Source organism: Gopherus evgoodei, chromosome 3 (genome assembly GCF_007399415.2).
Source record: "Gopherus evgoodei ecotype Sinaloan lineage chromosome 3, rGopEvg1_v1.p, whole genome shotgun sequence".
In the NCBI taxonomy this organism is placed as follows: Eukaryota; Metazoa; Chordata; order Testudines; family Testudinidae; genus Gopherus; species Gopherus evgoodei.
In genome coordinates this window covers 6,949,416-7,223,214 of record NC_044324.1, presented here as the reverse complement: position 1 = coordinate 7,223,214, position 273,799 = coordinate 6,949,416, and the positions used below count along the sequence as shown (strand labels likewise).

The following is a 273,799-nucleotide window of genomic DNA, read 5'->3' as shown; positions in this document are numbered from 1 at the left end:
GCTCCCAGAGCTGCTGCTCTGTTGCCATTGGTAGGAAGCCAAGCCCGGCGGGCTGGCGACGCTCTCAAGGCAAAAAGAACAGGAGGACTTGTGGCACCTTAGAGACTAACAAATTTATTTCAGCATGAGCTTTCGTGGGCTACAGTCCACTTCTTCGGATGCACAGAATGGAACACGCAGACAGGAGATATTTATCCATACAGAGAACATGACAAGGTGGAAGTACCCATCCCAACTGTAAGAGGCCAATCAATTGAGATGAGCTATCGTCAGCAGGAGAAAAAAAACTTTTGAAGTGATAATTGAGATGACCCATAGAAGGTGTGAGGAGAACTTAACATAGGGAAATAGATTCAATTAGTGTAATGACCCAGCCATTCCCAGTCTCTGTTAAGGCCTGAGTTAATTGTGTCTAATTTGCATATTAATTCAAGTTCAGCAGTCTCTCTTTGGAGTCTGTTTTTGAAGTTTTTTTGTTGCAAAATTGCCACCTTCAGATCTGTCACTGAGTGGTTAGAGAGTTTGAAGTGTTCTCCCACTGCTTTTTGAATCCCAGGATCTGTGAGAGTGAGGGATCATCTTTAAGGATAGGTTGTAGATCTTTGATGATGCGCTGGAGAGGTTTTAGTTGGGGGCTGTAGGTGATGGCTAGTGATGTTCTGTTATTTTCTTTGCTGGGCCTGTCCTGTAGTAGGTGGCTTCTGGGTGCTCTTCTGGCTCTGTCAATCTGTTTTTTCACTTCAGCAGGTGGGTATTGTAGTTTTAAGAATGCTTGATAGAGATCTTGTAGGTGTTTATCTGTCTGAGGGATTGGAGCAAATACGGTTGAATCTTAGAGCTTGGCTGTAGACAATGGATCGTGTGGTGTGTCCTGGATGGAAGCTGGAGGCATGTAGGTAAGTATAGAGGTCAGTGGGTTTCCGGTATAGGGTGGTGTTTATGAGACCATCGCTTATTAGCACAGTAGTGTCTAGGAAATGGACCGCTTGTGTGGATGGGTCTAGGCTGAGGTTGATGGTGGGATGGAAATTGTCAAAATCACAGTGGAATTCCTCAAGGGCTTCTTTTCCATGAGTCTAGATGATGACGATGTCATCAGTGTAGCGCGAGTAGGGGCGTTAGGGAACGAGAGCTAAGGAAGCGTTGTTTTAAGTCAGCCATTAAGATGTTGGCATACTGTGGGGCCATGCGGGTACCCATAGCAGTGCCGCTGACTTGAAGGTATATATTGTCCCCAAATGTGAAATAGTTGTGGGTGAGGACAAAGTCACAAAGTTCAGCCACCAGGTTAGCCGTGATTTTATCAAGGATACTATTCCTGATGGCTTGTATTCCATCTTTGTGTGGAATGTTGGTGTAGAGGGCTTCCACATCCCTAGTGGCCAGGATGGTGTTTTCTGGAAGATCTCCGATGGATTGTAGTTTCCTCAGGAAGTCAGTGGTGTCTCGAAGATAGCTGAGAGTGCTGGTAGCATAGGGCCTGAGGAGAGAGTCCACATAGCCAGACAATCCTACTGTTAAGGTGCCAATGCTTGAGATGATGGGGCGTCCAGGATTTCCAGGTTTATGGATCTTGGGTAGCAATTAGAATACACCTGGTCAGGGTTCTAGGCAAGTGTCTGTACAGATCTGTTCCTGTGCTTTCTCAGGGAGTTTTCTGAGCAGATGGTGTAGTTTCTTTTGGTAACCCTCAGTGGGATCAGAGGGTAAAGGCCTGTAGAATGTAGAGTTAGAGAGCTGCCTAGCAGCCTCTCGTTCATATTCTGACCTATTCATGATGATGACAGCACCTCCTGTGTCACCTTTTTTGATTATGATGTCAGAGTTGTTCTTGAGGCTGTTGATGGCATCGTGTTCAGCATGGCTTAGGTTATGGGGCAAGTGATGCTGCTTTTCCACAATTTCAGCCCGTGCACATTGGCGGAAGCAATCTATGTAGAAGTCCAGTCTGTTGTTTCGACCCTCAGGAGCAGTCCATGCAGAATTTTTATTATAGCATCAGTAGGAAGGATTCTGTGGGTTAGTATGTGGTTCAGAGGTGCGTTGGAAGTATTCTTTGAGTCGGAGACGGTGAAAGTAGGATTCTAGGTCACCACAGAACTGTATCATGTTCGTGAGTCTGAAAGGACAAAAGGAGAGGCCCTGAGATAGGACAGATTCTTCTGCTGGGCTAAGAGAATAGCTGGAAAGATTAACAATATTGTTGGGTGGGTTAAGGGAGCTACTGTTGTGGCTCCTTGTGCCATGTAGCAGTTTAGACAGTTTAGTGTCCTTTTTCCTTTGTAGAGAAGCAAAGTTTGTGTTGTAAATGGCTTGTCTAGTTTTTGTAAAATCCAGCCATGAGGAAGTTTGTGTAGGAGGACATGGACATTCTGCCTGCCCCAGGTACCAGCAGCTCGTGTTCCCGGGCCCTGCGTGCTTAGCCTTGAGCCCTTCTCAACACGCAAGCCTGGCTGGGGCATGACCAGAACGTGCCACTTCTTGGGCTATGACAGGGCAGGAGATTCTCCGTTCTTCCCTTTCCGAGAGCCGTGGGAAGCCTCCTGCCAGATAGCCGCTGTCCCCAATGGAGACGTCTCTAGGGCATTTCATCAGGGGATCTCAAAGAAGTTCACAAGCACTATAAGTAACCGTGTGTGTGTGTGTGTGTAAAACCCTTTCCTACCGAGAGAGGAGGTGAGGCACAGAAGTGAGGGGCCTGCGCACGGCTGCCAACTGTGGCAGGAACCCAGGTGTCCTGATTAGGTAACTAAATAAATTCGTATTTCACACACGCTCCTTTCTATGGTGCAGCGGCCCCGTGCAGTCCACTGCCATCCACTGACGAGGGCTTTGCCTTGTGCAGGAAGGTTAAAGGCCCCACTCTGGATCGCCAGGGATGCTGTTTCCTCAGGGTCCTTCACCCGGCACCCAACTCCCAGGGGCTCCCTGGTAACTAACAATTGCTTCCTCCCTAGGGGTATGTGTGGAGCTAAATCCACTGGCACTAAATCCCGTCCCAGCCTCCCTACATCACAAGGTCTGCAACAGCTGCAGGGCTCAGATTTCTGCAGCCATCTTGAAATGCTCTGAGCTGCACAGCCCTGACTCTTCCAACCTCGTTTGCACTTGCTCACTTTCCTTGGTGAGTTGCTTGTCACTCACTAATTAGGGCTGCCTGAGGATCGCTGGGAGCGGCTCTGCCATGGCCCTGCACCTTGTGCAGCCACTCACACCGGGGCAAAGGGTGTGACATGCTGCCAAAGCCGGAGAGGAGCGCTCCAGGTACGGGGCTGTGAGCTGTGCGAGGGACAGCCGGGCGGTGACGCAAGGTGCTCTGCCCACCAGGGCTGGCACTTCCATTTAGGCAACCGCGCCAGGATTTGGGGGGGCGGCATTTTGTCATCCTCGGCAGCAATTCGGCGGTGGGGGGTCCTTCTGCGCTCCGGGTCTTCAGCGGCAATTCTGCGGCGGGTCCTTCACTCGCTCCAGGACCCGCCGCTGAAGTGCCCCGAAGACCGGGAGCGCGGAAGGACCCCCCTGCCGCAGAATTGCCGCCAACGACCAGGGGCGCAGAAGGACCCCGCCTAGGGCGCCAAAAACCCAGGCGCCGCTCCTGCTGCCCACAGGGGGCACAAGCAGCCAAAGGCCTGGGGTGTGGTTGGGGGGGTGCTGGTGCAGGAGACCCGGGTTCTGTTCCTGATGCTGCGCTGCTGGCTGGCCTCAGATAGGTCACGTAGGGTCAAACTTTTAAAGGTATTTAGGCACCGGCCCCGCTGAAATCAGTGTTTCCATCCCCCCTTTAAACTAGGGATTTCAGCCCTTCCTGCCTTGCGAGCCTGGCAGCGCCGTGGAGCCAGGAGTGGCTGCATTCTGGATCTGTTCAGCACCTCGGGCCCCGGGCTCCCCCCCACTAGGCCCTACAATAATTCATGGGGCCAGTGAGCCCCTGCTCCTGGTGGAGGCTCTCGCTGTGGCTGTGATACTGTCTATCAGGCAGTGGGCCCTCTCTGGAGTCCCGCAGCTGGCTGGGGTGTGCTGGGCAGACGCGTGTCTCACGCCCCGAGACAGGACAGCAGCTAAGGGGATGCCAGAGCCACCAGTGAACCGTAGGGTGCGCTCAGGAGAAAGCACGTGGGAAGCGGTGACGTTCCAGCGAGCTCACGCCTGGCCTCCTTTGCCTGCTCCAGGGACAAGCGCTAAATAGCCACAGGCCAGATCACTGTTAATTCAATTACCCTCCAACAGCCATGCACCAGGCCAGGCCTGGCACTGCCCCTGAGCCAGCACGTTCCATACAGGGCTACTCAGCAATGCCATGATTGCTTCTGACGATATATTTAGCCTTGACCTGGCTATAAATTAATTTGTAAACTGCGACTTTAATGAATAAAGCAGCTGCAGGGCAGAGCGAGGGAGAGGAGTCAGGGAGCCCGCTTCTCCTGGGCATAAGAGGCAGACAATCCTTTTTCCGTACATGCTGTTCTGGAAAAAAGACCTGCTCCCGCCCTGAGCCAGAAAGGCTGGCATTACAGGGCTATGCATGGAGATTTCCTCAATCTCACATAAATCAGGAGCTGCTTGGATCCTCTTGCACCAAAAATGCAGAGGCCTCAAGCTGAAGGAGAATCCCTATGTGCTGGTAGCAGTATAGGCCTTATGACACACATCAGAGTAGCCTGACTCCATCCAGACAGCGGTTGCCAGTTCATTGCACTGTTACCTCTGAAGTGGGCTTTACATGTGGAACTGACACTTTCTGCCTGTGACCCAATCAACCCCACCTCCCTTCACCTTTCTGTAGGTCCTACAGCCGTGAATTGCTCACTTGCCTAGAAGCCATGAGCAGCCCTTGCAGGGACCTAGGGCAGGGAGACAGGCCGCCTTATCCAGGGTTCGATTTGTACTGAAAGGGGTTCTGGGGCTCAGCCCTGACCTTGCTATGCTGCTCGGGCCGCTGAGGGGTACCTGGGCAGCCCTGCGGGAACTTGCTGGGGCTGGGTCTCAGGTGGCCCCTGGGGAATAACCTGAATCTTGCTGCCCTCACCCTGCAGTAAAAATAGCCCCATCCTGGTGGGACGCTGCAGAGCCCTGGCCCGGCTGGGCCATGCTCCAGGAGAGCCAGGTCCAGGTTTGAAATAGAACCAACCGGCCTATTGTGAAGGGCGGCTGCAGGGTCATGCGGGCCAAAACCTGCTTTCTTAGGCGCATACAAGATAGGAAGTGCAGAGGAATGTTTTCTGCATTGAACTAAAATCATGTCTGTCCCCACACAGACCCTGTGTCTGTCTGTCTGTCCCCGGCTCCCCACACAGACCCTGTGTCTGTCTGTCTGTCCCCAACTCCCCACACAGACCCTGTGTCTGTCTGTCTGTCTCTGTCCCCAGCTCCCCACACATACCCTATGTCTGTCTGTCTTTCCCCGACTCCCCACACAGACCCTGTGTCTGTCTGTCTGTCTGTTCCAGTGTCTGTCTAGCCCATGTGTGCCTCTGTGTCTGTCTGTCGGTCCCCACACATACCCTGTGTTTGTCCCCACACGTGCCCCGTGTCCGTCTGTCTCTCTTTCCCCATGAGCACCTCGCTAGCTAAGCACATACACTGGGCTTGTTGCCCTTGCCCGAGCACCAAAGCGCAGCCCTTCTGTTTGGACTTGCAGGTTCCCACCCGGGGCTAGGGGTGGCCAGGCAGCAGGGCTCTCCTCCACCCAGCCTGAGGAGAGTCTCTCGTTGTTCCAGGGCAGCGAAAAGCCCCAAAGCAAGTGACCGACGGGCGGGTGGGGGGAGGGAAGCAGACTCGGGCCTTGGCTGCACTGGCACTTTACAGCGCTGCCACTTTCTCACTCAGGGGTGTGAAAAAACACCCCCCTGAGCGCTGCAAAGCGCCAGCGTAAACAGTGCCGCAGCGCTGGGAGCCGCTGCAAGCTACACCCCATGAAGATGTGGAGTACGTGCAGCGCTGGGAGAGCTCTGGCGCTGCGACCACACTCACTTCAAAGCCCTGCCGTGTTTCGAGTGTAGCCAGACCCTTGGTTTGAAATCGTTTGTTTGGGTTTAATGAGCTCCGGTGGCCACAGCCAAGTGCTGGGGACCTGGGATTTGTAGAAATAGCCGGGACTGAGTCTGTCCTGCCCTGGGCCTTGTGTCGTCACTTCCACCCATGCCAAGGGAGCGTGGCGTGCGTGCCAACGGCTGCGTCAGGCGGGGGTGAATCGGGTGTCACTGTGCTTTGACTTGGGGAGTCTCCCTGTGCCCGCTGGGGAGGAGGCAGCAAATGGAGCCCTTGGGCCCCATGCAGGGCAAAGCCTGTCTGCATGGCCTGCACCCAGGGGTGCTCTCTTGCCCGGGGAGGCTGTGCTGTGCTGTGCTCTCACCCATTTGTGGGTGGGACCCAGGAGCAGAGGCAATCCCCGCCTGGCCTATTGTAACCAGCTCTGCCCCTGGAAGGCGCCGGCATGCCAGAACCAGCAGGGGCAGCTAAGTCACTAGTGTGAAAAGAGAGGAACTCCTAATTGCTGGGCTGAATCCAGAGTCACCCCCTGATCACGCCAGGGTCAGGGCCAGATTCTGATCTCAGCTAGACCCAGTGCAATCCTGAATAACTGCCTTGAATCCAGTGCAGCTGGGAGCAGGCTGTCGCCTGCAGCCCATCCTCCTATGCCCACCCCACTCTGGCAAAACCCATTGCTCAGTCACCCCTGTCATGGGCCCCGCACGGGCAGCTGCTGTTTACCCTCAGCTCTGCTGTTTGCCTCTGGGGCTGGGTTCATGACCCGTCTCTCCCTCACCACCCAGCTCAGGCCTTGGCATGCTCTGCCCAGTACACCTGAATCCGAGCACCACTTTTCCCCGGACAGGCTGGGGGAGCAGAATGCTGCTGTGGCTCCCCTGAAATCAGCGAGGTTTGTGTGCCGGATCAGCCCTTGCTGGCGTTTCACCTGCACCGGCTTGCTGCCCGCCTCTGGCTGGGCCCTTTAGTATCAGTGACTGGGACCTGCCTCCAGCAGGAGCTGGGCAGGCCCCGGGGCTGCTAGCTGCAAGGTGCAGGGTGGGCAGGGCAGTATCTATCACCATGCAGGGTTTGCAAGGCTTCACGTCCAAGCCCTGCAGCATCTGGCCAGTGGCTGAGCAGCCCCCGCTCACTGGCCCCAAGGCAGCAAAGAGATTCGGCCCCCACTGATGTCCAGATGTTTAAGCACCAATTGGGCGGGGGGGACTGAGTGGATCACAGCACTGGGGCCCCAGTACAGGCTGTGGGGTGGGGGCTCAGCACTCCCTCTCCAGGATTCGATTTGTAGGGGAGGGAGTCTGGGAAATTGGCCCTTGTTCCCCCCACGTGATCTGCCTGCGGTGTGAAATATCAGCTCTCCGTGTGTGTGTCTGCACTCCTGCGCTCACTAGCATAGTTCTTTCTCCTTCCGCTCTCTGTGTTGCAACAGGCTATTCACCACGGGCTGTCCCCAGTCAGTCATGGCTTGTGACTCATCCTGTGCCCCTGAGGGCCTGAGCCTGCACCTACAGCTCATGGCCACCGAGGCAGGGCTGGGGCCTTGGCTTGCAGCCCAGGGTCAGTGGTAGCCAGGGTAGCTGCATTTCAAGTGTCCTAACAGAGACAGGTCATGTTAAAATGATGCAATCAGCAGTTTGGTATTTTGGTCAGTGTTCCTGACATTCTAATCAATCACCGTGCTGCTTCCCCGGGCACCAGGGCTCCAGGCTGTGGCAGGCATGCGTGAGGCCAGGACAACTGTAGCCGGGGTTGGTACCTTTGGAAAATACTTTCAGAAGCAAATATGAGCAGCTCTTATCCAGCCCAGCTGCAACCTGCCAAACGTCTCAATACAGCATGAGAGAGACGGTTTCCTTCTGCCTCCTTAAAGCCCCGAGAGTTGGGAAACGACGCCAGCGCCTGTGCTCTGCTGTTTGGTATCTGCAGTGTGTCTCCTGGGAGCAGGGCTGCACCTTGCACAGGGTAACAATGTTCCCGGACAGAGCCCTGCTGCACAAGGTGCTGCCCAGACCATGCTGAGAGCCGGTAGGCCCCGCAGAGCTCGCGCCCCAAAGGGCTGGAGAAAAGGACTTAGACTCATTTTACAAACCCACGCCCACAGGGAGTCTGTGGTAGAGATGGGAAGTGAATTGAGACCCTCACCTCCAGGGCTTTTGCCCACAAGGGAAAAAGCTGCCAGACCTTCTCCAGCGTGTGTGACTGTCGCCCCCCAGTGGCGGCTGCCCAGGGAGGGTGGGAACTCTAACACTGGATGGTGCTAGACAAGGATCAGGGCGCATTGTGCCAACCAGTAACACAAGCAGGACGCTTGGGATGTAGGTGGTGGGTTGTGCCCGGGGAGCTGGTGTCAGGGGATCTGCGTTCTCGGGCCAGCGCTGACAACTTCTCTCATTCTGTGACCTTAGCTGACTCTTTTAAAGTCGCCACATGCCTTGGTATCCCCATCTCTAAAATGGGGCTAATGCTGATCCACTTCACAGGGAGTAATCAGCTACCCACTTGTGACGGGGGCGTGCGAGGTGGGGCTGTAAAACCGCTCACTAGTTTTATCGTGACAAGGAGGGTCGTGCAACAATGGCAAATAGGGCAGGCTGGAAAATTGCCCAAGGAAGACCGGTGGGTAAATGCCCTAACACTGCTGTGGTGGTGATGGGGGCGACCGAGTCCAGATCTCTGCTGTCAGTGAGCCACCACCAAAGCACCTTGGACCCCTTGCTGGCAGCTCTGCGCTGGGGGGCCTGTCCCAGACTCTCCAGCCCAGCACAGGGCAGGGCCTGTCCCCTTCCCAGCCAGGGCAGTGCGCCCTGCAGTGACGGCCCCCGAATTCCTTTGGCCTTGGCAGCACCCCAGTGAAATCCATCCGCTGGCACTTGTCAAACCTGGGCTCTCCTCACCCCAGGGCTATTTATACAGCCCAGCATTCTTCCAGGGGCGCGCAGCAGCCTGTCAGCTTCCAACCCCCAGCCCTGCCTCTGCGCCACCCCAGGCCTGGGCAGCCCCCTCTGAATGCCTGTCAATGGCTGGCTGGGGTGCAGGGGGAACCAGACTATAAGGCTGCATGGTCGTCCCAGCTCTGAGAGGAGTGCCCACCCGGCCTCCCCATTGGACCCCCGCCAGCATCTAGCCGCCGGGTGCTGATCTCATTGGCTTTGAGCTCTTGCGCCTGCCAGGGGCTGGTGGAGCAGGACACCTGGCCATTGTCAGCATCCCTGCTCCAAGCGCAGCCGTAGTGAACGGAAAGAGGGTCCTGTGCTGAGGTTGCTGCTGGCCACAGCCAGACCCTGGGGCTTTCTCTAGGTCCCCAGCTCACTGAGGCCCCCTTTGCCATTGCTCTGCACCTTGTGCCGTTCGCTGGGCCTGTGCAAAGTGCCAGCGACTCACACTCACTCAGCACTAGTGTAAATAATCCAAGGGGCGCAGCAGGACAACAGAGAATCAGACTCAGGGTCTCCTAATGCCTGGCGTGGACTGCGCCGCATTGGGAAGGACAGCTGGCCACACTGCCCTGCAGGGGCCCCATCTCCGATCCTACAGGCGCCCCAGGCTGCTCTCTGACCCCTAGGGAGCTGTGTCCAAAGCTCGCTCATATATACTCCAGCCAAGTTCTTCCTCCCTGCAACTATAAGAACTGAACCCTGCAAGCAGCCGCCCTTTAAAACTGGCTCCTTCCACTGAATGATCTTAACGCGCTTGAGAAATACCACCCAGTTATTCCCTGCCCTGTGGGGAAACTGAGGCACACAGAGCAGCGAAACAATTTGCCATACAAGTCCCTGGTCAAGGCAGAAAGAGAATGCGGGTCTCCTGGCTCCAGTTCTCCCTGTGCTAACCAGTGGACCCCACTCCCAGAACTGGGGCTAGAACCCAGGAGTCTTGACTCCCGAGCGGTGCTTTATTCACAGAATCAACCTTCCTCCTCAGTGTAAAAAATAAAAATAAGTAACTCTGATGTAATGACGCAGCAGCAGGGGAGGAAGGGCGAGTCTGGGGCTCTCACCCGTCCCCGACGTCCCTTCCCTGGATCACACCCTAAGACAAAGCTTCCCAGCGGGATAGGAGGGTTCCCAGCGGAATGACCTCACCGACGGGCAGCCCAGAGCTCAGCGCTAGGAATAGCCCATTCAGGCACCATGTATAAATAGCCTGGCAGGACAGTGACGGCATAAGCCCTTGCCGGTGCTATCTGCCCCGCGGAGCCAGTGAGAGATGACACCCAGTTTGAGGAGGACCAGGGAGAATATTTGACACGCTACCAGGGCTGTCCCGGCTCAGACACACAGCACCTCTGGACCTGCACTGTGCTAGGGGGAGAGAGAATGGACTCAGCAAAGGTCACGCCGCAGGCAAAGCTCCTGCTGGCTTCAGTAGGATTCTTGCTTGAGTGAGGCCCCAGGTCAAATGAAATTTGGGTCCCTCCTCCTCCTCAGGGCAGCTTCGTAACAGCCTGGTTTGGATGCAAATGGAGGAGTCTGCCCTGCACACTCCTGTAGTGTTTAGGAACAGGCTAGGGCCCCGTTCAGTGATCTGTGAGCCTGTTAGTGGTGCTCTCTGGTTTGCTGAAGCCCCAGAATAGCAGAGTGTGTGGGGCTGGGTGTGACAGGTTTGGGGAGCCTGGTTGCTTGGGATGGACTGTGGTAGTGGGGTTTCTTCACGGCGTTGTTTAAAGAGCAAAAGACAGAACAATCTCCCTCTAAACATTAAGCTGCTCTGTATTTTTCAAACAGTTGGCGCTTTATTCCCTTGGAGCAGGTGCGGAGTCATCTGAGGCCCTGTATAAATAATGTTCAGGGTTGCTAATGCTGGCAATATTTGGTGTATTTCCTATAGCCCCAACTCCTGGATTCATGTGACTCTCAGCTAGGGTTGCCAACTTTCTAATCACACCAAACTGAACACCCTAGCACTGCCTCTTCCCTGAGGCCCTGCCTCCCACTCTTCCCCAGCCTCACTCACTTCACTGGTCTGGGGCAGGGGGTTGGGGTGTGGGAGGGGGTGAGGGCTCTAAATGGCGGTGCGAGCTCTGGGATGGGAACAGAAATGAGGGGTTCAGGGTGCAGGAGGGGGCTCCAGCTGGAGCAGAGAGTTGGGGTGCAGGAGAGGATGAGCCCTCTGGCTAGGGGCTGGGGATGAGGGGTTTGGGGTGTGTGAGAGGGCTCCAGGCTGAGGGGTGGGGCCGAGGAATTTGGAATGTGGGAGGGGGCTGTGCGTTGAGGCAGGAGGGGATGAGGGCTCTGGGCTTGGGCCAGGGATGAGGGGTTCAGGGTGTGGGAGGGGGCTCTGGGCTGGGGATTGGAGTGTGGGGGGCATGAGGGCTCTGGCGTGAAGGAGGGGACTCCAGGCTTGGGAGGCTGTGGGGTGGAGGATGCTCTGGGTTTGGGGGGGGCTCTGAGCTCAGGCTCTGGGGTGCAGGAGGAGGCTCTGGGCTTGGGGGGGCTCTGGGATCAGGGTGCAGGCTCTGGGGTGCAGGAGGGGACTCCAGGCTTGGGGGGCACTGGGCTTGGGGTGTGGGCTCTGGGGTGCAGGAGGGGCTCTGGGGTTGGGGGGGCTCTGGGTTCCCGGCCAATGGAAGTGTGGAGCCAGCACTTGGGCAATGCACAAAGGCCTGTGGCCCCCCCACCTAGGAGCCAGACCTGCTGGCCACTTCCGGGGGGCAGCGCGGTCCCCCAGAACAGGCAGGGACCAGCCCACCTTAGCCCTGCAGCCCCGCCGACCGGACCTTTAATGGCCCAGTCGGCGGTGCAGACCAGAGCCGCCAGGGTCCCTTTTCGAGCGGGTGTTCCCGGCGCTCAGCTTGCTTTCAAAGGAAGTGGTTGCAGAGAAAAGGCAGGAACTGTGACCCAGGTAGGGCTGCCATTGCCAACCCTCCAGGGCTGTCCTGGAGTCCCCAGGAATTAAAGATTCGGTGGTGTGAGGAACCCTCCGGGAATCCACAGCCGGGGCCAAGGCAAAGAAACCCAGCGGCGTCATCACAACCTCCTGCTCGCCTGCCAAACTCGGGGATTTCTGAGTCTGAGCCAGGACTTTCAGGGGCTGCAGCGCCAGCCCGGTGCAAACCAAGGTTACCCCCAGTTCACCAAGGGGGAGAAACCCACGTGGAGGGGCCTGGGCTCCTGCAGTATCACCGCCCAGCGAGTCCGCCAAGCCAGGGGGCAGCCGAGAGCCAACGCTGCCGCCCGCCCTGCGAAGTGGGGCGCTCTTTGGCGCCCTCAGGGCCAGCTCTGTGGTTGTTCTTTTTCGGAACAAACCAAGTCAGAGCTGGAGAGGGGGGATTCGTTAACAAGTTTGTTTTGTTTGGGGGGTTCCAAAATAAATAAAAAGAAACAAAAGTAAATGCTGTTTCCCCCACTCCTTGAAGGGAAAAGGGGGGCCTGGGGGAGTCAGAGGAAGATGATGGTTTGCCCGGCGCAGATGGTCTATTCCACGCTCCCCATTCCCTGGGATGGGACGTTCCAAGGTCTCACTCCCCCTGTGCCGGGCGGGGGTGGTTCAGTCCAGGCGGAGGGGGGACCACGGCCGGCGGCGGAGGACGGTGAGTCGGGGGGAGGCAGGTGGTTCGTCCCGGCTTGGCCCCGCTCCCCGGGAGACTCCCGGCCGGGACCTCCCATAACGCCCCCGGGCCGGGACCCCTCCCGGGAGACTCCCGGCCGGGACCTCCCATGACCCCCGGGCCGGGACCCCTCCCGGGAGACTCCCGGCCGGGGCCCACACTCCCCCAACTTCCCACCCCGCTCTCGCCGGGCCCCCCCATGTCCCCATTCCCCTTCCCCCCCATTCAGGCCGGGCCCCCCCGCCCCCCCATTTCCCCATTCCGCCCCCCCGCCCCAGCCGGGCCCCCCCATCTCCCCATTCCCCAGCGATCTCTCCCCGCTCCGGCCAGGCCCCCCCATCTCCCCATTCCGCCCCCCCGCCCCAGCCGGACCCCCCATCTCCCCATTCCGTCCCCCCCCGCTCCGGCCAGGCCCCCCCATTTCCCCATTCCGCCCCCCCGTCCCAGCCGGACCCCCCCCATCTCCCCATTCCCCTTCCTCCCCATTCAGGCCGGGCCCCCCCCGCCCCAGCCGGACCCCCCCATGTCCCCATTCCCCTTCCCCCCCCCATTCAGGCCGGGGCCCCCCCCGCCCCAGCCAGGCCCCCCCCATCTCCCCATTCCCCGGCGATCTCCCCCTGCTCCGGACGGGCCCCCCCATCTCCCCATTCCGCCCCCCCCCTCCGGCCGGACCCCCCCATGTCCCCATTCCCCAGCGATCTCCCCCTGCTCCGGACGGGCCCTGTGAGCGGGATCCTGTGCCACAGGAACTTGCCTCCCCAGTTCCCAGGAATCGCCTCCTGCAGGCAGCCAGGGCCCTGACGCCTGGGGTCGCGGGGATCCCCCTTCTGAGCGGGAGTCAGGTCGCTGAGCTGCTCTTGCTGGTCTGCAGCGGGTGTGAGGATCCCGTGGTGACACCAGAGGAGATGGGGGGCGGGGTTCCCACCGTGACTTGGGAGCACCCCGAAGTGGTGATCACACTGCCCGTCTCGGGCCCTTCCGTCCAAGGAGCTGCCAGCGCTGGATAGACACCACTGGACTCATCCACCCTTCTCCTCCGAGAGGCGGGTCTGTACAAGCCTGTCAAGTGGTGGGGAAACTGAGGCACACAAGGGCGAAGGGACGTCTCCCTGGTGTCAGAAGCCAGGGAGCAAACCGGACAAAATTCCAGTGTTGATCACTTACCTGTAGCAGAGAAGAGAGCCCCAGGGGCTGGAGGAGGGGCTTTTCCTGGCCTTCTCACGGCCCAGTTCTCTCTCCTCCTTCACGGGTCAATACACGGGACCTGCTGTGCATTACAAATGTACCAGAGAAACCACCTCACCCAGACAGGGCCCAACTTGCGACTCCTGTCTACACCCATCACAGCAGCGTCTCCTGGACACCCACGACCACAGTGTCTGTCTAGGGCACCTTGCTAGGGTGGGTGCTAAGCTTTCTTACCTCTCTTCAGACTAGAGGATCATTCATCAGCCATCACCGCTGCTTAAGAGGAGATGCAGTTTCCTATAACCCTGATCTAAAGAATCGGTCTCCTCTTGCTAATGCAGACACGGGGTGTTTTTTGAAACGGCTTCAGTCTGGCTCTGCATGTCGTGGCCAGTCTGTGGACAACTCACAAGCTGGTTGTAAAAACCGACTTTCCAGGTGCTAGCTGAGCCAGGTTACGAAATCGTCTTTCTGGGAGGGGCGGAAGCATGAAATGTTGTTTGGTCTGGAGTACCCCGGGCCTATCGGATCTCCTCCCCCATTTTTTAAATAAGAGAAGGGTGTTTGTGTCACCTTAAATAGGAATCACTAGGGGGCAGTCTCTGCTATCATTACAGACAGACTTCTTTTACAGATGTGGTTAGGAGGCTGATTGCTTTGGCTTTCCACAGCAGAAATAGCCTCCCACCCCAATCCCCAGTTCCCCTGCAGGTTTAACATCAAGCTGACACATCTCTGGAGATCTCCGCCTTGTTTTGCAAGACTTGGAAGATCCCGAGGTTGTTTCGGGTCACACCCTGGACATGTGAGACAAAAGGACGGGAACGGTTATTCTTTATCATGGTCCGTTGCCATTCAGTTAGTCCCCGACATGCGGGGTTATAATGCTTTCTACAAAAGGAAAAAAAAATGTATTTTCCTACAGTAAAAATATTCTTTATCGAGAATAACTGCAAAAATATATGTTCAAGCAGGCATCTCGAGGCAGTGTGCTGTAGTGGTTAGAGCAAGGGAGTGAGAGCGAGGGCTCCATTTATTCAGCGCTTTTTTCCTTTCTTGCTGTGTGAGCCTGAGAATGTCATGTCTCTGTGCCTCATCCCTGTTTCACATCTGGGGAAGATGCCTAGCGCACAGTGGGGCTGGGCGGCTTAGTTCATGGTTGCAGAGCCTGCCGAGATCCTCTGATGAAAGGTGCTGTAGCAGTGCAAGGCTTTATTAATAAGTTCCAACGAAAGGTGACAATGTAGTGTTGCCTCTGTCAAGTGTCAGCATGTGCCGTGTGGCTGAGGGCGAGGAAGGCTGACGGTTACCCTCCTGTTGCAGAGCAGTGAGCTGAGGAACAGGGAGGCCAGGCCTTGCTCGTGGCCACCAAGCAAGTCTGTGGCAGAGTCCGGAATGGAACTCAGATCACGTGATTCCTGGGGCCCTGCTCGCACCAACAATTGACACACCCTGCTTGTGAGCAAACGACTGACCCTGGCTGTTCTGCTATGGTGACAATCAGTGGCACGGCCGTGCCTGGACATCCAGACAGAGCCCTGCCATGTTGAGAACTGTTCCTGCCCACAAGAGTTCACTCTCTCTGTACGGTCAGGAGGACAGGAGGGTGGTTCTCTCCATTGTACAGCTGGGGAAGTGGGGCCTGGGGACGCGAAGAGACATGGCCAAGGTCCCACAGTCAGTGGCAGAGCTGAGAACTTGTGCCCAGATTTCCCAGGCCGATGCCATTACCCCAGTCCCACCCTCCTCTCTGCTGCCACAGTCTGTCCTGCAGTCACAGTGTGCTGACGTGTTGCTTGGTTACAGGGCGAGGACCACTCTGCCGCCCCAGCTGGAAACATCGGCCTCGCAGGCGCAGACTGCCATGAACTGCCGTGCTGAGGTGCTGGAGGTCTCGGTGGAGGGCCGGCAGATCGAGGAGGCCATGCTTGCCGTGCTCCACACCATCCTTCTCCACCGCAGCACCGGCAAGTTCCACTACAAGAAGGAGGGGACCTACTCCATCGGGACAGTGGGGACGCAGGACGTCGATTGCGACTTCATTGACTTCACCTATGCCAGGGTCTCCTCCGAGGAGCTGGACCGGGCGCTGAGAAAGGCCGTCGGGGAATTCAAGGTAAAGAGCTTGGGGCCAGTCACCCTGGCTGACTTCTCGGAGGATGTGCAGACCAGAAATCCCAACAGGGGTTGGTGGAGCTGCAGGCCCGTAGCGCTGCTGTGAATCGGGCCCAAAGTGTTGAAAGGCAGGTACTCCGCATGAGAGGTTTTGGCCTTAACCTCCCAGGATGCGTCCTCGTTCCACGGTTAACCTAGGCTCCCCCCCCAGGGTTTAACCCAGCCATCTGCCATCCACCCAGAAGAGCCTCTGCCCCAAGTCTGGACATGTTTTAAGCCTGGGCAAGCTGACCCAGCTGGGAGGGTGGGTTAGAGCCCTGGCTGGGACCTGATCATTCTGCAGTAAGGATGCAGGCTGAATAGTTCGAGTGCTGATAGTCCTCCAGCGCCCTTCCAACAATTCCACCCCAAAGGACAGACAAGGTCTCCCTCACTTGGACTGGGAAGGAATCTTAGAGTCTCAGCACAGGGAACCCTGGGATACGTCCCCAGGCCCCCAGGGTGAGCGCAGAACCAGTGAGGACACAGAAACACAAAAAGAGATTGCAGGGGGGGACGGCTGAGCTAACCAGGTGCCGATCACGGAGGTTAACTCTGTAATGAAGACACGTCCTCAGTGCATTGCATTCTTCCTCTGTAAACCAGCTAACCCCAGCGATGGGTGTGGTGAGGCGAAGTGCTTGAAAATTCTCTGGGGAAAAGACACTAAGTGAAAAGTCATCTGAGGTAGGAAAATACTCCATTGCAAAGGGCTGGGAATGAACCCAGCATCCTGCACTTTGGGGCTACACAGCCTTCTTCACAGAGAGCATCATCGGAGTCCTCACAGAGCGGAAAGGAGAATTTTGTAGTTCTAGGTAGAGAGAGGCAGTGGCTCTGTGGATGGATGAGGTCTGGATACATTGACTCCCCCAGGCCATAGAGAGTTAATGGCAGGAGACATGAAGCCCTGGCAATTCAGCATCCTGTGGTCCTAGTACCATTTGGAGAGACACATCTCTGCCTGCTGCTTCGGCTCTCTCTCTCTGATGCCTTGCCTGACACCCTCTGCCTATTGCTCAAAGCTCGCAGTGTGTAATGCAGAGGGGCCTAGATACTGTCCATCTCACAATGCCTATTCGATGCAATTTGTGCCCCAGCTAATTTAGAGGCTATATTGGGGATGGTCAGATTGTGACAGAGTTTCTGTGGAATTAAATCCAAGACACATGTTGCTGTGAATTTTAACTAGGGAGATTTAGGGAACAAATCATCCCTTGAGTTTTCTGCATTATGAACCACGGTGTCCTAAATCCTGCTGAAAAAGTCATGGGAAGCAGTAGTGTCTGGGTTGTGGAGAGATTGGATGTCATCACTGTTCAAATACTTTTATCATCTGTACAGTGTCCAGTTTGGCAGCCCCATCCTGGATTTCCAGCCCTAGGAACTTACAATCCTCCTTAATAATCAAGGAAAGCGATGAAGGTTGCAAAGCACAACATTTAAATGCCCCTTTACGCTTTTTGGGATTCTGGGTTCTCCAGAGCAAATGCACACCTGGCAGAATTGAGTTACGTGGCGCTGCAGCTTTGGGTCTGAACTTCCTCTTCTCTGATGACAGGAGGAATGGCCTAGTGGTCAGGAGCTGGCCTGCAACTTGGGAGACCTGGGCTCATGTCCCTGCTCTGCCACAGTCAATGTGTGACCATGGGCAAGTCACTTAGCCTCACTGTGCCTCAGTTTCCCACCCAGACTGTTCTGCTGTAGAGGGCTGTTGGGGGGCGGGAGGTACATGAGCTGTTCAGACACTGGTGGCAGGGCCAGCTGAGTATCAGAGATTGCTAGAGCTGATACTTGCATATCACTAGTGTTTGCCAGGGGCTCCATCAATGCTAAGTGGGGTCTGTCACAGCTCAGGGAAACTGCAGCTGTAGTTCCTCCTCCATGGCCCAGCAAAGGCACCTGCTCTCAGGTGTCCAGCCCCTGGCCATCGCCTGTCTTGGATGGGGTACTTCCAGCCAGCCTTCACGGTTTTATTCCCAGCAGAGAAGCTGCCCACACCTGCTGGCTTTCTCTGCAGAGATGGTTAATGGTGGGACGGCACCACCCAGCACTTCCTGTGCAAACCTACTTTAGTCAAGAGGCACTACAAAGAAAGCACATTCTACACACATGCTAACACGTCGCCCATCTCTCACGTGGCTCTGGCAGGGGCAGTCCTTCCACACCCCACCAAGGCGTTTCCTTTGTAGTCACAAGTTCATCACAGCTTCTGTTCAGAACAGGCCCCCTCTGCCCTTTATACAGTTCAGGGGTCTTTGATCCAGACAATTGGCTTCTCTCCCCAGGGCGCAGCTTCAAAAGGGTGGACTCGGAGTGGGCCATTTGCATCCTTCTCACTCCTCAGGTTTGTCCTAGGAAATTCACTTTACACGCATTGTCTCAAAGTCCTTAGCAGTTCCCAACATCTCCATTTACTAAGCCCCTAGGAAAGTTACACTCAACCCTACAACAACACACAAAGCACTGCATTTTAAATACAGCGGGCCCCAGTGGATTAAATCTAATTCTGTAAGATTTAACTTAAACTGTATTGAATTATCTTAATTCCATAGGGGTTGTCCAGGACAGAGCTGGGGACTGTCTGTCATGGTTTGGCCAAATGGCCCTTGCTCCAGTGTCCCTAAGCACCTTGACCTTGACTGTGCCTGGTGCTCTCTCCACAGGACGCCCTCCGATACTCGGGCAGCGACGGCATCGGGCAGATCTCCCTGGAGTTCTACCAGAAGAAGAAGTCGCGCTGGCCCTTCTCGGATGAGTGCATCCCCTGGGAGGTGTGGACCATCAAGGTCAACGTGGTGAACCTGGCCAATGAGCAGGAGCGGCAGATCTGCCGGGAGAAGGTGGGAGAGAAACTGTGCGAGAAGATTATCAACATCGTGGAGGTGATGAACAGGCACGAGTACCTGCCCAAAATGCCCACCCAGTCAGAGGTGGACAACGTCTTCGACACAGGCCTGAAGGACGTGCAGCCCTACCTCTACAAGATCTCCTACCAGATCACCGACTCCCTCGGCTCCTCTGTCACCACCACCATGCGACGGCTCATCAAAGACACGCTGGCTCTGTAGGGCCAGGCCCCTGGGGACAGGGGGCGTCACTTTTCTGCTCCCCATCACACAGGATGACCCAGGGTGTCCCGGCAAGTAGAATCGTCTCAAGAGCACAGTCCCAGCTGGTGTTTGCCCGGGCAGGCCTCTCTGCTTAGACCTTCCCTTTCATCTGTACATTTCAGATGGAAGCGTTCTGCAGGCTGGACTTGGGCCGGCCCTTAATTGTGACTCTCCCTACGTGGGAGTCACCTGGGGCTGCGATCTGAAATGTCAGCAAACTGCTCCTAGTGCCACTGGCCTATATTGCATCTGGCCTGTCGTCTCCCTTCCCCTGGTCTCCCTTTCCTCCCTCAGATCCCTCCTGAAGCCCCCGTTCCCTTGCAGAACCTCATCCCTGCACTGCTTGGCACTGGGGCTGCTGCTGCCTTGTTTCATCGGAGTGGGATTGTGAATTCCTGGACAGGGCCCCTCCTCTTTCTCCCCTTGACTGTTTGGGGAGGGGCTTTGCACAGGCTCTAACAATACCGTGGTAACCTCTGGCTGGCGGTCGAGTCAGGGATTGTATTTCTCTGCCTTTAACACTATTTTGTTGTAACAGTGGGGAAAGAATTGTCCGCAACAGACAGCTGTGACACCCCCCACCTCACCCCACCCCCGAGCCGCGGTTAGAACAGCAGTCGGGAGTCTCTGTGGGTGCCCATGAGGCAAGGCCCTTCTCTGCCTTTCTCTCTATCTGGGAAAGGGGTAGAATGCTGCGAGTGGTCGAAGAGCACACCAGAGTAAGCAGAGAGTCTTTGCTAAGCTTTATAAAGCCCCTTCCTGGAAATACTGGAACGCAGCCGGGCACTTGCACAGCCACTAAAACCCGTATTCCCTAGTCTGTCATCTTAAACCAAGTCCACGTCTGACGTGCAGCAAATGTGGTGAGAGTGGCCGTTGTAAGCGGAGCGGGCTGGGGTGGCTGGAGACGTGAGTGCCGCGAAAGAGCGGCGGTTGCTTACGGTTCCTGCAAGCTCCGTCTCCACACAATGTGCCATCCGAGGGGCCAGTAACTACGTGTAGCTGGGCACATAGGAGCTATTGCTTGTGTGTGTCGTCCAGTGACCTCACTGCGCTGCCATCACCATCAAAAAGACTCCCTTCGTTCTTCCTGTCTGCTAAAAGAACACTAAGCAGCCAGGAGCTCTGTTTAAAGCTGGGGTGAGATCTCCAGACCCTGTCTCATCAACACTTACACCCCCGTCCCCACTTCCTCCCTAATGGAGACTGATGCCCAAGTGTTTGTTACAGACACGATGTTTAGAAACTGACCTGTCTGTAATCTGTAGATCTCATGCTCTGGGTGTAATGAAACTGGCCTGGGCCTTCCCTTTACTCGGGGTCTCGGATTGTCGAGAGTGTCTCCCCCCTGCTCAGATAGCGCCACCTCCATCAGATTCAGGCTTTGCCTCTTGCCCAGCCGTCATCCCAGCAGTAAAGCCCAGTCCTTGGTGCACGAGCACTTCTGCTCCAGAGGTGGAAATGAGCGTGTAGGTTTCTCTGAGTCTGCTAATAAACTGTTTTCACATCAGAGCTCTGTGTGCTCACGTGTTCTTACCAAGGGGCTGGGAGAGTCGAATGGGGGCCAGTGAAGTGAGAACAGTTGCTGGGTGAAGGGCAGAGCAATGGGGAAGCTGACGGAGCTGAATTTCAGGAGGGCTCAGGGCCAACCTATTCTGTGCTCTGCATCCACAGTCCCCTCCTGAACGCTCAGGTCCCATGGGGACATCTACAGCCAGATTCTCCAAAGAGCCCTGGGCCCAATCCTTGAGAAGTCTGGCACCTTCCCTGAGCCTGCACTTCCATCCCTTCCCTGGGCCAGATCATTCCTGACGGCGAAACAGATTTCCCAAGTTCCTCTGCTTGGCTGGCCGCAGTTAACAGGGTACGGTGCCTCTTGTGTCCACACCGCAGGTTCGGCTCCAGCCTGGACTGGTCGTCCCCAGGTGGTAACCAGCCATGATGGCTCGTCAGCCTGCTGTCAAATCCTGGGCAGCTCCTGGAGGATGTTTAAATCCAACTCCCACAGCCCTAGCAATGCATCTCAAAGGACAAAGAGCCTGGCAGTGGCTCTGCCTTAGAAGCCCCCCTGGAGCCTGTTTTCAGGCTTGCTGAGCACCCGTCAGGGAGGTCAGTGGGAGCTGCAGGAGCTCAGCACCCGTGGGAGACGCTGAAGGAAAAAGTGAAGCCTTCCTTATCAGTGGCTGCTGCTGAGAATTTTGGCTTAAAATTCTTCTCTGCTGCCCCAGCAGGGATGCAGGAGGGTTCTGGGCCAGTTCTGTGCCCAGCAGCTCTGGTCTCCAGCGGGGCCAGTGGGACACCTTTCCCCAGCACGAACTTTCAGTCGGAATGAATAGAAAGCCCCTAGAAAGGACAAGAACATAGACTCTAGGACTGGAAGGGACCTCGAGAGGTCGAGTCCAGTCCCCTGCCCTCATGGCAGGACCAAATACTGTCTAGACCATCCCTGATAGACATTTATCTAACCTACTCTTAAATATCTCCAGCGATGGAGATTCCACAACCTCCCTAGGCAATTTATTCCAGTGTTTAACTACCCTGACAGTTAGGAACTTTTTCCTAATGTCCAACTTAAATCTCCCTTGCTGCAGTTTAAGCCCCTTGCTTCTTGTTCTATCATTGGAGGCTAAGGTGAACAAGTTTTCTCCCTCCTCCTGATGACACCCTTTTAGATACCTGAAAACTGCTATCATGTCCCCTCTCAGTCTTCTCTTTTCCAAACTAAACAAACCCAATTCCTTCAGCCTTCCTTCATAGGTCATGTTCTCAAGACCTTTAATCATTCTTGTTGCTCTTCTCTGGACCCTCTCCAATTTCTCCACGTCTTTCTTGAAATGCGGTGCCCAGAACTGGACACAATACTCCAGCTGAGGCCTGACCAGCGCAGAGTAAAGCGGAAGAATGACTTCTCGTGTCTTGTTTACAACACACCTGTTAATGCATCCCAGAATCACTTTTGTTCCAGCTAAATAGCACAAGTCTAGAAGACCCATGGAAGACAATAGCTTCCAAGTAAGGTCCTAGCACTCGTTCAGAGGAGCAACTCTGCCCTGTAACCCTAGAGCCTGGCGGTAGTAGGAATGCAGTGTGTGACCTGTGGAGACGTGCTGGTTCACTGCCCAGGGGAAAGGGAGACCAAGGCAAGGAAGTGAAGATGGCAGTAATAGTGGATTATTCAGCGAGCCAGCAGTGGGCGAGTCAAACACCATGTGGCATTGAGCAGCGATTTCTTAGCCCAGGAAACAATTGCTTCTTGGAAAGCGCCCGGTGCGGCTCTTGGTGAGGGTTCGAAGTGGCATGCAGGTGGGTCATGTAGTGATGGTGTCTGAGCCATGGAGCAGCAGTGGAAGCAAGATCCAGGAGTTCAGTGATGCTGGGGAAGGAAGTGGGCTGAGTCCAGGCACTTGGGAATTTCAGCTGAGGATTTGCCCTTTAGAATCAACATGGAGGCTACTTCGGCCAGCGGCAGCAGTGCAGACAGAACAATGCAGCCACCCTGGGCCTGGCCACAGCAGCGGTTGGAAGAGCCCAGCCCTGCTAGCTAATACGCAGGGTAGGAAGTGAAAGGGACTCGGTCCAGCTGATGTTGCGGCAGGGCGAGGGGCTTGACTCCGCTGGGATTGGGGCAGGGTAGGAGGATTAACAAACTGACTGATGACAAACGCTCTGGCTCTTTAATGACCGGTGGGGAGTTGTTCTGCGGGTGCAGGGGTTGAGTCCAAGCTACACAAGGGTGTCTGCTGACAGCTGCACCGCAATCGCACCAAAGCCAAACTTAAATCATTGCTGAAACGGTCTCTCTTAAAACACTTCTGCTTGAAGCTCAGTGGTTGGCCAAGGTCCACTCACTCCAGTTCGGCCACATTTCAGCTACCTGTCTGCAAAAAGAAACAGCCCTAATCACTTCCTCGCTCCCCTGGCTCCACTCAAAGGAGCGAAACTTCCCAGCTAGGGTCTGGGGGGACGTATGGAGCGGAACAGCACAACGGTCGGCGTGAAGGTGGCAAGAGGGGGTTGGGGGTTGGACCCGAGCAGTATTTACCTGGGTTGTTACCGCAGTGCCTGGCTGAACAGGAGCCGGGTGGAGTAGGGGTGGTATAAACAGACTAGGAGCCAGGGGCTTGATCTTTACCAGCAGTAGCTGCTGAGGGTGAAATCTGGGCCTCTCTGAAGTCAGGGAGCTTTGCAATTGACTCATTGGAGCCAGGATTTCAACCTCCGCTCTGGACATCACCAAAGGCCCAGCTTTAGTGCCGAGAGGAGCCAGCCCAGATTCCCAGGGGTGTGTAGGGGGGGTGCACTGTCCCCTGGGGTGCAAGGTGTCTGGTTCCATGGAGGAGAATTGGGGGGTCAGTTTCCCAGGGGGGAGGGGTTCCCCTGGGATATGGGGGTGCAAGGTGTCTGGTTCCTTGGAGGAGCGGGGGGGGGGGCTGTTTCCCCAGTGGGGAAGGGTTTCCCCGGGGATATGGAGGTGCAGGGAGTCTCGTTCCCTGGAGGAGCATGGGGGGCTGTTCCCCCGGGATATGGAGGTGCAGGGAGTCTCGTTCCCTGGAGGAGCATAGGGGGCTGTTCCCCCAGGATATGGGGGTGCAGGGTGTCTGGTTCCCTGGAGGAGCATAGGGGGCTGTTCCCCCAGGATATGGGGGTGCAGGGTGTCTGGTTCCCTGGAGGAGCGGGGGGGGGGTCTGTTTCCCCGGTGGGGAGGGGTTTCCCGGGGGTATGGGGGTGCAGAGAGTTTCCTTCCCTGGAGGAGCATGGGGGCCTGTTCCCCGGGGATATAGAGGTGCAGGGAGTCTCGTTCCCTGGAGGAGCATAGGGGGCTGTTCCCCCAGGATATGGGGGTGCAGGGTGTCTGGTTCCCTGGAGGAGCATAGGGGGCTGTTCCCCCAGGATATGGGGGTGCAGGGTGTCTGGTTCCCTGGAGGAGCGGGGGGGGCTGTTTCCCCGGTGGGGAGGGGTTTCCCGGGGGATATGGGGGTGCAGGGAGTCTCCTTCCCTGGAGGAGCATGGGGGCCTGTTCCCCCGGGATATAGAGGTGAGGGAGTCTCGTTCCCTGGAGGAGCATTGGGGGCTGTTCCCCCAGGATATGGGGGTGCAGGGTGTCTGGTTCCCTGGAAGAGCATAGGGGGCTGTTCCCCCAGGATATGGGGGTGCAGGGTGTCTGGTTCCCTGGAGGAGCGGGGGGGTCTGTTTCCCCGGTGGGGAGGGGTTTCCCGGGGGATATGGGAGTGCAGGGAGTCTCCTTCCCTGGAGGAGCATGGGGGCCTGTTCCCCCGGGGATATGGGGGTGCAGGGAGATCAGCTGCTCCGCGCCATGGGGATGGAGGAAGACTCTTTTCTGACATCACTTAAGCCCTCCCCGCCCGTCACTGCTCCGCGGGCAGGTCTGCGGCAGGCAGCGCCGCGAGCTCCCGGGGGATTTGCACCGGGCCCGGGGCCGCGGGGACTGGCTGAGCCCAGTCCGGGAGCCCCCCGCCGCCGAGCAATGACCAGCAGCGCCCCGAGCCCCAGCCGCCCCCCGCGGGCCGCCGCCCCGACGCTGGACGCGATCCTGGGCGCCTGCTGCGCCCTGGGGAGCGGGGGCGCGGCGGGGGGCGCGGAGAGGAGCCGCTACCTGGCGCAGCTGGTGCAGATCGCGGTGCTCTGCGTCCTCTGCCTCACCGTCCTCTTCGGCCTCTTCTTCCTGGGCTGCTACCTGCTGCTCAAGGCGGGGAGCCTGGGCGGCCAGGCGGGGCCGGAGCGGAGCGGGGCCAAGGAGCTGGAAGTGGGGATGGGCACCTAGGGGCCCCGCGCCGGCCCCTTCCCCCCGGAGCTGGAGCCTGGCTGGAGGGTAACGGGACACCCCGCTGCTCCTCTCCCTGCTCGGCCGGACCCGAGAGCCCTTCCTCGCCTCTGCGAAGCTCGCTGGGCGCTTTCCGAGCCGCACCCGGGCCGGGCCGGGCCGGGCCGAGCGGGCCCCCTCGCTGGGTGACAGTTCACACGGGCTGGAGCCTGAACCAGGGCCTGGGGCCGCCCCTGCGCCGGGCAGAGCTGGGACCCCGCCGCGGCTTGCTCCTTCCTCGCCTAACCTGGGCAGAGCGGGGGCTGCAGACCCGGGACCGCTGGTAACTACGTGTGAACGGTGCTGCTGGAGCCCCGAGATCGTTTTCCTCCCGCCGCTGCTCCCTTCCGAATCCGTATTAAACTCCATGGAAACTAACTTCGGCTCCGAGTTCATTTTCAGGGGGAAATCACCCGGGGCCGGGGGTCGTGCCGCGGGAGAGCCGGCGGGACAGGCAGGCTCAGGAGCGCTCCGGGGCTGGGTCAGAGGGGACTCGAAGGCAGCTATATTCCACTACATGCATCCCACCAAGCGGGTATTCACCCAGGAAAGCTCGTGCTCCAATACCTCTGTTAGTCCATCAGGTGCCACAGGATTCTTTGCTGCGTTTACAGATCCAGACTAACGGGGCTCCCCCTCTGATACTCTGTATACACTGTGCAGATATAACATCAGATGGAAGGAAGGGGAACCTGACAGCAATGATTCAAAATCACAAGTTAGGAATTGTAGAAAATTGATAAGCCAAAGGACAGAAGGGGAACTCTACAGCCAGCAGAGTTAAGGACAATAAGGAGTTTTTCTTTTCTTTTCTTTTTAAAAATAAATTAGGAACAAAAAGAATCCTGACAGTGGGGTTGGTTCATTACTAGATGTAAATGGTAACATTCTGTGTCTGGGAGCAAAGGAAGCAGGCCAGCCTTGCTGGATGGGGGGCCATCCAGGGAAGCAGACTCTGAAAAAGATGTGGAGGCTGTGGTGGATAATCCACTGAACAGGAGCTTTCAGTCCAACGCTGTGGCCAAAAGAGTGAATGCGACCCTGGGGTGCACAAACAGGGGACTCTAAAGTAGGAGCAGAGAGGTTATTTTACTTGCTGCTGGAGTCCTGTGTCCAGTCCTGGAGCTCACAGTTCAAGAAGGAAGTTGATAAAGTACCCAGGGTTCAGCGAAGAGTCACAAGGTTGATTAAAGGATTTGAAAAAGTGATGGACTCAAATAGCTGCATCTGTTTAGCTTAACAAAGAGGTCGGGGTGACTTGATCACAGTCTGTAAGTATTTGCCTGGGGAGCAAATCTTTAACCAGGGGCTCTTCAGTCTTGCAGAGGAAGGTCCAACCTGACCCAGTGGCTGGAAGCAGAAGCAAGACACATTCGGACTGGACAGACCGTGGACATTTTCCACACTGAGAGTAAGTAACCATTGATGTCATTTCCCAGGGCCAGTGGCAGATTCTCCGTCACTGACCATTTTAAAATCCGGCTGGGATGTTTTTCGACAAGCTCGGCTCCAGAGATTATTGTGGGGCAGGTCTCTGGCTGTGCTATGCAGGAGGTCAGCCTGGTGGATGATCACAATGGTCCCATCTGGCATGGAATCTGTGAATTAGCAGCTGGAAATTAAAGGATTCAGGATCCATTTTCACCTGCCCCTGCCCTCCAAGATGTTTGGGGATCGCAAGGTGCTGCATAGATGTGGGGCAGCTCAGTGTCCATAGCCTTGTGCTCCAGGAGGGGAATGGCTCCCTGGGGCCATTTCACAGCTTGGCCTAAAACTCTGAGCTAGTGTGACAGCCAGGAGCCCTGACTCCCAGCCCTGTGCTCTGACCGCTACCCTACATTTTCATAGGTGGTTATGATTTATCTGCAACTGTGCTCTTAAGAGGGATGGTCCCTGCGCCACAGGCCTGGTGCTGTAAGGACAGATGAGTGGCCGAGGTCAGGAGAATAACAGGCAATGAAATCACCTCCCTGATTCCTCCAGAACGCAGTGGATGCTTCAGGCAGGAGCTGGGAGCTAATCCCAGTACTTCTGACTTCAACTGGTGCTTCCCCTGTCATTTCAAGGGATTAGTTTGGGGAAAATGGGTCCTGAGTGAAAAGTGACCCAGTTCTGATTGGCTTCTGCTGGGAGCCGTAATGAAGCATCATCCATGGGGAAGCCTGGGTCGCCTGGTGCACAAAGCACAGAGTCATGAGTCTATTTCTGGGCTGCCCATGGTCATGTCACTTAATCCTCCTGTGCCTCTGTTTCATCCCTGTCTACAGAACAGAGCTAACCGCCCTGACCTGCCTGCCAGGGTGACTGGGAGGGTTGGGTTAGTCAAGGCACCAGTGTGAAGGCTGGGCTGGGCTTGCCAGGACACTTGTGGAAATATCCAGTGTATTAGTGTGTTACTTTCTACTTATCTGCCCTGCCGGAGGTAGGATTTCTGCTAACTCTCCTCAATACATCTCTCGGCTACAGCTAGTACCAGGGCTGGAGTCTGTCATCAGGTTTATAATACACGTGGTCCCGGGTATTGCAAAGATGCTGGACAGGGCTTAACTTTTATTGCGTATATAAGAAGCAGAGATAAAGAGGCCCCCGCCCTGTCAATCCCTGAGGATATTTCTGGCTGTTAGCTTCTGGGTGTAGCAGATGCTTAAATATCTGCCTGCGAACCATGGGGAACTCAGCTGTGCCTGCCACACAAATCCTGTCCCTTTCAAAGGCCTGATTCTGGCAGGGCAGGAGCTGGGCCCCAAAGGCAGAGGCACTGTCCTGTTAGGGAAGATATGTGTCTAGTCGTTAAAGCAGCAAACTGGGGCCAGGACTCCTGGGTTCTATCCCCAACTCTAAGAGGGGACTGGGGTGGACTGGTGAGAGCAGAGGGCTGGGAGCCAGGACTCCAGGTGATGCTCTGGAACTGCGTCCTACAAAGTCAGTGAGGACTCTGGTGAAGTCTCCTCTCTGTGAGCAGACTGTTTTCAGGACAAGAAGCTCACACGGCTTCCACCTTCCTGGGTCTAACCTCAAAGCAAGCAGCATCCTCTGCCCCTCCGTGTGCTTCCCACAGCGAGTCTGCATGGGGGCTCCTGGGGGAGCCAGAGGGTCCTCCCCCACAACTCCACAGTCAGACATGACTCTCAGCCAACCAGTAAAACAGGTTTATGAGATGACAGGAACATGGTCTAAAACAGAACTTGTAGGTACAGAGAACAGGACCCCACAGCTGGGTCCATTTTGGGGGGCAATGAGCCAGACCTCCATGTCTGCACTTCACTCCTCGTCCCCAGCCAGCTCCAAACTGAACCCCCCCAGCCCCTTCTCCTCTGGGCTTTGTCCCTTTCCTGGGCCAGAAGGTCACCTGATTCCTTTGTTCTCCAACACCTTTAGCTATCACCTGGCAGGGGGGAAGGGCCCAGGCTATCAGTTGCCAGGACACAGTGTGTTGGCCATGTATGTGCACTGGCCCTTTGCTCTGCAACAATTACATCCCCTTATCCCACCACCTAGAGACTTAAGGAATGCATAGGGGAAACTGAGGCACCCCTGGAGTATTCAGAGGAAACATTAAGAACAATCCCACTTCATCACACCCTGACTCTAGGGCCACGTCCAGACTAGGAATTAAAATCGATTTTAGATACGCAACTTCAGCTACGAGAATAACGTAGCTGAAGTCGAATTTCTAAAATCGAGGTACTCACCAGTCTGGACGGGGCTCCATCGATGTCCGCGGCTCTCCGTGTCGATTCCGGAACTCCGTTCGGATTGATGGAGTTCCGGAATCGATGTAAGCGCGCTCGGGGATCGATACACCGCGTCCAGACTAGACGCGATATATCGATCCCCGAGCAATCGATTTTAACCCGCCGATGCCGCGGGTTAGTCTGGACGAGGGCTAGGAGGGGACTGGGGTGGACTGGTGAGAGCAGGGGGGCTGGGAGCCAGGACTCCTGGGTTCTATTTCTGGATCTGTGTGACCTTGGTAAGTGGCTTCTCCTCTGTCTCTCTGTGAAATGGGGGTAATACTGGTGCTCCCAGAGGTGCTGCAGGGGCTGACCCCCAGCTGTTTGCCATGTGCTTTGAGATCCTTGCAGGGGCAGCACTGTGGGAGCGCAGGGTGTCATCAAGCAGAGCCCTAGCTGCAGCTCATGGCTCCAGAACAACCTGCTCTTTCCCTCCGCACTGGGACTGGGCTCTGCAGAGAAGGTACATTCTGTGCTGGGCAATCAGTGGCCCCAGCTGTTCGCAGGTGACTTCACTCAGAAACCCTTGCCCACGGCCTGCTGTGCTTTCCCTTGCAGGGCATCAGACAGGGCCCAGCCCACCACTCAGAGCCCCACACATCCCTGGCAGAGCAGGGGTGGGACGGTTCTTTGGCCAGCGCAGACCAGTGGATTGTTCCAGCCAGCAGAGGGGAGGGCTGGGCGCCACCAAAACAGCGGGGCTGAGCCGGAGGCCTTGCAGGGCCTCAATGGAGCCACATCCGTTTGCACCAGCAGGGATCTAGCCCATAGGTTTTCTCAGCTCCTGCATCCAGCCCTCGCTTCTAAGCTGCCCACTCAGCCAAGCCAGCCTGGGTTGTGCCCCAGAGGGAGACAGAAGAGCAGAGAGACTCATGTCCATCTCCAGGCCATCCCCAGCTGTATCTAGGCTGCACCGTCCCTGCTAACCTGCCCTGTCCCATGACTCTGAGAGCGACCTGGGCTCAGCACCCCCTGGTGCTGCCTCTGTTCTGGCTATGCTCCCCCAGTGCAGGGAGGGATCCTGGCTCCCCCAGCTCTGCACGCCAGCTCCCCTGGAGCTGCGGCCAGCAGCAACGTGGAAGGGCCCCGGGAGCTGAGCTCTGCCCATGCGGGAAGGGGGTGCAGCCTGGCTGTGCTGGTCGCCCTCTGGGGAGCACCGCTGAGAAGGAATTAGAGGGACCTGACTGTGGGGGCCCTTGGGTAGCCCAGGGCAATACTGCTCCCCTTCTCCCCCATGTGCCCCTCAGCTGCGGCTCCCCCTCAGGGCCGGTGGAGTGAGTTTGCTGACAGTGGTGGAGCCAATCCGAGGAGGAACGGGCCATGTGTGAAGTGAGTTTGCTGGGTCTCAGCCCAGTTCTCACACTATGTTGCCCTCACACCTTGCCGCAGTCAGGCCAAGATTCTCAGGCTCCCCTCTCCCAGCGTGGGGCGAGGGGAAAGGCTTCTGCTGCATTTGAGGGGACCAGGCTCGGGCCCCCTAGTGATTGCTCAGCGTAGGAGGCCGCATGGCCAGCAGCCCTCGAGGTTGGGGAGATTCCTCCCGCCATGCACAGCCAGCCAGGGAGCAGGCACCCACTTGTCAGCCTGTTTTATCTGCTCCTTGTGTTAAATCCTGCGATGGAGGGAACGAACCCAGGCTGTAGCTGTGCCCTGATGGCACAAGGAGAGTGAAGGGCCCTCCCCGGATGTGGGCTGGGGCCTAGGTGCAGCCTTCACCTGTTCCTGGGCACCGGGGTTCTGCTGCTGACCCCCCGTTCTCTGGTAGGTGCGCAAGTGGGGGGGCCAGACCCCCATCAGGGGTCAATCGGCCATAGCTCCACTGGAGTCAATGGGGCCAGACCCCCAGCAGGGGTCAATCGCCATAGCTCCATTGGCGTCAGTGGGCAGATTCCAGCCAGTGTCAGTCGGCCGTAGCTCCATTGGAGTCAATGGGCAGACCCAGGTGGCGTCAGTCGGCCGTAGCCCCACTGGAGTCAATGGGCAGACCCAGGTGGTGTCGGTCGGCTGTAGCCCCATTGGCGTAAATGGGCAGACCCAGGTGGTGTCGGTCGGCTGTAGTCCCACTGGAGTCAATGGGCAGACCCAGGTGGTGTCAGACGGCCGTATCTCCATTGGAGTCAATGGGCAGACCCAGGTGGTGTCAGACCGCCGTATCTCCATTGGAGTCAATGGGCAGACCCAGGTGATGTCAGACCGCCGTATCTCCATTGGAGTCAATGGGCAGACCCAGATGGTGTTGGTCGGCCGTAGCCCCACTGGTATCAATGGGCAGACCCAGATGGTGTCGGCCGTAGCCCCACAGGAGTCAATGGGCAGGCCCGGGTGGTGTCAGTCGGCCGTAGCCCCACTGGAGTCAATGGGCAGACCCAGGTGGTGTCAGTCGGCCGGCCGTAGCCCCATTGGCGTCAATGGGCAGACCCAGGTGGTGTCGGTCGGCCGTAGCCCCATTGGCGTCAACGGGCAGACCCAGGTGGTGTCGGTCGGCTGTCGCCCCATGAACACCAACAGCACTGCACTGATTTACAGCAGCTGAGGATCTGAGCCTGGGCTATTGGTTCTTCCTCCCCCCACCCTGCACGGTTCCAGTCTAGCTGTGCCCAGGTGGGGCTGCCTCGAGTGCAGAGGTGTAATCAGACTCAAAGCCAGGTGGTCGTGGGCATCTTGGCCTGGCTGGAGCCAGTTACAGCCTGTCCCAGAGGCGCCGTCTGCTTCCTGTCTCAAACTGTGGCAGGTTGTTGCTCCGCGGGTGTTCACCAGCCGCCACACCTCCCCCAGAACCACCGACAGGTCCGGACTGGCGGAGCAATCCGGGTGCAGCGCAGCGGACAGTGTCACGTCCTGCCTAAGCCATGGTTCCGTTTCCGTGCTGGACTGACACCGATGAAAGGCAAGTCAGGATCGGGCCCAATAGGTCTGATTTGGAAGGGTAGTGTGAAAGCAGAACGAATTATATTGTGAAAATAGAAAGGATTAAAGAAATGCTGTCTGTACCTTTAAGTAAAACTGTTGGAATGCTGCAGTCCAGGTGTCAGGAATACAGACATTCACATAGAACAATTGCACCTTTTAAGGGCAATTGGTGAAGTATTAGCCTTAGATCGATAAGAGTTAGTAAGGAAATAGGATATGCATGCTATGCCCCTGGTGAATTTTACTGTTTTGCTTTCTTTGTCCCTTTGTCTAATTCCTGCTCTTTTATCTGTATAAATAAGACTCTTTGGGTCTTGCATGGCCACTCACATTATCTGGGTGTTATTGCCAGAGCACTGCGCTAATAAAACAGAGTGATCTGACACATTGTGAGTCCTGATTCTAACTTTGACAGTATCCTCCTGCACTGTACAGTCACAGCCCGGCTAAATGGTCCCCTCCCTGGGCTGAAAAGCAGCGACAGGAGGCCATCACCGCAGGGGGAACCAAGATCACAATCTGGCCTCAGTCCCATTCCTAAGTGCCTGATGGCAAAGTCTTAAAGCAGAGGCTGAGAGAGGCTTTAAACGTGATCACATGGAAAGGCAAGTGGTCCTGCTGGAAAATAATCCTCTGCCGTTGTAATGCCTTCCTGCCAAAGGGGCTGTGACCCACAAAGCCAGTGCCAGGAAGAGGGCTGCGGAGAAGCTGGATTCTGATGCATGTCAGGGCTCCTGGGTGCTGCTCCTGGCTCTGAAACCCACCAGACACCGAATGCAGGACGGCCAGCCAGGCTGTGCATCTGCATTGTCTGGATCCAGCCCAGGTGAAGAGAGAAACGAATTCTGATCTCAGCTCCCCGGGAGGAAATCCAGAGTCACCCCACTGCAGTGAGGTCAGGATCGGATTGTCTCAAGTTATGCCCTTGTAATAGTGGAGTGACCCCACTGATTCCAAAGGACAGGGTGGATTGATGCCCTCGCTGCAGAGACAGACTGTGACCCCGGGTGAGCCGCAGGGTTAGGTCTTTCCCTGAGGAGAAGGTGTTTGTGTGGGGGGCTGGTCACGGGAGCGGGAGCAGGAGCAGGAGCAGGCCTGATGTATTTCTTCACACACTGCGATGTGTCGATATTGGCTGCTCCTCCAGCCCCTCTTGGCCTCAGTGCCACTAAATCACTGGGCCATGGGGCAGCGCCCAGGGTTAGAACTTGGTGAGTGGTGGGTTGTGTGGGGATGCTCCAGCTCGGAGCCCTGAGGGAGCCGGCCAGCCCTGCTGGGTCAGTGCGCTGGGGAGCAGGCCTTTCATTTCTGCACATGCCGCAGGCCGTAATCCCCCCACAACCCGCTCCTGGTAGCCACACGTACCACAGGGACTAAGCCACCATCACCCTGGCAGGCAGGCAGGCATGATCTCTGGGCCAGTTCCTGAGCTGGGGTACCATCAGCGTAGCTCTGTGATGCTAGCCCCTGTCTGCTGTGGGGAGGTCACAGTGTGTCTCTTTCCCCCCCAAGCTGGGAGTGGCCGTAAAGGGAGGCGTGGGACTGGGAGGAGGGCGAGCCACGGTGCTCAGCTGGGGTGGCCAGGGCTGGCGCCTGCCCCCCACAGAAGTGGGGAGGCTCAGTGGCCAGTCTGGGTGCAGGCATGGCGCACAAGGCCTCAGACCATGTAACGGTGGGGAAGTTCTGCTAGCCCCATCATGGAGTGTGGGGGAGACAGCGCCCTGCACCCCCGGCTTCCTGCGATTCACCGGGACTCTCAGCCAGCCAGTGACAGGTGGTTTATTTAGACGACAGGAACACAGTCCAAGACAGGCCTTGCTGGTGCAGACCACAGGACTCCCTCAGTCAGGTCCATCTTGGGGGGCCAGGAGGTCTGTCTGGCCTCCTCTCCGTTTTCCCAGCCCACTGAAAACTGAAACTCTCCACCTCCTTCTCTCCCTTTGTCTCTTTCCTGGGTCAGGAGGTCACCTGATCTCCTTGTTCTCCAACACCTTCAGTTGGCACCTTTGCAGGGGAGGGGCCCAGGCCATCAGTTGCTAGGAGCCAGGGTGTCGGCCATTCTCTGTGCAGACCCTTGCAAACCCCTGCCCGCTAGGGCTCTGCAACAATCGCCCACCCTTATTCTACCACCTAGATACTTAAGAAATACATAGGGGAAACTGAGGCACCCACACAGTATTTAGAGAAAACATTAAGAACATTCCCACTTCGTCACACCCCATTTCCCAGATGGGGGAGTGGAGGTGCAGACTCCTGCCTATGGTCAGGCAGCCATTTAGTAGCAGAAAAAGGAAGAAAACCCAGGAGTCCTGACTTCTGGACCTCTGTTCCAGCACGACCAGTGCTATGAAGGCTTTTATGACAGTGAACTGGCTGCCCCCTAATTTACACACCCACAGAGTTGGGAGAATCTGTCCATCCTCATATACCCCCGGCTCTCTCTCCTACACCCCAGTGTCCTCTCTTTCATACACATCTATCGATCTGTCTCCATACACCCCAATCTATCTATCTCCATACACCCTCAATCTATCTATCTATCCTCATACACCATCTTATCTATCTATCCATCCATCCATCCCCACACACCCCCTGTATCTACCAAATCTATCTATCCCCATACACTTCATCTATCTATCCATCCCCAACCACCCTCTATCTATCTATCTATCCCCACCTCCCCTCTATCTAATCTATCTATCCCCATATACCCCCATCTATCTATCCATCCATCTCCACACCCCCTCTCTATCTACCTAATCTATCTATCCCCATACACCCCATCTATCTCCATACACCCCCCCATCTATCTATCACCCCCCACTCTATCTATCTTCACACCAGGACTATTCTGAATAGTTGCATTAAATCAGTGGCAGTGGCTGCAGGATCGGGTCCTGAGCTGGCTATCTGGGGCTTTCTCTGTTTTAGGGATTTGGGGCTGAGGAGGGTGGGTTTAGGACTAGTCTCCTAAACACGGTGGGAAGTACTCAGCCACTTTGGTCTTGCTGAATCCAGTGGCTCAGTGGGAGTCAGTGGAGGCTGAGTGGTAGGAATGGGAGGAGAATCGGATGCTGAGTGTCTATTTTAGCACCTCAGATTGGACCAGAGGAAGCTCTGAGGGGAGTTTTGGCTGCGGTGCCACCCTAAGCTTTATAGTCCGGGGTGGGGGGCCGATTAGTTCCCTTTTCTGTGACTTTCACAAGTGTGGTCAGTGCTGTGCCCGCTGCAGGCCTGGGAGCTGAGTCTGTGCTTTATCAAGGGGTCCCTCGTCATGTGTCTTTGGTGCTCAACAGAAGTGGGGGTGTCAGGTTGCATCAGATGAACAGAGCTCCGGGAGGAGAGGGGCTGGGGCAGGGCCGCTGGCTGTGCCAAGCAGGCAGAGTCAAGGGGCGTCGGATGCATAGGGGGAAGCTCATGGGGCCTGCAGGGGCGGATGAGAGCACTGGGGAAGGAGCTGAAGGGCAGGGGGAGGTCCAGGGGCTTTCGTCTGCAAGAGGTGACCCCTCTCGCCTGTCTGCTGCTCTGCCCTGGCTGGGATGCCAGGCCCAGCCTGCCTGGTCCCTGGCCCGCTCCGAAGGACATTCGGGTGCCACCTGCTGGCCATTTAGGGCCTTAAATGAGCTAGATTTCTGGGGTGCCCACCAGGGAGGTGGCGGGAAGGGTTCTGCAGCTCGGGGGGCTCTGCAAAGCCCTTGTGGCCCCAGGGTGGTGGAGGGGCCCGTGGAATCCCAGCGCTGCGGGGCCAAGAGCCTGTGGGATCCACCTGACACAGGTCGGGGGGAAGAGGGGGGCACTGGAGACATGCAGCAGGGAAGGATGGGAAACTGCCCAAGGACATGCTCTGGGTCAGGGGCACAACAGGGAACAGAACGCAGGAACCCGGGCTCCTAGCTCCCTCCAACCCCTAGCCCCTCCTGCCCCGCCAGAGCTGGGAACAGAACCCAGGAGTCCGGGCCCCTGCTGCCCCCACCCTAGAGCTGGAAAAAACCCAGGAGTCCGGGCTCCTACCCCCCCCCGCTCTAACCCCTAGATCCCACTGCCCCCCTGAGCCGGGAACAGAACCCAGGAGTCCGGGCTCCTACCCCCCCCGCTCTAACCCCTAGACCCCACTGCCCCCCTGAGCTGGGAACAGAACCCAGGAGTCCGGGCTCCTAGCCCCCCCCCACTCTAACCCCTAGACCCCACTGCCCCCCTGAGCTGGGAACAGAACCCAGGAGTCCGGGCTCCTACCCCCCCCGCTCTAACCCCTAGACCCCACTGCCCCCCTGAGCCGGGAACAGAACCCAGGAGTCCGGGCTCCCAGCCCCCTCCTGCTCTAATCCCTAGACCCCACTGCCCCCTCCGAGCCAGGAACAGAACCCAGGAGTCCGGGCTCCCAGCCCCCCCCGCTCTAACCCCTAGACCCCACTGCCCCCTCCGAGCCAGGAACAGAACCCAGGAGTCCGGGCTCCCAGCCCCCCCCGCTCTAACCCCTAGACCCCACTGCCCCCCTGAGCTGGGACCAGAACCCAGGAGTCCGGGCTCCCAGCCCCCTCCTGCTCTAACCCCTAGACCCCACTGCCACCCTGAGCTGGGAACAGAACCCAGGAGTCCGGGCTCCCAGCCCCCCCCGCTCTAACCCCTAGACCCCACTGCCCCCCTGAGCCGGGAACAGAACCCAGGAGACCGGGCTCCTAGCCCCCCCCGCTCTAACCCCTAGACCCCACTGCCCCCCTGAGCCGGGAACAGAACCCAGGAGACCGGGCTCCTAGCCCCCCGCCGCTCTAACCCCTAGACCCCACTGTCCCCCTGAGCCGGGAACAGAACCCAGGAGACCGGGCTCCTAGCCCCCCCCCCGCTCTAACCCCTAGACACCACTGCCCCCCTGAGCCGGGAACAGAACCCAGGAGACCGGGCTCCTAGCCCCCCCCCCGCTCTAACCCCTAGACCCCACTGCCCCCCTGAGCCGGGAACAGAACCCAGGAGACCGGGCTCCTAGCCCCCCCCCGCTCTAACCCCTAGACCCCACTGCCCCCCTGAGCCGGGAACAGAACCCAGGAGACCGGGCTCCTAGTCCCCCCCCGCTCTAACCCCTAGACCCCACTGCCCCCCTGAGCCGGGAACAGAATCCAGGAGACCGGGCTCCTAGCCCCCCCCCGCTCTAACCCCTAGACCCCACTGCCCCCCTGAGCCGGGAACAGAACCCAGGAGTCCGGGCTCCTAGCCCCCCCCCGCTCTAACCCCTAGACCCCACTGCCCCCCTGAGCCGGAACAGAACCCAGGAGTCCGGGCTCCTAGCCCCCCCCCACTCTAACCCCTAGACCCCACTGCCCCCCTGAGCTGGGAACAGAACCCAGGAGTCCGGGCTCCTACCCCCCCGCTCTAACCCCTAGACCCCACTGCCCCCCTGAGCCGGGAACAGAACCCAGGAGTCCGGGCTCCCAGCCCCCCCTGCTCTAATCCCTAGACCCCACTGCCCCCTCCGAGCCAGGAACAGAACCCAGGAGTCCGGGCTCCCAGCCCCCCCCGCTCTAACCCCTAGACCCCACTGCCCCCTCCGAGCCAGGAACAGAACCCAGGAGTCCGGGCTCCCAGCCCCCCCCGCTCTAACCCCTAGACCCCACTGCCCCCCTGAGCTGGGACCAGAACCCAGGAGTCCGGGCTCCCAGCCCCCTCCTGCTCTAACCCCTAGACCCCACTGCCACCCTGAGCTGGGAACAGAACCCAGGAGTCCGGGCTCCCAGCCCCCCCCTGCTCTAACCCCTAGACCCCACTGCCCCCCTGAGCCGGGAACAGAACCCAGGAGACCGGGCTCCTAGCCCCCCCCGCTCTAACCCCTAGACCCCACTGCCCCCCTGAGCCGGGAACAGAACCAGGAGACCGGGCTCCTAGCCCCCCGCCGCTCTAACCCCTAGACCCCACTGTCCCCCTGAGCCGGGAACAGAACCCAGGAGACCGGGCTCCTAGCCCCCCCCCGCTCTAACCCCTAGACCCCACTGCCCCCCTGAGCCGGGAACAGAACCCAGGAGACCGGGCTCCTAGCCCCCCCCCCCGCTCTAACCCCTAGACCCCACTGTCCCCCTGAGCCGGGAACAGAACCCAGGAGACCGGGCTCCTAGCCCCCCCCCGCTCTAACCCCTAGACACCACTGCCCCCCTGAGCCGGGAACAGAACCCAGGAGACCGGGCTCCTAGCCCCCCCCCCGCTCTAACCCCTAGACCCCACTGCCCCCCTGAGCCGGGAACAGAACCCAGGAGACCGGGCTCCTAGCCCCCCCCCCCGCTCTAACCCCTAGACCCCACTGCCCCCCTGAGCCGGGAACAGAACCCAGGAGACCGGGCTCCTAGTCCCCCCCCCGCTCTAACCCCTAGACCCCACTGCCCCCCTGAGCCGGGAACAGAATCCAGGAGACCGGGCTCCTAGCCCCCCCCCGCTCTAACCCCTAGACCCCACTGCCCCCCTGAGCCGGGAACAGAACCCAGGAGACCGGGCTCCTAGCCCCCCCCCCGCTCTAACCCCTAGACCCCCACTGCCCCCCTGAGCCGGGAACAGAACCCAGGAGACCGGGCTCCTAGCCCCCCCCCGCTCTAACCCCTAGACCCCACTGCCCCCCTGAGCCGGGAACAGAACCCAGGAGTCCGGACGGGGGGCGGGGCTCGCACCCCCGCCCGGCAGCGAAGTGGTACCGCCCTCGCCCCGCCCCCCGCCCGGCCGGCCAATGGCAGCGCCGCTTACTGCCGGGTGGGCGCGCGGGCCCAGCTGACAGCGGCTCCGGCATGGTAACGTCCCGCTTTGTGTCCGCGCGCCGCGCGGGCTGAGCCCCCCCCGCCACTGCCCCCCCCGCGCGGGCTGAGCCCCCCGGCACTGCCCCCCCGCGCGGGCTGAGCCCCCCCCGGCACTGCCCCCCCCGGGAACCCCCCCCCGGCACTGCCCCCCCCCGCGAGGGCTGAGCCCCCCCCGGCACTGCCCCCCCTCCGGGAAACCCCCCCGGCACTGCCCCCCCCGCGCGGGCTGAGCCCCCCCCGGCACTGCCCCCCCCCGCGAGGGCTGAGCCCCCCCCGGCACTGCCCCCTCTCCGGGAAACCCCCCCGGCACTTCCCCCCCCCGCGCGGGCTGAGCCCCCCCCCCGCCACTGCCCCCCCGCGCGGGCTGAGCCCCCCCCGGCACTGCCCCCCTCCGGGAACTCCCCCGCCACTGCTCCCCCGCGCGGGCTGAGGCCCCCCCGCCACTGCCCCCCCGCGCGGGCTGAGCCCCCCCCCCGCCACTGCCCCCCTCCCGGGAAACCCCCCCGCCACTGCCCCCCGCGCGGGCTGAGCCCCCCCCCGGCACTACCCCCCCTCCGGGAACCCCCCCCGGCACTGCCCCCCCCGCGCGGGCTGAGCCCCCCCGGCACTGCCCCCCCCGCGCGGGCTGAGCCCCCCCCGGCACTCCCCCCCCGGCACTCCCCCCCCGGGAAACCCCCCCGGCACTGCCCCCCCGCACGGGCTGAGCCCCCCCGGCACTGCCCCCCCTCCGGGAAACCCCCCCGGCACTGCCCCCCCCGCGCGGGCTGAGCCCCCCCGGCGCTGCCCCCCCCGCGCGGGCTGAGCCCCCCGGCACTGCCCCCCCCGGGAAACCCCCCCGCCACTGCCCTCCCCGCGCGGGCTGAGCCCCCCCCGCCACTGCCCTCCCCGCGCTGGCTGAGCCCCCCCCGCCACTGCCTCCCCGCGCGGGCTGAGCCCCCCCCGGCACTGCCCCCCTCCGGGAACTCCCCCGGCACTGCCCCCCTGTGCGGGCTGAGCCCCCTCCCGGCACTGCCCCCCCGTGCGGGCTGAGCCCCCCCCCCCCGGCACTGCCCCCCTCCGGGTAATCCCCCCCGGCACTGCCCCCCCGCGCGGGCTGAGCCCCCCCGGCACTGCCCCCCCTCCGGGAAACCCCCCCCAGCACTGCCCCCCCCGCGCGGGCTGAGCCCCCCCCCCGGCCACTGCCCCCCTCCCGGGAAACCCCCCGGCCACTGCCCCCCCGCGCGGGCTGAGCCCCCCCCCGGCCACTGTCCCCCCTCCCGGGAAACCCCCCTGCCACTGCCCCCCCCCGCGCAGGCTGAGCCCCCCCAGCACTGCCCCCCTCCCGGGAAACCCCCCTGGCACTGCCCCCCCGCGCGGGCTGAGTCCCCCCTCCTGGGAACCCCCCCCGGCATTGCCCCCCCACGTGGGCTGAGCCCCCCCCAGCACTGCCCCCCTCCTGGGAACCCCCCCCGGCCACTGCCCCCCCGTGCGGGCTGAGCCCCCCCCGGTACTGCCCCCCCCGGGAAATCCCCTCGCCACTGCCCCCCCGCGTGGGCTGAGCCCCCCCCGGCACTGCCCCCCTCCCGGGAAATCCGCCCCGCCACTGCCCCCCCTACATGGGCTGAGCCCCCCCGGAGCCCGCTCCTCCCGGGAACTCCCCCCCCCCGGCACTGCCCTCTCCGCGTGGGCTGAGCCCCCCCGGGAAACCTCCCCTGTGGCACTGCCCCCCTGCATGGGCCGAGCCCCCCCCAGAGTCTCCCCCCGGGAAACCTCTACCTGCATGGGCTGAGCCCCCCCCCCGGAGCCACCACCTGGGAAACCCTCCCTCTGGCACTGCCCCCCTGGAGCTCCCCCTCCTGGGACCCCCCCTGTCATTGCCCCCCCGTGTGGGCTGAGCCCCATCGGGAAACCTCCCCTCCGGCGCTGCCCCCACCCCCGCACGGGCCGAGCCCCCTGGGAAACCTCCCCTGCGGCACTGCCCCCCTACATGGGCCGAGCCCCCCCGGGAAACCCCCTCTCTGGCACTGCCCCCCGCATGGGCTTAGCCCCCCCGTTGAACCCCCTCTCCAGCACTGTCCCCCCCCCCCCCGCACAGGCCAAGCTCTCCCTCCCCCTTCAGAACCCCACCCTCCTGGCACTGCCCCGCCCGGACTGAACTCCCCCCAGTGTGGGCTCAGCCCCACCCCCTGGAACCTCCTGTGTACACGGGCTGAGCCACCCCTGCGACTGCCCCCCCCTTGGCACTTCTCCCCTCTGGTGTAGGCTGAGCCCCGCCCCCCTGGCACAGCTCCCTCTTGCAGGGGCTGAGCCCCCCCCCGTGCACAGCCCCACCCAGCACAGTGCCCTCCCCCCCGTGCATGGGCAGAGCACGCCCCCAGGCTGGGGCTCCCCTGCACAGGAGCAGTGGGCATCACACGCTGCCCCAGGGTCTGCACCTGCCAGGCTAGGGGCGGGGGGGATATCTCCCTGCCTTGATACAGACCCCCCCACGCCAACATGGCTCCTCCACACTCGCCTCCAGACCCCCTCCCCAACCCAGAGCCAGCCAGTGACCCCTGTGTGTGTGTCTAGGGGGGTGCACTGCTGCAGGCACTGGCACCGTGAGGCTGTGCCCGGCCCTGGGCAAAGGGCAGTGAATGGCATTGCAATTTATCATCCCTGTCCTTCAGATGAATCATGGACAGCCAGCCCCACCCACCAGACTGCCCCGCTGGACCCCGCCCCACGGGCCTCAGCCTGCCCTGGGGTCCCCGGCTGGGCCCTACCCCAGGGGCTTCAGCCTGCCCTGGGGTCCCCCGCTGGACCATGCCCCATGGGCCTCAACCTGCCCTGGGGTCCACTGCCCCACGAGCCTCAGCCTGCCCTGGGGTCCCCCGCTGGGCCCCGCCCCACAGGCCTCAGCCTGCCCTGGGGTCCCCTGCTGGACCATGCCCCACAAGCCTCAGCCTGCCCTGGGGTCCCCCCCTTGGCCCCGCCCCACGAGCCTCAGCCTGCCCTGGGGTCCCCCGCTGGGCCCCGCCCCACAGGCCTCAGCCTGCCCTGGGGTTCCCTGCTGGGCCCCGCCCCATGGGCCTCAGCCTGCCCTGGGGTCCCCCGCTGGGCCCTACCCCAGGGGCTTCAGCCTGCCCTGGGGTCCCCCGCTGGACCATGCCCCACAGGCCTCAACCTGCCCTGGGGTCCACTGCCCCACGAGCCTCAGCCTGTCCTGGGGTCCCCCACTGGACCCTGCCCCACAGGCTTCAGCCTGTCCTGGGGAGCTCCACCGGGCCCCGCCCCACGCGCCTCAACTTGCCCTGGGGTCCCCCACCCATGCCCAGAAGGAGCAGCCCATGAGGCAGCCCACAGCAGGTGGGTGAGCAGCTGTTTGTGGCCAAAGGGAGAGGGGTCACGTGACACCTGCCCAGTGAGAGCGGAGACGCCCAACTCATTACACACAGGGTCCGTCAGCAGTTACGCACCTGGATCCTCCTCAGCCCAGGGAGCCACGGACCGGGCTCTGCGTTCTACCGGGGAGTGTGGTGCTCTGAAAATAAAGATAGAGCCATCCCCATATGCACCCTCTATCCATCCGTCCCCATACGCACCCTCCATCCATTCATCCATCCGTCCGTCTGTCCCCATACGCACCCTCTAGCCATCCATCCATCCCCGTACACACCCACTTTCCATCCATCCATCCCCGTACACACCCACGATCCATCCATCTATCCCCATATGCACCCTCTATCTATCCGTCCCCATACGCACCCTCTCTCCATCCATCCATCCCCATATGCACCCTCTATCCATCCGTCCCCATACACACCCTCTCTCCATCCATCCATCCCCATACGCACCCTCCATCCATTCATCCATCCGTCCGTCCCCATACGCACCCTCTAGCCATCCATCCATCCATCCTCATATGCACCCTCTCTCCATCCATCCATCCCCGTACACACCCACGATCCATCCATCTATCCATCCCCATACGCACCCTCCATCCATTCATCCATCCGTCTGTCCGTCCCCTTACGCACCCTCTCTCCATCCATCCATCCCCGTACACACCCACTATCCATCCATCTATCCATCCCCATATGCACCCTGTATCCATCCGTCCCCATATGCACCCTCTATCCATTCATCCGTCCGTCCCCATACGCACCCTCTCTCCATCCATCCATCCCCGTACACACCCACTATCCATCCATCTATCCATCCCCATATGCACCCTGTATCCATCCGTCCCCATACGCACCCTCCATCCATTCATCCGTTTGTCCGTCCCCATACGCACCCTCTATCCATCCATCCATCCCCATACACACCCATTATCCATCCATCTATCCATCCCCATATGCACCCTGTATCCATACGCACCCTCCATCCATTCATCCGTCCGTCCGTCCCCTTACGCACCCTCTATCCATCCATCCATCCTCATATGCACCCTCTCTCCATCCATCCGTCCCCGTACACACCCACTATCCATCCATCTATCCATCCCTATATGCACCCTCTATCCATCCGTCCCCAAACGCACCCTCCCTCCATTCATCCATCCGTCTATCCATCCATCCCCATATGCACCCTCTATCCATCCATCCCCATACACACCCTCCATCCATTCATTCATCCGTCTATCCATCCATCCCTCCGTCCCCATACGCACCCTCTATCCATCCATCTGTCCATACAAATACGCACCCTCTCTCCATCCATCCGTCCCCTTACACACCCACTATCCATCTATCCATCCCCATATTCACCCTCTATCCATCCGTCCCCATGCACACTCTCCATCCATCCCCATACGCACCCTCTATCCATCCGTCCCCTTATGCACCCTCCATCCATTCATCCATCCGTCTATACATCCATCCGTCCATCCCCATACGCACCCTCTATCCATCCGTCCCCTTATGCACTCTCCATCCATTCCTCCATCCGTCTATACATCCATCCGTCCATCCCCATACGCACCCTCTATCCATCCATCCCCATATGCACCCTCTATCCATCTGTCCCCATACGCACCCATTATCCATTCATCCGTCCGTCCGTCCCCATACGCACCATCTATCTATCCATCCATCCCCATACACACCCTCCATCCATTCATCCATCCGTCTATCCATCCGTCCGTCCGTCCCCATACGCACCCTCCATCCATCCATCCATCTGTCTATCCGTCCCCATACGCACCATCTATCCATCCATCCGTCCCCATACACACCCTCCATCTATTCATCCATCCGTCTATCCATCCGTCCGTCCCCACATGCACCATCTATCCATCCATCTGTCCCCATACGCACCCTCTATCCATCCTCATATGCACCCTCTCTCCATCCATCCGTCCCCGTACACGCCCAGTATCCATCCATCTATCCGTCCCCATATGCACCCTGTATCCATCCGTCCCCATATGCACCATCTATCCATCCGTCCATCCCCATACGCACCCTCCATCCATCTATCCATCCATCCGTCTGTCCGTCCCCATACGCACCACCTATCCATCCATCCGTCCCCATACGCACCCTCCATCCATTCATCCATCCGTCTATCCGTCCGTCCGTCCCCATACGCACCATCTATCCATCCGTCCGTCCCCATACGCACCCTCTCTCCATCCATCTGTCCCCATACACATCCACTATCCATCCATTTATTCATCCCCATGTGCACCCTCCATCCATCCATCGATCCATCCATCTGTCCCCATACACACCCTCTATCCATCCGTCCCTATATGCACCCTCCATCCATCCATCCATCCATCTGTCCCCATACACACCCTCTATCCATCCATCCCCATACGCACCCTCTATCCATCCATCCGTCCTCATACGCACCCACCATCCATCCATCCTCATACGCACCCTCTATCCATCCATCCATCCTCATATGCACCCTTTCTCCATCCATCTGTCCCCGTACACACCCACTATCCATCTATCTATCCATCCCCATGTGCACCCTCTATCCATCCGTCCCCATGCGCACCCTCCATCCATCCATCCCCATACACACCCTCTATCCATCCGTCCCCATACGCACCCACCATCCATCCATCCGTCCTCATACGCACCCACCATCCATCCATCCATCCTCATACGCACCCTCTCTCCATCCATCCATCCTCATACGCACCATCTATCTATCCATCTATTCCCATATGCACCTTCTATCCATCCATCCCTATATGCACCCACTATCCATCCATCTGTCCCATACGCACCCTCTATCCATCCCCATATGCACCCACTATCCATCCTTCCCCATACGCATCATCCATCCATCCCCATACACACCCTCTATCAAACCATCCATCTATCCATCCATCCCCATACGCACCCGCTATCCATCCATTGCTCTATGCATCCGTCCCCATAATCACCCGCTGTCCATCCATCTGTCCCCATACGCACCCGCTATCCATCCGTCTGTCCGCATGCGCACCCACTGTCCATCCATCCATCCATCCATCCTCATACGCACCCTCTCTCCATCCATCTGTCCCCGTACACACCCATCCATCCATCCATCCATCCCCATATGCACCCTCTACCCATCTGTCCCCATACGCACTCTCCATCCATCCATCCCCATACGCACCATCTATCCATCCATCCGTCCCCATATGCACCCGCTATCCATCCATTGCTCTATCTTTCTATCCCCACATGCACCGACTATCAATCCATCCGTCCCCATACTCACCCGCTGTCCATCCGTCCGTCCCCATAGGCACCTTCTATCCATCCGTCCGTCCCCATACGCACCTTCTATCCATCCGTCCGTCCCCATACGCACCCTCTATCCATCCGTCCGTCCCCATACGCACCCTCTATCCATCCATCCGTCCCCATACGCACCTTCTATCCATCCATCCGTGCCCATACTCACCCTCTATCCATCCGTCCGTCCCCCTACACACCCTTTCTCCATCCATCCATCTATCCTTCCGTCCCCATAGGTACTTTCTATCCATCCGTCCCCATAAGCACCCGCTATCCATCCATTGCTCCATCTGTCCGTCCCCATATACACCCAGTATCCATCCATCCGTCCCCATACTCACCTGCTATCCATCCATCCGTCCTCATACGCACCCACTATCCATCCATCCCCATATGCACCCACCATCCATCCGTCCCCATCCATCTCGGGGAAGATGCGGCTTCTCTTTAGTCTGTGCTTTGCTGTCCTTTGCTTCACTTCTTTTCCGGTGTCTCTTTTAATTAAAATAAGATAGGATTTAGTGTCTGCAGGAGGAGCCCCTATGTAAGATACTGCACAGCACTCCAGTGAGGGCTGGGCATGGAACCCAGGAGTCCTGACTGCCCGCCCCTTCTGCTCTCACCACCAGACCATCCTTGCTTACCAGCTGTTTCCTGCCTTTCTTTTCTTGCTGTTGACAGTCGGCTCCGGACTCCAGCAGTGGCCCCGCAGGGCAGCCGGCCCCATTTCCCACCGCCCCCCCGATGATGCCTCCACCCTTCGTAAGTTACCTGTACCCAGCACCGCTTACTAACCAAGCCAGCATGACCCAGCCGTCCCAGAGCGCGGCACAAAACGGGAGTTGTTGGCCTGGCTGTGTGGGATGACTGTGCAAAGTTCAGTACACTGGCTGTGTGTGTGCATATGTGTGCGTGCGTGTGCGTGTGTATGCTTGTCTATGTGCGTGCGTGCGTGTGTGTGCTTGTCTGTGTGCGTGCACGCGCACCCTCATTGCTCTCCGTTAGCTCAGACGGGCAGTTTGTCCTGCATTTGCAGGCGAGGGGAGCTGCTGTGGTGCGAAGCCCCCGTGTAGACGTGCTGCGGTGGTGACAAGGAGACATCCTGAGCGAGCTGCACCAGTGGCTGGCGCCAGGCGTCTGCCCGAGTAGCTGCAGTGGTGGGGGAGTCCCTGGTTGGCCAGGGCCAGTCCCTTCAGTAGGGGGCTGCCCTGGGGCCAGGCTGAGCAGCAACATGCACCCTGTGTCTCTTCTTGCTCCTAGATGCCTCCTCCTGGAATCCCCCCTCCCTTCCCCCCCATGGGACTCCCTCCTATCAGGCAGAGACCGCCAGCGATGCCCCCCATGCCCCCTGGCATGATGCCGCCTCTGCTCCCACCCATGGCAGGGCCTCCACCCATAGGACAGGTAAAGCCACTCCCTTTGTCTCTCTCTGTCTGAGTCCAGGCCTCCCATCGAGCCTCCTCTCAGGGTGGAATGTCAATGCAGGGCCATGGATCGCACGTCTGGGATCCATCGTCTGGGAAGCAGGATCTGGGTGGTTGCGGTGCAGGGTGGATTGGGACCCGGGACTCCTGGGTTTTCTCTCCCAGCTCTGGGAGCAGAGTGGGGGCGGGTGGGTAGAGCCGGGGAGGCTGGGAACCAGAACTCCTGGCTTCTATTCCCAGCTCTGGGAGGGGAGTGGGGTCTGGTGGGGTAGAGCCGGGGAGGCTAGGAACCAGAACTCCTGGGTTCTATCCCAGCTCTGGGAGGGGAGTGGGGTCTGGTGGGGTAGAGCTGGGGAGGCTGGGAGCCAGGACTCCTGGGTTCTATCCCAGCTTTGGGAGGGTAGTGAGGTCTGGTGGGGTAGAGCCGGGGAGGCTGGGTGCCAGGACTCCTGGGTTCTATCCCAGCACTGGTCTCATGGGCCTGCGGCTGCAGGTCAGTCCCTTTCCCAGGCTGAAAGAAGTGGAGGAAGTGGCTGAGTAGCATAACTTGGGGGCGGGGGCTGGGCTCTGGCAAGGGCTGGCTGGGCCACGGCTCTCTGCAGCCAAAAGTTTTCTGTTAAACCTCAATGACAAAGATGTTGGGAAAAGCCCCACGTGGACGTAGGTTCAGTGGCCTCATCCCCCGTGACCCTCTGGCCCCGATCCTGTGATTGGAGCCACGCTGCCAGTGTTCCATGGACGCGGGTGGGGATCACAGCGGGGTTCTGAGCTGGAGGCTCCGGCTGTTTCCCCGGCTCCATTGGCCCTGTGCCTGCTGGCTGACGTGCCAGGCTGCCATGCCACCTTTCTGTCCCCTAGATGCCACCCATGGTGCCTCCTATGATGCCAGGGATGCTGATGCCGGGGGTGCCAGCTGGTCCTGTTCCTGGTGTGGTGAGCATCCCTGTAACCTTCCCTTTGTCCAGCCAACCATGCCTAGGCTCTCCACACAGGCCTGGTGGCAGGGGCTGCCCGGGCTGACTTGGGGGTGGAACGTAGAGGCATCTCCATGCCCTTGTCCTGCCCCTCTCCACAGGGACCCCACTGCTCAATCCCTGTTTCCAAAGCAGAGCTCAGCATTAAAATGAGGTGCCACCCTGGGGTGAGGGCGGGGTGCCAGGACTCCTGGGTTCTTTTTCCAGTTCTGCTCCTGATTTGCTCGCTGCAGCATTGGAACAGTTGGGCTGGCCTTGTGCCTCAGTTTCCCCCTTGCAGATGGCTCTGGCTCTGAGCTCCCATGGGTGTTTGTAGAGGGATTCAGGGGGCCCTGGGCGGGGGAGTCTGGTGATGGGTCGGGTCCGAGCCGCAGTCCCCGCGGCTCACGGCCCCGTTTCTCTTTTGGCAGGCGGCTCCTGGGACAGACCCAATTGGCGGTGAGTCCCAGGGTCCATCGCAGCGGGGTGGTCCATAGGGGAGCTGACGAGAGGGGGGCTGGTCCATCCTAGCAGGGGAGGAGGGAGCTGTCTGGAGTTTCTGCAGCCCCTGACGGCTCAGGGAGGAGGGTGAGACATTGCTGCATCCCAGGGGAGCATCTGGGAGTCATGCCCAATCCTGAGGGGAGACCCAGTCCTGTGCTTGATGCTGGGTGCTTAGCCCTGCCAGTCTCTCTTGGGGATCTGTAACCCCCACCTAACAGCCCTCAACCATCCCAGTAACATAGGGCTCTTGTTTTCCAGCTGCTCCGGCTCAGCCAGCACCCACGGTGAGTAGCTCCTCCAAATCAATGCTCAGCAACGCTGCCGCACAGGCTCCCCCCATCTCTAAGGAGCATTCATCCCAGCCTCTTAACCGCTGTGAATAGCAGGGGCTGCGGGTCAGGATTGAGGGGCACCGGCAGAGCTGGTGGGGCAGGGCTGGGGTAGCAGGGGTTGCAGGTCGGGATTGAGGGGCACTGGCAGAGCTGGGGGGGGCAGGGCTAGGGTAGCAGGGGCTGCGATCGGGTTGAGGGCCACTGGCAGAGCTGGGGTGGTGCTCAGGGCTAGGGTAGCAGGGGCTGCGGCTGGGTTGAGGGGCACTGGCAGAGCTGGGGGGGCAGGGCTGGGGTAGCAGGGGCTGCGGCTGGGTTGAGGGGCACTGGCAGAGCTGGGGTGGCGCTCAGGGCTGGGGTAGCAGGGGTTGCAGGTCGGGATTGAGGGGCACCGGCAGAGCTGGGGGGGCAGGGCTGGGGTAGCAGGGGCTGTGGTCAGGTTGAGGGGCACTGGCAGAGCTGGGGTGGTGCTCAGGGCTGGGGTAGCAGGGGTTGCAGGTCGGGATTGAGGGGCACCGGCAGAGCTGGGGGGGCAGGGCTGGGGTAGCAGGGGCTGTGGTCAGGTTGAGGGGCACTGGCAGAGCTGGGGTGGTGCTCAGGGCTGGGGTAGCAGCGGTTGCAGGTCGGGATTGAGGGGCACTGGCAGAGCTGGGGTGGCAGGGTTAGGGTAGCAGGGGCTGCGGCTGGGTTGAGGGGCACTGGCAGAGCTGGGGTGGTGCTCAGGGCTGGGGTAGCAGGGGTTATAGGTCAGGATTGAGGGGCACTGGCAGAGCTGGGGGGGCAGGGCTGGGGTAGCAGGGGCTGTGGTCAGGTTGAGGGGCACTGGCAGAGCTGGGGTGGTGCTCAGGGCTGGGGTAGCAGGGGTTGCAGGTCGGGATTGAGGGTCACTGGCAGAGCTGGGGTGGCAGGGCTAGGGTAGCAGGGGCTGCGGGTCGGGTTGAGGGGCACTGGCAGAGCTGGAGTGGTGCTCAGGGCTGGGGTAGCAGGGGTTGCAGGTCAGGATTGAGGGGCACTGGCAGAGCTGGGGTGGCAGGGCTAGGGTAGCAGGGGCTGCGGGTCGGGTTGAGGGGCACTGGCAGAGCTGGAGTGGTGCTCAGGGCTGGGGTAGCAGGGGTTGCAGGTCGGGATTGAGGGGCACTGGCAGAGCTGGAGTGGTGCTCAGGGCTAGGGTAGCAGGGGCTGCGGGTCGGGTTGAGGGGCACTGGCAGAGCTGGGGGGGGCAGGGCTGGGGTAGCAGGGGTTGCAGGTCGGGATTGAGGGGCACTGGCAGAGCTGGAGTGGTGCTCAGGGCTGGGGTAGCAGGGGTTGCAGGTCGGGATTGAGGGGCACTGGCAGAGCTGGAGTGGTGCTCAGGGCTGGGGTAGCAGGGGTTGCAGGTCGGGATTGAGGGGCACTGGCAGAGCTGGAGTGGTGCTCAGGGCTAGGGTAGCAGGGGCTGCGGTCGGGTTGAGGGTCACTGGCAGAGCTGGGGTGGTGCTCAGGGCTGGGATAGCAAGGGGCTGCGGGTCGGGTTGAGGGGCACTGGCAGAGCTGGGGGGGCAGGGCTGGGGTAGCAGGGGTTGCGGGTCGGGATTGCGGGGCACCAGCAGAGCTCAGAAGAGGAGTTGATTCTTGTCACTTGTGTGCCCACCAGCTCCCGAATCCCATGGTGGCCGCCGTCCGGCAGAGCCTGATGAGCAGCGGCTCCCCCATGCAGGACGCCCCCCACAAGGTAGCATGTTCTGTCTCTTCTCCGTGGCCTGGGCGGGGGTGGCTGGCCAGTGACGCAGGCCTCACAGGTGGGGTGTGTGTCAGGAGTGGCAGAAGCGCCCTACAAGTGGGGGGCCCTGGCCCCTAGTCGTCCGCCCCCCGTTCCGGTGCCCCTGGTGTGTGTGCTCCCAGCCAGATCCCAGTTTAACTCCTGGGGAGGACCTGGGGACAACGGCCAGGAAAAGCCAAACCTCTGCCAAGGGCCCGATCCTGCCACCAGGGGGCACCGCTCCCCACTGAGCACCATGGGGAGGTCATGGCACGTTGCCACGTGCCCCTTATTCCAGTGGGGTGAATTACTGGCGTAATCTGGAGTTTTGCTGCTGGTTGCGGTGGGAGCAGGATCAGGCCCATTGCTGTACAGGGAGGAGGAGGCTGGGGCAGGGGCCCTGGTGGGCTGCATGGCCCTGGGAGCAGGGCCCTGCTGAGCTGTGTGGCCTGGGGAGGGCAGCTGGGGGTAGGAGTGGGGGCAGGGGGACTGGTTGGACCTTCGTGACCTTTCTCTTGCTTGTGGTGCCCAGAAGCCTCCGTGGAGTGAGCACAGGGCCCCAGACGGGCGCGTTTACTACTACAACTGCAGCTCCAAGCAGTCCACCTGGGAGAAGCCGGATGAGCTGAAGTCCAAAGCAGAGGCGAGTTCCTTCAGAGCCTTTCACCCAGCACTGAGATGCAGCCACCTCTGGGGTGGGGCACAGCAGCTGAGTGACAGCTGCCAAGCAGCTGGAAATGTGCGTGTGTGGCCAGGAGTAGATTAGGGAGGCAGAATATAGCATGAGGATTTAGACCTCAGCTGTTGTGAGCTGCTGGCCTGCTCCCCAGGAGTCCTGCCTCCATTCTCAGCCCTGGTATTGTCAGTGCCCTCCCCTAGGATGGGCCCCTGGCTTATGGTGCCCTGCTCTCTCCCTCGCAGCTGCTGCTCTCCCAGTGTCCCTGGAGGGAGTACAAGTCGGACACAGGCAAGTCCTACTACTACAACTCCCAGAGCAAGGAGTCACGCTGGACCAAGCCCCGGGACCTGGACGAGCTGGAGGGTAAAGGGGGCGGGAGCCCAGGGAGCTGGGGAGCAGGACAGCCACACCCTCGGGAGCGTAGGCAGACTGCCCCGTGCCCCAGGCTGATGCTCCTGTCTGGGCTGCAGGGTAACCCCCCTCCCGTGGGCCGGGCTGGGGGTGCAGCCAGTGCCCCCGGGTCTCTGTGCCCCAGCCTGTGAGTGGTCCCAGGCCCCCCAGTGATCACCCCTGCCATGAGGACCTCCAGGCCTCCAAGCCTGGGCTTCCGGGCTCCAGCCCTCCCGCCTCTCCCCTGAGCTCTGCCCAGGAGTCCCACCGCACTAGACTCCTGCTCCGAGATCTCAGGGACCCACTGCCTCCCCAGCAGTCTGTTCAGAACAGGGGGTTGTTAGCCAGCAGGCACAGCCCCCTGTCCTGGGTGCGGCATGGGGAGGCAGAGGAGAAGCCTGAGCTGAGGCTGGCCAGTGCTGGGCTCCACCAGCCGGCTGCTGTGGCTCTGCCATTCTCAGTCTGCTCCTGTGTCGGAGCCCAGCGTTTAGCCCAGCCTCCAGCACCTCTCAGGCCCTCGTCCTGCTGAGCTCTTGCGGCCCTGTCCGACTCCTGGCATTAGGCTCAGCCCCTGGGGCTCCTGGTGCCTGGCCGGATCCTGTGTCGAAGCAGGTCGGTTGCAGCCAGTCCTTAGCTGGCCAGTCGCACCAGCCACGTGCCCAAGGCCCCCTGCTACCACCCTTTGCACCCACCGGGCACAGAGGCAGAGCTTCTCGCAGTGACACGTCCCCACGTTGGGCGCCGGGCGCCGAGTAACGGCCGGGCTCTCTCTTTCCCTCCTTGCAGCACTCATCGACGAGGAGGCTGGGTGAGTGGCTGGCGTCTGCCCCCGGGGCTTGGACCCGTTAGCTCTGACCCAGGGCGGTAAGAGCAGGGCGCCGGCGCCACAGGAGGCCAGAGTGAGGCAGAGCCCTCAGGAATGGAGCCCCCCGGGGAGGGGGCGCTCAGGAACAGGGCCTCCTGGGGGCCAGAGAAGGGGGTGCCCACCGGAAGGCCATGGGTTTCGAGGGCAGGTACCTCCCTCGCTGGGGTTACGTAGGGAGGGCAGAGCAGAGCTCACCCCCCCCAGCATGGGGGCTACAGGGGCCACCCTGCCCCTCATGGGTGCTAGGCCCCACTGAGCCTGGGGGACTGGCCCTCAGGACTCTGCGTGGGCCCCTCTGTCCCCCTCCCCTCTGTGTCTCACTAGATCCAGGCTCCGGCCTTCTCTGCTCTTCCAGGAAGCAGCAGGAGACGCCATCAGCCGCCTCGAGCCCCAGCCTGTCCTCGGCTGCTACCACGGACACAGAGACTGCGGGTGGGGAGGAGCAGGAGACGCCTGCGCTGGGGAGCGCGGCCGAACGCCTGGAGGAAGCAGCCCTGCAGCAGGAGGAAGTGACCAGCAGGTGACGGCGACCTGGGCTGGGAGCTGCGAGCAGGGACCTCGCCCCACATATTGCGGGCGTTTGCTCTCATCGGGGCCAGCTAGCACCAGCATCCGTGGCCAGGCCCACCTGGACGCTCGGCACACTCAGCTCACAGGATACCCCGGGCAGGAGCTGGGACTCGTGGAGCTAGGCCCTGCTCCAGAGAGTGAAACAGAGACAACCGACACCGGCCAGGAGAGAGAATTCCAGCTGAATGCACCCCTGCCAGGGAGCGATGGGGCCCCTGGCCCTTCCCCTGGGATATCCCCCCCGCCGGGGAGCGATTGGGCCCCTGGCCCTTCCCCCGGGATCCCCCCCGCCAAGGAGCGATGGAGCCCCCGGCCCTTCCCCCGGGATCCCCCCTGTTGGGGAGCGACGGGGCCGCCAGCCCTTCCCCCGGGATCCCCCCTGTCGGGGAGCGATTGTTGCTGAGCCAAGTGGGGCGCCCCCTTCCAGCCCAGCCTGTGCCCCTCCCCCGCTCCTCCTGCAGCTCCCTGGGGTGCAGCCCCCAGCGTTTCATGCCATGACTCCTATGTGTTTGTGTTCCCGGCGCAGTGGCGACCCTGGCCGGCGGGAGGAGGAGGAGGAGGGGGGGGCCGGGGAGAGGTGCACCTGCAACTGGAGCACCAAGGATGAGGCCAAGCTGGCCTTTAAGGAGCTGCTGAAGGACAAGGTATGGAGGAGGGAGGCAGGGCTCGGGGACTGGGGCTGGCCAGGGTGTGGGGCCTGTTTGTGGGGGGTTGGGGCTGGCCTGGGGCTGGGGGCTGACCAGGGCGGGGGGCCTGTTTGAGGGGGGCTAGGGCTGGCACGGTCCCAGCTGAGTCCCAGCGTTTGGTGTCAGGGCGTCCCATCCAACACGTCGTGGGAGCTGGCCATGAAGATGATCGTGGACGATCCGCGGTACAGGTAGGGACCAGCCCCACCGCCGGCACCGTCCCTCTTCCTCACTGGCTGCTTGCAGGAGTGCAGCCCCCTGCACGGAGTACCTCTAAGTACTCCCCCCAGCCAGCGCTCCTGCCCCGCTCCCCACAGCGCCCCCAGCAGAGGCTGGGACTGGAGTACCCAGGAGCCCCCTCCAGCCAGCGCCCCCATTCTGCCCTGGACGCTGGCCCCTCAGCAGCAGCCAGTGAGGGCCTCTAACCCAGCCCAGCCCGTCTGGTCTGTGCCCAGTGCCCTGCCCAAGTTGAGCGAGAAGAAGCAAGCCTTCAATGCCTACAAGGCCCAGCGGGAGAAGGAGGAGAAGGAGGAGGCTCGGCTGAGGGCCAAGGAGGCCAAGGAGGAGCTGCAGCGATTCCTGGAGCAGCACGAGCGGATGAGCTCCATCACCCGCTACAGGTGTGGGCGGGCGCCACAGGGAGAGGGGCCAGGCAGGGGCTGGGAGGCTGTGTGGGGAGAGCAGCCAGGCAGGAGTGTCGCATCCTGCCTGTTGAGGGGGTCCCCTGGGGTTATGGGACCTGGCCTTGGGGTACCGGATGGAGGGTCCCAGAGCAGGTGGATGGTTAGGAGAGCACACACACAGCTAACATCATTCAGGATCCAGCCAACCCCTGTGTGCCTCCTCTCCCCAAGCCAGAGAAAGAACCCAGGAGTCCTGGCTCCCAGCCCCCACTCCCCTCCCAGAGCCGGGAGAGGACGCAGGAGTCCTGGCTCCCAGCCCCCCTGCTCTAACCCACCAGCCCCCCCTCCCCTGGTGCCACTTGCTTTAGCCGGAGACCAGCCTTTCCTGGCAGTAGAGATGTGTGAGTCCATTGTGGGCTGTTCGGCAGGGTCTGTGGCCAGCCCGCAGGTGGGGAAGGAGGGAGTGGGGCTGAGAGCAGGTTCCGGGGTCCCCAGTTAGACGGCATGGGGGAGGTGAGTGTCACGGCCAGGTGGGGCCCAGCAGGGCTGGGCTCTCTCCAGGGAGGCTGTTCCGGAAATGACTGAGGGAAGCACTCTCCAGGGACGTGGGGAAGCCCTCCCTGGGACATCTCCCCCGCCCAGAGGGGCCGTTTCACAAGCAGCTGGAGGAGCTCCTGCAAACGTCAGAAATTGCCAACTGCGTCAGTCCTTCCAGGCATCTCCATCGCCTCTGCCCTGAGCCGGCAGGAGGCGGGCTGCCCCTTGCCTGGTCAGTATGCCTGCCTGCCTGCTGGCTGCGCTCTGGCTCTGTCCCTGTCCCCATGGGGAGACGTGTCTTGCTGCATGTCTTCTCTGGGCCCGAGTGCACAGTAACTGCCCACCCCGGCCGTTCCCTTCCCAGGAAAGCTGAGCAGATGTTCGGGGAGCAAGAGGTTTGGGCTGTGGTCCCCGAGCGTGACCGCAAGGAGATCTACGACGACGTGCTGTTCTTCCTGGCCAAGAAGGAGAAGGTAACGGCGGGTCCCAGCTGTGGCGCAGGGCAGCGACGGGCCAGCGTGACCCTGCCCAGTGGCCATGCAGAGCGCTCGGCTGTCACGCTCCAGAACGGTGACGGGCCATTGTGACCCCGCCCGCTGTCTGTGCAGAGCACTCGGCTGTCACAATCCAGAATGGTGTCAGGGCTGGTGTGAACCCGCCCGGTGTCCCTGTGGAGTACTTAGCTGTCACAATCCAGAACGGTGACGGACTGATGTGACCCTGCCTGGCATCGGCACAGAGCCCAGCTGTCCCATAACGGTGTCAGGGTCGATGTGACCCCACCCGCTGTCAGCATGGTGTGCTTGGCTGTCCCACTCCAGAATGGTGTCAGGGCCTGTGTGACCCCTGCCTGGCATTGGCACGGAGTCCAGGCTGTCCCATAACAGTATCAGGGCCTGTGTGACCCCTGCCTGGGATTGGCACGGAGTCCAGGCTGTCCCATAACGGTGTCAGGGCCCGTCTGGTGTCGGCTGTGGAGCCCAGGCTGTCCCGTAACGGTGTCAGGGTCGATGTGACCCCACCCGCTGTCAGCATGGTGTGCTTGGCTGTCCCACTCCAGAATGGTGTCAGGGCCTTTGTGACCCCTGCCTGGCATTGGCACGGAGTCCAGGCTGTCCCATAACAGTATCAGGGCCTGTGTGACCCCGCCTGGTGTCGGTACAGAGTGCAGGCTGTCCCATAACGGTGTCAGGGCCTGTGTGACCCCTGCCTGGTGTCGGCTCAGAGCCCAGGCTGTCCCATAACGGTCTCAGGGCCGGTTTGACCCCATCTGGTGTCGGCCACGGAGCCCAGGCTGTCCCATAACAGTCTCAGGGCCTGTGTGACCCCTGCCTGCTGTTGGCTCGGAGCCCAGGCTGTCCCATAACGGTCTCAGGGCCAGTGTGACCCCATCTGGGATCAGCACGGAGCCCAGGCTGTCCCATAACGGTCTCAGGCCAGTGTGACCCCGTCTGGTGTCGGCCACGGAGCCCAGGCTGTCCCATAACGGTGTCAGGGCCCGTGTGACCCTGCCAGACATTGGTGCGGCACGCCCGACCATCATGCTCCATCCTGATTAAAAACAAATGCTGCACAAAACCCACGTGGCACATACTGATTGGCGTCTAAACTGGCTTGCGGCTCGATCCCAGGGCACCAGTGTAAATGGAATCCTCGTCATCCCCCTACGGGGCCCAGGGCTTTGCAGTGGCTTTGTCAGCGATCTGGGAGAGTGTATAAAATCTGTACAGGAAACATTCGCAGCTGACAGCTGAGTGGGCAGAGCAGGACATATTGATTCAACTGAGTAATCGGCTGCATTGTAAACTGGGCACGTCCAGTGGTTTAACACAGCCAAAGGTCACATCTCTAGGAGCTGGGAGGGTAGGTCACGCTGGTAGGATGGGGCACTGTTTCCTGGCAGACTGAATCCCAAAGGGGCTGAGTCCATGTGGGCAGCAGCTGACAGGCATGTGCGGTGCTGTGGCTCAGAGGGCGAAGCAATGGGTGGACGTCTGAGCAAGAAGACGAAGGGAGATGGTGTCACCTCTGCATGCAGCGCTGGTGAGACTTGAGACCGTGTCTGCATGTGGTGTCCGTACTTCCCAGTGGGAGCTGCCAAACGGGGAAGGGTTCAGAGAAGAGTCACAAGAAGAGGCATGGAAAAGCTGCCTGACAGCGAGGGAGTAAAGACCCTCAGTTTAGTGTATCCCAGAGAAGGCTAAGCAGTGACCTGTTTGCAGCAGGAACGTACTGTGGGGAGCTGTCTGAGAGCTCTGGGCTCCTACGAAGGCAGAACAAGACCCAGGGGCTGGGGCAGACTGGAAATATGGCACAATTTGGGGGGGAATTAACCATAGAACAGCTCACCCAGGCATGGGGGGTGTCACTCAGGAGTCTGTAAATGGAATGTTGTGGCTCAGCCCCTGGCTCTGGGCTGGATGAGGGGTCCTGGGGCGTGATTCTCCAGCCTGACTTACGCAGCTGGCCAGTGTTTCTCAGTCTTTCAGGTCGGGAACCCCTTATTCAAAGTCAAAATGTTCCCCACCCCCTTACGTTTCCTATGGAGTCAGAGTAACCAGTGTGTGTGTGCTGCTGGCGCTCAGCCTGTGCGCTGGATGGGGTGGGGGTCTGCTTCGAAGGGGACAGAGCACTGGAGGGGGAGCAAGATTTCCTTTGCTTTAGGCTATAATCACATTTTCAGCACCTCGTGGCCCCCCAGGGCCCAGCGTGCCACTGGCCTGGATGGTGAGAGCAGTGCTGCTGGCTGGCCTGTCTCCGGTTCAGGGGGAGCATTGCCTGCTGGGGGAGGGGGCCATGGCCTCCGGTGCTATCAGCTTGCACCGCAGTAGCGGCTGCTCTGGGGGAGGCCGTGTGGGGTCGTAGCAGTGGGTGGGAGGCTGGGGGGGGGGCCATGGCAGCAGGCTGGAGGCGTGTGGGGCCATGACAGTGGGTGGGAGGCCGGGGGGGGCATGGCAGCAGGCCAGAGGTGTGTGGGGTCGTAGGAGCGGGTGGGAGGCTGGGGGGGGCCATGGCAGCAGGCCAGAGGCGTGTGGGGCTGTGGCAGTGGGTGGGGAGCCGGGGGGGGCCTATGGCAGCAGGTGGGAGGCTGGGATGGGGCCATGGCAGCGGGTGGGAGGCTGGGGGGGGCCGTGGCAGCAGGCCGGAGGCGTGTGGGGCCGTGGCAGTGGGTGGGAGGCCAGCGGGGGGGGGCCATGGCAGCAGGCTGTAGGTGTGTGGGGTCATGGTAGCGGGCGGGAGGCCGGGTGGGGCCGTGGCAGCGGGTGGGAGGCAGGGGGGCCATGGCAGCGGGTGGGAGGCTGGGGGGGGCCGTGGCAGCAGGCTGGAGGCGTGTGGGGCCATGACAGTGGGTGGGAGGCCGGGGGGGGCATGGCAGCAGGCCAGAGGTGTGTGGGGTCGTAGGAGCGGGTGGGAGGCTGGGGGGGGCCATGGCAGCAGGCCAGAGGCGTGTGGGGCTGTGGCAGTGGGTGGGGAGCCGGGGGGGGCCTATGGCAGCAGGTGGGAGGCTGGGATGGGGCCATGGCAGCGGGTGGGAGGCTGGGGGGGGCCGTGGCAGCAGGCCGGAGGCGTGTGGGGCCGTGGCAGTGGGTGGGAGGCCAGCGGGGGGGGGGCCATGGCAGCAGGCTGTAGGTGTGTGGGGTCATGGTAGCGGGCGGGAGGCCGGGTGGGGCCGTGGCAGCGGGTGGGAGGCAGGGGGGGCCATGGCAGCGGGTGGGAGGCTGGGGGGGGCCGTGGCAGCAGGCCGGAGGCGTGTGGGGCCGTGGCAGTGGGTGGGAGGCCAGCGGGGGGGGGCCATGGCAGCAGGCTGTAGGTGTGTGGGGTCATGGTAGCGGGCGGGAGGCCGGGTGGGGCCGTGGCAGCGGGTGGGAGGCAGGGGGGGCCGTGGCAGCGGGTGGGAGGCTGTGTGGGGCCGTGGCAGCGGGCCAGATGCCTGTGGGGCCGTGGCAGCGGACAGGAGGTGAGGTGAGGCTGTGGCAGCGGGCGGGAGGCAGGGGGGGGCTGTGGCAGCGGGTGGGAGGCAGGGGGGGCCATGGCAGCGGGTGGGAGGCTGTGTGGGGCCGTGGCAGCAGGCCGGAGGCCGTGGCGGGAGGCAGGGGGGGCCATGGCAGCGGGCCAGATGCGTGTGGGGCCGTGGCAGTGGGCGGGAGGCCGGGGGGGGCGTGGCAGCGGGCCGGAGGCGTGTGGGGCCGTGGCAGTGGGTGGGAGGCCAGCGGGGGGGGCCATGGCAGCAGGCCGTAGGTGTGTGGGGTCGTGGTAGCGGGCGGGAGGCCGGGTGGGGCCGTGGCAGCGGGTGGGAGGCAGGGGGGCCGTGGCAGCGGGTGGGAGGCTGTGTGGGGCCGTGGCAGCAGGCCGGAGGCCGTGGGGCCGTGGCAGCGGGCGGGAGGCGGGGGGGCCGTGGCAGCGGGAGGTGAGGTGGGGCCGTGGCAGCGGGCGGGAGGCGGGGGGGGCCGTGGCAGCGGGCCAGATGCGTGTGGGGCCGTGGCAGTGGGCGGGAGGCCGTGGCAGCGGGTGGGGAGTCGGGGCGGGGCCATGTGTCCCGGGCTGGGTCCCTGCGGCGGGGGCGTCTGACGCGGCCCATCTCCTCCGCGCAGGAACACGCCAAGCAGCTGCGCAAGCGGAACATCCAGGCGCTGAAGAACATCCTGGACAGCATGAGCAACGTCAGCTTCCAGACCACCTGGTCCGAGGCCCAGCAGTACCTGATGGACAACCCCACCTTCGCCGAGGACCAGGACCTGCAGAGTGAGGGCAGCCCCGCGCCTCCCCCCGCCCCAAGATAAATGGTACAGGCCAGCCATTGAACCCCCCCGCCCCACCCCAAGATAAATGGTACAAGCCAGCCATTGACCCCCCTGCCCCCACCCCAAGATAAATGGTACAGGCCAGCCATTGCTCCCCCTGCTGCCCCTAAGATAAATGGTACAGGCCAGCCATTGCCACCCTCCCATGCCCCTAAGATAAATGGTACAGGCCAGCCATTCCCCCTCGCCAAGCTAAATGGTACAAGCCAGCCATTGCCCGCCCCCCATCCCTACCCTAAGATACATGGTACAGGCTAGCCATTGCCCCTCTGGCCCCCACCCCCAGATAAATGGTACAGGCCAGCCATTGCTCCCCCTGCTGCCCCTAAGAAAAATGGTACAAGCCAGCCATTGCCCCCTGCTCCCACCCTAAAATAAATGGTACAAGCCAGCCATTCCCGTCCCCACCTCAAGATAAATGGTACAAGCCAGCCATTGCCCCCACCCTAAGATAAATGGCACAGGCCAATCATGCCCACCTTGCCTCAAGATAAATGGTACAGGCCAGATATTGCCCCCCCCACAGAACACAAGATCAATGGTATGGGCCAGCCACTCCCCTGGCCCCATAAATAGTACAGGCCAGCCACACCCTTTTTCCCAGAAAGGTGCCATCTGGTTGCACCTATCTCCCTAGTCTCGGGCCCCTTCCAACAGATGTGCTCCAAGGACCCCCACTGTCTATCCAAGATGGTACATTCCAAGGGGATTGAGAGTCAGGACTTCTGCACCCCAGTGTCTAATCATTACAGGGTCTGCTCCCCTCCCAGCAATGTGGATAGAACCCAGGAGTCCTGGTGCCCAGCTTCCACCACCCCCTGCTGTAACCCCCCAGACTTCACTGCCCACCCAGAGCTGGGGCAGACCCAGGTATCCTGGATCTCTCCTGCTCTACCTCACGGGACCCGCTCCCCTTCTAGGGGCAGGGTGGAACATAGGAGTCCCAGCCCCCCCTGCTGTAACCCACCAGACTTCACTGCCCACCCAGAGCTGGGGCAGACCCAGGTATCCTGGATCTCTCCTGCGCTACCTCACGGGACCCGCTCCCCTTCTAGGGGCAGGGTGGAACGTAGGAGTCCCAGACCCCCTGCTGTAACCCACCAGACCTCACTGCCCACCCAGAGCTGGGGCAGACCCAGGTATCCTGGATCTCTCCTGCTCTACCTCACGGGACCCGCTCCCCTTCTAGGGGCAGGGTGGAACGTAGGAGTCCCAGCCCCCCCTGCTGTAACCCACCAGACCTCACTGCCCACCCAGAGCTGGGGTAGAACCCAGGTATCCTGGATCTCTCCTGCTCTACCTCACGGGACCCGCTCCCCTTCTAGGGGCAGGGTGGAACGTAGGAGTCCCAGCCCCCCCTGCTGTAACCCACCAGACCTCACTGCCCACCCAGAGCTGGGGCAGACCCAGGTATCCTGGATCTCTCCTGCTCTACCTCACGGGACCCGCTCCCCTTCTAGGGGCAGGGTGGAACGTAGGAGTCCCAGCCCCCCCTGCTGTAACCCCCCAGACCTCACTGCCCACCCAGAGCTGGGGTAGAACCCAAGGGTCTTGGCCACCAGACCTGCCTGTTGTAACTCACTGGGCCCCTCCCGTTCTAGGGCCAGGGGTAGAACCTGGTGTTTAGCCCCGCTGGCCCTAACCCAGTGAACCTCCCTCCCGTCCCCGAGCCAGGGCTAGAACCAGAGGCCTTGCTCCCAGCCCCTGCTCTGTAACCATGGGAGATCCCTCTAGACGAGGGGCAAAGCGTTGTTCTTGTATCCCACTGGCTCTGCTCCCTGGTCCCATGCTCCCCCAGCTCCTTCCTGCCCTACCCCACCCAGTGCCATCTCTCCCCGCTCATCCCCCCCGCGCCTCTTGCAGACATGGACAAGGAGGATGCACTGATCTGCTTCGAGGAGCACATCCGCACGCTGGAGAAGGAGGAGGAGGAAGAGAAGGAGAAGACAAGGCTGCGTGAGAGGCGCCAGCAGCGGAAGAACAGAGAGGCCTTCCAGGTATCTGTGCCTTGGGGTCTGGAAGAGGTGGTGATGCCCTAGCAGGGGGTGACGTCTCTGGGTCTGGGCTCGGCAGAGCAGGCAGCCTGTAGGTCTAGCTGGAGGCTGCCTGCCCCTTTTGGGGGGGCATCAAGGACTTGGCAGAAGCAAGGGTGGCCGGGAGGAGGTCAGGCTGCTGGGCTGGGAGGAGGGTGTATCTGGAGGGAGCTTGGTGTCTGGTCACTATTAGCTGTAACCCTTCCATGCCCAGTGCAGGGTGGTCATTGCACATCAGTAGGGTTTAAAGAGCTCAGTGGTTGGCCCCTGCTCACTGGAATGCCTCTTCCTGTAGTTGTTCCAGTAGTTCTGGTTTGGGCAGCTTCTCCCCTTCCTGTCGTCCTTCCCCCTGGCTCTGGCTGCGATGGCCACGGGGTCAGGTGCCTGGGCAGGACGGCAGAATGTGACTGTTCTGCTCTGCAGGACGTCTAGGTTCTATTCCTGACTCCGTGCCAGGCTGTGGGGTGGATCGCTCTGGGCTCAGTTCTGCAGCTTGGAAGTCAGAGGGAGTTTGGGACTGGGGCTGCAGCCGGAGGCAGATCAGTCCCTGTCATGGAGTGTGGGGGGGTCAGGGCCCTTCATCCCCCACTTCCTGTGATTCTCCAGGACTCTCAGCCAGGCAGTAAAATGGAGGGTTTATTAGATGACAGGACACAGTCCCAAGCAGGGCTTGTAGGTACAACCAGGACCCCTCAGCTGGGTCCCTCTGGGGGGCAAGGAGCTTAGACCCCAGACTTGGAGTTCCTACCTCTTCCCAGCCAGCCCCAAACTGAAACCAGAAACCCCTCCAGCAGGCTCTCCCCCTTTGTCCAGTTCGCAGGCAAAGGTGTTGACTTGCCCCACCCCCCTACCGGCTGAGTTTACAGGCTCAGGTACGGTCCCTCACCTAAAGTCATGCTCTGCTCTTCCCTCCCCCATGCAGACAGTCCCAGGTCAATCCAACCCGCTCCCTACTGCGTCACAGTGCCCTTCCCTCCCTGTCCCTGAGTGAGCAATGGCCAGGGCCAGCTTGACCCCGATTCCCTGAAATTGGGCCCCGCGCCTAAGGGGGCTCTGCTTCTGGGGTCTTCAACGGCATTTTGGCAGCAGGGGGTCCACTCTGGGGTCTTTGGTGGCATTTTGGCAGTAGAGGGTCCTTCGGTGCCATGGAAGACCCGGAGTGGACCCCCCCCACCTGCTGCCGAAGCTCCCGGACTGCCACCGAGCGTTCCAGTCCGGCCCCAAGGGTCATAAAGCCGGCCCCGTCCAGGGCACTAAGGGAAGGTGAGGTGACCATCCCCGCACAGGCCTATGGGGCCCTTAGCTCTCATTCCCCAGGTGGCCGCCAGGGCTGCCCTGCAGCCCGCAGAGCACGTGGCGCCTGGTCACTGCCTCTGCTCCTAGGGAGGGGCTCCGGGAGCTTTGTAGCCCAGACCCATCTGCACTTCAGGTCTGTACATACAGTGTAGGCCAACCTAGCTGCGTGGCTCAGGGCGGTGGAAGATGCCCACCCCGAGAGCCGTAGTTAGGCCAATAGACCCCTGGGCAGGCAGCGCTAGGCCAGTTGGAGAACTCATCCCTCGTCCTAGTTACTGGCTCTCGAGGGTGCAGATTTACTGTGGCGCCAGCCCCCTCTGCAGCGAGTGTCTGCATGACGGGCCTGGCTGCAGCGCTTGGAGCCCACATGGCACCTCGCCCAAGCTTCCTGAGGTAGCACAGGACTAGAACCCAGGTCTCCTGAGTCCCAGCCTCCCTCTCGACTCCTGTCCTTATTTGCCACATCCCTGCAGTGACCCAGCCCTGCTGCCTGCAGAAAACCATCCGCCAGCGAGCGCCTGCCAAGCAGGACCAGCGCTAGGGGTTTTAGCGCCCTAGGCGCACGGCAATTTCGCCGCCCCACACGCCGGTCCCGCAGCTCCGCTGGAGCTGCCGCAGTCGTTCCTGCGGGAGGTCCACCGGAGCCGCGCAAGCAGCCAACTGTCCGCAGGCACCACTGCTGCTGCCCCCTCCAGCAAAATGCCGCCCACCAGCGCCTAAATGGAAGCGCCGGCCCTGCTGCCAAGAGCAGCTGAACCCCCCTTTGGGCAGAGTGACCACCTCTGCAGAAGAGCATCTGGGAGGATCCAGCTGTTACCCCAGCCTGGGTGCCTGGAGCTGCTATCCAGGGAGAGGCCAGCAGGGGGCAGCAGCTACCTAAGACCTCTTCCTAAGGCAAAGCCACCCAGCATGTCACCAGCTGATGCTGCAGTTTGCTCTGTGTTAGGGGCACGATCACATGTGGTGGCGAGGCTGGGCCGGGGCCCGATGCTCGTTCTCTTTCCATGGCAGCACAGATGGGCTGTGGCCTGACTCCTTCTCTCTGTGGCCCAGGGCTCTCTCATTTTTATTATAATTGGAGATAAACCTATCTCCTAGAGCTGGAAGGGACCTCAAAAGGTCATTGAGTCCAGCCCCCTGCCTTCGCTAGCAGGACCAAGTACCAATTTTTGCCCCAGATCCCTAAGTGGCCCCCTCAAGGATTGAGCTCACAACCCTGGGTTTAGCAGGCCAATGCTCAAACCACTGAGCTGTCCATGCCCCCTCTCTCTCTTTTTCTCTGGCCGTGGCCCAGGGTTCTCTCTCCACAGAGAGAATTGAAATTGGAAAAGGTTCAGTCAGAAAAGGGCAACAAGAATGATGAGGTGGATGGAACGGCTGCCATATGAGGAGAGATTAATAAGACTGGGACTTTTCAGCTTGGAAACAAGACGACTAAGGGGGGGATCTGACAGAGGTCTGTAAAATCATGACTGGTGTGGAGAAAGTGAATCAGGAAGTGTTATTTATTCCTCATAACTCAAGAACTAGGGGTCACCAAATGAAATGAATAGGCAGCAGGTTTAAAACAAAGAAAAGGAAGTATTTCTTCACACAACGCACAATCACCTGTGGAACTCCTTGCCAGAGGATGTTGTGATGGCCAAGACTGTAACAGGGTTCAGAAAAGAACTAGCTAAGTTCGCGAAGGATGGGTCCATCAATGGCTACTAGCCAGGCTGGGCAGGGATGCTGTCCCTCGTCTCTGTTTGCCAGAAGCTGGGAATGGGCGACGGAGATAGATCACTTGACAATTCTGTTCATTCCCTCTGGGACCCCTGGCACTGGCCGCTGTCCGAAGACAGGACTCCGGCCTAGGTGGCCCCAGTAGGCTGTGCTGATGATCTGTTTCACAGTGCAGAGGGGTCGTGTGATCCGTGCCGCTCCCCCTGCTGTTTGGAGGGGCTGCGCGGGGCGGGGCTCTGCTGTCCCCCGGGGCGCAGGTGTGTTCGGGGGAGGGGCTGATCTCCAAGTTCTCTCTCGCTCTATCGTAGAATAACAGGCTGCTTCTTGCCCAGGCCTTTCTGGATGAGCTGCACGACAAGGGGCAGCTGCACTCCATGTCCACCTGGATGGAGCTGTACCCCTCACTCAGCGCCGACGCCCGCTTTGCCAACATGCTGGGCCAGCCTGGTAAGGAGCGGCGTAGCCGCGGGGGTCGGGGGGTGCGGGACCATGGGGGAGAGCCGGAGCCTGGCATGGAGCCCCTGGGGGGCGCGTTAAAGGGCCAGCCGTGGCTGTGGCAGGAGCCCAAAAGAGGTGGAACTCCTGCTCCTGGGTAGAGCCAGGGGGGCCCAGTGGGGTGGGTTCCTGGGGGATGGGTAGCGTCCCCCCCCATTACAGCTGGGAAAGCACAGAGAGGAGAAGGGACTCACTCGAGGGGGCAGAGGCTGTGATGCTGAAGCAGAGCTGAGGGGGCTGAGCACCAGGCATCCCTGGGTTCCAATCCCCGCCCTGGCCAAGTCTCCTTCCTGCAGCTCCCCACTGGGGCCTAGTGAGCTGCCACTCGCCTCTGGGGTCTCATTTGACAGTGTTCAGTGAGGGGACTGGAGAATAGACTAGGGGTAAGGGCTGGGAGCCAGGAGTCCTGGGTTCTGTGCCCTGCCCTGGTCTGGGAGGGGAGCTGTGGTTAGAGCAGGGGGCTGGGAGCCAGGAGTCCTGGGTTCTGTGCCCTGCCCTGGTCTGGGAGGGGAGCTGTGGTTAGAGCAGGGGGCTGGGAGCCAGGAGTCCTGGGTTCTGTGCCCTGCCCTGGTCTGGGAGGGGAGCTGTGGTTAGAGCAGGGGGCTGGGAGCCAGGAGTCCTGGGTTCTGTGCCCTGTTCTGGGAGGAGAGTTGTGTCTAGTGGTTAGAGCAGGGGGTTGGGAGCCAGGGCTCAGGGATTCTGTGCCCTGCTCTAGGAGGGGAGTGGGGGCTAGTGGTTAGAGCAGGGGCTGTGAGGAGAGTCATATCTGGTGGTTAGAGCAAGAGGGGCTGGGTGCCAGGACTCCCGGGTTCTGTGCTGTGCTCTGGGAGGGGAGTGGGGGCTAGTGGTTAGAGCAGGGGGGCTGAGAGCCAGGAGCCCTGGATTCTGTTGCTCACTCGTGCTGTGACCGCCGTCTGCAGTACCTGCCTGCCTGAGGTGGGGTATTAATTAAGAAGCATAGTGTGCTGGGGGCTTCTCTGGAGCCCAGCGGCCTCCCCGTCCTGGTGCCACACTGGGTGTCCTGGCAGGGCCTGTAACGCCGCCCCCTCTGCTCAGGCTCCACCCCCCTGGACTTGTTTAAATTCTACGTGGAGGATCTCAAGGCTCGTTTCCATGACGAGAAGAAGATCATCAAGGACATCTTAAAGGTGAGGGCATGCAGCTGCCTCTGCCCGTGGGGTTTGGGGTCCTGTCTGACCAGCTTCCCCAGCCCCCGATTGTCGTGCTGTGTGGAGAGGGCCTGGGAATGGCACGGCCCCTCTGCCCGGCCTCGTGTGCCCAGCCTGACAGGGTCCTGTTCTCTCTGCAGGTGCACTTCACCTTGCGGACGAAGTGTGAAGCCAGTGCCCCAAGCCATAGGCTAATCCAGGCCGCAATCCAGCTCTGCTCATTTCAGTCTGTCTCTCTAAAACTCCCATGTTTTGCATTGGATGTGGGCCTGTTCTTTGCATCCCGTCCTAAACAGCTGCCATGCCCCACCCCAGAGATGGCTGCATTTCAGGGCTAGGGAGAAGTGAACCCTCTTTATGTACCACACTGTATGTGCAGGAGGATGGGGACTCCCCCATGACCTCCTGCCCTCGCCCAGTTCTGGGCACAGCCGCTGCTGGGCCTGGGGGATGGGATGAGACGCGTGTGACCCTGCCTCTGTCCTGGCAGGATCGCGGCTTCAGCGTGGAGGTGACCACAACCTTCGAGGACTTCGCTCACGTGATCAGCTTTGACAAGAGGGCAGCCACGCTGGACACGGGCAACATCAAACTCACCTTTAATAGTGTAGGTGGGGCGGGGCGGGGTGGGGCCGAGCAGGGCCTGGCCCCCAACCCACGGCATTAACCCCTTGTGTCTCCCACAGCTGCTGGAGAAGGCTGAGGCGCGGGAGCGGGAGCGGGAGAAGGAGGAAGTGCGCAAGCTGCGCCGCCGGGAAGCAGCCTTCAAGAGCATGCTGAAGCAGGCAGCCCCAGCCCTGGAGCCAGGCTCCTCCTGGGCCGAGGTATCAGGGGAATCTGGCCCCTGGGCAACATCACTCGCCAGGCTGAGCCCCTCACCCCGGCGTCACTCGCCAGGCCGGGCCCCTTCCCACCCTCACCCGGTGTCACTCGCCAGGCCGGGCCCCTTCCCACCCTCACCCGGTGTCACTCGCCAGGCTGAGCCCTTCACCACCCTCACCCGGCGTCACTCGCCAGGCTGAGCCCCTCCCCACCCTCACCCGGCGTCACTCGCCAGGCCGGGCCCCTCCCCACCCTCACCCGGTGTCACTCGCCAGGCCGGGCCCCTCCCCACCCTCACCCGGCGTCACTCGCCAGGCCGGGCCCCTCCCCACCCTCACCCCGGTGTCACTCGCCAGGCCGGGCCCCTCCCCACCCTCACCCGGTGTCACTCGCCAGGCCGGGCCCCTCCCCACCCTCACCCGGTGTCACTCGCCAGGCCGGGCCCCTCCCCACCCTCACCCGGCGTCACTCGCCAGGCCGGGCCCCTCCCCACCCTCACCCGGCGTCACTCGCCAGGCCAGGCCCCTCCCCACCCTCACCCCGGTGTCACTCGCCAGGCCAGGCCCCACCCCACCCTCACCCGGTGTCACTCGCCAGGCTGAGCCCCACCCCACCCTCACCCGGTGTCACTCGCCAGGCCAGGCCCCACCCCACCCTCACCCGGCGTCACTCGCCAGGCCGGGCCCCTTCCCACCCTCACCCGGCGTCACTCGCCAGGCCGGGCCCTCCCCACCCTCACCCGGCGTCACTCGCCAGGCCGGGCCCCTTCCCACCCTCACCCGGTGTCACTCGCCAGGCCGGGCCCCTCCCCACCCTCACCCGGTGTCACTCGCCAGGCTGAGCCCCTCACCCCGGCGTCACTCGCCAGGCCGGGCCCCTCCCCACCCTCACCCGGCGTCACTCACCAGACCGGGCCCCTCACCACCCTCACCCGGTGTCACTCGCCAGGCTGAGCCCCTCACCACCCTCACCCCGGTGTCACTCGCCAGGCCGGGCCCCTCCCCACCCTCATCCTGGTGTCACTCGCCAGGCTGAGCCCCTCACCACCCTCACCCGGCGTCACTCGCCAGGCCGGGCCCCTCCCCACCCTCACCCGGCGTCACTCGCCAGGCCGGGCCCCTCCCCACCCTCACCCGGCGTCACTCACCAGGCCGGGCCCCTCCCCACCCTCACCCGGCGTCACTCGCCAGGCCGGGCCCCTCACCACCCTCACCCGGCGTCACTCGCCAGGCCGGGCCCCTCCCCACCCTCACCCGGTGTCACTCGCCAGGCTGAGCCCTTCACCACCCTCACCCGGCGTCACTCGCCAGGCTGAGCCCCTCCCCACCCTCACCCGGCGTCACTCGCCAGGCCGGGCCCCTCCCCACCCTCACCCGGCGTCACTCGCCAGGCCGGGCCCCTCCCCACCCTCACCCGGCGTCACTCGCCAGGCCGGGCCCCTCCCCACCCTCACCCGGCGTCACTCACCAGGCCGGGCCCCTCACCCCGGCGTCACTCCCTGGCCCCAGCCCCTCCCCATCCCCGGGGCCCCTCACCCCGGCGTCACTCGCCAGGCCGGGCCCCTCCCCACCCTCACCCGGCGTCACTCGCCAGGCCGGGCCCCTCCCCACCCTCACCCGGTGTCACTCGCCAGGCTGAGCCCCTCACCACCCTCACCCCGGTGTCACTCGCCAGGCCGGGCCCCTCCCCACCCTCACCCCGGTGTCACTCGCCAGGCCGGGCCCCTCCCCACCCTCACCCGGTGTCACTCGCCAGGCCGGGCCCCTCCCCACCCTCACCCGGCGTCACTCGCCAGGCCGGGCCCCTCCCCACCCTCACCCGGTGTCACTCGCCAGGCCGGGCCCCTCCCCACCCTCACCCGGCGTCACTCGCCAGGCCGGGCCCCTCCCCACCCTCACCCGGTGTCACTCGCCAGGCTGAGCCCCTCCCCACCCTCACCCGGCGTCACTCGCCAGGCCGGGCCCCTCCCCACCCTCACCCGGCGTCACTCGCCAGGCCGGGCCCCTCCCCACCCTCACCCGGCGTCACTCGCCAGGCCGGGCCCCTCCCCCCCCTCACCCGGCGTCACTCGCCAGGCCGGGCCCCTCCCCACCCTCACCCGGCGTCACTCGCCAGGCCGGGCCCCTCCCCACCCTCACCCGGCGTCACTCGCCAGGCTGAGCCCCTCACCACCCTCACCCGGCGTCACTCGCCAGGCCGGGCCCCTCCCCACCCTCACCCGGTGTCACTCGCCAGGCTGAGCCCCTCACCACCCTCACCCGGCGTCACTCGCCAGGCCGGGCCCCTCCCCACCCTCACCCCAGTGTCACTCGCCAGGCCGGGCCCCTCCCCACCCTCACCCGGTGTCACTCACCAGGCCGGGCCCCTCCCCACCCTCACCCCGGTGTCACTCGCCAGGCCGGGCCCCTCCCCACCCTCACCCCGGTGTCACTCGCCAGGCTGAGCCCCTCACCCCGGCGTCACTCACCAGGCCGGGCCCCTCCCCACCCTCACCCGGCGTCACTCACCAGGCCGTGCCCCTCCCCACCCTCACCCGGCGTCACTCGCCAGGCCGGGCCCCTCCCCACCCTCACCCGGCGTCACTCGCCAGGCCGGGCCCCTCCCCACCCTCACCCGGCGTCACTCGCCAGGCCGGGCCCCTCCCCACCCTCACCCGGTGTCACTCGCCAGGCCGGGCCCCTCCCCACCCTCACCCCGGCGTCACTCCCTGGCTTCAGCCCCTCCCCACCCTCACCCGGTGTCACTCGCCAGGCCGGGCCCCTCCCCACCCTCACCCGGCGTCACTCGCCAGGCCGGGCCCCTCCCCACCCTCACCCGGCGTCACTCGCCAGGCCGGGCCCCTCCCCACCCTCACCCGGCGTCACTCGCCAGGCCGGGCCCCTCCCCACCCTCACCCCGGTGTCACTCGCCAGGCCGGGCCCCTCCCCACCCTCACCCGGTGTCACTCGCCAGGCTGAGCCCGTCACCCGGCGTCACTCGCCAGGCCGGGCCCCTCCCCACCCTCACCCGGCGTCACTCGCCAGACCGAGCCCCTCCCCACCCTCACCCGGCGTCACTCGCCAGGCCGGGCCCCTCCCCACCCTCACCCGGCGTCACTCGCCAGGCCGGGCCCCTCCCCACCCTCACCCGGCGTCACTCGCCAGGCCGGGCCCCTCCCCACCCTCACCCGGCGTCACTCGCCAGGCCGGGCCCCTCCCCACCCTCACCCGGCGTCACTCGCCAGGCCGGGCCCCTCACCCCGGCGTCACTCCCTGGCCCCAGCCCCTCCCCATCCCCGGGGCCCCTCACCCCGGCATCACTCACCAGGCCAGGCCCCTTCCCAACCCACAGGCTGTCCTGCAGGGCAGTGCCGGTGGGAGCTGTCCCCATCTCCTGTGCATGGCTCCTGCCCCCTCCCCCCAAACACAGGGAGCTTTCTTGACTTGATGGCTGAGGTTAGAGGTTGAAGGAGTCACCCAAGGCCCCCTAGAGAGCGCGGTGACAGCCTGGAGCCCCTGCTGTGGGCAGGGCCGTGCCGTGCCGTGCCGTGCCATAGGCAGGGGGGCTGCCCGTGCTGTGCTGTGGGGCAGTGGGTGGCCATGCCGTGGGGCAGGGCCTGGCCATGCTGTGGGCAGCGAGGTGGCTGTGCCGTGCTGTAGGGCAGGGGGCTGGCCATGCCGTGGGTGGCGGGGCTGGGCTGGCCGTGCCGTGGGCGGGGGGGGGCTGCCTGTGCTGTGCTGTTGGGCGGTGGGTGGCCGTGCTGTGGGGCAGGGCCTGGCCGTGCTGTGGGGTCGTGGGTGGCTGTGCTGTGGGGCAGGGCCTGGCCGTGTTGTGGGCGGCGGGGCTGGCCGTGCCGTGCTGTAGGGCAGGGGCTGGCCGTGCCGTGCTGTAGGGCAGGGGCTGGCCGTGCCATGCTGTGGGACAGTGGGTGGCCGTGCTGTGCCATGGGGCAGGGGCTGGCCGTGCCATGGGCGGTGGGGCTGGGCTGGCCGTGCCGTGCTGTGGGACAGTGGGTGGCCGTGCTGTGCCGTGGGGCAGGGGCTGGCTGTGCTGTGGGGCGGTGGGTGGCCGTGCTGTGGGGCAGGGCCTGGCCATGCTGTGGGCGGCGAGGCTGGCCGTGCCGTGCTGTAGGGCAGGGGCTGGCTGTGCCGTGCTGTGGGACAGTGGGTGGCCGTGCTGTGCCGTGGGGCAGGAGCTGGCTGTGCTGTGGGGCGGTGGGTGGCCGTGCCGTGGGGCAGGGCCTGGCCATGCTGTGGGCGGCGGGGCTGGCTGTGCCGTGCCGTGCTGTGGGACAGTGGGTGGCTGGGCTGTGCTGTGCCGTGGGGCAGGGGCTGGCCGTGCCGTGTGCTTTGCCGCAGGGGAGGCGCTGGGCTGTCCCCCAGCTCCCTGTCTCTGCAGGTGCGGGACCGCTTCGTCAGTGACCTGGCCTTCGAGCAGATCACGCTGGAGTCGGAACGGATCCGGCTCTTCAGGGAGTTCCTCCAGGTGGTGGAGGTGAGCAGGGGGCAGGGCCTGGACCCAGCCGGGTGTGGGGACGACAGGGCCGTGCTCTGGGTGGCAAGAGGATCCGGGGCCCTGTGTGGAGGGGGCAGGGCTGTGCCCTGGGGGCGGGGGGGGGCTCTGGGGCCCTGCGTGGAGGGGGCAGGGCTGTGCCCGGGAGGGTTGGGGGGGGGCTCTGGGGCCCTGTGTGGAAGGGGCAGGGCTGTGCCCTGGGGGCGGGGGGGGGGCTCTGGGGCCCTGCGTGGAGGGGGCAGGGCTGTGCCCGGGAGGGGGGGGGGGGGCGCTGGGGCCCGGTGTGGAGGGGGCAGGGCTGTGCCCGGGGGGGGGGGGGGGGGCTCTGGGGCCCTGTGTGGAAGGGGCAGGGCTGTGCCCTGGGGGGGGGGGGGGGGGCTCTGGGGCCCTGTGTGGAGGGGGCAGGGCTGTGCCCGGGAGGGTGGGGGGGGGCTCTGGGGCCCTGTGTGGAGGGGGCAGGGCTGTGCCCTGGGGGCGGGGGGGGGCTCTGGGGCCCGGCGTGGAGGGGGCAGGGCTGTGCCCGGGAGGGGGGGGGGGCTCTGGGGCCCTGTGTGGAGGGGGCATGGCTGTGCCCTGGGGGCGGGGGGGGGGCTCTGGGGCCCTGTGTGGAGGGGGCAGGGCTGTGCCCTGGGGGCGGGGGGGGGCGGGGCTCTGGGGCCCTGTGTGGAGGGGGCAGGGCTGTGCCCTGGGGGCGGGGGGGGGGCTCTGGGGCCCTGTGTGGAGAGGGCAGGGCTGTGCCCGGGAGGGTGGGGGTGGGGGCTCTGGGGCCCTGTGTGGAGGGGGCAGGGCTGTGCCCTGGGGGCGGGGGGGGGGCGGGGCTCTGGGCCCTGTGTGGAGGGGGCAGGGCTGTGCCCGGGAGGGTGGGCGGGGGGGCTCTGGGGCCCTGTGTGGAGGGGGCAGGGCTGTGCCCCAAGGTGGGGTAGGGGCTCTGGGTCCCATATGGAGGGGATGGCAGCTCTTGGGGCTACCCACTATCTCCTTCCCACCTGACTGTGCCTTGAGTGGCCCCTACCCCGTGGGGCCCGCAGGGCTGGGGCCTGACGGCCTGTGGCTCTGTGCCCCCCAGAACGAGTGCCAGCACTACCACGCCAAGGCCAAGAAACACGCCAAGAGAGGCAGGAAGCACCACCGGAAGCGTTCGCAGTCGGTGAGGGCCAGGGCCGGGGTCGGGGGACCGGGCGGCTGGAGCAGGGCGAGGGTCTGGGCCTGTCTGCTGGGCTCACGCAGAGCCAGGCCTGCGGGCAGGGGGCTGGAGCTGGGTCTGCACCCCGGATGCCCATTGGTGCTGGCGGACAGGGGTAGGGAGAGCAGGGGATTTCAGGCCCGTCAGGTCCTGCTCCGTGGGATTCGCTGGGGCGAGGGGGGGCCAGCCTGGGCCACGTTAACCCCCCCTCCCCTCCCCGCCAGGGCTCAGAGTCGGAGCTCGAGGCCCAGCACCAGCGGGCCCAGAAGAGGAGGAAGCGGAATCCCTCGGAGTCCGGTTCGGAGCTCTCCTCCTCGCCCGGCTCAGGTGGGCGCCGGGGCTGCCCTGGCAGGTGGGCGGGACGGGGTGACTGGGTCCCCTGGCGCCTGCCTGATGCCCCCTCTGCCCGCAGATCTCAGCTCCCGCAAGGCCAGGAAACAGAAGAAGAAAAGCAAGAAGAGGAGGCACAAATCGGTGAGTGCAGCGGGCGAGGGACGGTGCCAAGCCGGGGGTGGCGAGGGCGCTGGTGGAATCCCCCCCTGAGCCCCAGCCACTGTGTTACAGAACAGCCCCCAGAGCGAGGGCGAGCGGGGCAGGAAGGGGAAGGAGAAGGAGCCGGAGCGGGCAGAGGGCCGACGGCGCTCCCCCCAGCGCAGCCTCAAGAGGGAGAAGGTAAGTGGGGGGTAGGGGAGGTGCAAATCCTGGCTTTGGGGGGCAAGACAGAGGTGGGGGTCGGAGGGGCTAGAGGCAGGTGTGGGCCAGGATGGCAGCAGTGGGGCAGGCAGGGGGGTCGGACGCTGGCTGTGGTGCAGGTTCCAAGACAGGCAATGGGGCAGGACACCGGCTGTGGGGCAGGCAGGGAGGTCGGGCGTTGGATGTGGTGTAGGTTGCAGGGCAAGCAATGGGGCAGGACACCGGTTGTGGGGCAGGCAGGGGGGTCGGGCGTTGGATGTGGTGTAGGTTGCAGGGCAAGCAATGGGGCAGGACACCGGCTGTGGGGCAGGCAGGGAGGTCGGGCGTTGGATGTGGTGTAGGTTGCAGGGCAAGCAATGGGACAGGACACCGGCTGTGGGGCAGGCAGGGGGGTCGGACGCCGGCAGTGGGGCATGGATGCCAGCTGCGGAGCAGGCAGGGAGCAGGCAGGCTGCCCCCCAATCTCTCTCCCTGTCCCCACACAGAGCGTCTGGGACACGTCGGACAGCGAGCCGAGCGAGGGCGAGCTGGAGAAGCGGCGTCGGACACTGCTGCAGCAGCTGGACGACGATCAGTAGCCAGGTCTGCGGGACTGTCGCTCAGCTGGGGCTCCCTCAGCTCCCCACCCCTCTCCCCAGCCTGGGGAGAGGCTCCGGACAGCTCGATGCGGGCGGGGGGCTCCTGAGAGAGCAGAGAGGGGGCCCCGCTCCACCCAGGACTCCTTCCCCCCATCCCTGCGGATCCCCCCCGCACCTGAGGACCCATCGCCCCTGGGGCTGCTGTGACCACCTCTGCTTGGCTGGCCCCTCGGCGCTCAGAGGACCGGCCCCAGGACAGCGGCGCTTTGGAGGGGGTTCGAATGCGGCTCTCACAGGTGGTTCTGTGGCTGCGCTGAGGATCATGGGTGCCTGGGGCGCCCTGCGGGGTTGGCTGCGGGGGCGTGTGCTGCTGAGTAGCCGGGACCCTCGGCCTGCTCGTACTCTGGGAATTAAAGGGGTTTTTAAAATAATATTTATAAATGTGGCCTGGCGGCTGCCATCTCATCATACATTGCACATGTCCAGACTGGCCTGGCCCAGCCCCCAAGGAGCTGACGGGGGGTGGGCTCTGTCATGTGACAGGGAATTGGCTGCACCCCCCCAGGCCTCTGCTGAGCGCAGGCCCCATCACCCTTGGCCCAGTGCAAGGAGCTGAGCCCGATGGCCGCATGGGATCCAAGCCTGGGGGCTGTTCAGGGCCGGAGCCCCCTGGGGTTGGGGGCTGACATGGAGCCTCCCCTGGCAGAGTGCAGCTGGCAGGCTTGGCCTGTTGGTGCTGGGGTGGGCATGCAGGTGCCTGCTCAACTCCAGGCCGTTGGGAGCCCCAAGGAGCTGGGAAATGGGGCCCACACTGGGAGATCAAACCTCCTTGTGGGGAGCAGACCCCTGAGAAGAGGCAGGAGGCCGGCTCTGGTGGTCTCCAGCCCTGGGGCTTGTGCCAGCCCCGCGTGGGGTCGTAGGGCACAGAGGGGGGCACTGGGTATAGAAAACCCTAAACACCAACCAGGGAGGGGAGCTTGGCCACCCCAGAGACAAACGCCCTCCCAGGTGGCCTTGGCTGCACCCGCAGGTGTACAGGGCTCGGCTCATGGGATGTCACAGCTTGGCCTTGGGCCCCACCTATGCACTGGGGGAACCAACCTGCCCCACTTCCATCATCGCTGGTTTCACCCATGAGTGCGTCGGAGCCAGGCCAGTCCTGGTGGCTGCAGCTCCCTGCCCCCTAGGCTCTAGCTACCCCCCCACATGCTGCGAGGGGAGGGTGAGGTGCTGGGTAAGCTTCCCCAGCATCAATGCAGGCTGAGCACAGCTCACAGCCTGGCTTTCCCAGGCCGCAGCTGGGTGTTTCCGTGGGCTTGCCCGGCGTTAGGAACGGTGCACAGCAGGCAGCACACAACAGTCAGTATATTTCACATGTACAAAAAGTCACACTTAGCTACAGAGCGCTGATGGCGAGGCTGAACCCAGTGGGGGGGGCAGCGGCCCTGCTCCAGCCACTGCCTGGGCCTTGGTCCCTTTTGTTCCAATAGTGTTCGTGTAGCCCTGGGCACTGGGGCAGCAGCTCAAGGCCCAGGGCTGCGAGTGAGACAGGAAGGGTGTGGGGTAAAGTGCTGGTCTGCTCTGAAAAACACCCCGGGCCGAGGGTGGGAAAGTGTGTGTGGGGGGGGGGGGCTGATTCCCAGCGCAGCTCCCTTATGGGGTTCGGGACAGCCTCCCATGCTGCTGGCCACCGACGGACGAGGACGAGCGTGTGGATTAGGAGCTCTTCCAGGCAGGGCACAGCTGCTGATGGGGGCAGGGTGAGGGCTGAGGCCTTGTGCCACGACTGTGATGGGGGTGAGTGTCTTTGGTTTAGTGGCTGCCACAGAACGTGTCCCCAAGGCCCACTAGCATTGCTGCCAGGCTGCTGACATGCCCTCCCCCAAGCTGGAGCTGAAACGGGGTTGCAGATTTTTTTTCACAGCCGGAGAGCTCAAGGGATTTTGTTTGGTTCAGGTGGCTGGACCAGGGCCCACGGGGGCACTTCACCGCTGTGTCCCACCAAAGTGCCAGGAGCCCTGCAGCAAGCCCTCTGCCCTGCACTGGCTGTGGGCCAGGGGGGGGTCAGTTCCTCCAAGAGACTCTCCTGGGGGTGGGCAGTGTCAGGTCAGAGCAGAGAGGCACCAGGCATGGCAGACCCCAGCAAGTTGGCGCAGAGCAGAACGAACGAGAAGGGTGAGTACAGCCATTGCTTTGCCAAGGAGACAGGCGCCAAGGCCCTGTGCAGGGTGCATCAGTGCCCACTGCACGTAGTATTTGGTCTGGCTTTTTCGCTACAGAAGAGCGGGCCCGTTTGTCAGGGCAGGCCCTGGCTGAGAATGGGGGCAGGGCACACCAAGGCTCTAGCCCACCTTTAAGGACTGGCCTTGAGGCGCGGCAAGGAGGAGGCATGACGGCTCGATACCGGGGAGGCAGGGTCAGAAGAACATCCCTGGTGCCGGGGAGGCTCCGGCCCTAGCTTGGATGGTGTTACTCCAGCCTCAGGGGTGAAGTTAATTCAAGTCCAAATTGCAGTGGAAGCTGGTACCCAACTCCCTGCAGGATCCTGGCCTCCCCCCTAGCTGGGCCACATCTGCCCCAGAGAGGGGCGGTCCTGCTGGGCTGGAGCCACCAGGCATGGCCGGAGCTGCCCCTGGGGGGACACAGCAGGCTGGGCTGGCCTAGAGAGGGAGGAAGGCTTTTGTTTAGGAAAGGCCGTGTGTCGCAGCGGTTCCTGGCCCCGGGCACAGCATTACCAGTGTCAGCCATACCCAGCCCTGGCACCGCCGCTCCCCCCCCCGGGCCCGCAATGGGAAATCGGCCCATGGGAGGTGCAAGGTGTAGCCCCAGTGGGTGTTGTGCCTGCGGAAGGCCGGGGCGCTCACCTGGCCAGAAGCTGCCTGGCTGGGAGCCGCTTGGCTTTGATGCTGGAACATCACTGCCGGAGGTTATTTAACCAGCCACGGCTGCCGAGCAGGCCGGGCCGGCTTCCCCAGCATGCTCCCTGCAGCGCCCCTTCCAGGCCAGGGGCCGCCCCACGGGGCCAGCTGCTGCCTATGCGGCAGTGGGCTGGAGCGTTTCCCAGTGGCTGGGAATGAGGCAGGGTGGGGAGTGGGCTGGCTGCAGCTGCTGCCAAAGGCTGGACCAGCCCAGTCCCCCGGGCTCCTGCAGGATGTGTGGGTGGGGGGAAGTCAGTCTAACACTGCCCCCCAAGACTCAGGGGCCCCCAAACCCAGCATCACGGCCACTTGAGCCTAAGTGCCAGGGGTTTCTGCAGCTGCCAGTGATGCCGGGGGTCTCCCCTGCCCGCCAGCAGCGCCTGCCAGTCCTGTCCGCGAGCCTGGCTCCTTCCTTGCCCCGGAGGTGCAGGCACTCGCTAATACTGTCGCTCTAAGGCACTTCCCAAGGCACAGAGCCAGCCGCGCCCGAGGTCCCTTTGCTCCTTCAGTGCGGCGTCGGGGCAGGGGGCGGGAGGGGCAGGCCAGAGGCCCCTGGGGAGAGTCCCCGCAGATGGGTCTGGGCTCCGGCTGGCAGCGTTAGCCCGTCTGAGTGGCCGGGAGTGAAGATCTGTGCAGGGGAGAGAGAGGGTGTTAGGGATGGGGGGGCAGAGGCAGCTACTGAGAGGTGCCCAACGCTGGGGGGGTGACTGCAGCCATCCGCCCCTTCCGTCCTGCAGCAGCATCTCCTTTGCTCCAGGCTGGTGAGACCAGGGATCCCGCCCAGCAGACGCCACACCTGCTTTGCACGGCTGGGAAAAATCAGCCCCTGGCAGCACCCTCTGTGCTCTGGCTGCAGAGTCCTGGCTGGGCAGCTGCAGGCAGCACCCTGGGGTGGGGCACTGAGCCAGGCTGCAGGGGGCTTTGTCCAGCAGCGCTGGCCGCGCAGGGCTGATTTAGGCAGAAGTGACAACAGCTTAGAGCTGCGGGGGGGGGGGGGGGTGTCCCTTATCCTTGGCCCTGGCCCAGGACCTAGAGGCAGATTGTTCTTGCTGGTGGGATGAGACAGAAACAAATGGGGGGGGGGCTCAGAGCCAAGCCTCTGGCAGGTTGGAGTCACCTCTCCCGCTCTGATGGGCAGGACCATGCCCCGTTCCAGAGCTGGGAAGCCCCGAAGGCCAGGGGGAGGGAGATGCCATCTCCGGGGGGGGGGGAGGCTGGGTTAGGGGTTCGACCTCCTTGCTTCATCATGTTAAGGGCTGTGACCCCGTTTCACCCCCCCCAACGCATGACCCCACTCCCATCCCCAGAACAGGGTACGGCCGCTCACTGTGCTGTGACCCAGCAAACTCACTCCACAGAGGGGCAGTGTCAGGTAGGAGCAGCCACTGAGATGGATTCTGCAGCCCACCCACCCCCAAAGCCCCCAGCCCCCCACATCCAGCGTTGGCCTCAGCACCTTCCTCCTGATACACAGCCTATCCCCACGGCTCCACCAACGCCACTCCATGCACTGGGGCAATGAGCCAGTGCATCACTGCACGTCCCCCCCCATGCAGACACCGAGCCCCCGGGGGGGGTGTATTTAGTAAACTACTGTGTTAGCATCGAGGGCGCATTCTCCGGGATGGGGGTGCATGCAGTGCCAGGGTGGGTGCCCAGCAGCACAGGTGTGTGGCCATCAGTGGGGGGCGGGGGGGGAGATGCAGACAGGGCGCTCCGTCCGGGGGCAGGACGGGGGGGGTGCATGCAGTGCCAGGCTGGGTGCCGGTCAGCACAGGGCGTGGCAGTCGGTGGGGGGGCGGATGCAGACAGGGAGCTCCGTGCGGGGGCAGGATGGGGGGGTGCATGCAGTGCCAGGCTGGGTGCCGGTCAGCACAGGGCGTGCAGGACGGGATGCTCCGTCCGGGGCCATGCACGGGGAGCAGGGCAGGGGCGATACCTTGGCAGGGCATTAGTGCCCGGGGCTAACAGTTAGACTCATCGTGGTGGGACGGGTCGCAGAAGAACCTAGAGCCCCGTTTGGCGGATCGGGCCGTGAAGGGGACACTCTTCAGCACTGCAGACGTTTGACAGAGACGCGCGTCAAAGCCCGCACGGCTGCGCCCATCCCGTCCCGCCACCCCAGGGAGCAGCCAGCAGGGACTGAGGCTCAGCAAGCCCCTGGCAGAGCCACGGGCGTCCCTGGCTGGCGGCTAGCAGCACCTCAGGGTCGGCGCTGCACACGCCCGTGGCACGAGATGGCTCCTGCCCCAAGCCAGCGTCCAACCAACCAGACGTGGCACCGCAAGGGGCACCCAGCAGGGCAGGGGCAGAACCGGGAACAGGACCCAGGCATCCTGAGGCCTGGCCCGGAGCCCCAACCGCTTGGCCATGCTGCCTCAGGGGCTACCCCATCACCCGGGGGAGGGCGGACACCTACCCGTGATGATGTCCTCGATGGCCCCATCCTTGCCCTCGTAGACGGGCCGGTGCTCCTTGGCCTGGCGCCGGCGCAGCTCTGCGATCAACTCCTGCTGCTGCCACTTGTTCCGCTGTAACGGGCACGGGGGGGGGTGAAGGGCTGGGGAAAGGAGACCCCCCCGAGACGGATCCCACCCGGCCTGTACTTCCCCCCCACCCCGGGGCTGACCCCACCCGGCCTGTCCTGCCCTCCACCGGGGCTGACCCCACCCAGCCTGTACCATACTTCCCCCCCCCCGCCCCGGGGCTGACCCTGCCGAGCCTGTACCGTACTCCCCCCTCCGCCCTGAGGCTTATCCCCCTGCCGGAGCTGACCCCACCCAGCCTGTACCATACTCCCCCCCCCACCCCGGGGCTGACCCTGCCGAGCCTGTACCGTACTTCCCCCCCGCCCTGGGGCTGATCCCCCCCCCGCCAGGGCTGATCCTGCCCGGCCTGTACTCCCCCTGCCGGGGCTGACCCCGCCAAGCCTGTACCGTACCCCCCCCCGGGGCTGATCCCACCTGTAATCCCCCCACTGCTCCAGGCAGATCCATCCTGCTCCCCCATAACTTCCTCCCGCCCAACCCCCCGACACCCTTCCAGGTCTGCAGGATGGGAGCAGCGCCACTGTGGGTGCATGTGTCCTGTCCCTGCATCCCCCCCCATGGAAGAGAGCACAATTCATGATCCCGGCCCCCCACAGCCATGATACCCCTTCCTGGGACCGGCCTTTGGCTTTGTCCTTGTACCGCTGGGCTCAACAGGTGAAGTGCCATAGGGCTGTGGGGGGGGGGGGGGCTCCAGGTTGTCCCCCCATCCTTACCAGCCCCCCCCCCACCTTCTCCAGCTTCTTGGCCTCTTGAGCCAGCATCTTCTCCCGCAGCACCTCCTCCTGCTTCTTCCGTTGCTCGTTCTCCTGCTCTGCGTCCTGCCGGCACAACGGGGGGGGGGGGGGTTAACAGGGCAGAGAGCTGGACCACGGCCCTGCTGATGCCAGGTCAGTCAGGGCCTGAGGGCTCGCGACGTTGGGGGGCAGCTGGCAGGAGCAAGCCGGGCACCACGGATGGGGCAGCAGGGCTGGGCATGGCAGCCGGGCTGGGTCCAGGAGCAGCAAGGCGGCCAGGGAGGTGCCGAGGACGTGGCTCTAGCGGCCGAGGCAGCCGCTTCCCGTGTGGGACAATGGCAGGAAGGGGCCTGCTGCTGTGGCCTGAACTCAGCCCCAGGTGCAGAGCGGGGGGGGGGGGGGGGGGGGGGGCCCGGAGGGCCGGATCTTCAGGGAGCTCCACTCACCTTGTAGGAGCGGATGAAGCGGACAAAGACGGGGAAGAACACGGAGGGGGGCATCGTCTTGGGGCTCTCGCCAAAGTAGCGCACGACCGTGTTGTAGGCGTCCTGTCAAACAGGATCTTAGCAAACTCCCCATGCCCCCCCCAACCCCCAAGGCGCATCGCTGCGCCAGCCTGAGAGCCAGAATTTCAAATGCTGTGGCGTGCAAAATACCATCCGGTCCCACGTGGGACATGCACCCAGTTCTGGTGCACAGTGCATATGCACAGGGCACACCTAGCCGCACGCTGGCCCTGCGTACAGGACCCGCCTGGCTGCACGCTGGATGTGCACGCAGTTCTGGTGCACAGTGCATGTGCACAGCTCCCATCTGGCTGCACACTGGACCTGCGTACAGGTCCCGCCTGGCTGCACGCTGGATGTGCACGCAGTTCTGGTGCACAGCGCGTGCGCACAGCTCCTGCCTAGCTGCATGCGCACGCAGTTCTGGTGTACAGTGCATGTGCATAGCACACACCCAGCCGCACGCTGGACCTGCGTACAGGACCCGCCTGGCTGCACGCTGGATGTGCATGCAGTTCTGGTGCACAGCGCGTGTGAACAGCTCCCGCCTGGCTGCACGCTGGATGTGCACGCAGTTCCGGTGCACAGCGCGTGTGAACAGCTCCCGCCTGGCTGCACGCTGGATGTGCACGCAGTTCTGGTGCACAGCGCGTGTGAACAGTGCACATCCAGCCACACAGGTCTGCCCCAAGAGCATTTCTTAGCACCTGGTTTTTAGTCACAAGTCCCACAACTCAACCGATAGACCCGGGGCATAAGAAACTGCTTGCCCCGGGGCCCTGCTTCAGCCTGTGACCCTGAGCTCGTTGGGTGCTTGTGGGGTCCTGAGGAGGAGTCGTGGGGAGAACCCCATGCCTGGGCTCTGCTGCTCACTCCATAGGCTGCCCCGCTACAATCTCAGCCCCTGCAAGGGAAAGGAGACCCCCCGCCCCCCAAGACAGATCCTGCTGCTGAGACCCTGGCAGGATGCTCTGCCCTGCTGCACTGGGCCAGCCGCTGGAGAGTGGTGCCCCCCTGAGCTGTCCCGCCCTGCCCCACCCCGCCCCCAGCCTCTCCCCCACCCCCTCACCTCCGCCGTCTTGGCGTCCTTCTGCAGCTTCTCCAGCCGGCCCTCGCTGGCGCTCAGGAAGCTGCGCAGGACGCTGTTGTCGTGAATGCTGCACTCCCGCCGGATCAGGTCCATGCCGCGCCCCAGCTCCTTTACGTCCAGCAGCACGTTCTCCAGAGACACTGCGGGGCACAACGGGGGGGTGGGGGTGACATAACCTTATTCCCAGATTTGGACCTTAGCGTCCAAAATATGGGGGTTAGCATGGAAGCCTCCAAGCTTAGTTACCAGCTTGGACCTGGTACTTGCTGCCACCACCCAAAAAATTAGAGTGTTTTGGGGCACTCTGGTCCCCCTGAAAAACCTTCCCTGGGGACCCCAAGACTCAAATCCCTTGAGTCTCACAACAAAGGGAAATAATCCTATTTCCCTTCCCCCCTCCAGGTGCTCCTGGAGAGATACACAGACACAAGCTCTGTGAAACTGCACAGAGACTCCCCCCTCTCTGTTCCCAATCCTGGAAACAAAAAGTATTTTCCTCTTCACCCAGAGGAAATGCCAAATCAGGCTAGCAATCCAACACACAGCTCTCCCCTGATTTCTTCCTCCCACCAATTCCCTGGTGAGTACAGACTCAATTTCCCTGAAGTAAAGAAAAACTCCAACAGGTCTTAAAAGAAAGCTTTATATAAAAAAGAAAGAAAAAATACAAATGTTCTCTCTGTATTAAGATGATACAACACAGGGTCAATTGCTTAAAAGAATATTGAATAAACAGCCTTATTCAAAAAGAATACAAATCAAAGCACTCCAGCACTTATATTCATGCAAATACCAAAGAAAAGAAACCATATAACTTACTATCTGATCTCTTTGTCCTTACACTTAGAAACAGAAGACTAGAAAGTAGAAAGTACTTCTCCAAAGCTCAGAGGAAACAGGCAGACAGACAAAAGACTCCGAGACACACTTCCCTCCACCCAAAGTTGAAAAAATCCAGTTTCCTGATTGGTTCTCTGGTCAGGTGTTTCAGGTGAAAGAGACATTAACCCTTAGCTATCTGTTTATGACACGCCCCCCAAATTGCAGACAGTGGGGAAGCTCACTGGCGGCAATTTCCTTCTAGAACTTGAAAATAAACAGATTAATACAACACATGCACCTTTACATATACTACTAAGTATATAACTAACAGACTTTTACATTTTAAGAACACTTTTTAACTACTGGATTATGGGAAACTCTCACGGGAGAGTGCATCAGCAACTTTGTTAGAAGCTCCTGTGATGTGTTGAATTTCAAAATCAAAATCTTGGAGAGCTAAACTCCAACGAAGAAGTTTCTTGTTGTTCCCCTTGGCAGTATGAAGCCACTTTAGTGCAGCATGGTCAGTTTGTAGTTTGAACCGCCGTCCCCAAACATATGGGCGTAGCTTTTCCAGGGCGTACACAATGGCATAGCATTCCTTTTCACTGACTGACCAGTGACTTTCCCTCTCAGACAGTTTCTTGCTGAGAAACACGACAGGATGGAAGTTGTGATCTGTTGCTTCCTGCATGAGTACTGCTCCTATACCACGCTCAGATGCATCCGTGGTTACTAGGAATGGCTTGTCAAAGTCCGGGGCCCTGAGCACAGGGTCCGACATGAGCGTTGCCTTAAGCTGGGTAAAGGCTTTTTGACACTCATTAGTCCACTTAACGGCATTTGGCTGGGTCTTTTTGGTTAGGTCGGTCAATGGGGCAGCGATTTGGCTGTAGTGTGGTACAAATCGCCTGTAGTATCCGGCCAAGCCTAAGAAGGATTGGACCTGTTTCTTTGACCTTGGGACAGGCCACTTTTGGATAGCATCCACCTTGGCCTGTAGGGGGTTTATGGTTCCTCGACCCACCTGGTGCCCCAGGTAAGTCACTCTGTTTTGGCCTATTTGACACTTTTTGGCCTTAACAGTTAGTCCTGCCTGCCTGATGCGCTCAAAGACCTTTTCCAGGTGGAGTAGGTGTTCGGGCCAGGAGTCTGAAAAAATGGCCACATCATCGAGGTAGGCAACTGCAAATTCTCCCAGTCCAGCTAGTAGACCGTCTACCAGCCTCTGGAAGGTGGCGGGTGCATTTCGAAGGCCGAAAGGAAGGACATTGAATTCATACACCCCCGTATGGGTGACGAATGCTGACCTCTCCTTGGCAGGTTCATCTAGCGGTACTTGCCAGTACCCCTTGGTTAAGTCTATGGTAGAGATGAACTGGGCACGTCCCAACTTTTCCAATAGCTCATTAGTACGTGGCATTGGATAGTTGTCCGGACGAGTTACAGCATTTAGCTTACGGTAGTCCACGCAGAAGCGTATTTCCCCATCTGGTTTGGGTACCAGAACCACTGGAGATGCCCATGCACTGGTAGATGGGCGGATTATACCCATCTGTAGCATGTTCTGGATCTCCCGTTCTATAGCAGCTTGGGCATGAGGAGACACTCGGTAGGGTGGGGTTCTGATTGGGTGAGCATTACCTGTATCAATGGAGTGGTATGCCCGTTCAGTCCGTCCTGGGGTGGCTGAGAACAATGGGGCGAAGCTAGTGCACAGCTCCTTGATTTGTTGCCGCTGCAGACGTTCCAGGGTGGTTGAGAGGTTCACCTCTTCCACGCCACCGTCTTTTTTTCCGTCGTAGTAGACACCGTCAGGCCACTCAGCATCATCTCCCTGGACTGTAAACTGACAAACCTGTAAGTCTCTAGAATAGAAAGGCTTGAGAGAATTAACATGGTACACTTTAGGCTTTAGTGAGGAATTGGGAAATGCTATGAGGTAGTTTACAGCTCCCAGGCGCTCTTGGACCGTGAATGGCCCTTCCCATGATGCTTCCATCTTATGGGCCTGTTGCGCCTTCAAGACCATAACCTGGTCTCCTACCTTGAAGGAACGTTCTCTGGCATGTCTGTCATACCAGGCCTTTTGCTCTTCTTGAGCATCCTTTAGGTTCTCTCTAGCAAGGGCTAAAGAGTGTCGGAGGGTGCTTTGTAGGTTGCTTACAAAGTCCAGAATGTTAGTTCCTGGAGAAGGCGTAAACCCCTCCCATTGCTGTTTCACCAACTGTAATGGCCCCTTAACCTCGTGACCATACACAAGTTCAAATGGTGAAAACCCTAAACTGGGATGTGGTACAGCCCTGTAGGCAAAGAGCAACTGCTGCAACACTAGGTCCCAATTATTGGAGAATTCGTTGATGAATTTTTTTATCATGGCCCCCAAAGTTCCATTGAACCTTTCCACCAGGCCATTGGTTTGATGGTGGTACGGGGTGGCAACCAAGTGATTCACCCCATGAGTTTCCCACAGTTTTTCCATGGTCCCTGCCAGGAAATTAGACCCTGAATCTGTAAGGATGTCAGAGGGCCAACCTACCCTGGCAAAGATGTCTGTTAGGGCCAGGCACACAGTGTTAGCCCTGGTGTTGCCTAGAGCTACTGCTTCTGGCCATCGGGTAGCAAAGTCCACTAAAGTCAGTACGTACTGCTTTCCTCTGGGCGTCTTTTTTGGGAAAGGGCCCAGAATATCCACAGCTACTCGCTGAAATGGGACCTCAATTATGGGGAGTGGCTGGAGAGGGGCCTTGACCTGGTCTTGAGGCTTACCTACTCTTTGGCATACCTCACAAGACCGGACATACTTGGCAACATCCTTGCCCATCCCCTCCCAGTGGAAGGACTTCCCCACCCGGTCCTTGGTTCTGTTCACCCCAGCATGGCCACTGGGATGATCATGGGCTAAGCTTAAGAGCTTCCCCCGGTACTTAGTTGGAACCACCAACTGTTTTTTGCGGCTGCCATTCTTCCCGGTGTCCACCAGAAAGAATTTCCTTGTATAAAAGTCCTTGGTCTATAACAAACCGGGATCGATTAGAAGAGCTAAGAGGCGGTGGGGTGCTCCGTGCCGCCGCCCAAGCTTTCTGAAGGCTGTCATCTGCTTCCTGCTCAGCCTGGAACTGTTCCCTTGAGGCTGGGGTCACCAGTTCTTCCTCAGACTGTGGACCTGGGCTTGGTCCCTCTGGAAGCGATGTAGGTGATGGGGTTGTTTCCGTTGCTGGTGAACCGCTCTCCGCTGGTGCACCTGAGGGTATTTCAGGCTCTGGCTGAGCCTTTTGGGTATGGCTGTCTGTTGTTTCTGCCAGTTCTGGCTCGCTGGCGCCCTCTGGCGTTGAGTTTGAAGATGTGGTTGCAATCGCTGGTGCTGGTTGCTGTTCCAGTTCCGGGCCTGGGACTGGAGATGCTGTGGCTGTTTCAGTGGTAGGCATGGAATCCGGGTCCACTGCCTCTGTCTGGGTCTCTGGTAACACAGACGGGGCCTCTGTGGACGGCTCAGGAACAGGAATGGGTCTGGAAGCTTGCCTGGTTTGGCTACGGGTAACCATTCCCACTCTCTTGGCCCGCCTCACCTGGTTGGCCAAGTCTTCCCCCAGTAGCATGGGGATAGGATAATTGTCATAGACTGCAAAAGTCCACATTCCTGACCAGCCTTTGTACTGGACAGGCAGTTGAGCTGTAGGCAAGTCTACAGCTTGTGACATGAAGGGGTAAATTGTAACTTTGGCCTTTGGGTTGATGAATTTGGGGTCAACGAAGGATTGGTGGATAGCTGACACTTGTGCCCCCGTGTCTCTCCACGCAGTAACCTTCTTTCCGCCCACTCTCAAATTTTCCCTTCGCTCCAAGGGTATTTGAGAGGCATCCGGGCCTGGGGATCTTTGGTGTGATGGTGGTGTAATGAATTGCACTCGCATGGTGTTCTTGGGACAGTTGGCCTTGATATGTCCCGCTTCATTACACTTAAAGCATCTTCCATCTGATGGGTCACTGGGCCGAGGTGAGTTACTGGAGACTGGTGAGGTTGAAGAGTAGGGTATCTGTGGCTTTACTTGGGTGGTATGGAGGGTCTTTGGCTGTCCTCGGTTGTAGGGTTTATGGTCTGTGTGCCCCCTGGGGTAATCGTTCCCCTTGACAGTAGCTTTTTTGGTTTCTGCCAGTTCCATCCATTTGGCTCCAATCTCCCCCGCCTCAGCGATAGTTTTGGGATTTCTGTCTTGTATGTACCGGGTGATGTCTTCAGGAACACCATCCAAGAACTGCTCCATTTGTATGAGGAGGTTCACTTCTTCCAAGGTTTGAATGTTGTTTCCTGTTAACCAGGCCTCATAGTTTTTTGCAATGTAGTAGGCGTGTTTGGGAAATGACACCTCTGGTTTCCATTTTTGGGTTCTGAAGCGCCGACGGGCATGATCTGGGGTTATCCCCATCCTGTATCTGGCCTTGGTTTGAAAAAGTTTATAGTCATTCATTTGCGGCTTGGGCATTTCAGCTGCCACCTCTGCTAAAGGTCCACTGAGGTGTGGCCTTAATTCTACCATGTACTGGTCTTCGGGGATGCTGTACCCAAGACAGGCTCTTTCAAAATTTTCCAAGAAGGCCTCGGTGTCATCACCTGCCTTGTAGGTGGGAAATTTCCTGTGCTGTGGAGCAATAATGGGCGATGGGTTGTTAGGATTGGCTGGAGTCTGTTGCTTAGCCTTTTCTAATTCCATGGCCTGTTGGTGGGCTTCCCTCTGGAGTTCTATCTGTCTTCTGTGGGCTGCCTCTTCTTCTTCGTGCCTTCTTCTGTGGGCCAACTCTTCTTCTGCTAGTTTTCTTTTGTGTGCTGCCTCTTGGGCTGCCTGTTCTCTTTGGAAGGCTGCCAGTTTGAGGCTTTCTTCCTTTTCTTTTATCTCCATCTCTTTTTGTTTCATTTCCAGTTGTCGCCTGTGTTCAGCTTCTTTGATGTGTTCTTCGGCGTTTCTTTTTGCCTTAGAAGTCATGGTTCCTGTTTTCTTGTGTTGGGGTGCCCTCCGGTGTTTATCTTCTGAACTGCAGGTTCTCTGTTGCCTCCTGAAGTCTGCCTAGCAACAGTGCTTTTTTCCTTTTCTCTCTCTAGCTAATGTTCAATTAAGGGAAACCAGAAAAACCACTTTATTTGCATGCATATAAGTGCTGATACTTGCCACCTAATGGGAGGGCTATTGCATGACAAAAGACCCTCAACAGTCTTCTCGCTTAACATGCAAACCACAAACTGCTAGAGAGAGCAGAAAAAAAAATTCTCCCTGGTTCCCTTTTAAAACCAAACTGTTTCTCTCTGCTAAAAAGCCCTTAGCAGAGAAAAGAAAAATATAATATTCCTACTGGCTTCTGGATTCTGTCTATATCCCGCCGCTGCCACTCATGACATAACCTTATTCCCAGATTTGGACCTTAGCGTCCAAAATATGGGGGTTAGCATGGAAGCCTCCAAGCTTAGTTACCAGCTTGGACCTGGTACTTGCTGCCACCACCCAAAAAATTAGAGTGTTTTGGGGCACTCTGGTCCCCCTGAAAAACCTTCCCTGGGGACCCCAAGACTCAAATCCCTTGAGTCTCACAACAAAGGGAAATAATCCTATTTCCCTTCCCCCCTCCAGGTGCTCCTGGAGAGATACACAGACACAAGCTCTGTGAAACTGCACAGAGACTCCCCCCTCTCTGTTCCCAATCCTGGAAACAAAAAGTATTTTCCTCTTCACCCAGAGGAAATGCCAAATCAGGCTAGCAATCCAACACACAGCTCTCCCCTGATTTCTTCCTCCCACCAATTCCCTGGTGAGTACAGACTCAATTTCCCTGAAGTAAAGAAAAACTCCAACAGGTCTTAAAAGAAAGCTTTATATAAAAAAGAAAGAAAAAATACAAATGTTCTCTCTGTATTAAGATGATACAACACAGGGTCAATTGCTTAAAAGAATATTGAATAAACAGCCTTATTCAAAAAGAAGACAAATCAAAGCACTCCAGCACTTATATTCATGCAAATACCAAAGAAAAGAAACCATAGAACTTACTATCTGATCTCTTTGTCCTTACACTTAGAAACAGAAGACTAGAAAGTAGAAAGTACTTCTCCAAAGCTCAGAGGAAACAGGCAGACAGACAAAAGACTCCGAGACACACTTCCCTCCACCCAAAGTTGAAAAAATCCAGTTTCCTGATTGGTTCTCTGGTCAGGTGTTTCAGGTGAAAGAGACATTAACCCTTAGCTATCTGTTTATGACAGGGGGTGAGGGGAAGAGACATCCCCCTCCGCTCAGGACATGCTGCTGGGGGGGGTGTCTGGCTAAAGGGGGCTGCAGCCCCCCCCAGACGGACAAGGTCCCGGCTCTGACAGGGCCTCAGAGAGGGACGGGAGGGGCTTGGCGGCCAGGGGAAGGGAGAGATTTAACCCTCGAGAAAGCCACACCTCCCCCTTGATCGGCCCATGGTGGGTTCAGCCGCTGGAGCATTCCCGGGCCCGGTGGGGGCGGCCAGGGCCGGCCAGGCCAACGGGAAGCGGGGCGAGCTGCAGAGCCCTGTGGGGCTGGCTCTGGGGCCCAGGGATGGAGCCCTGAGACTCCCCAGCCACTGGGGGGGGTGGGCAGGGGTAGCTGCTCTACCTGCTGCTGCCTTCTCCACAAAGTGCAGCTCCTGCCAGAAGGTGGCCAGGTCCGGGTACTTCTCCCGCACGGTCAGCGCGATGAAATGCAGCAGCGTCAGCTTCCGGTCTGTCGACTTGGTGTCCAGCAGCTTCGGGGAGGGGAGCAGAACAAGGGGGGGGTCAGGGCTGCGGTAGGGGGGTGCATGGGGCCTCGCTGGCTTGCACCTGCGCGTGTACACATGCAAATATACACACGTGGAAGTAGCCGCATTAACGTGCACCTCGTGTACAAAGCGTGAGCGCACTAGGGTGCGTGCCCAGATCGGCGTCTGTGCGTGTGCACGGGGTGCACGGCCAGCAGCCTTGACACGCAAGCGGCCCGAAGGCTCCTTACCAGGTCTAGACTCTGCAGCTTGAAGCCGTAGACGCAGCCACGTTTGCTGCTGTTCATGTAGTTGCCCAGGGCCAGGATAATCTGCAGAGGGACCCGCGGGGCAGGGTCAGAGACAAGAAACCAGCCACCAGCCAGAGCCTGCAGGCAGCCCACGTGTCCCCCCAGCAGAGCCCCGCGTCCCTTCCCACCTGCCAGCCCAGAGCAGCCTCCTGCCTCAAGCATCACAGCTGCCAATGGGAAGCCAGGACTCGGGTTCTCTTCCCAACATGCCAAGTGAGTCACCCCCTGTGCCTCACCTTCCCCGTCTGTAAAATGGGCCTAGCCCTCGGCTCCCTTCCCTGCTGCAGTCACCCAGCCCCTAACCTGGCTCACTGCCCAGGTTCTAGCCCCAGCACCTGCCTGGGGCTCCCACCAGCCATCCCCGCAGACAAGGAGCAGCTGGCAGGTCAGGCAGCGCCAGGCTGCAGAGAGAAGCCTAAATCCCCAGGGACCTCCCAGCAGCCACACCTCTGCCTCCTGTTCTACCCACTGAGCAGTCCCGGGCCAGCGCCAGGGACACCCCAGTGCCCCGGGCCCCCCTTCCTGCCACAGAGACCAGTCCTGGGCCAGAGCCAGGGACACCCCAGTGCCCCGGGCCCCCCTTCCTGCCACAGGGAGCAGTCCTGGGCCAGCGCCAGGGACACCCCAGTGCCCCGGGCCCCCCTTCCTGCCGCAGGGAGCAGTCCTGAGCCAGCGCCAGGGACAACCCAGTGCCCTGGGCCCCCCTTCCTGCCGCAGGGACCAGTCCCGGGCCAGAGCCAGGGACACCCCAGTGCCCCGGGTCCCCCTTCCTGCCACAGGGAGCAGTCCTGGGCCAGCGCCAGGGACACCCCAGTGCCCCGGGCCCCCCTTCCTGCCGCAGGGAGCAGTCCTGGGCCAGTCCCAGGGACAACCCAGTGCCTGGGCCCTCCTCCCGCCGCAGGGAGTAGGGACGGCCACGCACCAGGGATACCCCCAGGTTCCCCCTCCCGCCACAGAGAGCAGGGCCGGCCACGTGACAGGGACACCCCAGTGCCTGGGCTCCCCTCCCGCTGCAGAGAGCGAGGCTGGCCACGCGCTGGGGACACCCCGGACCCCCTCTCCCGCCGCAGAGAGTGGGGCCAGCCGCATGCCATGGATGCCCTCAGGCCTCCCCTCCCCCCACAAAGAGTGAGGCCGGCCACGTGCCAGGGACACCCCTCTGCCCCAGGCCCCTCTCCCCGCTGCAGGGAGTGGGGCTGGCCACGCGCCCGCTCACCTCCAGCACGTGCTTCAGCTTCTGAGACGCCTTGACGGAGGCCGAGGCAGCGATGACGGCGTTGAGTTGCTGGAGGTGCAGGAGAGGGACCAAATCACCAAGCGTCACGTCCGCTACCCCGGTCTTGGGAGTGGGGGGAGCACATGCCCTTAGGCGCACCCCAGGGGCTGGAGCCAGCGGAGGTTTAACTGGCCCCCGGTGCCATCAATGGCCCGACGCAGCGTCGCTGCACTGAAGCCAATGGGGCATCGCCAACGAGCCCAACCCCTGGCCCTCCCCTCCCTCGCCTTGGCAGTCGAATCCTCGGTTCCCATAGCCAGGTCCTCGGGCACAGGGCTCGGGCCGCTCTAGGGCGGAGCTCGTTGCCAGCCCAGGGCCAGGGGCCGGGCTCCAGCGGGGGGCTCGGGCCGCTCTAGGGCGGAGCTCGTGGCCAGCCCAGGGCCAGGGGCCGGGCTCCAGCGGGGGGCTTGGGCCGCTCTATGGCAGAGCTCATGGCCAGCCCAGGGCCAGGGGCCGGGCTCCAGCGGGAGGCTCGGGCCGCTCTAGGGCAGAGCTCATGGCCAGCCCAAGGCCAGGGGCCGGGCTCCGGCGGGGGGCTCGGGCTGCTCTAGGGCAGAGCTCATGGCAAGGCCAGGGCCAGGGGCCTGGCTCCGGCGGGGGGCTCGGGCCGCTCTAGGGCAGAGCTCATGGCCAGCCCAGGGCCAGGGGCCGGGCTCCAGCGGGGGGCTTGGGCCGCTCTAGGGCGGAGCTCATGGCCAGCCCAGGGCCAGGGGCCGGGCTCCAGCGGGGGGCTTGGGCCGCTCTAGGGCGGAGCTCGTGGCCAGCCCCGGGCCAGGGGCTGGGCTCCAGCGGGGGGCTCGGGCCGCTCTAGGGCAGAGCTCATGGCCAGCCCAGGGCCAGGGGCCGGGCTCCGGCGGGGGGCTCGGGCCGCTCTAGGGCAGAGCTCATGGCCAGCCCAAGGCCAGGGGCCGGGCTCCGGCGGGGGGCTCGGGCCGCTCTAGGGCAGAGCTCATGGCAAGGCCAGGGCCAGGGGTCGGGCTCCAGCGGGGGGCTTGGGCCGCTCTAGGGTGGAGCTCATGGCCAGCCCAAGGCCAGGGGTAGGGCTCCAGCGGGGGGCTCGGGCCGCTCTAGGGCAGAGCTCATGGCCAGCCCAGGGCCAGGGGCCGGGCTCCAGCGGGGGGCTCGGGCCGCTCTAGGGCAGAGCTCATGGCAAGGACAGGGCCAGGGGTCGGGCTCCAGCGGGGGGCTTGGGCCGCTCTAGGGTGGAGCTCATGGCCAGCCCAAGGCCAGGGGTAGGGCTCCAGCGGGGGGCTCGGGCCGCTCTAGGGCAGAGCTCATGGCCAGCCCAGGGCCAGGGGCCGGGCTCCAGCGGGGGGCTTGGGCCGCTCTAAGGCAGAGCTCATGGCAAGGCCAGGGCCAGGGGCTCCGGCGGGGGGCTCGGGCCGCTCTAGGGCGGAGCTCGTGGCCAGCCCAGGGGCAGGGGTCGGGCTCCAGCGGGGGGCTCGGGCCGCTCTAGGGCAGAGCTCATGGCAAGGCCAGGGCCAGGGGTCGGGCTCCAGCGGGGGGCTTGGGCCGCTCTAGGGCGGAGCTCGTGCAAGGCCAGGGCTAGCGGCTGGGCCCCAGCGGGGGGCTCGGGCCGCTCTAGGGCGGAGCTCATGGCCAGCCCAAGGCCAGGGGTAGGGCTCCGGCGGGGGGCTCGGGCCGCTCTAGGGCGGAGCTCGTGGCCAGCCCCGGGCCAGGGGCCGGGCTCCAGCGGGGGGCTCGGGCCGCTCTAGGGCGGAGCTCGTGGCCAGCCCAGGGCCAGGGGCCGGGCTCCAGCGGGGGGCTCGGGCCGCTCTAGGGCGGAGCTCATGGCAAGGCCAGGGCCAGGGGTCGGGCCCCAGCGGGGGGCTTGGGCCGCTCTAGGGCGGAGCTCATGGCCAGCCCAAGGCCAGGGGCCGGGCTCCAGCGGGGGGCTCGGGCCGCTCTAGGGCAGAGCTCATGGCCAGCCCAAGGCCAGGGGCCGGGCTCCGGCGGGGGGCTCGGGCCGCTCTAGGGCAGAGCTCATGGCCAGCCCAAGGCCAGGGGCCGGGCTCCGGCGGGGGGCTCAGGCCGCTCTAGGGCAGAGCTCATGGCCAGCCCAGGGCCAGGGGCCGGGCTCCGGCGGGGGGCTCGGGCTGCTCTAGGGCAGAGCTCATGGCCAGCCCAGGGCCAGGGGCCGGGCTCCAGCGGGGGGCTCGGGCTGCTCTAGGGCAGAGCTCGTGGCAAGGCCAGGGCCAGGGGCCGGGCTCCGGCGGGAGGCGCAGGGCCCGTACCGGCGTCAGCATCTGGACGTTCTCGTGGAAGTTGCCCAGGAAGGCCATGATGGCCATGCGCTGCGCCAGGCGCTCCACCTTGCTGAAGTGCAGCATGAACCGGTCCTCGTCCGCCAGCTCCTCCAGCGGCTTGCGCTCCTTCTCGTACTGCCGCAGCAGCTTCACCTCCGCCTCCGTCGGCAGGAAGCGCATCAGGCACTCCACGAAGTCCACCGGCAGCGTCTGCAGGTCAAACCTGCCGGCCAGGTGGGACCCGTCAGCGTGCCGGGGGCAGGGCCGCCCCCACACCGTCACCCCAGGGCCGGGCGCAGCTCCGGGGTAGTCAGGGGAGATGCCCTCCTCCCAGCACCCACTGCAAAGCCGCCTGTTCTCCCTTGAGGTTGGGGGCGCTGCCTGGGCCCCTCCATCCCCCAGTCTTGGGGGGGCACTGGGTGTGAGAGGCTCCTGCAAAGCACTGGAGCCGGGGGAGGGGATTCCAGCCTCCCACGTTCCTAGAGGCCGGGCCTCCGGCTGGGGGTGCAAAGCCAGGGCTCCCCCTGCCCCGCCCGGGGGCACCTACATGTGGATGGCTCTGCAGATCTCCTCGGCGCTGCGGCCTGCCTTGCGCAGCGTGATGGCCAGGTTCTTGGCCCGGTTGGCCTCCAGCAGCGTCACCTTGCTGGCTGCCTTGTGCGAGGCCTTGTTCTTGGCGCAGACCAGCTCCACGGCTGGGCCCTGAGCTTTGGTTTTGAACAGCTCCTCGAACTTGTCCAGGTCCAGGTTCTGGCGGGGAGAGGGGAGAGCGTCACCCGGCAGGCCCTGCCCCACGGCTCCCAGCCAGGCTGGGCACCCGAACCAGGGACACCACTGCCACACTGGCCACGCGACCTGCCAGCTAGGCCTGGGGGGACCCCGCCCCAGGAGCTCCCTGGGGATCCCTGCAGAATGGGGGGCAGCAACCCGCTAGGGACTGCTCACTGCTATCCCCGGGGGACCCACAGACAGGACTCCCACTAGGGACTGCTCACTGCTATTCCCGGGGGACCCACGGACTGGACCCCCGCTAGGGACTGCTCACTGCTATACCCAGGGGACCCACAGACAGGACTCCCACTAGGGACTGCTCACTGCTATCCCTGGGGGACCCACGGACAGGACCCCCGCTAGGGACTGCTCACTGCTATCCCCGGGGGACCCACGGACTGGACCCCCGCTAGGGACTGCTCACTGCTATCCCTGGGGGACCCCCCGCTAGGGACTGCTCACTGCTATCCCCGGGGGACCCACGGACAGGACTCCCACTAGGGACTGCTCACTGCTATCCCCGGGGGACCCACGGACTGGACCCCCGCTAGGGACTGCTCACTGCTATCCCCGGGGGACCCCCCGCTAGGGACTGCTCACTGCTATCCCCGGGGGACCCCCCCACTAGGGACTGCTCACTGCTATTCCCGGGGGACCCACAGACAGGACTCCCACTAGGGACTGCTCACTGCTATCCCCGGGGGACCCATGGACGGGACTTCCACTAGGGACTGCTCACTGCTATCCCCGGGGGACCCACGGACAGGACTCCCACTAGGGACTGCTCACTGCTATCCCCGGGGGACCCACGGACAGGACTCCCACTAGGGACTGCTCACTGCTATTCCCGGGGGACCCACGGACTGGACCCCCATTAGGGACTGCTCACTGCTATACCCAGGGGACCCACAGACAGGACTCCCACTAGGGACTGCTCACTGCTATACCCAGGGGACCCACAGACAGGACTCCCACTAGGGACTGCTCACTGCTATACCCAGGGGACCCACAGACAGGACTCCCACTAGGGACTGCTCACTGCTATCCCTGGGGGACCCACGGACAGGACCCCCGCTAGGGACTGCTCACTGCTATCCCCGGGGGACCCACGGACTGGACCCCCGCTAGGGACTGCTCACTGCTATCCCTGGGGGACCCCCCGCTAGGGACTGCTCACTGCTATCCCCGGGGGACCCACGGACAGGACTCCCACTAGGGACTGCTCACTGCTATCCCCGGGGGACCCACGGACTGGACCCCCGCTAGGGACTGCTCACTGCTATCCCCGGGGGACCCCCCGCTAGGGACTGCTCACTGCTATTCCCGGGGGACCCACAGACAGGACTCCCACTAGGGACTGCTCACTGCTATCCCCGGGGGACCCATGGACGGGACTCCCACTAGGGACTGCTCACTGCTATCCCCGGGGGACCCACGGACAGGACTCCCACTAGGGACTGCTCACTGCTATTCCCGGGGGACCCACGGACTGGACCCCCATTAGGGACTGCTCACTGCTATACCCAGGGGACCCACGGACAGGACTCCCACTAGGGACTGCTCACTGCTATCCCTGGGGGACCCACGGACTGGACTCCCGCTATGGACTGCTCACTGCTATCCCCGGGGGACCCCCCGCTAGGGACTGCTCACTGCTATCCCCAGCCCCAGCGCACCGCTGCCCCCAGGCCGGCAGGAGCACCCTCGCTCCGGCTCCGTGAGCTCCACTCCCTCTCCCACCGGGACGAGGCCCCCGGCCCTGCGCCCACCTCCAGGATCCTCTCGTCGTCCAGCTCACTGAAGACGGTGCCGCTGATCTGGTTGGGTTTCAGGGCCGTCCAGTTAAAGACGGGCAGGCGGAACTTGGTCTTGATGGGCTTCTTTATCCGGATGGCTGGGGACAAGGGGGCAGGGAGGGCATGAAACCACCTTGCTCGCAGCGAGCCCACAGGGAGCCCAAAGCCTGGGCAGAGAGGGCAGGAGAGAGGGGCACAGCCTTGGTCGATGCCCCCAGCCCACCGGTGCAGCCCGCCACAGACCCAGGCTGTAAGGACCTGTCCACAATAGCGCCCCCCTGTTTTATATCCCAGCCCCTTTCCCAGCATGCACTGCAGCCCAGCCAACTTCCCTGCACTACAAATCCCAGAATGCCGGGGTTCTTTAACCCCCCCCCCCGAAGGGTCAGCACACTCTGGCCAGGCCTTACCGTAGAAGCCCAGAGAGACCTGGGCACCCACCGGCTGAACAGAGCAGTGGAGGGGGACCCAAGGACAGATGCAGGGGGTGCCTAAAGATCAGGCAGCAGCAGGGGCAGCCCCTGGGGCCCTCGAGGTCTCTCTATCCTGGGGGCGGGAACCCCAAAGGCTCTAACTGCTTTCGAGGCTGCTTGGCTGCAAACCCAGGGGCTGGGCTGAGCTGTGGGAATTTGGAGGGAAATTTTCCCGCAACCACAGCCCAGGCCTTGAACACGGTTCCAGGGAGACACCCCACCCCCCCGAGAGACCTCCCTCCCTGCCCTCCCCACAGGACACCTCGCCCCACCTGTCCCCTGACCTCCCCCGCCTATCCCATGGGAGACCCCTCCCCGCCTGCCCCACAGGAGATCACCCTCCCCAATAGGACCCCCCACCTATCCAATGGGAGACCCCCTCCCCACCTGCCCTTTGGGAGATCTTCTCCGCTTAGCCTACGGGAGACCCCTCCTCGCCTGCCCCACAGGAGACCCCCTCCCCAATGGGACCCCCTCTGCCTGCCCCATGGGAGACTCCCCCCCGGAGACCTCCCTCCCTGCCTGCCCCATGGGACCCCCCCACCTTTCCCATGGGAGACTCCCCCTGGAGACCTCCCTCCCTGCCTGCCCCATGGGACACCCCCCCACACTGGCTCCAGAACCAGCACTCCATTGTCGCCGCACCCTAACAGGGACCCTTCCTACCTGACAACCCCACGGTGAGGACGACGGAGGGCGAGGCCCCAGGCAGCGGAGGGGCAGGGGGGCACTTGTCTGTGGGGAGAAAGGGAGAGGATGAGGTGCCGGCTCCTCCAGGGGCACCTGGCAGCAATCCCAGGGCACGAGCCGAGCTTACCTGGCAGTGGCGGGGCCGGCGGGGGCACAGGGGGTGGGGGAGGTGGGGGCGGGGGGGCGGCCTCCACAGGAGGCAAGGCCGGGAGGCAGATGTCGTAGTCAGGGACGTCTCCTTCACCCTCCAGGGGCGGCAGCGGGTCACCCCCCGGCTCCCCAGGCTGGCAGGAGCCGCAGTGCCGCCGGAAAGCCGCCTCCTTCTCCTTGATGATCCTGCGCAGCGTGTGCACCTGGTGAGTCGTGCTCTCGAAGGTCTCCTGTACCCGCAGACAAGGGCGGTTAGGGCTGCGTCCCCCCCATAAGCCAGATCCCGGCCCCCACGTCCGGAGGGGCCCTGAGCCCCAGAGCCCCGGCTCCCAGAGCTCGGCATGGGGCCGGGATCGCAGCCCTCCGTGCTATGGAAAGGGGCCGGGCCGACGGATGTTCCCACCAGCCCCTCCGCTGCTCCCCAGCCCACTGGGCGTCTCCGCAAGTGGAAAGGGGCATGCTGGGAACGGGGCTGGGACGGGAGCACCCTTGGCTCAGGGCCCCATTGCTGAGCTGCTCAGCCGTCCTCCCAGCCCTGCGTTCCCTGGCCCGATCCCTGCGCCACACCTTGACCAGCTCCAGCTCTTTCTCTCGCTGCAGTAGCTGCTTCTCCAGCTCCGCCACGCGCATCACGTTCTCGTTCTCCAGATCCAGCAGCTTCTCCGTCAACTGCAGAGAGAGCACGAGGCAGCTGGTACCGGGGGCACAGGGCAGCGCTAGGAGCTGCCATACACCCTGTCTGCCGGCTGCTGGTTCTGCCAGGACCCAACGGGCAGCCCCACACCCCCAGCACAAACAGAAAGTGAAGCCCCCTCCCGCCCCATGGAATCTGCCCCCTGCCCCCGTGACTCCTGGGGGAAGAACCTCTGCAGAATCCCCTCGAGGGTGAGGGCCAAGAGCACCCCACACCCCGGCCCTGACCCCTGGCGCCGGTTCCTGCAAGACCCATCCGCCCAGGCAATCTGCAGATGTCAATGCAGATGTGGGAGTTGGAGTCGCCCCCTCCCAATGCAGCCAGCACCCTGCTGGGAGACAGCAAGCAGGCCTGGCAGGGTGCAGAGGCTGGGGTGGGGCCACCCCTGTGGCCTGGTGGGGATCCAGCCCGTGGTGCAGACGGGCCGAGATGCCTACGTGGGAGACGTGCTCCTCCAGCTCCTCCACTTTCTCCAGCGCCACATTCTTGGTCTCCGCGTCCTCCAGCAGCCCCCCCACATCAAAGACGTTGTCCAAGTAGGCCTGGATCTGCACCTGCAGCTTCTCGCTCTCCGTGTGCCGCGACTTCTGCGGGGGGGGGGAGACTTGGCGTCAGGGCAGCAGAACACCATCTGCCCACCCGTCTCCCTTCCCCTTGGCAGGCCACCTGCCTGCTTAGAGCGCCCGCAGCACAGTCCCCTGCCGCTGCCTTCCTCTCGCGTCACCCCTGTGCTGTCGCCCATCCCCATGTCACAGAGAGGGAAACTGAGGCCTGGTGAGGCGGGAGAGGGAGGGCGGCTGCCCTGCGTGAGCCTGGGGGAGTCACTTTCCCTCTCTCCGGGCCTAAGGATCCTACTGGGGGCAAGGGCAGGCCTGGGGGGCAGATCCCCCCCACCTCTGCCTATTGCGCCTCGCTCTAAAGCAGCCGGTGCTGGGCCCCAGGGGGGACTGATGCAGCCTGGCCACGTGTCCGTCTCCTCCATGCTACTGGGGGGCCTCAGGCTACCGCGATGCACCTGACAGAGGAGGATCTGGGCTCTTAGTGCTCCCCGGCTCTACCTGCAGGAACTCTTCCAGGCCCAGCTTGGTGAATTCGTACTGCAGGTGCACCCGGAAATTCATGTCCTCCACCGAATGCACCACAATGTTGATGAACTGCATGCAGGCCACCTGCAAGGGAGGGAGAGAGAGGGTCATCGTAGGGAATGTGGGGGCAGGATACCCACACCATCCAGCCGGCCTTTGGGGGTGGGTGGGTCTGGGATCCAGCACCAGCCAGCCTTCAGGGGACAGGGGGTCTCTGGGTCTGGGATCCAGGCACAAGCCGGCCGGCCTTTGGGGCAGGAGTCCTGGGGGCGGGATCCAGGCACCAGCTGGCCGGCCTTTGGGGGCCAGGGGGTCTCTGGGTCTGGGATCCAGGCACTAGCCAGCCGGCCTTTGGGGCAGGAGTCCTGGGGGCGGGATCCAGGCACAAGCCGGCCGGCCTTTGGGGGTGGGGGTGGGGGGTGTCACTGGGTCTGGGATCCAGGCACCAGCTGACCGACCTTCAGGGCAGGAGTCCTGGGGGCGGGATCCAGGCACCAGCTGGCCGGCCTTTGGGGGTGGGGGTGGGGGGTGTCACTGGGTCTGGGATCCAGGCACAAGCCGGCCGGCCTTTGGGGGCCAGGGGATCTCTGGGTCTGGGATCCAGGCACAAGCCGGCCGGCCTTTGGGGGTGGGGGTGGGGGGTGTCACTGGGTCTGGGATCCAGGCACCAGCTGACCGACCTTCGGGGCAGGAGTCCTGGGGGCGGGATCCAGGCCTGCATGAGCAGCTGTTCTCCAGTGCCTTGGCTGCCAGGCACTTGCTGGAGCCCCCCTGGGAGGGCCGTGCTGGCCTGCGCTCCCCAGGTTGGGGCCACCCCCAACTGCTCACCATGAAATCGATGTTGCTGTCCTCGTTCCGGAAATAGTCCATGAGCTTCTCAAAGCGGTGCGTCTCTTTGCAGACCTGCAAGGTGCCCGCAGACGGGTTACCGCTGTACGCACACAGCTCTCCCTAGGCCCCTGTGCCCATCCCCCCGGCATCGGGCACGGGCTGCTCTCCTGTCGGATTAACCCCGGGATCCCAGAGCAGCTGCTCTTTGCTGGAATGGGCTGGACAGAGCATCCAGAGACTGTCTGCAGCCCCTGGCCCCACTGCAGCCGCCTGAGCACCCCTAGAGATGGGGCAGCCCATCCCCAACAGCCAGGCTAAGCGCTGGCCCGTCTCTGTCCCACAATGCCTGTCCCAGCCCCTGGAGCTCCTTGTGGCAGGGCCAGGCTCACCTCTTTGAAGTTGTCAAAGGCAGCGAGAATGATTTCGTGGCCTCCCCTCACCAGGCAGACAGCCGCCAGCAGCTCCAGCACCAGCGCCTTGGTCCTAGGGGACGACCAACGGGCTCAGTGGCTCACCCCCCACCCACAAGCCCTGCCCTGCCGGGGTCCTACTGGCCTGATAGCAGCAGAGTCTGCACCGGGGGCTCCTCTCTCTGCCTGGGCTGACTCCCAGGCTGGGGACAGGGGCTGGGATGAGACTTTCAGAGAGCCCAGGCGGGTGCCAGCTTCCCGCCACCCTGACCTGGTGGGGATCGGGAAGTCCAGTGTCTGCCAGCTGCTGCGGGTACCGTCCAACGGGGCCTGGACTGAGACCCATCAAACTCATTTCACACTCTGGCCACCCAGCTGCCGATAAGGCCTGGGGTGGATGGGAGCCAGCTGCCTGGAGGGGAAAGGGTCTGTCACCCAGCAGCTTTCTGCTACGGTCTGTAATCCCCACACTCTCCCCCGGCCCGGCCCAGCCCAGCCCCACTCCTCGCTGAGACAGGCCCAGGAAGGGTTCTCGTCCCCGGTGGGGAACCAGGGAGGGGACGCAGGGTGGGAGTCAGCCCAGCCGGGAACGGGACCCCGATTTGCTGCCGCTCTGCCTGGGGAGGGGAGCGGCACCAGCGCCTTACCTGGGGTTCTTGTTATTCAGGCTGAGCGCTATCTCATTAACAGCGTGGGGATGGGACATCACCAGGTTGAAGCCATACTGAGGAGGGTGGGAAAGGCAGAGAGTGGGGCATTAGCAACAGCAGGATGGGCAGGAACGGGGGTCCGGGGGAGGTGGGGTTCCTATCCCCAACACACAGCACAGCCCTTTTGCTGCTGGGAAGCAGAGGCTCCTCCAGGGCTGCAGGAGGACATGCTGGGTTTCATCCGGAGCAGCCCGTGGGCTCTAACCAGCCAGCCGTGCCCTCCCTACTTGCTCAGAGAGGTCGATTTTTTTCTCTCTTATAAAATTCCCCAAGTTCCAAGACAGGTGCTACCTCCTGCCTGGTTCCAAATTATGTAACAGCTGCTACAGCCGGGCCTCGCAGGAGAAACTGCCAGAGTCTGGGCAGTTGCAGCGATTGGGGGTCAGGAGAGGAGGAGACCCCATTGCCCCCCTACAGGGATTCCTGCCCCTTCCCCTGGGGACAGGTGCAGGGGCTCGACACAAGCCGACGGCAGGGGCAGTAGCCGCTGAGGAGGAAGCACCATGTCCCCTCCATCACCCTTACGTCCGTGGTAGGTGCCGGGTACCTGGTAGTTCATGATGGCCCGCAGGCACATGATGCAGACGTGGACGTCGTCCTTCTGGCTCACCAGCCGCGAGTTCTTCAGAGCCTTCCTGCTGGGCAAAGTGCTGCAGCTGCCAAAGACACGGCAGCCTGCGGTCAGCGAGCCCTGGAAGGGGCTGCCTGGCGACCTCCGAGCCGGGCACCGCCAGAGCACGCTAGCTCCCAAGACTCCAACTCTGGCAGCGTCCGGGGGCTGAAACTCGACCGAGCACCTCTGAGCCTCTGCCCCACCTGCCCTTGCACCTCTGCCAGCATAACCGCCTCCCCCGCCCCCCGGAGCTGCACCAGCCCCGCCACGCCCTGCACCTCGTGCCAGCCTCGGCCCTCGTGCACCGGGAAAGCCAGCGCTTTGCACACTCCTCAGAGCATACGGCTAGGGGTCTGCACAGGCCCAGCTCTGGAGAAGTAACAGGCCCCATCCCCTTCCCCAGCTGCAGGTACCAAGCCATGGAGCATGCACAGCCCGGCCCCTTGCGCCAGCCGGGGGCACAGACACTGCACGGGCGTGAGCCAGTGGAAGGTCGGGAGGGCACGTGGCACACTCCTGCTGCACAGGGATCCGAATGCTGCTGCACCAGCCCCACTGGTACTAACCCCCGGCCAGCGTGGCAGAGCCCCATGGGCCACGCCAGGCAGGGAGGAGTCTGTGTCCAGCCACACTCCCCAGCCTTGCTGCCTGCAGATGCAGTCAGAGGAGCCAATCCTCCCAGCACAAAGGGACGTGTGCCTCACCCCTCCGGTCCCAGACCCAGGGAGCTCACCATCCCGACGGGGGGGGGGGGGAGGGGAAACTAAGCCAAAGAGCCGGGAAGGGACCAGCCCAAGTCACGCAGCAGGTCGGTGTCCTAAGTCCCAGCGCAACGTCCTGTTCGCTAGGCCACACCCTCACCTGTGTGTCCTCCCCACTGCTGCACCCACAGAGCCATCCCCCTGCTGACAGCCCCCAGCCCCTGGCTCTGCTCGGGGCAATTTCCAGGCTCCGGGGACAGGCAGTGCTGACAGGGGCAGCAGGCCCAAAGGAAGCGCCTGGAGCCTCATCCGAGGGGACGATGCAGGGCACCGCACAGAGCAGGCAGGGCAAGGCAGGCAGATGAGGAGAGACAGGGCAGCAGGGAGGGCACTTGCTGGTCACAGGGGTAGTGCAGGGTCCATGGAGGGGCAGGACACATGGGGGGCCACAGGGCAGAGCAGGGGAGGGTGAGCACAGAGGTCTGCTGGCACCGGAGGGGCAGGGGGATCCCACAGGGAATATGCATGCGGGCGCAGAGGGAAGGGAGGCAGAGTCACGGGCCGGGAGGTGGAAAAACCAAAGGGGGAAAAGAGAAAGAGGCGCATGCACACATGTGTACGAACAGCCAGATGCCACACACATGCACATGTCGACACACGTGACTGAACACCAAGATGTACATGTCCACTCCACACACACTCATACACATGCACTCCATGCACAGACACATCCACTCCACACACACTCACTTGTGCACACACACATGCACTCCACGCACACACACGTTCACTCCACTCACATGCACACACACACGTCCACTCCACGCACACACATGCACACTCACACACGTCCACTCCATGTACATACATGCACACTCACATGCATCCACTCCATGCGATGTCCACCCCCCATGCACACACACGCGTCCACTCCACGCACACTCCCATCCACGCCCCTGTGGCTGAGCAGAGCGGAAAGGCGCACAGCGTGGTGGTGGCCCCGGAGGGGCTTGTGCCCAGCAGACCGTGCGGCCTGGAGCCGGTGGGTACTTACCCAGCGAGAAGTGGGGCAGGCACAGCCAGAGGACAGAGAGAGAGAGCACAGGCCAGAGAGACGGGCAGGCAGAGCGAGAGGGAGACGGGCCCTGGAAGCAGAGAGAGGAGGGCGCGTTACTGACCCCCCCAGTGGAGGCGGGACATGGGGCTGGCAGCAGAGAAGGGAACAGGCCAAACCTGGGGAAGCGAGAAGGGGGCACATGTCCCAGGGAGGGGGGCGCAGAGGGTGCGTAGTGTACAGCAGAGCAGGCAGATGCAGAGTGGAGGGGAGCATGGACCATGGGGGGGCACGTACAATAGGGCAGAGCAGAGGGGGGTGTACCAGGCAGGCAGGTATGTACCATGGAGGGAGGTATCATAGTGCAGAGTTGGGGGAGGGAGTGACATACCGCAGGGCACAGAGGGGGTGTATGTGTAGGTACCATAGGGTGGGGGAGGCGCATTTACGTGCTGTAGGGTGGAGGGGGGTACAAGCCGTAGGGCGGAGGGGGGCACATATTATAGGGCAGAGGGGGTACGTACCGTAAGGCAGAGGGGGGCACATATTATAGGACGGAGTGGGGTACGTACTGTAGGGCGGAGGGGAGCACATATTATAGGACGGAGTGGGGTACGTACTGTAGGGCGGAGGGGAGCACATACCGTAGGGCGGACTGGCGCGCAGAGCGGGCGAGGCTGTTGGTGAAGGGGGCAGACAGGGTCATGGGGTGCTGCAGATCCTCGATGGATCTGCTCCAGGATTTCAGCTTTTCTAGCGCACTGTCCTCGCCGCTTTCCAGACCCTCAAAATCAAACCTGAGCGGGAGAGGGGGACACACACACGGAGGCTTCATGGCAAGCGGCAGAGCAGGGCTGCCCGGGCTGCCCGGCGCCCGAAGCTGGGGGCGCAGGGGAGGGACTTGCGCACGCTAGTGAGGGCTGCAAGCGCACACTGACTCGTAAGCAGCATGGCAGGCGTAGCAGCTCGAGCACGCTCCTGCTCACAGCAAGCGCCCCGGCACCAGGGCAGAAATTCGCTTCTCCTCCAGGGACTGCTGCTTTCAAACACCTTCCCCAGAGCAGCAAGCCACCCCCAGGGCTTGCAGCAGGCGAGTCTGCGTGTCAGCAGGAACCCTGCAAATATCACGGCCTTGTATGCCCGGTGCAGAGCCTGCCACGGAAAAGACCGTCCCCTGTTCAAATGCTCTTCTGCGCCCAGCAAGCGACCAGCTCGGCCCTGCCCTGACACGTGTGAAGGCGACTTGCACCGGCAGGGTCAATGTCTTAAAGTGACAGGGTGATGGGAAATGGCTGGGGCACGAAATGGCCACCAGTGGGGCGGCGAGAGGGTCACAAGGACAATGGAGACTCTCCTCGCCCCTGTATTAGCAACGAGTGGTGCCGGGTGCATAGCACTTTGGCTCTATTCTGCCCTGCCCTTTGCTGCCGCAGCCAGGGCCCAGAGAAGGGAGAGTGGGAGCACCCACTTCCCTGCCTCGAACACACGCACAAGAGGACGTCCGAAAGGGGCAACAGCAGAACGATCAAAGGAAACGCTTTTTCACACCTGGCGGCGTCAGACTGTGGAACTCACAGCCACAGGAAGTTGCTGAGGGCAGGAGCAGATAGCTCGGGGGGAGGGATAGCTCAGCGGTTTGAGCATTGGCCTGCTAAACGCAGGGCTGTGAGTTCAATCCTTGAGGGGGCCACTTAGGGATCTGGGGCAAAAATCAGTCCTAAAAATGGTCCTGTTAGTGAAGGCAGGGGACTGGACTCAATGACCTTTCAAGGTCCCTTCCAGTTCTAGGAGACAGCTGTGTCTCCTATTATTAAGATTCAGTCTCCTGCTTTGGGGCACTGGCCAATCTCTAATTCTTAGGATCAAGATGACACCTTCATGGGGGGCAGATTAGCCCACTTCTGCCAGCGCAGGAGTCTCACACCTTCCCCTGAAGCACGTGGGCCAGTCGGGGATGCTCCCAAGAGGAGGGAGAATGGAGCCCAGTAGAATCAGGTTAGCTGGGATCACACAGCCCTGCACTGTTCAAGAGACCCAGTCTGACCCGCTCTGCCCAGGGGGACGAGGAGTTGCAGCTGCCCCCAAAGAGCTCCCCCCCCCCCCGGGCGCCACAGACGCATACTCACATCACAGCACACTGTGCGAAGGAGAGATACTCCACCAAGACGTCCAGGCCTTTGTTCTCGTCATTGAGAAACTCCCGAACCCACCTGCAGAGCAGAGCAGAGAGCGAGTCACCCCAGGGGCCCACGAGCGGACACGGTGCCTAGCGCTCATGCTGGCCTCCTGCCCCAGGCGAATTTCAGCCACGGTCCAGAGCCCCCCACCAGGCGAGAAGCCAGCGGTGCCATGTCAGGCCAGGAAACCCTAGCAGGGAGGAGTCCTGGGCTGGAAAAGAGACAGGTCCTTTGGGCAGTGACCTTGGGGGCCACTGACACCCCCCAGCACAGTGTGATCACACCCCAGAGCCAGGGGAAAATCAACACCGTAACGCTACAGCGTCACCATGATGATAAAGGGTCCATTCGACGTCAGTGGGTCTGCGCACGCCATGGAGCCCGGAGAACAGAGCTCAGAGTCCTGTGCCCCCTTGCCCTTCCCGCCCAGGGCACGGCATGACCTGGCCACGCAGGTGCAGCCGACCCCTGGGCCCCGATTCTCTGCGTGACCCCAGCCGTCACTCCTGACCACACTCAGACAGGGACCCTATGGCTGGATTTAGGCAGGCGCCCGGTAGGATTTGCAGACAAAGCCACAGGCAGCAGCAGCTGCAGGGGCCAAGGCCCCTGTGAAAAGCTGCCCCTTGGTTAGCTTTGTCCTGGGGCAGTTTCTGCTCACGGGCTGAGAACCTGGCAGAGTCGAGGAATTCAGGGTTAAACTGCCCTCGGCCCACCCTGCTACAGGCACCTGCTGTGGCCTGTAGATTGCAGCCCCTCCAGGCACCTCCAGCCGCCTGGCTGTTATCTGGCAGGGCCAGAGCCTTCAGCTCCACTCTGGGTTGCTCTGGAAAGTGGCTTCCCCACCCCTGCGCCCTCAAAACGCTCGCAGGCCAATTTCTCCTCCCCTGGCTCAGGGGTTCCTGCGCCAGGAGCTGCATGCTGGAAACCCTACCCGGCACACACGTCCCAGCCATGCCTGCGGTCTGACGGGGAGCAGGGGCGGCGGTTCTTCAGGCAGGGCACGGCATGGCATGCACGTGTGTTATGCAAATGGGGGCACACACGTGTGCATTACTGGGGCAGGACACAGGCATGTTAGATGAAGCCACACGTGTTATTCGATCAGGGCACGTGCCTGCATGTTAGTTGGTGGGGCGTGCATGTGCGCATGCGTGCACCCCCAATCACACGTGTGACATTGGGGGTGCACACACATGTGATGGGTGCATGCATGCATGTGACATTGTGGTGCATGCATGCGTGTGACATTGGGGGTGCACACACGTGTGATTGAGGTCCAGGCATGCATGTGACATTGGGGTGTGCATGCATGCATGTGACATGGGACAGGGTGTGACATTTTCCAACGCGCGGTGCTGAGGGCCATGTGATCTGGCACGAGTCAGACCCCAGAGCTGCCCAGAGCCGTTTCTCCGGGGGGGGGGTAGGGGGGAAGGGCTGGTGAGCCCGCCCATTTCCTGTCTGCCTGCGCTCCAGGCCTCGCCCCCGACTCATTTCCTGTCTGAGGCCACGCTGCTATTTTAGGGCTCTCAGGGGGTTAAAGGGCACCTGGGCTGGTGAAGACAAACCCAGCGGCTGCTGCAGGCTGGGGAGGTGACCCCACGTGGACCCTGAGGGCACATGTGCCGGCGGTAGCACGTGTCAGCTTGTGTGTGTGCGAGCATGCACACGTGTCTGTGTGCACAAGGTCACGTGTGTGCATGTTTGTGCACAAGTGTGAGTGCGCACACGCAGGGAATGTCTGCATCAAGCCTTCCTGCTGCCCCTGGCCTCAGCAGGTCCAGGGCTGGCCCCAGGGGGAGAGAGGCAGGCAGCCTCCTCCCCACCCACTGGGCCCCTCTCTGCCACCCCTACGGTGGCACCTGCTCTGCCTGCTGCCCATGGTGACCCGGGTTCACCTGCGTGGGGGACGCCAGCATGACCAATGAACCCAGCCCCTCTGCTATACGGATGAGACAGGAACTGATCCCAGCGAGCCTGGTATCCCGGCTCTGGCAGTGGCCAGCACTGGCTGCTCCCGAGGAAGGGGCAAGAAATCCTGCAGCAGGGAGTCCTGGGGAGAGCAGAGACTGGCCAACGTGCAAACTGCCGCCTCGTGGAAGGCCTGTGTGGAATCCAGAGCCGGGGCACTAGTGCGCTGACCCACACAGGAGATCCTGGTTTCTCCAACCCCTCAACAGAAACTCCCCAAAGCAGAACAAAGACCCCAAGGGTGCTGATGCCTTGAAAACCCTGAGGCTGTGTGGCTCCAGGAAGACTCACAGGGCCACAGCGGAAGAGACAGGGACACTCGGGAGAGGGGCTTAGCTCCAGGACCAGCCTAGGTCAAAGCAAGCTGACCTGGAGAAAGAGAAACAAGCCATTGCTGCAGAACAGGACCCTGGATGCCCCCAGACCAAAGAATGCTCTGAAGTGCTGGCGAAACTGAGGCAGGGAAATGCAGGCAGGGTTTATTATTTTTGTCTCGCTCTCTGTATTTCTCCTGCTATCCAGTAACAAGCAATGGTGTTCGGATCCTGTGAAAAGTCTCTGTGTGTCCTGTGTTATACCTACCACATGCCCCTGCAGTGTTAACTATGGACCCAGAGCACGGCGTGACACGAGCGCTGGGAGAGGGTGTGTCCAAGCTATGGGGTGGGGGACTGGTGGGTCAGCACGGTCTCGGGGACTGGGCAGTTGGACTGCGGGGTTTGAGCTCTCTGGAGAAGGTTCTCGACAGAGATCTGCCCGCCAAGAACAGGCCTTGGGACCCCAAGCCAGGGGAAATGCCTGGGCTCAGTTTAGACACCGGAGGTTTAAAGCCCATGGCCCAGTGATTGGGAGCAGCCGGAGGGGCTCAGCTGGACCTGGGACAGGGCGTTCAGAGGGACCCATGGCCTCATCTCCACAGTGACTGTCCCACCAGCACCCTGTGGCCCCTCAGTTTCCCGTCTCCCCCCACCCCGCCCAGCCAGGGAGCTGCTGACTCTGTGCAGGATGTCAGCTCCGGCCTCAGCATCCGTTGGAAGGAGAGCCTGGCCGCTGCGAGCCCGTGGCCCTGGCCAAGGACAGAAACAATCCCAGTTCCTGTGCCTGCTGGTATTTCCCCTCCAGCTGCAGCTGAGCCCGCAGGGGTGGGGATGTGCCACTCGCTGAGCAGACACGGCCCTGGGAACGTCCTGCATGGCCACCGCACCGGGGTGGCGTCAGCCGGGGCGAGGTCATGGGGGGGAAGACGTCTGACGGCAGCGTTGTACCCTGGCCCGCCCAGGCCAAAGGGAAGCGAGGCCGGATGAGCCTGCGGGGTCACTGCCTGCACCCCTCCCTGCAGCACGTACATCAATGTGAGCCCCAAAGCACCAGGGGACAGGCTTATGGCCATGGGATCAGGACACAGAGCCAGGAGCCTTGGGTTCGAATCCCAGCTCTGCCACGGGCCAGTCTATTCCCCTCCCTGGGCCTCAGTTTCCCCATCCATCCTGACACTGAAAGCTTTTGGGAGCAGGGTCTGTCTCTTGCTCAGTGTCCAGCGCTGTGCATACATCATGGGACCCTGACCTCTAACCCCACCCGCCCCACTGCTCTGTGGGAGCTGGTTCTGGTCCAACAGACATGATGCGCCTGGACCTGTCCCAGCGTTCCCTGTGCTCACCCCCAGCCCTGGCACGAGCCAGTGGACTCCCTCGCCGGGGCTGGGGAGTGTCTGGCTTGGGCAGACAGGCTCCGTTTTTACTCCTGTTCTTCACTTCTGCCTCTGGTCGCCCCCCAGCCCCCTCCCTTCCCACCAATGTAACTTACTTAACCCACTGGGCTCCACAGCGCCCTCCTCCGCCTCCATCCCCTGTAACCACCCCCCATCGAGTGCTTTTCACTCGGGACCTCGGAGCCCTTTGCACAGGAAGAAGTAGAATTCTGCCTATTTTAGAGGGGGGAAACTGAGGCACAGAGTGGGGCAGTGACCTATCCCTAACCATTACCCAGACCCTACCCTAGCGAGTCAATGGCAGACACAGCAACGGACACAGGTCCCCTGGCTCCCAGCCCTGCGCTCTACCCACTGCGCCAGGCTGCCACTAGTCCTGCATGTCTCCTTCAGCCAATGAGACAGCAAATGGTCGCCCTCCCTCTGAGGGAAATGGACAGCACCAGCCCTCAGCACGAGGGGAAACACTTATTGATTTGCTGAGTGGTTTGCCACAGAGCTGCGTAGCGGCAGGAAGCAGTGGGTGCCAAGGACTGGGGTCTCGAGCCAGGCCTTGTCTACATGAGACGCAAGTCCTGCAGATACCCCCTGAGTTGGGAGCAACACTCGAGCTTCCAAGCACAGATGGCAGCAGCTGGTCGCTACAGACAAGAAGTCTCACCACAGACGGGGCTTGGGCCCAATCAGGCCCACCTGGGGGAGACAGAAGGGGCAGTTGGCCCCAGGCCCCCGATTTGAGAGGGCCCCCAAACTGAGTGGCGCAGCAGCCTGGCATGTCCCTCACAATGGAGGGGCGGGTGGGCCAAACCTGAGCGGTGCTGCCATCCCACACGCCAGGGATCTCATCTCACCCAGCAGAGCGAGAATTCCCCAGCAGGCAGCCTGGGGCACCCTGGCGCAAAGGACCGTGGCGAAAAGGGTCTCGGCTGCTATGGAACGATGCCTGAGCTGTAGCAAGGGGGCAGCCGGCCATGCAGAGCCTGAATCCGGAGCACGTGGGCCTCGGAAGGGGCACTGAGCAGAGACGAGCCCATCGCTCTGCTGGCTCCAGACCGAGCCTGCTCGCCGCGATAGTGGCACCTACCCGATGTGGTTGGTCCTCAGGGAGATCTCCAGCTCCCGCAGCACTTTGGTCGATTCCTGCACCCTCCGTCTGAACTTCTGCAACAGAATCCCCCTGTTAGGAACAGCAACCAGCTCTGGGACCCAAGCCCAGCCCCCTCCACCCCTGGCAGAAACCACCTCCCCACCAGACCAGACCCATGAGCAACAGAGCCAGCACCGTGCGCTCTCTGGGGCTGGGACCCTCTGTTCTGCATTTGCAGGGCCAGGTTCTGGGCCAGGTTTGCAGGGATTTACCACCCAAAGATGGGGTCGGATCCCCACGCCACCCAGCAGGCCCCGCTGCAGCACTGATGGAGGGGATGGGATGATGGGGCTGCGTACAACGGCACATAGCCGATCTGCGACTGCGAGCAGCAAATATCTCCAACAGCCGGAGACAGGACACTAGATGGGGCAGGCTCGGAGTTCTACCGAGAATTCTTTCCCAGGGGTCTGGCTGGTTGGGTCTTACCCACATGCTCAGGGTCTAACTGGTCAACATATTTGGGGTCAGGTGGGAATTTTCCCCTGGCTCAGATTGGCAGAGACCTTGGGGGGGGTTTCACCTTCCTCTGCAGCACGGGGCACTTGCAGGTTTAGACTAGTGTAAATGGTGGATTCCAGCTTCTTGGAAATTCTGGTTCAGGCCACCCTGTGTCCCAAGATCTAATTCAGGACCCCTGGAGCATGGCAGCTCTCCATGGAGTCGCAAGGTTTGGGTGGGTTATTTCTGTAACCACAGACGGTTTGTTCTGGAGGAGGCACTGCCCAGGGAGGGGGTCGCTCCGCGCTCACCAGGCGCCCAGAATGAGTCCAACGAGCCCAGCTGCGGTCACAGCTCAGCGTCGGTGCGATGTGCCCGTGATGCCACGACAAACTTGCTCTCAGCCTGCGCGGCCGGGAAACCCTCGCGCTCTGAGAAACGCCTCACATGGCTGCTCAACCAAAGCTGGGAGCCAGGACCCCAGCACAGGAGTCTCTGGCACAAATGCTTCATCAACCTCCAAGCCCCCTTGGGTCTGGATTTGTAAGAGGAGGGTCTCCATGGCCCCAGCTCACGGCCGCCATGCGAGCCCCTTACCTTGCGAGTCACGCCGGGGTCCAGGAAGGTCTGCAGTTTCTGGATATAGGTATGGGGGGGGTTCTTCACCTGGAACCTCTCCTGGAGGGGAGGAAAGGGCATGACTGCGAGTGTTGGAAGGAGGAGCAGCCGCGGCCTGGAGGGGAAGGCGTGGGCATCAGCGGCTGGGATGGAGCAAAAGCTGCAAGGGGCACGCGCGGCTCTGACTCGCTGCTCCCATTAGCCGCAAGCCTGGATCACCCTGACGGCTCCTGTGGCCAGCCCTGAGCACAGAGCGACTCCTGTGTCTGCGCCGACCCAGCTTTCCCCTGCCCCGGCCAGGGAGCCCCAGCGCCCCCCTGCTGCTGTCCCAGGTAAGTCCCCTACCCCCAGTCTTCTGCCCACGGGGCCCCCAAGCCACGGCTGGGCTTACGGCCCCAGTCCCATCCCGCGCCCCAGTACCTGGTCGCAGATCAGGTCCCATTTTTTCTCGTTGTCGTACTGGCGCAGGAGTCGGGCTTTGTCAGGAGGGAGATTCATGGAGCTCTGCAGAGAGGTGAGATGACAGGTGACATGAGGGAGGGCTGCAGGCAGCAGGACCCCTCCCCGTCGGTGTGACACGCCTTGGCCCTGGCGCTGCTGGCTAGGGCTGGCCTGTTCACTCCTGCAGCCCCGAGGCAGCCAGGGCTGCCCCAGACACACGGCCGACTGGGAGTGGTGCCAATGCCCCCCCAAGTCCCCGGCCCAGCTCCAGCCCCTGCCCACCCTGACAAAGCACTTCTGGAAGGCACGGAAATGAAGCAGGGCTGGTGGTGCACATGGGGGTTCTCACCCCGGGGTTCACCTGGAGATGGGGGTTGCTGTGCCACTGCTGATCCACAAGGCTGGGGGTCTTGATCACCTGGGGTCACTGAAGGTCCCATGTTGCTAATTTGTGCTGCCAGCACAGGCATCCAGGTCCTGCTCTGGCTACCCTGGTACCCTCAAGCGGGGCCACACCCTCAGCTGGTGCAAATCAGCTCCATACCCTTGAGACGTCCACGGAGCTACACCCATTTCCTCCAGCTGAGGATCTGGCCCAGCACCCTTCTCCTCCTGTCATGCACCCCACACCTCCAGGGCAGAGCTGGGGTGAGAGCCCTGCCCCCTAGCGTGGCCTGCTCTCTCCGGATCCTGGGGGGTGATGTAGGTTCCCTTAACCCCCCTGCCCCTGCGAGCAGCCGGGTCTCATCAGTTGGGGTCAGGGAGCAGAGGGGAAGCGGGTCAGGGCCTGTGAGGGTTTTAAGCTAGTTACCACCGAGGGGGAGGGGGAGACGGAGCTCGGATTGCACCGCAGAACTAAGACATGACTTCATCCCCTAATGGCTTTAGCACACACAGCGTCTCAGCACAGGCGAGACGGGAGAATGAGCCCACCAGGACCCCCACGCTGCCCCGTGTCAGCCCCGCCTGCTGCAGTGGTTCGGAGACGGGGCAGCGTCCTGCCCCCCCTGCACACCATTGGCTGCACCATTGGCGAACAGAGGGCAGACGGCCTGCCAGACCCCGCGGCCCAGAGCCTCTGGCTGCATCCTGGCCTCCTTGGAAACTGAAGGCGGCTGCAGCCGCACAATGGTCCTTTTGTTCTGGGGCGAGGAGCTCTGGGCTCGGTGTCTCCCAGCCACAGTGCTGGCGAGGCCACGAGGCCCACGGCATTCCTGGGCCAGGCCCGACCGCCCTCCGATGGCTGCACCCTCAGAGGAGCCTGGCCTCCTGGGCACCAGACAGGCTTACTCCTGCCTGGGACCTCGGGCCTCTCCCATCCCGCGTCAGCCTGGCCTGCTTAGATTGTAGGCAGCCTGGGGCAGAGACCAGCTCTCATGCTGCCCCTGGGCAAGGCCTGGCTCCAGGCCCTGATCTCAGCTGGGCATCCCAGCAGTGCTGGAACTGCTCGTTTCAATATGAGCGACGCCCCCCTCCCCTCTCTCCAGCCCCTGCATTATGCCCCAGAGGTGGGGCTGGCACCAGGGCTGGGCATCAGCAGGAATCAAGGTACATCGACACCTGAATCTTCAGTCGTGTCTTCACGAGTTGCTCACTGACACGACTGCGAGCACTCGTGCAAGCAGGGCAACTGCATTTGCTGCCAGGGGTGTTTACACGCAAACACTCCTGCCCACGTGTGATCAGCCCCCCAGACGCTCCCCCTTTCGCTGGGCACAGGCCTGGTGCTGGAGCAGCTTTTGCTCCATGCTCACCGCACAGCACAGCTTGTTGGGCCTCCTTCCTGTGACTGCCGTCACATGAAAATCTCGCCGTATCACAGACCCATCGCTTCCAGTCTACACCAGCTTCCTCTGTGCTAACCACAGCCTGGCTCCCGCCGGAACGCCGCTCTCAGCCACTTCCTGCGATGATCTGTGCTGGGCGGGCTGAAAGCGATGAGCCCAGCGGTGCGGGCACAGGAGGGGAGCCAGGGCCTGCCACCACTTCTGTCAGCCGGCAGCACGGGACTGCTCCATGCCCGCTCGCTCGTTTGCCCAGCAGAGCACACTGGGACATTTCATCCCTTGAACTAGGCCCAGCGCCCTGGGAGGGCAAAGGCCCCAGGACCCAACAGTGGCCCCACTGGCGTCTGCCCTGGCCAAGTGCTCAGCAACCTGAGTTGTGCTCAGCCTGCCACCTGTCCATGGACTCTGGGCCCTGGCTGGGAGCGCTCAGACAGTCATTCCACAGCATCTCCGGGACACGGCTCCTTGCCTGCGGGCTCCCTCCGTGTTCTGTTCGTTCGAGGCAGGAGACCCAGCGACCCAGGCCCATGCAGACAGGAGGGCGTGACACCAGGCAGTGCCATGGGCGACGCGTGTCAGCATCTAACCGAGGTCCTGGAGATGCCCTCTGTGGGGGGCCGGGGGGAGACCTGAAGGTCTCTTACCTTCTAAATCCCCTTTACCTGGGCACCCGTTTCTTCCGATGCGCCACGCCCTGCCCAACCAGTGGTGATGGACCAATGCCTCAGGGCCTGGCACCCGCAGGACAGGGGCAGGGGGCAGCAGCTGTGTCCTGGAAGCAGTGGGGTCAATGCTGGCTGTAGGGCCAAGCAGCTCTGTGGGTTTCCTATGGAGGGTCCCGGTTTGCCCCCCATTGATCCAAGCCTGCAGGAAACGCCACCACAAGGCACTGGGATACAGAGCATCATCGCGAGGCCTTTGGGGCCACATCCTCCCCCAGGCAGAGGGCCAGCCCTAGTCCCTGGTGCCCCTCGTTCAAGGCTGCCCTGGCCCAACGCCACATACTGTGCACAGGGGAGAGGGCGCTAAGCTGGGGAAAGAGAATTCTGCCTCCCCCCTGCTTCATCCTCCCTCCGCTCCCTGGAGCGCAGAGCTCTTTGCTGTGCCCCTAGAGACCATGCAAGGGGCCCAGGACCGGATTCTCTCTCCCTTCCTCCGCCAGACACCTAGGAACCGGCAGAGGGGAACTGGGCACTGAACAGCCATGGCACGACGTAAACCCCATCAGCCACCTCCCCAGCTGGTGCAAGTCACTGCTGGGTCAGTTCAGGCCACTGAGGAGCTGGTGCAGGGTTCAGATCAGGCCCTCTTCCCAGGCATGCTCAGGGATGCCCACGACCTAGATACCACAGTGATGGGCAGGGGGGCGAGAACCAGAACAGAACAGCACAGACCAGAACGTCATGCCCCATCTTGGCCGCAAAGCCCATCTGTGACAGTCCCTGAGACTGTGTCTGGATCCCTCCTCTGAGCGACAGGCATGACTTGATTTCCCCCTGCTAACTGCGTCAGTTTCTCTCACTCTGGAGGTTTGACGGCAATTGTTTATCAGGCAGCCCCCACCTCTGCCAGAAAAGCTGTGTGGGACAGCCTCACGCCGTTCCCGCCAGGGCTCCCTCCTCCACTGCGAGCGCTGGCGTCCCGAGCGGCTCCATGCTGGCGCTCCGCGCCGTACCTAGGCCAGGGCTGAGCCAGAGACTGCAGCCCCACAAGGTAGGATCAAAAAAGGCAAAGAGCGATGAACCCTCCTGCTTCCCAGCGCGAGTCACCCAGGCTGGAAAGAGCTGCTGCTCGTGCCGTCTGGGGTTCCTGCACTGCCGCTGAGGTGGCTGCTGCTGGCGACCGTCCCAGCCAGGAACCTGGACCAGGCCAGACCCAGACCTAGCCTGTTCCAGCCGTGACCAGCACAGAGGGACAGGACCAAGATCACAATAGAGAGTCTGGCAGACCCAGGCCTCCCAACTCCCAATCCACCGTTTTAACCACTGGGCCACCTCCCCTCCCACCCTGTCCGGACAGCCGGGGCCGCGGGGCTTGGACCCAGGCCAGGGGAGATTTGCCACTGATTTCAACAGCAGCAAGATGACACTCCAAGCGCCCCCCTGAGAGAAACATGAAAGGGAGAAGAAGAGTGAGGCAAGCTCCTTCCTCCGGCCCCCTCCAGAGCTTCTGTCCTTTTTAATGTCAGATAGCGACTGCACTGGGGTATTTTCCACACCGCCCCCCTGCATCGCCTCGTCACAGAACCAAGAGGCGGCCTGGGGCAGAGGGAAAGCAAAAACCAAACCAAAAAATAATAGAGCTCATCTTGGCCTGTGTTCAGCTGCACAGAGACAGAAACCACATTGTGCAAAACTGGGCTGCCTGAGAGGTGAAAAGGAAACTTTAAAACCATCAGCTGACTTTCCCAGGCCTGGATCGGGGTGGGGGCTGCCTTTATTTCTAGCCCAGAGAACGAAAGGTGGAAAGGTGGTTTTCCCAACCCCACAGCTCACTGACTCGTGGGTCGTCCCCGTAACACAAAGGCCCGTTTCCCCCCTCCTCGCTCCCCCAATCCGTGTCCCTGCTCACAGCCTTGCTCAGCACAGAGGAGGGGCCGGGAGAGGCTGGACATAGGGCCGGATGAAACGGGATATTCTTCTGGCTCAAACAGCTCCCCCCAGCTCCCTCACGAAGCAGCCAGAACTGACTGTTTTCAGGGGGTCCCAGGAGAGAGGCCCTCCCCACCCCGTCTCTGGGCCTGATCCTGGCCAGCCCCAAACCTTGCCCCATGAGACGCTGAGCGACATTTAGGGTCACAGCCCAAGCGACAGGAGCTGATGATTGGGAGCAGGGAGGTGGGGGCAGCATGACCCCGCTAAGCCCAGTCCCCCACCCCCCAGATTCTCACTAGGGCACTGGTCAGAGCATGTGGCAGACCAGCGGAGGGGGGCAAAGCTCAGCTGGACACGTGCCCGATGAGACCTGACTCTCACAATGGCTCCACAACTCCTGGGCTGCGTGGGGTGTTCCTGAAAGCCCCAGCTCCAGGAGTCAGGTGATGGAGTCAGGAGTCAGCCCCCACTGAACCCATGCTGTGAATTTAAACCGCTGGCTTGGCTCTGATATTGCTTTGAGAGGCTGCTCTCTGCTGCTCCCCAAGCGTTTAGAAACCAGCTGCAGTTAAATCGGTGTCACTTCCCTGGGCAGCCAGACCTGGTCCCTCCTGGGTGCAGAGAACAGCCGGCAGCTGAGGCCCCTAATAGCCCCACCCAACTGCACGTTCGCTGGCAGCTTTTCAAGCCCAACTGGTGATTTCCCAGCTCAAGGCTGGTGAAGACCTGGCCCTCCTGAGCCCGCCCAGGTGGCCCACTGCTAGGCTCAGTGTGTCCCGTATCACCCCTGCCGCTGGGCCCCGGTGCCAGAGCTCCACTCCACCACCCCAGCCTGGCAGCAGCTCCCAGGCCATTCCTAGTCCGAGCCCATGGCAGGATGCTGCTGGCCAGCACTTAGCCCAGGGTGGCTCCTCTGCTGGGCCCAGCCTGTCCCGGCTGCTGCCAGCCCAAGTCCAGCCCTGGCTTGTTTCCCCTCCACCTCCACCAGTTCCAGCTCAATCCAAGGTCAGGAGCTAAAACGATCCCCAGGCAGAGTTTAGGGGACCCCTTTGGCCAATCCAGGCTTCCAGCGCCCCCCCCCCCCCACGGGGAAATGGCTGCAGGAAGGAGAAAGCATCCTATCTCACTGCCCAGACCCTCCTGCCGGGGCAGTGACGCTCAGCCACCATTTCCAGGCTCCTCGGGGCCTCCCCGCCCCTCAGGCTTGGGCCTGGCAGCCGGAGCAGAGCTGCCTGGGATGGAGGCGTGGTGGCTCGTGTTCCTAGGAACGCGGCTTTGCCCTGGGCCTGGAGAGGAAACCACAGGGAGGTCGGATCAAACACGGGTCTCGCTGCCCCAGGCCCCCACCTCCGGGGGCTGGGAGAGGACCTGGTCTGGCCAGCCCAGCCCAGCCTTCCATCTTCAGCAGTGTCCAGTGCAAGAAACACCGCAGGAGGCAGCTGGGGGTGGATGGCCCCAGGAATGCCCCTGCTGCCACCCGCAGCTCGAGCCTGGCTTACATGCTGAAGCACGACAGTTCTCATCCCTTCCAAAACTCTTGCTGATTTTTAATCACCCTGGCTAGTCTCATTAGCCAGAGAATCGTCTAATCCCTTTGTATAAACCCTGCTAAGATCTTGGCCTCCAACCGCGTCTTGTGGAGCTGAGTTCCACAGGCTAAGTGCACGCAGTGTTGGAGGAGAGCCACAGCAGAAGGATCTCACTAGTTTCCAGGCACAGCCAGTGCCAGGAAGATACTCGAGGGCTGGAAGGAGCACAAAGACTAGCAAAAACAACGATGAGTTGTAAGTGCAGGACAAGAGAGCTAAATATGTCCTGGTGATGGCTGCATGATCCGGGGGCTGGGGTTTGCCATGACAGTAACTCTCTGCAAACATTAGACAAGCAAGCACACCTAGGACAGAGGGGGGTTACTTAGCGTGGACTGATGGGGTATGGACTGGGAGACACAGGGGGACCAGTAGGAGTCCAGCCACACTAGCAGCTGAGTTCAGACACTAAGGAGCTGAGGGCCTTGTCCGAGGATCCCAAATGACCTGCGGTTCCTTATACGAAATCAGAACCTTGAGCACATGGCCTGGGAGATGCTTTCAGGGCCACTGCCCAGCCGTGCCGCAGACAGAGCCACCATCCAGCAACGCCACCAAAAGGCAGCAAATTCAGGACTGAGGAAACATCTTCCCACAGCACAGAGCTAGACTGAGGAACTCCCTGACACAGGGTGTCACCGAGGCTGAGAGTTCAAGAAGGACTGGACGGACGCCTTGATAAGAACACCACTCGGAGTTCTGGCAGTTAGCGTGAAGGCGGGGTATCCTTCAGCAGAGAGTTCCACAGGTTAGTTACCCTTCTGCCCTGTATGCATGTGCCGCCGTCCAGTGACATTAGCTGGGATGGGGTAAATAGGACCGACAGGAGCAGCCTGTAGTGTTTTATGGGCCTCTCTCACGTTGGCTCCAGATTCATATTGAGAGTCTGCTGCAGAGCTCGGGACGGAACCCAGGCGTCCTGGTTCACTTTTCTGCCCTAGTCACGGCTTTGTTTGCACGCCACACTAGTGCAAACCCCCACAGCACAGGCAAGGGTCGAAGTCCTTCCTCGGGTCTGGACAATCCTGGAAACACTTTGTCACCAGCCCACGCCCTCCTGTTGGACCTCACCAGCCCACACCCAAGGAGCTGCTGGCCCAAGAGCACACGTTCAAGCCACAGCACTGCACGAAACCGTGCAAAGAACCAGCCTGGCTAGGCCTGGCTTGGGCGCTCGGCTCCCGCCCTCCCTAGTCCCAGGTCAACTCTTATTTTTATAACAAGCCTGACCGCAAATTACAGCATCCGCGTTCTGCAAACCTACAACTAAGGAGGCAGGAGAGTGTTTTCCACCCGCCAACCAGCCCTGCTCTGTCCCCTGGGCTCGGCTGACGCCAGGAGCTGGGCTTAGCTGGCTGTCAGGACCAGGAGTTAAATCCATCCCCCAGCCCCTTTGCTCATCTTCTCTAAGACACCAAGAAGCCAAACCCGCCTGCGTCCTGCTGGGGGGCTGTTTACTTCTCAGGGGAGCACAGGAACCAGCCAGCAGACTTCCTCGCAGCAGGCTTCAAAGCCCCGGAGCAGACAGAGGCGCCTCGCTATTCTTTCCCCTTTGGCAATGGCCACAGCCCGGTGGATTCACCCTAACACCAGCCAGGCTGGTGGCTCTGGCCTGCAGAGGCCAGGCACCAGGGCCAGCCCCATCCTCTCTCTCATTCCTGACAGCCGGGGCTGAGGCCCGAGTGGGGAATCGATCAGGGAAGCAGGGGCCCAGCAGTTTGCTCCCAGCTGGGACCGATCCCGGGGCTCTCCAGTCTGAGGTGCTTACAGTGTAAAAGGCAGCTGACAAGCTGGCAAAGGGAGACGAGCAGACGACAAGCACCCCGTGAGAGCAGGGATCCCCACCCCTCACCGCCCGTCCCGAGAGCCGGGCTAGGCACCTGGGTGATTTTCAGGGGACTCCTGGGCAGAGAAACCACTGGACTTGCCGTGGGTCTGATGCCTTCTCTTAGGGCCGCTTTAGGGCCCTAAATACTTGTAACAACCCGGCCACTAGCACGTGTGAAAATCCCAGCCCCAAGCCAGTAGTACCAGCTATTTATCACTAGTATCACAGGAGCTGCAGGGGCACCAGGCCTTGGTTTAGGCACCGAAGCAGAGCCCAGCGTCTGGAAAGCGCCAGCCCTAGCCCCAGCGGTGCTGCATCAAGGGGGGAGGCGCTTGGAGAGGCAGAGGAGCTCGGGGTCTGAGGAAGAAAGGCCCAATACTCAAATGCTGAGCGCTGTGAAACTTGGGATCTCCTGCCCTTGTGCTCCCACGGGGCACTGTGCAGTTTCTTTACGGTCTCCCCTGCCGCTGAAAAAAACCACCATCAAAAAGCAGTTGGATTCGGTTTTCCCCATGCGAGGAAGACACGCTCAGGAAGCGCAGCCAGACACAGGGTCGAATTCTGCCCCCGGTCTAGTGCCCTGAGCTCCTTGGAGTAACCCAGCATCCGCAAGAGCAGAATCAGCCCCGGGGCCAACGCTGCCGGCAGTGAAGTTGCAGGAGGCTTTTGGCCCAGGCGAGAAGCTAGCCAGGTGGTTCTGTACCAAGCTCTCCTGCCACGGTTCCGGGTTATTTTGGATCAGAGCCTCTAAACTCCTAGTTCCTTTCTCAAAGCTCCGTTCTCCAAGGTTTTGCTTTTTAAACCTCCAGTCAGGGGGCACGAGCGTCCCCCGCACCCACCCTTGTCCAGCCCAGAGCGACCCAGGGTTAATGCAATGAGTCCGAGGCTCCAGCGGCCGGCCCCTTGTGGGTGAGAACACCAGCGTTCTCAGGAAGAGCCAGGCTGCATCGGGGACTGGGGCAGCGACGCAGCCAGTGCAGATGCTGCGTGTTGTTCCGAGCAAGGCCACCTCTGGTGACCGCAGTAACGCAGGCGCGTTGCAATGTTTTGCTGCTGCAGCTTTTTGGGTGCTGCTGCCAGGGTGCATGTGTCCCTAACGCAGACAGGCCCCAGCAGCACTGTATACCCACTTTGCAGAGGTGTGCACATGCTGCGCGTTCACTGTCTCTCTCTCTGATTTGCACAGAGACAGGGAGGTGGACCCAGTCTAGGGCTCACTTGTGCACTGAGGCTCTCCTACGCCTAGAGCCAGGAGGGACGGGGCAGCGTCCATGGGCCTCAAAATAGGAGCTTAATTTTATGCCAGGTACAAACAAAGCCCGTCTCTTTCGTGCCAGCTTTGTTCCCCACCAGGCCGAGCTGCAAACAGGAAAGCGTTTGAGGATCAAAGTTAACCAGGCAGCCTGGGACTAAACTCACCAGTATCAGAGCCAAGCGAAGCCAACTCCAAGTCTGCAGCCTCCTGGAACGGCTTCCCACTGATCTATAATTACTCCGCAGCAGCTCCTCAATTGCGACATTCCCTGGCTAATTACACACATTCATTCCCCCACAAGCTCAGGGAAGTGGGTGGCAGATCCAGGACATTAATGACAGGACGCCTGGTGGTTTATATGTCAGAGTGGGGGGGGGGGGGGCTGGGAGGCCAGCAGGCGGCCTGCAGCACATGATGAGATCCTGCCAAGCTCCAGCTAAGCCGGAGCAGAGCAGACAAAGGACTTGGATAGGAGTCTGAAAGTGGCACTTAGACGCTGTCCGTCCCTAACCAGTGGTGCAGCATTGCTGTGTGCTGTGAAACATGTCCAGAGGTGGCTGCATTTCAGGGCTGGGTAAAACCAAGCACTTCGCCCCTTGCAGGGCTGAGGAGTTTACCACGAAGTAACTCAGATATTTCAGCTACTGCTCACAAAGCCTGCTGGCTCTGGCGCGCAGGGGCTAAGGTGATGATCTAGACAGCTGCTTGCAGAAGCTAAGAACCCGAGTTTTAGCACATTTCAGAGGGAAGTTTTGCCATTGGTAACATGGATTAGATCAGTAACAATTCTGCTCTTAGGTTGCCCTTTCCTTTACAGCAGATGAACTCAAAGTGCTTTACAAAGGTGTAAAAGCAGCAAAGAATCCTGTGGCACCTTATAGACTAACAGATGTTTTGGAGCATGAGCTTTCGTGGGTGAATACCCACTTCCTCAGATGCATGCTCATGCTCCAAAACGTCTGTTAGTCTATAAGGTGCCACAGGATTCTTTGCTGCTTTTACAGATCCAGACTAACACGGCTACCCTCTGATACTTTACAAAGGTGAATACCATTATTCCACATTACAAAGCTGGGGAAACTGAGGCATAGGGAAGGAAAAGGACTCACCCAAGGTCACACATTAAGGTTCAGAACTCCGCAATCCTGACTCCCAGTCCTGCGTTCTAACCATCAGTCCAGTGGCAGTTTCAGTGCAAAGTGATTTACAGGACGGTTTATGGCAGGTGAAGGACTGTATATGTGAATGATAACTGAGAACTGTTTAAGAACATTTCACTAGACGCCCAGAAAACCACAAAGCAAGAGAAAGGCTATGTTACAAAATCAGCCTGGCCTAGAGGGGAAGTGAAAGAAGCTATAAACAAAATAGACACAATAGGTAACACATGGAAAGAGGAGCTGATAGTAATGAATATAAATTAGAAGCTAGGAATTATAGAAAATTGATAAGGGAAACAAAAGGACACATGGAGAACTCTGTGGACAGCAGAGTTAAGGAGATAAGGATATATCAGGAACAAAAGAAATCCCAACAATGGTACTGGTTCATGACTGGATGGCAGTGGTAGAATGGCCACTCATAATGCAGAAAAGGCAGCCAAATTCTCCAAAGCTCTCTCTTCTCTGTTTGGGGAAAAAGTCAGATGATGTCATCATATCCGATGATGATGCTGACAACGACGACACTCTTTCCATTCCCACACTAACTCAGGATTATATTAAACGGCAGCTACTAAAGCTAAACATTTTCAAATCAGTAGAGCCAAAAAAAACTTGCATCCAAGAACTTTCAAAGAGCTGGCCAAAAGCTCTCTGGCTCATTAAGGTTCATTTTCACTAATTCCTGGGACACTGGGGATGTCCCAGAAAACTGGAAGAAAGCTAAAGCTTTATCTTAACAGGGCAAATAGGATGACTTGGGTAAGGATAAGCCTGTCTGCCTGACATCAATGCCAGGCAAAAGAATGGAGCGGCTTGTACTCGACTCAGTTAATACACAATTAAAGGACGGTCATGTCATTAATGCCAGTCAACATGGGTTTGTGGGAAACAGACCTGAGTTTTAAATGAGGCAACACGTTTGGCTGATGAATGCAACAGTGCTGCTTTACTAGACTTTGGTTTCTGGAAGACGTTAGACTTGGTATCACATCATGTTTTTATTAGAAAGCTAGAACAGAACAAACCCAACCTGGCACACATTACATGGGTTAAAAGCTGGCTAAGTGAGCTATCTCAAACCATCCCCAAGGGGGCAAGTCTCTAGAGGGTCCTGCAGGGATCGGCTTTTGGACCTCTGCTAGTTAACATTTTTATCAATGAGCTTGAAGAAACCATAAAATCCTCACTGATCAGATCTGTGGATGGCACACAGATGGGACGGGTGGTGAATAATGAAGAGGACAGGTCACCGAGACAGAGCCGTCTGGTTTGCTTGGTAAACTGGGCACAAGCAAACAGCGTATATTCCAATATGGCCAAACGTCAAGTCATCCCCCCGGGAACACAGAACACCGGCGAAGGTACGGGATGGGGGACTCTATCCTGGCAAGCAGTGACTCTGAACATGTCTAGGAAGTCGGGGGGGGGGGGGGGGATAATCAGTGGAACATGAGGGGCTGATCCTGCTTTGAGCAGGGGGTTGGACTCAATGACCTCTCGAGGCCTCTTCCAACCTGAATTTTCTCTGGATTCTGTGAGCTCCTCATGCAACGCTGAGGCCAAAAGCGCCAATGTGATCCTGGGACGTATCAACAGGGGAATCTAGAGCAGGTGGGGCCAGGCAGGTTCTATTGCCTCTGTCCTGGGCCCTGGGGCAACCCCTCGCAGAGCGTGGGGCCCACAATTTACGGAGGTTGATAAACCGGAGCCAGAGAAGAGCCATGAGGAGGAGGAAAGAGTTAGAAAACACGCTGAGAAACGCAAGGAGCTCAGTCTGTCCCTCAGATCCCAGAGAAGGCTGCAGCGTGACTGGGGCGCAGGCTGTGAGAAGCGAGGAAGGGAAGAGAAATGCGACAGCGAAGGGCTGGTCAGTCCAGCAGACAAAGGGACAAGATCCTGGGGCCGGACGTTGAAGCTGGACAACAATAAGGTGCTAATTGTGAACAGGGAGGATAATTAACCACTGGAACAATTTACCAAGGGTGGAGGTGGATTCTCCATCTCTGGCAACTTTTAAATCCAGCCTGGCTGCTTCTCTAGATGATCTTCCCTAGGAATTATTCCAGGGCCGTGCTCTGGCCCATCCGCACAGGCACCCAGGCTAGACAATCACAGCGCTCCCTTCTGGCCTAATGGGGTATAATCGTTGGGAGGCTCCAAGAATCTGCTAACCCCGCAGGCGGTGCCCGTCAGAGCTTGACCTGGTGTGACGGAGGATTGCTAGAGTGGGGCAAACTGCAGGTGGTGCTGATGCACAGGGGTTAGTGCTCCCTATGCCAAAGTCTGGCTTCCGCGTACACCACTGTAAACCCGGAACACCTCCACTGGAGCGAACAGAGTCACACTGGATTTACATCAGTCACCCTGAGATCAGAAACTGGCCCCCACTCCACTGAAGTCGGGGATCCCCTCTGGATTTACCTCCTGAGCTGGGAGTGCGCCGTCCAGTCTCCTCTCCGCGCAAAGAGTCCAGCCAGGAAGAGAAGATGGACCAGGTAATAGCCTGCTGCTGCAGCTGATCCGAGCAGCGAGGCTGCTTTGCTGGTGCACACGGTGAGCTCTGGGGTCCACTCTCAACCCAGTCCATGGCATTTCCAGCAGCAAGCTTTGGGCTCCAGTGGATGGCCATGCACGTCTACGACCCCGCATCACCCCTCGTGCACTGCAGGATCTGCAGCTGTGGGACAGACTGTCACCTGTGCGGGGAATTTACCCTTCAGGACACACAACTGATGTGTTTTCCCTCTTCAGAGCAGCCCTAACTTAGTGATACTTTGCCCTCTCTGTCATAGGCGGGGCTGGCCCTTTTAGGGGAGCTGGGCTCAGCCCCCCCCATGACTAATCAGCAGCCTCCCAGCTGGTGACGTCAAAGGAGCTCCTGGAGGGGGAAAGACCTGGTCAGGGCTACCTGCTGTGCTGGTGGCAAGTGGCCTGGAGAGGCCAGGCGGCAGGGCCTGTTTTACCTGTCTTGGTCAACAATGAACTATGTTGGAAGAACTAATGAACCCCTGGGGGAAGGGATGGACACCTGGTGGGAGTGGCACGGTTGCCCTGGCTGGGGAGCTGGCTTGCCGGCTTGCATCACTAGGGAAACTGAGGCAGAGTCTGATACTGGGTTTGAAGGAGATCATCCAACACCCTGCTAGCACCTTCCCTTAGGTCTCCCTTTGGCACCCCCAGCCCTGCTGTGCTGTAGGGACCGTCCTCATGGGGAAATAGAGGCACAAACTCAACAAGCAGCCCTTGATTCTGCTCCCTTCCTGGGTTCTCCTCTCGCCTCCTGGCTAGGGGAACGCATCTAACCGAGCGGTGTCTCACTGCTTCCTCATGCTCCCCTGTCCATCGTCCATCTGGAGCCACCTGCTGTCTCTTGCCTCATTCTCAGATTTCAGCTCTTGGGCGCAGGGGGTGGGGGGATCCTGTTCTGAGTCTCTCCAGCACCTGGCACAAAGGGACAGCCTGGGCCTGGCTGCTACCGTAATACACCTAACAAACAATGGATAGTGCCCAGCACAATGGGAACCCCTGGGGGCTACTGTAATTGCCTAATAGTACTGACATGCTTTTGCAGGTCCTAGGCTGGGGCACCCAAGAGCTGGATTATCAGGGTTGAGCCTGCGCTGGCAAGAGCCAGAAGCCCGTTCCCATTTCTCCCTCCGTGTGAGCAGGGGGTGAGTCAATCTCCAGCCAGGAGGATGTTTAACTTCCTCTCCCTCAACACCTGCCCTGGTAACCCTGGGCGCTAAGCAGCGCCATGCCGCATTGAACTCAGCAACTGGCCACTCGGACGCAACGTATCGTATCACCCAGAGGTCTCAACATTCATGTCCATTTTCATCCTTCTCATAGCACTGGTAGGGAAACTGAGGCAGAGAGCGTGAGAGAGACAGGGACTTGCCCAAAGTCACAGCTAATCTGTGGCAGAGCTCAGAGTGGAACTCAGGAGTCTGGGCTCTCAGCCCCCTCTACTCCAACCACTAGACCCCACTCCTGTCCCAGAGCTGGGAACAGGCCTGACTACCAGTCCCCTCCCGCTCTAACTGCTTGGCACGCAGACGGGGTGTGTCTGTGTCAAGGCCAGGAATAGGACCAGGAGTCCTACCTCCCATTTTCCCACTCTAGTCCCAGTCCCCTTAAGGACCCAGAAGTCCGGGAACCAAGCCCCTTTCTCCCATCGCAAGCATTGGGATGAGAAATGTGCAAAAAGAGTCTCTCCCCTCCACAGCCCGGACCCACCGAGATCCCCTGGGTTCTGTGTTTCCCAAAGTATTTTCCCTGGACGAGGCTTCTCTGTAACTAGACACTGATGCAACGATCCTGAAACACCAGCCCGTTGGAGCCCACAGGGGTGACACCATTCGTCTCCATCCGTGGAAACCTGCCATTCCCAGCGGGGGACAGGGGGGCAGCAGAACTCCCCGCCTCTCCCTGCTGCTCCTGGCTTTACCGGGAGTCTTGGGCGGGCATTTCCTCTCGACATCAGCTTCCGGTTCAGAGAGATGGGAAGAATTAAAGTCTCACTGCCAAAATAAAGTTTCTCCTAGACAGGGCCCTTTCCAACCGCTGATCTTCACAAAGACCTCTTCCACCTGGCAAGCACAGGGCAGACCCAGCCACTGTGGGGAGACACGTTCCCTTTTCCTGCCCTATGTACGGTGTGCAGCCTGCCCCATGTAGGGTGTGCAGCCTGCCCCAAGGATTGGGGGCAGACAGGCTGCGACGTCATCTTGGAGCGATTGTGTCTCTGCTGCGTGGGAAACACGCCCGTCTGCCAAAGGCCAGGCCGGGGAAAGCTGGAATCTCCAGCCGGACGTCCTGGCTGCTCCAAGCCCCAATTCTAAAACAAGAGATGGGGCAGGAGCTGGACCCAGTGGATCAGATTTGCTTTCAAAGCGAGAGGCAGGAATGTCAGCGAGTCTGGGCCCAAACCGCAGGATTTATTGAAGGAACCGTGTCCTCTCATTAACAGACGCCGTCTTGGGGTATTTGGGGTTAACTCACAGACTCTAGGACTGGAAGGGACCTCGAGAGGTCATCGAGTCCAGTCCCCTGCCTTCGTGGCAGGACCAAATACTGTCTAGACCATCCCTAATAGACATTTATCTACCCTACTCTTAAATATCTCCAGAGATGGAGATTCCACAACCTCCCTAGGCAATTTATTCCAGTGTTTAACTACCCTGACAGTTAGGAACTTTTTCCTAATGTCCAACCTAAATCTCCCTTGCTGCAGTTTAAGTCCATTGCTTCTTGTTCTACCATTGGAGGCCAAGGTGAACAAGTTTTCTCCCTCCTCCTGATGACACCCTTTTAGATACCTGAAAACTGCTATCATGTCCCCTCTCAGTCTTCTCTTTTCCAAACTAAACAAACCCAATTCCTTCAGCCTTCCTTCATAGGTCATGTTCTCAAGACCTTTAATCATTCTTGTTGCTCTTCTCTGGACCCTCTCCAATTTCTCCACATCTTTCTTGAAATGCGGTGCCCAGAACTGGACACAATACTCCAGCTGAGGCCTGACCAGCGCAGAGTAAAGCGGAAGAATGACTTCTCGTGTCTTGTTTACAACACACCTGTTAATGCATCCTAGAATCATGTTTGCTTTTTTTGCAACAGTATCACACTGTTCACTCATATTAAGCTTGTGGTCCACTATGACCCCTAGATCTCTTTCTGCCATACTCCTTCCTAGACAGTCTCTTCCCATTCTGTATGTGTGAAACTGATTGTTCCTTCCTAAGTGGAGCACTTTGCATTTATCTTTATTGAACTTCATCCTGTTTACCTCAGACCATTTCTCCAATTTGTCCAGATCATTTTGAATTTTGACCCTGTCCTCCAGAGCAGTTGCAATCCCTCCCAGTTTGGTATCGTCCGCAAACTTAATAAGCATACTTTCTATGCCAACATCTAAATCGTTGATGAAGATATTGAACAGAACCGGTCCCAAAACAGACCCCTGCGGAACCCCACTTGTTATACCTTTCCAGCAGGATTGGGAGCCATTAACAACTACTCTCTGAGTACGGTTATCCAGCCAGTTATGCACCCACCTTATAGTAGCCCCATCTAAGTTGTACTTTCCTAGTTTATCTATAAGAATATCATGCGAAACTGTATCAAATGTATTAATTGCAATAATGTGTCAATTGGCACCACTCCTGAATTTGCAACACATGGGAGTCTGGCCCTTGGCTTAGAACAAAACATGTCAGCAGCCCCCCCCTTGGCCTTTGCACCCCAAACTCTGCCACAGTTCCCTCGCTCACATCATGTCTGACCAGCTCGCAGCTTGTAACGGGGTTCACCCCATTTTACAGATGAGGAGCTGAAGTGAAAGAGTCTGGGTCTGAGTGGGGAATTGCACTCTGAGCCCCCGTGCAGTGCCCCTCCGCCCCACGCTACCGGTCGTGTTCATGCCTGAGACGAAGAGAGCGCGAATGAACGTGACACGGATGGGAACCGACGCAGGGATCTAGTCGCACCAGCGGAGCGGAGTTAAAAGTAAAAAAGTTTAAAACACAAAAAAAAGTGACCCAAATCAATGAGATTTCTGTTCTCTGAGTTGTAATGATTAACGCCCCAGGGGAAGGGGGTTGTTTGTAAAACAGGCGTTTTACCAGCACCCACCTTAAATTCAAAAATTCCTCTGTTTCCAGTGACGACTGGCAGATCCATCAGCCGCTGCAGTTTGTCACCCCGCTTTCTTCCCGGTCCACTGACAGCTACAGACTGGCTCCCACCAACACCCGTGGGGTTTGGGGCAGCTGCGGAGGGCACAGCCTGGCCCAGGAACTGCACAACCAGCCCCAGGCGCACAAAACAGCCCCCAGCTCAGCTCTGCACACGACGATGACTGGAACCCCCCAGCACAGAGGCAGTGAAGAGACGGGAAGGGGAAGGAGCTATCCTGGTTTATGGCACTTTACAGCAGGGATTGCACCAGGGGCCTAGTTCAGCATAGCTAGGCCAGGTCAGGGTCACTGCTGAGTGGGCCACAGGCTCTGGCAGCCTGAAGACAGGGGTCGGGTGACTGAACCCAGCCCCCCAGGGGCTCCGCCCCCCAGGACGCAGAGCGCCAGGCAGAGCCCCGAAGTGCATGAGCAGCACCCCAGCGGTTCCCTGCCCGGATACCCACATCCAGGGCTGAGGACCAAACCCAAAGCCCCACGCAAGGTGTGACATTTGCTGCCTCATCTCAGTTCATAGGCAGCCTCCCAGGAGGTGGCAGGGGAGGGCTGGGATCTGAGCGGTGACTCAGAGGCGCGTGACAAGCCCAGCCCCTCCAGGCCGGCCATCTCCCCATTAGGGGCACGCTGCTGGCACATGGAGGCGCTGCGACCTCGAGCGCAAAGAGCAGGAGGGGACGTCTGTAGGGAACAAGGAACAGCAGCTTCCCCAGTCCCCCAGCCTGTGCCCCACATCCAGGAAGCCCCAGGATGCGACCCCTCGGGGAGGCTTCCCAAGCTTTGAGATCCACATGCCTGCCCACTATGGGCGCGCTGAGAACAATGGAGAACCTCCCCCACCTGCCCCCCCTTCACACTGCAAACAACAGGAACCTCTCGCCCCCTGGAAACCAGGTCGGGGTTAAACCCTGCAAAGAGAGGAGGAGGCGTGAGCCTGGAACTCTGCAGAGCCAGTCCAACTCCCTCCTCTGCCACTGGCTCTCCAGGTGACCTTGGGTCCATCACTTCACCTCTCCTGGCCTCAGCCTCCCCACTACAAACAAAAACAGCAGCCCCCCTGCCCTGTCTCCAGGGGCTGGGAGGAGATGCCCATCAAGGGCTGTAAGGTGCTCAGATATTGCAGCCACGAGGGCAGGAAAGGGCCCCAGACAGACTGAAGTCACTGGACAACCAGAGTTTCCACCCGCAGAGCACCTGGCCCCAAAGGCCATTACACCCTGATGGCAGGGAACAGACCCTGTACGCCAGGAGACAGACATGGCGTCACTTCCCCACAATGGGGCTGGCCCTGTCCAGGGAGCGGGCAGCCCTGTGCCAAGGCAGCTAGACCCCCAGGAGATGCACTCAGGGGGGACAGGACACCTGCCCAAGCTGAACCCAGCTCGTGGCTTGCCATAGACAGATCGGAAAGCCAAGGCCTGTCCAAGCCATTCCCAACTACAGCCCTCTCCGTATCTTTGTTACTCGCCCAGCCAATTGGGACCGGTCTCGGGGCACTGCCCTGTCTCGACAGCACTGTGCTATGAGCAGGCGGTTCCCACCCAACACTGCCCAGCAAACCATGCGGCTTGCCTGGGAACTGCCAGCTGCCCACAGCCAGGTGGGCACCAGGGGCGTCCAAAGAGCCAGTCCAACAGGCTCTGGGCACCCAAGTCCCCTGGGAGGCCCCCGGGACCAAGGGGGAGCTGACCCCAGGCGCTATCCAGGGCCCCAGGGGCAGCACTGCCTTCCCGCAGGGAACTGTTACACACAGCCACTGTCCCAGCTTCCTGTGGCTCACAGTGGGCGCCCAGCCAGCAGAGTTTTTGACACGGGAGTTCCCCTGGCTGAAAAACCCCAGCCCCAAACTCCGTGCAGCAAACTGGAAACTGGGGGCAGGAGTCAGTGTGCAGGGAACTCCTCCAGCGCCGAGCTCTGCCCCAGGAGCGTGCAGACTGCGAGGGGATGGGAGAGGGGTTCTCCCAGTGGGAAAGCCCCTGGCTACCCAGAACAGAAACCAGAAATGCAAACAGCAGCTCCAGCTCCCACCCCAGCAAGGCCCTAGCTTGTGAGGTGGGGTGACTCTGCACTTATGCCAGCGTTACTGAGCAGGACCTGGCCCTTCATCCCAAGGGAGCAGACGGACTCACAGGGGCACAGGGCCAGATGCCCAGGGCCTGCACCGCACACCCAGACAGTGAGACACACCTTGCACTGGATTTCTCACGCTCCGGGCAGAGCCCAGCGCCCAGGGGTTCGAAGAGAGGAGTTTCCTCCTGGCCATCAGCCTGTGACAGCCACTGTCCACTTCTGCACTCCCATGGGCGTCAACCACTGCCTGCACCCACCTTCCGGGCCCCTGGCAGATGGCAAAGCACCCAGAAGAGAGCCAGGGGCCCCATTCTCCCCCAGAAGCCACAGGCCTGGGCCAAGGTATTCGGAACAGAGAAGCACCCCTTCTTCTGCACACCCCACACCCTGCAGACAAAGCCACGCCCCCCGGGGGCCACTGGAGCCAGAGAAGGTGCCCTGGGAAGGCCAACCCCATGGGGTGCTTGCATGAACTCCCCTGAGGCTATCCCAAGGGCAGGGACCCAGCACCAGGAGAACGGGCCCAGTACACTTCACACCCCAGGGCCCCATCCTGGGAGGGGCTGATGGCACCAAGCGCAGCTCAGGAGCAGACCCCAAATATCTCCTCCAGCACATTTAAAAGACAAGCCAGGAAAGTAACGTGGGGGCACCAACATTCAGGTGGGGGGGATCCTGGATACCCCTCCCCTACCAATGCATTGAGCCCCCCCACCGCAGGACCCTGCCCTCCAACACACTGAGCCCCCCCCCACCGCAGGACCCTGCCCCCAATACCACAACTGAAACCCCCACCACAGGACCCTACCCCTCAACAACACTCTGAGCCCCCCCACCGCAGGGCCCGTCCCCAATGCCCCACCCCATGCTGTTTTCCCACCTCACGAATTGTAAACTCTGCTCAGCCTTGGACTGCTGCCCCCAGCGCCCCCACCCCCAGGCCAGAAGAGCCCCCGCCTGCCCCAAGGAGCAGAGGGATGCCCCCCCTGAACTGCAAAGCTGACATCCGTTTCCCCAAATGCTCCCCACACATCCCACAAATAACCAGGGGGAGTTTCTGCGACCTCCCCAGTCTAAAGGGTGGGGGGAAGAGAAGAGCTTCCCTCTCCCCCTGCGCAGCCAGTCTGGGGGCTCCCCCCCCTTCCTGCCTCTCCCACAAAACCGCTGCGAACAAAACCCAGGCAGAGGCGCAATCCCTGAGCGGAGGGTCCCGGGACACGTGGGGAGGGGAACCCGGCGGGGTGCAGGAGAAATGAGGGACAGGGGGTGGCTCTGTCCGGGGCGGGGGGTCTGGGGAGGATTGCAAAGGCTCGAGCGAGAGGGAGACAGAGACACGGGAGGGGGTGTCTAGATCGGGACACAGGGACCGGAAGGGGGGAATGGGGCTGTCCGGGGGGGTGGGAGCTAGAGACGTGGGGGAGGGGGGGCCCGGTGGGGCAGGACGCTGTGATCTAGCTGGGGGGGGAGAAGGGAGGGAAGAGTTAGGGCGATTTGGGAGAAGAACGGGGGGCAGGATCGAGGGAGGGGCTTGGGGGCAGTAGGTCTGGGGGGAGGGGGTTGGGGGCTCCGGGGACAGGAATAGGAGTCGGGGGGGCGGGGGCAGGGACGGGGAGAAGGGTCCAGGATCGGGGGAGGGGCTTGGGGGCAGTAGGTCTGGGGGAGGGGATCTGGGGTAGTTTGGGGGCTCCGGGGACAGGAATAGGAGTCGGAGGGGCCGGGGGGCAGGGACGGGGAGGAGGGTCCAGGAGCCCGCTCTTACCAGCACTAGGGCGAACCTCTCCTCCAGCTCACAGGGCTCCGGCATCGGCATCTTCCCCGGGGGCAGAAGCCCGGACCCCCCCAGGGGGGCTCCGCCCGGGCTCCGGGGCAGCGGCTCCCCGTCCGCGCTCTCCACGTTCCCCATCCCCGGCCCAGGCACCGGGGGGGCGGCGGGGGAGCCTCAGCCCTTCGCGTCCGGCTGCCGCCGCTGCCTCCCCGGCACCGCCCCCCAGCACCGCCCAGCGCCCCCGCAGCCACTCAGCGCCCGGCACCGCCCCGGGCAGATGTGCCCCGCATCGCCCAGATGTGCCATCCGCTATTGCTCCACCTCCTCCCAGCTCGCCCCCCAGCACCCAGATGTGCCGCTAGAGAGCCCCCTACTGCCCAGATGTGCTGCCCCCATAACCCGCAACACAAACGTCTCCACCGCTCAGCCCTGCCCCCCCCCGCGCCCCTTCCCAGATGCGTCGCCTCCTATAACCAGACGTGCTGCCCCCACCGCCCCCCGGCCCCTCGCTGTGCTGGCCCCATGGCCCCTTAACCTCACTCTGTGCCCAGATGGGGCTACCCCCTTCTCCGTTAGGCCAGGGATCTCAAAGCGCTCAACATGCGAACATCAGCCTGGGACCCTCAGGCCAAGGGAGAGGAAACGTGGCTTGCCCCAAGGCACACAGCACCCCCAGGGGAGAGCCAGGCATAGAACCCAGGAGTCCTGACTCCCGGTCTGCCCCCCTCCCCAACTACTGCTAGACCGCACGCCCCCCCGGGCTGGGGCGTGAACCCAGGCGTCCAGCCCCCTTCTCCCACCCGGGAGGTCCCCTGCGCTCCGCGGTGCCTGCTAGGAAGGGAGAGGCCGCCCCCTGCTGGAGCATGCGGGGACAGACACTCCCAACCGGGCACAGAGCAGGAGCCAGGCGGCCCCCAGATCCGGGGGGGGGCTGCAGAACCCCGCGGGGAGGGGTTGAGTAAAGCACTGGGGGCCGGAGTAACCTTTTGTGGGCCCCAAAGGACAGGGCCGCCCAGAGGATTCAGGGGGCCCAGGGCAAAGCGGGGGAGCTGCGGTGCTTGTACTCACCCAGCGGCGGTTCGGGTCCTCAGCGGCATTGCGGCGGCGGCGGGGGGCTTCAGTCGCTCCCCCTCTTCGGCAGCACTGAAGGGCCCCCCGCCGCCAAATACTGCCGAAGACCCGGACTGCCAGGGCCAGGGCTCGTGGAGCCCCTGGGCAAATTGCCCCACTTGCCCCCGCCGCAGCCCTGCCCATGGAGGCAATGGAGCCTGGCATGGGGCCAGCCAGAGGCAATGGGGCATGGCAGGGGAGCCCCGCTCCGCCCAGCGCCAGGGCACTATTTACAAACCGCACAGTGGGCTGACCAGCATGGCCCCTCCCCTCAGGGGCGCGCCAGGGCCACGCCACACAGCCCCCCCCCCTATGTCCAGCACCCCCCAGACCCACCCACAACTGCCCAGCCAGTGCCGCAACACACACAGATCTGCCCTGTCCCTTCACAGCCCAGCACCCCCCGGATTCCCCACAGACCCACTCCCCCAAGCCCTGCCTCCTGCACTGGCCGGCCCTGCAGCAGAGCCAGGGCCGGGACTCTCTCCAGCCCCTCGGAAGCGGCACAGTCAGCCAGGCCAGGGCCTGCCCTGGCCGGGGGTCCTCAAGACGCACTTGCCTGGAGGGGCCCAAGCCAAGCCCCCCCCCCCCCCCCCGGCTGAGACTGGCCAGGCTTCTGCACCGGTGGGATTTTCCAGGCCATTAACCTCTCTGTGGCTCAGCTCCCCCAGCTGTGAAACAGGATAATACCCCCCCTTCGGGCTGGGCGCTCTTCGGCAGGGCCGCCCCTCGCTGTCTGGGCAGCGCTGGGGCCCCAGGACCTCCCGTAACCCACCCAGCGGGACTCGGGCTACCAGCGCGAGCGCTGCAAACCGCAGGCTCCTGCAGCCGCTGCCCGGCCAGTCCCCCAGATGTGCCGAGACAGGGCTGGGAAACCTGCTCTGCAGCCCCTGGGCCCTGGCCCCGCTGCTCCAGGGGCGGCAAGGTGCAGCGGGCCGTGCACCGTGTGCCAGGCCTGGGGGCAGCCGCCCTGCGCCGGACCCGGGGGGACCCGCAACAGCCGGCAATGGACCAGTTACACGGCGGGGGGCAGCCGGAAATGCACCGGACCGGGGGGGGGGCGGACATGTACCGGGCGCGGCGGGGGGGAGCCGGAAATGCACCGGGGGAGCCGGACCGGGGGGGGGGAGCCGGAAATGCACCGGACGGGGGGGGGGCAGCCGGAAATGCACCGGGGGAGCCGGACCGGGGGGGGGGAGCCGGAAATGCACCGGGGGAACCGGACCCGGGGGGGGCCGGAAATGCACCGGGGGAGCCGGACGCGGCGGGGGTGGGGGGAGCCGGAAATGCACCGGGGGAGCCGGACGCGGCGGGGGTGGGGGGAGCCGGAAATGCACCGGGGGAACCGGACCCGGAGGGGGGAGCCGGAAATGCACCGGACCGGGGGGGGCGGACATGCACCGGGCGCGGCGGGGGGGAGCCGGAAATGCACCGGGGGAGCCGGAGCCGGGGGGGGGGGCCGGAAATGCACCGGACGGGGGGGCAGCCGGAAATGCACCGGGGGAACCGGACCCGGAGGGAGGGAGCCGGGGGTGGGGGGAGCCGGAAATGCACCGGGCGCGGCGGGGGGGAGCCGGAAATGCACGGGGGGCACCACATCCCGCGAGGGGGCGCTGCCTCCCCCCATCCTGCGCCCCACCCCCGCCGGGGGGTTCCCCGGCCGAGGCCTGCAGAGCCAGCTCCGGCCTCTGGGGGGCCCCTGAGGCGCTGGCCAATGGAGCAGCGGGGGCGGGGCAGCCGCTGATTGGGCGGCGATGATTGGTCAGGGTGAAGGAGCCACCACTAAGGGACGTGCGCCAATGACGCCTGTTTGGTTCTCGAGGGGCCAATGGCGGCGCCTGGGGCGCGGCCGGCAGCCTATGGGAAGTGGCGGTGATGAAACCTCCCAGCGCTGCCCAATGGGAGGCGGCGAGTGCCGGAGGGGCCAGGGACACCCAATGAACGGCGGAGGAAGGCGGGACCCCGAGCTGGGCGAGCCAATCGGCGGCGAGGGGCGTGGCCTGGTAGTAGGCGTTCGCAGGAGGTCGAGGCCGGAGACACGTACGGAGCAGAGCGCGGCGGTGACGGAGGCGACAGGTGAGAGCGGCCCGGCCCGGCCCCCCCGGCCGAACGGTGGGGGGGGGGTGATGGATCCCCCCGCCCCCCCCGCGCTCTGCGGAACGGGGGGGCTGACTCGGCCCCCCCGCTCTGTTTCCGGTCCCCAGGCCTGTTCGCCCCCCGGAGAACCCAGGCGTCCTGGCCCCGCCCCTTCGCTGCCCCTCCCGCGGCTCCGGCGCGGCCCGGGCGCTACAGGCTGTAAGGCCCGGCCCGGCTAGACGCGGGGCCCCGGGCGGTCCGGCTGGCGCAGCCGCTCCCGGCTCGCCTGGGTCTGGGAGGCTCGGCCCGGCTCGGCCCGGCCCGGCTCGCCCGCCTCGCGGCTGGGGTGCGGCAGGAGCGGGTCTGGCACAAAGCGATCGCCTGACTCCCCCGCGAGAGTCCCTGGGAGCAGCTGCGCTTCGCCCGGGGTAGGAAATCGCAGCACTGCCAACGGGGGGTGCAGCCCAAGGCCTAAATCAGCCCCGGACCAGATGACTGGCAGGTCGCTACTGTAGGTCCCTGTTTTAAAAGGGCTCCGGCGGGATCCTGGCAGTTGCAGGCCAGTAAGCCCAACTTTCCATACCAGGCGGTTGTACGAACCATAGTCAAGAACAGAACTTTGTCAGACACGTAGCTGAACGCACTTTGTCGGGGGAAAGAGTGAACACGGCGTTTGTAAAGGAAAATCGCGCCTCACCAATCTACTAGAATTCTTTGAAGGAGCTGACAAGCATGTGGGTGGGGTGATCCAGTCAAAATAGTGTATTTGGATTTTCAGACTGACTCTGAGAAGGCCTCTCACCCATAGACTCTTAAGGGATTTAAGTAGCCATGGGATACAGGGAAGGTCCTCTCATGGGTCAGTAACTGCTTGAAAGATAAGAAACCAACAGCAGGAATAAATGGTCGGTTTTCGCACTGGAGAGATGTGAACAGCAGAGTCCCCCAAGGATCTGCCCTGGGATCTGTGCTGTTCAACATATTCATTAATGATCTGGAAAAGCGGGTGGTCAGTGAAGTGACAAAGTTTGTGAACAATCCAAAATTATTCAAGATAGTTAAGTCCAAAGTAGACTGTGGGGAGTTAGAGGGATCGCACAAAAGTGGGTAACGGGGCAACAAAATAGCAGATGAAGTTCAACATAGATAAGTGCAGAGTAATGCACTTTAGAAAAAATAATCCTATAAGTACATATACAATGATGAGGTCTAAATGAGCTGTTACCACCCATGAACGAGATCCTGGAGTCACTGTGGATAATCCTCTGTAAACTGCAGCTCAAGTGAAAAGGGCAATAGTATGTTAGCAACTATTAGGCAAGAGAGAGAAGAAACAAGACAAATATCATAATTCCGCTGTACAAATCCATGGTGCACCCGTGCCTTGAACACTGTCTAGGTCTGGCTGCCCCGTCTCAGACGGTATCTAGTGGAACTGGAAAAGGCTCAGAGGAAGGCAGCAAAGATGATCCAGGGTATGGAACAACTTCCATCAAAGGGGAGACTAAAAAGATTAGAGCTGCTCAGCTTAAAAAAGAAACAATGGGGGGGCCTGTGATCTATAAAATCACGAGTGGGGTGGAGAAAGTGTTATTTACCCTTCCCACAGTACAGAAGGCAGTGGTGACACGGTTAAATTCATAGGCAGCAGGCTTAATACAAAGAAGAGGAAGCACAACTAACCTGCAGAAGTCATTGCCAGGGGATGTTGTAATGGCCAGAAGTATAACTGAGTTCCAAAAAAGGGTGTAAATTCATGGCCATTGATGGATCCATCCTCCATTAGCCAAGATGGTTAGGGACGCAACCCCATGCTTGGGGCAGCCCTAAACGGCAGACGACTGGAATGGATCATGCCACGATTGCCCTGTTCTTTCCCCGTGAAGCTCTGGCGACGGACCATTGGTCTGACCCAGTCTGGCTGCTCTCATCTTCACCTCAACTCCGGCTCTGTTTGGTCAGTTAACAAGGGAGATGCAAACCACCAGAACCAATGGGGAGCAGATCCCCGCTTTGAAGGGGTCTTTAACCCCCCCTCCCAGAGCATGACTGTCTGAAAGGGGCTCTCCGGAGCAGCTGGGATGGAGACAGTAGCAGAGCTGGGTCTAGGCGCCCAGGCCCCGTGGAAGGTTGATGCTACCCGGCTGGGTGCGGTTGGGCGGGCTAGATTCTGGCGATTAGTGCGGAGTAGTTTGGCTCATTACTAGCTCTGCGCCCACTCAGACGTTAAAGGCCTTTCCCCAGCTCCGATACAGAGAACAGCTGGGGGAAGGGAGCAGAGGAGTCCGACAGGGTGGGTGTAGGACTCCTCGGGGCTGGGAAACCTCCGGACTCTGAGCTGGGGGAGAACAGTGAGGGTGAGACTCAGACAGGCCCTGTGACGGGCCAGGTGTTACAGCCCAGACTGTAAATCCGCCCTGGCAGAGCTGGAGTCCATGCGACTACTGAGGACTCAGGCGGGGGGGGGGGTGCTCCCCAGGAAGGGGAGGGCTGTGTAAAAGGAAAAGACGTGGGCCAGCCCCCTTTGTGGTTGTGTGGAGCACCAGAGCTGTGCCTGCCGGGGAGTCATGGGGCCTGCAGGATTTCGGGCAGGGCCTGGCTAGCTTGTTCGAGCAGGCCAGCTACCGCCGGAGGCAGAATAAAGTGCCTGGGGAATGGGAATGATGTCATAGGGGAGGCTGCGATGTCATGGGGTGGCTGTGCCAGCAGGTCTTCCCGGCGTGGGGGTGTCTGCCTTGCCTAGCGCAGGCGTTTCTCCCCCTCCCCTGCGTGGGGGCAGCACAGGCGGATCTCGGAGCCGGGGTTCAGGCTGTCCTCAGAGCAGGTGCTGCAAGGCCAGGACTCGGTGGGTAAAGGTTGCAGGGGCGGCCGGGTTAGTTATTTATTGATGAGCCTGGGTTCGGCTCCCTCCTGGGCAGGCTGGTTACTGACCTCGCCCTGGGGGGTCCCCGCTAGCGATTGGACGCTGTGTCCTGCTGCTTTCAGAACGTCGCCTGGAGCCGGAGCCCGGTTACACCCGTGTGAACTCAGATCTCGCCGTTGCACTCGAGTGCTCCGTGAGGCTGGGCTGTCGAGTAGGGGAGCAGCTGAACTCAGCACGGCAGGCTCATGAGCTGTTCCTGGGCTCTGGATGGGGCGTTTCCTGGTTCTTCTTTCTCTTTGGCTTTCCAAGTTCCTGGGCCCAAAGGCAGGGCTCCTGGCTGGCTCTGCTGATCTGCAGTCCCGGGTCTCTCTGCCCCAATGGGGTCAGGGGGCTCAGGCTGACAAACCCCAGCCGAGCGGGCCAGTGGGGGAGTAGTGAGCGGGTGAGTTCCGCCCGCCATCTGGGCCTGCCAAACACGCACCAGGTGCCGACCTAGTTTGGAACCTTGCGCTGACTCACTGCAGCTGGGGTGTAAATGCTGTGTCCTGCCCTAATTCTAGCTTGGGAGCCGAGTCCTGACCCTCCTTCCCTGCCAGGGCTGGTGCTGCGAAACATTAGAGTCGCAGCATTACCCTAGAGGTGGCTGCATTCTAGGCCACGGGAGAAGCCATTCCTCTGAGTGTCTGCATGCACATAAGGCCGATGGGTTTCATTAATGTTACCCTGCTGGAAAGTGGGGGGCTGAGGGGATCACCCCGCTCTCTGGAAAGCAGGAGCTGGTAGCTCTTGCCTGTGGCAGGATCTGCCTCTATTCCGGGCTGACGATTCCTCCTTCACCGTGTCTTGAATGGCCTGAAGTATCTGGTCCCCGACAGCCCTTGCACTGGTGGTAGGAGAGCCAGGCACCCCACCCCCAGTGCTGCCAGCAGCGGGGCTGCTATAGAGCTCCTGCTGTCTGTGCACATGCTGCCAAATCGGGACCTTTGGCTTGGCACCCATGCCTGGGCATTCTGGGCCGGCCAGTGATGCTGCCAAGCTGCACATGGACACCCCGAGGGTGTCAATGTTCTCCAGCCCCTAACCATCGCAATGCCCAGCCCTGCGCCCCTCCGGCTGCACTGCGACCTGCATCCACAACGAGTGGTGGCTTGGGCTGAGAGTCCCACATACCAGCCAACTTCCCGGCCAGGAGAGCAGCTGTTGGGAAATCCTGGCTGAGCGCGCGTGCATCAGGCCCTGCCAGCAGCGACAGCCCTGGGGACCAGCCCCAGCAAAGGAATCAAACATGCTCTGTGGCCCTCTCTTAAGAGGGATGGCCAGACCTAGCTCCGTGTCCCTGGGACGCTGGCTGCTGCTCCACGTCTCACTCAGGACTGTCACCTCATTAAACGTGCTGCAAGCCAGTCCCATGGCACTCACTCCCCAGCCCCTTCTGCCCCCGCTGGGACGGGCCCCTGGAGCCAGTGGCTGAACTGGCTTCTGCACAGTGAGTTCTGCAGTAAAGCCCAGCTGGAGAGACCTGCTCTCGCTGGGGTTTGATTTCCTAATGGACAGGAGGCTTGTGGCAGCCCAGGCAAATGTGGGATGGAGCCATGTAGGGCCAGGGAGCAAGGAGCCTCCCTGCCTAGGTGGCTGAACCTAGCGCTACAGCCTGTCCAGTGCCAGCCCCGCCTGGGATGTCATTAGGGCGCTAATGGAAGCCTTGAACAAAGGCACTTTCCAGCCGCTCTCGCCTGCCAAGTGGAAACCCTTGGGGAGCTGGGCTCGCAGGGAGCCTGTGACTAGCCCTGCAACAGCCTGCAATAATTGCACCATCTAGACGCTGGACCCAGAGCCCCGGGTTGGGGAATGAGATGCCAGATGCTTCAGAGAGGTTTGCACAACAGCTGCACAGCTCCTGCCTGGCTGTGCTCCGGGGCCACGCCGAGAGCAGGGTGGGCGAGAGGGAGCTAGCCTGGGGCGAAGCGAAGTCGTGTTTCTCTGTGGCTGGGGGAGGAGATCCCTCGCCAGGCAGCTCCGCGGTGAGTCAGAAATCTCTTCCCAGCTGGTGTGGGGCTGGGGCAGTGACAGGACCTGACCCTTCCAGGGGCAGGGGCTCAGAGCCAGGTTGTGTCGCTTGCTCTGTCCTGGTCTGCGATGACAGTTGGCTGCAGAGGTGGCATGGTCTGGTCCCCCTGGACCCTGCTGGGCACGCCACCGGCACTCAGGTGCCAGCTCGTGGGGACACGGTCCCTTCCCGAGAACGGTTCTTTTCCTTCTTTCTTCACTTCCAGGTCACTTCCTCCCAGTGGGTCGGATGGGGTGGGCATTCCCTGCCAGCTGGGGCAGAGAAGGATGCTCAGACCCCCAAGCTGGGAGGGTCTCCAGGTAGGTCTCTGGACTGAGCTGGGCAGCCAGCCTGGGCTTAGCGCAGAGAGCCGGGCATGAGGACCTGGTTCTGGCAGCGGAGTCCAGCTGTGGCCCCCACTGACGCGTGTCCCCTGCCCTGTCTCTTTCAGCTGGTGCAGTTCCCCGAAGCGAAGGCTGCATCCCACCCACCTGCCAGCACCATGGACGTGTTCAACCGGAACATTGACTTCAACGCACTCTTCAAGTTTTCCCACATGTGAGTGTGCAGTGCGGTTTGCTCCACCGGGCCCTGATCCCCATGGGCAAAGACTTAATGGGCCAGAGTGGGGTCTGTGGTTGGGGCCGGGGGCCTGGGAGCCAGGATTCCTGGGTTCTGGTCCCTGCTTTGCCTCAGATTCCCCATCCTGGGGCGTGGGCACAGCGCTTCGGGATCCTCAGCTGGCCGGGGAAGCGTTTCTGCTCCATCCGGTGACAGTGGCAGTTCTCGCCTTGGCTCAGCCGTCAGTTGAGTGTGCCCATGCGGGGAGCCATGGGCCAGGCCAGGGCGGGCAGCTCTGAGACCTGGTGGACGCTGATTCGCTTCTTTCTGCCCCACAGCTCTGCCTCCACCCAGCAGCACCTGAAGAGGGTCTATGCCAGCTTTGCTCTCTGCATGTTTGTGGCAGCAACTGGAGCCTACATCAATGTGGTGACCCATCTGCTCCGGGTAAGGGCTGTGCTCGGTGGCCACGTCGATCCCCCGCTTACGGAGGGCACCTCCTTCCCCCGGACTGAGTGCTGGCGAATGGGTACCCGTGCCAGGTCCTAATGCCTTCGCAGGAGCAGCCGTTGACCAGGGAGTGCTGCAGACCCCTGTCTAGTGCCCAGCACTTGAGGGCAGTGCCCTGCCAACCCCTGCATCTTCTCCTCACCTGAGTGGGCGTGTTGGTGCTGCCCCCCATTGCATTCAGGAGGTAGAGCAGCCCCGGGCTGGGATAAGAATGGGGGTATCCTGTGTTGCAACCTGATGCCCCTGGGAGCGTCTGCAGCCTCCTCCCTGTCCACGCACTCCCCGCGATGGCCTGGCTGGTGTTGCATCTCCCCCAGTCCCCACACCAGGCTCAACTTCTCGTGGTCGGTCTGTCTGTCCAACAGTTCGGCCTGCTCTCGGGCCTGGGCTCCCTGGGACTGCTCATCTGGCTGATGGCCACGCCCCACAGCAGGGAGACAGAGCAGAAGAGGCTGGGGATTCTGGCTGGCTTTGCCTTTCTGACTGGTACGTGTAGAGGGCACCTGCCCCTAAACCTCCTGGGCAGGGGGGCCCTTTTCCCCTCACTGGCCCCTCCCCTGGGGAGCCTGGGCCCACGACACTTACCATCCTGTCCGTCGCTGAACTGCCCCTCGCCCTGGGGCCGAGGGCCTCTTCCTCTAGTGCTGCCCACGGCGGGGAAGCTGGTGGCAGACCCAGGCGTCCGGCCATGGGGTTCCCTACACTAAGCACTGGGCCTGAGGGAAGACGCTCTGAGCCCGAGGTGGCCTCTGGCCACCGATGATGGGGGGCAGGGGCGGGGCTGGGGCGGGGCTGCTGTCCTGAAGTGTGTCCCCATGTCCTTGCAGGAGCCAACCTAGGTCCTCTCCTGGAAATGTGCATCACCATCAACCCCAGGTAGGCAGCATGCGGCGCGGCATGGCTGGGCTGGGTGCCCATGTCCGTCACGGTTCTTCTCACCTGTTCTCCTTTCCTGCAGCATCATCCCCACGGCCTTCCTGGGCACCGCCGTGATCTTCAGCTGCTTCTCACTGAGTGCCCTCTACGCCAGGCGCCGCAGCTTCCTGTACCTTGGAGGTAAGAACCGGCCCCGGCCCCCCTGCGCCCCCCACCCAGCCAGGGGGCTCACGCCTCCCTCTCTCTCGCAGGTTTCCTGCTCTCTGGCCTCTCCCTGATGCTGCTCTTCTCCTTGATCAACATCTTTGTGGGGTCCACTTGGCTCTTCACGGTGAGTCCGTCCCCCCCGCCCACGACCAGCAGCGGCAGCCATCAGCACTGGGGCCAGGCTGTGGGAGCAGCAGCTGGAGCGGGTCCCGGAGGCAGGCCTGGGCCATGTGCTGACGGAACCTGGCAGGAGCCGTGCCTGGGCCCAGCTGTTGCTGTCTGGGCAGACAGGGCCCGATCCTGGGAAGGATGGGTGGGCCCCCTGCAGGATCGGGCCCTCATCTCTCCCACTGCTGGGCCATGTTTCCAGGCTGCTTTGCCTGGTACCCACCACGAGGCTGGAGCTGGTTCGGGTATCTGCCAGCTGTGGGGCAGCAACGTCGCCTCCTGCATCTGCCCTATTTCTGGAGCAAGCGAGCCCTAGGTCCTCCTAGTCAGCCGCAGGGCGGCCGGGCGCTGGTTCACCCATAGCTCAAGTCTCCTCTTAGCTGGGGGGCAGAGGAAGAGTAACCAGGGCAGGGACAGCAGCTCCTGCTGCACATGGGGAACTGCACTGAACAGCCACGAGGGGGCATCTCGGGGGGCCCGTCCCTAACTCTCCCTCCTCCCCACCAGGCTAACCTGTACCTCGGGCTGATGGTCATGTGTGGGTTCGTCCTCTTCGACACGCAGCTCATCATTGAGAAGGCAGAGAGCGGGGACAAGGATTACATCTGGTATGATGGGGGGCAGAGCAGGGGCAGGGATTACAGCTGGTGAGTGGGGAGGCAGGGATTACAGCTGTTGGGGGGGCAGAGTGGGGGCAGGGATTACATCTGGTATGGAGGGCAGAGCGGGGTCAGGGATTACAGATGGTGAGTGGGGGGGCAGGGATTACAGCTGGTGAGTGTGGGGGGGCAGAGCGGGGGCAGGGATTACAGCTGGTGAATGCTGGGGGGCCAGAGCGGGGGCAGGGATAACAGCTGGTGAGTGCGGGGGGGGGGCAGAGCGGGGGCAGGGATTATAGCTGGTGAGTGGGGGGTGTGGGGTAAAGCACGGCACAGAGCCCCCCGCCAGGCTGAGCCCCCATGCCTGTCTCTGTCCCCCCAGGCACTGCGTGGATCTCTTCCTGGATTTCATCAACATCTTTCGGGAGCTCATGATCCTGCTGGGTATGAACGAGGTGAGTCCCTGGCTGGCTCCAGGCCCCGGCCCTGCGGCGAGGCCCCCTGGACACTGGCCAGGTTCAGCCCAGCAGGCCCATGGCCCAGGAACTGACTGGGCCGGGGCTCTGCGGTGGGCAGCAACCAGCACCCACCAGGGCCCCTCCCTCCAGGAGCCCCCTGGAGACGAGCTAGGCCAGAGTCGCGCAGGGCTTGGCGAGGGCACAGGAGGTCGAGCTCGCGTGCTGGGTTCCCCTGGAGCCATGGCTGCCAAGCGTCCGAACCACCCGCAGGCTGGGCCGAGCGCCAGGCTGGGGCACTGACGCGTCCTCTCCTCTTGCAGAACAAGAAGAAGAAGGAGAAGTGAAGCGACGCCAGGTGCCGGAGCCCCCATCCCCCCTATCTCCCGCCTCCTGACACATTAAACGGGCTGCACTTTGCCAGCCACAGGCAGCCACTCGCTTTCCTATTTTGTGGGTTGTTTTCTCGTTTGAGCTTTTTTTGATTAGAAACCAGCTGATTAGCAGCTCCTCCTCCTGGAGTTTGGTTCCCCCTTCCTGCCCCCCAGCTTGCTCCTTGGGAGGCCTGGGCCAGCCACATGCAGCTTCCCCCCCCCCCCACCCTGCAGCTCCTGCCCCTGCCCCACCCAGATCCACTGGCTGAATCTTTCCAAGGGTTGGGTCCTTCAAAGGCTTCTCTCCCCTAGTCGTGAGAGCGGGGCCAGGGGCTTGGCCATACAGGGCTGTCCTAGAGCCGCCCCCCCCCAGATCCTAAGGGCCCAGACACCTCCATCTTGCAGCAGCCCTGCCCACCCCGGCCTTTCACTGAGCTGCAGCCAGGGCCAGAGCATCTGGCCGGGTTCGCTCTGGTTCTCTCTGGCAGTGGGCCTGTTCCCAGGAGCTGCACGCCCGGCAATGTCTGGATCCACCGTGGACTCGGCTCCTAGAACCGCTTCGGTTCCAGCTCCAGGGAATGGGGGCTTTGGCTGGCCCTACCAGGGGCCTGTTTGCATAATGAATCCCCCTGGCTGTCCCTGTCCCAGCAGAGAGATTAGTCACCTCCCCCATGTGGGACCAGCCAGGCAGCCGGCCGAGGAGCTCCCTGGCTAGTCTCTGTCAGTAACACGGCCCGGCCTGCTCCACGGGGCTGTCATGTAACATCCCCTGGCTCGTGCTGGAGCCGACCCCACAGCGCCCTGGCCTCCAGCACCCCGCTCTGCAATGGACAGTCTCCCCTCACCCCGTCACGAGGCTGCTGAGTCATCCCCCAGCCAGGCGCCCTCTCCCCAGCTGGGAACCCCGGATGTTTTTCCGAAGCTCCATGTTTCTCCTTTTCCCCTCCCCTGAGGCCAAACTCCACCTCTGCTTGCTCGGGATAAAGGAGTCGTGCGCACTTGCTCGCTCGCTCGCTCTAGAACCAGTGCCAAGAATCACAATGTAAGAAATAATCTACTTTTAAAGAGACGTCTAACAGGTTTTAATACCGTAACAAGTGTAATTATCTTTCTCTTGTTTCATCAGTTGACAGCCCTGGCTGCGTTATCTAACTCATACTGTGAAGATAAAGGTGTTTTGATTCAGAAATATGAAATCTCCATAGTCTTACTTTGTACAAAAAAATAAATAAAAATCCTCAAACTTTAACCTTTACAGCCAAGCTGTCTGCTCCTTCTTTGGGGTCAGGTCACACGCCTGCCTCGGCTGGGAGTGGCTCTAGGCTGCCCCAAAGATCTCAGGATCTCAGGCAGAGCTGATCGGCTGCACATTACAGGTTGGGGAGGCGGCGCAGTGCTGGGAACTGGACTGGTCACATCCCATCCCCGTGGCCAGAGCACAAGGCCAGCCTGCCTCTGAGTAGCCAGGGGAATATTTAGGGCAGCCTTAGGGTGGGGCAGGGAAAGATGCGGAAGTGACGGTCCTAGAAATGCCCCTGTGCTGTGGAGAGCTACACACAGACACACACACATCCCGCGGGGTCTCTGCACGGGGGCAGATGAGTCTCAGGAATAACCAGGCGTGTGGCTAGGGAAGTGCAGGGGGCTTGTTCCACAGAGGGGGCTGCACTCGCTGCGTGCCCTGCTGAGACAAGGGATGGGGAACCCAGGGCCAGCCCCAATCCCTCCCCCATTTCTATGTTCTCTGGGGCTGATCTCTACAGCCAGCCCTCTGCCTGCCCCAGCTGCAGGTCAGGCGTGGGGATGATCCCAAGGCAGACAGGTGACTGGAGGTCTGTCAGCCTCTCTTTCCCTTCGTGCTGAGCAAGCAAACCTGCTCTGTTCTCACCCACCACAGGACTGGGCCGGACTGGCCCCCCAGCACTGGCAGGAGCTGGCCAGGGGTGTGGTCCGCAGCATGGGCACTCTTAGGTTGGTGCAGACGGACTCGATCTACCAGGCGAACAGGACTGGTGCCCTGCGGAGCACATGTGGGTGAGAGTGGCAAGGGAGATGGCATTGAGCAGCCACCCTGGCCTAGCCACCACCTACAGCCCATGGCCCTTCTCTCCCAGGAGGGGGCTCTGGCCCTGGACTCCCAGGCTGAGAGCCTGTTCTCCCTTAAAATCCCGTCCTGTTTGACTTCATGCCCATGTCATGCTGCTGTGACTCCAACCACCCCAGAAGCAGCTGCATCTCAGCAGGGGCTGAGAAGACATAAGTCCATGGATGCTGCATTTCACAGTGTTTTTGGGTAGGGACAGTTAAAGCGGAGCCTGGCGCTTGCTTTTTGCACCCCCCACCCACAAGAGCTCTTTGCCCAACAAAGCACTTTAGACAACTAATTACCCCCTTGGGCGGCTCCCAGCCAGGCCCAGAGAAGGGGAGGGGGCCAGGGAGAGGGAGCAGTACAGCCAGGACTCGGGGTGGGGAAGGGAAACGGTCCAAGCCCAGAGCTCCAGGATTCCCTTCTCCCCCACCATGGCAGGGCTCTGCATTGGGCACCAGGCCCCCATGCTGTGCCCCATGGGCTGGGCAGGGGCAGGGATGCCCCTACAGTCACCAGCCAGCTGGGTCCCCACACGTATCTCATCGTGCAGGCTTGTTGGAAGCTGGTCGTGCTGGGACCCTTCGTCCGCTTCATGCTGGTAGCATCACCACTGGGAGGGAACCCTGCTGGGGCCATGGGAGGGAGAGGCACTTAGTACACAGTCCCCCCGCCAATGCCAGAAAGAACGGGGGCCAGAAAATGCCACCCCCGCTGCTAACCCTGCCTAGCGAACGCCTCATCCCCTCAACACAGGCTGGGGTGGGGATGGGGCAGCCCCTCACCCGGGAAAGCCTGTCCTCCCCCATCACGGCCCATAGCCCAGCCTGGCTGCCGGAGGGGCGCCAGCCCCGAATGCTGACCCCCAACCCCATGCTCACATCCTGCTGTGCCACCTCTGGGGAGACCCCTCACCACACTGGGGGCGGGGGGGAAGGTGTGTGCTCATCAGAGCTGGCCCTGCGAGGCAGCTGCCAGAGGGGAACTGGGGCATCTGGGAGGAGGGGTCCCCAAGGGCTCATCAGGATTTTGGGGGGAACATCAGAAATCCCCCGACCTACCCAGAGTGGGAGGGGCCCTGGGAGGAGAGTGATGCAACTGCCCTGCAACCAGTGCCACTGGCTCGCGGCTGACACAAGGGGGTGCCGCAGGTTTGTGCCTGGAGCCATGGGGGGGGTGCTGCCACCCACACCCCCACCCTCGCCCAGTGCCCCACCTCCACAGCCCTAGTGCAGCGGGAGGGGGCGCTGTCTGTCCGTCTGTCCAGCCCCACAGATCCCCGAGCCAGCAGCTCCCTGTGCCATGCCAAGCCGTGCCCTCCACCCTCGGTCACACTTTCACCTGGGACGCCAGTGACTGCTGATTATAATCATGCCCCTCGGAGGCCCATTGATTTTGGAAAAGTCACCAACGATTTGCCCACCCACAGCAACCAGCCTGTCATGCCCCTGCCCCACACCCCCTCTGACCCCGCCTCCAGCCTTCACCCCACTCAGCTGTGTCCACTGGCATCTGCTCCCCCCTTTCACCCTTCACCATCATCGCTGCCTGCCTGGCGTCTGACCCAGCACCGATGCCAAACAGCCGCTGCACCCCGCTCAGAGGTGGCTGCCTTCCAGTGCTGGGTGAGCAGCGCCCCCGGATAGCGGTCCATCAGTTCGCTGGGCTGGTGACGGATCCTCTCCCTTTGGGGCGTCTCTCTCCTGTGCTCCGGTACCATGGCTGGAATCGCTGACGCCACAGCAGCCCTTCAACACCTGCGTGGTGGCACTGGGCTTCCGACGAGGTGGGCCCAACACCCCCTTCTTCGCCTGCCCTGCGCGTGGGGGGCAGCCCTGGTGGCCAGTCAGCGTCTGTGGTACCCACCCACAGCTCTGAGGAGGGAGGGCCCAGCCCCTGGGGGCGAAGCGGGATGGCCTGACTCCCACCACACCCCATGGGCCCCAGGTCTGGAGCAGGCAGAGAGGATCCGTTAGATTCACTCTGAGTCCATCACGGCCCCTGTGCACCGGTGACAAACCCGGCCCCAGCAGGTTCGTCGGCCATTAGGGCCTGGGCTGGCTGCACCCCTCGGGGGGCCGGTTTAACACAGGCCTGGGGCCAGTGGGACTGACACCCCTCCGCCCCCGGGCTGCTCGGGGGCTTGTGAACCCCGGGAGGGTATGTAGGGGTGTGCTGCTCTCAGCTCACTTCCACGGGCATCTGCAACCGCATCCAGCCGAGCTGGCACCGTGCCCTGGGGACTGACTCCTGCCCTGCCTGACAGGAGCTGCAGGGCCCCGTTCCTGCCCCCCAAGCAGCTGGTGGGTGGGCAGGGAGGGGACGGGAAACCACACATTAATCCAGCCCCGCTCTTAACCTTTTATTGGCAGTTTGAAGGGAGACCAAGGCAGGCAATAAACAGCTGGATCCACAATAACTTAGATAAATAAAACAACGTGGGAGGGCGGCGTCACTGAATAAAAAACCCAACTGGAAGGTGAGAAAGGGAAGGGGGGCTGGGGAGGGGGGGCTGTACACGGCAATAGCACCATTGGAGAGAGCCAGGCGAAGGGCACGCAGCCAGGGGAGGCAGCACGACCGGGAGCCCGACCCAAACACAGAAGACAAGGGGCGGGAGCAACCGGCCTGGCCCCACGGCAGCTCCAGGACCCAGCTGGGGTCAGCTCATGGGGTCTGCCCCCCAGCACCAGTGGAAAGGAACAGCCCTGCTAGAGAGCAGGCAGGGCTGGGCTAAGAGTGCTTGGCTAGTAGGGAGGGGTGGGGGGACCCAACCTGGCACTGAAGAGACAGGGGAGTCGGGGAACACTGTCCCATTCCACGACTCCAGTAACGGGCTGGCTGGAAACCCAGTCTGCGCTCCAGCCACTCACAGCCGTTTTTACCCCCGGGGAGATGGGGGCTTAGGACTCCTGGTTTCTATAGCATTGACTCACGCCACTCGGCTGCACCCACCTGCCCTCCAGCACAGACCCAGAGCTGGTGCATGAGAGGAAGGCAAATCTCCCTCTTCCCCATAAGGAGCCTGTGGAACTCACTGCCACCAGAGCAAAGCAGGCGTTAAGAAGGGGCTGGACAGTCAATGCAGCAAGGACAACAGACCGTCCAGTTACCTGAGAAGGGCACAGCGCCCCCTGCTGTACAGTCTGGTCAGGCCCTAGCCAACAGGGGAGACCCCTCCCCACTGCAGGGCGTCTTGCACCTTCCTCGGCAGCGGTTGGCTCCGGGCCCTGGGGGAGACTGCACCCGAGGGACCCCTGGTCCAATCCAGGCAGGTAATCCCACGCCTGACCCGCACGGGGAGGGCGGTGCAGGAGCCTGGCTCCACGCGGACGTCCCCAGAGCTGAGACGACAGTGCAGACAGGCCCTGCGATACCAGGGATGAGCCAGGGGCCCTGCCCAATGGCTGGGGGCTGCGTCCAGGGTGAGGCAGCTGCTCCGGCCCCTTGGAAAGGGGTCCGGGGTGGAAGATGTGGTGGTGGCCCCCAGCTGCGGCTCCTCTGTCGGGTGGGGGGGAACGGACGGACTTGGTTTGAGACACCTTGGCAGGATTCTGCAGCCCTGGTGCCAGCAATGGGCTCTGAACGGCCCCAGTGCCAAGCACCCCAGGCTCTTGAGGGGTGGGGGAAGCACGGGGGGGGGCCCAGGCAGCTCTTCCTACTCCAGCACCAGATGATCCCTCCTCCCACGAAGGGGGGCTCCAGGGCACCTTTACCCCTGGCTCCCGCAGGAGGAGAGGCTGTCGTACAGCGAGTCACTCGGCGATTCCGAGTTCTCCAGGCCCGGCTGGCCCTGCCCCGTGTCCCTGGACTTCAGCTCCATGCTGCCTTCCTCGCCCACGTCAGAGGCGCTGGGCGTCCGGCTGGTGCTGAACGCCTGTGGGGAGGGGGGCGGCAGGCGGGGCCCGTCCGAGGAGGCTCGTTTCCTCTCCGCGGTGCTGTAGGCGGAGCTCTGCAGGGACAGACACGGGCGGGCGTGAGAGATCCGTGTGGCAGGGGTCCGAGCCGGGGGGGGTGAGCTGAAATCAGCGAGGGGAGCCCTGAACTGTCACCTTCCCCCCCAACCCCGGCAGACGCTGCTCAGGGACAGGGAGAACAACCCGGCCGGCTGGGGGGTCCCTCAGACAGGCCTGGATCGAAGAGTTGTGGGGCCTGGGCAGTACGGAAATTGGGGTTCCCCCCTACTGTAAACTGGACAGCAACGTACCCCCACCCCACCACACACCCACCCCACACAGACCCCAGGATGACCCTTCTACCCCACACCCCCCAGTGCACCTCCCAGCCCATCCTGCACACTGACCCCCAAAAGCCCCCTATCGCACATAATCCCCAGCCACAAACCCACACATCCCAGCAACCCCAACATCCCTTCAGCTCACTGCAGCCCACCAACATCTCAGCCCCTCCGTCCCCCTGCGCCAGGGCAGCTTCTCCTGGCCCCAGCCCCAGCCCCGCTCCACATGCTCAGCACTCACACGGTGCAGCCACTCCTCTGGCATGACAGGGGTGAGGGGGGCAGGGTTGTGCCGCACAGCTGCTGAGTCAGAGGTTTCCCCCCACTCAGAAGCCCGGTGCAAGGGCCCTGAGTGCACGTTGGTTAATCCAGGCTGGTCGCCAAACGGCCCTGCAGCTCCCTGCACGTGTGCATGGCGGTGCCAAGCTGCCATCTGCTCCGCACAGACACTGCTGCTCCCATGGCAGCGTGCCCAAGAACCTGGGAATTCTTAGCCCAACTCCCAGCCCTTGTCCCTGCCAGCTGCTGCTGCCTCCACCCCAGAAGTGGCTGCATCTCAGTGGGGCCAAGGGGCCTCCCATAGCAAGTTTCTTTTGGATCCTTTCTCAGGAGAGGAACAGGAGTGAAATTCCATCCCCCATGGCGCTGAGCCCGACGGAGCAGGATCGTGGCCAAATCCTGCCTGTGGCTGGGTGCCCTCTGCACTGTCCAGCACCATTGCACAAGGTCGCACAGCGCCCTGGCCGCGTCCAGCCCTGCACAGCTCAATGAACACACCCAGACAGCCTTCCATGGCAACCCAGCCCCCCCACCCCGCCCCCCAGCCCAGCCCCCACCGCCCATGGCAACCTAGCCCAGCCCCCCCTCCTCCCCGCCCACCCCCCACTGTAGCCCAGCCCAGCCTTCCTCCCCACCCCCATCGCAGCCCAGCTCAGCCCCCTACCCCCCATTGCAGCTCAGCCCCCCTTCCCACCCCCATTGCAGCCCAGCCCAGCCCAGCCGTGTGCCAGTGCCCCAGGGGCTGGCCGAGGGGCCTGGCAGGGGAGGGTTAAGGCATTGGGAACATCCCAGGCTCCTCCTGGCTGTCCACCCCGGCACCCAGCAGACAGCCCCTCCTCCCGACCCCAGCACAGCTGGGCCAAGACCCTCGGTGCCCACAGCTCCTACCAGCCTGTCTCGCCACCAGAGAGCAGCCAGGTCTCAGCACAGCCACCCCCAGTGCGGTGATGCTCCGGGGAAGCAGGGACCACTGTGTTCCTGGGGCGAGGCCGTGGGTCCAAAGGGCAGGACCGCGCTGCCCACGCCGACCAACCCTCAGGACTCTCGTGCCCAGCGCCTCGCCCCCGCCCCGGGGGGCTCCTTACCCCGGCCAGCCCATGCAGCCCCTCCAGGTCCTGGGCCGTGCACAGGAAGGGGTTCACGGAGTCGCCGCAAGCCTTGGAGTTGGGGAAGGTCCAGTTCTTGCTCTGCTGCACTCGCCGCGCTCGGCCGGGTTCCAGGCGGGGGTCTGGCGCCAGGAGGAAGGCAGTGGGGAGTTAGCAGAGGGCAACTCCCCTATACCCCACGGGGTCAAGCTGGGATGCAGCCCAGCTCCAAGCGAAGGTGGGCAGGACAGACGGGGGTGAGGGTTGGGGTTGCTCCAGTCCTGTCCTAGCACCCCACTCCCAGGCCCCCGGCCCCTGGTGGGCAGCTCAGCGCAGGGCGGGATGGGGTGTGGGGGTTAAACCCTCTGGTAGAGGGGAAAATGGGCAGGGTCCGGCCCAGGCGGCGCGGGAGATACACAGGCAAGGAGGTTACCTGCCAGTCCCCGGCACAAAGCCTGGCCCTCCAAGGGCTCCGCCATGGCCAAGCTGGGGGGTGTGCCACACCTTCTCAGGGGTCTCCTCACATCCTCCAAGGAAGGGTCCATTTCCTACTGGCCATTCCAGATCCCGCCCCAGGGCTCAGTGGGAGGGAGTCGCCTGGGGAGGGTGTTTCCTGGGGCAGCCGGGAGTGAACAGGGGGCTGGAGGTCCCAGCAGGGTGTCTGGAACCAGCGCGGGTCTCCATTGGCATTACTGGTGCAAGCGTGTCTCCCCCACACACTCCTAGCTCACTGGGCCCAGCGTAAGCCCCCTCCCCACGCCGTGGGTCACCTGGGTCCAGACCTTCAGGGCAGACTCTGTGGCCGTGCAGGCTCGGGGGCGGCTCCGCGCTGGCCAGTACTCCATGGAACGCAGGCATGCTCTGGTGCTTTCCGGGTGCCAGAACATCCTCCGTGCTGGGCACTTCCCTCTCCAGCGTGCGGGCCTTCCGGGGGACTCTGGTGCCGCCGGGGGGCTGCCCCGGGGCAAGGCTGGGCAGCAGGTCCAGGCTGGGTTTCAGCTTGGGGAGGTTTTTACTGGGAGCCCCACTGCAGTAGTCGGGGGGAGGGAAGGTGCCGATGCCGCTGTCCAGGGTCCGTGTCAGGGAGCCACATGCTGTGAGCAACAAGGCCAAGGTGGAGTCAGTGGGCCGGGCTAGCCCAGATGGGCCTCCTGGAGTCCCTCCCCGCAGCCCATCTCAGATCACAAGTCCCTGGCTGAGTCCTGTCTATAGCCCCGCCCACCATCAACTGCCCCGCCCCCTCCTGCCTCCAAGCCCCGCCCACCACTGGCAGGCCACACCCCCCACCCAGAGTTGGGAACCAAACCCAGGCGTCCAGACCCCCAAATTCCCAATCACTAGACCCCCTGCCTCCCAAACCACCCACTCGGCCACAGTCTGCACCGATAACTAGCCTGGCCCAACCCAGAGTTTGTGCCGCTGAGCCAGGAGGCTCCAGGGCTCGGTACAGATCGGAATCGCGACCACACGTGGCATCGGGCAGCCTCCTGTGGGGTCACCTGTGAAGTGCTGGGAGTTCACTGACTCGGCCAGGCTGTCGTCCGACCGGATTTCCTCCCGGAGCTTTGAGTCTGGGCCCTTCAAAGGAAAGGAGATGAGAGAGACGGATAAACACAGCGCCTGGGGTTACCCTCCCCTCTGCCTGGCACAGAGCCCAGCCATGGCCAGGCTGGGGGCGCTCCCCACCTTCTCGGGGGTCTCCTCACAGCTCCGCAGGTGGCCAACGATGCCATTCCGTGGGGGCCGGAAGAGCCTGGGGTCTTTGGCGTCATGCGAGACCCTCTGGAAATCCCGGAGCTCCCTCTTCTGCTCCAGCCGGCTCTCGTAAGATTCCTTCCCATCCACCCTGCAGAGATGAGGATGTGAGCTGCCGGGGGGCCGACAGGACAGCCGACTGGACCCCCCGAGCCAGTGGGGCAGAGCCCCTTCCTACAGGCATACACAGCTCTCCCTGGTTGGGCTCAGGACGACTGGCCCTGAATGAAAACCTCCCCCCTCCCTCATGCTCAGCACGTCTGAGCTTGGTGTGTGATCCCCATTCACAGAGGGAGAAACTGAGTCACAGAGAGGGCTCAGGGAGTCTCTGCCAAGGCTGGGAATTGGAGCCAGGAGCCTTGAGCCCCCAGCCCTGCCCTAACCCACTAGACCCCACTCCTCTCCCAGAAATAGGAATAGGACCCAGGAGCCCAGACCCCCAGCCCCCCTGCTCTAACCACTGGACCCCACTCCCGTCCCAGAGCCAGGAATAAGATCCAGGAGCCCTGACCCCCAGCCCTTCTCCCCTGCTCTAACCACTGGACCCCACTCCCTTCCCAGAGCCAGGAATAGGACCCAGGAGCCTGGACCTCCAGCCCCCCCACTCTAACTACTAGACCCTGCTCCCCTCCTGGAGCCAGGGAGAGAACCCAGGAGTCCTGGCGCCCAGCCTCTCTCCCCTGCTCTAACCACTGGACCCCACTCCCCTCCCAGAGCCAGGGAGAGAACCCAGGAGTCCTGGTGCCCAGCCCCCTGCTCTAACCACTAGATACCACTCCCCTCCCGGAGCCAGGGGGAGAACCCAGGAGTCCTGGCGCCCAGCACACTGCCTAGACACACACACTTCTGTCTCCACCCCTGCTGGCACCCTCTCCCCCTGCCCCCCAGCCCCTCCTGCTCTAACCACTGGACCCCACTCCCCTCCCAGAGCCAGGGAGAGAACCCAGGAGTCCTGGCGCCCAGCACGCTGCCTAGACACACACACTTCTGTCTCCACCCCTGCTGGCACCCTCTCCCCCTGCCCCCCAGCTCCTCCTGCTCTAACCACTGGACCCCACTCCCCTCCCAGAGCCAGGGAGAGAACCCAGGAGTCCTGGCGCCCAGCACGCTGCCTAGACACACACACTTCTGTCTCCACCCCTGCTGGCACCCTCTCCCCCCGCCCCCCAGCCCAGTACCTGTTCAGCAGCTGCTGCATGAAGTCTTCAGCCGTCACCTCCTGGTACATGACCTGGAGCTGGTTCTGCGTCTGCTCCATGAGGATGCCACAGGTGTGGGGCCGGCCCTTCTCCAGCGCCAGCCCGCTGATGAAGGCCTTCTCCGCCTCCAGCGCCTTGCGCAGGTCCTCCGCCTTCTCCATCAGCTTGGAGATGTTGAGGCTCTCTGCCTCCAGCTTGCAGGCCGCCACCTTCCCCTCCCGGCGCAGCGGCGAGGCGCCCCCGCCCCACTGGAGCCCCTCGGGCCGCCGGCTCAGGGCAGGCAGCTTGCTCCGGCGCAGCCCGAACCAGCTGGCGATGCCGCTGGAGTTCTTTGGCTTCCCCTCGCCCGCCAGCCCCTTGTCCTGGCCCTGCCGGCGCAGCACATTCTCCTCAATGCCCTTCATCACCTTCTCCTCGATGGCCGAGTGCAGCACGGGGCCGACCGTGGGCAGCGCTTGGCCAGGCAGGGGCAGGGCCTTGGCACAGTCTGGGGGCTTGCGGCCCGCGCTGGGCGGCGGCGTGAGGGGCAGCTTGGGGCCACCGGGCCTTGGCTCCTCTGCAGGCGGGCGGGGAGCCCCAGCCTTGGCCGGCGCCTTGATGGGAGATTTGGAGGGTAGCTTGGTGGGGCTCCCATGGGGGCTCTTGGCGCCCTTGGCCGGGGGCACCGGAGGGGCTTTAGGGGGGTTCCTGGGGCCTATGGGGGTCCCCGCTGGGCACAGCGCCCCTGGCTGGCGGGCTTTGGCGGCGTAGTGCTTTGAGGAGCAGGTCTCAGCCTCCAGCCGGGAGCCCACCGAGCCAGAGGAGTAGCACCGCCCGGCGGGCTCCCCGCCGTGGCACTGCTCCTGGTGTTTGAGGCTCCCGCCTGCGCCCGGCCGAAGCTGTGCCCTGGCCTCCAGCGCCTCCTCGCAGAGCTGGCCTGGTGCCCTGGCCTTCCCAGGGCAGCTGTTTTTCTCCAGACCCAGCGCCTCCTTCCGCTCCCTGGCCTCAGCACTCTTCAGCTTCCCCAGCGCCGAGAGACGCTCCTTAAACGGCGGGTGTCCCGGCTCCAGCTGCTTCTTCCCAGCACTATTCCTAGGCCGCCTGGGCCCGGCGGAGCCCCCGGCATTTCTGCGGGCGGCCGGCGGGGACTCAGCGCCGCGCTCCCGGCCCTCCTTGGCAGGGGCGTAGGGGCACAACTCCGGTGGGCAGTGCAGGGCGTCTGGCCTGGCGCCTCGTGACGGGGTGGAGTGGGAGCCCTTGGGCCGCTCCAGTGGGGAGGCCAGGCCGCCCACCGACAGCTCCGAGACATTCTCGTAGTCATGGGGCTCCGGGAAGTGCACGGTGGCCTCGGCCGTCCCGGGGGCTAGGTGTCTGCCAGCCTTGGGGGAACCCTGGCCGCCAGCCCCAGGGGGCAGGGGGCAGGCAGGCACCGCGGGCCCCTCGGGGGAGGCCCTGCGGCTGAGCACGGGCGAGGGGCACGGCTCGTAGTTGTTGCTGCGGCAGGGGATCCTGGAGCTCCGGGTGAGCTGGGGGCTCAGGCGCAGAGGGTTGGGGCCCTGGGGCTTCTCCCCGGGCGTGGGCATCTTCAGGAACTTTACCATCTTGGAGGGGGAGGGCAGGGGAAGTGCCCCAGTGCCCGGGGACGCGGAGCCCGGCTGCAGCTTGGGCTTGCCCTGAGCCGAGGTCTGGCCGGAGCCCTTGGCACTCTTCTCGGGGGGCTCGGCTCCGGAGAGGCAGAGGCTGATGTAGGCCTGGCGCTCCAAGGCCGGCTCCAGGAAGGGCCCCAGGTCCTGGCTGCTGGCGGCTGTGCCGAAAGCTGGCTTGTCTGCGCCGCCCTGGGCCGGGTCTGACGCTGGCTTCGTGGGCTGGCACTTGCCCATGACCGAGAGGCCGGTGAGCATGTCCTGGCTCAGGGCCTTGGCCAGCCCCCCTGGCTTGGGGTCCAGTGCTCCTGGGGGCCCCTCCGGCCGGTAGGCAGCGGCTGGCTCCCCGTTGAGCGGGCAGCCCTGCTTCAGGAACTGCTGCAGGTAGCACTCGGTCTCCTCCAACAGCAGGCCCAAGTCCAGCTTCTTCTCAGGCAAAGCGCTCAGCAGGGCCTCACCCGGGGGGCCCAGCTCCCCCGTCTCGTCGGAGGAGGAGGAGGAGCTGCCCTCACTCTTCTGCTGGGAGCACAGTGGGGGGAGCAGCTGGGGGAGCCCCCCCTCAGCCTCCAGGGCCCCCCCCTCCTCGCCCTTCCACTTCAGCACCTCCTCCAGGCCATTCTGTGCTCGCAGCAGGCAGGACGGCCACAACTCATGGGGTCCCTCCCCATTCACCGGTGACTCCGGCTGGCTCCGGCTGTCTGCTAGGACCGGCTGAAATTTGTGGGAGCCGGGCTCAGCGGGGGAGTGGTGGGGGTCCCTCCAGGGAGACAGCGGGCAGGGTGGGGGGCCCAGCAGGGGGTCCGTCTCCTCCAACTTCCGCAGCACCTCCAGGATCTGTGCTTTCTTCTTGAAGAACGGAGACAACGCCTCCATGGACTGAGAGCTGTACCCCAACTGGGGAGAGGGGCAGGAGAGGCTGTGAGATGCCTGGGGCCTGGCTCCCAGCTACGCCAAGGCCCCTCGATAATCCAGACCCCAGCCCGGACAGCGGAAGGGCCGGAGCACGCTGCACCGTGGCCGTTTGCTGCTTCCCGGGGCAGTCAACCGGGGTAGGCTCAGGGTCCTGGGGCCCCCTTGGTCCCAAGGCTCAGCCAGACAGTGGGGATGGGGTAGCTAGTGGGAGCCCAGGTTGTTGGGGGTGGGAAGACCCTTTGCTCTGGGTGCTGTGGAAGGGCAGCGGGCTGGCTCGCCCTGCCGCAGGCTGGGTTTGGGGGGAAAGGGGACGGCCAGCCAGGGAGGGAGCTTGATCCTCACAGGAGTGACCCACATACGCCAGCCAGCCTCCCCACTTGGCAGCAGGCAGCCTGGGCACTGCTGGGATAGGAGCATGGCAGGTACCATGGCACTGCTGCTGGGGGGATGTGCCCTGGGATCACCTCTCCCCACATCCTCAGCAGCCCCCGTTCCGAGACCCTCCCCGAGGGAATCAGAGCTATTCTGTCAGGCCCGGTGCAGTAGGGGGTGCCCAGCCTCGGTTCTGCTCCCGGGGGGTGCAGGGCAGCAGTGGGGAGCCTGAGGCTGTGTGCGGGGGTGGGCACTGGGGACCCAAAGATAGACCCTGTCCTCGATCAGGAGAAGCCGCCACTGAGCTTCAGCCCGAAGTGCTGCCCTGGGAAACTGACGTCTCTGCACCTTCCCGACGCCCTGGGTGGGCAGGAGACACCCCCCCCCCAATTCTGCTAATGCCAGGGAACACCTCCCCACACAGTGCACAGGTGAGGAAACTGAGGCATTAGAGGGGATGCAACCTGCCTGAGGTCCCCCAGCATTATCTGTGGCAAAGCCTGGCACAGAACCCAGGAGTCCTGGCTCCCAGGGCCCTGCTGCACTTGGGCCCAGCTCCAGGGAAATAAAAGTGGGAGAGGGGGTTGGCTGCTTCTGCAGGGGGCTCTAGGTCTGGGGCAGCCACATGCCTGCAAGGGCCCCACTCACCCTGCCCAGGCAGCGCCCATCCTGCCACTACCCCAAGCTAGTGGCTGGAGCCTGTTCCCCTGGCACCCCTCCCTGCAGTTCCCCATGTCCTGCAACGGAACCCACGTCTCTGCCCAGGGGGGCTCGGGCCCGGCGAGGACAGCAGCTGCCCCCCAACGCCCCTCTCCTGGTCTATGGGCCAAGAGCAGCTGGGAGCTGGGCTGGGTGGGGAGCCAAGGGGGCGCGGCACATACCTCCCTCGGCAGGGCGCAGCGTCCCAGGGGCAGCGAGGGGGCCAGCTTCTCCATTGAGCCCAACTGGAGACTGGCCGGGGGGCTGCACACCACGGACACCGGGTGCAGGGCCAGCTGGGGACGAAAGCAGGGCAGTGAGGGGCAGAGACGACACAGGAGCAGAAGGGGAGGGAGTCGGGTTTCTCCCTCCCTGTGTCTGACACCAGGCAGCAGGAGCTGCAGAGAAGAAGGCTCGCGGGCAGGAGGAAGATTCCAGCGGGATTGTGGAACCCACAGGGAGCCGGCCGAGGCATGGGGAGATCAGGCGACGAGGAGCCGTCGGGGGGGCCCAGCTGTGGCTGAGAGGTGGCAAAGAGCAATCACTGGAGGGGGGGCAGGAGCCCCAGGGCATTTCAGTGTCTCTCGTCATGACCCCAGCTACTGCTGTTCATAAGGGCTAATCTCCTGGAGTTCAGCAGTGGACAGGGGCTGGGGGAGGAAATGGGGTGGCCAGGAAGCGGGGGGGGGGGGGCACGACGAGGACGGACCGGGCGGTGGGGAGGGAGGAAGGGGAGGACAAGGCTAGACCAGGCGGCGGGGAGGGAGGGAGGGAGGCAGACGAGGCTGGACCAGGCGGCAGGGGGGATGACAGGGAGACAAGGCTGGACCGGGCAGCGGGGAAGGAGGGAAGGGGGACGAGGCTGGACTGGGCAGCAGGGGGGGCGGTGGCTGTGGCCAGACCGGGTGGCGGGGAAGGAGGGAGGAGGGACGAGGCTGGACTGGGCAGCAGGGGGGGCGGTGGCTGTGGCCAGACCGGGCAGTGGGGAAGGAGGGAGGAGGGACGAGGCTGGACTGGGCAGCAGGGGGGCGGTGGCTGTGGCCAGACGGCGTGGCGGGGAAGGAGGGAGGAGGGACGAGGCTGGACTGGGCAGTGGTGGGGGCGGTGGCTGTGGCCAGACCGGGTGGCGGGGAAGGAGGGAGGAGGGACGAGGCTGGACTGGGCAGTGGTGGGGGCGGTGGCTGTGGCCAGACCGGGCGGCGGGGAAGGAGGGAGGAGGGACGAGGCTGGACTGGGCAGCAGGGGGGGCGGTGGCTGTGGCCAGACCGGGTGGCGGGGAAGGAGGGAGGAGGGACGAGGCTGGACTGGGCAACAGGGGGGGCGGTGGCAGTGGCCAGATCGGGCGGCGGGGAAGGAGGGAGGGGGAACGATGCCGGACCGGGCAGCAGGGGGGGCGGTGGCTGTGGCCAGACCGGGTGGCGGGGAAGGAGGGAGGAGGGACGAGGCTGGACTGGGCAACAGGGGGGGCGGTGGCAGTGGCCAGACCGGGTGGCGGGGAAGGAGGGAGGAGGGACGAGGCTGGACTGGGCAGCAGGGGGGGCGGTGGCTGTGGCCAGACCGGGTGGCGGGGAAGGAGGGAGGAGGGACGAGGCTGGACTGGGCAGTGGTGGGGGCGGTGGCTGTGGCCAGACCGGGTGGCGGGGAAGGAGGGAGGAGGGACGAGGCTGGACTGGGCAGCAGGGGGGGCGGTGGCAGTGGCCAGACCGGGTGGTGGGGAAGGAGGGAGGAGGGACGAGGCTGGACTGGGCAGCAGGGGGGGCGGTGGCAGTGGCCAGACCGGGTGGTGGGGAAGGAGGGAGGAGGGACGAGGCTGGACTGGGCAGTGGTGGGGGCGGTGGCTGTGGCCAGACTGGGTGGCAGGGAAGGAGGGAGGAGGGACGAGGCTGGACTGGGCAGTGGTGGGGGCGGTGGCTGTGGCCAGACCGGGTGGCGGGGAAGGAGGGAGGAGGGACGAGGCTGGACTGGGCAGCAGGGGGGCGGTGGCTGTGGCCAGACCGGGTGGCGGGGAAGGAGGGAGGAGGGACGAGGCTGGACTGGGCAGCAGGGGGGCGGTGGCTGTGGCCAGACCGGGTGGCGAGGAAGGAGGGAGGAGGGACGAGGCTGGACTGGGCAGCAGGGAGGCGGTGGCAGTGGCCAGACCGGGTGGCGGGGAAGGAGGGAGGAGGGACGAGGCTGGACTGGGCAGCAGGGGGGGCGGTGGCTGTGGCCAGACCGGGTGGCGGGGAAGGAGGGAGGAGGGACGAGGCTGGACTGGGCAGTGGTGGGGGCGGTGGCTGTGGCCAGACCGGGTGGCGGGGAAGGAGGGAGGAGGGACGAGGCTGGACTGGGCAGCAGGGGGGCGGTGGCAGTGGCCAGACCGGGTGGCGGGGAAGGAGGGAGGAGGGACGAGGCTGGACTGGGCAGCAGGGGGGCGGTGGCTGTGGCCAGACCGGGTGGCGGGGAAGGAGGGAGGAGGGACGAGGCAGGACTGGGCAGCAGGGGGGCGGTGGCTGTGGCCAGACCGGGTGGCGGGGAAGGAGGGAGGAGGGACGAGGCTGGACTGGGCAGCAGGGGGGCGGTGGCTGTGGCCAGACCGGGTGGCGAGGAAGGAGGGAGGAGGGATGAGGCTGGACTGGGCAGCAGGGAGGCGGTGGCAGTGGCCAGACCGGGTGGCGGGGAAGGAGGGAGGAGGGACGAGGCTGGACTGGGCAGTGGTGGGGGCGGTGGCTGTGGCCAGACCGGGTGGCGGGGAAGGATGGAGGAGGGACGAGGCTGGACTGGGCAGCAGGGGGGGCGGTGGCTGTGGCCAGACCGGGTGGCGGGGAAGGAGGGAGGAGGGACGAGGCTGGACTGGGCAGCAGGGGGGGCGGTGGCAGTGGCCAGACCAGGCGGCGGGGAAGGAGGGAGGGGGAACGATGCCGGACCGGGCAGCAGGGGGGGCTGATGAGGCCGGACGGGGCAGTGGGGAGGGCGGGGGGCGGGGGCTGCAGCCAGACCTGGGGCAGAGAGCCGGTCGTCAGCTGCACCTTCTGCTGGAAGAGGTCGCTCAGGGTCTGGTTCTGGCGCTCCAGGTCGAAGACCCTCTTCTGCAGCCTGAGGCACTCCTGGCGCAGGTCCTGCCGGCCCCGGGGCAAAGCAGAGTCTGTGGCAGCGTCCCAGGGGGTAGGGCTTGGCCCTGCACTCAGAGCCAGGCGCTGGGCCCCCCTCCCCATAGGGTGCAGCCCCCACCCACACAGCCAGGCAGGGGGCTGCCAGGGTCCCCCAAAGCCGCCCTCCAGCCCTCTCCTCTGCCCACCGATCCCCACCTGCGGGGCCTGGCCAAGCTGAGAGACGCGGCCCCGTGTCCCCACATGCCACGGAGTGGCAGCCGGGTGCTGAGGCCTCCAGCGCCAACTGGGCTACACCTCGCGCTTGAAAGGTAGCCTGCTGGGTTCCAGTCCCAGTTTGGGGGGGGAGGCCGAGTGGGGGGGGCAGGACTCCGGGGTTCCAATCCCAGCTTGGGGGGAGGAGGGGGGGGCTGAGTGGGGAGGCAGGATTCCTGGATTCCAGTTTCAGCTCTGGTGGGGGCAGCTGAGTGGAGGGGGGCAGGACTTTGGGGTTCCAGTCCCAACTCCAGTGAGAGGATTGGGGGTGGGGCAGGACTCCTGGGTTCCAGTCCCAGCTCTGGTGGGGGGGGAGGCCGAGTGGGGGTGCAGGACTCCTGGGTTCCAGTCCCAGCTCTGGTGGGGGGGAGGCTGAGTGGGGGGGCAGGACTGTGGGGTTCCAGTCCCAGCTCTGGAGGGAGGACTGGGGGGGGAGCAGGACTCTGGGGTTCCAGCTCTGGAGGGGGGGGCTGACTGGGAGGGGAGGCTGTGCTGTGCAGTGGTTGGGGGGGACAGGACTCCTGGGTTCCAGTCCCAGCTCTGGAGGGAGGACTGGGGGGGGGAGCAGGACTCCTGGGTTCCAGTCCCAGCTCTGGTGGGGGGGAGGCCGAGTGGGGGTGCAGGACTCCTGGGTTCCAGTCCCAGCTCTGGTGGGGGGGAGGCCGAGCAGGGGGGCAGGATTCTTGGGTTCCAGTCCCAGCTCTGGTGGGGGGGGATGAGTGGGGGGGGCAGGACTCCTGGGTTCCAGTCCCAGCTCTGGTGGGGGGGAGGCTGAGTGGGGGGGCAGGACTCCTGGGTTCCAGTCCCAGCTCTGGTCGGGGGGGAGGCCGAGTGGGGGTGCAGGACTCCTGGGTTCCAGTCCCAGCTCTGGAGGGAGGACTGGGGGGGGAGCAGGACTCTGGGGTTCCAGCTCTGGAGGGGGGGCTGACTGGGAGGGGAGGCTGTGCTGTGCAGTGGTTGGGGGGGACAGGACTCCTGGGTTCTGTGCAGCTCGGCTAGGGAATACACCTGGTGGCGCAGCGGGCAAAGCGCTGGGCACCACGCCCATCCCCCACCCTTGGGGGCGAAGGTTGGCTGTGCTCCCCCAGTAGGGAGACCCCAAGGGGGGGCTGTGCTCCCCCAGGATGGAGGCCCCAGTACTCACTCACCTTCTGGTTGAGCAGAGCCTGCACCACGTGGTTGGCAACCTGGAAAACAAAGCAGTCACGTGACAGCGGGGGGGGGGGGAGCAGCAAACTCCCCCTCCCCCCCCCCGGCCAGTGCAGCCCAGCGGGGGCCCCGGCCAGGCAAGCGGCCCCAGGGGCAGGTTACCTCGTCCAGGCAGCGCTCATAGGTCTCCCTCTGGTTCTCGTTGGCCTGAGCCAGGGCCGAGTTTTCCGCCTGCGCCAAAGGAAAGAGCAGCAGGTCAGGGGTCCAGCTCCTCCGACCACCCAAAACCCCAGCCCAGAGCCGGGCGCCAGGACTCCTGGGTTCTGTGTCCCACTCTGGGAGGGGAGTGGGGACTGGTGGGGTAGAGCTGGGGGGGCTGGGAGCCAGGATTTCAGGTTTCTCTCCCCGGCTCTGGGAGGGGAGTAGGGGCTGGTGGGTTAGAGCGGGGGGGGGGGGGGAAACAGGCAGGACTCCTGGGTTCTCTTCCTGGCTCTGGGAGGGGAGTGGGATCTAGTGGTTAGAGTAGGGGGAGCTGGGAGCCAGGACTCCTGGGTTCTCTCCCGGCTTGGGGATGGGAATGGGGTCTGGTGGGTTAGAGCAGGGGGGGCTGGGAGCGAAGACTCCTGGGTTCTCTCCCTGTCTCTGGGAGGGGAGTAGGGGCTAGTGATTAGAGCAGGGGGGGCTGGGAGCCAGGACTTCTGGGTTCTCTCCCCGGCTCCGGGAGGGGAGTAGGGGCTGGTGGGTTAGAGCGGGGGGGGCCGACAGGCAGGACTCCTGGGTTCTCTCCCTGGCTCTGGGAGGGGAGTGGGATCTAGTGGTTAGAGCAGGGGGGGCTGGGAGCCAGGACTCCTGGGTTTTCTCCTGGCACGGGGAGGGGAGTGGGGCTGGTGGGTTAGAGCAGGGGGGCTGGGAGCCAGGACTCCTGGGTTCTCTCTCTGGCTCTGGGAGGGGAGTAAGGGCTAGTGATTAGAGCGGGGGCGAAGGGCTGGGAGCCGGGACTCCTGGGTCATTTCCTCTGCCACAGATACACTGTATGACTTTGGACAAGTCCCTGGCCCCTCTCTGCCCCAGCTGCCGCGGGGCTCTGGGCGCGCCTTGGACTGCGGCTGCGAGGGGAAGGCGGGGCGCTGTCCTTGGAACAAACCCTGCAGCAGGGAGCCTCTCGGCTCAGAGCTCACCAGCACTGACCCAGCCAGGCCACCCCTCCCCGTGGGAGTCCTATGTGCCCAGAGTGCCCAGTGCCGGGGAGAGCGCTGCTGGGGGGGGCAGCGACCCTCCCTCTGGCCCCAGGGACACAGTGGGGTGGGGGCTCCCTCCACACCTCCAGCTCCCGCAGTCTCTGCAGCAGCTCCTGGCTCGTTCCCGGCTCGCTGCCGCCCTCCTCTGGCTTCATGTCTCCCCGGCCCTCGGCCACAGCTTTCGACATCAAGCCCTGCAGCACAAAGCAAGAGGCCAGTGAGTGTCAGGCCAGGCACCCCCCAGTGGTGCAGCCCCTTTGGGGGAGCTGCAAGGCAGCCCGCTCCTTCTCCCAGCACCCAGGATGGGCCCGCTTGGGGCAGCCGCCCCCAGGCACCTGCACCAGGCTCGCCTCTGGGACCAACCCCAGTCCCCAGCAGACTCCCCTGCTCAGCGTCTGGCCCAGGCCAGAAGGGAGTCTGGGCTGCGGGAAGGCAGGAGCCTGGGGGAGTCACTCCAGAACACAGAGGCTCCTGCAAAGGAGGGTAAATGAATGCACGGGCGGGCGAAGGAGGGTGTGTACACACACACGTGCAAAGGAGGGAGTGTACAGGTATGCACGTGTGAAGGAGGGTGTGCACACACACATGCAAAGGAGGGGGTGCACAGGCGTGCACGTGCAGAGTGTACACACATGTGCAAAGGAAAGAGTGCACAGGTGTGCATGTGCGAAGGAGGGCGTGTACACACGTGCAAAGGAGGGGGGAGTTCTCTCTCTCCTTACCTCGTTCCAGGGGCCCGACCCCAGACCCAGCAGCACCTTCCAGCCTTCCCTTGTCACCTGCAAGGGGATAAACCCAGTAATGAGACTGGCCCCCCAGCTCTGCCTCTCCAGACCCCCACACCGAGAAGGGCGACGGGGCCAGACCAAAGAGCCTGGAAGGTGGCAGCGGGGCGGGCTCCCCAAATCCCCAGGTGGTCGAGAACACCAGCCCCGGGCAGGCTGCCGGGGAAGAGACTGACAAAGGAACGTCCTTGCAGATCCAATTGGATCTTGAAGGCCTCTGGAGTCAGGCACCATTAGCCGATGCCCTCCCCACCCCAGAGCGGGCTGCAGCTCATACCCCGGGGTGCTCGAGTTGACTCCAGTCGCCTCCCCAGGGGAAATGTTGCTGGACAGAACCCCAGGAAACCATCACTCAGAGGAAAGCACGGTGCTGGGGAGGATCCCACCATTGGGAGGAAGCGCTCGCACCTTCACCCCAATCAAACAGCCTTTCTCCTTGGCCAGTCTGCGAACAGCCCCCTCACCAAACCCACTGTCTGCATCCTCCTTCCCCAGGACCAGACACTGCCCAGAGCCCAGTGCCCAAAGGCTCCTCTAAGAGCAGCCAGCAGAAGGCACTCGAGTAGCATTGACCCGTCCCCCTTGCCGTCCAACCCCGTCCTCTGCACTCGACCAGGGCATCGCCTCCCCAAGCCACCTGAAGGCCTGGGAGCAAACCCTCCTCAGAGAGCCCTCCATGCTAGCCACAGAGGCAGGGCGATCGAGCCATGGGGGGAACAGGAGCCAGGACACCCGGGTTCCATTCCCAACACCGCCAGACTCTCCTGTGTAAGTTGCATCACTGTGCCTCAGTTTCCCCACGCATACAGTGCATCTGATAACAGCTGCCGACCTCCCACTGCAGCCTGGTTCCCAGGAGGCTGCGTGGCCTGGCTCAGGGGCTGGAGGAGCTCAGAGGAAAGGCACCAAAGCGGGGCCAGCTACTGGAGGGACAGGCCCTGCTTGTCTCACAGAGCCCTTCCTGCTCCCCTGCCTCTGCCCCAGCCCCTCCTAAAGGCCCCTGGAGTTGCGCCAGTTTCACCGGCTGGCCCGTCTCACACACACACACACACGGCCCGGCACTGCTCCCCGGCACCGGGGCCTGCGGACAGGTCTGTGCCAAGAGCGGCACCGCCGCATCCCGGCATTGGTGCCAGTTGGCCCGGCGGGCGCTGGGAGCCGCCCAGGGACAGGGCTGCCTGGGGCCGGCAGGGAAGTGGGCAGGTGGCACCAATGGCTCTGGCCTCACAGCAGCACCTTGGGGGTGAGCGTAAACGAGCAGGGGCCTGGAACGGATTCAATCCTGCTACGAATCCTGCCCCCCCGCGGGAGGGGCCGGGACAAGGGGCCCCTGAGCGAGGTAGAATCGCTGGCTTCAAGCGTCAGCAAAGATGTTCCCCCGGGGTGACATCCCCCCGCAGGTAGACACAGCCGCAATGTCCCTTCCACCCAGACCCCCAGCCCACCCCTGGCACAGCACCGGGCTCCCAAGGACTCTAGCAAACCCCCTAGAGCCAGCAGCCCCCAACCCCGTCACCCCCACAGGCGGCCTCGGCAGGGCACAACATGTAAACACGAGGTTCCCCCACCCAGAGAGCTTACAACAATGGGCACCACAAGCCAAACACCCCCAAACCTCCCCCTGACACACACCCTGGCAGCCCCCCATCTCCCCCAAACCTCTGCAATGCACACATCACAGCAGCCCCCAGACACCCCATATCTCCTCCAAACCTCCCCCCAACAACACAAAACAGCAGCCCCCGACACCCCATATCTCCCCTAAACCTCCCCCAACACACACACCACAGCAGCCCCCCGACACCCCATATCTCCCCTAAACGTCCCGCCACCACACATACCACAGCGGCCACCCAGACACCCCATATCTCCCCTAAACCTCCCGCCAGCACACACACCACAGCAGCCCCCCCGACACCCTATATCTCCCCCAAACCTCCCCCCAACACATACACCACAGCAGCCCCCCAACACCCCATATCTCCCCAACCTCTCCCCAACACACACACCACAGCAGCCCCCAGACACCCCATATGCCCCCAAACCTCCTCCAGACACCCCATATCTCCCCCAATCTCCCCAACACACACAACAGCCCCCCTGACACCCCATATCTCCCCCACACCTCCCCCCAACCTACACACCACAGCATCCCCCAGACACCCCATATCTCCCCCAACCTACACACCACAGCAGCCCCCCGACATCCCATATCTCCCCCAATCTCCCCAACACACACACACAGCATCCCCCCGACACCCCATATCTCCCCCAACCCACACACAGCATCCCCCCGACACCCCATATCTCCAACACACACACCACAGCATCCCCCAGACACCCCATATCTCCCCCAACCTACACACCACAGCAGCCCCCCGACACCCCATATCTCCCCCAACCTCCCCCAACCCACACACCACAGCAGCCTCCCCGACACCCCATATCTCCCCCAACCCACACACCACAGCATCCCCCAGACACCCCATATCTCCCCCAACCTACACACCACAGCAGCCCCCCGACACCCCATATCTCCCCCAACCTCCCCCAACCCACACACCACAGCAGCCTCCCCGACACCCCATATCTCCCCCAACCCACACACCACAGCAGCCCCCAGACACCCCATATCTCCCCCAACCTACACACCACAGCAGCCCCCAGACACCCCATATCTCCCCCAATCTCCCCAACCCACACACCACGGCAGCCCCCACCCGATTCCTCGGCCCCGCCGCCCCCCCACGCACCCAGGCCGGGCCGGGCTGTGGGGCGCCCCCGGCGGCCGCTGCTCCGTGCGGGGCCCCCCAGCGCCGCGGGTCCGGCTCCCCAGCATCCTCCCCGGCCGCTCCCGCGGCGGCGGCTCCCGGGCCGGACCCGCTATTGTTGGCGAAGAGGCGGCGCTGCTGCTGCTCCAGCCTCGGCGGCTCCCCCGGGCCTGCGGCTCCGCCTTCCCCGCCGCTACCGGGGAGGAGCCCGGCCCCCGCCCGCCCCGAGCCTGGGGACCCCCAGACTGGGACCGCCCCCCAGGAGCCTGGGGAAGGGGACCCCGCCCGGGACCCCTAAACTGGAACCGCCCCCCACGAGCCTGGGGACAGGGGACCCCCCCAAACAGGGACCCCCGCCAGCCTGGGGAAGGGGATCCCCCCAAACAGGGACCCCCGCCAGCCTGGGAAAGGGGACCTGGCCCAGGACCCCCCAAGACTGGGGAGGGGACCCAGCCCGGCCCCCCCAAACTGGGACTTCCCTCCTCCACAAGCCTGGGGACAAGAGACCCACTGGGACCCCCAAGCCTGGGGGAAGGGGACCCCTTCAAACTAGGAGCGGGGGGGGGGAGGAAGAGCCTCCCAAACGAGCTCCTCCAGCCCAGCCCCCAACCACCTCCTCCCATCGTGGGGGAGGGGACCCCAAACTGCTCCCTCAGCTCAACTCCCTTGGATCATGGCAGGGAGGGACCCCCCAAGGGGTCCCAGAGGATGGGAGCTGCCCCCCGACTTGGCACACACTCCCAAGCCCCCCATCTCCCCAGTGAGTGACTGCAGGTGTCCAGCTTGTGACCCCTCAGATGGGCCTGATGTCCTGCCAGGGCTGAGCACCCCCTCCCAAGCCCCAGGCCTCTGCCCGGAGGCTGGGCCGAGTCAGCAGAGCCCCCCGGGCCAGCACCAGCTGAAGCTGAGGGGACAATGGAAACCTGCCAGGCCGTGGCCCGGCCTGAGGAGACAGCGAGACCAGCTTTGTGCAGTGCCAGGGAGCAGAGCAGCTGGTGGAAGAGGGAGCGCTCTGGGCAGGGAGTGCCCTCCCTCGCTGGCCGTGCCTGGCTGCGCCCGGCGGGGGGACAAAGGGCCCTGCGGGTAGGCCTGATGCCCAGCCTGGGTTTTACGGGACAGTCCCACATGCCCAGGCCTTTTCAGCACTGAGAGGAGAGCAGCCCCTGTGGTAACGGCTGCAGGGCAGAGCAGGTGCCACCTCAGGGCGCCAGCCCGTGCCTGGGATGCTCTCAGCTTGGCTGGCCAAGCAGCTCCAGAGACAAGACTGCAACAGAAACTGCCTCCCTGGCATGGTGCCCTGGATCCTGGCAGGTGCCAGCTGAGTGTGTGTCTGGGACTCCCGCGGCTCCGGCCTACCCCGTAGCTGAGCGCAGGATACCGTGTCCTGGGGCAGGGGATTTGGATTCAGTTAATCAGGCTGGTTTTGCATTAGGACAGATTTGCACTGCTGCACATCCCAGGAGATGGCCCGGGTGCCCCACTCCCCGCTTCTGCCTACGAACAGAACTTGGATGTGGGTCCGGATACGTCAGGCCACTGCCCTGCCGCTGGACACCCCAGTGCCCCATGCAGCGGGACTGGTAGCATACCACAGTGCCATAGTGCCGGGGTGACACAACTTACTGACCCTTTGAGCCAGCCCATGAGATCATCTTCAGACGTCCGAGAGCTGGGCACAGGGCCACCCAGAGGATTCAGGGGGTTGCCACCGAAGAGCCAGCACTTCGGCGGTGGGTCCTGGAGCAGAAGGACCCCCTGCTGCCGAATTGCCACCGAAGACCTGGAGCAGAAGCTCCAGGGCCCCCGAGCGAGTGAAGGACCCTGCTCCAGGGGCCCCAAAAAACTCTCATGGGGGCCTGGGGCAAATTTCCCCGGTGGCCCTGACTGGGCACACCTGCCGGAACTCGGGGCGTCGGTCCCAATCCCACTGAAGCTCTGAGCCCCGGCAGGCACCTCCCACGGGGCTGAAGCCCCTAGCTCCACCACCCAGCTGCAGGGGAGAAACCCGGAGCTCCTCCGCCCACCTGGGAATGGGCAATGAGGGGGCTCCACGAGCCACCCCCGCCGTAGTGCCTAGAGCCAGGTGGGTGAGTGCCAGGCCCTGCCTCCCGGAGTTCACACTCTCGGGCCCATCGCACTGGGCCGTGAGCTGGGGGCATGCCCAGCTCCTGGTACCGGTAACCCCGGGGCAGCATCCATCCCGTGCACCCGACAGCCCTGCCTAGAGACACTGGCTCCTGTTGCTGGAGATGTCCCATGGCAGCCACCACAATGCGACCCATGCCCTGGCCAGACGGCAGCAGACGGCAGCTTCCAGGCCTCAGCCTGAGGAGGCCGAGGTGGGGACTTTACAGCTTTTACCTGGGAGCTTTGCCCAGAGGGGAGGCCTCGCGCTGCTGGTCAGATAACGACGACAGCAGGAGTCGACCTCCCAGGACAACAGGAGGGCGGGTGGGAAATGCTCGGTTGCGCCGCTGAAGTGTCCCGTGCCCGGCCCGGGAGCAGCCTCCCTGGAGACAGGAGCAGGACAGAATCTGACTCAGACCCCAGATTTCAGGACGACTCACAGTGTTAGACTTATACACCAGAAACGCTTCAGCTTCCTCTCTCGTGCCCACTCCAGCCCCGGCTGCGTGGCTCAGAACCAGGCAGGAGCGAAAGACGCCGGCTTCGACTCACCAGCCTGTTCCCTTGTCTCTTGGAACATGAAACCCGCCCGCCTGGGCTGACGCACCTGCATGTTAACGTTCCTTAGCAAGGAGGTTTTAGGAAAGCCGAGAAGGGATCATTTCTACAGCCGGTAACTTCCCCCCAAAGCGCAGGAGTGAAACAGACTCCAAGGCCAAGCGAAACTGGCTCCAGGTGCCAGGCTGGGCGAAATGCAGAATGCGAACAGAGCACACAGACGGGGACAAGAAAACCGGATTTCCCCCTTCCACGGTAATGCTCTAGGCTCAGCAGAGGTGTCCCTTGAACAGAGCAGTCTCCAGGGGTCCCATGAAAACAGACGTGGTCCAGTTTTCCAGCATGGTGCACCTTGCATTGCGTTTCAGTCACTCCTGGCACTCATGTGAATGGCTGGGCAGGGTGCAGGAGACCCAGGCCCCTCCCGTGCCATTTACCCACTGGAAAAGCACGTGGCCCCTCAGTTAGGTGCCTAAAGGGGAGCCAAGCGCCTTTGAAAAGCTGCAGCTCCCACGGCAGGTGCCGGGGTGGAGGCCAGAGGCAGGCTGGGCTGGAGCAGCCCCCAGTGCTGGGGGCAGTCGGTGCAGAGCCAGGAGAACACTCTGGCTGGGGTTTATTATAAGGTCTGTGTCACTGCTTTAAAATGAGGGTATTTCTACCCCAGCGGCAGGCCAGACTCCCGCACAGGGAAGAGAGTCAGGCTCCTGGTGAACGAGGGCCTGATTCTGGGCCCCCCCACAGTACCCCTAGCTCTTCCATACCCAGAAAGTGCCTCCAGCGAGCGGCTGGGGTGTGCCTCTTGGCCAGCCTTGGCCAATCACACGGGGCAGGGAGAGCGAGCACAGAAAGGGAGTCGGTGGCTCGCTGGACCCAGGCGAGGTCACGGTTTGTGTGTACAGTTATAGCCCTTTACCCCCCTGCAGCGCGCTCGCCCCATGATCTCAAAGACTTCATAAACCTCCCCAAGCCCCCCAGAGATGTGGAGAAACCGAGGCACCAAGCGGCACCATGATGTACAGCTCTGGCCTGGTTGCAGCAGAGGTGTGACCTGCACCGGGGGCAGGAGGGTGTCACACCAACCCCCGCAGCCCCTGGCGGCCTCCCCTCCGTCCCTGTCCTGGCACCAGTGCACGGACACTTCCGACAACAGCTGCCAGCCTAGACAGGGTGAGAGCTCCTGCCCCAGCTCCCTTGCCAACCTTTGGCCCCAAGCCCCTGGATCCTGGAAGGGGCAGGACGGTTTCTCCCTCGGGGCAAACCACTGGGAAGGCCTTGCGCCCCTGCCTGCCTCTGGGGATTCCCACCGGCTGCCAAGACTTGCTTGGCCTGTGGCCCACAGCTGCCTCCTCCGCCCGTCAGGTGGCCTGCAGGATGGGTGGACACCAGCCACAGGTGTGCTCCTGCCACGAGCAGGGAGGCCTGGCAAATCCCCACGGGCCAATAACAGGCTGATCTGTCAGCAGCAGCCCGAGGAGGAGCGAAGCACAAAGCAGAGGCCAGGGGAACTGCAGCCCAATAGCCGAGATTCCCAGTGAGGCTCAGAGATCCCCCCCCTCCCCTCCACCAATCACCATGTAAACTCGAGCGAGTCACTTCATTTCTGTCTAGACTGGGGGTGATCATCCCAGGGCTCAGCGAGGTGAAGTGACTTATCCCTTATTAAGGCAGCAGAACCCAGGCATCCTGTCCTGTCCCTGAGGCCCTCCTGCCTCCATCCTATGGCAATAGCCAGGCAGAATCCCAAAGTACAGCCACACCCGGGGTGCGAGCAGAGGGGAGCCCGGGTCTGTTCCGATACGTCCCATTACACACGACGTTTTCACACAGAGGGCAGTTTGCACACATGAGTTTGGTCCGTCTACAGGCTCACACAGCAACGTTACGTACCTCGCACATTCACACGACGGCTTCTCATGCACTTTGCTCTTCACCACCATCCCACTCACCCTCAGGCAGAGTTGTGACCCAGGACGTGCCCTCCTCCTCATCCTGGCCACCCGCAACTTGCCTTGGAGATGAGGGGAACTGCAGACGCTCAGCACCCCCCGGGGATCAGGCTTGGGTACAGAAAAGGCATGCAGGGACTGTATCACCCACCAGTGAAAGGCAGCCACCTCTGGGCCAGAACACTGCAGCCATTCACCAGTGAGCTATGGGACATCAGGACAGGAAGGGAAGAAGAATCATGCAGCTGATTGTGAAGCAAATGGAAGCAAATGGAACAGGGGGAATCTGAGCAAGATACAGGAACTCCTCTTACCAGCGTCGCCGGCGCAGAGCACCCAGGACCTCGGCCGGACGCCGCCCTGGGGCGTGGGAGCTGCAGAACGCTGGTGCCTGACACGGCTCCACGCAGAGGAAGCGCCCTGGGCAGGAGTGGATGTTGCCCTGCCTGGCCTGGGTTTGCCGGGGGCAGGACAGCTTTGGGGGAGGTTTCTCTGCTCCACTCCTCACGGCGTCTGCAAGGGGACAAAGATTGCGGAGATCGAACTGCTGGAGGCTGCGCCAGGATGGGAGATGAACCAGAACAAACCCTGCCGCCCCCTCCCCTGAGCGGAGCCAGGACCAGACACAACAAGAGCAGCAAAAATAGCCCCGGAGTCGTCGCCGAGGACGTTACGGGTTATTTATAGCTCACTCGCTGCAGCGTGGACATACGCCCAAGCTGGGCCCAGTGCAGCCAGGAGCTGCTCTGTGAAATACACCCCCCCCTCCCCCGGGGCTGCATCCCAACATGGGGGGGCCTCACAAGGACATGCTGCCCCGGAGGGTGGGGGGAGCACACTGGGAAAGGCAGGGGCCGGGGGCTTGGGCCTTCCTTCGCCCTGGAAGGGCAGGGAGTCGGGGAGCAACCCAGCGGCCAACGCTGAGGGTGTCAGTCACTGCACCACGATGCAGCTAGCAGGGGCGCTTGGTGCTCCAGAGCGAGGGAGCCGCAGGCTCTGCTGGGGTTGGACCTGGTTCAGGTCTCCACAGAGCGGCTCTGAGAAGAGCAGGGCCGCCCAGAGGATTCAGGGGGCCCAGGGCAAAGCAGTGGAGCTGTGGCACTTGTACACCCGGCGGCGCTCCGGGTCTTCAGCGGCATTTCGGCGGCAAGGGGCCCTTCACTCATTTCGCATCTTTGGCAGCACCGAAGGCCCCCCCACTGCCGAAGACCTGGAGTGACTGAAGGGCCCCCCCAGCTGATGGAGACCCGGACAGCTGCCAGGCCAGGGCTCGCAGGGCCCCTGCGGGGCAAATGCACCACTTGCCACCCCCCCTCCCCCGGGCAGCCCTGGAGGAGAGGGATCCAGGGACCCCACCCAGGGGGGTCTCATTCTGCCAGAAGGGCAGAATTGGGCCGCACTCCCCCTGTCCCACAGCCCAGGGGAAGGGGCGGTTTGCCATTAAAGACCCTTACCCACCCCTCCCCAGTGCTGAGATCAGGCTGGGCGCTGGGAGCCAGGACTTCTGGATTGTATTCCTGCCCGATTCCCCGTGTGACCTCGGCCACACTCTGTGCCTGTCTGCGTAACTGGTGCGAGAACCCCCCCGCCCCCGCCCCCGCCCACTCCTGCACTCTGCTGGGGAGGAGAGCAGCCCAGCGGGACCCAGGCTGGCAGTGCCACCAGGAGGTGTATGACGGGGCAGGGCCCCGGGGCTGGACAATGCAGCTGTCCTCATCTTTAATGGAGAGATGCAGCCTGCAGAGGCTCCTCTTCCCAGCACGCAGGGCGCTGAGTGACCAATACAGCATGTGGCACTGGAGCCTGCTCAGGCCAGGCCAGAGCCATGGATCTGGGACCTGCCAGGCAGGCTCCCAGCTAGCGGCCCCGCGTGGGCCAGGCCCTGCTCCGCTCTGGGTTACAGAGCTCAGGGAGATCGCTGCTGGAGCCCATGCCCGGGGTGGGGGTCCCGGAACGAGAGGGGACAGTGCCTGGCTTGATCCCTCCAGCCCCCTCCCCCAGCCCCAGGAAACAGGAGAGGAAAGCTGGTCCGGAGGGGAAGTGAGGTGCTGTCTGGAAGGGAAGGCCCAGCCAAGCCCCCGCCTCGCCCCAGAACAATGCCAGCCCCAGGGGCCCCAACCGGAGAATGGAGGAGGGGGGAGCGTCTGAGTGATCCTGCCAGATGGGTGACGCAGGCCCACCCCAGAGCCCCTCACTCCCCACGAGCACTCGGGGGCTGCGAGGTGGGAACAGCTTCCAGCCCAGCCGCCTGCCAGGAGCGGGGCCGGTCGGACTGGGGACACCAGGGCGTGCGAGCGACAGCAGAGCCGGGGTGTCTCTGGGTGCCCTTCCAGCCACTGCAGGCAGGGAGGGGCTGCGGGGCGAGAGGCAGAGACCTGAGCACGCCGGGTCAGGCCTTCTCTAGGGCTGTGCAACCCTGCACTGCAGCAACACCCAAAGCAGTCACTGTGGGGAGGGGGTCCAGGGGTTAGAGCAGGGGCTGGGAGCCAGGACTCCTGGGTTCCATTTCTGGCTCTGCCGCTGAAATCATAGAGTTGCTCTGTTGCACCTCAGCTTCCCCGTCTGTGTAAGGGGCTCAGCCTGAGCTGTGCCCCAGGGAGCTGTGCAGCCGTTTCCAAAGCGCCCCCTTTCCCTGGCCTCGCTCGCGAGGATGCTGCACGCTCCAAGGCATCCTAGATCCCAAGGCCAGAAGGCAGCACTGTGATTGACACAGGCCAGACCTGCCCCAGCACGATTCCTAGAGCAGATTCTGTAGAAAAACATCCAACATGGATTTAACAATTGCCCGTGAGGGAGAATCCGCCATGACCCCTGGTGAATCGTCCCAGTGTTTAATCGCCCTCAATGTCAGACATTTCATCTTATTTCCATTGTCTCTCGCTTCAGCTTGCAGCCACTGGTTCGGGTTCGACCTTCCTCTGCTAGACTGAAGAGCCCCCGATTAAATATTTGCTCCCCAGTCACCCCTGTGAAGCGGGATACATTGATCTAGCGCTGCCAGGCCCGTTTCTAAGCCCTTCTCTGAGCCCTCACAAATGTCTCAACATCCATCTAGAACGCTGACCCCCAGCACTGGGCGCACTCTTCCGGCAATATTCCTAGAGGGGGCGCTGCCAGGTCCCACCCCAGAGGGGACCTCAGCCTGGGGGACTGCGGGGACCCTCAGCCATTTCCTGAAGGAAAACGTGCTCCTCCCGGGGAAGGATGAGTGGCTAGCAATGCCACAGGGTGGCTTCCAGCCCAACTGCTCCTCCACAGCCAACCAGCCAGGAGCTGGGCAGAGCCGGCTCAGCTTCCAACAGAGGCAGGAGCCCAGGCGAGGTCAGGCTCTTCGCACCCACGCCCAGGACTCGGGGATGGGGAAGAAACCTGACACTAGCCCCAGCGTCCACTGCGCTCCCAGAGACAGAGCCTGGCTCCCAGCCCCCTTGCTCCACCTGCCAGCCGCCACCCCAGCCCCACATCTATTCCAACAAGCAGGTGAGACGAGCCCACCGCTGGGGGCACCAGGGGCTGGACAAGCGAGCATTTCACCAGGGCTCCCTGGGGTCCCCAGGACGCGGCCTGGGGCAGGCCTGGTTCTGTTGCTGGCAGCGCTGTCCAGGCTGCTGTGCGGACACACCTTGCTCCCCCCTTTGGGATCCCGCTGGCACGGGGCACCGGGCTGGGAGATTAGGCCTTGCCCCAGCTGACACACTGCAGTGCTGCCCAGGGGCTGGGCCGAGTCCCCCCCAGCCCCTCCAGGTGACCAGCTGAGGCCAGGAAGCACAAGGCTCATCCCATCCTCGTGTTAGCAGGCTTGGCTGCAGGCCCATTGCCGCTATGACCTAGGGCTGCTGCCCCACAGATCCACTCATCACGGTACCCTGGGAGAGCCCGGCGTGGGCTGAGCAAAGGGGCCAGGGTTCACCTATAGGAGACAGAGGGGATATTTACCTCTGTCGAGCCAGTGGCTCCAAACTCCTTCACCGCAGGGCTGGGGCTTGGGGTCGCAGCAAGGTGGGAGAAGGGGGACTGGCTCCCTGCTCCCCATGCCCTGGGGGAGGACCCAGAGGCTCATGCCCCACAGGGCACAGCCACTGCCTGCACTCTGCTCCCAGTGCAATGAGCCCCAGTCTCCTGGCTGCGGGGGCTTCTCCGAGGAGCTGGCAGGGAACAGCCGGGAGGCAGAGCCCTGCTAATGGTCCAGCCCCAGGATGCCAGGGCACTCCAGACAGGGTGGAAAGTTTCGTGCCCTAGGCGAAACTTCCACCTTGCGCCCCCCCCCGAGCCCTGGGGCAGTTCTCCGCCCCCCCCCGCCCTGAGGCGCCCCCCCCAGCAGCTCCCCCCCTCCACTCTGAGCACTCCCCACACACAGAGCCATGCGGCAGCTCCCCACCCCAGCTCACCTCTGCTCCACCTCCTTCCCAGGCACGCCATCACCGCTCCACTTCTCCCACCTCCCAGGCCCGCGGCAGCAATCAGCTGTTTGGCACCGCAAGCCTGGGAGGGAGAGAAGCAGAGCAGGGCGGCGTGCTCTGGGGAGGAGGTGGAGCAGAGATGAGCTGGGGCGGGGAGCAGTTCCCCTGCGTCCCACCCGCTCCCCTTAATTGCTGCAGACGGCCCTCCCTGCACCCCCCGTCCCAGCTCCCTCCACCTAAATGCCAACGACGACCAGGGCAGCCGAAGATCCAGGTGCCACGGTCTCCACCAAAGGACCCAAAATGCCGCCCCCCAAATGCTAGCGCCCTAGGCAACTGCCTAGGTCGCCTAATGGGTTGCACTGGCCCTGACTACAGAGCCCCACTGACGGGCCAGGCTGGCCCCTGGCGCAAGGCCCACGACAGGAGCAACAGCTGAGCCCACACAACACCCTATTCCCTCCCCACAAAGTGGGCGGTGAGGCTGTCACGGAGCGTGGGGGAGTCAAGGCCCTGCACTCCCGGCTTCCTGCGATTCACCGTGACTCTCAGCCAGCCAGTGACAGGTGGTTTATTTAGACGACAGGAACACAGTCCAAGACAGGCCTTGCTGGTGCAGACAACAGGAGCCCCTTTAGTTAGGTCCATCTGGGAGCCACAGGGAGGCCACAGCCCCGTTGGTCAGGTCGCCCCTCTCCATTTCCCAGCCAGCTCCAAACTGAAACTCCCTCCAGCCTCTCACTCAGCCTTCCCCGGCTCCTCTCCCTGCCTTTGTGTCCTTTGTCCAGGTTCACAGGCAGAGTTGTTACCTGGCCTCCAACCCCCCTCCTGGGTTCTCAGGTTATCTGCTCAGGTATCTCCCTTCCCCAGTGCAGGCCCCCCAAACTCCCCTCCAACCCCCCTCCTGGGTTCTCAGGTTATCTGCTCAGGTATCTCCCTTCCCCAGTGCAGGCCCCCCAAACTCCCCTCCAACCCCCCTCCTGGGTTCTCAGGTTATCTGCTCAGGTATCTCCCTTCCCCAGTGCAGGCCCCCCAAACTCCCCTCCAACCCCCCTCCTGGGTTCTCAGGTTACCTGCTCAGGTATCTCCCTTCCCCAGTGCAGGCCCCCCAAACTCCCCTGCACCCTTCCCAGGTCAATACTCCCCACTCAGCATTCACAGAACACAGCAGGAACATTCCCACTTCGTCACAGAGGCCTCGTCAGGGCATGACGAGGGGAAGGGGCGGCAAGTGCCAACGTGCAGCCGCAGTGGGGCAGGGAGCCAGCTCCCTCCAGCAAATTCCAGCAGAGCTGGGAGCAGGGCCAGTTGGGCTGGTGCTGCTGCATTTGCCCCACAGCCGCGCGCTGAGAGCTAAGGAGGTAGGGAGGGTGGCAGACACAGAAATCATCACCACACGCCGCAACACAGGACCCCGACACCCTGCAGCCCAGAGACACCCCGAGAGTCGCAGAGGAACAGAAAACCCAAGCCACCCAACACGGGACACACCCGAAACACAACCCTCGGGTGCTCTAAGCCGATCGCTCTCACTACGCTGCTCAGGGCTGTGAAATCCGCCGGTGAGGTCGACTCAGCCCCAGGCTGACGGCTCTGAGAGGTGGATTCACTGCGATCGACAGAACAGCACCTCCCGGCGCTGCAGCGGCCGTCTCAGCACCGTAGCATGCCCGTGGCCCGAGGCTCAAACCCAACCCGCCTAATGGCCACATGGCTCTGAGAACTGACGTGGGCCTTGAACTAACCCGGCCAAACACTTGCTTTCTGCTTCTCCTCAGAGCCCCGTTACTGACTGTACGGCCTGTTGGACTGGCACTGCAGCCTCTGCTTCTAGCCACCCCCTCCCCATTACCGCAGCTAGTTAACCGGGCTAGTTCAAGGAGCCCCCTGCTCCTGCCAGCCCTCCCCAGCCCTCGATTCGGAGTAGCCAAGGAAATGAGCTTGGCAGCCGACTGAAACGCTCAACGGGGCAGGTCTGATCCAGTGAACGTCCCACTGTCGCTGGCTTTCCCGGCCCACCCCCCAGAGCCGGTGGGAGTTTTCTCCCACAGTGATCTGGGCTTGTTCCAATCAGGTTTAACTGGGTCCCCGCTCTGTGCTGAAGCCTCGGCTAAGGACACAGGTCTTGTGTGAGTGCACAGGGCCAGCTTCGCTCTCCCATGCAGGGATCCTGCCCCATCTCGCCCTGTGCAGGACGCTCCCGTTGGCGTGTAGCCGGGCCCCCTGCGAGCCTGATTCAGCCACGTGATGAAACACCGGCTGGCCCCAGCCACACGGCGAGGTGGGACTGGCCAGGCCCCCAGGCGAGGAGATTTTACACACAGGTGACAGCTCTTTCCAGACGTGAACAGGCTCCGGGGAGGAAGTGTAAAACAAGCAATGGCCTGAGCTCGCTCTGGAGCCGATACTCAGCTAACCTCTCAGTGACCAGTCAGAGGATGATACAAGGAAACAGGACAGTTACTTTAAGTCTCTGTCACCTGGGCCACGACTTGCTGGGGTTCCTACACAGCAGCTCCTTAGACCCTGGCAGGGTGCAGAGGCTCACTTGGTTTTAAAAAACGATACAATGGCCTGGCAGGTTTCTGGGAACGCAGCAGAGCGTCTCTGAGCCGCACAGAGAGGGAAGTGAAGCACAACTGGATGTGACGGGCAGAGGCCTGGGTGGGTGCACATGGGTCACCCAGGGGCTGGAAGCACAGAGTGACCCACAACACCCACTAAAGGCAGCAGGACCTCCAGCTGTTCTGGCTCCTTGGAGTCCGGCTTGGGGCGGCTCAGGTCGAAAGCTCAAGCACCAAAGTGAGTGGCCCGGTCTCGAAAACATTGGCCAAAATCTCCAAGTGCCGGAGGGAAAATTTGATGGAGCTCACAGGACAGGAGGGGTCAGAGAGAAGGTTAATGTGCTGCCCCGGCTGGAGACTGGGCACAGGGCACCCCCTGGCAATGGCCGAATTCAGAGCTGGTGTGAGCAGCCACAGGGACAGCAGTTTAATAATAACCCTCTGCCCAGCTCTGGCCCTTCAGAGGAAGACTCGGAGCCCTGTCAGGTAGGTCAGTATCATCCTAGCTTTACAGATGGGGAAACTGAGGCAGAGAGCAAGGCTGGGACCTGCCAAGGTCACCCAGTGACAGCGCCAGGAATAGAACCCAGGAGTCCTGGCTCCAGCTGCTGGCCGTACCCTCACCCTACCTGTCCTCCCGTCTCAGGCGGCCGTGGAGGGCGTCGCTCTGGGGGTGTTTTACAGACCCTCGCAATGCACAGGTGGCCTTTGTCCATGGCACCAACAGGGTGGCCAGAGCACACGCTCCAGAGTCTAGGCCGGGGTAAGGCAGAGCCCCCCACCCCAGGCCAACCTGGCAGCCTCCCAAGAACCCCTGCAGCTGGGAAGGCGGCTCCGAGACAGACCCCTCCGCCCCGGATTTCCTCCTCCTGCAGGACCAGGGAGCCGCAGCCCCGAGGGACACGCGCCAGCCCCCCCGGAGCCCCCAGCGCCGCTTCTGCCAGCAATGGCCGGGCTGCACCAAGGGGCGGTGGGCTGCGTGGCCCGACCCCCGAGAGTCTGTGGGGGGGGGCAGAGCTTCCGCCCCAGCCCGGAACACGCCGATTAAAGTTGGTTTTAACTCCCCCCCCCAGCCCCCAGCGCACGCGGCCAAACTTCGCTGGAGACTTGGGAGCGCAGCGCGCCAGCTGCCCGGAGCGGCTCCGGATTGGCACCGGGAGGGGGGTCCGGCCCGCAGCCCCCCCGCACGGCTGCCCCGGCTGAGCGAGCCCGGATCCCGCTGCAGGACTCACCCACCGGCACTGCGGGGGGGCGCTCCCCGGACGGGCTCAGCCCGGGCTCCTGCCTGCCGAGGCCACTCCGGGTGGAAAGCGAAGTGATGTCACGGCTCGGGGCGGGGAGGGGAGCCCCCCCCGCCCCGCAGCCTGACCCGCCGCAGCCAATCGGCGCCGGGTCCAGCCGCGCTCCGCGCCAGATGTTTCCCATTTGGGAGCCCGGGCTGGGGTGGTTCGAAACCCGCGGGGGGATGGACCCCAGAGCGGGGGGGGGGGACATGGGGCCGGGGGCCTCAGCCGCTGATCCCGGACCCCTGGACCCCTCTAGCCTGCCCGGGAGGGGTCGCACAGGACACGTGCCGCCAGCGCCCATCCGTGGGGCGGAGGGGGCCCTTTGGGGGCAGGTTGCTTCCACTCTGCCCCAGGGGTGGCTATTCGGAGAGCTGCCACACTGGCCCCTCGCCTGCGCCAAGGTGAGCCACATCCCCCGTGCTAGGCCACCCAGGGGGCCCAACGGCAACCCCCAGGAACCTCCCCGTCCCCCCAGAGCCCCCCAGCCCCCCACACGTCCCCTCCAGCACCCGGCTCCATTCCAGCCCTTGGCACCAGCACGCTGAGCCCTGGGGCTCCTCTCCTCATCCACCCCCAGCCCCCCAGCCCCACACATCCCCTCCAGCACCCGGCTCCATTCCAGCCAGTGGCACCAGCACGCTGAGCCCTGGGGCTCCTCTCCTCATCCACCCCCAGCCCCCCACGTCCCCTCCAGCATCCGGCTCCATTCCAGCCAGTGGCACCAGCACGCTGACCCCTGGGGCTCCTCTCCTCATCCACCCCCAGCCCCCCAGCCCCACACGTCCCCTCCAGCACCCGGCTCCATTCCAGCCACTGGCACCAGCACGCTGAGCCCTGGGGCTCCTCTCCTCATCCACCCCCAGCCCCCCAGCCCCACACATCCCCTCCAGCACCCGGCTCCATTCCAGCCAGTGGCACCAGCACGCTGACCCCTGGGGCTCCTCTCCTCATCCACCCCCAGCCCCACACATCCCCTCCAGCACCCGGCTCCATTCCAGCCAGTGGCACCAGCACGCTGAGCCCTGGGGCTCCTCTCCTCATCCACCCCCAGCCCCCCAGCCCCACACATCCCCTCCAGCACCCGGCTCCATTCCAGCCACTGGCACCAGCACGCTGAGCCCTGGGGCTCCTCTCCTCATCCACCCCCAGCCCCCCAGCCCCACACATCCCCTCCAGCAGCCGGCTCCATTCCAGCCCGTGGCACCAGCACGCTGAGCCCTGGGGCTCCTCTCCTCATCCACCCCCAGCCCCCCAGCCCCACACATCCCCTCCAGCACCTGGCTCCACTCCAGCCAGTGGCACCAGCACGCTGACCCCTGGGGCTCCTCTCCTCATCCACCCCCAGCCCCCCAGCCCCACACATCCCCTCCAGCACCTGGCTCCACTCCAGCCAGTGGCACCAGCACGCTGACCCCTGGGGCTCCTCTCCTCATCCACCCCCAGCCCCCCACATCCCCTCCAGCACCCGGCTCCATTCCAGCCAGTGGCACCAGCACGCTGACCCCTGGGGCTCCTCTCCTCCTCCACCCACAGCCCCCCAGCCCCACACATCCCCTCCAGCACCCGGCTCCATTCCAGCCACTGGCACCAGCACGCTGACCCCTGGGGCTCCTCTCCTCATCCACCCCCAGCCCCACACATCCCCTCCAGCACCCGGCTCCATTCCAGCCAGTGGCACCAGCACGCTGACCCCTGGGGCTCCTCTCCTCAGCCCCCCAGCCCCACACATCCCCTCCAGCAGCCGGCTCCATTCCAGCCAGTGGCACCAGCACGCTGACCCCTGGGGCTCCTCTCCTCATCCACCCCCAGCCCCCCACGTCCCCTCCAGCACCCGGCTCCATTCCAGCCAGTGGCACCAGCTCGCTGACCCCTGGGGCTCCTCTCCCCGTCCCGTTAACCCCCCTCCCGCCCACACCCCTGTATCTGACATTTCTCTAGGTTCTGAGGCGCCTTAATGGTTCCAGCAAGCACAGGCCAAACCAGGCTGCTTCATGCTGCTCTGGTCTCTGACACGCGTGTCAGATTTACCCCTCTGAGGCCCATGAGTGGAGCCAGTCACCTCCCCGCCTCATCACAAGGCCAGCACTGTTCACCAACAAGCCCAGCAAAGGAAATCGGCTCGGGCGCTGCCAAGTAGCTGCAGGGCCCCCGGACAAAGACTCTGTTTCAGGGGCCTGCTGGCAGAGCCAGGAGATGTCTCACCTTTGCCAGGCGCAGACACGGCCAGGATGCTGGCAGGTACAATGCGCATCCCTTCCTGTAACCCGCTGGTACATTTCCCTTCTCTGCCACCTCCTGTCTCCAAGAGCCCAACGTGCCAGTGTGCCGGCAGATTTCGTACCTCTGTGCTTTCCCCCTCTAGGGCTGGGGCAAAGGAGCTGGCGGCCAGACAGGTCACCAGGCGAGTCAGATTCACATCAAGGCTCCTAGGGGTTGTCTGCAAGATGCACCCATCACGCCCACGCTGCATGGCCCAGCTGAAAGCCCCACGCCTCTGTCCCAGCAAGAAAGCCTGTTTTGAGGGTTCAGGATGCCAGAGGGGAGATGGTCCCAGGCAGAGGCCCTGTCGGCAGGATGCCCTGGCACATGGCTTGCTAAAGGAACTAGAGGCGCCTGTGTTTCACAAGCTAAGGGGAATCAGGCAGGAGCAGGACAGCTCTGAGCAATGCTTGGTGTTGCAGGGAGCTGTGCAGATCGCTTGGCCTGGGCCCCTCGAACCAGCGCTGACCCCATTGCTCCGGCCTGGGAGCCTGCCGTCATTCAGGAGATAGACCAAACTACAGCCACAACCAAACGGGGCCGTTCAAGAGGTGCTAGCTCCAGAATCCGGCCAAATTCTCACTTGAGCAGCTACATTCTGCCTCCTCCTTCTCCCAGAAGATGCTACTTCCCTTCCCCTCCTATGCTTCTCTAACGTTGCCATGTGCTGCCACCTTTCACCCCAGAAGTGGCTGCATTTTAGTGCTTGGCAGACAGGTCCCTGAGACCCTGCATCTGTGCAGTCAGGTCTTTGCACGCATGCAGCTCTGCTGAAATCAAGGTGGTGGTGTGGGCCGTGGAGCTGGCCCAGGAACAGCCTTCCCTAGCTCACATGGTGCTGGGAGGCAGAACCAGCTGTGGCTTGCAAAACTCATGTGACAAGTTGGCTGGAGCCTCCAGCAGGAGTGAGAAGGCCAAGGTGCGTAAAGCAAAGCCTGCAGCTCAGGCTGCTCTTCCCTGGGGGGGGGTCCCCCCACCCGCAGCTCTCCAGGCAGCTGATAATGGGCCAGCAGAGGAGCCCCTGGACAACCATGCACCAAGGGCGTGGCCAGTTCACTCCACTCACCCTACAAGCGCCTCCTCATGGACTCCACTGACCCCACTCCTTCCCGACAGCTCAGCCACCCTCCCTTCCACATCCCTGGAATCCAGGCTCCCTCCAGCACCGCCCAGCTGCGTAAGGGGCAGGACAGACATGGAGCTAGGCTGGTTGCCTGGGGTCCATGCCCTGCTCCAGGAGAGAAGTGGGCTCTAGCTCTAGCTGCTTGGCAAAGGGGCACAGCAGCCTGTAAATAGGGCAGACGGGCACCATGAAAGGGCAACAGCCCCCTACTCCCTCCACACCCATCCTCCCCCCAGGCGCCTGCCCTCCCTTGAAACACTGCAGGGGACTGGTGGGGAGAATGCGCCCTGGGGGCCCGAACAGCTGCACAGGCTCAGCACCCCACAGAGACGGAGTTCCTTGGGGCAGGGGCCATGTATTCTGGGGGTAGCGTGCCTAGCCCAATGAGGGCTCAGGCTCTGACAGGGGCTGCTGGGACCTACTGTCATACACCTACTAAATACCCCAAGCCCAGTCCATTGGCAAGGCCAGGAGCAGTAACACGAATTCCCCACAGCGTGGTGGAAGGTTAGAGAGCAGCATCCAGAGTGATTACAACAGAGGGGTGCTACTGACTCTCCGCAGGGCGAAGCACAGCACAGGAAGGGAGCAGGAGGGAAAGGAAAACGTTCAAGGGGACGCACGGGTGTTGCTGTATTTAACCCAAGCTCCCTTTGCACGGCTTCTTCAAGGGCAACAAGCACTCGGCCTTCTGAAACATGCACTGCCAGGCAGGCCCTACCCCAGGCAGCCTGAGACTCCGCGTTGCCAGGCAGGCAGCATCCTTGCCGTTCCGTGCAGGGCTCACTCCTGCTTCCTCTCAAGTCACCAGGGGCTTTGTCTGACCTCACTGGCAGGCCCCGGGCTCCGTCCTGCACGGAGCGAACTGGGAGTCAGCACTCCGGCTATGCTGTTTGCAGGAAGGGGCAGTCTTAGTTGCTAATGTGCAAAACGCAGCCATGCCTGGAAGGGAGCCAGGCTCCAGCCATACAAAGGACTTGCCCAGGGCTTTGGAACTGCTGGAGCAACAGTTCAATATTAAACACAAATCAAATCAAAGCCTCAGACGGGCCAAACCTGCCATTCCTCTAGCTGAGGAGTCGCTTGTGCGGTTAGGTTACACAAAACGCCAGCCCTGGCTCCCAGGCCGAGGCCTCGTGGGCAGAGCTAGGGGATTTGTAACGGGAAAGTCTGGCAGGGCTACGCAGGCGCCGCTCTCACCAAACCACAGAGCAGCAGCAGCTCTTTTGGGGTTTCACGTTGTAAGAGGGAGTGAAACCTGACCGTGTGTATTTTTACCGGACATGGCAAGACTCGGGAGGTTTGCGGCCACATGGTTTTCATTCCACAAACTCCCCAGAGGCCCACGTCCCATGGTCCCAACACAGAGGATGCTGTGCCCTTGCAGTCTCTCTCCTTTGGCTGCTCTCAAGTTACACAGGGGCCAAGATGACGTGAAGTTGCATTTCCTCCCTCCCCTCTGATGATCTTCTGTGCACGCACAGTATTCAAGAACAATGAAACTGCTCCCAGACTAGCGAGAGTATCCCAGGTCCACAGGAGCATCTGCTCTTGGAGCTCCTGCTCTGCTTTATGTACACAGCCCCAGACAGCAGGAGAGTTTCCCTTTTCCTTCAACACTCAAAGGATCAACCCCCTCGCCACCCAAATTTAAATGAGGCCCCTAAATCCAGACAGCGTTATGAGCCCTTTTACCTTTCGCAGGAGGATCTCGACGCACTGTGTGGCAGCAGAGGCAGGAGGCGACAATCCTCAGGAACATGGACAGTCATTTTCTTCTGATGTCTTTATTGTCTGTTTTGGGTGGGGGTGGGGGGGGAATGGAAATTTCCCCTTTCCGATTACAAACTTTGTACAGCACATTTCTACATTGTTATTTTACACACGATCAGCACCTATGGGCTCATCCATCGGTTAAAGCTAGGGTGAGGAGCAGAATTTCAGGCTTACAGTGTCAGAGGAATGACAGCCGTCGCACACCAGAATGAGAGAACCTTGCTTTAGTACACAGTGCTACAGTCAGAACAAGCCAAGCCTCTGGCTTGCACACGCACCCCTGAAAGGCAGACTCGAGAATGTTCCGCCCCACCTGGGAAAACTCTTTCAGTTTGGCTCATTTACCCCTCTCCATGGATGCGTCCCACGAGCCGCCCAGCCTTTCTATGTCTCTTCTACCCTGACTGGGAGTGACACAGTCTCACTAGCCTGCTGTGCGTTTGGCAGGCTTCGCCAAAAGAAACCAGAACTGAGTGAGAGGGAGGGACTGGCAGGAAGGCTGGAACCTGTCACGTGAGCTGCTGGCCAGACATTTCACCATTCCCCGGTTTCACTGATCTGGCCGCAATTCTCGGGTGGAAGGGTGAAGCGCTGGGTTACCACACTCCGTCAGCCACGTGTATTTCATGCTCAGGTGCGTTTCAGGGTGGCCAAGACTTCCAATCCAAGACCTTATCAGCTGATGAAGGCTGGTTCTGGATTCCCATTGGCTGCTGCCAGTCTTCCATGTGACTGGGTAGAGGCTGCAGCATCTGCCAGCTTCCTGTCTTCCTCTGATCCAGGCCTGCCCACCCCAGTCTGCAGGTGACTCTGTTAAAGACAGAAAACCCACAGTCACAATCCCAGCACCTGACCGAGTTGGAACCGCAAGCCAGGCCCTAAGCAGGATTGTTCACACACATGCATGCGAGCAGCATTCAGCACAGGACCCACAAGGCGCTGCAGCCAGGCCAGAGTAGGGTGGGAGCTCCAGAGCGATTCCAGTCCGGCAGCCCTCCCACTTCTGTCCCCCTCCTGGTGGAGACCTCCATTTGCAGACTGTTACTTCCAACTGAATTGGCCGTTCCCTGTCAGAGGCTCTGGAATGGCCAACAGACCACGGGAAAGCATTCCTCTGGGCTCCTGCTTGAAACCAATGGCTACAGCAAACCGATAGCCTTGATTCAGGGCCTGCTGCTGGGGCATTTCAGAACCGCCAGCTTGAATCCAAAGCTTAGGCCCTAGTGCCCCAGGCTGGTAAGAGCTGGGAGCAGCTTTCCAGAGAGCCCTTTCAGCTGTTGAAGCAGCAGCATCCAGCCCTCCCCAGCAATCTGAGGGAAGGGAAAAGGGCTCCAGGGGCCACCTCCAGAGAAAACACCAATCCTTGAGCAATCTCCTGGCTGAGCGATGTGTCTGAACCGGATGTCGCGGGGGGAGGGAGGGGTGTTCGAGATGCCTGGGAGGAGCAAGGTAGAAACAAGACAACTACAGAATAAACTTTCCTTTGGAATCACCACACCGGAGAGACAGGACTTTCCACAGCAGCTTAGGCCACTGGCCTGGTACCTGGCCTTCAGTGCAGACCACACCCCAATGCCTGCGATAGAGATGTCTCCTGTCTGTCTGTCCCCCCAACACACACAAATAGTGCACCAGCTCAGCTGTGCAGCGACGCATGGAGGGGAAAGGTTCCTTCCCGACCCTTACAGGCAATCAGCTAATGCCCGGAAACATGTGATCGTCCACGCATAATATGGCTGGACGGAGTGGGAGAGTAGCCGCATGGAGCTTTGGCCAATACAGAGCTGACCCAGTAGCACCTCCCCTCATCGTCCAACTCCTTATAGAGTTCTGGGGGGGAAATATTGTCCGGATAGGGAGCTTTCCTGCTCCTGCTTCATGGCTGGAAGCCCCAGGCGCATCCCCCGGCTCTACCTGGGCGGGTGGCTCTGCATGAGACTCCACAGTTGGCAAGGCGGCTTGGCCAGAAGAGCTCCCTCTGTCCAGCTGGGTTGCCTGGGTCGGGATGCCTGGCTGAGGAGGTTCTTCATGGGCCAGTATGTCTACAGCAGCCTCGGCAATATCTTTGATCGCCTGATCTTCCTGGGGCCCGGAGGACTCAAAGAGCAGAGGGGAAGGGGGACACTGCATGCTATCTCCCACCACGTCTAAGTCCTGCAAGAGAAAACACCCACCAGCAGGCTTCAAGGGGCTTCGTGGACTACAGAGGCGAGATTTGGGCCCCCTTTCCACATTACCCACTTACATCACAGGGCAGAGACCAGGTGCCTGAGTTTAGGAATGCTGGGCACCCAGAGCTCCACTGCAGGGCTAAGCGAGTCTCAAAGCCCTGGGAGAATCCAAAGGGAGCAGTCAAGCTGGCTGAGCCCACGCAGTCCCTGCTACCATATGGAGTAGTTCCTAAGTCCATCAGGCTGCTAGAAAACACAGATTATACGGAAGGCAGGGGAGGCAGGAACAATCCTATTCCAGCTCCTCAAGATCTTCCTCCCAACTTGGCCATGTTATTAGAGGCCTTTAGGGGTGGGTGACTGTTGGCCTTGAAGACCAAATCCTCTGACCGCAGGGCAGGCAAAGACAGTGGTACGGCAAGCTTCCCCCACAATGGCCCATGTCAACATGGTTCAGCCCTGTTGTAAGCACGAGAGAGGAAGTCGGAGCAGCATGCACTGGGACACCAAGAATTCCAGACTCGCTCTCAGATCAGTTTCTCTCTTCCTCCAAACCGTGCCAGTGTGAAGAGAACCCAGCCTGTCTGCGGCTTCCCTTCTTTGATAACCAAGAGTTTGGAATTCTGGGTGCAGCACGCAAAGCATGCTGAGCCAGTAAAGAAATCTGCCTCCCCCCAGCAGCATTTCAATCTGGGATGGAAATGCTGAACTTCCACTGAAGACATCTGAGGACCCAGAGATCTGTAGCCCTACATGACCTACCATTGTCCCACAAACTGGATGACCAGGAAGGGGCGAGCACCCAACTAAGGGGTGAGGGCAATAGGTCTGGGTGAGGATCTAATTTCAATCTCTCAGGGGCCTCACAGGCCCCACCCAGATTATCACACTCCAGCAGAGCCCTCTCTGGGTGCCGGACAGGCACCATTGCAAAATCTACCTACCCCCACCTCGGCCCCGACATGCCGCCCCAAGCACCTGCTTGCTGAGCTGGTGCCTGGAGCCAGTCCTGCTGCAGAGGGACATGTTAACAGGATCACGTTACACTAGATAAAATGCAGAGGCTCTGGATGCTGACAAAGGCCTGAGTCCTTTCAAGCAGGAGTGTGGAAAGGTTCCCTCTGGGATCCCTCTGACAGAATGAACTCCAGTACGAGGCGCCCTGGGTCTCTGATCACTTGTGTGCTTCTAGCAAGGCAGACCCTTGCTTATCTCAAGAGCATGGAGAATCACACATGCTAGTCGGGCTGTTCCAAAGCAGTCCACAGCCAGGCCAGAAGGAGAGACAAGGCTCCTGAATTCCTGTCTGAACAGCCATTAATGTCCCGCACCGGCCAAGAGAAGTCACAGCTCCAGCTCCAACACGTTTCTGCCCTGAGAAAATTCCTCCCCTAAAGACTGTTCTTGCACGCATCAGCAGGCCAGTTCTGCCATGTGAACATTCAAACCCCAGGGCAAAGAAAACTGACCCAGTGCCCACGGCAGTCAACGGAAAGGCTCCGTTGACCTTCACGGCTGTCAGCTCACGCCTTTATGGCAGCCACAGCTGATATAGGTTCCTAACAAGCAGCTTCAGCACTCAGGGGCTTTTGAGTCGCTGGACCGGTGGCATATGGCCTCCTATATTAATGCCATGGCTTCTAGGGTCCCTATGGCTAAAGGAGGCTCGCTCAGCACTCCCGTCCAGCTATTTTTAAGTTGATTCCAAAAGTCTGCTTTGGGATAAAGTGTGCAGAGAGTTTGGTAATATCTGATTTATAAAGCAAGAAATGTCTCATTCAGAAGATAGTTCAGAGCACCTGCAATATATTTGTTTAAATACATTTCATTAGGATTTTTCAACATGGAGGCTTAACCCGCATGCAGGACATCCCAGTAATCCAAGGATTAAAACCCTTGTGCATCCTTTATGGGATAGACACAAAAAGCCGCTTTTAAAAAAAGCCCCTAAGTACGGATTTAAACAGACCAGCAGTTGCAAAGGAGCAATCAGGTTAAACCCCCCCCAGAAGAAATATTTCCCAAACCCTCTGAATTCTCACATCTCACGAGACGGTTCTTTCTTCAAGGATTAGAAACAAAACAAGGAAGTGATTGAAGTACCAGCCAAAGGCAAGTGCAGGGAGACCAGGTGTTCCAGTATTATCGTGACTGTCCTGATAGTGGGGGCTTTATCTTACAGAGGTGCCTATTGCACCCCTCCGGTCCTAATTTTTCATACTTGCTACCTGGTCTCCCTAGGCAAGTGGCAGGAGAGGCTTAAACTCCAGTCTCAGCTCACCCCACTGTTCCTACTTGTAACATAAGAACGGCCAGACTGGGTCAGACCAAAGGTCCACCTAGCCCAGTGTCCTGTCTGCCGACAGCGTCCAATGCCAGGGGCCCCAGAGGGAATAAAGAGAACAGGGAATCATCATGTGACCTGTCATCCATTCCCAGTTTCTGGCAAACAGAGGCTAGGCACACCATTCCTGTCCCTCCTGACCAATAGCCATTGACGGACCTATCTTCCGTGAACTTAGCTAGTTCTTTTCTGAATCCTGTTATGGTCTTGGCCTTCATAACATCCTCTGGCAAGGAGTTCCATAGGTTGACTGTGTGTTGTGTGAAAAAATACTTCCTTTTGTTTTAAGCCTGCTGCCTAGTAATTTTATTTGGTGACCCCTAGTTCTTGTGTTATGAGAAATAACATTTCCTTATCTATTTTCTCCACACCAGTCATGATTTTATAGCCCTCTATCATATCCCCTCCCTTAGTCGTCTCGTTTCCAAGCTGAAAAGTCCCAGTCTTATTAATCTCTCCTCATATGGCAGCCGTTCCATCCCCCTCATCATTTTTGTTGCCCTTTTCAGAACTTTGTCCAGTTTCAATGTAACCGCTTAGATGAGCAGGAAAACCCACATCATCACAGGTACCGATACCTAGGCACCGTATTCTGAGTCCAGACCTTTCAGGAATCCCTCAAAACTAGAGATCCTGCTTGTTCAGCATGGAGGCTAAAGATCCCAGGGTTCTTTTCCTAAGGGTAGGGGGTCTGACTTCACTACCTGTACACCCCAATGTCATGCAGGGCACTGCTGGCTCTCTTCCCTAGAGATGGCCGCTTTTCAACGATACCAGGTTCTGTGGTTTGCAAAGGCATTTGGATCTGTTGCTCTATAGCCCCATCCCTCCCCCACACGATATTTTAACACTTGTTAACGATGACAGCAATGCTCTTCGCCTCCGTTCACTGGAGGACATCATGCCTGCACGCCGCACTACAGCGCACCATGTGGCTGCTCCAACTTACATCGCTAAACTCCAGGGGTAAGCTCTCGGTGGGCTGGAGCTCAGCAGTGCTCAAGTACAGATCCGTGGGGGCAGCGTCCAGCTCCTCTGGAACAGAGAGCACCTGCTCGGGTACGTACATCTGAGGCGGCAGCTGGAGATGAAGCGGGCAGCAGGGACTCTCAGAGAGGCTTACAGGAACTGGCTTGTCGCAGGGCGCTTCCTCCGACCCTTGGCACAGCTTAAACAACGTCTGACTGGTGTCCTGACAAATATCTGGGACAATACAGTCAAGGGGAACGCACAGAGCCTGGCACAGAAACCTGCTACCAAAAGGTGTCTTGTCCTGGGACACAAAGCAGAGGCCAAAGCACAGACTCAAGAGACAAGGGATCTAGTCCCCAGTTGCTCAGCGACCTTGGCCAAGTGTGCGTGCCCCCCAGCTGTAAAACAGGGATATTATTGACAACCTTGGTGGGCAGGTTATGAGGCTCAGCTGAATGCTTGTAAAGCTCCCACCCAGACCCTCAGATGGGCAGTGTTATGAATGCAATGTAATGCGCCACTGAAAACATCATAAGTATCTGCACAACCCGTAACATCTACCATGCAGCAGGGATCTCAGTGTTTATACCAGCACGCACACAGCTTTTTCCAACTCTAGGAATTTAGTTCTGGATTTTCATTCCTTCTGTTCCTAGAAGTGCCTAGAGGAAAAACTATTGCTGCCAATAGTACAAATGGGATTCCTGCCTTTAATCACAAACGGACCATAGCTCCAATGGCATCCTACTTTTAAGGCTGTCCAGCAGCAGACAGTCGCTGGGGACTGCCACTCACTCACTACTGAAACTAGAACAAGAACAATCCCCTTTGAAGACCACTTAAAGGAACTCTGCCAAATGTAAAATCACACCCCCATCAGTAATTTGTGGCCTATTACTGTTACAGAGAACTCCTGAGAGGACGGTAAGTGACAAATTAGAGCAATTTCCCCCCAATTTGTTCATTTTGCAGATGACAGCACTCCAACCCAAACGACTAGTGACTTGGGTGCTTAAATGGATTTTCAGAGACTGGGCGCTCAGCACTCTTGGAGAAATCGGACTTGTTTAAGGTGTTTCAAGTCAGACCCACTCACAAAGTCGAGGCACACAAAAGTAACTAGTTACTAGGTCTTTGTGCATAGTTACTTTCACGGTGTCCCTTTTTATGCATGGCAACAAGGGAGAGAAAAACAATAAAAACACAGAGATTGTAAAACCACAAACTGGCAGGGAACTCCCAGTGCAGGCAAAGGACCTGAAAAAAAGAGCTTTTAACTCATTTTTTGAAGTTGACTAGATTTCAAGATGACCATTTCCTCTTAAATCCTCCACACACACACACACGAATCTCTTAATACACAGACAAGATCCCTGGTCAGACTTAAAGAAGCTAGTAATTCAGACGAACGGAATCCCTATGCAGCCTACACCAGAAGAGCCTAGGTTTACCAGATGCCATCAGAAAAGAGGCTCTGTATAAACAGCAAGGTGAGGCTCCAGATTTTAATCTCTCTCAGTGACTCTAGATCAAATGCTTAGTTTACAGGTCAAAACATGATTTAAAAACTCACCAATCCCACCTGGAACAGGAGAATCCAGCTGGGTTCTGTCTGTTTCACACATCATTACCAACAATCTAGTTTCCTGAATACCAAACAGAGCCAAGGAGTCTATCAATGATGCACGAAGCAGAAGAGATTACAGATGGTTTTCCTATAACTATCAGCTCAGCAGGGCTGACCAAAGTAAAATCTTGTTTGTTCCACTAAATAGCAGACATGAATCAGACATAAGACGACATTTTTATGCAGTCCTTTCATCGCCTGCACTGCTCTGAGCTAGCCAGCTGCAAATGTCTCCTGAGTTAAGCCATTTTAAGGGTATTTATCCTAGAGAAACAATGGCCATTTCCTGTGCCACACACCTGTTCCCTGTGTGTAATCAGACTCAGATCTGCTGACTTTAGTAACAAAACAAAGTTAATAATTTCCTCTGCTGCCAGCCCCCCTTAGCCAACATGACTCTAGGAGAGGGAGCTGGAATTTACTCTGGCTCACATCAGCAACAACTGCTAAAACTGAGCTCTGAATGCAGCACCAAATTCCACCTCTAGTTACCTCAGTGTAAACCCCTACAGGTGTAACCGGGGGCCGAATGTGGCTTATTACTGTGGGGATCTAGATGCTGGAAAGAACCCAGTGGGAATCTGCAGGGCTGGCCCACCGTTTTACCTGTAAGCCAAGCAGACTTGCTCTGAAGTCAGACAAACATGGCATGGAGACAGTGAGACTCACTGTTCAGTGTGGACGTGCACTTAAATAAACAGCACCCCCCACGGAATCCAAGACAGACAGGGCAGATCCAGGGATCCATGACAATTCCCAGTGGAGCTAAGATTTATTCTTAACTCACAAAAGGCTCCACCCAATACTTCCTTGTTCTAGATGTTTATCAGCATCCATAGCCAGGATTCTTCAAGGATTACACTGTATGAGTTAAAGATCAATTTACTTCCATCTTAGTTTAACACAGCTGGAAATTAGCCTGTGGCTGTCTTGTAATCTTCCACGGTTTGCTTGTTGCTTCCAACTGAATTGGCTGTTCCCTGTCAGAGGCTCTGGAACAGCCAACAGACCATGGGGAGGCATTCCTCTGGGCTCCGGCTTGAAACCAACGGCTACAGCAAACCGATGGCCTTGATTCAGGGCCCATAGAAATGAGGATCAAAACACCCCAGTACACATCATGCTACCAGGGCACAGTCACATGTGCAGCTCACTGCAGATGGGAGGATAAAAGGATACGAGCGAGGCAGTGTCTGGTCATCGGGAGAGACTGACTGGAACATCGAACATCATCGACGAAGGCCAAGCACCGCTGGCTGGAACGAGTGGTGTGCGCCTGGAAAGGAGCCCAAGAGAACAGATCAGAGCCACACAGGAGCACTGCCCAGCTGCTGACTGCAGAGAGACCTGCCACTTTACGGGACTCTCGCATTCAGCTATTAGAGCCACCTTCCACCATGGGGGCGTGTGCTGTTTGTTGACTTTGTCATCAGTAAGAGTTCAAGTTCTGAGGCAGATACTGAACTTCCTTGCCTTAGCGCACGGATTCGCAGCCTGAGGTTGCAAATCAGCCTGCCGTTCCCAGATTGCTTTTTTTAGCAGGGGAGTGAGGTGTCATTACGGAAAGGCTGAACCCACTCCACTGAGAGTTGAAAATCAGTCCCACCCTCTAATTTCATTCAAACATTTAGGTAGCCTTTTTTTTTTTTTTTTTCAAAACGGTAATACAGAAACAACTGCCTCAGTCAATTTCAATTTCAGCTTCTCCTGCACAACACAAGGTGGCTACATTTGGGCTCCCAAGGAATGTTCAACTCTCCTTACTCCAACAAAAAAAGAATTTCCATGTAATGACAAGTGATAAAAATCTATTCCTACTCAGTTTAGCCTCTCGCCCACCCCCTTTCTTTAAAGGGAATAATTCTCATGATCTACATTTTGGGCCTACATTATAAGTGCTCCTGTGCCTTTAATAAAAGCAACCCCAAGAGAACTCCACACTCATTGGCGGAGGTTTTATATGCCGCACGTCTGCCAGGAGTGAGTATTTACAGCTGATGTACATGTCCGCATGGACAGGGCTTTACAATGGAAAATCTGGCAGGGCTGGAACTACATACAACTTGCTGGAATGATCCCCACAAGGAGGGGAGGGAGAGGAGACCTGGGAGCTAAGCGAATCTGGAACCCAAACAGGCCTGAGATCAGAACTCCCTGTATCTACAGCATGAAGTACCTGCTGGGCCGCACCCTCAGTCGCCAACATCCGACGCTCCTTCAGCTGGCGATGCAGCAGGGCCTCCACGCCATAGCGCTGCCGATAGCGTCGGAGACACTTCAGTTGCTTCAGGCTCTCGCGCTCCTTGGCCAGAAGCCCCTCGGGGCCTGTCAGAAGGCTGCTCCCTGGGAGACACAGACAGAAGGTAATCGGCATTACACAACATTGTCCAGACTGCTGCAGTGTCCTAGTCAGATTAAACAAAACTCCTCTGTTTAGAGATGACTCCATTGTTCGCTACTAAACAGGACTGGGGGTGGATTTCCTATGCAGGGAGACAGACCATTTAACTGGCTATGGAGGGCCTCCCACTCCCTGCTTAGAGAGGTACTGAACAGCTCCACAATGTGGTGGGGTTGAGCTCTGCAATGAATAGCACAGTGCAGCCTCCAGCAAGCTCACCCCACTTACTCCAGGGGCACAGAAGGAGCTTTAAGTCAGTCGGTTAGTCTGGAAGCATCTTTACAGGGCTCCTCCCTTTCTGAAACTGTTGATGGGTCAAACCTGTATTTGGACTATAGCATAAGAATTCCTGCAATTAGAACTGCAGTTGGACTTGGCTTATAGATTATTCCAAAGTTGACTACATGGGCTATTTTTAAAGTTTATTAATGTGCAAATGTTGTGATGTAAATGTTTATAACTTTGCATTTACCTGACTGTTCGTCATGGACTTTTTTCATCAAGTTATCGGTTTATAAAATCTTTTATAAAATATTGCTGCATATAATAGTCTATTATTTTTGTCACAGAATGGGTCACATCATGTATTTTTCCATGATAAGTTACCCATGGAGAAGATGACAGTGAAGGCATTCTTCATGCGGCTCTGCAGCACAGCCGGCTATATGACGCAATATTTCACTAGCTGAACTATAAAAACAACTGCCTTCAAAGATCATCTTCTAGACCTCAGGAAGTCGGCAGGAGGTAAGCGCCTCTCCTGCAGACCTTAGGATGCCCCACTGCCACCCCTGCTTCTCTCCACTGTTTTCTTTTTGTAAACGATAAGCACATAAGTTTTATCAGCATACATTTTGTATGTTTGGTTTTTACAAGTGTAACAGTGTATGCACGTGAAATTAAACAAAGTTTGGAAGAAGATATCCATCAGGGAAAGTGAAGGCCATGGGATGGATGCACCAGAGCGTGCCATCTGCCTGGAATGTAAAAAGCAGGGATGGAGACGGAACGAGGGCCCAGAGAGTGGAGCTGGTCAGGGAAATAACTCTCTCTCATACATTTAACACATTATCTTCCCAATAGAGAGAGCTTTAACTGTTGCTCCTACACAGCACTGCTTGGTCCAAGGTGCTAGCTCCTTCCTCAGGAGCCAGTCCTTCTCTCTTGCCCACCAGGGAGCAACTGACTTCTCCTCTTCTAGGCAGCCCTTATATAGGGCTTTGCCTGGCCCTGATTGGCTGCCTCTGCCTGGCCCTGTCTTCTAGTGTAGACAAGGACTTATACACCCTAACATTTTGTTTATTAAAAAACAAAAACAGGAAATCCCATACAGAAAATCATTTTTCTCTTAGAGTTTAGGTTTTGCAGGCTTGTTTCCTCCCAACACCGCAAACAGCAAAGAAATTGGGCAACCTTCATACCCACCATGAGACCAATCTTCAAGCACTTGGTCAACCACACACAACACAAATACCATCACTCGCAGGCACACGGAAGAACTGAAATCGCCTCTAAGAAACAAAGGTCTGTGTGTGGCTTCTACGTGTGCTGTGCCCTGGGGCCAGAGGAATACAGAGCTGTGGCTTCCTGGAGCAGTACTTGCCTACGGCTTCATGCTCCCCCTTACGGCTGTGCAAGTATCGACGCTTCTTCTCCTTCAGGAGGTGCTGGAGTCGTTTGAACTGGTCTATGTACAATGACTGCAAACGGATCAGCTTCTCACGCATGATCAACGCCACCTCCTCAGCTGTGTACACGCCAGCATGTCTGTACCAACAGGGACCAAATTCAATAGGTCACAAGTGATGGACAACGAGATAAGAGCTTTATAGATGCTAGCCAATAGCCTTGAGATACCACCAGACAAGAGGTAGCCCAGAGGCAGGATGAAGCTATCTAACCAATAAGTGAGACCTGCAAGCCAGCCAGTGGTAGGAATCTAAGGGCGGGGAGTGGAGGTGGTGAAATTCTAGAGATATACAAGACTGACTTAGTCACACTGCAGCAATGCAGGATTTTCTTCTGCATCTTTCATAATACTGATCACCACATTGGCCAGGCTAGAACAGACCAATAATGGCCCACCTAGCCCAGTACCCACTCTCCAACGAGGGCTAACACCAGATATGTCACACAAAAAAGGCAACAGCTTCTTTTCAATCATACCTCACAGGAAGAGTTTCTTCCTGAGTCTATCTGGAAATCAGCACATGGTGTAACTCACAAGAAAGAACATTTGTAGTTCTTAGCTGTAGCATTACTGAACATGCCGTGTCTCTTCCTAGAACTGTCTTTTAACAAGGATCTAAATTATTATTATTATCCTGCCGCAGCATTCCCATTCTATACAACTGACAGGCATTCACAATGTGTCTTACTTCAGAGGGTCCTCCTGATCGCTGTCGATGCTTTCAGCTTCACTATCCGGGTCCCCTCGCCACGTCTGATCCACGGTCACAGGTTCTTCTTCTCCATCGCTCCAGCTGTCCTCGTCTGAAAGGAAAGAAGCCATTACAGAAGCAGGCCATTCAGCCCCACTTCCAGGCGGCTGTTACTCAAGCACAACCAAGCTCTTCAAGAGACAAAGAGGTCACATCACAGACGTCCCAACCCCCAAATAGTAGGGTAAGCGCCAGGGTTTGAACAGGAAAGTCACTAATTAAATCTGGGCTGTCAAAATACACAGTTCCCATGGAATACTCATCTCCCCTACCAAGAAACCTGAGGACTGCTGGCTTGCTCCCTGCTGAGCTGACCCTGCAGGACAGAAGCTGCACCTCCTGAAGCTAGTTGTGTCCATTTACTAAGGCAGCGGTTCTCAAGCAGGGGTACAGAGAGGTCTTCCAGGGGGTACATCAACTCATCTAGATATTTGTCTAGTTTTACAACAGGCTACATGAAAAGCACTAATAAAGTCAATACAAAGTACAATTTCATACAGACCAATGACTTATTTATACTGCTCTATGTACCATACACTGAAATTTAAGTCTAATATTTATATTCCAATTGATTTATTTTATAAATATTTTATTTTCTGTGGTAAAAATGAGAACATAAGCAATTATTCAGTAACAGTGTGGTTGTGACACTTTTTGTATTTTTGTCTGATTTTGTAAGCAAGTCGTTTTTAAGTGAGGTGGAACTTGGGGGTACACAAAACAAATCAGACTCCTGCAAGCGTTACAGTACTCTGGAAAGGTTGAGAACCACAGAACTAGGGCACAGAACCTGCAAGATGGAGAAGGAAGGGGATTCATCGGATAGGATAATAGGAGGAGCACTCCAACAGATGTTTACTAATTCAATTTCACAACTTCACTCTGATGGGTTGTCCCATGTTTTACAGGAGGGGAAAACCTAAGTCCAGAAAGATGAAGTGACTTAAGTATGGATCCTCGATCCAGGTCCACTGAGCAAAGTCTCTCTCATGGGACATCATGTTTTTAACCAGATTCTTTGGGATTGTTCCCTTTCCAGGATTAAATTGGGTGACTTTGTTGCTGGTTCCTCTCATATTTTAGCTCCAGAGAAGAAGGCTTCCCCCAAATTCTTTCTTCTTGTCTATTTCATTCAAAGCTCTTACCTAGAATTCTACTAGCTTCACTGCGGCTGCTCTCTGCAGTCTGGGAGCCCAGCTCCATCTTCGCGTAAGAGCTCAGCTGGCAAAGAAGAGTCTCACCCATGGGTCCGGGGTTGGATTTCTTCATCTGGGCTTGATGTGCCAGAGCATTTCTGCGGGCATGCTCAGCACAGAACGATACACTGATGGGACAAAACAAAATGCTGTCTGGCTCGCGGAATTCACCACTTCCAACCAGCAAGGCAAATATAGCAACAGAGCAAGAAGCATTCATGACACTTGGCTTGGAAAAGGAGTAGAATGCACTCCACTCCTCCGATGCCAATGATAAATTCAAGCAACTCTAACAGTCATTTCTATAGTTCCTATACTACCAAAGGACCCCACGTAATTTACAAATTACATGCACAACCACTGAAATGCAGTCACCTCTGGCATGGAGGTGGCAATGGCCTAGCAGTGAGGTGAGGGAAGGAATTTTGGGGCAAAGAATATGGGGGCAAGCCCTCACTCTTTCAAAAAACTGACCAAAGATTTTTAATGTCCACACAAAGAGGCCCACATGCACAGGACTGAACATCTTTATCTCACAAGGACCCACTCAAAGATCTGAGGATACAAATCTTTGTGATCTCAGAGGGTGTAGATATTTCAGAACTGATGCTATGACTACTGAAGATAAAGTTTTGTTGCAGTGATGCCAGCACCAGGGAACAAACACATCAATAAACACTACACAGTTCTCCAGCACCTTTCACCCAAGGATCTCAAATCACTTTTTAAGCATTAATGAATTCTTAATCCCTCTGCCAGACGATTACTGTTCTCACTTTGCAGATGGCTAAAGGGAGACTCAGAGAGGCAAAGTGACTTCCTCAAGGTCACACAATGAGAAAGCAGCCTAACTAGGAATAAAACTCAAAGCTCCTAGCACTATGCCTTAGCCAGGGGACAGATCCTTCGCCTGACAAGATACTCCCTCCAGGTCACTTTAGTTCCATGCCTAGCTAGAGACAGCAGTAACCATGATGTGGTGGGTACCTACCCATCCTTCTTCTCAGCTTTGGGAGCAGCATTTGGACACCTCTTCCCATTCTTAGTGGAGATGTAGCTGCATTGTTTGAAGGGAGCATTCCTGTCTTCAAGGATATGCTTAATGCAGAACTCTTGCCCTTCTAGCCGAGGCTGGGAACACTGGCGGTGACTGAAAGCACACGACAAGGGTTCCTGGGGCCTTGGCACAGGGGTAAGACGCCCCCGACTTGATGGCAAGACGTGGATCCGAATTCTGTTCATGCCAACACTTGCAACAGATACACACAGCTAATTGTTAGAGCCGGAGCAACCCCCAGACTCTAGTATAACTGACCAGCCCCTGCTATCATCATCAAAGGGAAATGAGACCAAATTATTTGCTGTTTCAGTAGAAGTCCCTGTCTGTGAGTGGGGGCCCCCGAGCAGCAGAGGACGGAGAAGTCGGGGGGGCCCCAACGCAAACTCTTTGCCATTTGGGTGCGGGCACACACAGAAAGTCTGTTCTCCAGATAACCCCTCTGGGGTGAGCCACCTGCATCACAGCCCCTGCCCCAGAGAACCAGGCCCCACTTTGCCCTCCCGGCAAGACTCACCCCAACACCCTGCTGTGGGCTCAGGGCCCCAGTCAGAGCCAGGGCTTCCAACCCCCACAAGGGGATGGGACCATAAAACACCCACGGGGGGGGGGGACCCGGCCTGAGACTCCCCCCTCCCTCCCAGGGGCTGCTCCCCCCTCGGGATGAACTCCCCCACTCCCCCCCCACGGACAGCTCCCCACACCCCCCGGGCTGACCTCCAGGCTCCCCCACGGGCAGCTCCCCGCCCCCCCCGGGCTGACTTCCAGGCTCCCCCCTCCCCGGGCCCCCCTCGCACTGACCTCCAGACTCCCCCACTTCCCCCTCACGGGCAGCTCCCCACCCCCCCCGGGCTGACCTCCAGGCTCCCCCACGGGCAGCTCCCCGCCCCCCCCGGGCTGACTTCCAGGCTCCCCCCCTCCCCGGACCCCCTCTCACTGACCTCCAGCCTCCCCCACCCCCCCCACGGGCAGCTCCCCGCACTGACCCCCCCCGACTCCCCCACTCCCCGCCCCCCCGCACTGACCCCCAGGCTGCTCCCCCCGCCCCCTCACTGGATAACCCCACGGCTGACCTCAGGTTCCCCCCGCCCCCCACGGCGCCGCCATTTTGCTTGCGGGGGGGGGTGGGCCCGCGCCGTCCCCCGAACAAGGAAGCGCCACCGCCATCTTACCTCGGTCGCGCCCAGAACGGCCCGGCACCCTCCCCCGCAGCGCCATTGGCCCAACCCGCCGCCAATCCGGGAACGAGAGGGAGGCGGTCCCCCACGGCCATTGGAGGAGAGATCCATCAGTCAGGCAGCCAGGGCCGGCCCCTTGGAGGGATAGTCACGTGGGGGGAGCGGCCCTGGGGGGAGGGCTGGGCTGGCTGGAGGAGGAGGAGGAGGAGGGTATGGCTGGGGGGAGCTGGGCTGGCTGGGGGGCAGGAGATGGCTATGGCTGGGGGAGGGTATGACTGGGGGTAGGGGGTTCTTTTTTAAGTAGAACTGTCAGGGTTCCTTCCCCACTCTGAACTTTAGGGTACAAGTGTGGGGACCTGCATGGACACGTCTAAGCTTAATTACTAGCTTAGATCTGGTAACGCTGCCACCATCCAGAATTTCAGTGTCTGGAGCACTTTTTTGTCTCCCCAAAACTTTCCCCTCACTGGATTGCCGTGAGGGACTTCACCAATTCCCTGGTGAGTCCAGATCCAAACCCCTTGGATCTTAAAACAAGGAAAAAATAATCAGATTCTTAAAAAGAAAGCTTTTAATTAAAGAAAGAAAAGTAAAGATCATCTCTGTAAAATCAGGATGGAAAACACTTTACAGGTACTCAGATTCATATGGCCTGGAGGAACCCCCTCTAGCCTTAGGTTCAAAGTTACAGCAAACAGAGGTAAAATCCTCTCAGCAAAAAGGAACATTTACAAGTTGAGAAAACAAAAATAAGACTAACATGCCTTACCTGGCTATTACTTACAAGTTTGAAACATGAGAGACTGATTCAGAAAGATTTGGAGAGCCTGGATTGACATCTGGTCCCTCTTAGTCCCAAGAGAGAACCACCCCCAAAACAAAAAGCACAAACAAAGACTCCCCCCCTACCAGGATTTGAAAGTATCTTGTCCCCTTATTGGTCCTCTGGTCAGGTGTCAGCCAGGTTTACTGAGCTTCTCAACCCTTTACAGGTAAATGAGGCATTAACCCTTAATTATGTGTTTCTGACAAGAACAATTGTCTGTTACTGCCAGGGTGACCAGGTGTTCCCATTTTACAGGGACAGTCCTGATTTTTGGGTCTCTCTCTTATATAGGCTCCTATTACCCCCCACTCCATCCAGATTTTTCACACCTTTACTTCATATCACACAGCTACAATTAGCTGTGCCTAGCTAGATAAAATACCTGTCTTGGACCACACTCAGAGTCACTGGGAGGGAAGCAAATTCCAGCTGTCCACTGCACCAACTAGGCTTGAGCCAGTCCTTCTAGCCTATAAATTCACTATCAGGCTTGTCAGGCTGAAGCTCCAGCCTTCAGCATAATGAAGGCGCTGAATAGGGAACGCTGCACAGCAAGAGGGAAGGAGCACACTATTGCAATTACATGCAGTCAGGAGCTTCCTATTTTTCTATAACAGAACAGATGAGATCAGGGAGGGTTTTTCCTCTTGCAGTAGTTTACTCACCATCTTTTTCCTGCAGGAGTCTTAACAAGTGGCACTTCCCCAGCCAGCCCTGTCAAACCCTCATTAACTCAGCCTCCAAGCTGGGAGGCTGACACTCCCCTCCCCACTTTCAGTATGGGAAACTGAGGAACAGCAACAAAGTCTGGGGCAGACTCAGGAGTATCTATTGGGTTTCCGGTGCCCGCCCACTGCTAAAGGATCCCCCCCGAGCCTAAGGGGAGGACCCACAGGACCACAGAACCCACTGATTACGGGGGACAACTAATAAAAGAACAGGGACAGGAGTGCAGTCAAAGGGTCATAAGAAGGGAATCTGATGGGGATACCGAGCAGAGAACCCCTGACAGCGCCCACTGCTCCTCAAAAGGTGTCAAGGGAGCCAGCGGACACCGCCCAAAGGAACTCCACCCGGATTCGTGAACAGACCATGGAGCGGAAACAAGCCCCAGTCACCGGAGTCTCCACTGGCCAACCTCCTCTCCCTGGTCATGTAGATGGCCTTTTTAGCCAGAGCGAGAAGGTTGACCAGGAGGGCCCGGGACTTCGTGGGGCCATGGATAGGGAGTGCGTAGAGAAGGAGGTGAGGGGAAAAGTGCAGCCAGAAATGCAACAGGAGATTGGTGAGGAGCCGGTATAGGGGCTGCAACCTGGCACACTCTAAGTAGAACCTAGGTCTGTCCCTTAATCTCAAGGTCAGCCTATTTTCCCTTTGTAAGTATCAGTTAACAAAATGACAAGCAGCAGTTGGATTTGTTGACTCCTTTGCCTTTAATGTTTATTGATGTGGATAAATACAGAGAGAAACATACTTGACAGCAAGATCCCAGACACCTGTAGCCAAATTAGTTATCCAGTTTCCTGCTGGTTTGTGCAGAGGAAGCTCTTCACATTTTGTATTGGGGGGTGGGGGCGGGGGCAGGATGCAGTAGGGATCAGGAGACAGGCAGCAGTGGAAGGGAAGGGAAAAAAACCAAATCGGTCAGTTTGCAACCACACAGCAGACCCTGAGTGAGAGATCAGAAAACGCATTGATTTGGCTCTTTGGCTTGATGGGGGTTTAAATTAAAAAAAAAAAATTGAATCCAATCTGAGTTTCATATAATGGTAGAAAAGAGAAAGCTTAGCAATGCTGCAGTTGTATCACCCCCCACACACATACACTAGCTCACCCTGTACAGACCGCCAGTAGTCAAAAGGTGGTGTGAAGCAGCAGTACTTTGAATGCTGTCAGATGTTCCTTTCGCATCCCAATAGTGGGGAGGTAGTGAAGGCTCAAGCCAGTTGTGCCCCTCTCAGACAGGCAGCGTAGCCATATCTCAAAGCAAAACGAGTTTACAATGGAATTGTAGCAAACTTCTCTTTTTAAAAGATGTCCAGAGTTTAAATATTTGTAACACTTCAGAATAGATTGTTACCCTTCCTCCCTCCCACCCCTGCAGTCATCCTTCCCTCCCATCACTTCCCCAAATGAAGGATTTTAGACCATTCACTTCCTCAGAGGGGAAAAGCATGTTGGAATGCTATCAGGGGCAGGGCGGCTGTCTTCACAATCTCAAGCATCAGAGGGGTAGCCATGTTAGTCTGGATCTGTAAAAAGCAACAAAGTACTGTGTCACCTTACAGACTACCCAACATACTGGAGCACAAGCTTTCGTGGGTGAATACCCACTTCGTCACACACCTACGAAAGTTGATGCTCCAATACATGTTAGTCTGTAAGGTGACACAGGACTCTTTGTTGCTATCTTCACAATCAATATTTGCCTTAGTGTCTGTGTGAATGAGAGCAGACTTACGACTGTAGGAGATTAGCTGTGCTGTGGAAAGTTCAGGCAGAGCTTTGTTCTCTCATTGCAGAGGTTTCACAGACCCTGTATTTTTACTCCCCACCTTCTCAAGAAACAGGGGGACAAATTGAATTTGGAAGAAAAGATTGGAACATCCATGGAAATTGTCTGCCAATTTCAGCAGCACTGTACATTTCACATCCAGTGAAGTGGCAGAGAAGCCTCTTTTGCACAGATATGGCATTCAGTGGCGGAGGAACCCAGGTAACTTACACACAGAGAGGCAACGCAGGAAAAGCAACTAGTAAGTATTTAAGGTAGAGCAGCCTCCACCATCCAGTGACTTACACCCATGCCATTCTTTCCACTGCCAGGAGGAAAGTCAGCGTAGACCAAAGCTCATTTTGGTCACCACAGAATGCCATATGAGTAAGTCTGAGCCCCACCTACTTCCATTTCCTGACCCACTAATGCCCACTCTTCCCATCACACCCAAGTTGGTCCCATAGCGTATGGGCAGTCAGAGTCTCTGCTCTCTTACATGAACACCCCAAGAATTCTGGATAAACCCTACGGGCAATTTTAGATGGTACAGCAGACACTGAATTTATGCACTAAACCACTAGTGATTTTTCTACTCAGGGCATTGTGCTTTTTGTCCATATGGGATGCGAGATGTGTTTTGGGCAGGGATCCCAGAAGAAAGTTCCCCCATGATTCAAGCTGAACTCACTGTATCTTAAAAGGGAAACCCTCCTACAAGTTATTTACCTTTTTGTACTTTTTTTTTTAAATCACAAAGGGAAGAAAACCTAGAGAACCAAGTATTCCCCCCCAGAATTTGTCCCCCACAATCTTAACCCAGGCCCCATCCTTTAAATAGGAGCCACCATATAGGACAAATACCCACAAGGCCTGTGCTCCTTACATACCACAAATTATGCAGGATTCGCAAGCTCACACCTGTTATGAAGGAAATAAATTTAACAGTTGGGTTTCTCCCCCTCCATTTTTTAAGACAGCTTCAAGTTTTACACAATCCACCAAACCAGGATTCTAGCTTCCTGGGTGATCTCAGTGGGAGCTGGTGGGCTCTGAGCACTCTTGAAAGACTGGCCTTTTCATTGCAGGGTCCAAATGGGAACAGAATTCCTGAAGCCTGGCCAAGGGATATACTTCTTTATGGCAGAGGGCGAAGAGCAGTGCGTCAGCCCCAGAGTTAGCTCTGCAGCTGGAAGTTCTAAGAAATGTAGCCATTAAAATCCCCCCCCCCCCGAAACTGACAAGAGCCCTCCCAGAGAAACCCCAGTCTGTTGAACTCTATGAAGGGTCTGCTCCATCCAACTCCTGAAGAGGCGGCTACATCGTAACAGTAAACTAAAAATCCCTAATAGTGAAAGGGCAGAGCTAGAAAGTGCCTATATCTGTGATTTTAAAAAGCCGCATTAATGGCTCGGTTAAAGAGACAGCTAGTGTGCTGCAAAAGCTGCGGGTTAAGCAAAGACCAAATCCCTGCTGGGAGTCTGTGTTACATATGCAAAAAAGAGAATAAAAGTTTTGCACCCAGAACCAGATGAGGCTGGTACTGGCTGACAGCCCTGCACTGAGATAGTCTCCCTGGCCTGGGACAGTGCAGTTCCAGGTTAAACAGAACGTTAAAAAGCCAGGCAGAGTTCAATGCAGGGGAGAGGACGTTTCCCAGAAGTGTGTGAAGACAGTTTACTGGAAATTTGGAAGATTATAACCTGAGCCACATTGGAAAACCTCCAGCTTCTTGGAGAGATTAGTAAATGAAACAAAAAAGCTTGGCCCAAACTAGCAGAGGCTCCCCCGCTTCCACAGCAGCTCTGGGTCCAAGTTCTATGAGAGAACAGCAGCAAAGCAGCTATAGGGATCCCTCCACGAGCTACCCCTAGAGGTGCTCTCCAGTCTGTGCCACACAGATGCAGGATGGACTTTTCTAGCCAGCAGAAACTCAACTGCTCTAACAAAGCTGCATGGAGAACAGGAGACACCGGTAGGCTGATCCTAGAGTCCTTCCCTCAGCTAATCTCTATCTTGGTGCTTTTGCTTGACATCAGCCATCTGCACTGGGTCAGACTCTCCTCTGGGTAAAACTTGTGTCAGTCTGGATTGACTTCAGCAATTTCCCCCAGATTGACACCAGAGGAAGAGCAGAATCCAGCCCAAGCTTTGCAGAGGACTTGTGCATTTTGAGAGGATGCCATTAAAAACCCAGACTGTGACCTGTCTCCAGCAGCTGCCTCAGATCCTAGGAGATGTCGGTACTGCATCTTTGGCGCACATACTCTGCATTAGAGCTACAGTGTTAGCCAGCAGGTGAGGGGCAGGAGGGTATGTTAAAATGGTCAGATTCCAAGAGACCTGAGCAAATGCAAGGAGGATTCTGCATTAGGCAGAAATAACTAGATCTCTTTCCAGCCACTGCCACCTTCAGGGGGCTCCCGTTCCAAACAGCCCCCAGAACTCAAGCCAGCTACAAGTACTTGACTGCTTCTCTCTATGAGCAGCTGAGCAGGCAGAAATACACAGGCAGCAACTCTGGCCCCAGATGGCTGGCGGAGACACAGATAGATTCCCAACCCCCACAGGAATGTCAGCCCAGAGAGGGTCCCAGCCCCTTGTGCAGTGAAAACTCGAGTCACACACTGGGACTGGTCCTGTCACATTCAACCGCAACCCCCTAGAAAGGACTATTTCAAAACAATTCACTTTTTTTGCAGTATTTTTTCTTTGTAAAAACAAATAGGAAGAATCTCATTCCATAATGCAATTGAAATACACTTTGAAGCACCCCCAATCACAATTCTGTTTCACCCCCCTCCTGGGCACAGCACCGTCCTCTCTCCCCAATCTCACCTCCACTGCCAGGCTTCCCCCCCCCCGCAGGAGACTAGAGCGAGATCCCTGATGGCACCTTGCTGCTGCTCCCACAGCGATGCCAGGTCCTGGCCGCTCTAGGCTGCAGACCCCTCTGCATTTCAGCAGCCCCTTCGCGTAGCAGCCAGCCAGACTGCAGTCACTCTGACCCTGTAACCCTCCTCACTACTGGCACATGGCAGACTGAGCCGGTCACAGCAGTGGGGACTTTTCAGTGGAACCAGCATGATTTGGTAGGGAACTGCCCTTGCCTCACAGTGATACTGAAGTGCAGAGGGAGCCTCCCCTCCACAGGGAGGAGAGACAGAGTCAATACCAACCCGTGGGTAAAGCCCTTTGCAAGGGGGAGGTGGTGGTCAGCACCAACCTCATTTCATGAATGAGAAAACTGAAGTGACTCAGCCCAGGTAATGCCCCACGCTGGGATTCCCTGGCTCCATCACCACCAGACCATGCTGCTTTCATTCATGGCCCTCTTCGTACAGGTCAGCTCCCTAGCACCTTCTCTACACCACTCAGCGTTCAACTCAGCTGAGGACAAGCCATAGAAGCCCTTCCCACAAGCTCCCTCCTCCAGCCCCTGCAGCAGCCCTAGGGCATTTTACACCACCTGCCAGCTTCACAAAATTAAAGTGAACAAAATACTACAAACAGATATAACTTATTGTTTAAATTATTTTTAAAATGTCTTTAAGAGATTCTGCGACATGTTTTAGGTACCCCCACATCCCCGCCCCCACCACGCAACACACAGAGGGGGCTCTGTTCCAAGAGGGGGAAGGCCCCTGCAGCCCCATGGGATTCTGATGGGGAGAGCGGGGAGAAGGAAGGACATTTCTTATCCTTTCACAGCTTGGAGGACTCCGCACTCTAAGACCAATAATAAAAATAATAATAATAATAATAATAATAAAATAGTTTTGTGAGGCAGTGGGGTCAGAGCACCCTGCCCCTCCCCTGCAGGGGGCGGCCCAGATTCCAGGCATGTCTATACAAACTCAGTAGTAAAAAGGACTTTACTTGGGCAGAGGAGGGAGGGGGGGAGGAGGTTCTGAAGGCAGTGGGGGCGGTCGGGGCTTGTCCGTGTTGGCAGCTCTGGAGCTCCCAGGGGCCCTTGGATTCAAGTACTCGCCATACGAGTGGGCAAAGTCGAAAGCCGGGGGCTGGGTGGGCTGCATACCCTGGGCACTCAGCAGCGAGTGCAGCATGTTGACTGTATCCTGGTAGTCAATCGCCTGGTTTGTGTTGTGCCCATTAGCCCCAGTGGGGCCTTTGTCCGATTTCCCATGGGTCCCCCTGGCTTTGCCAGCCTGGGGGAAGGGAAGGCCAGCTGCATCCAAGCTGTGCCCGGGAAGCTGGGCAGCCCCGGGGAGGTGGGCAAAGGAAAATTGCATGCCAGCAGCTTTGGAGCTCTTACTGATTTTCGGCTGGTGCTCATGTGCAGCAGCCGACACCTCTTCCAGGAGAGGCCTCTTCCGAGAGGACCCAGACAAGCTGAAGCTTTTATGGGCCAGGGTGCTCTGCTGGCTGCTGTGTTTAGAGTCTCCTGGTCGCTTGCCCCCAGCGCTGCTGGCCCCAGCTGCGGGCTGCACGTGCAAGTGTTTCTGCGAGTGATGATTGTGATGGTGGTGGTTGGACAAGTGGGCCTTGTGTTTCTCCTTGTGCTCCCGACTCTTCCCGCTGCTCTCATCTGAGGAGCTGTGCCGATCTGAGGCAGTGGGCACCTTGATGCGCATTTTGATCTCCTCTGGTTTGGAGGCGAGTTGTCTGTCCCCTCCCCCTGCCACAGGGATCCTCAGCTTCAGGGCAGAGGCCTTGTCGCTCTTTTCCAAAGGAGGGCGCTCTGTGCTTTCGGAGCTGCTGGTGGGAATCTTCAGGACAACTGGGGAGGGGTTGTTCTCCTGCTGGACTTCCCTCTCCCTCTGCTGCTGGACCAGGAGATTCTGTGCAGCATAAGCGTACTGAGACCGCACATTGGCCTCCATGTTCTCCAGCTGCCGCTTCTGTGCAGCCAGCTCTTCAGCATGCTTGGCGCGGTACTCTTTCAGCGACACCTTTGCCGAAGGCGCGCTCTTGCTGCTCTGCTTCTGGTAAGCCATGCCATCCTGCTCAGCGGCTGCTGAGCTTTCGTTAGTCCTGTGAACCTGGCCAGCCTCTAGCTTGTGTGGAGCATGGTGGGTCATCCAGTGCTCTGACTGAAACATATCCATACTGCTCAGATCACTGGGCGAGTCCTCTGCATCTGGGAGGGGAGGCCCGGCTCCTGCAGTCGAGGAAGTTGACATACTCATTAAGCCTGCAATGTTCATATCAGAATTGTTCCTGGAGATCATGCTGAGAATAGTTTGCTCCGAGAGGCACTCGTCTTCTTCTTGGTCATCTGCTTTGGATTTCTTGGCTGCTTGGGAGGCCTGAAATAAAGCAGCAAGAAAGGCACTTGTACCTCAGTGGCTTTATGTCACTGACAAAGGCCCTGTTACCCACTCAGGGAGAGAAAAGGAGCAACTGCCACAGTGCAGAGTTAGCAGCAAAACAGGTGCTCACGATCACACAGCTTTGACAGTGGGGGGGGGGGTCCTGAAACAAGTTGTACATCTCTCACCTGCTCCAGCACCAGCCTGGGGGAAGAACAAACTGTTTGCGAAACACATTTTTGTCCCAGAAGAGACCACACATTTACAAATAGAGACAGCAGCAAAGCACAGCTTGCTCCAGGGTGAGGGGCAATCTCAACTGGCACCTGGCGATGTGTCAGGGCTTTGGGCAGGTCACACCTCTATTGTTTCAGGCAGGGCAAATTCAAGATGATTGACACCAATTTTAAAGAGGGTTCCAGAGGAGACCCTGGCAATTACAGGCTGGGAAGCCTGACTTAAGTACTGGGCACATTAGTAAAGAACAAAATTTTCCAGCCGTAGTGTCAGACACATAGATGAACATAAACTTGAAGAGTCAACATGGTTTTTGTAAAGGGAAATCATGCCTCACCAATCCACTAGAATTCTCTGAGGGGGTCAACAAGCAGGTGGACAAAGGGGATCCAGTGGATACAGTGTTCTTAGATATCCAGAAAGCCTTTGACAAGGTCCCTCACCAAAGATTAAGTAAAGCAAGCAGTCATGGGGTAAGAGAGAAAGTTCTCTTAGGGATCGGTAACCGGTTAAAAGACAGGAAACAAAGGATAGGAATAAATGGTCAGTTTTCAGAATGGAGAGAGGTAAATAATGGTGTCCCACAGGGGTCTGTACTGGGACCAGTCCTATTTAACATTCATAAATGATCTGGAAAAAGGGGTAAACAGTGAGGTGGCAAAATCTGCAGATGACAAAACTACTCAAGATACTTAAGTCTGCGAAGAGCTACAAAAGGATGTCACAAAACTGGGTGACTGGGCAACAAAATGGCAGATGAAATTCAACGTTGATAAATTCAAAGTAATGCACATTGGGAAACATAATCCCAACTACACATATAAAATGATGGGGTCTAAATTAGCTGTTACCACTCAAGAAAGATCTTGGTGCCATTGTGGATAGTGCCCTGAAAACATCCACTCAAAGTGCAGCAGCAGTCAAAAAATCTAATGACGTTGGAAATCATTAAGAAAGGGATAGATAAAAAAAAAAAAAAAAAAGACAAATTATCATATTGCCTCTGTGTAAATCCATGGTACTTCCACACCTTGAATACTGCGTGCAGATGTGGTCGCCCCATCTCAAAAAAGATATATTGGAATTGGAAAAGGTTCAGAACAGGGCAACAAAAAGTGATTAGAGGTATAAATAGGGCTGCCACATGAGGAGAGATTAATAAGACTGGGACTTTTCAGCTTGGAAAAAGATGAATAAGGGGGATCTGACAGAGGTCTATAAAATTGTGACTGGTGCGGAGAAAGTGAAAAAGGAATTGCCTTTACTCCTCCTCCTAACACATGAGCTAGGTAGGGGTCACCAAATGAAATTAAAAGGCAGGTTTAAAACAAACAAAAGAAAGTATTTTTTCACACAACGCAGTCAACCTGTGGAACTCCTTGCCAGAAGATGTTGTGATGGCCAAGACTATAACAGGGTTCAGAAAAGAACTAGATAAGCTCATGGAGGATAGGGGTCCATCAAGGGCTATTAGCCAGGATGGGCAGAGATGGTGTCCCGAGCCTCTGTCTGCCAGAAGCTGGGAATGGGTGACAGGGGATGGATCACTTGGTGATTCCCTGTTCTATTCATTCCCTCTGGGGCCCCTGGCATTGGTCGCTGTCAGCAGACAGGATACTGGGCTAGATGGACCTTTGGTCTGACACACTATGGCCGTTCTTATGTTCGTGTAGCCCTCACGGCTTCAAACATACAGGTTTAAAGTAAAGATTAGAGGCCACAGAAAGTGGCAGCCCAACTCTCCCCACTTGCTCACGGATAGGGATGCATTACAAAAGCCTCCATAAGGAACAGGTTTGTCAAGCCATGGCTAGAAAAGAAAAGCTAGCTCATCAACGAGTTTATTCAAGACTAATGAAAATAGAAATGTATGGTCTGTTAAACCTTAATCTTGAAGTGCCCTTCCCCTGAGCACTGTCAGAACTAGAGACAACGCAGCTCGGAAGCCAGAGCAGTGGACAGCAGCCCAAAAGAGGAAATTCTTACCCGCCAGTTGCGGATGCGTTTGAGCCGGTTGGGAGTTTTCTCAAGAATCTGCAGGAATTCGTGAGTCAGCTCTGCAAAGGGGACACACAAAACACAGACGAGAGGGTCAGAGGGAGGATGTAGAGCAGCCACAAGCCAGCTGCCCGCTGACGGGTGGAGCTATTCATGATGAGATGGAGCTATTTCAGGAAGGGAAATATGGTGACGTAGTTGCGCTATTTAAACTCATCCCACTTCATGACTTCCACTGTCTCTATTGCACCACAGAAGCTGCCACACTGAAAACCTTGGCAAGGTCAGAAGCCTTTGAAGTCCATGAATTGGTCAGTGGCTGTGTCTGAATGGCAGACCCAGGAACAGATGCCAAGATAATAAGAGTGCCTTTTTGGGGGGACCTTGCTCCAAAACTTACCATCTAAGAGCTCCAGAGTTACAGTGCCATCAACGTATTCCCACCAGTGCTTTCCGTCCGTGGAGACTGGGATCTCCCAGTTGGACCACTTACAAGCCAGGTGGATACAGACGCAGGCCACAACGGGAGGGGTGTACTGCAGGCTGAAGGTGGTCAGGTGCAGGCTGACGTCACCAGCAGGGAGAGAGAAACAGAAAGCCATGAACTCCCAAGCCTGAACCTCAGCACACACAATCCCCCGCTGAACAGACGCTGCGGAAGTGGTGGGCATGGCGGGAACGTTCCTGAAGGGAAAAGGGCAATTCCTCCCCCAATACATCCCTTGTTGTCAAGGCGTCTCTAAGCACTGCCAAGTCACTTATTACTTCCCTGTGCTGCTCAACCAATTCACTTCCAGGCTTCTCCACAAGCTCCTCCCAACTCTGGGCCCTGGTGCCCATTGCCTATTGCAGGGGGAAAAGAAGTGAAGTTATGCTGGACTTCAGCAGAAGTCCCGAGGCCCAACATCAGAGCCCGAGAGAAGCAGTGGGCAGCTGGGTTCTTGGTAGAGCCTAGGCTCGGAAGTGGGCCCTGCTCAACCTGAGGAGAGATTCAGATAGCTCTATTCCTTCTGCTGAAGCAAATTCACATGGTTGCAAAATGCCGATTCCCAACTCCTGTGAAGTCAACATGATCAGTAATGACACATGCACCATTGTGAGAGACCCAACAATCAACAATTCAAACAACAAAGCCCACAGAAACTTCCACTTCTGCCTCCTACTCTCAAACCTTGGCTTCCTCAAACCACACCACTTCTGAATGTCAATGGAGCTGGAGGATTAACAACTTCCAACTCAGAGAGACTCTGCAGGACAGGACTGGGTCTCAGCCCCCCGATATAGCAAACAAATCCACTTCATAGGACAATTTATTATGGAGGTGCCAGTCACAACTTTACAGTTAAGGTTGAGCTCCATTTCACAGAGCTTCAACCTTTGCTCTGTATGAAATATACATTGTATTCGTCACAACTTTACAGCATCCACTCTTAGAATACAAGATTAGTTTCCTGAGGATTTCCAAGATTAATCTAATTGTAGTTAAAATATATTAAAAACTGAGTCCTGTACGAGATTTAGTATATGTTAGTCTTCTTTGTTCTGAATGATCTTCTCAGAATGGCAGGTTTCAGAGTAGCAGCCATGTTAGTCTGTATCCACGAAAAGAACAAGAGTACTTGTGGCACCTTAGAGGCTAACAAATTTATTTGAGCATAAGCTTTCGTGAGCTACAGCCCACTTCATCGGATGCATAGAATGGAACATATAGTAAGGAGATATATATATATAGATATCTATCTATCTCTATCTCTATACACAGACACACACACACACACACACACACACACATATACATACAGAGAAAATGAAAAGGTGAGAGTTGCCCTACCAACTCTAAGAGGCTAATTAAGAGAAAGAAAAAAAAAAAAACTTTGTAGTGATAATCAACATGTCAAACTGTCTGACATGGGCTATCTTGATCATCACTACAAAAGTTCTCTCTTAATTAGCCTCTTAGAGTTGGTAGGGCAACTCCCACCTTTGCATGTTCTCTGTATGTGTGTGTATATAATATCTATCTCCTTACTATATGTTCCAGTCTATCCATCCAATGAAGTGGGCTGTAGCTCACGAAAGCTTATGCTCAAATACATTTGTTAGTCTCTAAGGTGCCACAAGGATTCCTGTTCTTCTCAGAATGGACTCTCCAAACCTTTGTTTTACTTAAAAATAAATCTAGCACATGGCCTACATTTGTACATGTCAGTCATGAAGTAAGCTAAGTCATTAATAATCGCTGTAACTAACGGTTATGATTATTGTGAAGGCCCCAAACAGGTTCAGGTAACTTAAATGAGGTCACTGTGACAGACAACTCAGCCAATCACTACTCTACTCCTACAGCCAATTGCCATGCCATAAATCCACTGGTTGATGCCTCAATGGTCTGTAAGGGAGCGTGGTCTCATGTCAAGAGTTTTCACTGGTCTATTACTTGGCCCAACTGTCACTGTTGCCTTGGGCATCAAGAAAACAGCATCTAGGAAACTTGGAAAGCACCGACATTGGGACTCACGGACAGGGGTCTGCCACCCACACCCCTTTGCTTTCACAGAAACTGGGCTCAAACACAACCCAAGTCAATTGCAAATTAAGAGCCAGATCTGCCAGTATATTAGGGTTGCTATGTGCTGCTCTCGTGATGCAAAGCTGCTGTAAATCAGTTTAACTAGCCAGTGGGCTCTGACTGCTGTGCACTGCTCTGATGTACCAGGGAACCTTCCCTTAAGAGTCAACATGTTAAAGAATGGTTTAGGGTTGATAGTACAGAACCACAAATCACTAAAACTACCACACTGGAGCATTTCCTTTGTGTTTCTTGTTCTGAAAGTTCATGTCTGAAATGTGTCATTTAAAAAGAAGTTCCCAGGCAAAAAAGGTACATTAAGATCGAGTGAAGTTGAGAGCATGCATCAGTAACATCAGGATTAAAAAACAGTTCAGCAGAGATCCTTGGAGCAATCTGCAGAGGTGGGAGAGAATTACTTCCATTTAACAGAATGGCAGGACAGAGTGGGACTTGCCCAAGATACATACATATATTTGTGTGTCTCTCTCTCTCTCACACACATGATCAGTGGCAGAGCAGGGAATAGAAGCAGATTTTCCAACTGAGGCCTCATCTACACTAGAAACAGACTATTGGCATAGCCAGACCACAAGTCACTCTAATAGAGATGCAGCTTATACAGTTCCCCAAATAAGTTCTGCCAGCAAAGCTATGCCACTTAGAGATGTGGTCCCCCCACCTCCAACCTCTAGGCAGGCAAGACTTTTAAGTATAAGAAGCCTAAGGCCCAGTTCACCTGCTGAACCAACCAATCCTTTCCAATGCAGAGAGCTGCATACCTAAGGGAACGTCTCTGTCTTCTACGTTCTTCACTATCTTGCTCTGCTTTTCTCCAACATCTCCTCCAGAACGAACCCTAGGTGTCTCCAGTACACATGGTTGAAGTTAAACAACCTTTCACTTAACCCGATTCCATGCGCTTGCATGAAGTAATGGCTGCAAGAATTTCCATTTTTTACTCCTTTTTTTAAGAGCTTCCAATGTGGGCCTCTTATTGGTACTGGAATTAATTTTTCAATCCTTATTTGAAAATCTGAAGTCACCTCAAGATCTTTTCAGAGAAAGAAGCCAAACTGCCTTAGTTCTTTTTTAAGTCCATCTCTTCAGGAATAAACATCTGGCATTAGACCAGTGCATACCACGCTGCCAAATCTCACTGCTTCCTCGCATTCCCCCATCTATCTGTAACCACCTGCTGTCTTGTCAGGTGCAAGGCTCTCTGGGGCAGGAGGCATCGCTTAGTTCTGTTTGGACAGTGCCTAGCACCAAGGGCTCCCAGGCACTTCAGTAATGCAAATAAGCACTTACAGTCACTTCTTCAAATACTCCCTTTAAAATCAATTTCTTCTCACTGCCCAAACAGAAATCTGCACTGTCCAGCAGCTGTCCCTCATCTGCTGTAGACTGCTCCATGTGGCAGGGACCCTTTCTTCTGTTGTGCAGCACTATGCAATACCCCTACACACCCTCCCAAACTCACTAGATAATCCTCCAATAAGTCCAAATGGCATTTTCCCCCCCACCTCCAGATAAAACCCTCTGCTAGAAACATAGAAATCAATTCAAAGTAACAACCTGTTGGTCGCCATGAAGTAGGACGTTTGTGCCAAATCCTTGCTGGCTGGAAAGGGAAAGGAAAAAACAAGAGTTAGCTTGATCACTTTGGCAGAGATTTCCAGGGTACTAGTCTGTTAGAAATACAGGATTCTACAGGGAGCAGCCACAGAAAGCACAGAACTGGATATGAAAGATCCCACTGGTTTGATTTGTTTCAGTTCTTCCCCACAGCAACAGAAAACTTGCATTTAACAAAACCACTGTGTTGTGCTTTACAGCAACTCAAAATTATACCCGTTCCCGCACCCATTTCAGAAATTTGCCACTGCAGCATCTTTACTTTGACATTAGATACCCCACAGAGTGTTTCGTGGTGGGGTATCTGTCTGGGTAATTCACAGGTACCACTGTTAATGAAGGCTCCCACCTCCTGCTTATACAGCCCTTTTCAACCAAAACATCCCATATTATTTAAACTCTGAGCTTTCTAGAGGAACCACTTCACCTAACATGGAACTACAGCCACCTCTGTGAGGGAAGGTAGCACGTGTTCAACAGCACTCTTTAGGTTTCTTACCTCGCACTAGCTGCGTGCACTTCACCACGTGCGTATGCGGGTGATCAATAGTGATCTCGAATCCTGAAAGAAAGGCAGAGACACGTGGCCATTAGGTAACAGACATGGCACCCTCATGGTTTCACATATCACATCTGCCTCCTGCTCCTGGGAAGGCCAGTCAGTGTCCCCTCTGCTCTAAAAGCTCACACTTTCTGCTCAAAGGCAAGCAGGAATAGAGCAGAAGGATCAAGTTGTCCAGTCTCAAAACTGGAAGGTCACTGGCTTCCAAGCAGCTAAACAGCTTACTGCTGAAGAGACGTCACTGGAAACAAAACACTTCTTAGGGATTTTAACTAGGACAAAGCCTCTTGCAGCAGCTGGAAGGAAGAAAACGAGCATTTGCCCAAAGGAATTTGTATCACTCAAAAAGCCACAAGGAAACAGGTGTCTTCCATTTGAGGGAGCCTGTAGCATGAATGTCAGATGAGGTTAATCCTTGCTTCAGTTTTCCATTTAGTTTTGCAAGTTGTTTTTAAAATGACAGCCCACATGCTGAGCATCCGCTTGTGTCCGTTTACTTCTCTCACCTACATATTCATGGCAGAACTGGGATTCTAGAAGAGGCAACTGGGAGGACTGAGCACAGGACAAGGAGCCAGGAATTCTAGACTTCAAATGCTGACACCAGAGCTACCTTGTTGTGTAACCGTGGGCAAGCCACTTAACATCTCTGGCCCTCCCTTCTGCACTCCACGATAGGGATGCTTACCCACTTCACAGGGCAGTTAGGTGTAGTGAAGTTTTGTCAAGAATTATAAAGATGCAAAGTGCTATTAACTACCTTGCAGGCTAAAGGCTAGTGAGAAGTGTTTGAATAAGAACGGCCAGACTGGGTCAGACCAAAGGTCCAGCTAGCCCAGTATTCTGTCTTCCAACAGTGGCCAATCCCAGGGGCCCCAGAGGGAATGAACAGAACAGGGAATCGCTAAGTGATCCATCCCCTTGCCCATTTCCAACTTCTGGCAAACAAGAGACTAGGGATACCATCCCTGCCCATCCTGGATAATAGCCATTGATGGACCCCTATCCTCCACGAACTTATCTAGTTCTTTTTTGAACCCTGTTATAGTCTTGGCCATCACAACATCCTCTGGCAAAGAGTTCCACAGGTTGACTGTGCGTTGTGTGAAAAAATATGTCCTTTTGTTTGTTTCAAACCTGCTGCCTATTAAATTCCTTTGGTGCCCCCTATTTCTTGTGTTACAAGAAGGAGTAAACACCATTGACTTTCTCCACACGTGTCATGATTTTATATACCTCTATCATATCTCCCCTCAGTCATCTCCTTAGTTGTTTCCTGAATGAATCAGTGAAGATCGTTAAAAAAAAAAACAAAAAAACAGAAGATTCTCTTGGCTTTTTCTTAGTCAACGTTACTATAAACAGAAGCCTCTACCACTCAGGTGTCTACAGAGCCATAGAAAAGGCCAAATCTTAGCAGTAGAGGGCTACATTAACAAAAAAACTCCAAATAAAACTGATGCTACAATAACCCATCTGAACATGAGCAGCAGGCAACCTGATCAAAACATGAACATTCATTCTAGGCTCCCTTCGCTACCCAGAGCGGATTGTCTCCTATTCCAGCCACCGGATTAGAGTACCACACTCTTACAATTTATAGCACTTGCACCTAGAGTAACTGGCATCCAAGCAGAACAAAACCTGTTGGGCATAGAAACAAGCCAAACGCTGCATGTTTAAGTTGTTAACAACTCAAGATAAAGAAAGTGAAACCTGAAAACACATGTATTAGAAGCAAGTCATGAACTGGTGGTGTGAAAAAAGTTTGTTGCCTGGACTCCTGCTCTCTCATTGGCCAGCTGTGCATCTGCCCTCCAGCTGTAGAGAAGACTGTAGGGTTAGACTCTCCGCTCTGCGGAACCCTCTGGGTCTGGGATTCAAGTGGAAGCCCGTCCGCTTTGAAAAACTTACCCAGGGTCTGCAGTATAATGCTCTCTAGAATGACCAGGTCTTGAGCTTGCTGCAGGTAAGCCTGGGGTTGAGAGGACAGGCAGGTTACTCACGATGAGGCACTCTGTATAAAGCCTGCACATTTCTAACTCTCTCTCTCAGGGAGGCCAAAAAACCAACAAATAAAAAACCAAGGGGGAATCTTTATCCCACTCGGTACTAGAGGGAACTGGCACAGATTCCCTCCCAGAAGAGAGAAAGCAGAGTGCTGGATGGATACACTCCCCTGCTAGTGTTCATTGGATGGAGCTACACGCTCTAGTCTCTCTCTCTCCGTAAGAGTTCTAAACACGAAGCAACATGCCAGTGTGAGCAGTGTGGGTTAAAATTTAACCTTTTCATCAATTTTGTTCTACAAACTTTGGCTTCTGGATAAAGCGTCCCCCCTTCAGCAGGGTTGGACACTCAGTTCCAGTTATGAAGGGCTGTCACGAGAGATGGGGAAAATGGAAACATTTTTAAACAATCCCACCATTAGGTGGGTGGAGAGAGGACTGAACTGCATACACCATTTTCTGCTTTGCTACAAGTGCTATTTAACCCTGGCAGACATGTCCACTTCCTACTCAGAAGCCTCTAATACAGACACGATTACATGGCACATCTGATTCTTTTGTTCACACCCACATAGCGGAGGGAAACAGGAGAGATCACAGTGCAGGAGAGACAAGTCATCTGCTCTGAAGAAGACTGAAAACTGTGCTGTACAATAGTGGTTGATTTGAAAGCTACATTTTGCAATATAACCACTCATTTACAGAACAGATGGTTATGTACTGGAGTTAATGAGATGCCTTAGCCCCACAAGTTACATCTGTTACCAGGATTTTACATTTCAGGATGCAGTACCCTTTGAGGATGTTCTCATGCCTCCCTCTCGAGCATGGAAATCATTCTGCTGGTGTCTGGCCACTTACCTCACTTCTAGTGTCTGGAAGGGTGTCCAGAGGATGCAGGCATGCATGTGCTACCTTGATTACATGCTCCAACTTTCGAGGCTGTTCCTCCACCTTGGCTGCCAAGAACAGGGCTGCTGGTGCCACAGACTTCATAGAGGAAGAAAAACAAAAATGGTCTCCTGGTTGAAGTATTCACAAGCCTGTAATGTTAGCGTTCTGGTGGGGTCTGCTGCTATGAGACGGAGCAATCTTAGAGCTCCAAAACCATTAGATTTACTGATTTCCTCCAGGCTTCAAATACAGAGATAAGGTGGAGATACAGATTTGAGAGGACACTTCCTGTATCCCATTTAGATGTCTAGTAGGAAAACCTTAAGCTTTTTTTTTTTTTTAAAGCATCAGTAAAGGTCCAGGATTAAAACTACAAAAAGTCAATTTCTAAGACTGACTAGAGAGAACATTCACATAACAAGAAAGATCTTTTAAAGATCCAAAGACTGAAGTATAACTACTGTACTGTCAGATACATCCCAGCTTTTCCCCAAAGATATCAGCCAAAGCTCACAAGCTCCCCTCCCAAGTAGAGGAGCGTTACTTCTATTTTACAGGTAAGTAAATGGAGGTACAAAGAAGGGATGCGCTCAGGGCCACACCGCAGAGAAAAGAGCACGCCGATCTCGCGCCTCGCTCGGCCAGTGCCCGGGAGCAGCAGAGGGGCGAGGCGAGGCGGCAGCCCGAGCGGTGCGGTACTCACGTTGCGGTGGAAGTGGGTGAAGGCCTGAACCATGTAGAAGCGGTGCATGTAGACGATGGCGGTGTTGATGGTCAGCTGGGAGCTGAAGGCGCCGGGTTAAGGAAAAGGAGCCGGGAAGCTGCGCACGTCCGGCTCCTCCCTGTCCTCCATCCCGCTCCCGGGAGTCAGGGGACACGCGTGCGGGCTGTCCCCGCCTCCCCCCCCCCCGGCCCGGCCCCGACCCCGACACCCCGCCCCGCGAGCCCCAGGCCCGGCTCGGCCCGGCCCGGCCCCGACCCCCCCCGCGAGCCCCAGGCCCGGCCCCGACCCGACCCCGACACCCCGCCCCGCCCCGCGAGCCCCAGGCTCGGCTCGGCCCGGCCCCCCGCCCCGCGAGCCCCAGGCCCGGCTCGGCCCGGCTCGGCCCGGCCCCCCGCCCCGCCCCGCGAGCCCCAGGCCCGGCTCGGCTCGGCCCGGCCCGGCGCGGATACACGTTGAGGCGCTGCCCCATGTCCTGGAGCAGGTTGGCCGCCTGCTGCCGGTTCGAGAGCTCCTTGTCCGGGTCGAGCCCGGCGCGCCGGGACGGGCTCCGCTCCAGCTGCTCCCGGCTGAAGTACCAGCGCTTCCCCGCGCCGCCGGCCCCTCCGCTCGCCGAGGCCTCCATGGCGATCCGCGGGCGCGCGCACGCCCCGCCGGGCGCGCACGCGCAACGTCGCGCGCGCATGCGCCCCTGAGCCCGGCCGGGGCCCCGCGTGGCGCCGAGCGAGCGCCGGAGGGGGGGGGGGGCCTTAGCGGGCCTGCACTGCGCATGCGGCCGGCACGTGCCCGTTCAGGAGTACGAGCCGAGCCCGGCTTGGGCGCCGGCTCCTGCTAGGCCCATGCTTAGGCCGTCACTGCGCATGCGTACTATCTGGGGCGCCTAGGAGCCGAACTGGGCATGCGCAGGAGCCGGGCCCTCAGGACATAGCTGGGTGGGGATGCTGGCTTGGCTTGTGACCCTTCCAGCCAGCCTGACCCCTGCCCCCGTGACCCCACCAGTGACCTCAGCCCCATGACCCCTGTAGCCTCCATGACCTGCGACCTCATGACCCCACCTGTGACCCAGCCTCATGACCCCTATATCTCCACTTGTTTCCACAGCCCCCATGACCCGCGACCCCGTGACCCCACCTGTGACCTCAGCCCCATGACCCCTGTAGCCTCCATGACCTGCGACCTCATGACCCCACCTGTGACCCAGCCTCATGACCCCTAGCCCCACTTGTATCCACAGCGCCTGTGACCTGCGACCTCATGACCCCACCTGTGACCCAGCCTCATGACCCCTAGCCCCACTTGTATCCACAGCCCCCATGACCCGCAACCCCATGACCCCACCTGTGACCACCAGCCTCATGACCCCTATTGCCCCACTTGTATCCACAGCCCCCGTGACCCTACCTGTGAACCCAGCCCCATGACCTGTGACCTAGCTCCCACGACCTCTATAGCCCCACTTGTATCCACAGCCCCCATGACCTGCAACCCCATGACCCCACCTGTGACCCAGCCTCATGACCCCTAGCCCCACTTGTATCCACAGCGCCTGTGACCTGCGACCTCATGACCCCACCTGTGACCCAGCCCCAATGACCCCTATAGCTCCACTTGTTTCCACAGCCCCCATGACCCGCAACCCCATGACCCCACCTGTGACCACCAGCCTCATGACCCCTATTGCCCCACTTGTATCCACAGCCCCCGTGACCCTACCTGTGACCCCAGCCCCATGACCTGTGACCTAGCTCCCACGACCTCTATAGCCCCACTTGTATCCACAGCCCCCATGACCTGCAACCTCATGACCCCACCTGTGACCCAGCCCCCATGACCCCTATAGCCCCACTTGTATCCACAGCCCCCCAGTGACCCTACCTGTGACCCCAGCCCCATGACCTGTGACCCCTATAGCCCCACTTGTATCCACAGCCCCCATGACCTGCGACCCCATGACCAAACCTGTGACCCCCAGCCTCATGACCCCTATAGCCCCACTTGTATCCCCATCCCCCAGTGACCCTACCTGTGACCCCAGCCCCTGTGACCCCAGGCCATCCCATGGACAATCACAGCTGTCTTTAGCCCAGCCTGTCTGATTCCCACCAGCCAGAACCCAGCTTCCACCCCTCACTCATATACCAGTGGCTGGCTCTGCGTTCACCATAAACCCTCAGGGGTGAGAGCTGCCCCTCTCAATGCACAGCAGTGTTCAGAGAAGCAAACAAGATAAAGGGGGTCCTAAAGAATGAGGCAGAAAATAACGTACCACCCTACACCTGGGGGGGCCCTTGCCTGTGATGTGGTGTTTCTCCTCTTATCTTGTTCTGACAGTGGGCAACGTAAGGGATTCGGAGAGAGGCAATGAAGTTGATTACAGACCTGGAGAAAACATACAGAACAGGATTGAAAGGACTTGGACTAAGTGAAGAAAGAAGAGACATGACGGAAATTTGTAATGTAAACACTGGAGAAGGAACTTGGGTTGGGTGAGCCCTCTCCTATTACAGGGGAAAGGTGACAACCAAGGACATTTAAATCTGATGAGACATCATTTTCTACAAAGCACAAGTAGTGGAACTCACTGCCACAGAATATAGCTGAGGGCAAAATCTCAGCAGAGTGAGCTAAAAGGTTCAGCCATTTATATGGTCAATGAGAACATGCACAGACACAGCATAAAATCTGTGTTTTACGAGACAGAAACGCCCCTGCTTATGGGGATGAACCCCCCACTCAGTGACAGCGGGAGGATGGCACTTTCCTTAGGGGAAGATTATTCTATAACTGCTCACTTCAGGGTGTTTTGCCCTTCTGCCCCTGGGACTTGCCTCTGTTGGAGACAGGATGCTGGATTAGATGAACCACAACCCTGCTCATGGCAAGTCCTATGTTACCCATGTTAGTTTACACCGGGGCCCAGCACGAAATAACAGGGGACAAAGAAGACTGCTGGGAAAGTTGGATTCTTCCTTATATCATATGAGTCCTCTCACATTCCCTTCTACTATGAAATGTTTGTATGATGGTTGTGCCCTAAAACCTCAGTGGGGGACAGGGCCCCCATTTCTGAGCACTGTATGCACATAGAAAAGAGACAGTCTGCACCCGGAAGTTCTTATAATCTAGACACCAAACATCTCCAAGTGCCTGAGAAATGCCACAGATAGCAGGATGCCAGACCCTTTGCCCACATACACACCCAGCAACACCAAAATAAAGACACCCCGGGAGCAGGCTGGCAGCACCAGAGAGAGAGGGATTAATTTGTGACCAAGGACTCCAGACTGTTATTTCTAAAGATCAGTGTTGCTGACTGGCCCATCCCAGAGATAATCTATCCTCAGCAGGCTGAAGGATAAAGTGACCCTGTGCCTACAGTACTAAGGCTGCTGCAAGGTCCCTGAGAACTGTTTCATGGCTTCTAATGACACAGCGTTTTCATAGAACTGGATGGACACCAGGTTATTTCACTTGGAGCCACCAGGCAGCCGTCAGATTGGAGTGACTCCTACTTCCTATCAATCCACACTGGATTAAAAGCAGTGGGTTAGATGTGGCTCCAAATCCTATTTTCCACCCCGAGCTAGGCGCCTGGAGCGCAGGTACAGTCGTGTTGCCAGGGCTTCCCCATTAGACAAACACCATGTGAGCAGAGTTTCCTGAGCTGCAGAGGGTTTTGGAGGGGCCAATCCTCCCCTGTTTAACCCCTTCCTGGTTTGGCTCTCAGTTACCCCCGAATTAACACAACAAAACACAACAAAACCAACCCAGCCAGCAGGCTGTTGTCATGACCCCCTCCCATTGCAGCCACACACCCACATTCCAGCTGAGTCCCAGCCAAGCTGCCGGGGCATCTCTATGGCAACAGAATCAACAGCTGCAGAGCCTGCCAGTGGCTGGAAAGCGCCTTCCTTCGGTGGCTGAACGGTTTAGGACATGGCTTTCTTCGGGTTAACGTTCCTGGGGTACCAGGAACCCTTCTGGGAGAGAAAGCTGGCGTTAGAGAAGCCTGATGCAACAGGTAGGAAGAGAGCCCAGACATCACGGTGATGGGTACATTCGAAACAGACACGACTCGTTGCTGGGCCAAGCACCTTGGAGAGCAGACTGTGGCTCTTTGGGACAACAAATCACGAGGTTTTTCCTTGGGTGATGTTTGAAAAACTCTGACCCCTGGTCCCCTGGAGGGATGTCCCAGTGGAGTGGGAGGGATAGAACGTTCTGCCTCTGGCATGTGTCAGTTACTAAAAACTCTTCTCCAGTCACCCCACAGGGTGGTATTGGTATTAGCCTACAATACAACCCCCCTAAACCACACCACTCGACAAAGCATTCCAGCAGTCCCGTGATCTCCCAGTCCCACAGATGGGGGCCGGAGAGGCTCTTCCAGCCCCTTTAAGTTGCCTCTGGCCTCATGTTCCAAGCACCATCTTGCCAGATAAGGGCTGGCCAGATCTCCCTGCAGGAATCATTGTTCCTCGCTGGCTCTTTGAGCCTGCAGAAGGCTGGGTTCAAACCCCCTCAGGGCAGCAGGGACTGAATCTCATCCACTGCTGATGGCCGGCTAACAGCCCAGGTGTGAAACAAGTTTAGCGGGTCTCAGTCCAGTTCTTGGAGGACAGGTGTCTACCTCAAAGCCCACCACCATAGGCCCTGAGCCCCCTGCTGGTGCCATCTGCTGGGCTTGGTTTTAAGTTTCCTTCTTGTCCTTCCACTCAGGGCCAAAGGCGCTCAAAGGGGGATTGTTTCACCCAAAACTCCCCCCCATTGGCCCAGGGCGTTGTGATGACACAGTGCACCAGGGGAGCTACAACCGCTACCGAGAGGCTGTGAAGCAGAATCAGCTCCAGAGATGTACGTGAACAGTGGGGTCTAGGCATGACAGAAGAGGGAATATGGAATCAAGACGTCTGGGTTCTAGGCTGGCCTCTGCCACAGCCTCCCTGTGTGACCTTGGGCAAGTCCTCGCCGCACGTTATACATGGGGAGGACAATACTAACCCCCCCCACACACACACACACCAGCGGGAGACGTGGTTTGTTGGCCTTTGCAAAGCACTGGGAGATTCTGGGCAAAGAGGGCTGGGAAGGAATGGTGCTCTGCTGTGCTCAGGGCAGGGTGCCCCAGCTGCCCCCTCCCCCCTGCAAGTGACAGTGACCCCAACAACCTGGATGCCCTCCCTAACAGCCTGGACCCTCCCCTCTGTCTGATTCTAGCCCCCAACCAAGTCTTCAGGGTCCCAGTGACTTGTGCACAGGAGTGCGGCTGGTGGCTGCCCAGGGATCCCATGGTCCAAGCAGAGGAGGCCACCCCCTGGATGACGGTGCCGAGGCATCCTCTGATAAGGAGCCCCATGACCAGGTGAGATCGTAGTGCCAGCAGCAGAGGGGACAACACCCCATCAGAGCTGCCAGCACATGGGGAAGGGGGAAGCCCTCCCCCCACCATCCCAGGGACAGAGCATGTCTGACCCTGCTCCCACCAAGGTTAGTGGCGCAGCATCCACACCCAGTTTGCTTCGTGAGGCCCCTCTCCCAGCGGGCAAGAGCCCCAGGATCCGAGGGTGCTCAGCCCCTGGCAGGACCAGAGCTCACCTGTGGCAGGGGAATGCATGAGAGCAGCCTCCCCTCAGGCCAGTTGCACACAGTGGGTGAGGGAGGGGAGCCAGCCAGTTACGAAGGTAGGAGAGCAGCCAGCGCAGGGGCCCAGCCAGCGCGATATCCCGGCTCTGCAGATCACCCTGCAGGGCGAGCATAGGAGGGTCCCTGCAGCTCTCAGCTCCACCAGGCCGAGGCAGGGGGGTTATGGGGCATTTCTCACACCTCACTCAGTTGAAGACTCAGGTTTGGGAGGCTTCTGGATCCTCAGGCCCCAGCTTTGCCGGGCTAAGGCTGGGGAGTCAGGCACCCTGGGAAAGCCCAACCCAAACAAACAAAGCCCTGAACAAATCCAGACGCAGGCAACTGAAAACTCCACAATCAGCAAGAGGCCCCTGAAATCCAACACACACACCCATGAGCCCAGCTGCTTTGGTCTCCGTCACCCCTGGTTTGGAGACATCACCTGCCACCTCAGACCCTCCCACGCTTTGCAGATGCCCGAAAAACCACCCTGGACTCAGCTGAGTCTCCCTGGCATTGCTCCTTGCACAGCCCATCGCCCCCGTGCAAAGCAGGTGTGAAACACCACAGGGGCATCTCACACCCACTTGGCACTGGGGCCAATGCCTGGGCAAGGTGGTGGAGCCTTGAGTGCAGCATCCAATTTACCATAGCCCTGGCTCCAAGGGCACGCTGGGTCGTCACTCGCACCCAACACCCGGTGCCCATGGCGGCCGGTCCTGGCACAGGTCGCTGCCTGTTCTGTCCTGCCAGGCACTGCCTGGGCTGCCTGCGAACCTGGCCCAGCCAGCAGCCACTGGGGGGCAGCAGGGCACCAGTGGCTCTGCTCCCCGCCTGATGTCCCAGAGACAAGGCACTGGCGCCCAAGCCAGAGCGGGCAAAGTTCAAGGCTGACATGGGGTGGCTCCAGCCGCTGCCACCCATGGGCCCCCACAGTCAGGAGCTCCCTCTCCGCTCCCATGTGCCACACAAAGGGACCTGAATCAACTGGCTGGGGAGGGCAGGCCGGCAGCATTGCTCCTCGGGTCCCAGCTCCGTACAGCCCAGGCAGCTGTTTATCCGCACGGGTGCAGAGCACATGACACCCCAGCCCTTAAAGAGGTAAAGCGGCTTTGGGGTCCAGTTGGGGGGTGCCCCCTGCCCACCTCCCACAAAATGGGCAGCGCCAGCCACCGCTCTGCACCCCAGTGGGGGAGGCCAGGCACTGGGTTCCCCCAAGTCCCTTGGAGCCACATTCCCAGCAGTTCCCTGGGGGCTGGACGCATAGGGCTCTGGGGGGTGCTCCGGAAATGGGGCCCAAGCTCAGCAGCCCAACAAAGGAGGCCCTGAATCAGCAGCTGCCAGCCGGACAGGGCGGCCCCCACCCCAAGCCCCTGCTGCTCCCTCTCTCTTCTCCTCCCTCCTTCGCAGGGTCTGGGCTCCAGGACCGAGCTTGGATGGGGGGCGGGTTTCTCCCAGGCCCTGGCCACAAAATGCAGCAGCCCCCACCTGACTGCAGGATCCTCAAAGCAGGCGCCGGAGCGTGGCCATGCACAGGCTCCACAGAGGGGACTTCCCCCTTCCCCACCCTGGGGGCTCCTGTGCTGGCTTCAGCCCTGGGGCACACACATCCCGTCGTAGCCCGGCACTGCCTCCTCATGCACGGGAGCTACCTAGGCGGGCATCTGATGGCTTCTTTTCCTGCCCTAGGTTCGTGGACAGCATGGGCCTCAGCAACCCCCATTTCAGCCTGTTCTGAGCGCCCAGTGGGTCCCACCGCCGGGCACGTCTGGCCTTCCACGGACATGGAGCAGCCCCAGGTGCTGGGGCCTGCTAGGCACCGGGCCAATAAAGCCATCGAGGCAATTGGGCCCAGAACCATGATTTCATGGGGAGGCACCAGGCGCTGGGCTCTCCCTTTCTGCCTGGGCAAGGGGTTGGAGGACTATGGTGGGGGAGGGAGCGGGGCTGCGGGTTAAATCCTATGGCACAGAGGGGGCATGGAGACTGAGCCTTGCCACAGAACCCAGCCCCAGGGGCCAGGGCCAGGCCATTTTCTTCCCAGCCCTCCTGGGGTTTGCCCAGTTTGGCACACGCAAGGCCTGTGGGGGCAGGACTCCTCGGTTCGATTCCTAGTGTTGTCCCCAACCTGGGTAATGTCGGTGCACTGTGTGCCAGCTGTGGGTGCCAGCTCCGCTTCTTGGGCACCATATGGCCAGTCCCGGCTGTGTGGGAGCCAGAACCTGCTCTTGGCTGGTCCTAGACTGGGATGAATGGCCCACGAACTAGGGACCCTCCCACCCTCCCCAGCCCCTGTGCCAGGAGCGGTCTCTACCATAACCACAGAGCAGTATGGCCAGATAAACAAAACCCTTCCACAACAAGCCCCTGCCCTGCCTGCACAATACTCCCGGCCCCCCTGAAGAAGGGTGGAAGGGAATGGACCACACAGGACAGGTGGTGGGCACAGCGGTTAGTGCCCAAGTAGCAGGAGCCCATGTACCAGGGTGAGAACCTGTGTGGACTAGAATAGGCAGAGGTGTTCCAGGGGGCCCTCTCCACCCTCTCCCTGAGGCCTCACCAGGGTCTTTTGCACAGAGGAACACCCTCAGCACGCGTGTTCACAAACGTGTGCAATAAGGGCGGGGGAGCGTGCAGGAGGGTTGGGCAGGGATGGGAAGCAGCAAAGTCCAAGGGCAGGTGAGCGTGGGATAGCTGGGGCATGCATGGTGTGGCCCCCAGCGGAAGCAATGGAAGAGATGGGGAGCTGTGCCCAGCCCCTCCAGTGACCGGTGCTGCCCCTGCACCTCTTCAGCGCTCTGCCAGAGCTGGTCACCCTGGCCCCAGCAGCCCTCTGCCCACCCATCCTCCCCCCAAAACCAGGAGCCAAAGGGCCGGAGGCTGCATGATTGAGCCTCATTGAGCGTCGCTGTCCCAGGGTGGAGAAAGGTGTAGCTGGGTGGGCATAGGCCGATCTCCCCAACCAACACGGCCCTGTGCTTCCCTTCGCCCCTGGCGCTTGGTTCCAGGCTGGGGGCTACTAACATCACATGCTAAAGCTAGTGGCACTCATGAACGAGCCGCTCTTCCCAGGGTCAGTGACAGCACCAGGCCTGGGGGAGTCCTCACCCTCTTAGGGGTCCGCTCTGCTTCTCATCAGCATCCCATCATGCCTCTCCCCAAAGAGCTGGTAAAGCAACAGGTGCCGGGGCCCTGGGCTTCCCCGAGATTCCCGGCGAGACTCGGGCAGAGGAACGTAGCAGATCAACAAGAGTCCCCAGCCCAGCTCTGAGCCCCCTAACCCGCCACTACTGTCCCTGAGCCATGTGGCAAGAGCACTCAGACACCAACACCCGCTGCCTCCTGGCTGTTCCCCAGAGTGCTGAGTGCTCCACACCCCTGGAAACCCGGGTCAGAGCCAGCAGTGCACCTCCAGGGGTGAGAATGACCACAATGCCCTATGCTCCAGTTTTGCAACCTGGGCCGCTTCTGCCCCAGGGGGCCCAGCCAGGCCAGGGTCTGTGCAATCGTCCCATTTCACCGCCAGCCGGGGCCACCCAGCCAAGCCCACCAGGATCTCAAAGCAACACGATCAAAGTGCACAAATTCAAAGGCTCCGTGGCCACCGCCTCTCTTCCCAGCCTGAACCCCAGCCACAGACGGGGGTACGAACGGAGCCCATGGCATACTGCGCAGGGTCCCAGGGGACAGGACACGGCCAGGACACAGCGGCTGTTATAGAAAGTGAGTTTTATATATAATTTATATGTACACACAAGAAAAAAGTACCTTTAATCTGCATTGCCAAATAAGTGCCACGTCCCCCCTCGCCCGACACAACGACGGCGCCGCCCTCATCGGGGCCTTCAGTCCAAAGCTGCTGTGCCCCCCCACCCCACCCCCAGCAGGGGAGCCCAGGGAGGAGCAGAGACCCCACGGCTATGGGCCCAGACCAAGCTCGCCTGGCTCCGACGTCGGCTGAAAACTCCCCAGACACAGTCACAGAAATAAAAACACCCCAAAACTGCTAAAAAAACCCAACCCAGAAATCACCTCTTTTTTGCATTTAAAACAGCCCTGGCCCCAGGGGAGCCAGGCGGCTCCCGCCCTGGCATGGAGGGCTCCCACCCCTTCCAGCCTGGCCCAAGGCCAGGGGAGAGGGGCCTTCCAACCAGGGGGAGACCGGGGGCAAAGGGCATGCTGGCAGCATGAGAACCTTGGGCCACAGCCTCCCTGTGGCAAGGGACCTGGGGGGGCCACGGAACTGCAGGGCCTATGCCCCCCCTTTGTGCACAGCATGGGGGGAGGCGGAGCAGGATTGATCAGCTGCCCCACCCCTAGAGCAGCATAGTCCGGGAGGGAAGGGGCAGAGCAGTGGCAGGGGAAGCGTGGCCCTGACCTCAGCCCCCACCCCCCCAGTTACCAATCCCTCACCCCCAGCCTAGCCCCCCGCTGGGCCACGTTCGCCCCTGGGCCCAACCAGGGGGTTTGCTGCCTTGGCAATGAGCTGATGAAAACGCTCAGAGGCCCTGGCGTTTCCATGGGGATTGATGCACAAGGGGGCCGCAAATGCCCCATTATTTAATACCCCCCAGCCTGAGGGCTGGACCCACTCTCCTGCCCCATACCTGCTAGCGCCAGGCACACAGCCCATCTCTCTGGAGCTGCTCAGTAAGGCTCTTGGGTGGGGGAAGGGGACTGGCCCTGGTCAACACAGGGGGGTGGGGGTGGGGAGGCTAGTCCTGCAGTCAGTCACTGTCCAGGAAGCCCCCCACCCCCAGCTGGGGCAGGAGGCACCCACAGGCTCAGCCTCATGGGGTTGGGGACCTAGGAGTGCTGAGGCCAGGCAAATCTCAGCCTCCACCTTTTATTTTCAAGTTTTATCTGGGGGAGGAGACACCCCCCTCTCCCACCTGTGCCTGGAGCCATGGGGGGGGGGGCCTAAGCTCCTCATCTGGGGAATTCCTCGCCCCTGGGGAGCTGGGTGTAAACTGCCCCTCTCTGGGGTCATGGACCCACTGGAGCTGAGGGAGGTGTTTGTTCACATAAGGCTAGCAGGGAAAGTTCCCAGCAGCTGGCACCCCCAAATGGCTGGGGAGGGGCGGGGTCTGGCTCACCAGCAAGTCCCAGTAAAGAACAGGTCCTAGTGGCTGGGTGGCCATGGGGGAGGGGAGCAATATTAGGGAGGTTGGGGGCACAGGGCAAATTCTCAGGGTAGTGGGGTGGGGAGCAGAACCGAGGCCAGGATGGGCTGCGTGGCACTTGGGAATTTGGCACATGGGCAGCTTGGCCCAGGGAGGAGGCTGAGGGGGTGTCAATGCTTTGGGGGGGGCTGGGTCCCAGCTGGAGAAGGGACCTCCCAACCTTGAGAAGTGGCAGGAGAAGCTGAAGAGGGCCTGGGTCCCAAGCAAGATGAAAGTGCCCAACCCCCTGCCCCAACAGGCTGGGAGCAGGCAGCAAGATTTACGCACAGACAGACAAATACCCCCACCCTAGCCTCCCTGGACACAGTGGGGGGGGTGCCCAAGGTTGGGGGGCTCAGCTCCTGCCCCCAGCCCTGCCACAGCCCCATGAATCCAGAGACACGTCTCTTTGGAGTCACCAATCTCCAGGAGTCAGTCCCTGCCCACCCCCAAAAGACACCAGCAGGTCCCACCCCTTGAGAGCTACTCACCTCCCCCCCCCATTTAGCTGTTCTTCCCTCCTCCCAGCAACAGGAGGCAATTTTGGCAAATAAGAACTGTCCAGCCCCTTCCCATGCCCCCACCCTTCCTCTGGCTTAGGCCTCACAACTGGTGAAAGTCACACCAAGCGGATGGGAGGCCAACGGGAGAAGAGTCCTCAAATATAAATCTATTTAAAACCCCCTCTCCCCCCCACCCATCTACCCCCAGCCCCAGCAGAAGGGGACGATCCCCCCACCCCAAACACGGAAAGCAGCCCCCAAGGGATCCCTCAGCGCAAGTGCTCAGACAACAGCGGGGTCCCCTGCCCGGCCAATAGGTGCCCCCCCGATGCCCTTGTCTTTGGTCGATTGCGGGCGGGGGTAGGTTTGTCTTTCCCAAGTTCACTATCAGTCACTGGAAAGGGAGAGGGACCCGGGGCCAGCGCTGAGCCAGCCCCAGCACAGAGCGACCTGGGCACCCCCGACATGCTGGCTCTGGAGCTCAATAAATAAATAAAAAGTCTGCTGTAAAAATATTTCTTCAACACCCCCGGGCGGTGCCTCCAAACCCTGCCTCCCTGCCACACAGGCCTGGTGGCAAAGACCCCTTCAGCTGGCTCAGGGCGGCGGCACTTCCTCTCTTCAGTTTGGTGTTGAAATTTGGAGCCATTTACAAGACCCCACAAAATAATGGACCTGAGGCCAGGGAGAGGGCATCCAGGCCTGGGTGGTTCCCAATGGCTCGGCTTAGCCTGGCCCAGGCCTGACCTGCGGCAGCCCCACCCGGCCCCTCTGGCACGCTGGGTCCTTCTCGCCAAAGGCCGCAGCTGGCGCTAACTGCGGGGTGGGCCAGCGTTCAGGAAGTAGGTGGTCATCTCCCCTTTGCCCTTGACCTTGATGACCCCCCGGCACTCCAACTGGTAGCCCTTGGCCGCCAGCACCTGGTACAGGTCGGTCGTCACCTGGGGGAGGAGGAGAGAGGGCAGGAGTGAGACCAGGACCCCAGGGGGGGCACGGGCCGAATGGTGCCCTCGCCTATCCTGGGCAGAGAGATGCCACAGCCCAGTGCTTCAGCTCCCCCGCGGTCCCAGGGGAGGCTCAGACGCGCCTGCCATGTTAAGACTTGGTGTTGCTAGTGACCTTGGGACCTTCGGTTCTTAGCCCTGCAGGGCAGCTGGCCTTCTCCACTCCCCCAGGCAGCGCCACGCTCCGAGGTGACCTCGGCCTCCAGCTCGAGCAGCCGGGGGCGAGTGGGACCTGGGGGCCTCGGACTCCAACTCCACCCAGGCGGTAACAGCCCAAGGCGTGTCAGGGACGTAGGACCCTGTGGTTTGGGCTCAGCACCCCAGTGCCTCGGGTGAAGGCACCCCCGAACTGCCCCCTCCTCGACTGAGGCCAAGCAGACCAACGTGTCCAGCATAAAGCGGGGGCCAGGATGCCTGGGTTCTGTCTCTAGAACCCGGGGCCAGGCCCATCCTCCCTCAGAAAAGGGGGACAAGGATCCCAGCCCCCGCCTGGCTCACAGCGCACCAGGGATACCCAGAATGCACCAGCACATCTGCAGCAGCTCAGTCCCAGAGATACATCCTGCCCCTTCCCCCTGCCCCCCACTAGTGTTTGGAGGATGTCAAGGTGTGTGTGGGGGGAATCAGCACCATCCTCCTCCCGCTGCAGGGCTGGGCAGTGGCCAGCAGATGGCAGGTTCCTTGCCGAGCGATGCCCCACCCCAGGTGGGCTGGAGAATTCCCCCCTTCCCTGAAAACGTTCCTAGACACTGCCTCCCCGTCAGCCCAGCCAGACGGGGACGACACACACCAGGGCCCAGGATGGGACAGCAATTCACCTGGATGCGGTCAGGGACCCCTGTGCTGTCCATGCGGCTGGAGACGTTCACTGTGTTCCCCCAGATGTCGTACTGGGGCTTCCGGGCCCCGATGACACCCGCTACCACCGGCCCAATGTTCAGCCCTGCAGAGAGAGGGAGGGTCAGAGCTCATGGCCCTGGGCTCTACCCAGCCCGTCTGTCTCCCCCTCGGAGAGCAGCCCCCACGGGCAGTGGGCTCAGGCGGGCAGGCTGTGCAAGGGGTGCATTCGCATGATCGTCCGCACACGCGTGATAACGTGTCTTCGCACACGCATGCACATGCCTATGCTCTTGCGTGTCCACAGGGAAACCCCCAGGAGTGGCCAGTGACGAGCTGGGGGGCGGGGCTCATGGCGCTCCCCCACCCCGGCAGAGGCCCTGCCCCGCTCACCGATCTTCATCTGGAAGTTGTTGAAGGAGTGCTCATTGATGTACGCCATCTGCTCCATAAGGCGCATGGCGTAGTCGGCCAGCGCGGTGATGTGCGTCCGGCCCTCCCGGTCGTACGTGCTGTCGTTCAGCCCCGAGGCCGCCATGTAGGTGCTGCCAATCGTCTTGATCTTCTCCAGCTGCCGGTACTGCGGCTCGCTGATGATCTGACGGGGGAGGGGGCCGCAGCTACAGGGGGCACTGTGTGGCCCCCCCCTCCAGGCACAACCCTCCCCAGGGACCCCACACTGCGCTCCCTTGCCCCAGGCGACACGACCCTCCCTGGTGACCCCTCGGAACCAGGGCCCTGCTGCCACCATGACCCTCACCCCTCGAGCCGCTCCCAGACTGGGCTGGATCTGATGGGCTGGGGCCCCGCCCACCCCGCCCCCAAGGGCTGGGCCCAAGCCGTGGCCCCCATGTCCCATTGGCCCCCAGGGCAGAGTTGGGTCCTGGGTCCTCAGAGGCCCCATTGTTGCCACACCCCCAAAGCATGCATCGCTGCTGCCCCCGACCACGCCCCCCCTCGTTCTGCCCCTGGCCCTGGCCCTGCCTCCCCACAGCCCCTGGGTGCTGCCCCTGGACCCCCCGCCCAGCACCTCGTCAAAGTCAGCAATGATCTCATTGAGCAGCCGCAGACACTCCACCCCCTCGTTGTTGGCCTCCAGCTCCACGTAGAACTCAGAGAAGTTGCTGATAGAGGCAAACATGACGGCCACGCACTCGCACGACTGGTAGTACAGCTCATCGTTGCAGTGCTCGCGCGCCAGGAAGTGTGCGGCCACGTCCTTGGGCAGGATGTTGTGCAGCAGGCGCCGGTTGTAGGCCTGGAGCTCCTCCATCTCCTCCTTCTCGCCCGTGGCCTGCAGGGGCGCCAGCATCAGGGTGCCGCTCAAGCACTGTCCCGCTGGGGGAGCCAATGGTCGCTCCCCCCAACGCTTCCCAAAAGCGATCCTGAGGCCTTCTCCAGCAGTGCTCCACTGGGGGGGCCGGCACCAAACTGAGCCCCCCCCCCAGCTCTGCCCTGTGGGAGATTTGGGAGCAGCCAGCATTGCTGGTGCACGAGCACGGAGCAGGACGTGCATGTGCAAGGGTGGCAGCTGGGGAAGGGGCTGGCCAGCCTCGTGCGAGGAGTGAAGTGCAGGATTCCTGCAAGCAAGCGACATGAGGGCATGTGCCAGCCTTCAGGACACGCTGTCCCTCCTCGCCCCAGGAACAACCCTCTGTGGTGGGGGGCAGGTTCCCACCCCAGGGATGTCCCATCCCCAGCTGCTTCTCCCATGGGGGAGAGCAGACACCTCCCTCCCACCCCCTGGGATGCCTCCACTCCCAGGCCCCTCCCTACCTGCAGCTTCCAGAGGAAGTCAAGCCGGGCCGTGGACTCCACCTGCTGAGCGTGCAGATAGAGCGCCAGGGCGAAGACAGTCAGGATCACAGGGGTCATGTACTTCAGCGCCACCTTCTCCTCCGCCAGGCTGGGGGCACGGGGCAGGGGGTGTCAGGCTGCAACAAGGCACCAGGGACCCCAATGCACCCACCCTCCCGAGCTGGGGGCAGGGAGACCACAGCACACTAGAGGCCGGGGGGGAAATCCCCAGAGCACTCACTGTCCCCAGCCATGGACCTGCTGACCACTAGCCATACCCCACAGGGCAGTGCAGCAAAGGCCTGGGGGACCCCAGAATCCTCACCTGCCCCAGACCCAACCCCCCACAATATCACACAGATCCTTTGCCTGCCCCAGCCCCCCAGTAATGTTCCCTTGCAACCCCTTCCCCTGCCCCAAGTCCAAACCCCCCCAATACCCTCCAGCCCAATCCCCACATAATGCCCCCACAGGTCCCTCATCTGCCCCAGACCCCCACCCCAATCCCCAGCTCCCCCCGGGCCCGCCTCCCCACTCACCATCCTGAGCCCCACTGGGTCTCGTTGAAGGCCGGACTAGCAGAGAGAAGAGAGAGACAGCAGTTACAGACAGCTGAACACCACAGCCCCACGCCTGGGTGGGGGGCACAGTCTGGAACCCCCAGCGGCAGACAGGCGGGGCCCGGTGAGGGACAGGGACAAGGTACCCCCAAGAGTCTGGCTGGGCCCTTGGGGGTATCTAGGGGAGCAGAGCCCCATAAGCCCCCACCAACGGCCAGGGTTACAGGAATATCCTGACCCTGAACTGTACATTCCGAGTCACCGGAGAGTCTCACGTGAGGTGTGAAATGAAAGCCAGGTCACGCCGGTCGTTACGGCCCTCGTGAAACGCACATACAGGGCGTTACGCACAGAGCCAGGTCTGGCCCAGGGAGCTGACAAACAGGTCTTCTGCCAGAGGAAAGATATTTGCTCACCTGGTGTGTGTGTGTGTGTGTGTGTGTGTGTGTGTGTGTGTGTGTGTGTGTGTGTGTGTGTGTGTGTGTGTGTGAATCACATCAGTTCACACCACACCGTCACTGACATCCTAAATCAAAGGGAGGGGTCACGCAGCAGGGAATAAGCCAGGGGGTGATCCTGACTGTGGGGCAGTGAGTTGGGGGACAGAGGGAGCAGGCGAGGGACATGCCCCTCGATCCTGCACCCAGGACGCTATTGGCAGCGTGACTGTTTCTGGTAACGGGCCCTCAGCCAGCCTTGGCTGGAAGCTGTGAGGGACGGGTGGCCGCAGAGGCTGGATGAGCGGAATCGGTGGCCAGGAAGCAGACTCGGATTTGATCTGCAGCCCTCTGGTCTCCGTTCTCCTTGCTCATGAACTCCACGATTTCCAAACTCTGACGCTACGGTTTGGAGCAAGGGGCTGACCCTGTGCCGACGCATTCAGACTGGGGCATGCTTCTGCCCGTGTCCAGGGGAGAAGGGGCTGGTACAGGAGTGTCTGGGTGGCGACAGGGCAGGGGGTTCGAGGAGTTGGCACTAGACACACACAAGCAAGGCTCCCGCTCGCTGGAGGCAGGTGACTCCCAGCCCTGGGTGCACGGAGAAATATCACGGGAGGTGGAGCCCCGGCCCTGGCGGGGGAAGGGGGGAGAGCCCTGGCCCTCAGGGCACTGGGCACTCACATGGCATTGGCCACAACCAGCAGGTCGTAGTTGTCGAAGAGCGGCGCCTCGGGTCCCTCGGCCAGCACCAGGTACAGCCCCTCGATGGCCAGCATGAGGCCCAGCTTCCCGATGCTGCTGATGTGTAGGAAGACTGAGCAGGCCAGCAGGCTCAGCACAATGCTGTAGTTAAAGTACTGGGGGAGGCAGAGAGGCGTCAGGGCGCAGCCGTGCTGCAGCAGGGGCCCAGGGCAGGGGCACTTCGGGGGCAGCCCGAGGGCCTGCTTCTCCAGAACCCCAGGGTGGGAATGGGGAACGCTGGGTCTACCCCGCGGGACGCGCCCAGGCCAGCTGCCCACGTCCCAAAACGTGGCCGCTCTCGTCCCGGCTCGTGGGGGAAACGGGACCGTCCAGAGGACACCAAAACTCGGATCCTTTGAGCACAAGGCCAGTGGGGCCACATCTGCACTGCAAAGCAACAGGGCTGGAACTGCAGCTCCCGGCTCGGCCCCTCCCCCCACGGGGTCCTGGGTCAAGCACCACTTGTGTGTGTGGACGGAATGGGCGGGGGTCAGGCTTGAGTTTGACCTTGGGCTTACACTACAGCATCCACACCCCCTGGGAGACCCCTCTAGGGCCCAACACCTCCCACGGACTCCCATCCTCACCTCCCGGCCCCTGCCCGAGGGGGCCCTCGCTGTACCCGACAAGGGCACTGGCACTCTGCACATGGGAAGGGGGTTTCCCTGCAGCACCCCCATGGCTATAGCCCCGCACACCGCGCCCCCTGCTCTCAGGGGCTCTCACCTCGGGGAAGTTGCAGGCCGGGGCATCCCCGTCACAAGGGGGCACGTCCGAGCCCAGCGAGAAGTTGAGGGTGCGGAGCTGGCAGGGCCCCACGGCCTCGGGCGTGACATTGAGGGTGCGGGCGGCACAGTCCCGCAGGGGCATGTGGCTGCAGGCGAACTGCAGAGAGACCAGAGGGGGCGATAGGGACAGTGTGGGGGTGGGGGAACCCCATGACCCCTCCTCCCCTGGGGGGGCTTGGAAGGCAGCACCCCAGAGCCAAGGGACAGGTCTCTTCAGGTGTCATCTTGGACAGTATTGGGGTGCCCCAGCTTGGCCATTTACCACCCCAGCTCCCACTCTGTACCGCGCCCCTCCTCCCATCTCCCCAGCTTCCCTGCCTCCCCCCCCAATGTCCCCCATCCATCACTCTGTACCGCGCCACCCCCACAGGCAGGCCCTCCTCCCCCGCAGGGCTGTACCATGTTGACAAAGGCCGAGATGAAGACGAGGAGGATGGTGAAGACGGCAATGAAGGTGCTGTGGGTGCGTGAGTGGACGATCTTCCGGGAGACCCGCTGCAGGGCTGCAGGGAAGAGCTGGGGTGGGGGAGAAAGAGGGCTGAGAAAGGGGTTCCAGCCTCGCATAACAGCCCCCCTGCCATCTGTCCTCGCACAACAGCCCCCTCCCCCCTAGCCATCCAGCCTTGCACGACAGTCCCAATCAGTCTGGCCTGAGAGGAGCAACCTCCCCACATGCCCTGCCCCCCTAACAGGACAGGGCCTCGGCCTTCCTGCACACCCTTCCCTCCACTCACACCGGGCAGCCTCCGGAGGGCTCAGCCCCCCAGTGAGCTGGCCTGCACGCTGACGGAGCAGAGGGTGCTGACACGCACAAGCACAGAGCTGAGACTCACGCTGAGGCAGGAGTAGACGGCGCAGACGAAGAGGATGTTGGCCAGGATGACAAAGATGCTGACGTAGACACCGAGCATCAATGGGGAGCTGTGGAGAGAGGGGCACCGTGAGCCTCCCGCCAGCCTCTGGCCCCACAGGGCGCAGGCTGCCTGGCCTGAGTACGAGCAAGAGTGGCAGGGTGGAGATGCTGAAGCCAGGCCTGCTCTGGGACCACACGGGGCGTGGAGGGGGGCTGCAGCGCTGTGGGAGGGCACGGAGCTGAGGGGGGGGATGACTTACCGTGGGAACATCACAATCTGGATAAAGCAGATGAAGCAGAAGACGAGCAGAGTGCAGGCCACGTAGCCCCCAAAGCGATCGTCCACCTTCCTGGAGTACTGTGGGGAGAGGTGGCAGGGTTACTGCTGGGAGGGGATGGAGGGGACAGCCATACTACGTGGGGGAGGGTAGTTTGTTACCGGGGGGGAGGGGCCTTTCTCTGAGCCCTGGTGGGGCTGAGAGAAGGAGCAAGGCCAGAGGATGGGGGATGAGCGGGGGGGTAAAGGGGAGACTGGAGGTTGGGGGCCGAAGGGCAGGATGGGGGGGGCAACAGAGGCCCCCCACTGTGAGGCAGGATGCAGGGGGGACAGAGGGCCCTGGTACCTTCTTCTCCAGCTCCGGCGTCTGGAAAGTCAGCAGGAATTTCTTGACATGATCCCTGCGCAGCTGGTCGATGCTGCGGGCGTCGATGGCCCGGCCCAGGAACTCGTCCACCTCGTCCTCGGGGTTCAGGGCCTCCTGCGTGCTGCGGCTGTGGGGTCACGGGGGGTGTGAGCACGGCAGCCTCCCTGTCCCCCTTTGCACCAGGAGCCCCCCCTGCTGCCACCCCACTTTTACTGCAGTTTGCAAAGCTGTGACCCCTTCTTGGGGCACCTGCCCCCTGGCATGGAGCCGGGGTCGTGCCCCAGCCCAGGCCATCTGCACCAGGCCCACTCGCCCCAGCCCAGACGTCCGGGCAGGCAGTTCTCGGGCCCCACAGCGAGGGGACCCCCCGGGGCTGGGCCCACTTACTTGTCTTTGCTGGTGTCCTCAATGCCCTGCAGACAGAGAGAGAGTGTTAGTGAAGATTCAGGGTGTCACTCCTCCCCATGAAGGGGGAGCACAGCAGCCTCAGGGTCCCCGCCCCCCATGGCACCAGCAGGGAGTGAGGACCTCCTGCTCCCAGCCGGGCAGGGCTGGGAAATTCCCTGCCTAGTCCCCAGCTACAGCCCCCCAGGCACTTGGGCTCCCCCAAGATCCTTCTGACTGATCCTGCCCCCCTTGCTCCCAAGCTAACACTGCCACTCAGCAGAGTGCGCCACCTCCTGGGCATTGTGCTGTGTACAGGCAGGGGACGGGAGGGGAAACCGAGGCAGAGACTTGCCTGAGGCATCACAGCAGAGCAGGGGCAGACACCAGAGACAGGACCCAGGAGTCCGAGTCTCCATCCACAAAGCCACGCTGCCCACAGTGCAGCATCCTCTCCCCTGGGACAGCCACATCACCACCGCTGGCCCTGTGCAACCTTCCCCAGCTCCTGGTGCTGTTCCCTGGCAGGGCATGTGGGAGGGGCCCTTCACCAGCTGACTGGAGCCCAGGCAACCTACAGCAGGGCAGGAGTGCTGCAGCCCTGGGCCTGTGCCCCATGGAAAGGGAGCTGGGCAGCACCGGTAGGAAGGGGGGGACGCGAGGCAGGAGGGATCTAGGGGTTCCTCCGCTCCACAGCCAGGCTGGACCAGCAGGAGCGGCCCCGTGCGGCTCCCATGCCCCATTTCCCCACCTCCGGACACTGGCCTCATGGCTTGGCCCAGAGACGGGCTCTCCCAGCAGGATGTACTGGCCCACCTGCCCCACCACACTGCCCACCCAGGCAACCGCGCCACAGGAATCAGTAGGGCAGCCACGTGCAGCTGTGCCATGGCAACAGGCACAGCACAGATGAGAGATTGTGCTATAGCAACCGGCTTCATGGCAACCAGATCCAGGCTGACAGTGAGCCATTCCATGGCAACTGATGCTGGACTGCGCCATAGCAACCGGCACCACGCACCAAACTAAGGCAACTGGCAGGGCAAACGCCGCAGACTGTACTCTGGTGCCTGGGGCCACACCAGAGCCCAGCCATGCCCTAGCGCCTGGCGTCATGACAACGAACGGCAGCACGGCAACCATGCGAACAAGCCATTCCATAGCAACCAGCCCAACACATTCCATAGCAACCAACCACATGTGTCGTGAGGATGAACTGCCCCCCTGCCAGTGCAGCCAGCGCATGAGCAGCTCCTCACCCCCTGCTCCCAGCGCAGCCCCCGGGGGGGGGGGGCAGGAAGCTGGGGAAAACCAATTCAAAGCACTGGAGTGAGGGGAGGGGGCAGAAGTGGGGGCACATTGGCAGGTGGGGGTGGGGGGAGCCCCGCTGTCCAGACAGGACTGAGGGACCCCTGGAGGGGGCATGGAGCAGCGATGTCAGAGGGGTCAATGCATGGTGGGACCCCACTCCCACATGCCCCCCGCCTTGGTTAGGGGAACCCCTGACATGCAGAGCAACAAGACCTACCCCTCCCCTGGCCAGGCCCAGACTCCAGCTGATGGAGACCCTCTTCCTTCCTTCGCCTCCGGGCAGAGGAAGAACCCCCAGCGCCCTCCCCCTGCCCCCGACTCACCATCTGCCGGAAGGCCTTGGAGTCCTTGGTGCGGGAGAAGGAGCGGTCGGGCACCCAGCGCGGCACCAGCCCCTCCGTGGAGTTGGCCCGCGCCCGCTGCAGCTTGGCCAGGATGGCCTTCTCCTCCTTCTGCTCAGGGAGAGGAGGGGGCAGGGTGAAGGGGCCCCGCTGAGGCAGATGCCACCAGCATCCCTTGGAGCGTCCCTCCCCCCAACCCCCACTAGAGTCAGCCCCCGCCCCCAGCCCCGAACGCTCACCCCCCAGAGACGCAGCCCCCTGTGCCGGGAACGCATCGCCCCTACCCCCACCCCCGCCCTCCGGACTCACGCGCTTCTGGCTGCAGCCCACGATGAGGAAGGTCTCGATGTTGTGTTCCTTCAGGTAGGCGTTACGCTCGCCCCCATGGCCGGGCTCCACCTCGTAGTCCCCATTCAGATACTGCAGCGTCGCCCAAGTGATGTGGATGCGCCTGGGGGGAAAGGGGGAGGGCAGGACACTGAGCCAGAGAGTCATGCCCCCCCCCATTCCCTGTGTAACCCACCGCACACCCAGCGCGAGAGTCCCCGGAACAGGGCCCCCACTCTCTGGGGCAGGGCAGAGTAGCTGCTTAACACACAGCCACAGGAGGGAACTGCGAGGAGAGTGCCCCCTACTGAGAACCCCGAAGTGCAGCCTCCTAGCATTGCACTGGGGCCAGCACCCCCTGCTGGGGAATGTGTCCCACCGAGCCCCCTGCAGCACAGCACCCCCAGCACCCCCCGCCTGCCCCGTGCTTCCTGCAGCACAGCACTCCCAGCACCCACTGGGCCCCCTGCAGCACAGCACCCCCAGCACCCACTGGGCCCCCACCTGCCCCGTGCTTCCTGCAGCACAGCACTCCCAGCACCCACTGGGCCCCCCACAGCACAGCACTCCCAGCACCCACTGGGCCCCCTACAGCACAGCACCCCCAGCACCCACTGGGCCCCCACCTGCCCCGTGCTTCCTGCAGCACAGCACTCCCAGCACCCACTGGGCCCCCTACAGCACAGCACCCCCAGCACCCACTGGGCCCCCACCTGCCCCGTGCTTCCTGCAGCACAGCACTCCCAGCACCCACTGGTCCCCCTACAGCACAGCACCCCCAGCACCCACTGGGCCCCCACCTGCCCCGTGCTTCCTGCAGCACAGCACTCCCAGCACCCACTGGGCACCCTACAGCACAGCACCCCCAGCACCCACTGGGCCCCCACCTGCCCCGTGCTTCCTGCAGCACAGCACTCCCAGCACCCACTGGGCCCCCCACAGCACAGCACTCCCAGCACCCACTGGGCACCCTACAGCACAGCACCCCCAGCACCCACTGGGCCCCCACCTGCCCCGTGCTTCCTGCAGCACAGCACTCCCAGCACCCACTGGGCCCCCCACAGCACAGCACCCCCAGCACCCACTGAGGAGAGTGCCCCCCTGCACCCACTGGGCCCCCACCTGCCCCCTGCAGCACAGAGGGGCCACCACACAGGCTGTTTCCCGGGGGGCTCCCATCTAAGCACTGCCCCAGCCTGATCCTTCTTAGCTGGGAGCCCCCACTGCATCCTCCACTCACCCAGCTTTGCCTCCAGCTTCCATCTGATTGGCCAAGGTCACGTCGTTGGACCAGACGTCGAACTGCCACTTGCGCAGCCCCAGCACCCCGCAGTGCACGCGCCCGCTGTGGATGCCCACCCGCATGTTCACGTTCACCCCTGTCACCTCGCGCACCAGCCTGGGGGGGCACAGAGAGCGTCAGACCTGCCCAACCCCCCGCAGCACAAGGGAGCGGGTGTGACCTGCTCGCCATGCAGAGAACAATGGCAAGTCACGGCCGTGCCAGGCTGGCGAGACACAGATGTGTCCGGGGCAGGTGATGTGAACCATCCAGCCACTCGTGAGCAGCACGGCAGGGGCACCTCATCCTGCCTGAGTGTGCCAGCTCTGGCCGTGACCCTGGGCATGACCCTGTCTGCCGCACAAGTCGGGGAGCGTTTGCGTGAGCAGAGCGAGCACCCGGAGCACATGGGTTGGGTGTAGCATGTATGCATCAACAGACGGAGCGGGTCCATGGTGCGTGTTGTACATACGGCAAGCGTGCACTGCACCAACACCAAGTGTGCACCGTGTGCTGCAGGTGCCTGTGCATAATCAGTGTGTGCCATGCACGAGGCTGGGGGCTGCGTGTACTGCACAAGCACGTGGGCGTGACGATGTGAGCAGCGGGCCCAGGGCTTCCCCCCACAACTCACGAGATGGCTTCGATCATGTCGACCCCCATCTCCACACAGCAGTGAGCGTGGTCCCCCCGTGCCTCGGGCAGCCCTGACACGCAGTAATAGCAGTCACCCAGGATCTTGATGCGCAGACAGTGGTTCTCCTGGGAGAGGGGCAGAGGGGGGCTCAGAAAGGAGGGGACCTCATGGAGTCTGCAGAGTGATGCCAGCCCACAGGCAGACCCCGCCCACCACCTTGCCAGCCCTGCTCCCCCCTCGCCAACCACAGCCAGCCAGCCGCTCACCCAGCTCCCATCCTCTTGCACCCAGCCAGCCCTCTGCCCTGCTCCCTGTCTACCCCACCCCACGTCCCCCCAGCCCCCAGCCAGGGCCCCACCCCCTCCCAGGGCACCCCCTGAACACAAAGCCCCCCCCAACGCCCATGCTCACCGAGGCCAGCTTGTCAAAGCGTGCAAACAGCTCGTTGAGCGTCATCACCAGCTCCTGGGCCGTGCACTGGGAGGCCAGGCTGGTGAACCCCTCGATGTCTGCAAACAGGATGCTGCAGAGGAGGGGAGAGTGAGTGGAGACTCAGACACTCCCCCCGCCTCAGCCGCCAGGTCCCAAAGTGCCTGCACCTCCAACCCCCTTCCCTGTGCCCCAGACAGCCAGGTGCCCCCCAGGCACCCCAATACCCACTGCCTCAGCCGAGAATCCTCAAGGGCAGGTCCCCACCCTGCCATGCCCGGGGCTGCTCCCCCCACACTCCCAGCCCCAGAGCCCCACAGGCCCCTGCAACCCTGCGTGTCCCTTGGTACCCAGCTGCTCTCGCTGCCAACGGGGCCCTGTGGCAGTGGCCCAGGCCGGGCCCGTTACCCAGGGTGACTCCCATGGGTGCAGAGGAGACCCCCCAGACAGGGCCCCCCAGCAGCACCTGGGGTCCCCGTGCACCCAGCTCCCCACCCCCGCACCTGACGTTGTCGTGCTTCTGGATGTAGATCTTGTGGAACATCATGTCCTCCTTCTTGGTGTTGATGTCCTCCTTCATCTCCATGGCAACGTGCTGGGGCAGCACCGACAGCAGGAGGCGCTCCTGCACCCAAACCACACTCCCGTCAACAACACCCCCAAACCAGCCCCATCACCCCCAAACAGGACCCCTCTGTGCCCCTAAACCAGCCCTGTCACCCCCAAAGGCCCCCTCTCTGCCCCCCAAACCAGCCCCATCACCCCAAACAGGACCCCTCTGTGCCCCTAAACCAGCCCTGTCACCCCCAAAGGCCCCCTCTCTGCCCCCCAAACCAGCCCCATCACCCCAAACAGGACTCCTCCGTGCCCCCAAACCATGCCCCCTCTGTGCCCCCAATCCAGACCCATCACCCCCAAACCAGACCCCTCTGTGCCCCCCAAACCAGCCCCATCACCCCAAAACCGGACTCATCTGTGCCCTCAAACCACACCCCCTCTGTGCCCCGTCACCAACACCCCCAAACCACACCACTTTGTGCCCCCAAACCAGGCCTGTCACCCCCAAACCAGACCCCTCTGTGCCCCCCAAACCGGACCCATCACTGACACTTCCAAACCAGACCCCTCTGTGCCCCCCAAACCAGCCCTATCACCCCCAAACCAGACCCTTTTGTACCCCCAAACCAGACAAATCACTGAAACCCCCAAACCAGTCCTCTGTGCATGCAAACTGACCCGCTCTGTGTCTCCCAAACCAGCCTCAACACCCCAAAACCATCCCCCTGTGCCACCAAACCACGCCCCCATCACCAACACCCCCAAATCAGACCCTTCTGTGCCCCCAAACCACACCCATCACTGACACCCCCAAACCTCTGAAATCACACTCCTGTCACTGACAATCACAAGTGAAACTGTCGCCCCACCCCCAAACCACAGGTCCCTTTAGTGGCCGCAGAGAACAGTCGATGCCTGTCAGCCCCAACAGATCTGCAGAGTTCGCAGGTCCCCCCCTCACTCCAGACTCCCCGTGCCAGGTGTGAATCGTTCCTCCCAGGCCAGGGGCTCGAACCCTTGGCTTGCTCCTGGTGCTCTGCTCCGGCCTCTCACGCACTAACCCCCCCCACCGCAGCACCGTGCCAGAACTGGACCCAGCACCGAGCAGTGTGGGACAACGCCCGGTGTGTCTGACGTACGGCACCCCCGTGAATGCATCCCACACCTCATGATCCATTATAAGCCTCTTCCCTCAACTCCCAACCAAACCCCAGTCGGCCCCCCCGTTATTGACACCCCCCCAGCACAGTGCGGGGGGTGGGGCTGCTGCACTTACCCAACCCCTGCCCCTCCCCACCCACCTGCTGCCGGTTCTCCCGCTGCAGGTGCAGCCTGGCCTGGATGTAGCCACGGGTCTCCTGGAAGGCCTGGCGCTGCGACACCTCGGCCGGGTAGTGGGTGCAGATCCCGATGATGTTGGTGCAAAGGAAGATCAGGACGTTGGCGCTGAGCTGGGGTCGAGAGGGGAGGGGAGGGTCAGTCCCAAAACCCCAACCCAGACAGCACTCCTCCCCACCCCACCCCCTTGCAAACACATAGCCCCCCAAACAGGATACTGCACCCCCAACCCACCCATGAGCTGCAGGAGGCAGGCTGGCACGGAGAGAGGGCAGGTTCAGGGGTGATCCTGAGATCTGGGGCTGGAGCAGTAGGGCTCAGCACCCCTTAGTGAGGCAAGATGGGGATGGGGGCTCCCTTACAACCCCATATTCTGAGCATCAGACAAGCACCTCCCACCTTCCCTTTGCTGTGAGCTTCCTTGCAGCAGTGCCCTGTACTAGAGGCCAGTCTCTGATGCCCTCTCCCACCACCCCCGCCAACAGGAGCTCACCCTTCCAACTCACCACTGAGACACATCTCTCTGCCCCCCTCCAAGGCGGGGTGCGGCCCAGTTAGGCAGAGCTCCAGTCCCTTTGGGGTGGGGGAAGCAGAACTGGGGGTTGGCTGGCTGTACCCCACAATCCCCCTGGGGCTGCTGGGTGCCAGCCGGTTGGAGCTGGTGCATCCCCAGGACACATGGGGCTGGGGTCAGTGGTGGGATCTACAGGACCCCCATCCCCCACTCCTCTCTGCCCTGCAGACACCCCCATCCTGTCGCCTGGCCTGAGCCCCCCCAGTATTCCCAGCAGGGACAGGGCACTGGGGACAGGGAGCTCTGAGCGCGGGCTTGCCAGACCGCTTCGGAAGCAGGAGGAAGCTGTTGGGGGGGGACGGGGGGGAGCGGAGATGGATTTAGCAGGAGCTGCACGTTTGCCATGGTTCTCCCAGCCCCCTCCCCCCCAGGGCCCCCAGCCAGGTCTATTTATAGCCGGGCAGTGCAGGGTCAGCGCTATCGCATCCCGTCCAGATGAACACAGCAACTTGTGCGCCAGACCCAGCCCAGCCTGGCCATGGACCATGCGGGGGGGGGCACCCTCAGCTCAGGGCCTGACGGGTCTAGACTATGTAACACCCCCCAGCTCACACCCCAACAGCCCCAGCTCGGAGCAGCAGGACTCCAGCTCCCCTGAGTCTCTCCCTCGCCCCCACCAACCGGCCAGCAGCACTTTGCTTTCAAACCATTGATTGGCTACATGCAGGGCATGGGGAGGGGGAGACGTAACTTTCACCCCCCTCCCCATGAACAGTTCTAGGTTCTGGGGCTTAGGCCCCAACCCTGGGGGCTGGGGGTCTGACCCAGCCCAAATGGGATTTTTACCAAAGTAAAAAGGATTGAGGCATTGCCTGGTACATTGGAATTTGTATCCTGTGCCCCTGCCCCACCATACATTGACAGAACCCCCCCACGGTGGCTGCACGGGGCACCAGGACACAGCCCCGCCCTCCAGCAGGCACTCAAATCCCTGTTTCACTTTTCAGCGTGGAAAGTCCTGCCAGGTTCCCAGAGCGGGGATGGGGGGGGGGGCCCAGCCCCCATGGCTACCGGGCAGCTGGTCAACAGGGCCTGGGAACACAGCTCCCTGCAGAGCAGCTGAAAATAACTACCCCCTGGGGCCTCCCAAGAGCCAGCCAGTGCAAATGCCCCCCGCCCCTGGGACGTGGGCTCCCCCAGGGCACACTGCCCCCAACACACACCACAGGACGGGCCCAGTCAGATGGATTTTCAGAAACCAGATGTCCCTGGGGGCTGCCTGGTGCTGCCCCTGCCCCCCCAAAGCAAGGGCAGGTGAGGAGAACCAGTCCTCCCTTCCGAGGATGCCCTGAGGGGTTGAGTTGAGTTGAGCCCGGCGTGTGGAGGGGGTAACAGGGCTGGAGCGGGGAGGGGGAGGTAACCATATATGGGGGGGAAGTGATTCACAGCCAGCACTAGGCTCCCCCCGCACCCTGGAGCGACAGAGCTGGGTTCAGGCCAGGGGATGGGGAAGAACACCACATGAGATGGCATGTCACCCAGAACAGAACCCTGCCCCCCAATACCTCCCCAACACTGTACCCCCTGCAGTGTGAACCCCTCCAAGAGCCGTGCACACTGTGCTCCCCAGTGCTCTGTGTCCCTCACACACTCAGCCTGCTGGCACACTGCCCGCAGGGCCCCTTACCCACCCCCTGCCCCACGCCATCACTCCTTCCGGGGGAGTTCCTATTTACCGCCATGCCCTGCATGAAGTGGGCACATTAAAGCCACTCCCGCCCCCTCAGCCAATTCAGGGCCCTCCTTTGTCTCTCATGCCCCCCAGCTGCAGCTGCCACGTCCCACCCCAGCACTGGCCGCATCGCAGGAGTGGCTGGGTCAGACCTACACTGATAGGAAGGGGGTAGGGGGAAGCCAGGGAGAAGATGTGAGAGAGGCTCCCTCGCTCCAGAGGGCCGCGGGATCCTCAAGGAACAGCCAACAAGAGGAGCTGGCTGGGTGGGAGGGGGCGCAGCTCCAGGACACCCCAAGGCCTAGCTGTCCCCAGCCCCCCTGTGCTCCGAGCTCTGCAGGGACATTGACTCGCTAGTCCCCTTCCGGCAGGGTCAGCAGCACCTGCCTCTCCTGGGAATACCGAGGGGACAGCTACACGGTGGGGGCTGCAGACTGTAGCTACGATTTCCAAAGGGGTTGGCACCTCCATTCGAAATCTTTTAAGGGTCCACAAATGAAAAGAGGTTGAAACCCCCTGACCTACACTGCACAAGACAAGAAAACCCACAGCCACGAGTCTAAGCCAGGTCAACCAGGTCGGGCTCCTGCTAGGGAGCAGCAGCTGTGGGGGCTCAGGCCGAGCCCAGGACTCAACCCCCCTGAGGGGGAGGGTCCAGAGCCTGGCCTCCACCCCAATGGGAACATCTACCCTGCTAGGTTTAGCCCCACAGAGCGACCCCCGCCCCCCAGCCTGAGCCAGTGCCCCAGGAGCAGAGACTGGAGGTATGGACTACCCTCAGGCACAGAGCAGGGATGGGAGTCAGACCAGGGCACTCAGCAGTGTGGAGAATGGAACCCAGGAGTCCGGGTCCCACAGGGGGCCAGAAGACAGCCGGAGCCCCCTTCACCGTGCTTCTGCCCCCCCCCCCAAGGGGCCCCTGATTTCTTGCCTCAGGGACTCAGCCTTGACAAGGGCAGCCGCTCGCATCCCCCAGCTGAGCCATCGGGCTTGGCTGCCCCCCCTCCCCCAGCCTAGGCTTTCCCAAAGGCCCTGGGCCTGTCTTCCACCCCCATGCAACCGGGCCAGAGGGATGCATGGGCCATGGCTGGAAAATCGGGGGGGTGGGGGAAGTGAGATGAGGGACCTGCCAAGGGTGTTTGCCTCGACCCCGTGGCCACCTCCACCCCCTACTCTGCACCCACAGCAGCAGCGCTAAGACATGGCCAAGGGAGTCACCAGATTGGGGGCAGGGCAGCACTAGGAGGGCAGGGAGAGTGCCCACGCCCCCTCTCCCAAGGTGCTTATGGTGCACAAGCAGTGACATGACCCTACGCACATGAGGTGCTTGAGCGAGGGGCCTCCACTTTGCACACGCATGTGCGGGCACGAGCCGTGTCATGGGCCATCCAGACGTCCGACCCCAAGGCGACAGGCAGGGGCTGCCCCTGCCACCGCCCCCCCGCCATGACCTCCCCTGGGGCAGCTCCAGCCACCACCAGCGCCAAGCTCTGCCACAGGACTCCAGATAGGGGAGGGGGAAGGGTCTCTGCACATGGCAGCTGCCTGAGGAATTATGGGAAGCGGGGGGAGCAGCCAGTTTTGGGGATGGAGGTGGCACCAGGGCAACGCCCTAGATCAAACCACCCTGTCTGGGCAGATGGTGCAACTGGACCCTGGCATCCGACAAAAACAAACCCACCCCCCCAATGCCCAGACAAAAGGGGCCTGGAGTCCCAACCCTCAGCAGGTCCAGGACAGGGATCTGCAGCCCCCTCCCCAGCCTCTCGCATGTACCACGAGTGGGTCCTGTGCCCCCTGAGAGCTCGCCGGCTCCCAGTCACCTTCAAACGTACACAAGGGCATGCTTCATCCCACCCCTCCCCAATGTCCCACCCTGGGGCCCCCAGCCCCCCACGGGGGATGAGGCCCTGGCAGACCTGCCTGAATCCCCATCCTGGTCTCACAGTCTGCTGGGGACACCGGCTGACATCTCCCCCATGGGCCGGGCACTCAGTGAGACCCCACCGCCAGGCACCCCACATCTCGTCTACACACCCCATCCACGGCCCCACACAGCCACGGGACCCCTCGTCAGCCTGCCCCCGGCCAGCCAGCCACCAGGCCAGAGGGGATACTGGAGCAGAGTTCCTCTGAGCAGCGCCGCCCCTCACCCCTGCGTCTGACCCTCATCCCCCCACGCACTTTTATCATGCACTGTCCCCCCGTTAGTTGTGTTCCTGGCTCTGGGTGGGGCCGGAGTCACTCCCCCCACCCCCGGGATTGAAACTCACCCTCACCCCAACATCCTGTCCCCTCTGCCCTCGAGGGCCTCATGCCCCACTCCCATCCTCCCACAAACAGTCTCCTCCCAGCCCCACAATAGAGGGCTTTGTCCAGTGTGACCCCTCGCCCTCTCGAGAAAACCCCTGGCCCACAATAGAAGGCTTTGTGTACCGCCCCCCACCCCTGGGGACAAGACACAAGGAATGGTCCTATCCACCCCTGGGGCGGGGGCAGCAGGAGGCAGCGCTCAAGGGTGGCAAAGGGGGACAGGAGGTGGTGCTTAAGTGTGGGGCGGGGCCGAAAAATGGGGCAGGAGGCGGCCTTTGACTGCAGGGAATTAAACTAAAATATAGAATTAAAATTTACACACAAAAGATTTTCCAAAATGCTACGGCCAGTGAAACTCCCCACCACATGATGTGAGCAGCACAAAGAGGCCAATACGCCAACTCAGGTGGGCAGGGCAGCCTCAAGGACCACATGCCCTGGGGCCACACCGAACCCCCAGACAGATTCCCTGTCCCCAGCACCCCCAGAATGTTTGCTAGGGGGAGAAACTTCCCCTCAGTTGTATTCCACAGGGAAGAGGCAAATTCATCAGTAATTAGACGGATTAAACCCTCCTGTGGTTGGGGACAGGGTGGCCCCCCAGCCGACCCCCCTGCATCCTCTAGCACAGAGGACAGACAGCGCCCCCCCACTCCTGAGCTCTGCTGCCCACTGAGGTGACATGGATCGTAGGGAGATAGGGTCTAAGTGGAGCATGGGAGTCAGGGGGACAGCCCCATTCCAGGGGCCCTGGGGGGGCCGTGCCAGCCACACTAAGGGTTGGGGGGTGCTAATGGGGCAATGGAACAGGGCCCCAGGGGAGGAGAGCTCCTGGCTGCTTCTCCTCAGCTCTGGCCACAGGCCCCCTCCGGGCCCCATATTTACATGACAACCCCCCACATGGTCCCTCCCCTCACCCCCGGCGGGGGCTCTGCATCACTAGAAACATGTGGTTCTAATCAGAAGCTGCCCCCCCCCGTGCTCCGTGTATTGCCATGGAAACCACCTGCTGAATGGAAGCGTGGGAGCTGCATTCCCCCCAGAGAGCAGGAGCCCAGCCCTCAGGGTGGGGGCACTGCAGCACTCACCCCCAGGATCAGATGCCCCCCTGTCCCATTGCCCTCCCTATTGGCAGCCCCTGGGGTGGGTGGTGGCATGGCCAGACCCCCCCCCCACACACACCTCGGCTTTGCCGTTGTCTGCTAGTGCCAGGCCTTGACTCCCATGGCTCCCCTCGCCCTCACCCCCGGGGGGGGGTCCATGCACAGAGGGCCTGGCAGCAAGGAGAGCTGTCCTCACCCCCCCATGCCTCAGCCCAGCTCCACAGGGGCCTCATTGGGAGACAGGGGAGCAGCCCCAGTGGCCCATTCACTCCTTGGCATCTCTGGCGAACCTGCCCGGGAAGGGATGGGGGGGACGGGCACCGGGCCCCCAGTCAGAGGGGAATGGGGCGCCACTGGGCAGAGAAGCCAGCGCTGGGCCCCACCGGCCCGCTGGAGCAAAGAGAGACAGGCGGGAAGCAGGGCCCTACTGGGTTAATCATTCCCCCAGAGACAAACATCCCCCACCCCACCCAGCCCCACACCCAGCTGCCCATTGTCCTGTATCCAGGTGACCCAGGTGCAGGACTGGCTCAGGGGTCAGGCCAGGCCCAGGACTGTCGGGATGCTCCCCCCATCACATACACACAAACCCACTGTGGGGGGGGTGGAGCCCCCACTGCTGGGCACACCCTCAGACCGCACCAACCCCACACATTCCCTCCTTGAACCCAGCAGACAACACCCCGCAGCCCCCAAAGGAGGCCCTGCCCCCCCCTCCACCCCATACCTGCTTCCAGAGGAAGGGGTCGCTGGCGTTGAGGTGCCAGGTGATGAGCAGGTGCAGGGCGGAGAGCAGGGCGCCAGCCCCCACAGCGGCCCGCATGCGGACGGGCAGCAGGGTGTAGGTGATGTAGATGAAGAAGACGCTCCACCAGACGCCCTCGGAGGCGCTGCGTGGCGAGGCCATGAGGGTGCCCAGGGCCTGCACCCCGCCCAGCGCGGCCAGCACCAGGTAGCTCACCACCCACATGGAGTCCTGGGGGAAGGCGCTGCGGCTGCACAGCACCATGAGCACCAGGAAGAGGGAGGTGGCCACAGCCAGCGCAGCGGTGTAACGCACGTGGGGGGCGCCGGGCAGGCAGTGGAAAAGCAGCATCACGCCACACACCAGCACCAGCACCCCCATCAGCACCGTCAGGCTGCTCTGGTTCATTTGGAAGAAGTAGCGCTGATAGAGACGCTCCAGCTTGGCCGACTGGAAGCGCTTGGAGCGGAAAACCTGCAGGAGGCGCTGCCAGCACTCGCCTGCCGACAGCTGCTCCCCGCGCCTGGCCACCCCCTCCGCCACCTTCGGACCCTTGGCCTCACCGTCCTCAAAGCCCAAGTCCACCGACTTCAGCCCCAGGTCGCCGGCACCCCCAGCCAGGCTCTTCTTGCTGTAGTGGTCCTCCTGCCAGGAGCAGGTCAGGCCCAGGCCGGCCCGCGGGTGGGTGCCCCGCTCCAGCTCGGGGTCCTGCAGGCAGCTCATGTAGCGTGGGCTGCAGAGCGAGGAGCGCGGGCGCTGCCCCTTTTTCCCATTGCGCTCCCCCCATGCCGTCTTCCGCTCGTCCACCTTGGGCACCAGGATGCCGCTAAACCACGACATGCTGTGGGTACCAAGGAGAGAGGGGCATTAGCACCCGGGCGGGCCAGAGCACGTGGGAGGGGAAATCAATGTCAAGGGGACACCCGGGGGTACTGGTGCCCAGGGGCATGGAAAGGCCAGGGGCGGGAGGCATCAGTGCTGAGGGGGCACAGGAGATGCCAGCACTGAGCATATGGCAGAGGTGGGCACCCAGGAGTTGGGGGGGGACAAGCAGAAGGTGTGGGGGGGGGGAAAGAAGAGTCTCAATATGAGGTTGCAGTACAGGGCACCCAGCCAGTGGGGGGTGTTGCTAGGAGACTCCAACCTGAGGGTCCACAAGGAGGACAAGCTGCATGTGGGGGGTGCAGTGAGACCCCAGGAAGATCCTTGGCAGGCACGGGAGGGGTGGGGGGGCTGTACATGTCCTGCTTCCTCCAACCCCCAATTCCAACCCACAGAGCACACCAACTCCGCCAAAATTTATCTCCCAGGAAAACTCACCTGGGTGGCTGCTCTGTGCCAGGAGCACTGAGCTGGCACGGGATGAGCCGGCATTTAACCCAACAAGTCGGCAGGAGGGCAGTGCCCTGGCTCCACCTCACGTCCAGCTAGGCATGGGGCGGGCACAGGGCAGGCTGGGCCAGGCACCTGAAAGCAGAGGAGGCAGGAGAGGGCATCAGGTAAGCTCAGTATCCCAGCCCTCCAGGCCCTCCCCGTGTGACAACCTCAACCCCCTGGAACAAACACCAACTCCCCAGTGCCACCAGCAGAGACAGACAGACATGGGCCCATCGCCCAGGTCACCTATCCCTGACTGTCCAGAGATCAGCCCAAGGCTAGGGCACAGCACAGCGACCCCCACAGCTCAGCGCCGGGGTGGGGGGCAAAAGGCAGTCAAGGGGACGCAACATACACACACGCTATCTGTTCACTTTTCCCTCTGAACTCCTGTGCGGCTGTTAAATGGCCCTGTGCCCCAGCCCAGAGGCAACTGCATCTCAGGACTGGGCAAGGGGTCCCTGTGGGTAACTCCCTGGAATCCTTCCTCCCACTCCAGCACTTCACCATGGGGGAGAGACCAGGCGGCGTGAGGGGACCTGGCGACCATGACAGGCCGTGAGCCTGGCTCCAGCCCCGCAGAGGATCCTGCTCAGAGTATGACCATGTCAGGGCTGTCCCAGTGTTTTAAACTGACCATGCACCCCAGCCCCGGAATCCCCACTCCCAGCCCCACTGGTGCCCCTCAGTCCTGACCTGCAGCCCCTTGCAACCCCAGCCCTGGGCTCCCCACTCCCAGCCCCACTGGTGCCCCTCAGTCCTGACCCTCAGCTCCCTGCAATCCTAGCCCTGGGCTCTCCACTCCCAGCCCCACCGGTGCCCCTCAGTCCTGACCCTCAGCTCCCTGCAATCCCAGCCCTGGGCTCCCCACTCCCAGCCCCACTGGTGCCCCTCAGTCCTGACCCTCAGACCCCTGCAATCCCAGCCCTGGGCTCTCCACTCCCAGCCCCACCAGTGCCCCTCAGTCCTGACCCGCAGCTCCCTGCAATCCCAGCCCTGGGCTCTCCACTCCCAGCCCCACCAGTGCCCCTCAGTCCTGACCCTCAGCTCCCTGCAATCCCAGCCCTGGGCTCTCCACTCCCAGCCCCACCGGTGCCCCTCAGTCCTGACCCGCAGCTCCCTGCAGTCCCAGCCCTGGGCTCCCCACCAGTGCCCCTCAGTCCTGACCCGCAGCTCCCTGCAGTCCCAGCCCTGGGCTCCCCACCAGTGCCCCTCAGTCCTGACCCTCAGCTCCCTGCAATCCCAGCCCTGGGCTCCCCACCGGTGCCCCTCAGTCCTGACCCGCAGCTCCCTGCAGTCCCATTCCTGGACTTCTGCTCACGACTCCCAGGGCTGTTAGGGACTTGCCCCGCATGTGACAGAGCCACCAGAGCCCTTTATTGTGGCCCCAGGGCCCCTCCCCCAGCCCAGCCTGAGTAATTCAGTATGCAACAAAACTCGAATAATCTTCTGCTTTCAAACTCTATTTGTCTTGAATGGCGGCCAAGCCTGCACTCGTTCAGCTCCAGCCTCTTCGGAGAGTTATTCTGTCTCCTCCTACACGGCCCTTATCTACATCCCGGGAGCCAGCATCAGCGCCATGACATCACTCCCCGTTCCTGCGGGGACACGGCACAACCCTCCCCAGGGCCGGCTCCCTGCCCCACAAACCCCCTTCCAGCCAGGGACCTCAGAGCATCTTGCAGAGCTCCTTCACCCAGCACCAAGATGTGCCCACCTCTGGGCTGAGAAGTGGCAGCTGATTAACAGCCAGGCAGCACCTCAGGACAGGAAGTGGGCTACAACCCACAGAGGGATTTTAGGAAAGCAGAATAGCTTGGAGCTGGAGTCTGGCCAGGACACGGGGGGTCAGAACCCCGACTCCCAGGCAGGATCCTCTGGTGGCCTCAGCCAGTTCAGGATCTTGGTTCTACACCTCAGCCCACAGTCACCACCTTCCTCAGTGGAGGGCCCTGCAGCATGGGGGTGTGCATCTCCTGAGCCACCGGCTGCACCGCCAGCTCCCCAGGCCACAGGGGTCACCCAGCCTGCACCTGCTTGGCCGAGGACACCTGATGGTGGCACAGTGTGACCCAGAGACGAAGGGCAGAATTTATATCAGCCCTGCTGGGAGGTGTGAGGGGCGGCGCTGGGGTGTCCCGATGTTATGGGGACAGACCCGCTATTTGGGGCACTTGTCTTACACAGGCACCTATGACACGCCCCCCCATCACCCCAAACCCGACACGTAAACAGGCTGGCCCAGGCGGGCTCCTCGCCACAGGCCCCGGGGAGCCACCCCCCAGCCCCATGGTGGGGGGAGCGGCCCGTTCCCCCCTCCCAGATTAACCCCGGCTGCAGGGCTCCTGCGGGCTTCCCGGGGGCGCGGATACTCCCGTCGCCCCGCGGTCCCGGGAGAGTCGCTCCTGCCCAGCCCGCTCTGCGGGTGTCCCCCGACGGGCTGCACCGCCCGGCCCCACCCGAGGGGTCCCCCCCGCCCCGGGCTCCAGGCTCCTGCGCCGCGCCAGGGCCCCGCTGGCGCTCCCCTCTCCAGACAGCGCGGCCTGCGCCTCTGCCCTGCGCTCCCGGCCCCAGCTGCAGCCCCCCGGTGCAAGGCACCGCACCCCGCCGCGCACCTCCAGTCCTGCGCCGCCGCCGCCTGTCCCCGGCCGATCCCGGCCCCGCGGGCTGCTCCCGGCTCCGGCTCCGGCTAGTGGCTGGCCGAGCCTCGCTCCATGGCGCTGCTGGGCCGGGCCGGGCCGGGCCCTCCCGTCGCTGGCCGGGGTAAACGCCCTCTAGCCCGGATCCACAAGCTCGCCCCGCTCCCGGCGCTCGGTGCGCTCCGCGCGGGGCTCGCCAGCCAGGCGGCCTTAAAGGCGCAGGGGCCTTTTCGCCTCCCCCCGCCCCGCCGCGATGGGATGCGGGGGCCGCGGAATATTTCAGTGGGGGGAGACGCGCGCGCACACACACACATACAGCCAGCAACACACACACTGCAACACATACACGTGTACACACAGCAACACATACACAGGCTGCAACACACACACACACACACAGCCAGCAATACACAGCCAGCAACACACACACTGCAACACATACACGTGTACACACAGCAACACACACACAGCCAGCAACACACACATATATACACACACACCCCGAGCCAGCAACACACGTGTACACACAGACACACGCAAAGCCAGCAACACCCATGTACACACAGACACAGAGCCCACATGTGTAGGAGCTGAGATGCCAAAGGAAAGATCAGCTCTCCCAGTTTGCACTAGAGCCAGGACCTGGTGTGTGCTGGTGCCCAAAGCACCCGCTGTCCTGTGGGGTCCTTGGGATGCTGTGTTAGATGCAGAACCCCATGCCCCCAACCCAGAGCCCTCTGTGATATCTATTAATGGGAGAACCCCAATAACCCCCCATGCCCCCAACCCAGAGTCCTCCATGATATCTATTGATGGGAGAACCCCAATAACCCCCATGCCCCAACCCAGAGCCCTCTGTGATATCTATTAATGGGAGAACCCCAATAACCCCCCATGCCTCAACCCAGAGCCCTCCGTGATATCTATTAATGGGAGAACCCCAATAACCCCCCATACCCCCAACCCAGAGCCCTCTGTGATATCTATTAATGGGAGAACCCCAATAACCCCCCATGCCCCAAGCCAGCAAACCCTTGTAATATACAATCAGCAGCCAACCCACCCATGGGCCCCAATAGGGAATGTCAGGGGGAGGGTGCCCTGTTCTGCCCTAAGTTCTGGGGCAGTGCCCACTCCCTGTCCTGGCTCCCCAGTGTGGATCTGTTATTTATTAACTTGGTCCTAGGCATGCAGGTCAGAGGGAAATCAGCCGGGTTCTGCTCCCCTGCCCCGTTCCGGATCTGCCCTGGTGTGAATGAGGCCTGCACGCAGCATCCTGGCTTCAGAGCCCGAATCCAGCCCAGATCCTCGGGGGAGACAGGCTTAATGATTAATTACCAATGAATTCTGGCAGCTCCTGGGTGCCAGGAGGTCCCCGCCGTGCTGTGCCGTGCCGCTCCGGGGGTTGGCACCACTTTCTAGGGCACGGCCCATCTCAGTGGGTCACCATCCCCCGCCCCGCACTCCCTGCAGATTGGCTTTTCCACAGATAAGGCTGTGAAAATCTTCTTACACTCACTTCTTCGAGCTGCCAGGCTTCTCTGGGAGTGATTCTCCAGAGCTGGGCCCTTCGGGCTCACATGGGCCGTGTTATTTATTTATTTCTGTATTCCTTTCCCTTCCTTCCTTCCTTCCTAAACTTCCATTGCATCAGATTCTGCTACATGGGATCTGGTCAGCGGAATCACGTGGGTGACATTAACCCTTTCCGGACCCCACGGGAAAATGGAAGACCAATGGGTTTCCCCACAAGGCAACAGGGAACAGAATCCAGGAGTCCAGGCTCCATGGCCTATGTTCTAACCCACTAGCCCCCCTACCCTGCCAGACCTGGAATTCTGTGCATGTGCACTGCCACCATTAACAGTCCTGTGGCCCCTTTTCCAAGAGGAGACACACTCGGCCGGGGGTCCTGGGCACACACAGCACCCTTTGTTCCAGTTACCCCTGGAATTCTTTCCCACTCCCCGTTGCCGTGTGCTGTTAGAAGCTGCTGCGGCCCAGCCTAGAAGAGGCTGCATTTCAGCGGCAGGAGAGGTAATTCCTACACATAGTTCAGCTATCAGCTCCCTACCTTTGTAAAGCTCTCTGGGATTAATTATTACAATGGCATTTTCATTGCCAGGTTCCAGCGCGGTGATAAGCTACCACATCTCCAAGCACCCAACACTTATTAACTAAGCTTCCGCCGCACCAGGAGGTGGATACAACCATTCCCATTGTAGAGGGGTAAACTGAGGCAGGGGATGGTGCCGTGACTTGCCCAAGGTCATGCAGTGAATCAGCAGCAGAGCTGAAGTAAGAACCCAGGAGTCCTGCAGTTCATGTTCCTATGTCCCTGCAGTTTCAATTGCTGGATGCCAGTGGCCTGGAGGCAGTGCTCGGGGACCAAGAAGAGAAACAGGAGTGATATGGAGCTGCCGGGTCCAGCGCAAGGTGCTAAAAAGTCACCAACGAAAGAAAACAGAAAAGCAGGAGCCGGGGCCGATGGCAAACCCTCCCCCCGCCCGTATCAGATCCCTCCAACTGATGAGCCAGTTACCGTCACCTGCAGCATCCAGGCCCTACCCTCAGGGCAGGCTCTGCACTGGGGTCCGTGCAGGGGAGGGGACTCTGGATTTACTCCGGGGCAGCTGAGCTCAGAATCCAGCCCTGAGCCCGTAGGAGTCAGTGGGTGACTCCAGATTTCCTGGGTCTGGCCCTATTGACTTTAGAGTCGGTCGGGAACAGTTCCGATGCAAAGCTGTCCGGTGCCTGGTTTGCTCTGAAATCCACCCGGCTCAGTGTGGCCAAGACGCCCAGGTGCAAACTGAGCTGCGCTTGGCAGGATCCCGCTCCGGATCGAACTCACACTGCCTGAGCTGACACCCACTGCAAACACCCTCACATTACAGACAGGCGGGGAAATGAAGGCACAGAGCAGCCCTCTGCCAGGAGAGCGCCCCTTCCCGCACCCAGCACCCCCTGCGGGTGGACTAGCCGGGCCTTTCTGCCGCCTGGTTTCAGACCTTTCAGAGCTGGGTGTTTCGGTCTGTGAGCCCCCGTCTGAGCCTCCCCAGGCGCCCACCCCCATATGGCCCCCCCGCCTGCCACGCCCAGTCCCCTGGGCACCACGAATAACTTTGGTTATCAGCACCCAACTTCCATTGGGCTTCCCATCGCCTAGCAACAGACCTGTCACCGGCTCTGCCTCGGATTTGATTGATCCAAATTATGCTGTAAACAAAGTTGCCATGGCAACACGTGGAAGGGGGGTGAAAGTTCACAGGCAAAAAAATACAATGTTCCAGGATGTGATGGGGGAGGGGCTACAGCCTGCACCAGTGGGGCCCCTGGAGGAACCCAGCGGGTGCTGGATGGGAGACAGGTCTTCAGCATCTCCTCCAAGGCGCCTTCAGGGAGGGAAGTGGGGTCTAGTGATCAAAGCAGACAACCAGGAGCCCGGATTCCCTGCCTCGCTGTTCAACCTTAGACAAGTCACTTAATGCCTGCTATGTGCCTCAGTTTCCCCAGCTGTGAAATGGGAATCACATGACTGACTCCCCTGTGCGCAGGCTTTGGGACACAAGCAGCCTGTGACAGCAGCTGCCCCTCGCAGATCCAACAGCTGGAACTGTCAGCGCCCTGAGCGTGTCGCACTGCCCCTCTCTGCCTCCAAGGGGGGGGATAGTGTGAGTGTTTGCACACGTGCACGACTGTGTGTGACCGTGTGCATGTGTGACTTGTGCGTTTCAAAGCCTGAAGTAGAGGCCAGAGCTCCCCAGAGCTGGGCCCTATCCCGTGGGAGGGCAGCTGGGCCCAGCAGCTGAGCCTGGCTCTGAGGAGTGGCCGGGAGCTGCAGCGCTGGCCAGACCTGCGGGGGGGCATGGGTGGGTGCATGTCAGGCAGAGAGGGCTGCATTGCACTGGCCCAGCTGCAGCAGGGTCTGACAGCTGATTTCAAAGCTTCCTGTGCCCTTTGGTGGTGTCTCCCAGCTGCACTGGGGTGCAAGGCGGGGACTGGCTGGGCTAGGGGCACCCCTGTGAGGTACCCCGATGATGGACAGCCCCTAGAATGAGGCAGCCGGCAGTGCACGCTGAGCATCCCGAAGGCGTTCCTAGAGCTCAGGGATGGTCCTGGGCGAAGCCCAGAGCCGGGGCGACCCAGCCCAGCCTCGGCCTGCTGGTGCAGCTGCCTCTCAGCGGAGCCCCGAGACCAGCCCAGTGGATCCACTCTCAGGGTGGCTGTAACAGCAGGTGGGGAAAGGGGGGGGCACTGCCGGCCCTGAGGGGCTCCTCCGGGGGTGTCACAAAAAACACATGGTCTCTGCATGTATGTGCATGCGAATAAGCACCACGGTGCACAAGCAAACACACACATGCACACACCTCATGAACATACTCTCCACCGCACACACGCCTGCATAAGTCTATACAAAAGCAAAGAAGCCCTGCCTTGCACACTCACACAGGTACACTCCTGTGTGTGTGAGACACACGACTACACAACATGGCTGTGCACACACCCACACCTATACACCCCTCCTTCCCCTCCTCAGTCCCTCCTGGCAGCTTTTCTCCACCAATGCCCTAGCATCATGTGACTCTTTGCTTTGCCCAACTGCTCATTCAAAGAGACCCTCCCACTCCATCCCTCTGCCCCATGCCTGCCCCACACACGGGAGCTGGCTCGTGTCCAGGTGCATCTGCTCTGCCGTCAGGAGCTTTGCCTCCCCAATGGCTCAGGATCCCCCAGGCGGGGGACCAGCCCGGGCAGAGATGCAGGGGGCTCTCTGCACCAGCAGGATGTGGGGGTGGGGGGTGAAGAACGAACGAACAAAATGGACGTGTCCCCTGAAAAGTTCAGTACACTCTGGCCAGCTCCTTGGCTGGTCCCCGGCCCCTGCCCAGTTCTCGCCCCCACACCTAACTGGAAACAGGCGCCCGCTGGAAGATGCTCTGCAAAAATGCCCCTTCGCCCGGCTGGGCCTAAGTGGTTCTGGAAGCCCAGCAGAGGCCAGCAGCTACCACCTGCCAGTAGGGGCCCAGGTCAGGGTCCCCCCATCCAGCGGTCCCTGCCCGGCCTGCCAGGGCCCAGCTCAGTGTTCCCCCCTCCAGGGGTCCCCCCACCCGGCCTGCTAGGGCCCAGCTCAGGGGTCCCCCCGCCCAGCCCACCAGGGCCCAGCTGAGGGGTCCCATCAGGACCCAGGTCAGGGTCCCCCCATCCAGCGGTCCCAGCCCAGCCTGCCAGGGCCCAGCTCAGTGTTCCCCCCTCCAGGGGTCCCCCCGCCCGGCCTGCCAGGGCCCAGCTCAGTGTTCCCCCCTCCAGGGGTCCCCCCACCCGGCCTGCTAGGGCCCAGCTCAGGGGTCCCCCCGCCCAGCCCACCAGGGCCCAGCTGAGGGGTCCCATCAGGACCCAGGTCAGGGTCCCCCCATCCAGCGGTCCCAGCCCAGCCTGCCAGGGCCCAGCTCAGTGTTCCCCCCTCCAGGGGTCCCCCCGCCCGGCCTGCCAGGGCCCAGCTCAGTGTTCCCCCCTCCAGGGGTCCCCCCACCCGGCCTGCTAGGGCCCAGCTCAGGGGTCCCCCCGCCCAGCCCACCAGGGCCCAGCTGAGGGGTCCCATCAGGACCCAGGTCAGGGTCCCCCCATCCAGCGGTCCCAGCCCAGCCTGCCAGGGCCCAGCTCAGTGTTCCCCCCTCCAGGGGTCCCCCCGCCCGGCCTGCCAGGGCCCAGCTCAATGTTCCCCCCTCCAGGGGTCCCCCCACCCGGCCTGCTAGGGCCCAGCTCAGGGGTCCCCCCGCCCAGCCCACTAGGGCCCAGCTGAGGGGTCCCATCAGGACCCAGGTCAGGGTCCCCCCATCCAGCGGTCCCCTTGCCCGGCCTCCCGGGGCCCAGCTCAGGGTTCCCCTGTCCAGCAGTCCCCCCGCCCGGCCTGCCAGGGTCCAGCTCAGGGTTCCCCCCTCCAGGGGTCCCTCCTCAGCCCACCAGGGCCCAGCTGAAGGGTCCCGCCAGGGCCCAGCTCAGGGGTCCCCCCGCCCAGCCCACCAGGGCCCAGCTCAGGGGTCCCATCAGGGCCCAGGTCAGGGTCCCCCCATCCAGCGGTCCCCTTGCCTGGCCTCCCGGGGCCCAGCTCAGGGTCCCCCTGTCCAGCTTGCCAGGGCCCAGCTGAAGGGTCCCGCCAGGGCCCAGCTCAGAGGTCCCCCATCCAGGGGTCGCCCTGCCTGGCCCTCCAGGGCCCAGCTGAGGGGTCCTTGGGCTGGCTGGGGGGGGCCCAGCTCCGACCCCACAGGGATGGGCGGGGGGGCAAGCCCCTGGGCCCCAAGAAGGGGAAGGAGATCAACAAATGGGAAAAGCCCCAGCGAGCCCCTGTGATGCCGAGCGGGAGGCAGAGCCAGCGACCCTGGCGCCTCGTCCTCCCCTTCCCCCGCCGCCACGGGGCAGGGACCAGCCACCCGCCTGCCTCGCTGCCCGGTGCCGCCAGAGTAGTCGAGCCCGGGCGAGCCTGCAGCAGCCGCTTCCCCCAGCCTTTCAGGTGAGCCCCCCCCTTGCTTGGGCATTTAACTCTCTGCAGCCCAGAGGTTAGGGGGGCAGAGGGTCTCGCCCCCCACCATGCACCTCCTGCACCCCTCTCTGGGGCATGTCCCACCTGGATGCTCGGTCTTTGACCCCCTGCCCCCCTGCCATGGCCCTGGGGGGGCATGGAGCCTGGCCGGCTCTGGCTGGCTCGGGGGCTCCAGGAATGGGACATGGGGCCCTCCCCGGCCGGGCGGCTCCTGGATGGGGGGCCCTGGCAGCTCTGGGGTGGAGTCAGGAACGGGCCATGCCCTGGCAGGCCTGAGCTGGTGCTGGGTGCGTCCCATGGGCACAGCAGAGGGGATGGGGCTGCTGGAAGCCGGGCATGGGCAGGCAGGCCCCTGGCACAGGCGCCAGCCCCAGTGTGGGGGTGAGGAGCAGCAGCTGCCCCCTGCCCACTCAGCAGAGAAGCCGCAGGGCCAAGGCTGGGAGTGGCTGCAGGGTGGACAGTGCTGCTGCTCCTTGCCCTGCCATTTCGGGGGGGGGCCTCCTGAATGCCCAAGCCCAGCCTCAGGGACACCTCTCCCACCAGGGAGTGACCCCCCAGGCCTGCCCCCCCAGGCCCTGAGTACCCTCCTGCCCCCGAACCATGTGCCAGTCCTCACCCCGTGCTGGTCTGGGCAGAGCCTGTTCCCCAGCACACAGCGCCCTGCTCCCGACCGCCCAAGCCCCAGATGCACAGACAATCTCCGCTCCCCTTTGACCACCACTCAGCGGGTCTCCAGCCCTCCCTGCTGGACAGAAAACCCAGGAACCTCCCAAGGCCCCAGAGCTGGAGCAGCCTGGCACCGTCCCGGGCCATTGGGCCTGCCCCCTGCTCTGGGAGACTGGAGCCAGCAATGCTGCGGCTGGGCTCCAGGCCCCTGCTCCACTCCCCAGGTCTGTCATCCCATCTCCCATCTCCCCACAGACCCCCCGGAAGCTCCAGAAATGCAAGAACTGCTTCAAGTGCTGGGATGGCAGCACCTCTTCCAACATCACCTCCAGCTTCCTCAAGAGGCAGGTGGGAATCTGGGGGGCGGGGGGCTCCTGGGGGAAGCCCAGGGCAGGGGCTGAGACTGGGGGGAGAGCAGGAAATTCTGTAATGGAGACCTGGGGGGTGCTGACTGGGGCAGGCATGGCCAAGACACGGATGGGGGGAGTGGGCGGGGAGGAAGGGGGCAGGGAGCACTTAGACTGGCTATTATCGCAGCCCAGGAGGCAGTGGCTCCCTCCGGGGCAATCCCCACATTCCAGGGACATAGAGTGGGCAGGGCCAGGGGCCCCTGCAGACAGGCCCAGCCATGCTGGGTGGGGCAGCTGCCCCCCTGCACCTCTTGCCCTAGGGCCCTCACTGCACCAGGACAGACCTACCCCACGGGAGCCTGGCACTGCTGCCAGCACCTCAGCAGCCTCCTAACGCCTGGGGGGAGGCAACCCCTAGGCAGCCAGCCTGGGGCACAGAGAGCATTATAGGCATTGTCCTAGCCCCGCCTCCGTTCAGGAGGTGTTCACTTAGCACTGAAATGCAGCCACCTCTGGGGTGAGACGTGGCAGCTCCGGAACAGCAGTGTAGGGCAGGAAGCAAAGAAGGATTTGGTATCCAGTTGAAACCATGGGCACCGTCTGGGCTAGAACAGAGGCAGCAGAGCTGGAACATAGGCAGGGCCCTGGGCTTCGCGCTCAGACTCTTGGGGGCAGGTGCCAGGGGATCTAACCTCCCCAGGGGTCAGAGCCTTGCCATGTTCCATAGAGAGCAGCCCCCGGCGCTCCGCTAGGCTCTCGGCTTGGGACAGACCGACTGGGCCCAAGCCACAGAGCTGGTGCTAGTGGTGTGTTGCAGACAAGGAGTAGAACCGAGTGGTAGCAACATGGTGGGCATGCGAGTGTGCCAGGATACGGCGCTGGGTCTCCTAGGCATGGGTTTCTGTCTGCACCTGCCTCCGGTGCACGTATCGTCCATGTGCGGGGCTGTGTTGGGGGTGGGGCGGCACTCACACACTCACTGGGCAGCCCCCCCCTTCCACATGGGTGCCAGCCTCTCTCGGCCGCCCACACAGAGATGCTTTGAGGCTGCAGAATGGTATGAGCAGCTGTTGCTACCAGACACATGCCCCCCCCGATCCTGGTGCCTGTGACACAAACATACCCCCCCACCCAGCAGCTGCATGGGCGCTGGGGCTCGGATCCCTCTGCTGCCCCAGGACTCCTGCCTCCCTGCCCCCATCTCGCTCCCCTCTGCTCTGCTGGGGTCATTCCTGTCCCTGGCTGCCCTTCTCCTGCAGCCCCACCGCCGTCCCCGTGCCTGGCTGGTGTTTTCCACGCTGGCCTGGGCAGGGGTGGGTTTGCAGGCGCCCAGGGGAAGGCATCTCTGCAAATCTGCCTGGCAGCTCCTCAATAATTCATATGCTGCCGGAGAGTGCTCGCAAGATGCCCTAATTCTGAGACCCGTTCAGCTGCGGGAGACACCCTGGCCGGCCTCCTGCTGGGATGAGGGGGCCCTGCTCGCCCCATCAAGCCCCCTCCCACTCGCCCCCATACTTCCCTCTGCAGGGGGGCTCTGAAATATTTCCAGAGGTAGGAGCCAGCAAGTCCTGTGGTCCCTGTGACGGGATCCTGCCGCATTGGGGCGGGAGGAGGGGGCTCTGCAAGGCGTGTGTCAGAGACAGACGGATGGACGCAGGGCCAGATCCCACTCTTGGCTGCACAGGTGTAAATCTGGATCGCTGCCCCTGCCACAGCAGGGAGCCCAGGGCAGAGTCTGGTGCATTGAGCAGAGACCCTAGCCCGTGGGCCCTCTACAAATCTGGGGGAGAGGGAGAGCAGCTTAAAGCAGGGGGATAGGCAGCATTTTCCTCCCAACAGCCCCCCAGTTCTCCCCACCCAGCATCTCACTCGCACTCAGGGCTTGTCTTTGTGGGGGGAAACCTGCTCTTTGCCTTTCCCATTGGAGCATTGAGTTATCACCCGTATTCCAGCCTGGCCTTGGGAAGAGAGCAGCAAGGGGAGAACCCAGGAGTCCCAGCTTCCAATCCCCACCTCTGACTACTATAGGCAGGTTTCTTTCCAGCCCCCCTGCTCTGAACACCAGACCCCACTCCCCTCCCAGAGCTGGGATAGAATCCAGGAGTCCTGGCTCCCAGCCCCCAGCTCTAACCCCCACCAGCCCCCCCACTCTCCTCCCAGTGCCAGGAGAGAACCCAGGAGTCCTGGCTCCCAGCCTCGTCCCCCGCCTCTCTAACCACTGGACACCACTCCCTACAAAGGGCAGTGGGGAGGAGAGTCTCTTTCTAGGGGCTGCGGAACAGGGAGTGACGCTAGTGGCTGCGGGATGGATGCCAGGGTCTCTGTCAGGGAGGGGGGCCAAACCTGGTAGCTGAGACACACAGCTGCGGGGGTGGGTCCCACCCCTTGCCATGCACCTCCCATGGGGGTGCTCCACTCCCCACCCGCCCCCGCATTCTGCTGCCAGCCCTGGGGTTTGCACTCCCTGGCCTGAGTCAAGGGGACTCCCCCTACCCCCAGCTGCCCCGAGTCTCCCGCTCTCTCCTCTCCTGGAAACCTGACGCCTCCTGTCCCCAGGGCTGCTCACTGGCATCTCCGCACGTCCATTAGTGGCAGGGCTGGCCAGGCCCGCGGGCTCTCTGCTCTCTTATTTATGAGTCTGCTTCACAAGAGCTAAATGGAAAGAGCTCCCCCCCCGCCCCCCTGGCAGCTTGACGCCCCCGCCTGGGAGGCTGCTTTGTCTCACAACTGGGTCGATGCAGCAGGAGTGCTGAGAAGTGCCCAGCCCCTGGGCAAGCTGCGTGTGGCTGGCACTGGGCTGTGCCGGGCGGGGAGCGGGCAGGAGAGCTGTGGGGTTTGCTTTGGAGGTGGGGGACAGCGAGAGGGTGCTGTAGGGAGGCAGTGGCTTGAACAGCCGTGGAGGAAGGAGGCAAATCAGGTTGGCGCTGTCTCTGGGGTGGGGCATGTCCCTGGTATCACTGCTGGCCCAGGACCCCAGAGCCAGCTGAGCGGGCAGGGGCAGTTCCGGGCAGACAGATGCTGGGGGGGCAAGGCCAGGGCACCAGGGCTAATGGGCCAGTTACCAAAGGGGCTTGGGCAGCTTGCAGGGCACAAGGACAAAGGGACTTGGGTTTGATGGGAAAGGCTCCCCAGGTATCACGGCACCCCCTGGCCTCACACTGGGGTCAGCACTGCTTGGAAGGGGAGGAGCCCCCCAGCCCCACCCCGACAGCACCTGGGGTCCTGGGAATGTCTCCCAGCTCTGCTTAGCAGGTGGTACTGACGTGTCTGGGGGATGAGCAGCAGGGTTGCTGGGCACCCTGGGGGGGGAATGGACGGAGCATGATGGGGCATTGCTGGCTAGGAGCTGAGCCCACTGGGGCGGGGCAGGGGGCTGGTGCATGGGATGGATGTGGTCCTCCCCCAGCCATTGCAGGGCGGTTCCCAGCTCTGAGCAAGGCCTGGCTCTGGCTGGGAGCTCACCTGAGACCGACCCAGACCTCGACCTGGCTGAGGCTGTCTCTGCCCCAGAGGCTGCTGCATGGCAGGCTCCTGGCAGCGTCTCGCAGAGGTCCCTGGGTGCTGAGCCACCGGCTGCAACCCGGGGAGGGCTAGGAGACCATCTCTCTTCTCGATGGAGGAGCCGGGGGATAGCAGTTCCACCCCCACTCCCCAAGGCGCCCTTTGCCTTGGCCCCACACTTGGAGACCATGGGGGTCGAGGTGCTCGGTGCTCCCCTGCCCCTTGTGAGGTCCCCTGACCAGACCCTGCTGTTGCCCAGAGCCTCTGAGCTCTGTGACCCCAGAGCACATCTGGGGAGGGGTTAGTGACGGGGGTTGGGAGTAATACGAGGTGGGGGGAACCTGGCTGGAGGAGGCTCCAGCAGCTGGGCCCGGGGGAGCGGGAGATAGAAGTGGGGTGCGGGGTGCAGGGTGCTTGGAGCACACGCTCCAGGTTCCAGCTGCATGGGGTGGATGTATCAGCACAGGCCTCGCGCCGTCCCTGTCTCTGGGCTCAGCTGAACAGATGGGATGTGGGCACCGGCCCTGGAGCAGGGGAACCATGACCCAGGCTGGCCCCTCCTGGCGAGTGAGCTTCTGCTCTGAGCCAACATTGTGCCAGTCTGGGCCCCCAAGGAAATCTGAGGGGCTGGGCCAGTGAGGAGGGGTCCAGAGCCTTTGTGATCCCCCTCCCCCATGATGTCACCGCCCCATCTCCTGCCCCATCGCACATCCGTGCCCCGTCCCACGCGACATCCCTGTCTCAGGCCCCTGCCCCGTCCACACAACATCCCCGCCGCATCCCAGGCCCCCATCCCGTCCTCACACGACATACCTGCCCCATCCCAGGCCCCTGCCCTGTCCCATGCAACATCCCTGCCCCATCCCAGCCCTGCCCCGTCCTTACACGACATCCCTGCCCCATCCCAGGCCCCTGCCCCGTCCCATGTGACATCCCCACCCCGTCCCATGCGACATCCCCGCCCCGTCCTCATGCAACATCCCCATCCCAAGCCCCCGCCCTGTCCTCACACAACATTCCCACCCCATCCCAGGCCCCCGCACCGTCCCACGCGACATCCCTGTCTCAGGCCCCCGCCTCGTCCCATGCAACATCCCTGCCCCGTCCCACATGACATCCCTTTGCTGTCCCAGGTCCCTGCCCCATCCCACGTGACAACCCTGTCCCAGACCCCCGCCCCGTCCCACGCACCATCCCCGCCGCATCCCAGGCCCCCGCCCCATCCTCACATGACATCCCTGCCCCATCCCAGGTCCCTATCCCGTCCCACGCAACATCCCCACCCCGTCCCAGGCCCCCGCCCTGTCCCATACGACCTCCCTGCCCCATCCCAGGCCCCTGCCCCGTCCTCACTGGACATCCCTGCCCCATCCCATGCCCCCGCCCCATCCTCACACGATGCCCCTGCCCCGTCCAACAAAAGCCCACGAGCTCATGGCTCCTCATGCACCATTCCACAAGATGCTTGTGCACCATCCTGTGAGAGCACATGAGCTGCTTGTGCGCTGTCCCGGGAGCCGTCCCGTGGGAGCCCGTGGGCTGGGCTTCCTGCCTGTGTCCTGCGAGAGCCTGTGAACGGGGCTGGGCTGCTGAGCCAGGCACCGGGTGAGGAGGCAGCTGGTGCATCTCCTCCTGGGAAGCAGCCACCCTGCATGTCTCTCTCCAATTCCAGTGTCTTCCTGCTCAACGAGGTAATGAGGGTCCCGCAGCTCGTGAGCCCAAGCAGCGACTGGGTCGGCCCCGTTGCTGCACCGCTCTGTGTGTCTGTCTAGCAGGGATGGGGGGAGGATGCACCGTAGGGTGGGGGGAGGAGGAGTTGGACTGACCCTGAAAATGGGTTCAGGCTGCAGACTCAGCTGCTAGAGGCTTGTGCTGTCCCCCCACCTCTGGCAAGAGGCTACGGGGCAGTGAGGGCCGAGGTGCTGGAGTTTGGGCACAGCATGGAGGTAGGTGGGAGAGCTGGCTGCAGTGCCAGACGGGCTGGCAGGAACAGCAGGGCAGGCGCCAGGGAAAGCAGCTGAGGTGCTGGCTGGGACTGAGGGCTCAGCCCCTCGTAAATGGGATCCTTTGCCCTCCCGCAGCGTGCCCAGCCCCATGGCACTCGCCCCGTCACGCTGCCCGCTGCACAAACTCCCCCTGGGGCTGGATTAGCCCGGAGCCCCCCTGCAACACTCCCCTGCAGTGCCCCCTGCTGGGACTGGAGTAGCTGGGTGCACCCCCTATAGCCATGGTACCTGCCCTGCCCCCTGAAGCGCCCCCTGCTGGGACAGGCTGGGTGCACCCCCCCTATAGCCAGGGTACCTGCTCCATCCCTGCAGCACCCCCTGCTGGGACAGGCTGGGACTGGAGTAGCTGGGTGCACCCTCTATAGCCCTGGTACTTGCCCCGCCCCTGCAGCGCCCCCTGCTGGGACAGGCTGGGACTGGAGTAGCTGGGTGCACCCTCTATAGCCCTGGTACTTGCCCCACCCCTGCAGCGCCCCCTGCTGGGACAGGCTGGGTGCACCCCCCCTATAGCCAGGGTACCTGCCCTGCCCCCTGCAGCGCCCCCTGCTGGGACAGGCTGGGACTGGAGTAGCTGGGTGCACCCCCTATAGCCAGGGTACCTGCCCTGCCCCTGCAGTGCCCCCTACTGGGACAGGCTGGGTTCACCCCCCCATGGCAAGGGTACCTGCCCCGCCCCCTGCAGCGCCCCCTACTGGGACAGGCTGGGTGCACCCCCCCCATGGCAAGGGTACCTGCCCCGCCCCCTGCAGCGCCCCCTGCTGGGAGAGGCTGGGTGTACACCCTTCCCACCCAGGGAAGCTTTTTGAGTGTTGGGGTCTCTCCTGCCCCCTGGTTTATGGTGGGGGGGGGGGAAGGGGAGCTTGTCTGCTGCTTCTCCCACAGCCAATGAATATTTCAGCTCTATTAAATAATAATCAACATCGGAACTGAGGCTGGAGTGAGCAGCCCCCCGGCTCTGCAGGGGTGGGGGCAGGGTGAGCAGCCCCCCCCGGCTCTGCAGGGGTGGGGGGCAGAGTGAGCAGCCCCCCAGCTCTGCAGGAATGGGGGGCATGGTGAGCAGCCCCCCAGCTCTGCAGGGGTGGGGGGCAGAGTGAGCAGCCCCCTGGCTCTGCAGGAATGGGGGGCATGGTGAGCAGCCCCCCAGCTCTGCAGGGGTGGCGGCAGGATGAGCAGCCCCCCGGCTCTGCAGGAGGAGGGGGCATGATGAGCTCTGCGGGGGGGAGGTAGGGTGAGCAGCCCCCCAGCTCTGCCGGGGAAGGGCCAGAGCTTAAATTGCCCCGGACCCCTCGGCCCCATCCCCCCCAAGCGAGCATCCGCAGCGCCCCCCAGCCCTTTGAGGAGCGGGACGCTGCTCTGCACGCACCCCAGGGCCGCGCTGCAGCGGGGTGCTCTGTAGGGTGCCTGGCAGGCAGGCTGCCCTGGTGAGTCATGGGGTGCAGGCCAGGGGGTTCGGGGTCACCCCACTGCAGCCAGGCGAGCAGGGGGGGCTGGTTCCGGGGCAGGGGCAATGAGTTCCCCCCCATGGGGCAGGGAGATACCCTTGTCCTGCCCTGCCCTACCCTGCTGGGGGGGGGCTGGACCACGATTTACTGCCCTTCCCCCCCCGCCAGTTAGTGTGAGCGGCTGGGGAGAGGGATCAGCTGCCGGCCCCCCCCCCCTTCGCGGGGCAGCAGACACCCCCCAGCCAGGTGCTCCCCGGGGGGGCGTCCTCAGCCCCCCAGCCGCTAATGGGGCTCCGGAGCCCCTTCGTGGGGGGAGGGGGCGCCAGCCGGCGCCGGCGGAGGGAGGGGCAGGGGAGGGAGCAGCGAGCGAGGGGTGGGGGGCGCGGGGCGGGCGCAGCCGGCGGAGGGGGGCGGCTACGCACCCGGGGAGCGGCCGGGCAGAGCCGAGCTGCGGGCGGGGGGCTCGGCTCGGGCTCGCTGGACCCGTCTATGTCTTTTTCTGACTCCAGCGCAACCTTCCTGCTGAACGAGGTAACGGCCCCCCCAGACCTTCTCCCCAAATCCTCCCCCGCCCTGTCTCTCCAGGCCCCCCCGGGGCCCCTCCCGGCCCTGTGCCCCCAGGGCCCCCGCTTGGTCCCTCCGCCCCCCCCGGCCCTGTGCCCCCAGGGCCCCCGCTCGGTCCCACCGCCCGCCCCGGCCCTGTGCCGCCAGGGCCCCCGCTCGGTCCCCCCGCCCCCCCCCCCCGGCCCTGTGCCCCCAGGGCCACCTGCTCGGGCCCCCCGGGTCCCTCCCACCCTTCTCCTCGGACCCCCCCCCCGTCTCTCCAGGGTCCCCCCGGGGCCCCACCGCCAGTCGCTCAGCGTGTTAATGGGATTCCGGGAGAGGGGGGACGCGAGGAAGAATAGAGATGGGGGCAGGGGGAGACCCGGGGGCTGGGGAGATACAGGGCTTCGAAAGGGCACAAGGGACCCAGTCTGGGGAGTGGGAGATCTGGGGGAAGCAGGAGGGAAGTGGGGCGCAGGCGAATTGGGAGGGGAAGGTTTGGAGGGCAGGGGACTGAGAGGGGCTGGGGGTGACACAGGCTGTTGCTGCTGAGTGAGGGGTGCTGTTGCAGGGGGTTGGGAGGGGAGATTTTTTGTGGTGGGGGGCAGGGTGCTGGAGCCCTCCCCCCCTCATCTGGCTGGGGTTCAAGGTTCCCACCCACCTTCCTCTCCCCAGCTGCCAGGGTGCACTTCTGGAGGGAGGGGGAATCTAGCTGGTGGGACCAGACTCAGGAGTCTGGGGAGTGCAAGGGGGGGTGGTTGCTCTGCTGGGAGTTGGGGGGGAATTCTCTCCCCCCCCCCCCGCTTGCCCGCAGAGCCCAGGGGAGGTGCAACTGCTGGGGGGGGGGGATGGGCAAATCCCAGCCATGGGAACTCTGGGCCTGGGTGGGGTGGGCCAGCCCCATCCACTCCCCTCACCCCCAGCTCCACCCTGGGGCTGGCTCCAGCCTGGTTGGAGTGGCCTGAGGCCATGGGGTGCCCCATGGCAGAGGCTGAGTGCAGTGCCAGGGCAGGACCCCCATGTTCTTTGTGCTGGGAGCTGGGTGGGGCCTGCCCAAGTGAGACCCACTGGTGGGTGTGTCACAGTCCCCCCCCTGGAGTGCCACTGAGGATGCCAGTCTGATGCAGCCCCCACTGGGGGCATGGGCCGCTGTAGTGGTCTCCGGGGTGCCTGCGCACTTGCCCCGAGCAAAGATGGTTTATAGGATGCGCTGCAGGGCAGAGAGAGTGGTGCCTGGGCCATGGGATACAGGGCGATTGTGCTTCATGCTGGGGGTAAACAGGGGGTTGGCAAGGACCAGGGTGTTTCTCCGGGTGCCTGGAGCAGCCATCAGCTGGGGGTGGGAGGCTAACAGCGGAGACCCGCAGGCTGTTCTCCGAGAAGGAAGCTCCCACCCCATCATTTCCATCGCTCTGGTTTTCCCCTCCGCCCCCTTCCCGCATTGCTAACAAAGGACTCAGAAATGTTAATTACCTTTTCATTTCCATGGATCCTGGAGCCTGGGACTAGATCTGTGCACAGAAAGACACTGATCCTGGCACTAGTGCACGGGGGGGGGAGAGGGAATGTACGTCTGTGCACAGAGGGACACGGATCCTGGCACTTGTGTACAGGGGGGATTGTAGATCTCTGCACAGAGGGACATGGATCCTGGCACTGGTGCACAGGGGGACTGTAGATCTGTGCACAGAGGGACACGGGTCCTGGCACTAGTGCATGGGGGGGACTGTAAATCTGTGCACAGAGGGACACGGGTCCTGGCACTAGTGCATGGGGGGGACTATAAATCTGTGCACAGAGAGACATGGGTCCTGGCACTAGTGCAGTGGTTTTCAACCATGGGTCTGGGGGGCTGCAAGCAGGTTTCAGGGGGGCCGCCAAGCAGGATCAGTGTTCGGCTTTCTGCCCTGGCCCCAGCAAGTCTGTGCAGGGCTGAAGTCCGGGGTCCTGAGCTCTGCCACAAGAGGCTGAAGCAGAAACCTGAGCGACTTAGCTTCGTGAGGGCCCCTGTGGCCTGGGCCCCCTGGGCAATTTCCCTGCTTGCTATCTGTGATGCAGTAGGGACTGTCTGCATGGGGGAGGGGAGAGCAGGGGTGACTTTAGGTGAGGGATGGTACCTGAGCTAGGCAGCGGGGAGGGGGAGTCAACACCTTTGCCCGGGAAGCTGGCCAAAGGAAGAGAGCCTGCTGGAGAGGGTCAGTCAGTTTCGGTTTGGGGCTGGGTGGGTGAATGCAGGGAATCCCAGATGGGGATCTAAGCTCCCTGAGCCCCCAGAAGGACTTGACTGAGAGGTCCTGGTTGTGCCTGCAAGCTCTGCTGTAGACTGTGTTCCTATTGTCCAATAAACCTTCTGTTTTACTGGCTGGGTGAGAGTCACTGTGGGTCCCAGGAAGAGGGGTGCAGGGCCGGCGTCCCCCATGCTCTGTGACACTGCCCCCTAATGCCGGCCCTGGCTTTTATACGCAGAAAACAGCTGTTGTGGCACAGGTGGGCCATGGAGTTTTTATAGCATGTTGTGGGGGCCTCAAAAAGAAAAAGCTTGAGAATCCCTGCACTAGTGCACAGGGGAACTGTAAATCTGTGCACAGAGGGACACGGATCCTTGCACTAGTGCACAGGGGAACTGTAAATCTGTGCACAGAGGGACACGGATCCTCGCACTAGTGCACAGGGGAACTGTAAATCTGTGCACAGAGGGACATGGATCCTTGCACTAGTGCACAGGGGAACTGTAATTCTGTGCACAGAGGGACACGGATCCTCGCACTAGTGCACAGGGGAACTGTAAATCTGTGCACAGAGG

At 60.9% G+C, this 273,799-nt stretch overlaps 9 protein-coding genes, 1 long non-coding RNA gene and 2 other non-coding genes across 38 annotated transcripts; 5 read left to right on the top strand and 7 right to left on the bottom strand.

The window, feature by feature from the left end:
- Positions 1-12,416: 12,416 nt before the first annotated feature.
- Positions 12,417-20,502, top strand: ATG101 (autophagy related 101). Of its 3 annotated transcripts, none has more exons than XM_030554882.1 (3): positions 12,417-12,517; positions 15,530-15,839; positions 18,544-20,502. In XM_030554882.1, the coding sequence occupies exons 2-3, from the start codon at positions 15,588-15,590 to the stop codon at positions 18,946-18,948; spliced, it is 657 nt and encodes a 218-aa protein (XP_030410742.1). In that variant the 5' UTR covers positions 12,417-12,517; positions 15,530-15,587; the 3' UTR covers positions 18,949-20,502. The 3 variants fall into 3 exon arrangements, with proteins under 3 accessions (XP_030410742.1, XP_030410743.1, XP_030410744.1); XM_030554883.1 differs by lacking the exon at positions 12,417-12,517 and adding an exon at positions 13,407-13,582; XM_030554884.1 differs by lacking the exon at positions 12,417-12,517 and adding an exon at positions 15,047-15,181.
- A 17,681-nt stretch (positions 20,503-38,183) lies between these two features.
- PRPF40B (pre-mRNA processing factor 40 homolog B) lies at positions 38,184-75,510 on the top strand. 7 transcript variants are annotated; one of them, XM_030554881.1, is made up of 27 exons: positions 38,184-38,216; positions 45,611-45,691; positions 46,190-46,333; positions 47,212-47,286; positions 47,738-47,765; positions 48,069-48,094; positions 49,773-49,850; positions 50,410-50,520; positions 50,799-50,919; positions 51,733-51,754; positions 52,167-52,331; positions 52,908-53,025; positions 53,194-53,258; positions 53,523-53,687; positions 54,592-54,700; positions 58,820-58,970; positions 60,893-61,026; positions 64,416-64,530; positions 65,635-65,726; positions 66,238-66,354; positions 66,434-66,571; positions 70,947-71,042; positions 72,127-72,207; positions 72,468-72,570; positions 72,656-72,717; positions 72,808-72,915; positions 73,422-73,613. In XM_030554881.1, exons 1-27 carry the CDS (start codon positions 38,214-38,216, stop codon positions 73,512-73,514), a joined length of 2,601 nt encoding a protein of 866 aa, XP_030410741.1. In that variant the 5' UTR covers positions 38,184-38,213; the 3' UTR covers positions 73,515-73,613. The 7 variants fall into 7 exon arrangements, with proteins under 7 accessions (XP_030410741.1, XP_030410739.1, XP_030410737.1 ...); XM_030554879.1 differs by having other exon boundaries at positions 64,392-64,530; XM_030554877.1 differs by lacking the exon at positions 72,468-72,570 and having other exon boundaries at positions 50,799-50,844; positions 64,392-64,530; positions 73,422-75,510.
- On the bottom strand, positions 74,862-132,135 carry FMNL3 (formin like 3). 7 transcript variants are annotated; one of them, XM_030554871.1, is made up of 27 exons: positions 131,941-132,135; positions 111,186-111,269; positions 110,745-110,825; positions 109,644-109,720; positions 104,824-104,907; positions 103,342-103,494; positions 100,877-100,985; positions 100,267-100,343; positions 99,599-99,692; positions 99,207-99,281; positions 98,352-98,462; positions 97,731-97,880; positions 97,167-97,268; positions 96,577-96,829; positions 96,426-96,494; positions 95,260-95,384; positions 93,267-93,469; positions 92,708-92,942; positions 90,414-90,482; positions 89,138-89,218; positions 88,763-88,892; positions 81,294-81,454; positions 80,165-80,266; positions 79,698-79,802; positions 78,852-78,963; positions 78,372-78,488; positions 76,979-77,060 (listed from the first exon to the last, which is right to left on the bottom strand). In XM_030554871.1, exons 1-26 carry the CDS (start codon positions 132,082-132,084, stop codon positions 78,397-78,399), a joined length of 3,078 nt encoding a protein of 1,025 aa, XP_030410731.1. In that variant the 5' UTR covers positions 132,085-132,135; the 3' UTR covers positions 76,979-77,060; positions 78,372-78,396. The 7 variants fall into 7 exon arrangements, with proteins under 7 accessions (XP_030410728.1, XP_030410729.1, XP_030410730.1 ...); XM_030554868.1 differs by lacking the exon at positions 78,372-78,488 and having other exon boundaries at positions 74,862-77,060; positions 131,941-132,134; XM_030554869.1 differs by lacking the exon at positions 78,372-78,488 and having other exon boundaries at positions 74,862-77,060; positions 79,713-79,802; positions 131,941-132,134.
- On the top strand, positions 111,497-121,511 carry LOC115647932. The gene is made up of 2 exons (XR_003999413.1): positions 111,497-121,103; positions 121,303-121,511. It is a non-coding gene; the product is annotated as an uncharacterized LOC115647932 (long non-coding RNA).
- A 2,892-nt stretch (positions 132,136-135,027) lies between the features above and the next one.
- On the top strand, positions 135,028-145,047 carry TMBIM6 (transmembrane BAX inhibitor motif containing 6). 2 transcript variants are annotated; one of them, XM_030554867.1, is made up of 10 exons: positions 135,028-135,132; positions 140,494-140,600; positions 140,942-141,050; positions 141,479-141,599; positions 141,941-141,989; positions 142,072-142,169; positions 142,241-142,320; positions 142,872-142,972; positions 143,346-143,418; positions 143,742-145,047. In XM_030554867.1, exons 2-10 carry the CDS (start codon positions 140,545-140,547, stop codon positions 143,763-143,765), a joined length of 711 nt encoding a protein of 236 aa, XP_030410727.1. In that variant the 5' UTR covers positions 135,028-135,132; positions 140,494-140,544; the 3' UTR covers positions 143,766-145,047. The 2 variants fall into 2 exon arrangements, with proteins under 2 accessions (XP_030410727.1, XP_030410726.1); XM_030554866.1 differs by lacking the exon at positions 135,028-135,132 and adding an exon at positions 140,258-140,362.
- A 3,186-nt stretch (positions 145,048-148,233) lies between these two features.
- NCKAP5L (NCK associated protein 5 like) lies at positions 148,234-185,357 on the bottom strand. 6 transcript variants are annotated; one of them, XM_030554857.1, is made up of 14 exons: positions 185,281-185,357; positions 172,268-172,466; positions 164,489-164,545; positions 163,850-163,960; positions 162,691-162,759; positions 162,528-162,566; positions 161,014-161,133; positions 158,221-158,334; positions 154,413-156,949; positions 153,166-153,325; positions 152,979-153,057; positions 152,262-152,573; positions 151,480-151,622; positions 148,234-149,830 (listed from the first exon to the last, which is right to left on the bottom strand). In XM_030554857.1, the coding sequence occupies exons 1-14, from the start codon at positions 185,355-185,357 to the stop codon at positions 149,591-149,593; spliced, it is 4,257 nt and encodes a 1,418-aa protein (XP_030410717.1). In that variant the 3' UTR covers positions 148,234-149,590. The 6 variants fall into 6 exon arrangements, with proteins under 6 accessions (XP_030410717.1, XP_030410716.1, XP_030410722.1 ...); XM_030554856.1 differs by lacking the exon at positions 185,281-185,357 and adding an exon at positions 182,406-185,262 and having other exon boundaries at positions 152,250-152,573; XM_030554862.1 differs by lacking the exon at positions 185,281-185,357 and adding an exon at positions 180,150-180,220 and having other exon boundaries at positions 152,250-152,573.
- KANSL2 (KAT8 regulatory NSL complex subunit 2) lies at positions 185,354-200,774 on the bottom strand. Of its 3 annotated transcripts, none has more exons than XM_030554863.1 (10): positions 200,743-200,774; positions 199,505-199,762; positions 198,463-198,641; positions 197,255-197,369; positions 196,480-196,643; positions 194,652-194,818; positions 193,655-193,751; positions 190,826-191,079; positions 187,276-187,515; positions 185,354-186,171 (listed from the first exon to the last, which is right to left on the bottom strand). In XM_030554863.1, exons 2-10 carry the CDS (start codon positions 199,753-199,755, stop codon positions 186,037-186,039), a joined length of 1,602 nt encoding a protein of 533 aa, XP_030410723.1. In that variant the 5' UTR covers positions 199,756-199,762; positions 200,743-200,774; the 3' UTR covers positions 185,354-186,036. The 3 variants fall into 3 exon arrangements, with proteins under 3 accessions (XP_030410723.1, XP_030410725.1, XP_030410724.1); XM_030554865.1 differs by lacking the exon at positions 200,743-200,774 and adding an exon at positions 200,644-200,721; XM_030554864.1 differs by lacking the exons at positions 187,276-187,515; positions 200,743-200,774 and having other exon boundaries at positions 199,505-200,169.
- Positions 186,398-186,534, bottom strand: LOC115649564. The gene has a single exon (XR_003999877.1). It is a non-coding gene; the product is annotated as a small nucleolar RNA SNORA2/SNORA34 family (small nucleolar RNA).
- Positions 193,425-193,561, bottom strand: LOC115649563. Its single transcript, XR_003999876.1, has one exon. It is a non-coding gene; the product is annotated as a small nucleolar RNA SNORA2/SNORA34 family (small nucleolar RNA).
- Positions 200,775-203,090: 2,316 nt separating the features above from the next.
- Positions 203,091-220,594, bottom strand: CCNT1 (cyclin T1). Of its 2 annotated transcripts, XM_030554854.1 has the most exons (9): positions 220,422-220,594; positions 219,952-220,033; positions 219,216-219,344; positions 218,260-218,320; positions 216,283-216,345; positions 215,724-215,769; positions 211,977-212,140; positions 211,565-211,635; positions 203,091-209,338 (listed from the first exon to the last, which is right to left on the bottom strand). In XM_030554854.1, the coding sequence occupies exons 1-9, from the start codon at positions 220,592-220,594 to the stop codon at positions 207,944-207,946; spliced, it is 2,184 nt and encodes a 727-aa protein (XP_030410714.1). In that variant the 3' UTR covers positions 203,091-207,943. The 2 variants fall into 2 exon arrangements, with proteins under 2 accessions (XP_030410714.1, XP_030410715.1); XM_030554855.1 differs by lacking the exon at positions 211,977-212,140 and having other exon boundaries at positions 209,318-209,338.
- Positions 220,595-223,849: 3,255 nt separating this feature from the next.
- TEX49 (testis expressed 49) lies at positions 223,850-227,486 on the top strand. 2 transcript variants are annotated; one of them, XM_030558403.1, is made up of 4 exons: positions 223,850-223,990; positions 224,689-224,823; positions 225,187-225,331; positions 227,281-227,478. In XM_030558403.1, the coding sequence occupies exons 1-4, from the start codon at positions 223,906-223,908 to the stop codon at positions 227,327-227,329; spliced, it is 414 nt and encodes a 137-aa protein (XP_030414263.1). In that variant the 5' UTR covers positions 223,850-223,905; the 3' UTR covers positions 227,330-227,478. The 2 variants fall into 2 exon arrangements, with proteins under 2 accessions (XP_030414263.1, XP_030414261.1); XM_030558401.1 differs by lacking the exon at positions 223,850-223,990 and adding an exon at positions 224,000-224,118 and having other exon boundaries at positions 227,281-227,486.
- Positions 227,487-231,456: 3,970 nt separating this feature from the next.
- On the bottom strand, positions 231,457-256,044 carry ADCY6 (adenylate cyclase 6). Of its 3 annotated transcripts, XM_030554851.1 has the most exons (23): positions 255,927-256,044; positions 253,255-253,401; positions 251,917-252,775; positions 245,491-245,640; positions 244,135-244,256; positions 243,614-243,725; positions 243,200-243,327; positions 242,524-242,682; positions 241,266-241,407; positions 240,939-241,067; positions 239,308-239,333; positions 238,900-239,047; positions 238,537-238,634; positions 238,257-238,344; positions 237,823-237,939; positions 237,362-237,520; positions 236,576-236,751; positions 235,434-235,469; positions 234,874-235,003; positions 234,128-234,391; positions 233,491-233,695; positions 233,079-233,203; positions 232,069-232,197 (listed from the first exon to the last, which is right to left on the bottom strand). In XM_030554851.1, the coding sequence occupies exons 3-23, from the start codon at positions 252,772-252,774 to the stop codon at positions 232,069-232,071; spliced, it is 3,501 nt and encodes a 1,166-aa protein (XP_030410711.1). In that variant the 5' UTR covers position 252,775; positions 253,255-253,401; positions 255,927-256,044. The 3 variants fall into 3 exon arrangements, with proteins under 3 accessions (XP_030410712.1, XP_030410713.1, XP_030410711.1); XM_030554852.1 differs by lacking the exons at positions 253,255-253,401; positions 255,927-256,044 and having other exon boundaries at positions 231,457-232,197; positions 251,917-252,774; XM_030554853.1 differs by lacking the exons at positions 251,917-252,775; positions 253,255-253,401; positions 255,927-256,044 and adding an exon at positions 246,034-246,247 and having other exon boundaries at positions 231,459-232,197.
- Positions 256,045-273,799: the final 17,755 nt, after the last annotated feature.

Coding starts and splice junctions, on each gene's coding strand:
- ATG101 (XM_030554882.1), top strand. CDS start 15,588: ATGAACTGCCGTGCTGAGGTGCTGGAGGTCTCGGTGGAGGGCCGGCAG. Junction 15,840..18,543: donor AGGCCGTCGGGGAATTCAAG/GTAAAGAGCTTG, acceptor CTCTCTCCACAG/GACGCCCTCCGATACTCGGG.
- PRPF40B (XM_030554875.1), top strand. Junction 47,766..48,068: donor TGGGACAGACCCAATTGGCG/GTGAGTCCCAGG, acceptor CTTGTTTTCCAG/CTGCTCCGGCTCAGCCAGCA. Junction 71,043..72,126: donor AGTTCCTCCAGGTGGTGGAG/GTGAGCAGGGGG, acceptor TGTGCCCCCCAG/AACGAGTGCCAGCACTACCA.
- FMNL3 (XM_030554868.1), bottom strand. CDS start 132,084: ATGGGGAACGTGGAGAGCGCGGACGGGGAGCCGCTGCCCCGGAGCCCG. Junction 100,986..103,341: donor GCGCGCCAGTCCGCCCTACG/GTATGTGCTCCC, acceptor TGTCTTTGGCAG/CTGCAGCACTTTGCCCAGCA. Junction 89,219..90,413: donor AGCTGAAGCACGTGCTGGAG/GTGAGCGGGCGC, acceptor GTCCCTCTGCAG/ATTATCCTGGCCCTGGGCAA.
- TMBIM6 (XM_030554866.1), top strand. CDS start 140,330: ATGCTCAGACCCCCAAGCTGGGAGGGTCTCCAG. Junction 140,363..140,493: donor CAAGCTGGGAGGGTCTCCAG/GTAGGTCTCTGG, acceptor TGTCTCTTTCAG/CTGGTGCAGTTCCCCGAAGC. Junction 142,321..142,871: donor GGTCCACTTGGCTCTTCACG/GTGAGTCCGTCC, acceptor CCTCCCCACCAG/GCTAACCTGTACCTCGGGCT.
- NCKAP5L (XM_030554856.1), bottom strand. CDS start 182,479: ATGTACCAGCGGGTTACAGGAAGGGATGCGCATTGTACCTGCCAGCAT. Junction 158,335..161,013: donor CGACCGGCTCTCTGCCCCAG/GTCTGGCTGCAG, acceptor TTTCGTCCCCAG/CTGGCCCTGCACCCGGTGTC. Junction 149,831..151,479: donor GGCTGCATGGGCTGGCCGGG/GTAAGGAGCCCC, acceptor CTGTCCCTGCAG/AGCTCCGCCTACAGCACCGC.
- KANSL2 (XM_030554863.1), bottom strand. CDS start 199,755: ATGAACAGAATTCGGATCCACGTCTTGCCATCAAGTCGGGGGCGTCTT. Junction 194,819..196,479: donor GGGGGAGCATGAAGCCGTAG/GCAAGTACTGCT, acceptor TGTGTCTCCCAG/GGAGCAGCCTTCTGACAGGC. Junction 187,516..190,825: donor TACCCCTGGAGTTTAGCGAT/GTAAGTTGGAGC, acceptor TTTCTCTTGCAG/GACTTAGACGTGGTGGGAGA.
- CCNT1 (XM_030554854.1), bottom strand. CDS start 220,594: ATGGAGGCCTCGGCGAGCGGAGGGGCCGGCGGCGCGGGGAAGCGCTGG. Junction 215,770..216,282: donor GTGCACGCAGCTAGTGCGAG/GTAAGAAACCTA, acceptor TTCCCTTTCCAG/CCAGCAAGGATTTGGCACAA. Junction 211,636..211,976: donor AACTCTGGAGCTCTTAGATG/GTAAGTTTTGGA, acceptor TCCCCTTTGCAG/AGCTGACTCACGAATTCCTG.
- TEX49 (XM_030558401.1), top strand. CDS start 224,019: ATGGGTACATTCGAAACAGACACGACTCGTTGCTGGGCCAAGCACCTT. Junction 224,119..224,688: donor ATCACGAGGTTTTTCCTTGG/GTGATGTTTGAA, acceptor CCTTCCACTCAG/GGCCAAAGGCGCTCAAAGGG. Junction 224,824..225,186: donor GCAGAATCAGCTCCAGAGAT/GTACGTGAACAG, acceptor GTCTGATTCTAG/CCCCCAACCAAGTCTTCAGG.
- ADCY6 (XM_030554851.1), bottom strand. CDS start 252,774: ATGTCGTGGTTTAGCGGCATCCTGGTGCCCAAGGTGGACGAGCGGAAG. Junction 238,345..238,536: donor CAGATTGTGATGTTCCCACG/GTAAGTCATCCC, acceptor CTCTCTCCACAG/CTCCCCATTGATGCTCGGTG. Junction 237,940..238,256: donor CCGTCTACTCCTGCCTCAGC/GTGAGTCTCAGC, acceptor CCCCCACCCCAG/CTCTTCCCTGCAGCCCTGCA.